At 45.6% G+C, this 206,713-nt stretch overlaps 1 protein-coding gene across 1 annotated transcript; it reads left to right on the plus strand.

Annotated features, from left to right (window-relative positions):
• Positions 1-763: 763 nt before the first annotated feature.
• On the plus strand, positions 764-123,979 carry RBM45 (RNA binding motif protein 45). Its single transcript, XM_029605883.1, has 10 exons — positions 764-1,159; positions 3,941-4,063; positions 26,797-26,923; positions 41,357-41,476; positions 42,157-42,333; positions 50,369-50,498; positions 63,034-63,127; positions 76,333-76,508; positions 98,510-98,713; positions 123,672-123,979. Exons 1-9 carry the CDS (start codon positions 881-883, stop codon positions 98,700-98,702), a joined length of 1,419 nt encoding a protein of 472 aa, XP_029461743.1. The 5' UTR covers positions 764-880; the 3' UTR covers positions 98,703-98,713; positions 123,672-123,979.
• The last annotated feature ends 82,734 nt before the right edge of the window (positions 123,980-206,713 follow it).

Raw genomic sequence — 206,713 nt, forward strand, 5'->3', positions numbered from 1 at the left:
ACTTAACTAATAGTCACAAAAATGAACAGTCCAAAAGTGCCTCTTTCTCAGTTTTGAGGCATTTTTGGACTGTTTATTTGTGGGGGAAGATTATCTGGAGAATTTTTGTTGTGAATTGGCTTTTAATTATTTTTGGTTTCAGTAAACTTTTTTGTTAAACACCCCACCAGAATGTCCAATGTTTTTCTTCGATGTCAAGCAAGCACATCCCCAGCGTGGCCATACTGGGTAACCACATCCCCAAAGTGAATATTGTGGATCAAGAGAGTTTAAAGGAAGTGAGACTGTGTGTGGGTTCCCATCCTGTGAGCCTATGGCCCATGAAGTTTATCCTCTTCCATGTTGGAACAAATCTGGCACTCCAGTAGATTGCTGTGAACTGTGTTCATGTGAACTTAGTGGAGACAGAGAGGTGGGAGCAGAAGTGGCCCTGGGGACAACAGTGAACCCCTGTTTTCCAGAAGGTCCACAAAGAGGGAGGGGTTACAATAATTATGAAGGTTATAGTCCCTAGGCTAGAAACTACATTGATGGCTGTATATCTTTATTGCATATAAGCAGTAGGAATAATCTATGCATTCTATTTTAAGTATATTATGCTGTTACTTGATAAAAAAAAAAAAACAAACAACTAAATTGCATAGAAGTTATCCTTTGAGCAAGTGATATATTTCTAAACTTGGTAAACACGGAGTGGATAGGCGCACATCTCCCCTTTGGCCAGTAGATGGCGAACTAGCGCGAGCCAGCGTCTAGAAAGACGGCCCGGGCTCTTTTCTTTGCGGTGTTCGGCCGGTGAGCTGCGTGCGCAGTGTCCAGTAAAGCTTGACGGGTGTCCCGTAGCGACGCTTAGCGGCTTCGGGTCAGCGGCAGCAGCAGCATGGAGGAAGGCAGCGGATTCAGACCGTCCGTGGATAACCTGGACGATCCCCCGAACAGCCGCGTCTTCCTGGTGATCAGCAAGACCATTACGGAGGAGATGATCCGCGAGCGTTTCTTGCCTTTCGGCGACATCCAGGACATCTGGGTGGTGAAAGACAAGCACAGCAAGGAGTCCAAGGGTATCGCCTTTGTCAAGTACGCCAAGAGCTCACAGGCCTGCCGCGCCATGGAGGAGATGCACTGGACGTGCCTCAGCGACAACTCCAAACCTATCAAGGTAGCTCGGGGGCTGGGCCCTCCTGCGGCCTATGGGAGAGGCTGCTGTATCCGATCGCCTTCCTCTGTTTCCCCGGGTCAGAGCCTGAGCGATATCCCCAGATCACCCCGAGCTGACCCGCTCCGGAAATGTGTGATCCGGCATGCGAGGCCTTCAGCAGGGATAGTCACACTCGCTCTTGACCTTTTCTGATGCCCTGCCCCTTCTCCAGGAGCCCTGTCCTGAGCAGTGTTAATTATCACAATACCGGGCAGAATTTGGGAGTGCAGGGGTAAGGGCAGGTATGGGGGCTTAGGTACTGGTGTAGGTATTGAAACACTCAGAAGGACAGAGAGGGCTCGAATCGGGAGACGTCTAAGCCAGTTTATACTGAGCGGCACTAGGGCACACGTGAGCTCCCGGGGAGAAGGGCCAGGTGAGCCGGAGGACCTGTTTGGGGAGTGGGCAGACAACTGGTTACCCAGTATGGCCAGGATGCAGACTTGGCGATGCCTTGCAGTTAAGGGCAAAAGGGATAAGGCACAGTCCTTTGCCGGAGATCAAATACTTGTGACTGACAGTTGGGAGATCCTTAAGTAGAGCAGTGCAGGCAGGGCCACCAGGCAGACTACCTGTTGACTTATGTTGTTTTTTGAGTGTGGATAGGATTTCATAGGTTCATGGATCTGGTAACATAGTGAGTATGGACCAATCAGATTCAGCAGGATTGACGTTATCCGTCCTCTGTTGCTATGATTGGGCAGAGATTCAGTGCGGTTGTGGAGGAGTTGCTTAAATAATTTGTAAAATAACTGCTAGTATTTTTAATTTGTTTATTATTTTTGAAATAACACAGGGTACAACTTTCAGTAGTTAAGCACTGCTCAAGACTAGGCCATGCATTTTGGGTGTTAAGTTCGAGTGCTATTGCAAGATTGAAATTGTAATTTATCTTGAGCTAATTAGGAAGATGGATTAGAAATTTAATTTAAATAAGGCATGTTAAAGCCAGTGAAAATATATTTTAACATGCTGAACAAGTAGGCTGTTATTGCTGGTTTAAGCACACATTCTGGTCTCTCCAGTAATTTGCTAGAAGAAGCCTGGTTTAAGGTAACCAGCAACATTTTGAACTCCTTTATTTAAAAAAAAAAAAAAATGTAAGCAGCACAGAGTATACATAGATGTTTGGTGACCACCCTAAGGGGGTGTATATTACAGCTTAAATGTACCTGCTTGGTATTTCTGAAAAATATACAGCTGCTAACTTACTAGTATGCTTCTAGCGTTCTGTATTCTAAATTTTGGCAACAAAATTACAAAAAATGATTTGCTAAACAACCATAATCTACAACATACTAAAGTGACCAGTGAGATACCCCAAGGCTCATTATAGGGACTGGTTCTTTTCAATATCATCATTAGCAACTTTGCTAAGCAACTTGAGGCAAAATATGCTTGTCTGCAGATCAAGAGCAGAGTAGATAGAGAGAAGGCGTGAAAAATCCAAAACAGAAAAGGGGACTTGAAAACACTGAAAGAGTGGCCAAGGGTTTGGAAAATGAGTTTGTGTCAAAATGTGTAAAATCATGTATTTGAGGTGAGTCCCCCACATAACCAGTTAGGACAGTAACTGGAAAATGTCTTGAACAAGTAAGGAATGAAAAAATATTCATGTCTGATGACCTGGAGATACCCAGTCAATGCAATAAAGCAACTTGTATAAGTAGAGGTATTAACAGGAGAAAGGAAGTAATATTGTTCTTATATAGGTCACAAGTAAGAACTAAATTTGAGTGGTTCTAGAAGCTATACCTTCATAAGGACTTGGAGAGGATGGTAGCAGTTCTGAGAAGGGTAGAAAAAAATTATACAAGGCCTGTGTAACACAAACGTTCCAACAAAACTTTTGTGACATTCAAAATGTGCTTACTGGAGGAAAGGAGAGCATAGGGAACAATAGAAACATTCAAATATTTGATAGGGGAAATTTCCCTTAGAAGAGAAATTTCAAGTATGAGAGATCATGATATGATGTTGGAGGGAGGAAGGTTCAGAAGAAACCCGAGAAAATGTATTTAGTGAGAGGATGGTTGATGTCTGTAATAATTTACCAGCATCAGTGGTGGAAATCAGTACTGTAATATACTTCAAGTCTGCTTGGGACCAGTATAGGGGAGAGTGGTAGGAATAGGTTTCGGAGATTGCAGTGTTGCAAGCAATATTCTTTATTTTCTTGAAGGCAGAGGCAAGGGGAGAGGTGATGAGGGGGAAAAAAATGAAGGAAACACAATGAGGGATTCTGCAGGCCATATTGGTGCTGCAGCAATTCTGCTCTTACCTTCCTCTCGTACTTCTGTAAGTATTCCTACAGGTACCATCGAGCTACAACTCCCTAGAAACTATCCAAGTTGGTGTCAGTAAAATGATAGGGACTGGGTATTGACTGGGGGCTCCCAGGAGTCTGGATGTTCAGGCAGAAGCCTTATTGGTTTTGGTAGCTTACAAAACTTGGTGGTAAGACATGACTAGGGAAGTGACTGGTTGCTGAATTAAGTGTTGGAATTTATATGCTGCTCTGCCTGAGATAGTAGAAAACCAAAGAGGAGGAGGATAAAAAATTGCTTTAGATAATGGAGCGGTATCCTACAAGCTCTCATGGCTGGCAGCTGGCATAAATGTTTGCAGTGCGATCAGGAATAACTAGGCAGACCGGATGGGGCCATATTTCTTTATATAGCCATCTAGATTAGTATAACCTTTGTTTAAGGGGTCCTCTAATGCTCCAAATGTTTTTTGAAGGTTTTTATTGCACAGTCCCGGTCTTCTGGAAGTCACAGAGATGTTGAAGATGAAGAGCTTACACGAATCTTCCTTATGATTCCAAAATCCTATACCGAGGAACATCTGAGAGAAAAATTCAAGGTATAAGTGTGTTTTAGTCATATGTGTATATGTGTGTGTGTGTGTGAATTTATTTATTTATTTATTTATTTATTTGTGGTAGTATTCTGCAGGTTGGTCCAACATTGTGCAATACCTATTATATCTGAATGTAATCTGCACTGAAGAGCCGAAAGAGCTGTACAGCAGAAAACACAGGGCTTCACTCCCATAAAGAAAACAAGTTTATAGTAGAATGTTGAGATGACAGACATGAAGAAGGGGAGATACTTAGATGGTGGAGAGGAGCAGTGCCATACAATAGACAAGGGAAAAGATGGGAGAAACATGCAGAGGTCAATGAGACAACAGAAATTTTCGGAAAAAGAGATTTTCTATGCTCTCTGGGGCCCCCAGGTTTATACTGCAGATCCAGTCAATCACTGGCCCTCCAGTGGTCTGATGCACAGCAATAACCACAGATAAGGCATATTGGCTTCTTTTCCCGTCGATAGCAGGGCTGAATTAGCCATGCTGTCATGGGATCTGTCAATCAGGTCCGGGAGGCGGAGCTTGTCAAAGCAGAGATTAGATTTTGCTCTCTGCGGCTGCGCGTGTGTTCCCGTGCAGGAAAGTAATGGAATCTCCTCAGTCTGTGTTCTTTCCGCGTGCGGGATTGCACGCGGAGCTGATTTCTCCTCAGTGTTATTTTTTATTTTTTCTATAATGTCTAAGAAATCGGGGTTTAAACCCTGTACTTGTGGCAAGGTAATGTCGGTCATGGATGGCCATGACCGATATTACCGATGCCTGGGGCCAGATCACAATCGTGAAGATTGTGAATTTTGTGCCAGAATGTCCCCGAGAGCCCTGAAACAGTGGGCTTATAGGATGAGGGAACTTTTCAATTCTTCGGAGCCATTGGAGGCTCACTCGTCACCTGGCCCCTTGAAAACAATGGCTCCTTCGCAAAAACGGGCGTCATCGTGGGACCCTCACCCCTCCAGGCTTGGAGGTAAGGACTCACTGTGACGACATAGGCCATCGGATTCGACAGAACCGATAGAGCCAGGATCATCGGCGCGAGAGACAACGACGCCAAAAATCTTGGTGCCTAAAACATCTGCTCCTAAGCTGACTTCTGCGCCTAAGACACCGTCGGCGCATACAACTTCTGCGCCCGAAGCATTATTGGCGCACAAAACTTATGCGCGCATGGCGCCGAAGTCACTTGTGTGCACGGCGCCGGACGTATCTGTGCACACGGTGCCAAAAACATACGCACACAAATCCAGATCTACGCACAAGTCAAGATTGGCGCACACGGTGCCGGGGCATAGAACATCGGAAAGCCCAACACGTCTTCAACACATAAGACAAACAAACTTATGATACACCACAATCAGCTAGGCATAAATCGAAACACCCATCTCATCCAATACGACATGGGTTAAAACGACAATATGAATCCTCAGGAATATCTTATTCCACCTCTCCATCTGTAACCCCAACTCGCTCGGGTACCTTTCACTCTTCGAGATCTACCGTTCCATCGGGCAACGAAGGTGAGGGGCAACCCACTAACATCAGGTACCCTGAGAGACAATCCCGGGCTGAAGAAAACATAAAAAAAAGGAAAAAAATCGCCATGAAACTGAAACTGACAACGGAGGGAGACCTCAGAGAGAATGAGACCCGCCCACAAAATGACATCATCATGCTAACGGCAGAGCCGGTAAAAGACTCCGTTCCATCGGGCAATGAAGGTGAGGGGCAACCCACTAACATCAGGTACCCTGAGAGACAATCCCGGGCTGAAGAAAACATAAAAAAAAGGAAAAAAATCGCCATGAAACTGAAACTGACAACAGAGGGAGTCCTCAGAGAGAATGAGACCCGCCCACAAAATGACATCATCATGCTAACGGCAGAGCCGGTAAAAGACGCCGTTCCATCGGGCAACGAAGGTGAGGGGCAACGAAGGTGAGGGGCAACCCACTAACATCAGGTACCCTGAGAGACAATCCCGGGCTGAAGAAAACATAAAAAAAGGAAAAAAATCGCCATGAAACTGAAACTGACAACGGAGGGAGTCCTCAGAGAGAATGAGACCCGCCCACAAAATGACATCATCATGCTAACGGCAGAGCCGGTAAAAGACGCCCTTCCATCGGGCAACGAAGGTGAGGGGCAACCCACTAACATCAGGTACCCTGAGAGACAATCCCGGGCTGAAGAAAACATAAAAAAAAAGGAAAGAAATCGCCATGAAACTGAAACTGACAACGGAGGGAGTCCTCAGAGAGAATGAAACCCGCCCACAAAATGACATCATCATGCTAACGGCAGAGCCGGTAAAAGACGCCGTTACATCGGGCGTCGCGCGCCGAAGGGGCTTTCCACTTTGTGCTCCCCTTCGTGCTAACTTTCGTGCTGCGTGTAAAATAAGTTTAGTTATGTTTGTTATTTAAGTAACCTCTATTAAGCTGTTTAATTACTTTGCTTTTACATTTTTAATTCTAGATGTTCTATGTATTCGACTAAGGAATTATATTTCCTGTTTGTTCAGATTTCAGTGTAAACCGGCCTGATTTGCATTTTATGCAAGAAGGTCGGTATATAAAAATTAAAAATAAATAAATAAATAAATACTTCTTAGTACCACAACAAAACGTAGAAAACGATCAACGTCTCGTAAAAACCACACAGGATCGTCGTCACACCGTCATTATAGATATTCACATCACTAGCACCACAAAAGATCGTCGAAGACGAATGGAACATGGGACGTAAGCCCTTCTACTTCTCTGTCATCTCACACACAAGATGCAAGTACCTTATCTCATAGAGAAATAATACAGGTCACTTCCTCTAATGCTTCTACATCCTCAGATGATTCAATGAGCATAGTGCACGAAAAGAAAGGGAAAGACTATGATGTTTCAAGTACTTTACCTCAAAAACCTTCAATGCAACCTAAAGCATGTGACTTACAAAAGTCAGCTGGTCGTTTAACAATGCCCCCTTGTACAAAAGAGGTATTTTTTTCAATTGTCCCAATCGTTAGGGTTTTATGAAACTCTTGAGTCATCCTTCAAGATGTCTAACGATATCTCTGTCAGTTCCCCGGAACATAAGAGACATACCACTAGAGGACCGTCGGTGGAGCCTCCGGCATCCCCAATAACAAAGAGACCAACTTCACCAATTCAAAATCAGGATACACCTCTTGATTCCCCTTCTCCACAAACGTCCCCATCATCATCTACGGGATTCCCATCGGACGCGCAGGAGCAACCTCAGGAACTGTATTCCCCCCCAGAACTTACATACCCAAAAGTTTTAGAAAAATTGGGTACAATATTACATCTAGAGGTCCAAAAAGAGACAGACACTAGATCAGAAACCTTTGGTCTCCTAAAGTTTTTCGATGCTCCAGGAGAACAAACAACTTTTCCACCACAAGAACTCCTACATACAGTCTTACAGAAATCGTGGGAAACACCTTATGCTCTGTCAGTGGTGTCAAGGAAAACGGATATAAAATTTTGTATGCGGAAAACATCACCTTACTCTATGCCACAACTACCATATGCTTCAATTGTGGTAGAGTCTGTGATGCAAAGATTCAAGAAAACGAAGTCGCATACCTTATATCCACCGGGCAAAGATAACAGATTTTTAGATGCGTTTGGCAGGAAAATATACCACAACTCAATGTTGAATGCCTGCATTTTGCACCATCAATTCTATATGGTACAATACCTATATGAGTGCATACAAGCTACAAAAGGTATGCTTTCCTCGATGGCAGATCAGATACCTCCGCCTCTTCATGACATGGAGGAGTGTTCTCGACACCTTCTGAGGTCAATATATGAGGCATGCAAAACATCTTCCAGAGCGTCTGCAACAGCCATTGTAGCTCGAAGGCTGGCATGGTTACGCTCCAGTACGATACGGGAAGATTTATACGAGAAACTAACGAACCTCCCGTGTACAGGAGATAACCTGTTCGGAGAACGATTTCAGGACATAGTGGGCAAACTGAGAGGAAGCTCTAGCAGTACAATACTTAACATCACAACCTCACTACTCGACCACACGTCGTTATGTCTGATCTACTCGTCGGCAATCATATGCCCGGAGGCCTTACAGGTCTTTTCAGTCCTTTCGTACACAATCGTACCCTTCTTACCAACTTCCTGCTCCGCAACAGCATACCCCGAACCAACATGGGGTAAAGCACATAACCAGAGACGACAGGCACAACAACCGGCTGCTGTAGTGAAATCAACGCCATCTTTTTAATACCCCAGCCACTACCACGACATCAAGCACCACCTGGCAGAATCCATTCTTGCCTGGCAGCCTGGGAGAAAATAACATCCGATCAATGGGTTTTAGAGATAGTACGACACGGTTACCAGCTCCAATTTACCACAAAACCCATATTACCTCACCTTTCCACTCTAAAGAGTCAAAGCTTCCAGCCACAACTAAGGGAGGAAATTGCTTTGCTTCGCAAACAGGCCATTCGACAAATGTCCCTGAGGACCCAATCAGTAGGATTTTATTCTCCATACTTCCTCATACCCAAGAAGTCGGGTGGCCTTCGTCCCATCCTAGACCTGAGGGAACTGAACAAATTCCTCACCAAAGAGAAATTCAAAATGGTATTGTTGAAATCAGTCCTTCCTCTGATTCAACCCAACAACTGGATGTGTTCCATTGATCTGAAGGACGCTTACACACATATTCCGATCCATCCCTCCTCTTGGCGATATCTGTGCTTCCGCTACAAGCATCACCACTACCAGTACAAAGTTCTTCCCTTTGGACTATCGGCTGCACCCAGGGTTTTCACCAAATGTATGGTGGTGGTGGCTCATCTCAGACAACAGGATATAACCATCTTTCCATATCTGGACGATTGGCTCATAATCGCCTCAGCTCCAAATATCTTGCTCGATCACCTCAGTCAGAAGATACAATGCTTACAGGACAAAGCTCAACTGACACTCGTAGCCCCGGCCTGGCCGAGACAATCATGGTACAGTTAAAAGGGGAGGTGAAAGAAGCTATTTTAGCCAAAAGATCTTCATTCAAAAATTGGAAGAAGGATCCAACAGAAGAAAATAGGATAAAGCATAAACATTGGCAAGTTAAATGTAAGACATTGATAAGACATGCTAAGAGAGAATTTGAAAAGAAGTTGGCTGTAGAGGCAAAAACTCACAGTAAAAACGTTTTTAAATATATCCGAAGCAGACAGCCTGTGAGGGAGTCAGTTGGACCGTTAGATGATCGAGGGGTTAAAGGGGCACTTAGAGAAGATAAGGCCATCGCGGAAAGATTAAATGATTTCTTTGCTTCTGTGTTTACTGAAGAGGATGTTGGGGAGGTACCCGTAATGGAGAAGGTTTTCATGGGTAATGATTCAGATGGACTGAATCAAATCACGGTGAACCTAGAAGATGTGGTAGGCCTGATTGACAAACTGAAGAGTAGTAAATCACCTGGACCGGATGGTATACACCCCAGAGTTCTGAAGGAACTAAAAAATGAAATTTCAGACCTATTAGTAAAAATTTGTAACTTATCATTAAAATCATCCATTGTACCTGAAGACTGGAGGATAGCAAATGTAATCCCAATATTTAAAAAGGGCTCCAGGGGCGATCCGGGAAACTACAGACCGGTTAGCCTGACTTCAGTGCCAGGAAAAATAGTGGAAAGTGTTCTAAAAATCAAAATCACAGAACATATAGAAAGACATGGTTTAATGAAACAAAGTCAGCATGGCTTTACCCAGGGCAAGTCTTGCCTCACAAATCTGCTTCACTTTTTTGAAGGAGTTAATAAACATGTGGATAAAGGTGAACCGGTAGATATAGTATACTTGGATTTTCAGAAGGCGTTTGACAAAGTTCCTCATGAGAGGCTTCTAGGAAAAGTAAAAAGTCATGGGATAGGTGGCGATGTCCTTTCGTGGATTGCAAACTGGCTAAAAGACAGGAAACAGAGTAGGATTAAATGGGCAATTTCCTCAGTGGAAGGGAGTGGACAGTGGAGTGCCTCAGGGATCTGTATTGGGACCCTTACTGTTCAATATATTTATAAATGATCTGGAAAGAAATACGACGAGTGAGATAATCAAATTTGCAGATGACACAAAATTGTTCAGAGTAGTTAAATCACAAGCAGATTGTGATAAATTGCAGGAAGACCTTGTGAGACTGGAAAATTGGGCATCCAAATGGCAGATGAAATTTAATGTGGATAAGTGCAAGGTGATGCATATAGGGAAAAATAACCCATGCTATAATTACACGATGTTGGGTTCCATATTAGGTGCTACAACCCAAGAAAGAGATCTAGGTGTCATAGTGGATAACACATTGAAATCGTCGGTGCAGTGTGCTGCGGCAGTCAAAAAAGCAAACAGAATGTTGGGAATTATTAGAAAAGAAATGATGAATAAAACGGAAAATGTCATAATGCCTCTGTATCGCTCCATGGTGAGACCGCACCTTGAATACTGTGTACAATTCTGGTCGCCGCATCTCAAAAAAGATATAATTGCGATGGAGAAGGTACAGAGAAGGGCTACCAAAATAAGGGGAATGGAACAACTCCCCTATGAGGAAAGATTAAAGAGGTTAGGACTTTTCAGCTTGGAGAAGAGACGACTGAGGGGGGATATGATAGAGGTGTTTAAAATCATGAGAGGTCTAGAACGGGTAGATGTGAATCGGTTATTTACTCTTTCGGATAGTAGAAGGACTAGGGGACACTCCATGAAGTTAGCATGGGGCACATTTAAAACTAATCGGAGAAAGTTCTTTTTTACTCAACGCACAATTAAACTCTGGAATTTGTTGCCAGAGAATGTGGTTCGTGCAGTTAGTATAGCTGTGTTTAAAAAAGGATTGGATAAGTTCTTGGAGGAGAAGTCCATTACCTGCTATTAAGTTCACTTAGAGAATAGCCACTGCCATTAGCAATGGTTACATGGAATAGACTTAGTTTTTGGGTACTTGCCAGGTTCTTATGGCCTGGATTGGCCACTGTTGGAAACAGGATGCAGGGCTTGATGGACCCTTGGTCTGACCCAGTATGGCATTTTCTTATGTTCTTATGTTCCTTCTCAGACTATCCATCACAGGACCAATTCGGTTACTGAATCGCCAAGATCTTCTCTGTCAAGATCAAGGGACGCTTCTACACCCACTATACTCATCTCTCCACTTGACAGCGTAGAGATTGAGAGGCTTCTTTTAACAGAACAGGGAGTTTCCACTTCGGCACAGTTCATCTTGTTAGAATCCAGGAAACTCTCCACAAGGAAAAATTATAGCTATAAATGGAAACGCTACGCTACCTGGTGCACTTCCAAAGGTGTACTACCATTGGACTGCTCACCTGAGTTGCTCATGAATTATCTTCGTACGCTATACGCAGCTGGTCTTGCAACATCATCCATTAGAGTTCATCTCAGTGCCATAGGGGCATATCATAGACCAGTTAACAATCTTCCTATATCCAATCACCCCTTACTATCTCATTTCATTAAGGGGTTAATTCACCTTTGTCCTCCGATCTCTAAGCCTCCAGTTCCATGGAACCTCAACATAGTTCTTGAACAGCTCATGCTGTTCCCGTTTGAACCCATAGACTCAGCACATATTAAATACCTCACATGGAAAGTGGTATTCCTGGTAGCAGTAACATCAGCACGAAGAGTCAGTGAATTATAGGCCTTAGTCCATTATTCTCCATATTTGCAATTTCATCACCAAAAGGTGGTTCTCTGAACTCACCCATCCTTCATACCAAAAGTGGTTTCTCAATTCCATCTTAATCAGACCATAGAATTACCCACCTTTTTCCCTAAACCTCGTGTAAATGATAGGGAAAAGTTACTGCACACACTAGATTGCAAAAGAGCTTTAGCATACTACAAAGAAAGGACAAACTCGGACTCCTGTGTTTCTCAACTCTTTGTCTCTTTTGACCCGAAGGCACCTGGACTACCAGTGGCTAAACGCACCATCTCCAGCTGGATAGTACAGTGCATCAGATTCTGTTCCGATAAAACAAAAATTACAGCTACATTCTGATCCTAAAGCTCACAAAGTCAGAGCAGTGGCGACCTCCTTGGCACACCTTCAGAATGTATAACTCATAGACATTTGTAAGGCAGCTACATGGTCATCGCTCCATACCTTTACATCTCACTACTGCCTTGATCAACAAGCAGCCACTGATGCGAAGATAGGGCACGCAATCCTGCAATCTCTATCCACTTGTATTCGGTGACTGCCACACTGTCAAAGATTACGTACAAAACTATATATCAAAAACAACGTGATTGGGAGCTTGGGACTCCCATGACAGCATGGCTAATTCAGCCCTGCTCTCGACGGGAAAAAGCAAGTTTGCTTACCGTAAATGGTGTTTCCGTAGATAGCAGGATGAATTAGCCATGCTGACCCATCCTTTACGGTAAGCAAACTTGCTTTTCTCTTCACATAAATCTTCATGAAACCACCCCGGAGTGCATCATTGCTCTGGGGCAGTTTCTCGCTTGCTCATTACTGACTCCATAAAGAAGTATTGGCAGGAAAGATTGTCTTGCCCTCAGTTTGCTCCTGGCTGCTCTTCTAGAGCTCTACCTGCAGGGAAGTCTCTCATCTGTGGTGTGCACTGTGAGGGTTTCATAGGTACTATAGTTTCCCATTGATAGCAGGATGAATTAGCCATGCTGTCATGGGATCTGTCAATCAGGTCCGGGAGGCGGAGCTTGTTAAGCAGAGGTTTAGTTTTTTGTCTCTGCAGCTGCGCGTGTGTTCCCGCACAGGAAAGTAACAGATTCTCCTCAGTCTGTTCTTTCCGTGCGCAGGATCGCACGCAGAGCCATTTTCTCCTCAGATGTCCAAATCAGGCTTCCAAAGATGTCGCTGTGGCAAGGTAATGTCGGTTACGAATGGCCATGACTGATGTTACCGTTGCCTAGGCGCCAACCATGACGTGAGGGACCTCGAATTTTGCGCTCGTATGTCCCCTAGGGCCCAGAGACAGCGGGCCTACCATTTAAAGGCGCTACTCAGCCTCTCGGAGCCGTCGGAGGCTCACTCTCTTCACCGGGCCCGGTGAAGTCACCCGTTCCCCCTCGCAAGAGAGCGGCTTCGTGGGATCCTCACCCCTCCAGGCCTGGAGGAAAAGAAGTAACGAGGCAAGTACATCCAGTGGATCAGGGACCTGATCCAGTCGATCGGGATCGATCGACCTCGAAAACAAGAGCGCCGAAAAAGTCTGAGCGGAGCACGGCGTCGTCTAAGATAGCTAGGGCACCGAAGAGTTCGATGCATACCATGGCCTCGGCAACGGTGGCGCAGACAATAACGGCGCCGAATTGAAACCTATCACGGTACCGACAGGACGCCGGTACCAACAGGACGCCGACGTGAATTATACAGTCTTTCATGGGACAAAATCCCAATTCCTCCTGCACACGGCCACAAGGAAACACGCAAACACCGAAGTAATCGGAAGCGGAGACACCAGTCTCCACAATTATCTCACTCCACATCTAGGGATTCTACGCCACGACGATCCGAGAAAAGGGTCTCGATCTAAGCACAGGAAAAGGTCTCCATCAAGAGAGACAACTCAGATGCCATCAGGGTACATACATAGACACAGGCACCATTCCCGTCATGAGACGGTGCCAAAAAAGACTTCAGAGTGGGAAGTCAGCCCTTCCACCTCCAGGTCCTCTAGAAGTCTGCGCCCTAGGGCACGGTCACCTCAGTCACCCATATGCCTTACTTCTCACGATTCCATGTCTTCACGCAGTTCTTCTAAAGGACTAGAAGATACATCTCAACCACCAGCAGAACCATTGCCACAGCATTCTGGCAAAACAGTCATGCCGCCCAAGACAAGGGAAGCTTTCTGGCAATTATCACAATCCCTCGCAGGATTCTACGAAACTCTAGAATCCTCGTACAAAATGACAAATCAACCACAGGACACCGCTGCTGAATCTAATGTTCAACCTTCACGGGCGCCATCGGCAGAACCCCCCCGTATCATCAGTTCCAGACCGGTCTCCATCCCCAATTCCAAAACTAGACATTCAAGGAGATTCTATGTCCCCACCTACATCTCCTTCATCATCGGCAGGGTTCCCGTCGGATCCGCAAGAACAACCGCAGGAACCATATTTTCTGCCAGAGGACCTCTCGTACCCTCGTTTTTTGGAGAAACTAGGTACCATTTTGCATTTAGAGGTACAAAAGGAATCCGATCCAAAATAAGAAACCTTAGGCCTGCTAAAAATTTTTGATGTTCCGGGAGAACACACTTCACTCCCACCGCAAGAGTTGCTACACAGTGTTCTCCAAAAATCTTGGGAAACACCTCAGTCTTTATCAGCGGTCTCAAGGAAATCAGACATCAAGTTTCGGATGAAGAAAGATCCACCTTATGTTACCACAACTACCCCATGAGTCCATAGTGGTAGAATCGGCGATGCAATGGTTCAAAAGATCAAAAACTCACTCTACTTACCCACCGACCAAAGATAATAGGTATTTGGACGAATTTGGATGGAAGGTGTACCAAAACAATGTTAACTGCTAGAATTATGCATCACCAATTTTATATGGTGCAATATTTATATGAATGCATTCAGGCGACAAAGGGTATGCTCTCCTCCACAGCGGATCAACCACCTCAAACTCTCCATGATATTTATTTATTTATTATTTTGTTATACCGACTTTCATGACAAGAATCACATCAACCCGGTTTACAATTAACAATGTGAATAAGGCAGAGAGTAACATAGTAATCAATATTCAAAATTCAAACACAGTAAACAATAGTATGGATGTGAGAAAGTTACAATAAAACAGGGAGAATTAAATAGGATCTGGAAAGGGGGAGATAACTGAACAGTAGAATCTTTACAGTGCAGCCAAGTGCATCGAATAATATAGTTGTATAGCAAAATGAATCTGTATGATACAGTTGTGTAGCATGATAATATGGTGCTGGGTATGAGTGGGAAGTTGGTGGTTTCTTATTTCAATCCAATTTTTGAATAAGAGTTTGTGCTGTTGGGTGTAGGTTTTAATCAAGGCCTGGGAATGCTTTTTTAAAAAGCCAAGTTTTGGTATGATATGATAAGGAGGAGTGCTCCAGACACCTCCTTCGGTCAGTGTATGAAGGCCTGGAAACATCATCCAGAGCATCTGCAACAGCCAAAGCGGCCCGTCACATGGCGTGGTTACGTTCCAGTTCCATAAGAGAAGATTTACACGAAAAACTGGCAAATCTACCATGTGCGGGAGATAAGCTTTTTGGTACCAGATTCCAAGACACGGTGGGAAAACTGAAGGACGAAGCGATAGCCGTACAATCGTTACAGACACAACCAGCTTACACGGCCTCACGACATTACTACCCTTACAATCGGCGATCTTCTTACGACCGCAGATCTTATAGATCTTATCAATCTTAACTGTCCTCAAACATGCCCATCGTATCAACGACCACAGCAACAGCAAGCCCCACTTCATCGTAGGGGTAAACCTCGCAATCAGAGACAGCAGTTCCAGCAGCCGGCAACTGCGATTAAACCAACGCAGTCTTTTTAGACTTACAGCCACCACCACGAAACTTAACGCCACCAGGAAGAATCCAGTCATGTCTAGCAGTGTGGGAACAGATTACTTCAGACCAATAGGTGCTAGAAATAATACGTCAGGGTTATCAACTTCAATTTACAACAAAACCACCATTACCCTACCTTCCCATGCTAAAAATTCAGAGATCTCAGTTACAACTAGCAGAAGAGATTGCAAACCTACACAATCAGCAGGGCATCAAACTACTATCCCGAAAACAGCAAAACACGGGATTTTACTCCCCATATTTCCTGATACCAAAGAAATCAGGTGGCCAACGCCCCATCCTGGACCTTTGGGAAGTCAACACATTCCTGACCAAAGAGAAATTCAAAATGGTATCCTTGAAGTCAATTCTTCCTCTAATGCAACCCAACGATTGGATGTGCTCCATCGACCTGAAGGGTGCATACACCCATATTCCAATCCATCCATCCTCTTGGCGTTACCTATGCTTTCGGTATAAGCATCAGCACTACCAGTACAAGGTACTCCCCTTTGGATTATCGGCTGCACCCAGGGTGTTCACCAAATGCATGGTAGTGGTGGTGGCTCATCTCAGACAACAGGGTATGACGATTTTTCCATATCTGGACAATTGGCTCATAATAGCCTTGACTCGAGAGACATTGATCGATCATCTCCAAAGAGTAATACAATGCTTACAGGCATTAGGACTGGTGATCAATTTTCAGAAATCACATCTGCAACCAACACAACAGCTGCAATTTATAGGAGCATATCTGGACACCAGTCAGAGCAGAGCATACCTCCCATCGGAAAGAAGGTTACAACAACTTCAACTTCTACATCACATGAACAACACTCAAAAACCCTCAGCGAGACAAGTGTTAGTAGTCTTGGGTCACATGGCAGCAGCCAATTTCACAGTTCCCAACACCAAACTACATATGAGACGTCTGCAGTGGGGACTGAAATGTCAGTGGAGACAACACACACCCAACCATTAACACAGAAAATAAGACTAACGTCAGAGATGAAGAAGAACATAGCATGGTAGCTTTCCCAATCAACCCTCTCCAAGGAAGCACTGTTCCGTCCTCCCACACACAACGCAGTCCTAACCACAGATGCATCGCGGAAGGGTTGGGGAGCGCATCTCGAAATTTACGAAATGTAAGGACTATGGACGCTAGCAGAACAAAACCTACAGATAAATTTGTTGGAACTCAGAGCGATCCGAAGGGCTGTACAAGTTTTTCAAGACTACCTAAAGGGCCACAGAGTCATGATCTACACGGACAATCAAGTAGCGATGTTTTACATCAACAAACAAGGAGGGTCCGGTTCATGGCCCCTCTGCAAAGAGACATTGATGATCTTCCAACATACTCATCACCATTGCATACATTTGCAAGCGACTTACCTATGGGGAGTGGCGAACACACGAGTGGACAGATTAAGTTGAATTTTTCATCCTCACGAATGGACACTCAATCCAGACATAGGTCAAAGCGTCTTCATGCAATGGGGAACACCTTCACTAGATCTCTTCGCAACGGAGATCAATGCTCAAGTTTCCAAATTCTGCTCTATCAGACCCAGCAAACTCAGGATAGCTCAAGATGCTTTCCTCATCCGTTGGTCGGCAGGCCTCCTATATGCCTTTCCTCCCATACCTCTCATAACAAGAACGATTCAAAAGTGCATAGCGGACAGAGCTCAATTGATACTCATTGCCCCGGCCTGGCCGCGGCAACCATGGTACAGTTTCCTTCTCCGACTATCTCTAGAAGAACCAATAGCTTGACTGAATCGTTCAGATCTCCTACGTCAGGATCAGGGGACTCTTCTACGTCATGGGCACACCTTCGAAATGTACAACCCATAGACATTTGTAAGGCAGCTACATGGTCATCACTCCATACCTTCACATCGCACTACTGCCTTGATCAGCAAGTGACCACGGATATGAAGATAGGGCAAGCAATACTGCAATCTCTATCATCCTGTCCACGGTGACTACCACACTTTCTTCAGATCACGTCCTGATAAAGGTATCACAATTAACGTGATCTGGAGCTTGGGACTCCCATGACAGCATGGTTAATTCAGCCCTGCTATCAACGGGAAAAAGCAAGTTTTCTTACCGTAAACGGTGTTTCCGTAGATAGCAGGATGAATTAACCATGCTGACCCGCCCTCCTCCCTGGCAGTCACCGCTTCTTCAAGTCAACTACAGCTTAATCACAGATTGAGGAGAATCTGTTACTTTCCTGCATGGGAACACACGCGCAGCCGCAGAGACAAAAAACTAAACCTCTACTTAACAAGCTCTGCCTCCCGGACCTGATTGACAGATCCCATGACAGCATGGCTAATTCATCCTGCTATCTACAGAAACACCGTTTACGGTAAGCAAACTTGCTTTTTTGTACCACTGGCAGGTGATTAAAAAAGCAAGTTTGCTTACCGTAAACGGTGTTTCCGTAGATAGCAGGATGAAGTAGCCATGCTGTCATGGGAACTGTCCATCAGGGCCCAGGAGGCGGAGCTTAAGTAGCAGAGTGTCAATCTTTGACTCTCTGCGGCTGCGCGTGGTTTCCCGCGCAGGAACAACTGATTCTCCTCAGTCTGTAGTAAAGCTTGAGCGTAGCTGATGAAAGAAGCGACTACCAGGGAGGTGGGTGGGTCAGCATGGCTAATTCATCCTGCTATCTACGGAAACACCGTTTACGGTAAGCAAACTTGCTTTTTCCCGTCGATAGCAGGGCTGAATTAGCCATGCTGTCATGGGAGTCCCAAGCTCCAAATCACGCTTTCCAATACCATGCGTGATAAGTAATAGTGGTAATCGCAGATTTAAGTAGGCAATGTGTTGAGAATCGCCTGTCCCAGTTTCGCATCTGTTGCAGACTGTTTGTCTATGCAGTAATGAGAAGTGAAAGTATGTAAGGAGGACCAAGTGGCCGCCTTGCAGATGTCAATCAGAGAAACGTTCCTGAGATGCGCAATGGAAGTGGTCATGGCGCGGATTTGATGAGCTTTTGGTCGCGATGGGAGTGAGACCTTCGCGTTATTATGGCAATACTGGATACATTGAGCAATCCAACTGGAAATTGTTCTTTTTGCTACCGGTAGTCCCGGTGCATTCGGGTTGAAGGAAACAAATAATTGCGATACTCTTGTCTACGGAGTGAGTTCGTCTCCTATAGTAAGCTAGTGCTCTCTTACAGTCCAAAGTATGCAGTAAACGCTCTCTGTCGTTTGCATGAGGCTTTGGGAAAAAAATGGGTAATTCAATGGATTGATTTAGATGAAAGGCTGAAACTACTTTGGGAAGGAAGGCTGGGTGAGGCCGAAGAATCACCTTCTGATGATGGAATTGAAGATATGGTTCATAGTGAACTAGTGCCTGTAGTTCACTTACTCTTCGAGCTGAGGTTATAGCAACTAAAAGTACTACCTTCCAGGTTAGATATTTAATGTGGGTTGATTCCATGGGTTCAAATGGTGGTAGCATCAATTGCTCTAGGATTATATTGAGGTTCCAGGGAACCGGTGGTTTAGTGGTCGGTGGACGAAGATGCAAAAGACCCTTGATAAATCTGGATAACAACGGATGTTCTGCAATGGAGTGGTTATTCACTGGTCGATGATATGCTGCAATTGCACTGAGGTGAACTCTTATGGATGACATAGCCAACCCCGAGGTATATAGTGAATGTAGATAATCCAATAGGAGGATAGGTGAACAATCTGTAGGTGTAATACCGTTTTCAGTGCACCAGTTTGAATATCTTTTCCACTTGAAGGTATAGCTGCGTCTGGTAGATGGTTTTCGTGATTCTACGATGACTGATTGTGCCATCGCTGACACACCTTGTGCAGTCAATAATGTCCGTTCAATCTCCATGCAGTCAGATGTAGGGATGAATGAAGTGGATGAATGAGACGGCCCCCTTCCTGAAGGAGCAGATCTGGTCGGTCTGGCAGTCTGATTGGGTCGTCGATCGACAGACGCAAGAGATAACTGTACCACGGTTGTCTGGGCCAGTTCGGGGCAATGAGGATCAATTGACTTCGGTCTAACATACATTTTTGTAGAGTTTTGGTTATGAGTGGAATCTGTGGAAAGGCATAGAGAAGATTCGTTGTCCACGGAATGATGAATGCATCCTGTGCGAGGCGGGTTGAGCTCGGGCGTATTGAGCAGAATTGTGGGAGTTGTGAGTTCTGCTCCATGGCAAACAGGTCTATTGTCGGGGTACCCCATCGATGGAAAAGCTGCTGGGTCACTTCCGGGTTGAGTGACCATTCGTGTGGGTGAAAAATTCGACTTAGCTTGTCCGCTCTGTCGTTCTGTAGACCTGGTAAGTAGGTCGCTTGTAGATGAATGGAATATCTGTGTGCGTGGTGAAAGATCTGAAGAGTTTCTCTGCAGAGGGACCATGAACCGGACCCGCCTTGCTTGTTTATATAATACATCGCTACTTGGTTGTCGGTGTAAATCATTACTCTTCGACCCTGCAGCTGTTGTTGAAAGGTCTTGAGGGCATTGCGAATTGCCCGCAGTTCTAGGAGATTTATCTGAAATTTCTGTTCCGGAAGGGACCATAGACCTTGAGTCTCTAGTAGGTCTAAGTGCGCTCCCCATCCCTTCCGGGACGCATCCGTTGTGAGGACTGCATTGTGTGATGGAGGGTTGAATAGTGCTCCTTTGGTTAACGAATGTTCCAAGAGCCACCAGTCGATGTCCTTCTTCATTTGACTTGTCAGTGTGACCCGGTGTTGTAATGGCTGAACATGTTGTTTCCACTGCCGTTTGAGACCCCACTGTAGTCATCTCATGTGTAGTCTCGTGTTTGGTACAGTGAAGTTTGCCGCCGCCATGTGTCCCAAAACGGTCAGTATATTTGGAGCCGTTGGGTACCGGGTCTGGTGAAGTGTTCGAAGGAGATGTTGCAATGTTAGTCTCCTGTCCTCCGGTAGGAACGCTCTCGTACAAATGGTGTCCAGACGAGCTCCTATGAATTGTAGAACCTGAGTAGGTTGTAACATGGACTTTGGGTAGTTGATGAGTAATCCCAAGTTGTGGAGGCAGTTGATTGTTATCGTGAGATGCTGCTTCAAAAGTGTCTGGTCTGATGCTACTATTAACCAATCGTCTAGATATGGAAATACTGTCAGACCCTGTTGTCGGAGGTGGGCCACCACCACTACCATACATTTGGTGAAGACTCTCGGCGCTGCCGATAGACCAAATGGGAGAACCTTGTATTGATAATGTTGCTTGTGATGTTGGAAACACAGGTACTGCCAAGAGGATCTGTGGATTGGAATATGTGTGTACGCTTCTTTGAGATCTATGGAACACATCCAGTCCTTGGGTTGCAATAGTGGAAGGATGGACTTCAGTGACACCATCTTGAATTTTTCCCGAACTATCCACTTGTTGAGTTCCCTGAGGTCTAGGATAGGTCGGTTGCCTCCCGATTTCTTGGGAATGAGGAAATAAGGAGAATAGAACCCCTTGTTCCAATCCGATGGAGGTATGTATCGGATTGCTCTCTGGTGATACAAATGGGCGATCTCCTGTGAAAGTTGAGGTTGTGGTGTCCTTGAGTCGATGTAAGTCAGATGCGGAATACTGGGACTGTTGATAAACTGAAGTTGGTATCCGTTCTTCACTATGTCCAATACCCATTGATCGGATGTTATTGATGTCCAGACTGAGAAGCGGGCTGTGATCCTGCCTGGAGGTGCTGCTGTGGAGGGTGGTGGTGGCCTGGACACTAAAAAGACTGTGAGGATTTTACTGGAGCTGATGTTGGCTGTTGAGGTTGTTGCCTTTGTATACGTGGCTTTCCTCTCCTCTGCTGTTGAGGAGCCGGATGAGCTTGCCTTTGGTATGTGGGATAAGATTGCATTCTAACGGGTTGGTAACTTCTATACTGTCGTCTTGAGAAGGGTGGACGACACCCCTGCTGATAGTAGCGCTTGGAGGATGCTGACGTGGTTAGAGATTGAACCGCTAACGCTTGTTCCTTTAATTTGCTGACGGTATCGTGGAAGCGGTCACCAAACAAGTTATCCCCCATGCATGAGAGATTAGCCAGTTTGTCATGTAAGTCCTCTCTAATTGAACTAACCTTCAGCTAAGCTAATCTGCGTGCTGCTATTGCAGTAGCTGATGCCCGAGAGGAGTTTTCAAAGCCTTCATAGATTGTTCTCAGCAAGTGTCGGGAACATTCCTCCATGTCTAGAATAGGTGAAGGGATGCTGTCTCCTTGAGAAGTAAACATTCCCTTTGTTGCTTGAACACACTCATACATGTACTGAACCATGTAGAATTGATGGTGACATATTCGAGATGTTAACATAGAATTCTGATAGACCCTCTTTGCGAAATCGTCCAAACATTTATTGTCTTTTCCGGGAGGATTTGAGGCATGAGTTTTAGATTTTTTAGCTCTCTGCAACGCAGACTCTACAACAATAGAGTCATGCGGTAGCTGAGGATTAGAATATGTGGATGGTTTTTGTAATTTAAATTTTAAATCCGTTTTTCTGGAAATTGCTGAGATTGCAAAGGGCGTTTCCCACGATTTCTGAAGGACATTGTGTAATACACTATGTGGGGGTAGAGAAGTAGGTTCTCCCGGTGTGTCAAATATCTTTAATAACCCTAAGGTTTCTGCCCTTGGTTCTGGTAATTTCTGAACCTCTAACTTCAGAATAACTCCCATCTTTTCAACAAATTTGGGGTAGGAGAGATCCTCCGGAGGAGAATAGGGCTCAGACGGTGGGTCTGGTGGGTCTGAGGGATAGCCCATGGAGGAAGTCGGTGAGGATTGTGACCGTATGACGTCGTCCCGTGAGCTCTGAGAATGGGTTGGAGATAAGGGCTGCGGTAGCTCTGGTATTCCTGAAGGTTCTTCTGGCAGCACCTGTGTTCCCTTTGGTTGTGCTGATTTTTGTTTGTTCTGGAGGTAATATATATGCTGATTGGAGCGTTTCGAAGAACCCCGCCAAAGAGTGTGATAGATCCCAAAAGGCCTTTTGGGTCTGTGGTGGCATATTATGTCGGGACTCCGGAGAGCACTCTGGTGACAAGTGGGGTCTTGGGTGTTTTGTTTGTTGATTCGGAGAGTTCATGCCTGTCGTGGCCGTCCTTTTTGATTGTCGTGGAGAAGGTTCCGTGTTCGAAGACTCAGTTAGCGATCGAGAAGAAGGTGAAGATGATATGGGAATTGTTCGTTTCCCAGAAAGTCTTGATCTTCCTTCCATAATGGAAGAAGCCGAATCCCTCGATTTATCCATTGCACCTTCCGATGACCAATGTCGTTTGCGTGAATCGCCGTGTTTGGAGAGAACTGAGGAAGGTCTATGATGACCTGACCTTCTGTGCGATCTATCGCTGTCTGCCGAAAATTCCCTTTTGGAGCGTGAGCGTTTTGAAGATGAATGACTTGACGCACGTGAAGACGTGCGTGTGTGAGTTGATCATCTTCGAAATTCAGTTTGTTCTGACTCTGGTCCCGTTTTCCCTAGAGATATATTGGATTCCGGTTCACCTTGTGTTAATCGGCTTCTGTCCGGCTTCTGATTTTCCTGCACCGGTACACTCGGCGCCGTTGGTCTACTCGGCCTCGGCTCTGGATCACTCGGCGCCGGTGTTCTCGGGTCCGGCTCCGGATCCCTCGGCGCCGGTCTTTTCGACCCCGGCTCCGGATCCCTCGGCGCCGGTCTTTTCGACCCCGGCTCCGGGTCTCTCGGCGCCGGTATTCTCGGTCTCGGCTCCGTTGTTCTCGGCGCCGATATTCCCGGCCTTGGCTCAGTGTCTCTCGCCGTCGGTATTTTCGGCCTCAGCTCCGTATTTCTCGGTGCCGGTGATGTCTGCCTCGGATCCGTATCGTTTGGTGCCCGAGGTATCGTCCTCGGCTCCAAATTTCCCGACCTTCGTTTCTTTTTATGCGCCAATTTTTCTTTCGATAGGGGCGCACGGGTCGAATGCGAGGTGGACCGTTCCGGCCTTTCAGGGCCCGTCGAACGGTGGTGAGTCTTAGCGGCATGACTGCCGTGAACCCTATGGTCCAGAGGCCTCTCGCCCTGAATATCTCGCATTCTGTGCTTACCTCCGGTCCTGGAGGTTTGCTGGTCCAGGGAAGAAGCTCTCCTTTTTTGTGGTGGCGTTCGTGTCCCTGTTCCTGGCGATGAGTGAATGGTCGAAGGCCTATTAGTGAGTTTTAGTTCTAACATTCTGTATTGTCGGTGGCGCCTGGCTCGCAGTGACATCCTTCGACAAAAATCACAATCTGTTTGGTTATGTTCCGGTCCTAAACAGCGGTAGCATCGATCATGCCCGTCCGTGACGGACATGATCTTACCGCATGGACACGGTTTGAAACGGACGGCTTTTTTGACATTTTCTGAAAAATTAGTAATTACTGTGAGGAGAAATGAAGCTCCGCGCGCGGAAGAAAACAGACTGAGGAGAATCAGTTGTTCCTGCGCGGGAACCCATGCGCAGCCGCAGAGAGTCAAAGATCGACACTCTGCTACTTAAGCTCCGCCTCCTGGGCCCTGATGGACAGTTCCCATGACAGCATGGCTAATTCAGCCCTGCTATCGACGGGAAAACAGTTTTATGTTTACGAGTCTTTTTGTCTGCAATAAAATGTTGCAACCAAAATAAAATATTTTAGTACACATCACCAGAAAGAGAGAACTTTGCTGTTAAAAAGTGGAAGTATGTATGCATGAGGAGAAAAGGACAAGCTTGTATTAGGGCCGCATCTGGCAGCTAGAACTGAGGGATTTTATTTTTCAGTAGGTAGCCATGTGGCCACTAAGAATAAATAAGATTTCTGTCACTAGAGGTGTAAAAAATTAATTTTACGATTTATTCTGCTTGTTTAGAATTATTTTAGAATGGCTAAGCTGCGAGTACGTCAGAACTTTCAGCATCCACATTCTGAGACCTTAGTTTTTCCAGCTTCTGCCTTAGTCATGTACATTGAAACACAACCAAACAAGGGAGAGTCAATACTTACCCCACACTCAGGCCGATTCAGTAAAATGCGCGGGAGAGCCGGCGCTCCGAGGCGAACGCCCGCTCTCCCAACGTGCGCCCAGGCCACTCTCCTGGGCACGCGATTCAGTATGCAAATGAGGGCCCGCGCTAATAAGGACGTGCTAGGGACACTAGCGCGTCCCTAGCGGCAGCTGTCAGCGGGTTTGACAGCCACTGCTTAATTTTACCGGTGTCGGTTGTCGAACCTGCTGATAGCTGCGGGTTCGGAAAATGGATGCCGGCAAAATTGAGCGTCCGTTTTCCAACCCGCGGGCCGCGGACAGATTTTTTTTTTTGGGCCTCCGACTTAATATCGCTATAATATTAAGTCAGAGGGTGTATAGAAAAGCAGTTTTTTCTGCTTTTCTGTACACTTTCCTGGTGCCGGGCTGCACATTTTACTTTCTGTATTGAGCGGGACTAACTAATAGGCTCATGAACATGCTATTACCCCTTACTGTATAAGGGGTAATAATAGCGCGTCGAAAACGTGCGTCCAAACGGGGGCTAACTGTGCAATCGGCCTGAGCGCACCGTACTGAATCTGCCTGTTGGCAATCACTACAAACAAAAGGGAACCGCAAAACACAAGTTTCTAGTTTAAAGAGTGTAAAAGTTGTCAGCAAGCCTGTTGGTGTATCTGATCATAAAAGATCATCCTGACATCTGTCATTCACCTTAATTAGTAGAGGAGGAATTTTTTTAAAGTTTTTTAAATGCAAATAAAATGGTTTAACAAAAGACATCAGTCTCAGTGTCTGCAAAAAGCCCAACATGGCTGATGTTTTGCAAAGAATTGCTTCATCAGGGGGCAATAATAACAATTTAAGATTTCTTCTTGTGATTTAACAACTTTGAATAATTTGTGTCATTGGCAAATTTGATCACTTCGCTTGTTCCCATTTCCAAGTTGCTTATAAATATATAATATAAAAAAAGCAGTGGTCCCTGGAGCACTCCACTATTCACCTTTCTCAATTGAGAACATTTACCATTTAGCTCTATGTTTTCTGTCTTTTAACCAGTTGCCAATCCACAACAGGACACTGCCTCCATCCCATAATTTTTTAATTTCCTAAGAAGTCTGTCATGAGGGACTTTGACAAATGTTTTCTAGAAATCTAAATACACTATATCAACTGGCTTTTCTTTATCCACATGTTTATGACCTAAAAAAAAATAAATAGCAGATTGGTGAGGCAAGATTTCTCTTAGCTAAACCCATATTAGCTTTGTCCAATTAAACTATGCCTATCTATATGTTCATCGATTATTTTCTTTATGATAGTTTCTACCATTTTGCCTGGCACAGATGTCAGACTCACTGGTTGGTAGTTTCCTGGATCACTCCTTGATCCCTTTTTAAAAATTGGCATTACATTGGCAACCCTCCAGTCTTCAGGTGTCATAGATGATTTTAATGATAGCTTACAAATTACTAATAGCAAGTCCGCAATTTCATTTTTCATTTCTTTCAGCATTCTGGGATGTTATGCCATCTCGTCCAGAAGATTTGCTACTCTTTAGTTTGTCAATTTGCCCTATTACATCTTCTAGGTACACTGAGATTTGGTTCAATTCTACTGAATCATCACCTTTAAATATCATTTCTGGCATGGATATCTCTCTCTTACTTCTTCCTCAGTGAAAACCGAAGCAAAGCATTAATTTAATCTGTTATTGCCTTGTCATCCCTAAGTGCCCCTTTTATCCCTTGACATTCTAATGGTCCAAATGACTCCCTTGCAGGTTTTCTACTTCAAATCTATCTGAAAACGTTTTTATTATGGATTTTTGCTTCCTTGGCAAGCTTCTTTTCAAATTCTCTTTGCTTTCCTTATCAGTGCTTTGCATCTAATTTGCCAGTGCTTATGCTATTTCTAGTTTTTTCAGTCGCTGACTATATATTGATGTGATGTAATGTATTTAGTCCTAGAAAAAGTGGAAATTTTTGGTTGTGGTGCTTGTGTGTTGGTATCAAAGCTTGCCCAGAATTTGGCTGCCTCATGTGAGCAAGTTTTTTAAAAATTCTTTTTCAGGTGTACGGTGACATTGAATACTGCAGCATTATCAAGAACAAAACCACTGGAGAAAGTAAAGGTTTGGGTTATGTGAGGTATCTGAAGCCATCCCAAGCTGCGTTGGCAATAGAAAACTGTGACAAATGTAAGAATATTAACATCTTTCCACACGTTAGTTGTTACTTTAAATATTTTGCTCAGTCCCTGGTCTTGTCTGTACTAGTATTGTGCAGTAAGGGTGGAAAGGTCTGACCCTAAGTGGGATACTTCAGTAGAGGAAGTGGAGGGAAAATGGGATTTGAATTGAAAGAGTTGTGGGAAAAGCATAGAAGATCCTTAGTGTTGGGGAATTGAGGGGCAAACTGGAGATCATGCAGGGTCTGTGGGAGAACAGTAAGCAGGGAAAGTGAGCAGCGTGAAAGGGGCTTGCCAATGGTCTGCTGTCACTAGAGCTCACCTGGGCTGTCTTTGCTCAGGATAGAGATGCAGTAGTGGATCTGTGTGTGAAGGTCCCAACTTTAACTGCCAATTCTATGCCTGACTGGAGGCTATGCTGCCAGTTTGCCATTATTTACTGTGTGCCATAATTTACCTTTCCACTTCATCCAGTTAAACCAGCAGATGGAAACCGAGACTAACATGCTGACTGACCTCACCTTTATATGTATCCGCGCTGACCTCAGTACTCTCTGTGTCCACCAGATGGTACAGGTTTACATTCCATGTTGTGGTCTGAGGCCTGATTACACTGAATAGATAATTCTCTGGGGGCAGATTCTGAGGTGAAAGACAAGTTCCCTGTATATACCCAGATCAGTTCAGACTCCTGGGTTTTGCCTCCCTTCCAGCAGATGGAGACAGAAAAAAATTTCATAGGCACCGCATCTTAATCCGATGTGTCACCTGCATCTCCTCAGTATTTCTGTCTGCAGCAGATGGAGATGGTGCAAAACTTGTGGTTCTGTACCTGACTAAAAAAAAAGAAAAAGAGGACTAGGATATTTTGGAACTTTTTTAGACTTCCTCCCAGGAAGTTGGCAGGTCCCAGTGAAGCCATGCCTCCTGGTAGTAGGATAGAACGAGCAGGGGTTGAGGACCCTAAATTGCTCTTTCAGTCACGCCAGGGGTGAAAACTGGTGGTCCAGTTCCCTCCCCTTCAGCAAGGATTGTAGGAAGCCTCTGCCACCCTTCTTTCAGGAAAGTAAACCTTTTCTGTTTAGCTAGTAAAGTTTAAAAAAAAAAAAAAAGTGGTGTTTCTTTTTCTAGTGTTCTCCCTATTGCCGGGAGCAGACAGAGGCAGGTCAATCAGGCGAATCATTCTCAGGGCTCCCGATCCCGTCTCTGTTTTCGGCATGCGCCACGCGGTCTGGGTCATGCCCGGCCATGCCGCTTGCGAGCCACTGCTCCGTGTGTGGGGAGCACTGCTCGCGGCTCCCCAAGGCTAGCCGATGCTCTTGCTGCCTTACCAGTGGTGAAGGTTCCTCGCCGGAGACTGTGGCGGCATCGTTTAAGCAGCACAGGCCTGCAAAGTTGCAGGCTGCTTTAGAAGAAACTGCTGACCTGTTCCCGCTAAGTGTGGGAGCAGCTGCTATTTTGAAGACTTTGCGGCTGCAGAGGAGAGAGCAGCAGGGGGAGGGGATCTCCCGCCAGCAGTGTCGCCAGCTGATTTTAGCCCCACTGAGGACTGAGGGGCCCTAGAGGGGCAGTCAGGGGGGGATTCTGATCCCCTGGAGGGGGATTTTTATGGTCCTTCTTTTTCTCCAGACTTTATCCTCTTAATGCACAAAGCATATCTAGCCAGCAAGCACAAGAGGAGCTGCTCCCATAAGCGCAGGCCTTCTGAGGGTCCGCCCAGGTGGTTGGAGGCTCCGGGAGCTACAAAGATCTGTAAAGTTAGAGGTCCAGTTGGGCAGGGTGCCATAGATGACTTTTCCTCCGAGGAGTCCGACCAGGGGTTGCCCTCGGGGGATCGCCCGTACGATGTTCCTCTGCCCAACAGATCAGGAGGAGGAACCTGGAAAGATTTCATCCTGTTTCAAAGGGAGGAGATGGGTCCTATGATCCTGCATGTCCTGGAGGAGTTGGGAATAGTGGTGCCACATGAGGAGCCGGATCAGGACACACTGGATCCATTCAAGGCTTGGTTATGGGGCCTGGCCAGGACTTTCCCTTTCCATAGGATGGTTAAACAATGGATGGTCAGTCAGGGAGTGGGACACTCCTTAGACTGGCCTTAAAGTGAGTAGGGCTATGGATAAGCTTTCTCCCTTGCCCGAGGAGACTCTGGAGCTCTTGAGGGTGCCTAAGGTGGATACTTCGGTGTCAGCAGTCACAAAGAGAAGCACCATTCCAGTAGCTGGTGCGGCAGTTCTGAAGGATTTGCAGGACAGGAAGCTTGAGGTTCATCTCAAAAAGATTTTTGAGGTTTCGGCTTTTAGCATCCGGGCTGCAGTGTGCAGCAGTTTTATGCTTCAGGCAAGCTTGAGATGGGTGCAGCAGTTGCAGAGTGCCAGGGATCTGTCGCCCCAGGAATCCGAGCAGGTGGAGCGGTTGGAGACAGTGGTCGCTTATGGAGCCGATGCTTTATATGATCGTATTCGTCCTTTGTCTAGGACAATGGTGTCTGCAGTCTCTGCTAGGACTTTTATGGTTGCAAAACTGGCCAGCAGACATTTCGTTGAAGACTGAACTGGGGGAGCTCCCTTTTAAGGGCAAGCTTCTTTTTGGAGAAGACTTAGAACAGCTGGTTAAGCATCTGGGAGATAAGGTGCACAAGCTACCAGAGGACAAGCCCAAAAGGTCCAAAGGATTTCTGCCAGTTTACTCTAGTTTTTGAGGCCAAAGGCATTTCTGTCAGAACAGAGCTCTGGGCGCAGGCCAGAGGCAGACCCTGGGGAGGTCTCCGTCCTGGTCCCAGTCTTTTCATAGATGCAGAGCAAACCGAGAGGGCTCCAGCCAAGGGGTTGGCAGAGCCAAGCCCGCACAATGAAGTGAGGCCGACCCATTCCTCAATCCCAGCTATTGGGGGGGTCAGTTGACCTTTTTTTTTAAAAGGAGTGAGTCAAAATCACGTTGGACTGGTGGATTCTAAGTGTGATTGGACAAGGCTATGCTTTAGAATTTGCTCAGCCGCTAAGAAGCCTAATCATGGCATCTCCCTGTGCTTCGCCAGCAAAGAAATTTATCATTCAGCAGACCATCCAAAGACTGCGAATGCTGGGAGCCATTGTTCCCGTCCCCCAGGAGGAGAGGGGAACGGGACATTATTCCATTTATTTTGTAGTACTGAAGAAGTAAGGGACCTTTTACCAATTCTGGGCTTGAAGAAAGTAAACGTGGTTCTCTGTTCCCAGTTTCCGGATGGAGACACTCAGGTCTGTCATAGCAGCGGTGCGAAGTGGGGAGTTCTTCGCTTCCCTGGATCTGATGGAAGCGTATTTACACATTGGGATCCACCGGGATCATCAGAGGTCCTCAGATTCATGATCCTTGGGAAGCATTTTCAGTTTTGCGCTCTTCCATTCGGTCTAGCCACTGCTCCGAGGACTTTCACTAAGGTAATGGTGGTGGTAGCGGCAGCCCTCAGAAAGGAGGGTGTGTTGATTCATCCATATCTGGACTGTTGGCTCATCTGAGCGAGTCTGAGGACCTTTGCAGACAGGTGATGGAAGTGGTCTTGCACCGCTTGAGATCCTTGGGCTGGGTTGTGAACCTGGCCAAGAGCCACCTTTCTCCTTTGCAGGTTCTGGAGTTCTTAGGCATGCATTTTGATACCCATGTGGGCAAGGTCTTTCTCTCGGAGGAGTGGATTGTCAAGCTGCAAGCGCAAGTTCAGAACCTGTTGGAGGCCCAAATTCCTAGGGTCTGAGATTACTTGCAAGTCCTCTGTTCCATAGCCTCAACCTTGGAGCTGGTCTTGTGGGAGTTTGCTCATATGAGACCTCTACAGAAAGCATTGCTGTCCCGTGAGATCTGATTTCAGAACAGTTTCATCTTCCGCTACCGCTTACAGAGTTCGCCAGGTCCAGTCTTTTGTGGTGGTTTGGCTGGGACCATTTGTGCCATGGGGTGGACTTCGAGGTGCCTCAGTGGGTGGTAGTGACTACCAATCCCAGTCTCACTGTGTGTCAGTCCCAGTCGGTGCAGGGCCAATGGTTGGTGGAGGGAATGACCTGGTCCATCAATTGCTTAGAGACGAGAGCAGTGCGGTTGGCTCTGGAGGGGTTTCTTCCCCTTCTGCACAACCATGCAGTCAGAGTCCTATCAGACAATGCAATGACAGTGGCCTACATCAACTGCCAATGAGGTACTAAGAGTCAAGCGGTTGCTCTAGAAGCGGAGATGCTGATGTCCTGGGCGGAGCAGCATCTGGCCTTGATAGCAGTGACACACATAGTGGAGTCTGACATTGTGCAAATGGATTTTATCAGCCGACAACAATTAGATCCTGGAGAATGGGAGCTATCGGAGAAAGCAATGACCCTCATTTCTCACAGGTGGGGCATGCCTGATAAGGATCTGCTGACAACCCAGAGGAATGCCAAGGCACCGCGTTTCTTCAGTTGCAGAAGAGACCACAGAGCGGAAGAGGTCGATGCTTTGGTACTTTCTTGGCCACACGACGCTCTGATCTTCGTGTTTCCTCCATGGCCTCTGGTGTGCAAGATTGTAAAGAGAATAAAGGTCCACCCAGGAAACTTTAATTCTCGTGGCTCCGGAGTGGCCACGAAGGCCTTGGTTTGCAGATCTGGTCAATCTAGCAGTGGATGGCCCCCTGAGACAGGGCCATCTACCAAATCTCCTACGGCAGGGTCCTATATTTTTAGATCAAGCGGATCGCTTTTGTCTAGTGGCTTGGCTTTTGAAAGGAAGCAATTAAGGAAGAAAGGTTATCCAGAGGATGTTTGTTATTTCTACTCTGCTGCAAGTTCACAAGACCTCTACTTCCTTGGCATATGTCTGGGTTTGGAGATTTTGAGTCTTGGTGTACTGAGCAGGGGATTGATCCTCTGTGAGCATCGGTGGCGCAGATTCTGGTCTTTTTGCAGAGAAACCTAATGAAAGGTTTGTCCTTTAGTTCCCTGAGTTATCGGCCTTAGTCTGCTTGCGGGGCAAGGTCATGGAACATCTCTGGATGTGCATCCAGATATGGTGCATTTCCTGTGAGGGGGCGAAGCATTTGCACCCCCTGTTCGTAAGGTCCTTCTTGGAGCCTTAACTTGGTCCTCAAGGGCATGTGTCAAGCACTGTTTGAGCCTCTTTAGAGTGCCACCATAAAAGATCTAACTTTGAAGGTGGTTTTCTTGGTGGTGATTTGTTCAGCCAGAAAGGTGTCTGAACTTCAAGCTCTGTCATATAGGGAACCCTTTTTGCGAATTTTGGATTTGGGAGATTCTCTGAGGATGGTTCCGTCTTGTCTGTCAAAGGTAGTTTCAGCATTCCACTTAAGTCAGTCGGAGCTTCCGGCCTCTACAAATCTGGAGATGGATAGGCCTCATGGAAAGGAATTCTGGATGTCAGAAGGGCTTTGTTGCGGTATCTAGAGGTCACTGACAGTTTCAGATTGTCGCATCATCTTTTTGTGCTATGGAGTGGTGCAAAAAAGGGTCAGAAAGCGTTAAAGGCCACCAATACAAACCATGGAGAACATATTACTCCAGTTTTACAACAACTTCACTGGTTACCAATATGTCAATGTATTCAATACAAGATACTATCCATCATCCATAATTTAATACACAGTGCATCGACCGTATGGTTATGTTCCTTCTTACATCTATTCAGCCTAGCGTTTCCCTGATCCCGCCTGCTAGCAATACACTTTCGCTATTGCTCACAGTTACTTCCCTTGGCAACTATGATTTGCTTTTGCAGGTTATCAATCCGCTCTCAAATCCACCATTCAATTTGGATCCTTTGTTTTCTTACCCTCCCTCCTTCCCTCCGCCGTCCTCCCCCCTGCTTTCTAGCCCAAATTCATTCTATGCATTCAACTGCTTGTTAACTTTAATGGCTTTTTGCAAGGCAACTAGTATAAGAAGTTTACTTCAATACCATGTTACTTAAAGTTTTTTATATGTTCTAGGTTCTATGTAATGCTCTCAGGCAAGTTTAATTGTTTCACTGTAAACTGGTTTGATTTGTATCCAATGCAAGAAGATCGGTATATAAAAAACCAAAAATAAATAAATAAATATTTCAACCTCTGCGCCACTTACGATCAATCAACAAAAATTATCTGCAGGTTCCAAATAGCAAAACAGCCAGCCTAGATCTAACCCGAAAGTGTGCCTTCTCCATAGCAGGCCCTATATTATGCAACTCGTTACCAAATTCAATTTGACTCCTTGCAAATACAAGAGAATTTTAAAAGGCTGTAAAAACTTATCTCTGTTCACTTGTGTTTACTGATCATCTGGCATGAAGGCTTTTCCTGTCTTATTTGATTTTTATGCTGTTCTATTGCATGTTTGTTTTTAATTTTATTCAATAATTACATGGTTTTTTTAAATTCTATTAATGATTTTATTTGTTAAAACTTGATTATGTACATTATATTTTGTAAGCTGCTTAGACCTATAATTTGTATTGGTGGTATAGAAAAGCTTTAAAATAAATAAATTAGGAAGACTTCCACTAGGAGAAACTATCAAAGCAAGTGGCAGCATTTCTCGTCTTGGTGTCAAAGCAGGGAAATAGACCTGTTCTCTTGCTCTCCTGAATCATTGTTGGAGTATCTGAACACCCTCTACTAGTCTGAGTTGGTGATAGCGCTCACATGGACAAGTATGGATGCTATCGCGGCATCATATCACCCATTCAGTGGGCTTCCAGTGTCCAACCATCCTCTGGTTTCCTGCTTTTTGAAGGGGATCCTGAGGTTGAGGTAGCCTGTAACCAAACCTCCAGTTCCCTGTACGTACCTGGATTAGTCCAGACAGTGGGTTGAACCTCCTTTCCAGCAGGTGGAGACAGACTAAAACTGAAAGGATATCCTATATGAGGACAGAGCCTATCCTGTAACCCTTCAGTATTTGTCTGTCTCCAGCAGGTGCAACAGCTCACCCTTCAGTCTTCCTTTCTTCTTGGATCAAGCAAGTACTTCTTCCTTAGGAATCTAGTTTGGTTTTCTTCCTGTAAAAATAAATAAATAAATACTAGAAAGGGGAGTTTAGCTTTTCTTTTGTGCAGGAGATGGTCCCGTCTCCTGGCTCTTGCTGGACTCAGGGGGGCTTCGCCCCTTGTGCGGAGCATAGCCTGAGTCCGTGAGTGCTTCCAGGTGTGGGGACCGAAGCTGGTGGTCCAGTTTTCGTCTCTTCCCCCCCCCCCCCCCGGCTGCCTAGGGAGCTTAAAGCTCCATTGCTGTGCTCAGTCTGTGTTTGGGGGAGGGGGGGGGGGAAATCACACTTTAAAAAGGAACAGCAATACAATTTATTGGCAAATTTTTTACTTGCCTGGGATTTGAACCGGCAGCCAGACAGGCAGGAGTCAGCAGGTTTCTCTCCCCTGCTTCACTTCTGCCAGCAGGCTGTCAATCAAGGCTATTTTTACTTTTTTTTTTTTTCTTCAGCCGCGGCTCCTCTTCAGTGCGGGTGCCGCGGCCAGCAGCCTGCCTTGCCTGTGGGCTCTGCTCGGCCTGCCTGCCAGGTGAGGAAGGTCCCTCCCTGGCAGGGCAGGCAAATCCAGCCCGGGGATTAATTCCCCAGCGCATGGCCAGGCCGTTCCCGGGTCGGCAAAGCCAGAGAACGGTGCACATTTTGGATTTTTCTGCAGCTCCCATTTTGGAGCTGCCTGGGGCTGGGGAGCCGGATGTTTTTGCTTTACCCCCCGATTTGAGCCCCGAGGCCTCTCAGGACATGGTCCATGGCTCCCCCCCCCCCCTGGGAAATCCAGGGGCTCGTTTTTCTTTGGCTTTGTCCTCCTCCTCCGGCACAAATCTTCCTTGGTTAGTTTGCAGGAGGAGGGGCCCCCCCACCCCCGAAAAAAAAAAATTCCACGCCCCGCGCCATTACCTGCTGGCCCGGCTGCGGTGCCTTCGTGGGCTGTGCGGGTGGCCCCAGTCAGTCCGGATCCCGATCCCACTTCAGATCTAGCGAGCACCCTCCCGCCCCTGGAAGGGGAGGTTCTCCGCATGCTGCAGCGGGAGGAGTTGGAGCCCCTCATCCCCTTTGTCCTCCAGGAATTGGGGCTGGAGGGGTCCCCTGCGGATACCCTTTCGGCCTCCCTGGCTGAGAATATGGACCTGATCCTGGCGGGACTCAGGGCTCCGGCAAGCGTTTTCCCGTTTCATCCTATGCACAAGTTGCTGCTCTTGTGGGAATGGGAGGCCCCCGAAGCTGGACTCCGGGTGGGGCAGGCTATAGTTTAGCTCTACCCCCTCCCGGAGGAATGTTTAGATATGTTGAAAACTCCCACTGTGGACTCCTAGGTCTCTGCGGTCACCAAGCACACCACTATCTGGTGGTGGGATTGATGGCTCTGAAGGACGGACAGGACCGCAAGCTCAAGGCCCATATTAAATGTATTTTTGAAGTTCTGGCGCTGGGGGTCCGGGCGACTATCTGCAACCGTCTCATGCTACAGGCAGGTCTCAGGTGGGTTCAACAATTACTCGGCACCCATCTGCAGAGGCGGAGCAGGCTGAACGTCTGGAAGCTGTCATCGCATATGGGGCTGATGCGCTCTACGACCTCCTGCGTGTCCAGGCGAAGGCGATGGCCGCGATTGTATCCGCTCGTTGGCTCCTCTGGCTGCGCAATTGGTCGGCCGACCTGTCCTCCAAGGCCCGGCTGGGCACGTTGCCTTTCAAAGGTAAGTTGCTTTTTGGAGCGGACCTTGAGAAGCTTATTGACTCCTTGGGGGAAAAACCAAGTTCATAAGCTCCCGGAGGACCGGCTGAAGCACTCTTGTTCTTTTCCCCCTCTCGTCCTCGCCTCCGGGGACAGAGGAGGTTTCCGCCCCGTGGACGAGGTGGCTCCTCTAGGGGTTATGCTTCTCGGCCTCAGTCTTGGTCTTTGCCCTTTCGCGGGCGTCGCTCCTTTCATGAGGGACAGTCCCAGCATCCCTCCTCCAACTGCTACACAATGAAGTTCAGTCGGCTCATCCCTCAGTTCCTTTTCTGGGCAGTTGCCTCTCCCTGTCTTTCGAGGAATGGGTCAAGATCACGTCGGACCAGTGGGTTCTTGACATTGTCAGAGACTATTATGCCTTCGACCTTGTTCGCGACCTACTGGATCTCTTCGTCTTTTCCCCAGGCGGTCGTCTCAAGCGGGAAGCGGTAGAGCAAACCCTAGTCAGGCTACTGGACCTGGGCGCAGTGGTCCCGGTCCCAAAAGCGGAGCTCGGCGCAGGCCAGTATTCTATTTATTTCATGGTCCCCATCGGCCCATTTTCAACCCCAAGAGGGTCAACCGGGCCCTCCAGGGCCCATTTTTTCGCATGGAAACTTTGCGAGCGGTCATCGCGGTGGTTCGCCCCGGAAAGTTCCTCGCCTCGCTCGATTTGACAGAGGCGAACTTCCATATTCCGATTCACCACACCTACCAGAAGCATCTTGCTTCATGTCCTCAACCGGGATTTCCAGTTTCGTGCCCTATCTTTCAGCCTCGCGACCACACCATGTTCCTTCACCAAGGTCATGGTGGTGGTGGCGCGGCCCTTTGTCGGGAAGGAGTCCTAGTCCATCCCTATCTGTGACTGGCTTGTTCGGGCCAAGTCGGAGGCTCTTTGCAGACAGGCGGTGGATCTGGTATTAGCTCTCCTTGCGTCTCTCGGTTGGATAGTAAATTTCTCCAAGAGCAGGCTTCAGCCCTCCCAGGTGCTAGAGTTCCTGGGAGCCCACTTCGATTCTCGCGTAGGAAAAGTTTTTTTTTTCTGCCTCGTGCCCAGGCCCTCAAGTTGATCGACCAGGTTCGAAATCTGCTGTCTCTCCCTCTTCCAAAGGCCTGGGATTACCTACAGATCCTAGGGTCCATGGCTTCCCCATTGACCTAGTTCCCTGGGTCTTTGCTCATATGCGACCATTACAGACAGCTTTGCTATCCTGTTGACAACCGGGGTTGGAACAGTTTCACATAGTCCTCCCTCTTTTGGACTCTACCGTCGCCACCTTACAGTGGTGGTTTTCACTCTCTCGTCTTTTCAGGGGAATGCCACTTCGCTCTCCACAGTGGACGATAGTAACCACGGATGCCAGCCTCTCTGGCTGGGGTGCGGTCTGCCTGTCTCAATCCACTCAGGGGGTCTGGTCGCCGATTCAGACGCGCTGGCACATCAATCGCCTGGAGGCCCGGGCGGTGCGTGTGGCTCTGCAGGAGTTTCTGCACCTGATACACGACAAAGTGTCAGGGGGGCACCCGCAGCCGCTTAGTGGCCCTAGAAGCCAGTCGGCTCCTTGTCTGGGCAGAACGACATTTGGAGTGCCTGGCGGCCTCCCACATCGCGGGCAAGGAAAATGTTCAGGCCGACTTTCTCAGTCGTCAAGCACTCGATCTGGGGAGTGGGTACTCCCGGACATAGCCATGGATCTGTCGACAGGTGGGGTCCCCCCCCACCTGGACCTCATGGCAACCTTACGCAATGCCAAGGCCACTCGTTTCTTCAACCGCCGGAGGGAGCGCAGCTCAGAGGGAGTGGATGCATGACGGAGATCCTGTACTTGTTCCCTCCGTGGCCTCTGGTGGGAAAAGTTCTCAGGTGAATAAACTCCACCAATGGACGGACCTCTTCGGATGGGCCATCTTCTTCGTCTACTTCAGCAGGGGCCCGTATATTTCAACCGAGCCAATCGCCTTTGTCTAGTGGCCTGGTTTTTGAACGGCGATGCCTGAGGCGTAAGGGCTATAGGGAGGAGGTTATCTCCACCCTGCTGCGAGCCCGGAAGCGGTCAACTTCTCTAGCTTATGTGTGCTTTTGGAAGGTCTTGAGACTGTTCGTGAGGAGTCTGGTGTCTCAGCGCGCCCCACGCCGATCTCGTTGGTTCTTTCCTTTCTGCAGAAGGGTCTCTCCAAGGGTCTTTCCTTCAGTTCCTTGCGCATGCAAGTTTCCGCTCTCGACTCTCCTGGGATGGATCGAGGGTCATCCCCTAGCACAGGGGTCGGAAACCTTTTTGACTGAGAGAGCCATGAACGTCACATATTTTAAAATGTAATTTCGTGAGAGCCATACTAACTATAACCCCCTACTCTCCTGACGCCCCCCCCCCCCCAAGACCTGCCAAATTACCGTATTTTTCGCTCCATAAGACGCACCTGACCTTAAGACGCACCTAGGATTCAGATGGGGAAAATAAAAAAAAAAAAAATTGTGCTAAACCGGCTCTGTGTCTGGGCGTCTTATGAAGCAAATTAGGGGAGTGCATAGCTTTTTTTTTTCTCCCCATTTTGTTTTCGGGTCTGGGGAGGGCCATTTCGGTCCACTCCCCAGATCAGAAAACTTTTCTTTCTCTGGGAACCCCTCCCCCCAAAAAAACCCCCCATCCCAACCCTTTAAATTAACAACCCCCCCCCAGACCTGCCGACTTAATTTCCTACAACCCCCCACCCTCCTGACCTGCCGACTTAATTTCCTACAACCCCCCACCCTCCTGACCCCCTCCAAGACCTGCCGACTTAATTTCCTACAACCCCCCACCCTCCTGACCCCCCCCAAGACCTGCCAAACGTCCCTGGTGGTCCAGCGGGGGTCCAGGAGCGGTGTCCTGGGCTTGGGCCGTCGGCTGCCAGTAATCAAAATGGCGCCGACGGCCCTTTGCCCTCACTATGTCACTGAGACCGACCAATAGCAGCGGTCGGTCCCAGTGACATAGTGAGGGCAAAGGGCCGTCGGCGCCATTTTGTTTACTGGCAGCCGACAGCTCACGCCCAGGAGATCGTTCCCGGACCGCTCCTGGACCCCCGCTGGACCACCAGGGACGTTTGGCAGGTCTGGGGGGGGGGGTCAGGAGGGTGGGGGGTTGTAGGAAATTAAGTCGGCAGGTCTTGGGGGAGTCAGGAGGGTGGGGGGTTGTAGGAAATTAAGTCGGCAGGTCTTGGAGGGGGGGGGTTTGTTAGATTTTTGTTTGGGTTTTTTTTTTATATTCGCTCCATAAGACGCACATACATTTTCCCCCCACTTTTGGGGGAAAAAAAGTGCGTCTTATGGAGCGAAAAATACGGTAATTTAATACAACCCCCCACCCTCCTGACCCCCCCAGGACCTGCCAAAAGTCCCTGGTGGTCCAGCGGGGGTCCAGGGCTCGCAGATAAATTTTTAATAAAAAAAAGTAAAAATCTAACAAAAACCCCCACCCTCCTGACGCCCCCCCAAGACCTCCAAAATTAATTTACTATTTCTTTTCTCTCCATCTCACACACCCAGGCTCTCTCTCACTCCCACATGCTATCTTGCTCAAGCACAGGCTCTCACTCCCACATGCTCTCTCTCATACAATCATTCATACACACAGACTCTCACTGTCACATGCTGTCTGTCTCATACACACACAGACTCTCACATGCTGTCTCTGCAAACATTCAGGTCCTCACTCCCACACACAATCTCTCAACTCATCTTGGCGTAAACATAAACTCAGACCTTTCCTTAAAACAACACATCTCTTCACTCACAAAAAAATCTTTCTACAAGCTACGACTTCTAAAACATCTCCGTCCGTTACTTTTCTACCGAGATTATAGAACTATTCTTCAGTCCTTAATCTTTTCTGGTCTAGACTACTGTAACGCTCTTTATTTAGGACTACCAGACTCCACACTCTATCCACTCCAACTGATTCAGAATACTGCCGCTCGGATACTAACTAGAACCTCTCCACGTCATCATATCTCCCCTATTTTACAATCTTTACATTGGCTACCCATAAAGTTCAGAATAAAATACAAAATCCTCTCCATTATCCACAGTTTAATTCATAATCATACATCCACCTGGCTTTGTTTATTACTTCGGATTTATAAACCAACACAACATCTAAGATCACTTAACCAAAATCTCCTAGATATCCCCTCACCCAAACAAGCTAGACTAGACCTCACTAGAAAAAGGGCCTTTTCAATAGCCGGACCAATACTTTGGAATTCATTACCAAACCCCCTACGCTCAATATCTAACCCCTCTCACTTTAAAAAATCTCTCAAAACCCACCTTTTCCAGCTTGCATTCAATACTTCATCTAATTAAACGATTATTCATATATCAATCTATACCTGCATAGTCACTCGCACCTTTTACAAGCCTCATTCCCTACATTTCTCAATCCTACATTTCTCCCTACCCTTCCCCCTCCCCCTGCAATATTAATACAATCTCCATTTTTTTATTATCTCCTCCTCACTCGACTCCCTAGATAATTAAGCCTATGGCATCAAATCTTTTATTTTATAAAAATCTTTAATCCTAGCATGCTGACTAGTTATTGTTTATTTTTATGTATATTTGAAACCTCATTTTATTTTGATTATTTTTATGTTTATTTTAGTCGTGTAAACCGTTTTGACAAATTTATTTTTAAAAAACGGTATATAAATGCTTTTAAATAAATAAATAAATCTCATACACGCACTCTACGGGCCCTCAGCCTCTCTCTCTTACCTCTGGGCCTCCTCTTCACGGGTCGCTGCAGGATGGGCTCTGCAGCGGCCCTGATCTTCTCGGGCCGATCCGCGGTGGGGACCCTGCTACCGGGCCGCCTCCTCTTCTCAGCCTGCTGCAACAATGCTGCTCCTCTTCTGCACGCGGCTGATGCTCCTCCTCCTTCCTCCCATGCGGCTCCGGCAACATTTTCCTTCCGGGACCACGTGGGCAGGAAGGAGGCGGAGCACCTGCACGTTTAGACGTGACCTTGTTCTTCGGGCCGTGGTGACGTGAGCTCCACCACGGCCTTGCCGATCTTCCTGCTGTGTGTCTCCGGCACACAGCCCAGCCAAGCGAAACTTCACTGCTCAGCCGCCAGTGGGATGAGGTCCACCGGCGGCCGCATTGGCTCCTACTTGCCGGTGTGTCACGTGCACCGGGCTTGCGCGACACACCGGCACACTGAAGGTGACACACTAAAGTGTTGCGAGACACACTTTGGAAAGCTCTGTATTAAACCATAACAGACAAGTTGGAAAATTGGTAGCAACGTATTACAGAAAACCATAACTGGTAGTTTGGAACAATGGTAACAGATAAATATATAGTACTATAACGTTTCATAATGATAACTTTTTTTCTAAACATCTTAAATGGGAATAGTCTGTTGTCGAAACAGGTAGTTTGAGTGTCATAGTTGATAATTTTGAACATTAGATAACGAGTTGTGTTTAACGTTTTTAAGTGCTAAAAGATGGAATGTGAAGTTATTGGATGGGTCGGGGGGAAGTAGGAGACAAGTGGCAGAGTGATGGGTATGAACCTGTGAGCAAGGAGAGCATGCTGGGTTGGTGAACAGAAGCCTTGGAAAAGCAGATAGATGCAGAAAGAACCAATTCTGTCTGGGGATTTCCTCTGAGCAGCACTTTCCAGAGGTACTCAATCTGCAGAAGAAAGTGGTGTGTTATCGTGTGAAACAGGTACAAAGATCTATGCCTCTTGTTTGAAGGTTATAAAGCAATCTTAGCTGAGCCGAAGAAGACAGTCACATCTCCTGAGAATGACTATTACAGCAGTTTGCGATCCGATTCGATGGGGCATGAGCACAGCACCAGTGCATATTCTTTTGGTAAGCAGTGTTGGCCACTTTTACTTTTCTTGAGCAATGTGCAGTAACTTTCCCTGTCTGTATTCAGTGACCAGCAGAATTCTAGCCCAGAAAATCTAAAAGTCCCAGCAGCAGGTAACTTCCCACTAAGGCGGTTTGTGATCTATGGCGAGCCTCAATACAATTATTCCATTGTTATGGTGTTTTATTTTCCCTTTTCAAGTACTTTTAGTCAGTTGCTCACCTCTTATAACTTGTCTTGACCACAGTAATATATTCAATCAACCAACTTTTTATTTAATCCTTGCATTTCTCTCAAAGCCCAAGGCAAGATAAAAAAAAGAAAACCTTAAAAAAACAAACAAAACCCTCAATAAAACCATAAACTTAAATAGCAATAGAAACCTAAAACCAAACATCACCTTTAACACACATTGTCTTCTAGCTGTCCTTCCATCTTCACGGTTCCTGGATTGAGCAATAATAATTTTAAGACAAAAACTTGAGTGCTCAAGATTATAACAGAATAATTTACTTTGTTTCTGTTCTATTTTTAGTATTAACCATTGTTTCACTATGTTATATAAGCCATCATCCATAAACAGTCGGCACATGCAGCAAAAACACCACTTAACCAGATGCTGAATGCTAATTAATGCAACACTAGGACAGGCTTCTTTTTGCTTTCTCTTTTGGCATAGATCCAGTGGAGTTTTGTGGTTATGAAAAGGCTGAGTTGCGGAGCCAGGAAGCTGTGTCCAAACGGTTGGCCGTGGTATCCTGTGTCCCCCTGATACAGGAGCAATTGTTCACCCTCTTCGATCTAATCCCTGGACTGGAATACTGCGAGGTGCAGCACGATCCGTATTCTAACTACGGTAAGGAAAATAACCCAGTGCAGTGTTGTGTGTATGTCTGTAGAATTACTGCACTGAGATTGTATTCAGCTTCACAGCAAATACTTTCAGCTCAAACTTGACTTTTAGTTGTAGCGTAGCTTCCATTTCCTAGCATGTAGACAGATGGACTCAGAACCAGTGGGTTTATGCTCCCTTGCCAGCAGATGGAGATGGAGCAAGCTGATGTCACAGTATATATAACCCTGAAACCCCAGCCTGCCAGTATTCTGTATCTCCAGCAGATGGTGGATGTGCATCCTCCCTATAGGGATTGCTTTGATCTTTTTGAAAGGAGATGTTTTGAAATTCTAAATTCAGGAAAAGGAAGCCCCGCTCTCCTGCAGTGATACCTAAAGGGCCCTCCCCCAAATTCGAGAATTCCTGAGGCGATTTCTGTGGACCCTCAGAGGTGTGCCTTGGTCCAGAAGCTGAATTTCCCAGCATGGACTTAGCTACTAGTTCAGCTGAAAGGCAGTGGGTGCAGGAGGCCGAGCGTAGTGGTGACGGCAGATGCCCTCTACCCCCGCAGCCGGAGACCATCTCTGTACTCAGCTGGTAAGCGCTGAGCTCAGGTAAGGTTAAAAAAAAAAAAAAAAGGAAGGAAGTTTTTACCTGAATCGGAGACAGAGGGGTTCTAGGACTTTCTCCGGTCTCCTTTCTTGGCCCGCCGTGCCAACGTTCATTCCCACTTCCGTTGGGGGAAATGGCAGCCTGGTGGGCTGAGCAGCCCCAGGTGGGCTAGGCCTCGCACTTACGCATTTTTCTTGCATGTTGTGTGGTAGGCCACAGCAGCCATTTTTAAGTGCTCTTGTGCGTGTTCTGCTCCCCTCTATGGGCTGTTGGTGTACGCAGTCTGTTGGCTCTGTGCATGCGTTGTGTACTCAGTTTTTGGGCGCATTTTTTTACGTGCATAAACTTTTTTACATGCTTAACTTGGCGCACAGTTTGTGCATGCACTTATTTTTGGGCGCATTTCGTTTTTGAGTGCGAGCCGTTCCGACGCACGTTTACTGCAGCGATGGCACCAATAAGTAGGAAGCCTAAGCGTCTTCCTGTTTGTGTTGCTTGTCATATTAGGGCTTCTCAGACTTATCTGGTTTCTAAACTGTCAGCACTGCTCAGACACTCAGGGAGAGTTGTCTTCCTTGGATTTTGCTTAGTCTGGCTCTTCCCATTCTGATGATGGGTTGGTCATGGCCTTGACTGGGGGCATGCCAGATCTTGGTTCTCTCTTGACTAGCACCTCCGCTGGCGATGACAGTTCTGTGGACCAGCTCCAGTTCCTTCTGGGCTTGGTATGGACCCAGCTGCTTTTTCTTGGATGGAATTGTTTCAAGGCTTACAAGCCTTTATTTAGGCACAGCCCTCCTCTTCCCCTCGGCCGGTGGCTCCTCCTTCTTCCATTCCTATGCCTAAGCACCAGGGCTCAACTCTGCTCCCTGATAATCTGGATGGCACTGATAATGAGGTTGATCCTCATTATCAGTGCCATCCAGGCACTGATAATCAAGGCTGGAACCATATCGAACCATGTTGTGGTTCTTTCATAGAGATGACCTGTCGGCCTTGATTTCCCAGACCTTGAAACAGCTGGGTGTTCCTGGCAGAGCTGAGGAAGAATCCCATTTTGGTTTCCTTATATAAAGCTTCTTGTTTTTTCCCGGTGATGGATGCCATCCAGGAATTTATTGATCTGGAAAGCAAATTTTAAAGGGGGGTGGACATTGGAAGGCCTGTACCCCCTGTGAGAGAATATTTACATTTTCCCAAAGTGGATGCTCTGGTTTGTGCCGTGTCTAAGCGGACGATTATCCCCGTATAGGGAGGAGCGACCTTGAAGGATGTACATGATAGAAGAATTGAGGCTATTCTTAAGCAAGCCTTTGAGGCCGCGCTGATGAATTTACAGATTGCCTCCTGTTGCACCGTAATGGTGAGATCTTGTCTGCTTCTCTCTCAGGTTGATGAGTCTGAGGGAATTTCAGACAGTTTATGGAGCCTGCTGCTGCCTTTTTAGCAGACGCAGGCTTTGACTTGGTCCGGACCTTGGTCAGAGGAATGGCTACGGTGATAGCTGCCAGGCATCAACTCTGATTGCAAAATTGGTCAGCTGACGCAGCTTCCAAAGTCAGTCTTACTAAGTTGCCCTTTAAAGGCTTGCTCTTATTTGGGAACGAGTTGGAGAAACTGGCCAGTAAGTAGGGTGAGTCTCCAGCGCCTTGGTTGCCAGAGGATAAGAAACAGTTACAGCACCCCTTTGGTATGAGGGGTCATTTCCAGGGGTTTTCGTCCCTTCAGAGAGCCGAACTTTCAGCAGACTTGGCCTTTTGGTACGTCTCAGTTCTTTTGTCTCCAGCAACCAAGAGATGAGCGGATTCGGGTGGTGGACGTTCCTGACCTTCCCAGTGAAGGTTTGCTTACCTACCTTCCGGAACAGGAAATAGGGGGACGTCTTTCTCTCTTTTATCGGAGGTGGGTCGAAATCACGTCGGACCAGTGGGTCCTGGAGGTGATATGGGTATGCACTGGAATTTCACAGTAGTCCTCGGGACATGTTCATGGTGTCCCCTTGCCACTCCCCACAGAAGAAGCAGGCAGTGGAATTCATGCTTCAAAGGCTCCTCAGACTGCTGAGGGCTATGGTTTTGGTGCCAGTGTCTTAAAGAATGGCAATATTCCATTTATTTTGTTGTGCCCAAGAAGGGAAGGCTCCTTTCATCCCATCTTGGATCTCAAGAGGATCAATGGTCACTTGAAGATGATTCATTTCCTAATGGAAACCTTATGTTCGGTAATAATGGCAGTGCATTCAGGGGAATTTCTGACTTCTTTGGATCTGTCAGAGGCTTACCTTCATATTCCTACCCGATTGGAACACAAACGCTTTCTATGCTTTGTGGTGTTTGGGCGCCATAATCCGTTTCAGGTGCTGCCTTTTGATCTAGTCTTCACTCCTAGAACATTTTCGAAGATTATGGTGGTGATAGCGGTAGCCTTACGAAAAGAAGGAATCCTTTTTTAAATATATCCAAAGCAGAAAGCCTGTGAGGGAGTCAGTTGGACTGTTAGATGATTGATGGGTTAAAGGGGCACTTAGAGAAGATAAGGCCATCGCGGAAAGATTAAATGATTTCTTTGCTTCGGTGTTTACTGAAGAGGATGTTGGGGAGGTACCCGTACTGGAGAAGGTTTTCATGGGTAATGATTCAGATGGACTGAACCAAATCACGGTGAACCTAAAAGATGTGGTAGACCTGATTGACAAACTTAAGAGTAGTAAATCACCTGGATCGGATGGTATACACCCCAGAGTTCTGAAGGAACTAAAAAATGAAATTTCAGACCTATTAGTAAAAATTTGTAACCTGTCATTAAAATCATCCATTGTACCTGAAGACTGGAGGCTAGCTAATGTAACCCCCATATTTAAAAAGGGCTCCAGGGGCAATCCGGGAAACGACAGACCAGTTAGCCTGACTTCAGTGCCAGGAAAAATAGTGGAAAGTGTTCTAAACATCAAAATCACAGAACATATAGAAAGCCATGGTTTAATGGAACAAAGTCAGCATGGCTTTACCCAGGGCAAGTCTTGCCTCACAAATCTGCTTCACTTTTTTGAAGGAGTTAATAAACATGTGGATAAAGGTGAACCTGTAGATGTAGTGTACTTGCATTTTCAGAAGGCATTTGACAAAGTTCCTCATGAGAGGCTAAGAAAACTAAAAAGTCATGGGATAGGTGGTGATGTTCTTTCGTGGATTACAAACTGGCTAAAAGACAGGAAACAGTAGGTTAAATGGACAATTTTCTCAGTGGAAGGGTGTGGGCAGCGTAGTGCCTCGGGGATCTGTATTGGGACCCTTACTTTTCAATATATTTATAAATGATCTGGAAAGAAATACGACAAGTGAGGTAATCAAATTTGCAGATACAAAATTGTTCAGAGTAGTTAAATCACAAGCAGATTGTGATAAATTGCAGGAAGACCTTGTGAGTCTGGAAAATTGGGCATCAAAATGACAGATGAAAGTGCAAGGTGATGCATATAAGGAAAAATAACCCATGCTATAGTTACACAATGATAGGTTCCATATTAGGTGCTACAACCCAAGAAAGAGATCTAGGCATCATAGTGGATAACACATTGAAATCGTCGGTTCAGTGTGCTGCGGCAGTCAAAAAAGCAAGCAGAATGTTGAGAATTATTAGAAAGGGAATGGTGAATAAAACGGAAAATGTCATAATGCCTCTGTATCGCTCCATGGTGAGACCGCACCTTGAATATTGTGTACAATTCTGGTCGCCGCATCTCAAAAAAGATGTAATTGCGATGGAGAAGGTACAGAGAAGGGCGACCAAAATGATAAGGGGAATGGAACAGCTCCCCTATGAGGAAAGACTAAAGAGGTTAGGACTTTTCAGCTTGGAGAAGAGATGGCTGAGGGGGGATATGATAGAGGTGTTTAAAATCATGAGAGGTCTAGAACGGGTAGATGTAAATCGGTTTTTTACTCTTTCGGATAATAGATAGACTAGGGGGCATTCCATGAAGTTAGCATGTGGCACATTTAAAACTAATCAGAGAAAGTTCTTTTTCACTCAACGCACAATTAAACTCTGGAATTTGTTGCCAGAAGATGTGGTTAGTGCAATTAGTATTGCTGTGTTTAAAGAAGGATTGGATAAGTTCTTGGAGAAAAAGTCCATTACCTGCTATTAATTAAGTTGACTTAGATAATAACCACTGCTATTAGTAACAACGGTAACATGGAAAAGACTTAGTTTTTGGGCACTTGCCAGGTTCATATGGCCTGGATTGGCCATTGTTGGAAACAGAATGCTGGGCTTGATGGACCCTTGGTCTGACCCAGTATGGCATGTTCTTATGGTGCACCCGTATTTGGACGACTGGCTGATTCGGGAAGAGAGCCGCTTGGTGACACACAGGGTGATCGCCTTATTGTAGGAGCTTGGTTGGGTGGTGAACCTGATCAAGAGCAATCTTCAACCATCCCAGTCATTGGAGTATCTGGGGTCCGGTTTGACACTGGACAGGACAGAATTTTCCTACCGGAAGTTCAGATCCAGAGATTGATGTCTCAAGTGCATCAGTTAATGAACAACATATGCACGACAGTGTGGTCCTACATATAGGTACTCTGTTTGGCAGCTACCCTGGAAGTGGTGCCATGGGCAAGAGTGCATATGCATCCTTTTCAGCGCTTTCTGCTGTCTTGCTGGAACCTGCAGTCTCAGAATTATGAGGTTCAACTCCACTTGCCGATGGAAATGTGCTCCCTCCTCCAGTGGTGGTTTCAGGAGGATGATCTGAGAAAGGGAGTTCCCTTGTCCTCTCCGATCTGGTTGATATTTATGACAGATGCGAATCTCCATGGTTGGGGGACTCACTGTCTGGAGATAACTGGCCGGAGCGCTGGAATGCCGAAGAGTCCGACTGGAACATCAATCACTTGGAGGCCTGGACAGTATGGCTGGCATGCTTGCAGTTCATCCACAGGCTGCAGAATCCAGTGGTTTGCATTACGTCTGACAATGCGATGACTGTGGCCTATATCAAGCACCAGGGAGGAACCAAGAGTCAGCAAGTGTCGCAGAAAATAGACCAGCTGATGGAATGGGCAGAAGGTCATCTGCAGATGAACTCTGCCTCTTACATTACAGGAAAAGACAACGTAAGTGTAGACTTTCTCAGCAGGGAAAATCTGGACCCAGGAGAGTGGGTGTTGTCAGCCGAGGCATTTCAGCTGATTGTGGATCGCTGGGACCTTCCAATCCTAGACCTGCTGGCGACTTCTCGAAATGCAAAGGTTCCTTGCTTCTACAGTTGCAGGAGAAATACATGGTCCCTGGGAATAGATGCTCTCTTACAGGTCTGGCCAGAAGACAGGTTGCTTTATGCCTTTTCTCCGTGGCACTTGCTGGGCAGGATAATTCGCAAGATTGAAAGCCTCAGGGGGCTAGTACTCCTGGTGGCACTGGACTGGCCCAGGCATCTGTGGTATGTGGATTTGCGTTGACTCCTGGTGGAGGCCCCCTTCATCTTCTGCCGCACATGGATCTGCTTCAGCAGGGACCAGTTCTTCATGAGGATCTGACTCTATTGTGTATTATGGTTTGGTTTTTGAGAGGGCTTGCCTGTTAGTGTGGTTATTCCTCTGCAGTGATTGCCAGTTTACTCTGTGCTCGCATGTTCTCCACTTCTTGGCTTATGTATGGGTATGCATAATTTTTCAGACATGGTGTGAGGAGCAGGGTGTTCTTCTTTGTTCAGTTAAGATCCCTCTCATTCTAGATTTTTTGCAGGATGGTTTGAATAAAGGCTTGGCCCTTAATTCCTTGAAGGTGCAGGTTGTGGCTCTTGCCTGTTTCAGAGGCCTGGTGAATGGTGTTTCCTTGTCTTATCCTGATTTGGCCCGGTTTTTGAAGGGAGTGAAGCACCTTAGGCCTTCCTTGAGGTTACCAGTTCCATTGTGGAGTCTTAATTTGGTGCTGGACTTCTTGGTGGGCCCTACGTTCTGACCACTGCGTAGCCTTACCTTATAGTTGTTGACTTTGAAGACTGTGTTCCTGGTGGCTATATGTTCTGCGCATCTGATTTCTGAGCTGCAGGCTTTGTCTTGCCGGGAGCCATTCCTTCGGGTGACTCTGGGGGCATTACAACTGCGTACTTTTCCATCTTTCTTGCCCAAGGTAGTCTCGGACTTTCATTTGAATCAGTCCATCTCCTTGCCATCCCTAGATAAGGTCAGGGATGCGAAGGAGTTTTGCCTTTTGCACTCCTTGGATGTTAAGCGTCTTGTCGTGTGGTATCTGGAGGTCTCTGAGTCTTTTGGAAAGACGGATCACCTGTTTGTTCTCTATGGCAGAGATAAGCAGGGCACTCCGGCTTTGTGGGCTACCATAGCTCGTTGGATTAAGGAGGTGGTCACGGCCATGTGTGCGGATGCTGGAAAGCCGTTACCTACTCAGGGCTCATTCCACTAGGGCTCAGGCAGTTTCATGGACAGAGGTTAGTCCGTTGCCTCCTGTCGATATCTGCCGAGCTGCGATGTGGTCCTCCTTACACATTTTTCCAGGTTTTATTATCTGGACGTGCAGACCCGGGAGGATGCAGCCTTTGCAAGTGCAGTGTTGACTGGACCACAGGCAGCCTCCCACCCTGTTGGGGGGAGTAGCTTTAGTACATCCCACTGTCTACATGCTAGGAAATGGAGAAATTACATACCTGATAATTTCATTTTACTTACTGTAGGCAGATGGACTCAGCTTCCCGCCCTTGGCTGCTGCATGTGTGTCAGTGGTCCTCCTGTGGGGCTCTGGGTCCCAAGGGATTACTGTAAGTGTTCATCCAGTTGGGGTACTTAAACACTGCACTCACATAAGATTCTATGATTGGTTGAATACAATTCTGGTTATCTGTTTTTAATCAAGTTTTTGCTAGTCTGTCCACAGTTGCTTTTTTTTTGTAATGTAATGTTTATTAACTTTTCAAACATTAAATGGGTGGGGAATAAAATTAAATACTTGGGAGTCATGATAGGCACAGTTGCTTTTGAAGAGAATACTGGCAGGCTGGAGTCACTGCAGGGTTATATATACTGTGACGTTAGTTTGTGCCATCCCCATCTGCTGACAGGGGAGCATAAACCCACTGGTCCTGAGTTTATCTGTCTACACTAAGAAAAATGAAATTATCAGGTAAGTAATTTCTCCGTTAGTTTTCACTAGATATTTTCCCCCCTTCTGGAAGATGAGAAACTGGATTTTATCATTGCAGAATGATGTTATGACGTGCCTCTCCCACTGTTATTCTGTATGTATAATTTATATTTATCAGACTTATAAGGCTTATAAGTTTTTCAGAATGATTAATTTCAGGTTAAATTTACTCATAGTAGAAAAAGACAATGGTATGTCTGCATCATGTCCTGTTGGGAGCTGCAGAGTGTAGAGGTTCAAGTTTCCATTATGATGAATGCTCTTGTACTTGTAGGACACGCCTTAATTCAGTATCAGAATATTGCATCGGCGGTGTATGCCAAATATAAACTGCATGGATTTGAGTATCCTCCAGGAAATCGTCTAGGTGTCTCCTTTGTGGATGATGGGAGCGACAGATCAGAGTGAGTTACTGATCCACGGAGCAGAAAATCAAAATCCACTTCTCTTTTGTATATTGGTTCTTCTCAGATCCTCTGGCTTATTTGCTGTACAAATAGAAAAAGGAAAGAGGCTGTTTAAGCGCTTGTGTGTTCTTCAAGAGTTGTTCATGTCATCCAGAGTCCCAGAATTTTCATGAAGTATACCATTTCTGTCGGAAATGTTCAAAGCTGTGAGGATACAAGTGTTGGTGTCTTGGAGGTTAAGACCATGTTTATATGTAAAAACAGAAGTTCAACAGAGCCTGAAAATTTTGGACCTTTACAATACAAGGGTAGGGAGATGCCAGGTGTTTGGGAGTGGGAAGGGAGCTGGAGATGCAGGAGGCTGGGTTAGAGAGGTGTGGAATGGGGTTAGTCTTTTAAAATCGAAATGTAAAATGTACTAAAAGTAATTTAATCAGGCATCATTTTGTGGATGTTTTCCTTCAGCTTGGTGGTGTCTGGGAGAGCAGCTTGGTCCAGGTTGACTGGGGAAGGGAAGGAGGTGGCAGGATGAGATAAGTGAAAGGAAAAAGAGACCAGTATGATTCTCAAAAGAAGTGGCTGAAAATGAAAGGGGAAAAACATTGGCACTCAAAAGCTACAAAGGACCTCCCAAGGGGAACAGGGAAGAAGATCTGAAAAATCAGAGGGAAGCAGGGAAAGTGGGCAGGACAGCAAAGGCACAAGCAGGGAAAACATAGCTAAGGCAGTAGAGCAAGATAAGACTTTTCTCAGATAATGTCAGCAGAAGGAGAAAGTGCAGAGGTGTAAGACTGAGGAATGTGGAGAGTGACAAAGAAAACAAGCAGGAATACTGTACAAATAATTTTGTTCACTGAAGGAGAAATCGGAAAGGACCACTAATAGTTGATAAGGAGAAAATATGATATCTGTCATTTGCAGCAGAGAAGATTTATATGGCACTAGCAAAACTAAGTGCACAAGATAATGGGGCCAGATGAGAAGTTCCAGGATATTAAAAGACCTTAGAGAGGTTCTGGCAGTTCTACCAATTGGTTCTATTCAATCTTTCTTTGGAGGCAGAAGTGGTTCCTGAGGACTGGAGACAGGCAGATGTCATTCTACCCCATAAAAGTGGGGCTAGGGAAGAGGCTGGTAACTACAGGCCAGTTAATTTGATCTAAGCGGTGGAGAAATTAATGAAGACCCTACTAAAGTGAAGGATAGCACAGTCTCTTTATCCAGTAGGGTATAGTATCTCTAGGCAGAATGGTTTTACTGTAAGGAGATCATGTTCCCTGTACGTACCTGGATCAGTCCAGACTCCTGGGTTTTGCCTCCCCTCCAGCAGATGGAGACAGAGAAGTTTTAATGGACTCTGTCCTATACCCCTGAGGTGCCACCTAGAGTCTGTCAGTATTTCTCTGTCTCCAGCAGATGGTAGAGGTGCAAAACCTTTAGTCTGGGTTTGGTGTTAGGTTTTTAGTTTGTTGGTATTCGTTCCTTCGGGAATCTTAAAAAGACAAGGATTTAGTTTAAAAAAACAAAAAAACGGAGAGAAGATATCTCTTTAAGCCTCCCAGGGCGTTGCTAGGTCCTGGTGGAACCATTCCCCCTGGTAGCAGAGGCTCTGGAGCAGAGGGTTGGGAGTCCTGAAACTGCCCGCGGCTGAGGGTGATACCAGGGAGCCTGGTTCACTCGCCCTCTGAAGATCTGCACACAGGAAAAAACAATGCTGAGGTGATTTATTTAATTTTTGAGCTGGCCTAGCAGTTTCTTTCGGCCTTCCTTCCTTCCAACGCTGTTTTCTCCATCCTTTTCAGTTCCTACAAGCTCCCGGGGGTTTGTCTTGGTTGCACTGGTTCTTTTTTCGGGCCCCGATCCTAATTTCGCTTGGGGATCATGCCGCATGGTGCGGCCTGCGGGCCGGAGTTTGTACCGGTTGCTTGTTGGGAGGGGAAGGCTCTTCGGGGAAGCCGATTCCAGCGAAATCGCATCGCAGCAGCTCTAGAGCACGCAGGGACCCTGGGATGGCAGAATTGCGCAGCCTCAGGACCCTTTTCTCCTCAGTGCAGGTACTAAAGCCTTACTGCGAACGTTCAGGGAGCAGGAGAAGGCTGCCCTGGGGGAAGGGAACTCCCCGCCACCTCTTTTGCTGCATCCTGCTGCCCCTGTGGGGGGGGGGGGGGGGACACAGGCAGCTCAGATCTCTTCCTCAGAGGAGGAACATGGGAAAGACTCAGATGAGTCCTCTTCCTCGTTCTCCTCCAATTTTGTTTTGTTGCTGCATAAAGCCTTAAAAGCACGGAAAGCAGCAAAGAGCCAGGGTACTAAGATACCCCGTGAGGTCCCGGCATCGCTGGGGGCTGGGACAGGAGCCTCATCACTCTACAAGCGAACCAAGTCACACAGTGGCATAGAAGCCCCAAAGGCCAAACACCCTTTCCGGTCTGGTGGATAGTTCAGATACAGACGGTGCGGATGAAGGGGAGTCTTCTCCGCAAGCCCCTGGTGAAGGACCAAATGCGGATCAGGATTACCAGCTCCAGCCGGCCAAGCCAGTGAGCGCGCTTCTAGTGGAGGGCGATGATCCCAAAGTGATCCGCCTGTTCAGAAGGGATAAACTAGGTCCACTTATCTTGGCTATTCTGGAGGAGCTGGGCATTGAGGTTTCCCCGGAGGACTCGTGGTTTGGGGCTATGGATCTCGTGATGGTGGGGCTCAGGGGTCCAGCTTGATCCTTTCCGTTTCAAAGCTCAGTTACGGATCTTTTGTTTGAGTGGGACAAGTTATACCTGCTTCCGGAGGAAGCGCTGGACCTCCTTAAGGTCCCTAAGGTGGACGCCACGGTCTTGGGTAGTGAACAAGAAAACCACCATCCCGGTAACAGGAGCCCACTGTCCTGAAGGATTTGCAGGATCGCAAATTGGAGTTGCAACTTAAAAAGATTTTTGAGGTTTCCGTCCTAGGGATCCGGGCCGCTATGTGCAGCAGTTTCGCGCTACGAGCCAGTCTCCGCTGGGTGCAGGATTTGCAAGCAGCATCCCTTTCTGCGAGTGAGGCGGTGCATGCGGGGTGCCTGGAGGCAGCGGTAGCTTACAGTGCTGACGAGCTTTATGATCTGTTACGGACTGCTGACAGGACTATGATCTCGGCTGTGTCCGCCTGCAGGCTGCTCTGGCTTAGACACTGGGTTGCAGATGTTTCGTCTAATGCTGAACTAGGGTCCTTACCCTTCAAGGTTAAGCAGCTTTTCGGGCAACAATTGGAGGAAATGATAAAAATCTCTGGGGGAGAATAAAGTCCATGGGTTACTGGAGGATAGACCCAGGACGAGAGGATCCTTTCCTCAGTGGCGAGATTTCGGGGAAATCGCCGGTTTCACTCTTCACAGTCCGCTGGTTTGTACTTTCGACAAGGTCCCGGTCGCCAATCTTCTTGGGATCAGTCCTTTCGAGGGCGCCGGATTGCCAGAGGTGGAGGTCCAAAGTCAGCGCAATGAAGCGAGGCCGGTCCACTCTTCCGTCCCAGGAATAGGGGGGAGGTTAACCCTTTTTCTAGAAGAGTAGACCAACTTAACCTCAGATCAGTGGGTCCTCAGTATAGTAGAACACAGTCACGCGTTAGATTTTGCTCGGCCGATCCACGAACGGTACATGGTTTCCCCATGCGGGTACCACCAAAAACACCGGGCGGTACAAGATACTCTGCGGCGGTTACAAGGCCTAGGCGCCATAGTTCCGGTATCCGCAGGAGAGCTCAGGCGAGGGCGCTACTCCATCTACTTCGTGGTGCCCAAGAAGGAGGGCACCTTCCATCCCATCCTAGACTTAGTCAATCTGACTCTAAAGGTGCCTCGTTTTTGGATGGAAACTCTTCGCTCGGTGAGCGTCTGTACACAAAGGGGAATTTCTAGCGTCTCTGGATCTGACAGAAGCTTATTTGCACATTCCTATATGCCCAGATCATCAGAAATATTTGTAGTTTGCGATCCTGGGGCATCATTTTCAATTTTGCGCTCTACCGTTTGGTCTGGCGAAGGTGCCACAACCATTACCACCAAGGTGGTAATGGTTGTGGCAGCGGCCCTGCAAAAGGAGATGATTCTGGTACACCCCAACCTGGACGATTGGCTGATTCGAGCGTAGTTAGAACACCTTTGCAGAACAGCGGTGCAGAGGATGCTACAGATGTTGAGCTCATTGGGTTGGGTGGTCAACCCCAACAAGTCACCTGGTTCCCTCCCAGTCCTTGGAGTTTTTGGGTGCTCGGATCGACACGATCTTGGGAAGGTTTTTCTTACAGAGGAAAGATTGTCCAAGCTTCTCACTCAGGTGGAGTCCTTGCGATCCATGCCTCATCCCAGGATCTGGAATTATTTGCAGGTCCTTGGTTCGATGGCTTCCATGAACTGGTGCCTTAGGCCTTTGCGCATATGCGTCCTCTTCAGTCAGCCTTGTTCTCCCAGTGGAATCCACTCTCCGAACAGTTTCATCGTCTCCTCCCACTGACGGATTCGGCACAGTCCAGTCTTCTTTGGTGGCTGTGTCCAGACAATTTACGGCGGGGAGTGGATTTGGAAATTCCCTCCTGGATAGTGGTAACCACCGATGCCAGCCTCTCCGAGTGGGGAGCGGTTTGTCAAGGAACGGCAGTGCAAGGCCAATGGACAAGAACGGGATCTTCCTGGTCGATCAATAGGTTGGAAACCAAAGCGGTTCGGTTGGCACTGCAGGCCCTCCTTCCTTTAGTAGAGGATGATCAGTGAGGATACTCTCCAACAAGGCGACGACGGTGGCTTACATCGGTCGTCAGGGGAGAACCAGGAGTCGTCCGGTAGCGGCAGAAGCTCAGCTTTTAATCAACTGGGCGGAGCAACACCTGTACAAGATTGCAGCCTCTCACATTGCATTGCCGGGGTGGACAATGTGCAAGCCAATTTTCTCAACCGCCACCAGTTGGACCCGGGGGAGTGGGAACTCTCCGAAGAGGCCTTGCATCTTCTGTGCACACGCTGGACCATGCCCTCCATGGATCTCATGGCGACGTGCCGCAATGCCAAGGCTCCTCGATTTTTCAGTCGGCGACGGGAACCAGGAGCAGAGGGCGTAGATGCTCTAGTCTTTCCCCGGCCAAAGGACGTTCTGTTGTACATCTTTCCGCCGTGGCCGTTGGTCGGAAATGTTCTGCGCCGCATCGAAGCTCATCCGGGCAAGGTGATACTCGTGGCTCTGGAGTGGCTGGGTCGTCCGTGGTTTGCCGACCTTCTGAATCTAGTAGTGGACGGTCCGCTGAGATTTCGGCCGTCTCAGAATCTCCTGCAACAAGGCCCCATTTGTTTCGGAGAGATGGATCGCTTTTGTCTAGCGGCATGGCTTTTGAAAGGCAGCGATTATGGAGTAAGGGTTACTTGAATGTGGTTATTGCCACGCTCTTACATTCCCATAAAACTTCTATCTCCATGGCGTAGGTTAGAGTTTGTGGAGTGTTTGAATCCTGGTATCTAGACCACGAAGTGCAGCTGTCCAGGCTTCAATTCCAGATGTTCTGGATTTTTTACAGGATGGCTTAGCCAAGGGGCTGGCATTTAATTCCCTACAAGTTCAGGTGGCAGCCCTTGGTTATTTTCGTGGAAAGGTGCAGGGGGTTGCACTAGCATCTCATCCAGATGTGGCTCATTTTCTGAGAGGGGCTAAGCATTTGCGTCCTCCTGTCCAGAATCCCTGTCCTTCGTGGAAGCTCAATCTGGTTCTCCGCACCCTTTGTATTGCTCCTTTTGCACCTTTTCCTGTGGAGACACCTTTTTGACATTCCGCTCACGAGGCCGCTTACAGTCGAGTAGAATGAGCTTTAAGACCAACCGGAATCGGACGGCCCTGAACAAGGTAAGCCGAAACAATAGCTTCCTTTAGCCAGCGTGCAATAGTGGCCCTTGAAGCTTTATGACCCTCCCGGGACCACTCCACAGGACAAACAGATGATCCAAGAGACGGAAACTGTTCGTGGCCTCCAAGTAACGCATCAACACCCGTTTGACGTCCAACTTTCTTAATCCCTAGACTCGGAAGTAGAAGAATCCAGTCCCGCAAATGAAGGGAGCTCCACCATCTGATTCAAGTGAAAGGAGGACACCACCTTTGGGGGAAAAAGAGGGAACAGTTTGTAAGGAAACTCCTTCCTCCGAAATCCTCAAGAAGGGCTCCCTGCAAGATAAGGCCTGTAGCTCCGATACACGCCTTGCTGAAACGATAGCCACGAGGAAGACTACTTTCAACGTCCGATCTTTCAGGGTCGCTCACTTCAACGGCTCAAAGGTGCATGACAAAGAGCACGAAGGACCAGATTCAGCTTCCACGAAGGACAGGTATTCTGAATTGGAGGACTCAGATGCTTAACCCCCAGCAGAAAACGAGCCACATCTGGAGGGGATGCTATAGCTACCCCTTGCACTTTTCCCCGAAAAAAACCAAGGGCTGCCACTTGCACTCGTAGAGAATTAACTGCCAATCCTCTAGCTAGACCTGTTTGCAAAAAGATCAGAACATCCGCAATGGTAGCCACCGCATGGTCCAGGCACCAGGCCTTGAAAATACCCCAAACTCTAACGTACGCTATGGAGGTAGACGTCTTCCGGGACTGCAAAAGTGTGGTAATCACCGCCTCCGAATAACCCTTATTTTTTAATCTCCGCCTTTCAAAAGCCATGCCGCTAGACAAAAGCGATCTGCCTCTCTGAAACAAACGAGACCTTGTTGCATGAGATTCGGAGACAGATGAAATCTCAGCAGACGTCTACTGCTAGATTCAGGAGGTCCGCAAACTACGGTTGCCTTGGCCACTTCAGTGCCACGAGTATCACCTTGCTCGAATGGGTCTTGATGCTGCGCAGAACCTTGCTGACCAACGGTCACGGCGGAAAGATGTACAACAGAATGTTCTTTGGCCAGAGAAGGACCAGAGCATCTACACCTTCTGCCCCTGGCTCCCATCGACGACTGAAGAATCGGGGAATCTTGGCATTGCGGTACGTCGCCATCAGGTCCATGGTGGGTCTGGACCAGCAGTTGCAAAGGAGAAAAAGCTTCTTTGGAGAGTTACCCCTCTCCCGGATCCAACTGGTGGCGGCTGAAAAATCGGCCTGCACATTGTCCACTCTGGCTATGTGAGGAGGCTGCTATTTTGTACAGGTGCTGTTCAGCCCAGGTGATTAAAAGCTGAGCTTCCGTCACCACCATGCAACTCCTGGTTCTGCCCTGACGATTGATGTAAACCATCGGCGTCACATTGTCAGAGAGAACCCTCACTGATCTTCTCTCTACTAAGGGAAGGAGGGCCTGCAGCGCCAACTGAACCACTCTGATCTCCAAACGATTGATTGATCAAGAGGTCTCTGTTCTTGTCCATTGTCCCTGTACCGCTGTCCCACGACAAACAACTCCCCAACCGGAGAGGCTGGCATCTGTGGTCACCACTATCCAGGAGGGAATTTCCAAATCCACACTCCGGCACAGATTGTTTGGGGAAAGCCACCAGAGAAGACTGGACCGTGCAGAGTCCATCAGCGGAAGGAGAAGATGAAACTGCTTAGAAAGCGTATTCCAATGGGAGAACAAGGCTGACTGAAGAGGACGCATATGCGCAAAGGGCCAAGGCACTAGGTTGAGAGTGGAAGCCATCGAACCTAGGACCTGCAAATAATCCCAGACTCTGGGACGAGACATGGAATGCAAGGACTCCACCTGAGTGAGAAGTTTGGATAGTCTCTCCTCTGTAAGAAAAACCTTTCCCAGGATCATGTCGAACCAAGCACCCAGAAACTCTAAGGACTGGGAGGGAACCAGGTGACTCTTGTTGGGGTTGATCACCCAACCCAATGAGCTCAACATCTGTAGTACCCTCTGAACCGCTGCCCTGCAAAGGTGTTCTGACTTCGCTCGAATCAGCCAATCGTTCAGGTAGGGATGTACCAGTATCCCCTCTTTTCACAGGGCCGCTGCCACAACCACCATCACCTTGGTGAACACTCTGGGTGCCGTTGCTAGACCGAATGGTAGCGCGCGATACTCTGATGCCAGAGTATCGCGAACCACAGATACTTCTGATGATCCGGTCAGATAGGTATGTGCAAGTAAGCTTCTGTCAGGTCCAGAGATGCCAAAATTCCCCCTTGTGAACAGACGCTACCACCGAGCGAAGAGGTTCCATCCAAAACCGAGGTACTTTAAAGTTCGATTGACACTTTTTAAGTCTAGAATGGGACGGAAAGTGCCCTCCTTTTTGGGCACCACGAAGTAGATGGAGTAGCGTCCTCACCTGAGCTCGCCTGTGGGCACCGGAATTATGGCACTCAGGTCCTGTAAGCACCATAAAGTGTCTTGTACTGCCCGGCGATTTTGGTGATAAGCACATGGGGAAACCAGGTGGCGTTTGTGGATCGGCCGAGCAAAATCTAAAGTGTAGCCGTTTTCTATTATACTAGGACCCATTGGTATGAAGTCAAGTTGGTTCACTCTAAGAAAAGGGATAACCTTCCCCCTGTCCTTGGAATGGAAGAGTGAACTGGCCTCGCTTCATTGTGCAGATTTGGGACTCCCATGCATTTGTGGGGCTCTGTCTCTGGCAGGCCGACGGCCTCGAAAGGACTGGCTCCAAGAAGATTGGCGGCCTGGACCCTGATGAAACGATGATCCGGCGGAGTGTGAAGAGCGAAAATGGCGATTTCCCCAAAATCTTGCCCGCTGAGGAAGGGATCCTCTCGTTCTGGATCTATCCTCCAGCAACCTATGGACCTTGTTCTCTCCCAGAGATTTTATCATGTCCTCCAATTGTTGTCCGAAAAGCAGCTTACTATTGAAGGGTAAGGAACCAAGTTGAGCCTTAGACGAAACATCCGCAGACCAATTTCTAAGCCAGAGGAGCCTGTGGGCTGAGACAGCTGAGACCATGGTCCTGCCCGAAGTCAGTAACAGATCATAAAGTGCGTCAGTACCTGAATGACGGTATATAAAAACCCACAAATAAATAAAATAAATAAGCCACCGCAGCCTCCAGTTGACCTGCTTGCACCACCTCAGTCTCGGAAAGGGATGCTGCTGCTTGCAAATCTTGTACCCAGCAGAGACTGGCTCTCTGCACGAAACTGCTGCATATAGCAGCCTGGACCCCTAGAGCTGAAACCTCAAAAATCTTCTTAAGTTGCAACTCCAATTTGCGATCCTGCAAATCCTTCAGGGCAATGGCTTCTGTGACCGGGATGGTGGTTTTCTTGGTCACCGCTGAGACCGTGGCATCCATCTTAGGTACTTTGAGTAGATCCAGCGCTTCCTCCGGAAGCTGGTACAATTTGTCCATAGCTCGACTTACCTTCAAACCACGGTCCGGAGTGTCCCACTCCTTGAACAAAAGATCCGTAACTGACATATGAAACGGAAAAGATCGAGCTGGGCCTCTGAGCCTCACCATCACTGGATCCATAGCCCAACCTTGAATCCTCTGGAGGGACTTCAATTCCTAGCTCCTCCAGAATGGCCAGATAAGTGGACCTGGTTCATCCTTCCTGAACAGACAGACCACTTTGGGGTCATCGCTCTCTACCATAGGCGTGCCCAACTGCTTGGCCGGCTAGAGCTGATGATCCTGATCCGCATCCGGTCCCTCACCAGGGGCCTGCAGAGGAGAATCCCCCCTCATCCGAACTGTCCACCGCGGATCGGAGAGGGCGTTTGGCCTTGGGGGCTTCTATCCCTCTGGGCGTCTTGGTACGCTTGTGGAGCGAAGAGGGTCCTCTCCCAGCCACCACAGACGCTGGGACCTCACGAGGTACCTTAGTACCCTGGCTTTTTGCTGCCTTTCGGACCTTGAAGGCTTTATGAAGTAGTAAAACAAATTCAGAGGAGAACGAGGAAGAAGACTCTGTTCGTCCTCTGAGGAGTAGTCCTGAGCTGCCTGTAAGTCATTTCCCACAGGGCAGTAGCCGCGGTGAAAAAGGCAGCCCTCTCCTGTTCCCCGAACGTCTTCAACAGGGCCGCACTGAGGAGAAAAGGGTCCGGGGGTTGGCACTGCCAATCGGGCCTCCCGGGTTCCCGGCGCGTTCTGGAACTGCTACTGCTCGATTTGGCCTGCATTGCCTTCACCGACATTCCTTCCCCTCCCGACAAGCAGCCGGTGCAAACCCCGGCGCGAGACAGCCGTGCGCGTACGCTGCTGCACGCGGAGAAGGCCGCACCACACGGCATGATCCCCGGCCTAAAATTTAGAATCTGAGCCTGAAGTAGTCGTGGCGAAAAAAAGGCACTCAGGAGCTGTGCGGCAAGTGTACGGTCGGCGAAAATGGATCGAGAGGGAGGGAGAGCCTGAAGAAGAACGCTAGACCAGATAAAAAGAAAATTAAAGTACCTCCGTTTTTATTTTTTTTTTAATTTTTGTCTTGTATGCGGTCCTGCTGAGGCTGAGTGAACCGAGCTTCCCGGTATCACCCTCAGTCGCGGGTAGTTACAGGGTTTCCAACCTTCTGCTCTAGAGCCTCTGCTACCAGGGGGATGGCCCCACCAGGACCTAGCAACCCCTGGGAGGCTTAAAAAGGTATCTGGCTTTTTTTTTTTTTTGCTTAAAATCTTTCTTCTATTTCTTCTTTTTTTTTTTTTTTTAATAATCCCTGAGGAATAAATTCCTAAAACTAACATCTAACACTGAACCCAGACTAAAGGTTTGCACTTCCACCATCTGCTGGAGACAGAGAAATACTGACAGACTCTAGGTGGCACCTCAGGGGTATAGGACGGAGTCCGTTAAAATTTTTCTGTCTTCATCTGCTGGAGGGGAGGCAAAACCCAGGACTCTGGACTGTTTCGGGTACGTACAGGGAAATTACTTTGCTACTATAGTAAAAACAAACAAAACTTTACAAAGCAGCTTGAGAAAAATATGATGTGTTGGCTTTGTTCTATTAAATTTATAGGTCAAAAACATGCCAGATCAGATCGCCTATTTTATTAGGGGATTGTGAAAATTTGAATTGTAAAATTTTCTGAGAAACATTTTTATGTCATTTTATGTTGAGAGAAAAATAGCATGGGAAAATTTTCCAACTCAGAATTTTCTGGAAACTCCACATCTCTACGTGTAAGCCTCATGGTGTGAGGGAGATGAGGATGGTTGTGGAATTGTAGGATTGGACTTTATGCCTGCTTTTCTGAACTCCTCCTTGCTTTCTCTGGCCCCTTGAAGCAGCCCTGCTAGTACTGCTCAAGGCTGGTGTACAGTATTTGCATCCAGAAGCTTAAGAGCAGTGTATAACTCGTGTAGACTAATAAAGAATTGTGGCTGGGATCTCTGCTGCCTTTAGTCCCCTCTGCAGGACATTTTTATACATTCCATAAGTTGCAGTTTTGCTGGTTAATTGGAGAAAGCACACAGGATGTCTCTCATTCAGCTAAGATAGAGAGATTGCTGTGAGGCCTGAGGGGAAATTGCTGAGCCATTAGACACTGCAGCCCACTTGCAGAACTTTTAATCTTTAACATTCTGGTTCAGCCTTTGGTTTCATGCTTGCTGATTTTATTCCATCAACTGTGATCCAATAATATATTTCCCATTTTGTGCATACTTTTTATTAATCCAATATCAAAAAACCTGCCAGATTTGCTTCTTGAGCACTTTAAATTTTAGCCATAGGTTGTATTTGATCTTTTCCTCCCAGTGGTAATTTAAAATCAATACAGCTGGGCATGTTATGACACTTTTAAGGAGTAACTTAGTGTTCTTTATATCTATATTTTTATCTATATCGACACTTAGCTCGCTGAATGGCATGCTTATACACACCTAACCATCCAATGAGGAACATAAGCACAGATTGTCCGGTCTATGCCCATACTTTGAAACTTACACGCATGTTCTCTGAATTCTGCATGTAAGATGCAAGGTAGGCGCTTACCTCAGAGAGCATGCATGCTGCTCTTCAGCTATGTGGATATGCACCTTGGCTGCTGGTGGGGTTGGGTTGAGGGGAGGGGTCAATGTGTGCTAGGGTCCAGATGCAGAGGAGTTGAAGAAAGTACTATGGTCGGTTTGCGGATAGAGAGTGCTTAGCACTCCCAATATGATGTACTCTCTGAATGTTCAGTGGGTACCTGCAAGGAGCACATAGAAATCTTAATTAATAAGGGGGGCTTTATTTGCAGAAGGCAGGTGTTCATTGCTGTGTTTGACTGGCGTTCTATACTTTTTTTTTTTTTTGGCCTTTTCTCTGCTTTACTTTCCCAAGCAGCCCTACGTTTGTTTGACATAATGTGTTTCAGACTGTGTATGCTCTTGTATTCTAACAGGTTAATCTATATAACATGCAAATGAGCAGTGTTTCCAAATTTTCCAAAAGCTTCAGGTCAGAAGACCTCTGAATAACATCTGGAGCTAGAAGATGTAAAGGAATTTAGCGGAGCAAAGATCTAGGGCTTGCAGCTCTGGTGTCAGCCAGTTTGCTGCAGTACTTATAGAACGGTGTGTTCTGTGATAAACTTCTCTTCATTACATAACTGAGATGATCTGGTTGCAGCGTCCTCAGAAAAATGGCAACACAGATGGTAGCAGCTCAAATGGCTTCAATGGTGTGGAATACTCCCATCTCTCAGCAGTATGGAGCAGCAGCAGTAAGTGTCGGTAGCAGCCAACTTAAGAACTGTATAGCACTCAGCTGTCACAAATAACTAGAATGCCTCTGTTTTTATCATTCTATAATAATCTCAGAAATATTCATTTTTATGTTAGGGGGTGGGGGTTCCAGCAAATGTTATTGAGAAGTTTAAGGGTGGTCTCATTAATGGGACTGAGTTTGAAATCCAGACAGGAGTGCACTCCATGTCTAGTTTAGCTTTCCTGTCACCTAACTGACAGGGTCATTTATCCAAATGCGATGTGACCTTATTCTCCTAGGACAAGCAGGATGGTAGTCCTCACATGTGGGTGACATCATCAGGTGGAGCCCTGCACGGAACACTTTTACCTGTTGAGCATGCCCAGCATGGCACCAATCCTGCAGCCACCAGGGGTCCCCCTTTAGTCACTTTTTTTTTCCACGCAGCAATTGCCTTACGGTTAGGAGCTCTGTGAGATTTACCTCAACTTTTCCTCATGGAACTTTGAAGATTATTTTCATTAAAATCATCCTCACCGGAGTCCCCCGTCGAATACGTTTCCTCCGACATCCGGTAAGTGCATCCCCCGTGTTCCGAGGTTGATTCCCAGCAGCACTCTTTTGGTTACCGACGGTTATCGACTGCGTGCGCGCCAAATTTTTTCCATGGCAACGGGTTTTCGAAAATGCCCCGAGTGTCTGAGGACAATGTCCATAACGGACCCACATGACATTTGTGTGTTGTGTTTAGGATCCTCACATGACATCCATCAGTACTAAAAATGTGATAAATGACCCCAAAGGGAAGGCTCACTCTGTTGGAGAAAATGCAGCAGCTCTTTAGTCCCAAAGGTGCTGCTTCATCGTCTCCAACACGACCACAACCTTCCAAAGCGGGTCCGTCGACATCAAAGACGCCGAGCAAACACCTTATCGGAGCGGGTGACCAGCCATCACCGACCCCCTCGCAGACATCAGCTTCTTCATCCTTGGCAGCAGGGAAAGACTGAGCCGAGCACAGGGGGAAACACCATCACCGATTCTGCAGGGGCATCGATGGCCATCGAGCCACCTGCGAAGAAGACTCGGGCAGAAGAGCCCCCATCCTCCTCTGGATCCGGGTCACCGAGGCATTCCCCACCTATATCGGTGCCGGGTACTGAATCTCCACAAATCACTGTGGAAACATCAGTAACGCCTAGCCTGCCTCCTACCCCAGGCACAGTGCTTTCAATGCCAGCCTCAAAGGGGGAATTGGACAATAATGGTCCAGGAGGCAGTGCTTAAAGCCCTCCAGGGCTTTCATTCACCATCGGTGCCGTCCCCCATACCGACACCGCAAATGGAGCACTCGATGTTTGCACAACTTTTCGAGCGCCTAGAAGTGCTCAGGTCCCGACCCCCATACTGGGTTCCTCTGAGGACGATGAAACTGTACCCGGCCACACTACACCATGGAAGCCACCAAGGCCGGAGCTGATACCTGGGCCATCGGGAATATCAATGCTTAAACATACCTCATCAGTTTCCAAACCTTCGTTCCCGACTCCAGGTCCATTGATGCTAAAACTGTGTCCTTCGATGCCAGCACTGGATCCACTGATGCAGCCGCAACCTCCATTGAAGCCATCCCATTACTTGTTGAGGCTTTCTCACCCTCTCGAGTTTGATGTGCCTCCTCCATCAGGAGATTCACAAGGACAAGGGGAAAGTCGCTATGATCCCTGGGAAAACGATTCCACCGATGACTCCTCACATACTTCCGAGGACCTGCTCTCAGAGCCCTCACCCCTGGAAGAAAGGCGACTATCTCCTCCAGAAGACCTCTCCTTTGTAAGTTTTGTGAGGGAGGTGTCTGAAACCATTCCATTTTCTTTGGCTACGGAGGTACACTCACCACCAGATGTTGGAGGTGCTACAATTTGTAGATCCTCCAAAAGAAGTAATGATGATACCAGTGCACGAAGTGCTTCTTGATGTCCTGCACCGCCTCTGGGAGCACCCAGGTACAGTACCTCCAGTCAATAAGAAGACTGACACTACTTACCTGGTCCAGCAGACCCAGGTTTCCAAAAAAATCAGCTCCCTCACCAATCTGTAATGGTGGAGTTGGTGCAGAAGAAAGCCAAAAGACCATGGCCACATTCTTCTGCTCCTCCTGGTAAGGACCAGAAGGCACTGGATACATTAGGATACAAAGTCTTTCAAGGATCCATGTTGATAGCGTGGATAGCTGACTATCAACTATACATGGCCCAGTACAATAGGAATCTCTGGAAGCAAATACAAACATTGGCAGATTCCTTACCACAACAACAAGATTCCCTGTCCTCTATTATTCAAAAGGCAATGGAAGCAGGTAAGCATTAGGTTAGAGCTGTTTATGACTCATTTGAAACTGAATCCAGAGTCTCAGCAGCCGGCATTAGTGCTAGGTGTTGGGCCTGGCTAAAAGCTTCGGACCTACGCCCAGAAGTTCAAAATAGACTTGCTGATCTGCCCTGTACAGGTGATAATCTGTTTGGAGACAAGATCCAGGATGCAGTAACTCAGCTAAAAGATTACCATGAGACCCTTCGTCAGTATTCAACTGCCTCCACGGAGCCAACCTCCGAAGCCCCTGGGGGCATACGTAAGGACATCAGAAGACAATATTACAGACCAGGAAGATACTATCCTCCAGCGTCCCGTGCTACAACAGCCCGGGCCCAATGGAGAGGACAAACACGTCAAGTAAGACAATCTAGGTTGCCACCAGCTCCTCAGGCTGCTTCGGCGACAACGTTTTAATTCCTCTCTAGAGAGCAGTACCCATTTATTATTTCTCTTAAAATGAAACTTTCACCTGTATGCCCCATCTATATCTTTGTATCATGAAAGATCACGATACTATTATAGGGCATCAGAAGTCCTCTAGGAGCAATGAGACGGGTACTGCTTTTTAGACTGGAAATTCGGATGAGTCTGTATATTCTCTAGTCATTATATAAGTGCCTACCTAAACAGTTGGACTTCACCCCATAGTCTAGCTGTTTCCATTTTAACGTTTATCCACATATATCAACTCAGGCTCTTAACACCTTTACCAAGAAACCGTAAAGGTGTGAGCCTTTTTTCATACAACACTCCTTCCTACTGCATTCCAATTTCTGACACATGCATTCAAACCACTAGTGACCCAACTCAACAAACAGTTCCAGCCCTAGGATGGTCTTGTATCCCTCTGTTGAGAGCAGAAGCATCTACCGATAAAATTAATCGGCCATCTCTTCTTGCGTCCCCTCTGAATCTCAAAATAAATGATTCTGCTCTCAACACAGAGATGGCAGACCACCATCCATAGAGACCTTAACTCTTCCTTGGAAACTAGGTCTGCTATAGATGTACCCTCAGACACCACTCATAGCAAGACACTCGTGGACTTACGACACACAAAGGGTCCCATGATTTTCAAGGGCCTCTTCAGAAAGTGCCACATGACAACCGGTACACTCTCTATGGCAGATCTTTCAACTCTAGTTTCCAGTCTTATCTGTTTGAAGTTAATTCACTACCATTAATTACACTTCACACCAGAGACGGGCTAATCCATACCGGTTCAGCCCCGGGTGAGGTACTTCATCAGAAGCTTATCTACATAACCTGATAGTTCTGTGCACTCACCTACATTCCTTCTTCAGGTGCTACCTGATTACAATCAGAATCCAGCTATCCACTTCAAGGACTTACACTCGCTAGAGTGATCGACCCTTACACACTTGAACTGTAACATACAGCTTGCATTTTCTATGCACATTCTACAGTCCACGTGAAATCCACCAGACTCTTAGTCTTTCTTAAAGCTAACCTAAGAGTACGGTGGCTATAACATCTTCCTTCACTTGCTTCAGACAATACACAGAACCATAACAGCATCAGTAGCACACTATCGTTAAATACTAACTGACTGCACCAGTGGGTCTGTGACATGAAGTTATCTTCATTCCTTCGCAGCCCACTATTATCTAGGTGAGCCCAAAACATACCATACTACCTTTGGCCTGTCTGTACAACAGAATTTCTTCCATATGGAAACCCAACTCGTACTACCACGACCTGTTCTATATTTCAGACTGACTCATAGTTACCAACAGCACCCCAGTTGTTGTGCCTGTTGCACATGTTCGGTGCTGCTTGAGTGGATTTTCATGAGACACCCACATGTGAGGACTACCGTCCTGCTTGTCCTGGGAGAAATAGTTGTTTACCTGTATCAGGTGTTCTCCCAGGACAGCAGGATGTAGTCCTCACGAAAACCCGCCACCCCGCAGAGTTGAGTTCGCTTAAGTTTTCTTATTTTATTTTTTCGCTCGTACTTTTTGCTACAAACAAGACTGAAGGGGGACCCCTTGTGGCTGCAGGGTTGGTGCCATGCTGGGCATGCTCAGTGGGCCAGTCAAGTGTTTCGTGACAAGGCTCCACCTGATGATGTCACCCACATGTGAGGACTACATCCTGCTGTCCTGGGAGAACACCTGTTACAGGTAAGCAACTCTGCTTTGCGTGCATTAGGGCCTTATCGCATTTGATAATGCCCTACTGTACACGATAACAGACGCAGACGCATCGCAGCAGTATTATTGAAATGAGGGGAAGGGGAGGAGTGTGGGTGCGGTTTGGACGGGATTATGGCCTGGCAGCGCTGCAGGCAACAAAGTTTTTTTTTCACATTATCGCCGGCAGCACCGCAGGAAATAACACCACCTTTTCCCGTGGCGTTATGGGTGCAAAGGTGTGCGGCCTGGTCACAACCAGAGCAGATGAAAACACCATGCACAATTTCACACAACCTCCCCCCCCCCCCCCTTTTTAACTGTGAGAGATTGGGAAGGTGTTTTTTTTTATCATTGCCTCTAGATGCCTGATTTGCAGAAAGTCTGTAGCTTTGCAGTACAGAATATGGCCATGCTTTAGTTCCTATTCAGAAACGTTTGGGTTTTCTTTGTTCTGGGTGGTGGTCAGCTCCCTTGCAAAGCCCAGCTTGGCTTGTGTGATTTAGGCCCTGTGAGAAAAGAGTGTCCTGCCTGTGAGTGAGGCTTCTCTACAAGGACTTCCCTTTTTGTCCTTGGTTTGAGTACACTTGAGCGACCCATCCTGAATTCCAGAAACAATTTTCAGCTTGTTTATAATAGTTGCAGAATGGGGGTTGACTTAAGTAAAGATGAATTTAACAACCAAAAAATAACATTTTGAATACATGGTTTTTACTTCTTGTGTTGCGTGCATTAGAACTGTTATCCTGTACACATGGCATGCTTCCTGAATGCTTTGTATTTAGACATGTTCCATTAGAGGGTTCATTTTCTGATGGGCCTCCTTTATGAAACACATTTAGATGTTTGAATACACAAAAATAAAATTGGAATAAATGTTTTTATTGATATGTAGAGCATTTTCCCACAGAGCTTTTTCAGAGTCGCTCTGGTAAAGTCAGTTCTTTATACGTCTCCAGATCAGTCCAGACTCCTGGGTTTTGCCTCCCTGCCAGCAGAGAAAGTTTCAATGACACTGTACATAACCCAGTGTGTCACCTGCAGTCCCTCAGTATTTCTCTGTTTCCAGCAGGTGGTAGATGGTGTAAATCTGCAGACTGGAGAGAGAGAGAAAAAAAAAGATTAAAAGACAAGGAGACCACGTGACCCGATGAATGAGTGAGCTGTGCGATCTGCTCACTCCTGGTGCTCTCTCCAAAAACGACCTTTTTCATATCTTTTTTTGGGCCAAGCCGCTTCTCAGCTTACCCATGGCTTCCCAGATGTCGATCAAAGGATTCCTGCTTTGCAGGGCGGGGACGTGACTGGCAAATCGCAGCTGGAGAAAAAAGCTCCCAGCAAGCCGGCCGAAAACAAAATGGCTGATTGCCCCCCCCCCCCCCCCCGAGCCCGCGGTCAGCAGCAAGCAATGGTTGAGGAGGTAACTCTGGCTGTGGTCCAGGTCCTAGATGGGCAATTTATGGAACTTTCTCAGCAAAATAGCCTTTGGCAATGAAACTTTGCATGTGATCAAGCAGCCAGATAGAAGACACTCAGAAGAGTGGCAGAGGTGGAAGTGGAGGCACAGCCCTGCAGGCAAAACAGGCAACCCTGGAAAAGCAAGTTCTGGCCTTGAAATACAAAGTAGATGACCTGGAAAACAGGGCCCAAAGAAATAATCTCCACTTTGTGGGCTTTTCTGAATCCTGCTCTGACTGCGAGGTCCAAAGCTTACTGGAAGGTTGGCTTTTAACAGACCTCTGTCTAGAACATCTGCAAGGAAGCTGCCACGTGGAGCGTGCTCATCACCTGGGGACCCATAGCCAGGGGGCTTTCAGGCCGCGTGTTGTGATTGCAAAGTTTTGAATTTTGCACACACAGCAGCCATATTCCAGGCATATAGGAAGAAGGCTTCGTTGCTCCATGAGGGGAAAAAATCTTGATTTTTCAAGATTATTCCACTGTGGTATCTCAGAAAAGAATTTTCACAAGTGTGTGCAGAGCTCTATAATTGTCATTTTAAATTTAATTTGCAATACCCTGCACGATTGCTTGTGGAGTATAATGGCACCTGGAAGATATTTGATTCAATGGTAAGCGCACGGACCTTTTTGGCTTCTTTATCTGTGCTATGAGGGGACTTTGGCATCTTTTGCACAATGCTTGTGGGCTTGTATATTTGAGAGGGTGAAGCCCACCAAAGTGAAGGCCTGGAACACACGGCTTGTTTTTTGCTCAGGCCTGTTAGTTATTTTGGATTGTTGCTGTTCTTTACATCACAGATGTGTTAATATTGTTTCTGAGTTTTATATTTTGCTACATGGTATAGGGGAAGCACCAGAACGGGTTGCAAGGTGGTTTCTGATCCTTCTAGTTTGGAGGTCTGTTTGGAGGAGGGGGAGAGTGGGCATTGGGGGAATGGGGAGGGGGCACAAGAGGAGGAGGTAATGGAGCGGGTTCTAACTGATGATGAGGGTTATGGAGATTTTAGCTGGCAAGTTTAGGTGTTATTGGAGATGGCTGGGGATCGCTAGGTATAGTGCTCATCCCTTAGGCTTAGGGGGGGGGGGGAATCAGTATGGTTCTCTTAGTAAGACAGCTGAGTATATTTGTATATCATCTCTTTTGTATCAAATATGGCTGAATCTTTAAGATTATTGTCTTGGAATATAGCAGGCTTAGGATCCCCGGTGAAGAGGGCTAAAATGTTGACTTCAGTAAGAAGACATAGAGCCCAGATTGCATGTTTGCAAAAGACACACTTAAATGACCAAGAATACACAAAGTTAGCCAGAGATTGGGTGAATCAGGTTTATTTTTCATCAGCAGTGAATCGGAAAGGGGGAGTTGCCATTTTATTGGGTAAGGGAGTAGTCTATGAGCATGCTGCCACTTACAGAGACAGCGAGGGCTGCTATGTGACTATTATTGGGAAACTCTATGGAAGGCCTGTGACAATAGTTGGTATATACGCCCCTAATGTATATTCTCACCAGTTTTTCACATAACTTACACATACGTTGACCATCCATGCCACGGGGCCTGTGTTCTTAGCTGGGGACTTCATTTGTGTGGCGGATCCTTCTCTGGATCGTCAGTCCAGGGTTCACTTGCCTAAGTTGGGACATAAGAAAGGTATACTGTTTTTATATGTAAGTAGTTACAATTATCGGATGTATGGAGGGTGATGCACCCTGAAGTAAAGGATTTCACTCACAAAGCTAGGGCCCATGATTCCATGTTTTGGATTGATTATATTTTGGTTAGCACAGTCAGTTTTTCCTTACTTCATAGGACTGAAATTGGGCCACAGAGTTCTCTGACCGTGCTATGATCTGGGTGTATTTCATATAGGGGGCTTCGGGCATAAGGCAGCGCAGATGGAGATTTCCTTCCCACCTTTCGGGTGATGTGGATTTCTAGGTATTTCTCAAGACTAAGTGGAAAGAGTATGAGGATCTTAACTCTTTACATAAGTCGAATCCTCTTTTTTTTTTTCCCCCCCATTAGTATATTTATTGGAAGTGAAAATATAACAAGCAACAGGAATCATTGACAAATTCAGCAGTAACCGATTACATAGGTAGAGCAGCATAAAATACATAACTGACATCGATAACACATATCAGAACAGTTTTAATACAATATGATCCACTTCTTCTCGTTCAACGAACACTCCCTTAATTTTAACCTAAAACCCCTTTCCCTTCCCCCTCCTTACGCTCTTGCTCCACTGTCAAACAAAAGAAAATTAATAATACCTTATGTCATTAAAAAAAAAACTGAGAAAACTGTAGGATCTAGGATAACTAAGATCTCCGTGAATGCCAGCTCTATGACAACAGGGTAACATAGCCACTTGTCCATGTCCGATCTAATATCAGTCTATCGCTTGCCAGGCTTCATAAGCAGCCCAGGCCTTTGAAAACTTTGGAAGGTAGTTGTATTTGCAAGCAGTTATTTTACCCAGTGTTAAAATGTCGGACACCTTATGTTGCACATCAAATAACTGCGGGATTTTGGATGATTTCCAGTGTCTTGCGAGGACACATCGCGCTGCAACAAAAATATAGTATTCCAGTCGGTAGACCTGTAGGGACTCTTCTCCACTAGAGATATTTAAAAGAACTTGACCTGCTGTATACTCTCCAGTATTATGATTAATGGCAGACAGCCAGTTGAAGACTTGTTGCCAAAATTGTTGAATATACGGGCAAGACCACCAAAGATGAAAATAGCCACCATCTAAGTCGAATCCTCTTTTATTTTGGGAAGCGGTGATGTGGGGGGAAATCACAGCTTAATATGATCTACAAGAACAGATTATTTATTTATTTAGAATTTTTATATACCGACATTCTCGATACACATATCGAATCAGGTCGGTTTCCATAGAACAAAACAGTCGCTGTTAAGGCGTTACATAGAACAGGGGTTTTTAGAACATGAGAACGTAGATATTAAACAAAGTTTCTGAACATAAGAACGTGACTATTAAATAAATATCAATAACATGTCAATAACATGTCAAACAAATTTGCATAGCAACTTGAGGAAAACTGCAAACTAGCAGATTATGTATTAACATTAATAATATGAAAAACTAATCAAAAAGACAACAACCAACGGGGAGTGGTATCAGAATATTGTATAGTGTTTCCAGTCTCATGGGCTCTTGCCCTTACAGGGCTACAACCCCTCTCTTGTCTTTGAACACTGTTTTGATCACGTCATTTACCAACTCTCTGAAGGTTTGTCCATTTAAATTCTTTTTGTATTTTTTAATTTTCAAAAAAGTGCAAAAATGCCTCCCGTAAATTACCCGTGTTAAACACACCTCACATTACCCACTACCTTTGCTCATTAAAACAAAATATTAATTGCTGATTATACTTATCTCTTTAGACTACATTTGTTTTACGCATGAATCTCGGCTACTTTGCCCAGATGAATCGCCCGACATTGACAATGTTTCGGCGCGCTCCTCGCGCCTGCTTCAGGGGCTGTCGTTCGTTCTCAACCATTCATTCTCAACCACTTCTAAAAAAGAACATGAGTATAATAATTTTTTACTTCAGATAAAACAAATGTAGTCTAAAGAGATAAGTATAATCAGCAATTAATATTTTGTTTTAATGAGCAAAGGTAGTGGGTAATGTGAGGTGTGTTTTTAAAAATAACACGGGTAATTTACGGGAGGCATTTTTGCACTTTTTTGAAAATTAAAAAATACAAAAAGAATTTAAATGGACAAACCTTTAGAGAGTTGGTAAATGACGTGATCAAAACAGTGTTCAAAGACAAGAGAGGGGTTGTAGCCCTGTAAGGGCAAGAGCCCATGAGACTGGAAACACTATACAATATTCTGATACCACTCCCCGTTGGTTGTTGTCTTTTTGATTAGTTTTTCATATTATTAATGTTAATACATAATCTGCTAGTTTGCAGTTTTCCTCAAGTTGCTATGCAAATTTGTTTGGGTTACAATATTTGAGGTTGTGAGCCAGTATATAACAAATAACATGTCAATAACATGTCAATACTTAATAAGCGGATCATCGATCTGGAACATGAATTTCAGAAAAGTAAAGCTCAATTTGTGCAATCTCCCTCTGTGGCCAACAAAAAATTATATAGGGAATCTTTATATTTGCTTAATTGCTATTTACACCAAAAAACCACATCACGTTGTTTTATATCTCATATAAACTGTATCGGTCTGGGAATAAGGCTGGCAAACTTATGGCTAATTTAGTGAAAATTAAGCGAGGTCATAACTATATAGAAGCTTTGAAGGGGCCCGATGGGGTTCGACACACCTCCACTGAAGACATATGTTGGATCTTTAGGTCTTTTTATGCACAGTTATACTCGCAGGACCTGAAGGATGATGCCGGGGAGGCAGAGGAGTCTTTCTTTCAGGGCATGGAATTGCCAAAGGTAATGGCCCTACAGTTGTCATGGTTGAATAGGCCCTTTACCATTTCTAAAATTATAGAGGGAATTAAATCTAATCCACTGCACAAGGCCCCAGGCCCGGATGGCTTTCATGCTAATTATTATAAGGTGCTTAGTGGGGATATTAGCCCTACCCTTAAAGAATTTTTTTCCATAGTGGGGTGGCTTTCACCGAGATATTAAGAAGGCATATATTACCGTACTTTTTTCTAAAATACTGGCCAATAGGCTGAAGGTAGTTTTGCCATCCTTGATTTCTTAAAACCAAGTGGGCTTTGTACCAGGGAGGGCAGCGAGTTAAACATATAGTGTGACTATTAAAGCTTGAAGGAGATTTTGTCCATTTCTCTTTTATATCATGAACCATATTCTGTTGTCTTAACTAATGGAGGTATGTCTGGTGATTTTGAGCTGCAGAAAGGCACAAGACAGGGCTGTCCCTTATCTCCTCTCTTATATATTCTTCCCCTTGACCCACTATTGCGGAACATAGCGGACTTCTCAGATATTCGTGGGTTTGAACGGGGAGGGGGGAATCATTTAAGATAGCTGCTTTTGCGGATGATGTGTTGGCCTTTTTAACAGCCCCAGTTTCATCTTTATAACATATCATGGCCTTCCAGACTCAATTTGGCATGTTCTCTGGACTTAAAATAAATTGAGATAAGTCAGAGGCTTTGGACGTCCTTGGGACTTTAAGAGGTCAATGGCCGGGGCCTTTCCCTTTATGTTGGGTAGAAGAGATGAAGTATTTGGAAATCCATATACCCATTGACATTCAGAACATCTATGATAGCAATTTACTCCCATTGTTACGAAAGACCAAGAGGAGGCTACAGGCGTGGCGATCATTTCACTTGTCACCCAGTGGGTGGATTCATTTATTTAAAGTGATGGAACTTCTGAGGTGATTATATGTTTTACAAATGCTGCCAGTATGGATTAAACAGAAGCACCTTTTGGAGTTTTATAGAGCATTTCATAGCTTTCTTTGGAGCAACAAACGAGCGCGCTTAGCTCCGCTTAGCTTTGTCAAAATTACAGTGCTCCTGGGAGGTGAGTGGGATGAACTGCCCCAATTTCCAGATGTATAATATAGCCTGGCTCCTGCGACATGTTCATGATTCGATGTGGGGCCTGGAACTTGTTCCCTCCTCCCCCCCCCCCCCCCCCCCCCCCCCCCCCCCCCCCCCGGTCCTTTTTTTTTTTTTTAAGCTTGGTGCAGCCCTCTTCCAGTGAGGAATTTTGTAACTTGTATCTGGCAATCTGCTTCTTGATTATATCCAATGTAACCCCATAGTTCGGACATGTAGACATGCCTGGAAGACAGTGTGTGCCAAAATACAAATCCCTTGGCTGTTTCCCCCATGTTGTCCATTGTAAGTCATCCAAGGTTTCCCCCAGGTGTCAGCAATACCGTTTTTCTAACATGGGCTCGCAAGGAGCTGACCTTCTTGCATCAGTTTGTCCAAGAAGATGGGGGTTTGGTCCGTAGTTTTAGTGATCTTCAATTGGAATTTACATTAACTCACAGAGAATTTTATGCGTATATACAAGTCCAGCATTTTATTGTAACCTATTTTCTTAAATGCTCTCCAGTCATTCATAAAATTTATGGATCCTCCCAGGGGGTTGTGAGATCTTGGTGAGGGCATCTCCCCTGGTTTGAGGAGATGAGCTATCAGGAGGGTAACCCTTCTGATAGCTCGGTCTAGAGGTCTGTGGGGTGGACATCTGATGGTCAAGATCCCTCATCTCCCATGAGACAGCAATGGAACCTGCTGGCAGTCCTGCACTGCAAGCCCAGTGGAGCAGAGAGGTATCACTTTTATATAGTTTGTCTTGGGCTGCATTGCTAAAGTTCGGCAAAAAGAAACTGATATAAAGAGCCAGAACCTCTGCACCAAAGGAAAGTATTGGTTTCTATGTATCTTTATTTGTTCTCAGAGAGTTTAAAAAAAGAACAAAACAAGGATCAAGTTAATAGGAATCTGTGCAGCAGCGGGGTTCCAGGAGGGGGAGCTACCTTAGCAGCTCGGGGAGCTCAGCAATGGGATTTTTCAGCAGCTTCTCTGCCTGCGGAGGAGACCAGGTGTTGACTCCGGAAAGCTGAGGGACTGTTCTCTTACTTGCCGTCGAGGTGTTGGTGGTACCGTGGGTGCGGAGAAGAACAGCATGTGTGTGCAGCAAAAGTGGCATGGCAATCGGGGCTTTGCATCTAGCATGGCCACACCAGTAGAACGAGCCTTGTGGGTGACGCAGTCTAGCACTGAGGGTTTCCCCATCAGCGTGGAAATGGCAGCCGCTTTCAATTCCCTATCAGTGTTGCTTAGAAGTTTACTTAAAAATTTATGATGATTGCTGTCATCTTGGCTTGGGTACAGGCAATACTGCGGGACTGCAATTGGCACACTGGGTTATGTACAGTGTTAGTGAAACTTTCTCTGCCACCATCTGCTGGCAGGGAGTCAAAACCCAGCAGTCTGGACTGATCTGTGGTACTACAGAAATGAAAATTAGCAGGTAAGAACCAATTTTCCTATTCCTAGCTTGAAGAATGACTTGGTGTTTTTCTTTTTTTTTTTTTTTGTACCATTGGGAATGTGTGTTGATGGAAACATCCAAACCAAACCAATGTCTCTCTTCCTACTGGAACCTGGTCTAAGATCTTGCTATTTCAGCTCCCAGTGTTGTAAAATGTGTAACTGTTAGTCACCAGGCTCTTTTAGGATGTGCTGTTTTGTCTCCACAGGTGTATGAAAGAGGAGGGTACGGTTCTCACCCCTCTCACTCCACTCCACTCCAGACAGATGTCACATTACCAACTTACAAAAAGAAGGCTCCAGCTGACAGCTCAGTGAAGGAACGGCTTTTCCTGGTCTTTCACCCGCATCCTTTGCCAATAGAGGTGCTGGATGATGTCTTCTGGTGAGATCCCAGCCTTTCCAAATGCTCAATTGAGTGACAGATTGGCATTGATGTGCAAAAGAAAGTCAAGTGATAACAAAAGAACATTTGTATAAGCACCTAATTATGAAGTCATTCATGATAGCTTAGAAAAAGTAATGGAATCTAAATTGAGGAACTATGTAAAGTGCTACTTGTCCTCATTGTGTCTCATATCTTTTATAGAAATAAGCAAAACCTCTTTTTTTTTTTCCCACAGTTGCACACTCTGAAGTTCATTTTCAGTGGCATGGTGATAGTGTATTGTGCCTCACTTTTCCAAACTTTGCTACACTGTGTTTAATAATTTCTTGCAGACCTCCCTAGATCTTCAGACTTGGAAACCTTTGTCACATCGATGCAAGTGTGGTACTGCATTGCCTGTTGCAGAAATTTTGCTAGGGATAATTGTTTTCTCCTGGTAGAGATTTTTTGCCTGCATATGGATATTGGGAGATCTTTTGTTACTGAAGAGACTGGATTGATCAGTATAGGGATGATTCAGGAGGGAATTCTTCATCTGGACTCCAGCTGACTTAGAATGACAAACTGAAGAGTAGTAAATCACCTAGACTGGTTGATATACACCCCAGGGTTCTGAAGGAACTAAAAAATGAAATTTCAGGTCTATTAGTTAAAATTTGTAACCTATCATTAAAATCATCCATTGTACCTGAAGACTGGAGGGGGAGTCTAATGTAACCCCAATATTTAAAAAGGGCTCCAGGGGCGATCCGGAAAAACACAGACCAATTAGCCTGACTTCAGTGCCAGGAAAAATAGTGGAAAGTGTTCTAAAGATAAAAATCACAGAATATATAGAAAGACATGGTTTAATGGAATAAAGTCAGCATGGCTTTACCCAAGGCAAGTCTTGCCTCACAAATCTGCTTCATTTTTTCGAAGGGGTTAATAAACATGTAGTTCCCTATACATACCCAGATCAGTCCAGACTGCTGGGTTTTGCCTCCCTTCCAGCAGATGGAGACAGAGAAAAACGTATAAGCACCCCCTCTTAACCTGGCATGCCACCTGAAGCTCCTCAGTATTTCTCTATCTCCAGCAGATGGAGGTGGTGCAAAACCTGCAGTCTGCACTTCTGCTTGAGGTGTAGGCTAGGCGCAAAAAAAAAAAATTTTTGGCAGTGTTTATGAAGTGTAAAGTTGGTTTAAAAAAAAAAAAGTACAGAGAACTCTGCAGATAACTATTAACTATCTGCAGATAACTATTAACTGAGCATCAGCCTCCTGGGGTCTCCGTGAGACTATCCCCTCTGGTAGTAGGCAATTTAGGAGCTGGAGTCGGCGATCCCATGTAGCTCCCTTAAGGTAAGGCTTCAGGGGTGACACCGGTAGTCCAGTCCCTCCCCCTCGGTCCCGATTGGCTGAAAAAAAAAATGAGTCCAGCCGAAAGCAAAAACAAACAAAAAAAGATAAAACCTTCTTCTAGGGACGTGGCTCTTACCGGCGGTCGGCACAGCGCTGCCTGCAGGAGCGCTCAGCTGGCAGGGCGCACGCTATCGGCAGCTGCTGCGTGGCTTGTGCCATTTTGTACTCTTCTTCGTTGCCACAAACCCCCCCTCCCCTCTTTATGCTGAGCCCGTCGAGTTGCACGGCCTGCAGGGAGTCCGATTCTCGGCTCTCCCACACAGGCCTTTGTTTTCGGTGTCTTTCCGGCGGGGAAGGCACTTCAGTCTTGCTGCCGGTGTCTCACAAACGGCAGCCTGAGCGAGGCAGTCGAGCCGATCCATTCCCGCTGAACGCGGGAACGGCAGCCATCTTAGAATCTTTTGCCATAGCAAAAGTTCGGCTTTTAGGGGGAGGGGAGCTCCCCCCTCAGCTTCTGCGGTCCCTGGCAGCCCAGAAGACCCACGGGAACGACCCAGAGAGGTTTTGGGGGGTGATCCTGATTTTTTTGCTGCCCGAGGGGGTGGGGCTGACTCCTTCTTGATGGACTTTGTCCTTCTCATGCACAGGGTTTTTCTGGCCACGCAAGGTACTCAGAGGGAGGCTGTGGTACAGGGGCGGCTGGATGGTCCCCCCCACCCCCCAACAAGGTGCCGCAATCTCAAGACCCCCAGGTATCACTACACATAAAGAAGCTTAAGAGCTCCTCTCTCCCTGGGGTGGCAGCCTCAGTTTCTGACCCCACGGGAGACGGCCAGGCGGATGTAACCCTGACTCTTCCACTCCCTCCTGGAGGGGACCTGGATGAAGACCTGGGGAGGTCGGCCCCCCTGGAGGGCGATGATACAAAGGTGGTACGCCTTTTTCACAAGGAAGAATTGGACCCACTTATTCTGTGGGTCTTGGCGGAGCTAGGAGTGGATCTCCCGCAGGAGGTGCCTTCTCCAGGGGAGGTGGACCCAGTCATTGTGGGGTCCCTCCCGGACCTTTCCTCTTCATCCCATGCTCCAACAGTTGATGACTTGGGAGTGGGATGCTCCGGATGCTGGCCTCAGAGTGGGGAGGGCGATGGAGAAGTTTTATCCGTTGCCGGAGGAGGTCTTGGACACCCTTAGGTCTCCTAAGGTGGATCCTTCGGTGTCGGCGGTTACAGAGGACCACAATCCCAGTTGCCGGAGCGGCGGTTTTAAAGGATCTCCAGGACCGGAAGCTGGAGGTTCTCCTAAAGAGGATTTTTGACGTCTCCGCCTTGGGCATTCGAGCGGAGGTTTGCAGGAGCTTCATGCTCCAGGCCAGTTTACGTTGGGTCCAACAGTTGTTAACTTCCCAGGACCTCCTGCCTTCGGAAGCGGCTCAGGCGGAGCACCTGGAGGTGGCGGTAGCATATGGGGCGGCAGATGCCTTATATGACGTACGGACATCTTCCAGAACTATGGTGTCGGCAGTCTCCACCAGATGGCTCCTTTGGCTGAGCAGTTGGTCCACTGATGTCTCTTCTAAGGCCCAGTTGAGTTCCTTACCTTTCAAGGATAAGTTCCTTTTTGGTGAGGACCTGGAGCAGTTGATTAAGTCGTTGGGCGAGAATAAGGTTCACGGCTGCCAGAGGACAGACCGAGGTCCTCCAGAGGGTTTCCAGAGGCCCGGCCCGGTTTCGTGGCTAACGAAGATTCCGGCAGAACAGGACCCCGGGGGCAACTCAGCGGCAACCCGCTGGTAGGGCGCAGCCTTGGTCTTACTCCTTTTGGGGGTGTCGGTCCGGCAGAGATGGGGCCAGTTCCGCTTCCCTTGGGGCAAAGTCAGGACAATGAGATGCGGTCGGCCCATTCCTCAGTTCCCAGAGTGGGAGAAAGGCTGTCCGGATTTTACGAGGAATGGATCAAAATAACAACAGACCATTGGCTTCTCGATGTCACAAGGCAAGGTTATGTGTTGGAATTTGCTCGGCCCATCCGCAACATGTTTCTGGTGTCCCCTTGCCCTCGAGGCACCATTCGTGCATCAAACCCTCGACCGTCTCCTAAGTCTGGGGGCCATCATGCCCGTCCCTCTGGAGGAGTGTACAACAGGGCGTTATTCCATCTACTTCATTGTCTCCAAAAAGGGAGGGGTCATTCCAGCCGATACTCGACCTCAAAGAGGTGAACAAGGCCCTCAAGATTCCGCATTTCAGAATGGAGACCCTACGATCAGTCATAATAGTGGCGGTCTGCAACGGCGAGTTCTTGGCGTCCCTGGACTTGACAGAGGCGTATTTGCACATAGCCATTTGCAAGGATCATCAGAGGTTTTTTTGCTTCAAGATTCTCAGTGACCATTTCCAATTTTGTGCACTGCCGTTCGGCTTAGCAACAGCCCCTCGTACTTTCACCAAGGTGATGGTGCTAGTTGCAGCAGCCCTTCGGAGGGAGGATGTGCTAGTTCACTCGTACCTAGACTAGCTCATCTGTGCGAAGTTGAGAAGTATGCGTGGCAGCAGTCGAGAGAGTTGTGGGGCTCCTGGAATCGCTGGGATGGATGGTCAATCAGGCGAAAGCAATCTTTTCCCGTCTCAGGTGCTGGACTTCTTGGGAGCTCGATTCGATACCCAGTTGGGGAAGGTTTTTCTCCAAGAAGGCAGGATCGCCAAGTTGATGCAACAGATCAGATGCCTATTGTCTCTCTGACCCCCTCTGTTTGGGACTACTTACAGGTCCTCGGTTCCATGGCATCTACCCTAGAGTTGGTCCCTTGGGCTTTTGCTCATATGAGACCGTTACAGAGAGCATTACTTTCTCAATGGGATCCGAAGTCGGAACAGTTTCAGATCCCATGGCCGCTCACAGAGCGGCCATGGGATCAGCCACCAGCCAAGATCCAGTCTTGGCTGGTGGCTGATCCCAGAGCATCTGTCTCGCGGAGTGGACCTCGAAGTCCCTCAGTGGATAGTAGTCACTACAGATGCCAGTCTGTCCAATTGGGGAGCGGTATGCCAATCGCAGGTGGTCCAAGGGACTTGGTTGATAGAAGAGTCACAATGGTCCATCAATCACCTAGAGACGAGGGTGGTCTGGCTGGCGCTCCAAACATTTCTGCCGATTGTACACAATCTAGTGGTACGGGTGCTATCCGACAATGCGACAGCGGTGGCTTACATCAACCGTCAAGGAGGTACCAGAAGTCGCCCAGTGGCCGCAGAGGTGGCACTGCTTATGGTCTGGGCGGAGAAGCATCTCTCCATTCTGGCAGCGTCACACATCACAGGCACGGACAACATACAGTTGGATTTCTTAAGTCGGCAAAGTATCGATCCCGGGGAGTGGGAGCTTTCCGAGGAGGCGATGGCCCTCATCATCCGCAGGTGGGGATTACCCTGTCTGGACTTGATGGCAACTCAAAGGAACGTCAAGGCAGCCCGCTTCTTCAGTCGCAGAAGGGAACAAGGGGCCGAAGGGGGTGACGCCTTGGTTCTCCTGAGGCCGCCCAGGATCCTGCTTTGTCTTCCCTCCATGGCCACTGGTTTGGCAAGGTTTTACGCTGCATAGAGGTTCATCCAGGGAAGGTGATCCTAGTGGCTCCAGAATGGCCTCTGCGCCTGTGGTACGCGGATCTAGTCAATCTGGTAGTCGACTGTCCTCTCTGACTGGGGCACCTTACCCACTTGTTACATCAAGGCCCTGTATTTTTTGATCAGGCAGATCGCTTTTGTCTAGCAGCCTGGCTTTTGAGTGGAGGTGATTGAGGAAGAAGGGTTACTTCACTGATGTATGTTCGCGTATGGAAGGTGTTCGAGTTATGGTGCAAGGAGCATGGGGTATTTCCCTGCCGTTCTTCAGTGCCAAGATTTTGGCGTTTTTGCAGAATATCCTAGCCAAGGGTTTGTCTTTTAATTCCCTTAGGGTCCAAGGGGCAGCGTTGGGATGTCTCCTAGGCAAAAGATTAATGGCAGTTCTCTCGCGGCCCATCCTGATGTCATACGTCTCCTCTGGGGGGGGGGGGGCGAAACATTTGAATCCTCTTGTCTGTCCGTCCTGGAACCTGAATCTGGTACTTCGAGTTTTGTGTGATACGCCTTTTGAGCATTCTGAAAAGAAACTACTTTAAAGGACCCTCACCCTAAAGATGATGCTTTTGGTGCTATTTGCTCGGCTTGTAGGATATTGGAGCTGCAAGCTCTCTTGTAGGAAGCCATTTTTGCGCTTTACGGAGTTGGGAGTTTCTCTTAAGACCATTCTGTCTTTTTTGCCGAAGGTGATTTCTTCGTTCCATCTGAATCAGCCTGTGGAGCTTCTGGCCTTTTCTCTTATGGATAGCGATGCTCCGCATACTAGGGAATTAGTGTCTGAAAGTTCGGAGAGGAGTTTTACGATATTTAGAGGTTACCAATTTCTTCTGTGTTTCGGACCACTTGTTCGTCTTGTGGAGTGGAGCTAAGAAGGGATGGCAAGCTTCCAAGGCGACTATAGCTCATTGGTTTAAACAGGCTATCGCATCAGCTTATATTTGTCGGGGCCGGACGGTCCCGGATGGCTTAAAAGTGCACTCTCTCTACGCGCTCACGCCTCTTTTTTTGGCTGAATATCAGTCAGTATCACCACAGGAGATTTGCAGAGCGGCAACTTGGAAGACGCTTCACACCTTTGCGCGTCACTACCGTCTGGATGTCCAAGCTCCAGATTATGGGAATTTTGGCAGGGGTGTCCTTCAAGCTGGACTCTCCATGTCCCACCCGGTGTAAGGAAGCTTTGGTACATCCCAGCAGTCTGGACTGATCTGGGTACATACAGGGAAAGAAAAATTAGATCTTACCTGATAATTTTCGTTCCTGTAGTACCACGGATCAGTCCAGATGCCCTCCAGGTTTATCGTGAGAGTCCACTTTGTGATTTTATTTCTACTGCAGAAACCAAAAGAAGGCTATATGTTTATCCGATTTTTTGATTAATCAGTTCTAGAATGTTCTAGTTTGGCTCGCTTGATCTGCCCAGTTCTAATTTTTGGCAGCACTGTTATCCTCCAAGTTATTTCTGCTTTGATACTTTTTATACTGAGGAGCTGCAGGTGGCACGCCAGGTTAAGAGGGGATGCTTACAAGTTTTTCTCTGTCTCCATCTGCTGGAAGGGAGGCAAAACCCAGCAATTTGGACTGATCCATGGTTCTACAGGAACGAAAATTTATTGGGTAAGAGCTAATTTTCCTATATAGATGAACCAGTGGATGTAGTGTATTTGGATTTTCAGAAGGCATTTGACAAAGTTCCTCATGAGTAACGTCTAAGAAAAGTAAAAAGTGAGGTAATCAAATTTGCAGATACAAAATTATACAGAGTGGTTAAATCACAAGCAGATTGTGATAAATTGTAGGAGGACCTTGTGAGACTGGAAAATTGGGCATCCAAATAGCAGATGAAATTTAATGTGGATAAATGCAAGGTAATGCATATAGGGAAAAATAACCCATGCTGTAGTTACACGATGTTAGGTTCCATATTAGGAGCTACCGCCCAGGAAAGAGATATAGGCGTCATAGTGGATAATACTTTGAATACTCGGTGTGCTGTGGCAGTCAAAAAAGCAAACAGAATGTTAGGAATTATTAGGAAGGGAATAGTGAATAAAATAGAGGATGTCATAATGCCTCTGTATCACTCCATGGTGAGACCACACCTTCAGTACAGTGTACAATTCTGGTCGCCGCATCTCAAGAAAGATATAGTTGTGATGGAGAAGGTACAAAGAAGGGCAACCAAAATGATAAAGGGGATGTAACGGCTCCCCTATGAGGAAAGACTAAAGAGGTTAGGGCTGTTCAGCTTGGGGAAGAGACAGCTGAGGGGGGGATATAATAGAGGTTTTTAAAATCATGAGAGGTCTAGAACAGGTAAGTGTGAATCGGTTATTTACTCTTTCAGATAATAGAAGGACTAGGGGGCACTCCATGAAGTTAGCATGTAGCACATTTAAAATTAATTGGAGAAAATTCTTTTTCACTCCATGCACAATTAAACTCTGGAATTTGTTGCCAGGGGATGTGGTTAGTGCAGTTAATGTAGCTGGGTTTAAAAAAAGTTTGGATAAGTTCTTGGAGGAGAAGTCCATTAACAGCTAATAATCAAGTTGACTTAAGGAATGGCCTCTGCTATTACTGGCATCAGTAGCGTGGGATGTACTTAGTTTTTGGGTACTTGCCAGGTTCTTATGGCCTGGATTGGCCACTGTTGGAAACCTGAATGCTGGGCTTGATGGACCTTTGGTCTGATCCAGTATGGCAATTTCTTATGTTCTTATAATGAAAGTAGTGGCTCTCTGTGTCTTGGATGAAAGAGGAAATGGTTCATTTACATATTCCTAAGCTTGGACCAAGCCTGTTGTTCTCAGCCACATTGCCAGTGGCCTGTCGAGTGGGCCGAGGACAGCTACCGAGTTTTAAACACAAAGAACAGAAAGATCACACGTGGATCAGCATGCTGAGCACTGCCAGGCACGGTCTGGGTTCAGTTCTGAAGTCCAACTTCTGCTCTTTGGACCATTTGAGATAGAGGATGCCGCAGAGGCAATATTCATGTTACTGTGAAAGCAGCATTCGTGGTTTGAGAGGGAAGGGGAAATGCTATGTCTCGTGGCCAGACTTCAGCTGTCACATAAAACGCTGGGCTAGATGGAATGGAGGCAAAGGTTAAAAATGTGGAAAAAACTAAGGGGGCATAATTCTGTAAGTCGTTGAACAGATAAGTTATCCAGCTAAACGTCTCCTGGATATTCAGTGGGATAAACATCCCACTGAATATCCCTGGTTGAAGTTATTCAGCTAACTGTAGCTAGGTAATTTTAATTCTAACTAGGCAGATTTTGAATATAACTGGTTTAAGGTTATCTGGCTATAATTGGCTAGATAACTTTAGTCTTAACCAGCTATAGTCAAAAGCAAATATAGCTGGTTAACAGGAGTAGCAAAACTTAAAAAATGAAAATCGCAGGCTTACTGACCCTAATGTCCCCCATCCGAGATCAAATGTTCAACTCTCCTGGATTGAGGCTGCAGCACCCCCTTCCCTACAAAAAATACCCTTCCTTTTATTTAGAAAATATGCTGTGGCTGATCCTGATTTCACCCCTTCCCCCACTAGCCCTCTCACTGATTCAAGGTCCCTTAAAACGATCCGAATATAGATATTTTTCACAGCCCCCCCCCCCCCCCCCCCCGACACAACTTTTTTCACTCTCCCACCCTTCTGGTACCTTAATTTCCTCTCTCTTTCAGCCCGGATTATGGTAGCAGCCTACCACTACCTGGGCCCATGGCTTCTGACATTGCTTGGCTTGGGGGGACATTAGGGGAAGTAGGCCTGCTATCTATCTATCTATCTATCTATCTATTTATTTATTGCTGCTACTCCTAACCAACTATATTCTTTTTGAATATAGCTGGTTAAAACAAAATTTATCCGGGAAACTTTAGACTTGCTCTTGGGCACTTCTACAGTTATCCTAAAAACATATTCGGGTAACTCTTAATATCAGAATTAACTGGATATGTTATTCTCCAACTCTGCCCCTTCCTGGAATGCCGATTCGACACTCCTCTTTCTTATTTGGCAAATTCTTAGCCAGCTAAAAACTTATCCATCTAACAGCCATAAATCTCACAATAAAACTTTTAAAAATATATCAGAAGCAGAAAGCCTAGGAGGGAGGTCGGTTGGACTGTTAGATGATCGAGGGGTTAAAGGAGCACTTAGGGAAGATAAGGATATTGTGGAAAGACTAAACAAATTCTCTGCTTCTGTGTTTACTAATGAGGATGTTGGGGAGATACCAGTTCCAGAGATGGTTTTCAAGGGTGACTATTCAGATGAACTGAACCAAATCACAGTGAACCTGGAAGATGTAGTAGGCCTGATTAACAAACTGAAGAGTAGTAAATCGCCTGGATTGGATGGTTACAGCCCAAAGTTCTGAAAGAACTAAAAAATGAAATTTCATACCTATTAGTAAAAATTTGTATCCTATCATTAAAATCATCCATTGTACCTAAAGACTGGAGGGTGGCCAATGTAGCCCCGATATTTAAAAAGGGCTCCAGGGGAAATCCGTGAAACTATAGACCAGTGAGCCTGACTTCAATGCTGGGAAAAATCGTGGAAACTGTTATAAAGAATAAAATGACAGAACATTTAGATAGACATAGTTTAATGGGACATGGCCAGCATGGATTTACCTAAGGGAAGTCTTGCCTCACAAATCTCTTATTTTTATGAAGGGGTGAATAAACATGTGGACAAAGGCATTCAACAAAGTCCCGCATGAGAGCCTTCCAAAAAAAAAAAAAACAAAACCAACTGAAAAGTCATGGGATAGGAGGCGATGTCCATTTGTGGATTGCAAACTGGTTAAAAGACCAGAAATAGAGTAGGATTTAATGGTCTGTTTTCACAATGGATAAAGGTAAACAGTGGAGTGTCTCAGCGATCTGTACTTGGACCGATGCTTTTTAATATATTTATAAATGATCTGGAAAGGGGCATGACGAGTGAGGTGCTTAAATTTGCGGATGACAGAAAAATTATGCAGAGTAGTTAAATCTCAAGTGGATTGTGATAAATTGCAGGAGGAACTTATGAGACTGGAAGATTGGACTTCCAAATGGCAGATGAAATTTAATGTGGACAAGTGCAAAGTGATGCATATAAGGCAAAATAACCCTTGCTGTGGTTACACGATGTTAGGTTCCACATTAGGAGTTATCACTCAGTAAAGAGATATAAGCGACACAGTGGTTAATATATTGAAATTGTAAGTTCATTGTGCTGTGGTGGTCAAAAAAGAAAACAGAATGTTAATTATTAGGAAGGGAATGGCAAATAAAATGGTAGATGACATAATGCCTCAGTATCACTCCATGGTGAGACCGCATCTTGAATACTGTGTCCAATTCTGGTTGCCGCATCTCAAAAAAGATATAGTTGCACTGGAGAAAGTACAGAGAAGGGCAACCAAAATGATAAAGGGATTGGTACGGCTTCCCTATGAGGAAAGGCTAAAAAAGGCTTGGAGAAGAGATGGCTGAGGGGTGATATGATAGAGGTGTAGAAATTCATGAAAGGACTTCAATGGGTAAATGTAAATTTGTTATTTACTCTTTTAGATAATACAAGGACTAAGGGGCACTCCGTGAAGTTAGCAAATAGCTCATTTAAAACAAATCAAAGTAAATTCTTTTTCACTCAATGCATAATTAAGCTCTGGAATTCATTGCCTGAGGATGTGGTTACTGCAGTTGGTGTAGCTGGGTTTAAAAAAAATTTGGATACGTTCCTAGAGCAGAAGTCCATAAACTATTTTTTTTTTTGTTATATTTATTGCATTTTTATATAGGAGATATACATATCATAAAAGCAAACAATAGTACAGATCTGCAAAACTCACATCAAACTGTAAATCAGGAAAATTGCTAAGCACAAAAACAACAAACAGTGACTGTAAAACACAGCAAAGTCCCAAAGTATTACAGAACCATCAAAAGCAGTCATCAGACTTATATTCCCCAACAAAAAAGAAACCTTTCCCACCTTCTCTTTCCCCTCCCTTTAGGTGTGTAGCTGTATGTCAGTCTGTCAGTAAGCAGAATGGATGATGATGATGGGTAGCGCCAGATATCGATAAACAGGAGTATGTGTGATTCTGTGCTTCCATAAACAGAAGTATGTGTGGTGTGGGTGAACACAAGCTCGAGAGAGAGCCCCTCCCTTCTTGTGGGCTGTTAGTATAGAGACTGTAAGATGAAGTCTGCCCAGAACTCCTTTCATGTAATTGAGGTGGACGGGCACAGATATGATAAAAAGGGAGTCCACATCCCGTCTTCCTCTGCCGGTGAGGAAGTTTGTTGGTGTCGCAAGATATAAAGTTCATGCGTACAGAGCCTCAACATCTGTTTAAACCACTGGTCTGTGTCCGGGGCTTCCTTATCTAACCATTTAAGTAGAATAGCTTTTTTTTCCAATTACTGCCGCCTTAACAAGAAACCGTGATAGGTTAGTTGACCTAGGCATTGTCAGCAAACTAGTGGACCCAATCAGCCACAGTTGTGGGTCTAAGGGAAGTGCACGCTTCCAAAGAGAGGTGCAAAATCCCTTCTCCCCCTGCCAAAACACTTGAATGTGAGAACATTCCCAAAACACATGGTAATAAGAGCCCAGCATATGCCCGCATTTCTTACAATTAGGGGAATCACTAAGGCCGAATCTAAAAGCTTGTTCAGGCGTAATGAACCCCTGCCATAAAAATTTAAACTGGGTTTCCTGCAGGTCCTCATTGGTTGTAATCTCTTGTATCTGAGAAAAAACATGTATGAAGTCCTGGTATGATAAAGTGAATGCCGGCCAGAGACTCCACTTTGTAAAAAGGGACAACATACGACTATTGTCACAACATTTAGTCCGCAATTCTACGTAGTATCTGGAGATCCTTGGGGGTTTAAGAGTAGCTCCTGAAAACAAATCGTTAAGTGAACTATTTCTTTGAACATCCTGCCAATGTGTGGGGTGCCGTTGCATAAAGTGTCTGATTTGCAAAAAAGCATAGAAATCCTCCCTAAGGATAGAGTATGGGAGCTGTAGGTCTGTAAAGGAATGTAATACCCCCGTCACAGGATAAGTTAATTGGTGGAGATAATGGAGACCCTTCCCCTGCCATCTTGAAAAAGGAGACAGGCCCATGCCAGGAAGGAAAAATGAATTGTTAACTATGAGTGACAGAGGGATAATACCCAGTGGCTGCCAAAACATTCAGCATAAGTGGGCCCATGTGGTCCGGCACGTCCCAACCAGGAGGTTACTCTGCAAATAGGGTGGAAGCTGCCTGGCCAACATATGTAGGAGTCCATTTAGAGAAGGAACTCCATACCATGCAGTGAAAAGCTGAGTGGGTAAAATCAGAGGTATCGAAAATCCAATCCCGTATAAGACGCAGATTACACGCTATGTTATAATGCGCTAAGTTAGGGCATCCCAAGCCCCCTGCAGACAAGGGTTGAAACAGCATTTCTAAGGGTATTCAAGCTTTGTGACCCCCCCCCCCCCCCCATAAAAAAATGCCTGAGAGATTTGTGTAGAATTTTAACATCCTGAGTTGACAAGCGGATCGGTAACATTTGCAGGATGTACCAAATTACCATTTGGTACAGATGAATCCTCCCCTTCAGTGATAACGGCAGATTATGCCAGCGCTTCAGCGCATCTTGGGTGTGCTGAAGTTTGGGCGCTATATTTAGGCGGTAGATAAGATCCAGGGATGCCGGGATTCGGACCGCCAAATATTTAAGTTCTCTGGGAGCCCAGCGTAACGGGAAGTCCCCCTCCCAGGTTTGTTGGACGCTATTCATAACATCCAGGGCTTCGGATTTATCCCTATTAATTTTAGCCCTGCAAAGACTCCAAAGTTTTCCTGCAGAGACAGCAGTGGGGTCAGGGAGGCTTGAGGACGGGTTAAAAACACTAGGACATCGTCGGCAAATGCCACCACTTTAAACGAATGCCCTGCTCTCTCGAACCCGTGGATCTCCTCAGTGGCCTGAATTTTTCGAATGAGGGAGTCTATCGTGAGTATATAAAGGAGGGGAGACATAGGGCAACCCTGGTGCACCCCCCGTTGGATGAAGACTTTGTCCGAGCATTGCCCATTAACAATAATTCGTGAGATAGGTGTATCATATAACAAGCGAACATACTGTAAAAAATCAATACCAAAACCATATCTATCCAGAACAGAAAATATATATGACCATGATACCCTGTCAAAAGCTTTCTCAGAGTCAAAGCCTATGGCCACCGTTGGTACCTCCTGTTGTTGACAAAATCTCATGACAGTTAACAGTTTCAAAATATGGCTGATGGCCTTACGGCCTTTGACCAAGCCCACTTACGGCAAGATCAAGTGGGGTAGGATCAGATTCAGTCGTTCTGCCATTACCCTGGCTAAACTTTTTAAATCACTATTCAAAAGGGATATGGGTCTGTAAAATTCCAGTTCTTCAGTATCTTTCCCGGCCTTGGGGAGGGCTAAAATATGGGCACTATTAAATTCTGTTGGAAAAGTGTTCGTGGCCAGACCAGTGGTATAGAAATTAGTCAAGGGGGCCGCTACATGGACACTCAACAACTTGTAGAAATCGTAAGAGAATCCATCCAGCCCCGGGGATTTTCCAGAGGGCATGGTGTTTATAATTTGGACCACCTCGTATGCTTGAATAGGGCGGTTTAAAAAATCCCGCTGGGCCAAGGGTAAGACAAGGTAAAGAAATGTCAGAGAAGAACTCTTGCTCACTATCCATAGTGGGGTCCGAATCTGCTTTATACAGGGTACCATAAAAGACACGGAATACTTCACAAATGTCAGGCACCTTGGTCACCAATTGTCTCTATCTTGTACGCATTTGAGATGCCACTGTACGGGGGTTTTTGCGCCCGGATTAAGTTAGCCAGAGGCTTTCCCACTTTATTACCAAATTTAAAAAAATTATGTTGAGCCACCTGTAAAGCTTTACCCGCCCGTATATGAAGCACCGTGTTCAGTTGGTTAAGGGCACTAAAGTAGGCTTTCCTGTTATCCTTCGATGGGGTTTCAATCATCGTACGCCTGGTCTGTTTGTTTATTTATTTATTTAACACTTTTCTATACCGACCTTCATAGTAAAACCATATCGGATCGGTTTACATCGAACAGGGTAGAAAACTGGAGTGACAACTAGAAAAAAATAAAATAAGCAAGTGAAGTGGAAGAGGCAAAGTTACATTCAAACAAGGGGTATGAACTTGGAAGCTTAATCAGCTGGAAGAGAGGTTAAAAACTGGCGATAATTATAAATATAATACAATAGAGAAAAACAGGTTAAATCATCATGTGCTTAGAAGTACCAGAGTCCATCATTCAGGTAGAGGAAAGGTCCATCGTTCAGGCAGAGAAGAAGGACAGACTAGTGTGTATCTGGGGGATCTGAGAAGGCTTGGCGGAAAAGCCACGTCTTGAGTTTTTCCTAAATATTAAGAGGCAGGGTTCCAAATGAGGGGATGTTATTCCAGATGGATGGGCCTGCTGTCGCGAAAGCTCGGTCTTTGGTCGAGGTGAGGCGTGTGGCTTTAGTTGGGGTAAATTGCAGAGTTACTTTGTGAATTTCTCTAGTTGGTCTGTTGGTGGAATGAAGTTTGAAGGGGATTTCGAGGTCAAGTTGAAGTTGGTTGTGGATGGATTTGTATATTAAGGTGATTGATTTGTGCAGGATTCTGAACTGAACTGGTAACCAATGTAGGTTTTTGAGGATGGGTAAGATGTGTTCTCCACAGTTAGTGTTGGTCAGCAATCTCGCTGCGGCGTTCTGTATCATTTGCAGTGGCTTGGGTGGTAGATTTGGGGAGGCCTAGGAGGAGGGCGCTGCAGTAGTCAATTTTGGCAAATAGCAAGGATTGCTATTTGCCAAAAATAGAAAAATAGGAGTGGTTTGAGTCGTTTTAGAACCAGGAGTCTGTAGAAGCAGTCTTTGTTTGTGGTGTTGACCATTTTCTTGAAGTTTAATCGATTGTCGAGAATTACCCCAAGGTCTCTTACATGTGTACGGGTGAGATGGGTGTTGTCGGGGTGTGGTGGGGGGACCTTATCTTGGTTTGGAGAGATGAGGAGGAGCTCTGTCTTCGAAGCATTGAGTACCAGGTTTAAGCTGTTGAGAAGGCTGGTGATAGATAGTAGGCAGTTATTCCAGTGGGTGAGTGCTTTTGAGATAGATTCTGTTATAGGGATCAGAATCTGTACGTCGTCTGCATAAAGGTAGTGAATAAGGTTAAGATCAGTTGGCAGTTGGCAGAGGGGGAGGAGGTAGATGTTGAAAAGGGTTGGAGATGAGGAGGATCCTTGTGGTACACCAAGTGGGGACTTTGTTAAGGGTGATTCTTTATTGTTGATTTTGACTTTAAAGGTTCTATTGCAGAGGAAGGACTTGAACCAGCTGTGGGCTGATCCGGAGATACCAATGTCTGTTAGGCAATCCAGGAGGATGGAGTGGTTGACGGTGTCAAATGCCGCCGAAATGTCTAGCAGGACTAGTATAAAGGAGTGGCCTTTGTCTAATCCCATGATGATATGGTCTGTAAGTGAGATGAGGAGGGTTTCCGTGTTGCATGATTTGCGGAAGCCATATTGCGAAGGGTATAAGATGTTGTGATCTTCTAGATACTCTGAAAGCTGGGTGTTTACCAGTTTCTCCGTTAGTTTGGCTAGGAAGGGGAGATTAGAGATGGGGCGGAAGTTGACTAATTCGTTGGGGTCTAAATTATGTTTCTTAAGGAGGGGTTTAAGGGAAGCGGTTTTTAGACTGTCTGGGTAGCTCCCTTGAGTTAGAAGGCAGTTTATAATGCTTGTCAGAGATCCGGAAATCGTGTTTGGGATGAGAAGTAAGAGTTTCGATGGGATATTGTCTGCTGGGTGGCTAGATGGTTTCTGTCTTTTTAGGAGGGATTCAATCTCCTTGGTGGAGATTGATTCGAAGCTATTGAACTTGGCTCCCGTGAGGGGGTGAGGATTCCCGCCTGAAGTGAGCGGTGTAGTAATAGAAGGGAGGAGGGCTAGCGTATTCGAGATCTTCTGTTTAGTAAGATCATCAACTGTAATATCTCCCTGGACATACGTTTATACTGGGACCCCGTATAGCTTATGATTTCCCCCCGGAGAACTGCCTTGGCGGCTTCCCAGTACAAAATGGGAGTCTCCGCATGTTGTGCGTTGTTAGCCTTATAATCTAGCCATTTATCTCTTAAATAAGATTGACATTCTTTTTCCCTGTACGTACCCGGATCAGTCCAGACTGTGGGTTGAGCTTCCTTTCCAGCAGGTGGAGACAGACAAATACCTGCTGGAAAGGAGGCTCAACCCACAGTCTGGACTGATCCGTGGTACTACAGGAACGAAAATTAACAGGTAAGAACTAATTTTCCTATCCCCTTTACGGTGCTGGGGAAACAGCCAGAGGGAGCTGTACCTTGTCGTCTAAGACCCAGAGTGAGAGAGAGAAAAATAGGCGAGTGATCTGAAATCAATATCTACCTTAAGGACTGCAGAAAAGCCTTCCTCTGCCAGAAGTATGTAGTCTATCCTAGAAAAGGAGTTGTGTGGATGAGAGTAAAAGATATAGTCCTTTTCTGTTGGGTGAAGGGGTCCTCCACACATCCAAGAGCCATAATTGTGTAGTAAGGGATTCTACTCTTTCTCCCTAAGACCCTCCTCAAGCCTCCCGTGGAATGGATCTATCTAAAGAGTTATCAGCCACACAGTTTAAGTCCCCAGCCACAAAAAGCAAAAATCTGTTCGGTGGGTCAGCACTACATTCTGAAACTGAGGTATTGTTGGGGGTTTGCGGTGGGGGTATAAATAGTACAAATTGTAATTTGGGTTCCCTATCACAAGGACGTACCTATCCTCCAGATCTGTCACAGATTTCTCCAAGACAAAGTCCGTGCTTTTACTGATGAAGATTGCTACCCCCACTTTCCATTTTTGGGCCTCTGTAAAGATATATTCCCCCACCCAATCTCGCTTGAGCTTAAGGTGTTCTTTCTCATTTAAGTGAGTTTCCTGCAAGCACACAATGACACCCCGCAGCCTCTTTAGATGGGTTAAGACTTTTTTACGTTTCAGCGAACCCAACCCATGGACATTCCATGACACTAACCTAGACATAGAGAGAGTAAGTTAAGGCACTCTTGCCAGAAACGAAACTGAGATGTTCCAGAGGGGAAAGGTCCCAGCTGCTTCCCCCTCTTAGTTGATTGCGCAAGTCCAAAACCAAAACATCGGTGAAGCCCACCCATTCATCCGTCATATTCATCACCTCCAGTACCCACACCTACCAGAACACAAGCATCATCCCCAGAATAGAACTGTACTCACCCCCCAAAGTCCTACCAGTCTCCCTCCCTATCCCCTTAGTCATCTGACACAGTATATACGGCCTGACCCCTCACTGAATAGAAAGGATCAGGTTGAGAAGCCACGCTTAAAGGGCGCGTGGGTACCCTGCCCCCCCAACACTTTTAATGCTCGTCCAGAGCCACTGTTTAGTGTCCTCCTCCACTGTAGGGCCGACTATGGAGCAAGAGCCAGCCAGACCTATCCACCTCTGGTAAATACAGTGAAAAGAGTCCGTTGTTTTCTTGCTTTCCACCCAGCCATCCAGCTCCGTTATGCCACGTGAATCCTGGCTAATGAACACATAGCCAGTAGCCATCTCCCACGGACAAGATGTATGGCTGTGCCATCCAGCAGGTTTTCCCTTTTAGCTGAAACCTAGTGCGGTTAGGCCAGCAGTATCCTGGGGCTTATGAAACAATTAGTAGAAACAGGAACAAATCAGAACAGCAAGCTGCACCCAGTCCTCTGCCATCTGGATTAGGATCTTGCACTAAAGTATGTCATTTAGGGCCCAGGAGACTATAGAAACCGTAAAGCTGCCTCCGGGTCAGAAAAGCTATGTTGCTTGCCGTCTTGCCAGACTTTTAAAGTAGCAGGATATTGAAGGGCAAATTTTACTTTTTTCTCAAACAGCTTGGAGCAGACGGGGGAAAACTTTCGGCGTTGTTGCGAGACCAGAACTGAGTAATCCTGGGTAATGTGGATTTTTTGGCCTTGATAAAGCAGCTCCGGGCATTTTCTGTAGGCCAGCCAAATACGCTGCTTATTCGCTGAGTTCAGAATTTTGGCGATAGCTATCCGCGGTCTAGTGTCCGAAGGGCGTCTGGTCCCCAATCAGTGCGCCCTTTCAACTCGCATTTTGCCCCACATGTCCGGCAGACCAACCACCTCCGGGAGCCAGTCTTCCAAAAAGGCCCCCAGGCCTTTCTCATCTAACACCCCTGGGAGGCCCAGAAACCTGAGATTATCTCGCCGGAGTCTGTTTTCGATGTCGTCTAATTTATCTTGGCAGGCCTTTAAGGCCTCCGCCTGAGCTCCAGCCTGTGTACTATGTGCCGCCTCCCGGTCTTCCAGACCCGCGACACACCCCTCGAGAAGGTCGATCCGCGGGTCGAGGTCCGCCAATGCCAATTTTACCTCTGTCAGGTCTTGGGCTATGCCGGCCAATTTAGCGTCCAGGGTTGCTTCTAAGGTCTCTCTCAGGACATCCGCTGTAAGCGGCGCTCCTGCGGGAAAGCCCGGGCTCGCTGACTCCCGCCGCCATTTTGGGCTCCGCGGCTTTTCCCCTCTCCTTCTCTTGGTCTTTTTTCCCTCCTTGAGCAGCCATCGGGGGTGAAGATTTGTTCATATAATGAACAATCGACATGGACTAAGTCAGCTCAAGAACTTAAGGCAAAGTATTGCGTCTGGTAACACGCGATGCCGGTAGATATGGGGCAGGGCACCCAGAGCTGAAGGAGAGCACGACTGCTTCAGCACATCGCCCCACGTGACTCCTCATAAACTGCTATTAATCAAAAAGGATTAGTAGCTTGGGATCTATTCATTTAATATTTGAGTACTTGCGACTTGGTTGGCCATTGTTGGACACAGGATACTGGGCTTGATGGACTCTTGGTCTGACCCAGTATGGCATGTCTTATGTTCTTAAATGGCTTTGAATATTGACCCCTAAATGGTTATGAATGAAGGCTCATAGTGCTACAGCCCCATTTAAAGGTTTGTTCTGATCGAGCTACAAGTCCAAAGAAGCCAAGGAAATTGCCAAATAAATAGAAAAAGAAAATCACACATGATCATAAGATTTCTAGATTGAATAAAGACTTTAACTTGATATTGACTATCTTCTGGTTTTCTATCACACTTTAAATCTAGTCAGTGCTGAAAATAATCGTATTATCTGTTGTCTTCCGTACCCTTGAAGTTACTCTGTTTTATTTCTTGAAATTCTCCATACATTCCTTATATAGCATCTCTAGGAAAAAACCTTCCATAATCTTTTGTTCTATTAAGTTAGTTTCATCATTTGTAAGCACAGTTTTAACATTTTATTCTATCCATTTTTTGTAGTATAAATTTGATAGATGCAGATATTGAGACTGATATATCAAAGGGTTTTCTAATAGATCACAGAACTGGAGAAAGCTATTGATAAATTAGGCCTGTTGACTTTTCACTCATAGTACTTGTAATCACTTATTCTGTCCCACCACCCTTAAATACAGACGCACACTGTCCTCCAGATACACAATTGAAACAGTATATAATTGTAGAATAAGTGCACAATGTCCAGCTTCTCTTTGTCATTGGCAGAAGCCCCCAGTTTCCTGCAGCAAACTTTTTTCAAGATTCTACAGCAAGAGGTAGCACATTCTGTGGCAGGGTTTTTTTCCCCCAATTATGTAGCAAATTTGCATAATTTTGCATATCAATTCACCTTTCTGACTGCAACAAAAAGTCAATTTTGTATTTTTGTTTTTAAACAATATTTAAACTATATACAAATACAAAATTTACTAAGTACAAAAATCAATGATTTATCAATTAAAGATGTTAAAAACAATTATGAAAGGTTACTTTTGTTTTGAATTGAAATACAGTACAACCATCCTTTTTATATTTTCTTGAGAAAGTCCTTGTCTTTCTGAGTATATGAGCTTATGTATGCTGAAAATGCCCTTAGCATCAGAAGTTTGCCATGCTGTTGATTAGACAGGAAGATGTGTGTGCATCTGATGGACACATGGTAACAGATACACAAAGGGGTTGAATTAGCAAAAGTTTGAAACTTGTCAGCAGTAGTGCCAGTCAGCAAGGTTTCTACGAATTGAAATTAATGCCCTCTCTGCTAGCTGAGACACTAGCAGTTGCAGACTTCCAAAAATACATCCAAGTCTTTGTAGCAGGTTTATGATTAACCACATATGCAAGCTCAGGAACCTTTGTATAAAGATGAAATTCTTTTATTGAGACGTCACGCCATCTAGAAATTGTATCAAAATCATCTTTGGTTTGATAAGGATTTAAGAGATCTTTGGGGGATCAAACATTCTGACTACTTTCTCTATTCACTTCAGGACAGGAGGAAGGAAAGAGGGTGGAAGGGCTGGAGCAGAGAGAGTTGAGACTGAAGGCAGGCAGGCATTCTACAGGTTTCTTCAAAAGACTGAATTATTAGGTGGGAAAACTTCAGTAATGTTGATTTTGTGGCAGCTTGTCAGTTATGTGGCAGCAAGCTAATTGTGATTTCTTCTGCAACTGCAAAATCACGGATGCTAGGGGCACTAGTCATTGGGTGCATGTTCCTCATAAGAACATATAGTAAAAAATAACCCAGTGCTCTTCACCTTGAACAGAATATTATAGACGCTGCACAGCTAACAAATATCAGAGATGACCATCATACTAGGCTTCCTCATAAGGGCTTTCGCCTATTCAACTCGGCCTTATAAATAATCATAGGTCATATTGATGAACTAATTTTTTTTAAATATTTTTTCTTATGCAATTAAAACTCACAAACTCATAGGCTGTGTTTAGCCCAAAATCATATTATGCTTTGTGCAAATCCATCATTAGAAATTTCAACTTATCTTGAACACTTCGATGTGTGAATGAAAATTATCAGTCTTAAGCCATAACGATAATCGCAGTGCTGATGACCCAATGAGAACATGCCATACTGGGTCAGACCAAGGGTCCATCAAGCCCAGCATCCTGTTTCCAACAGTGGCCAATCCAGGCCATAAGAACCTGGCAAGTACCCAAAAACTAAGTCAATTCCATGTTACCATTATTAGTAATAGCAGTGGCTATTTTCTAAGTCAACTTAATAGCAGGTAATGGACTTCTCCTCCAAGAACTTATCCAATCCTTTTTTAAACACAGCTATACTAACTGCACTAACCACATCCTCTGGCAACAAATTCCAGAGTTACTTGTCATTAGCGAAAGTGCCAGGTCTGTGTCTATATTGTTACTAAAACTTTTCCTTTTCTTGTGTCTGATTGCCACATCATCATTGCTTATCACGGGGGTAGCAGGATGTATTTTCTTTTTAATTGGGGGGTGTAGCTAAGCCAACCAAGTTCTTCCCCCACCTATCTTCCTTGCACTCTCTCCCAGCCCCCAGCAATCCTCCTTCCCTCGCTGATGAGCAGCAGGAGGAAGGGGAGTAGTGGTATCTCAGACCACGTCATTTTCCTCATTTGCTGCCGGGCCCAACAGCTGCTTTGAATCGCATGGCAGTAGAGTCCTGTGCAGTTCAAAGCCGCAGTCAGGCCCAGAGCTGAAGGATACAGCCGAGGCACCGCAGCTGTCCTCCAGCTGCTGCCTGCCTAAACTGGCCCCAGATTTCCCTCAGTGATTCTGCAGGAAGAGCCAGATTTTGTTCAGGCCATGGCCCCTATGGCTTACCCCATTCCAACGCTTAAGGCTGAGCTGCATCCCCTTACCTTGTCCACATTGCAGCCCATTTACCATCTTCTTGCCCAGTCTGTCAGTCGATTCATATGCTCTCAGGCCTTCACAATTAGTGGAAACATCATGGAGTTTGCAGGATACTGTTTAGGGTTTTGTATTCTGTAATCTTCACTATTTGAGTCTAAAACCTTTAAGATGTTTACAGGTGTCTTTACTTTTTGTTTGTAGTCGTTTTGGACATTTAATAGAAGTGTACCTGGTGCCAGGAAAGAATGTGGGATATGCCAAATTCTGTGACAAAACAAGTGCTAAAGATGCCATGACTGCTTTACACGGAAAGATGGTGAACGGGGTCAAGCTGAAGGTGATGCCAGCAGACTCCCCAAGAAGCGAGTCCAACAAACGGCAAAGAACTTACTAAGACCAGACGGGGTAAGTATTTTATTCCACAGCACTTTGTAAAGTGGGATCTGGGGTTAAAGTGGTTCTCAACCTTTTTCTGTCAGGGCACACCTGACAGATGATGATCACATGCATGACACATTGAACACATAACTATCAAAGGGTTAAATGTGAACATATACTCTGCATTTGCAGAAACACCCACATCCCACCTCCACCCATTGGATGCAGAGCAGAACGAGGACATTTTCCCATATAACTCATTATAGCAAAAAAAGATATGCTGAGTCTGTGTCATATCAGTAACAGTTAAGGTAATATAACACAGAAGGTATATCCTGTTTCCTAATACGATTTAATCACGAAACACAACTTTAATTTATTTCACACTATTATTATTTATTAAAACAAAATTTATTTTTATAAACACATTATTTCCTAGCGTGTAGCCAGATGGACTCAGAACAAGTGGGTATAGTGTGCTCATGCTAGCAGTTGGAGACGGATCTGACGTCAGCACGGGTACATATACCCCCACAGGAATTGAATCAACTCAGTAATTTCCGTCTCCAAAGCAGTTTGGAGCTCCTGCACGCTCGCTGAGCGTGTTTTCCAAATCTACTTTCTACTTTTGACTTCTAAATTCTTGAAAAGATACAGATGAGCCCCGCACTCCTGCGGTGATACCCTTGGGTCCCTCCCCCAGTTGAGTTTCCCGAGGTGATTTCCGCGATCCCTCGGAGGTTTAGGCCTCGGTCCGGTGGCCGAATCGCGGCAGGGATCTAGCCTCCGAGCAAGAAGGGCTCGGGCCTGGCTGAGAGGCGCCTCGGTCCCGGCGTGGACTTCGCCCCGAGCGTGACGAGTTCAGCGGCTTAGAGGCAGCGGGTGCATTTCCTCGAGCGTGGCGGTGAAGGTATTTCCCCTCTCCCCCCGCAGCCGGAGACCGCTCGGGTTACAGCCGGGAAGCGCCGAAGATCAGGTAAGGCGTACATCTCTTACTTTTGGTCTCCGAGGTACGAGGATTGGTGGCGTTGCCGGTGGACGACACGCTGTGGAGGTCGCCATTTTGTTAGCATTGTTAAGGTATTAAGCACCCAGGATAGGCGCCTCTGGAGAGGCGCACAACGCAGCACATACATTACTAAGCGTATGTTTTTGTGCGCATATTGTATATTATTGAGCGCATAGTGCTGTACGCATAATTTGAGCGCATACTGTATATTTGAGCGCATATAGTCTGTTCTTGAGCGCATGTAGCTGAACGCATATTCTTAAGCGCATGCTGTATATTATTGAGCGCGTAGTGCTGAACGCATATTCTTGAGCGCATATTGGATATTTGAGCGCATATTGGATATTATTCACCGCATAATGCTTAACGCATAGGCTTGAGCGCATATTGTATATTGAGCGCATATTGTACGTTCTTTGAACGCATAGTGCTGAACGCATATTCTGGAGCCGCATATGTTATCTTTGAGCGCATATTGGTTATTATTCACCGCATAATGCTGAACGCATAGGCTTGAGCGCATATTGTATATTGAGCGCATATTTGTACGTTCTTTGCACGCATAGTGCTGAACGCATATTCTGGAGCGCATGTATTATATTTGAGCGCATATTGGATATTATTCACCGCATAATGCTGAACGCATAGGCTTGAGCGCATATTGTATATTGAGCGCATATTGTATATTATTAAGCGCATATTATTGGTATAAGCCGGCGCCCTGCATTCGCAACGATGGAACACTTGAACGCCCCGGCGTTTCCAGGAGAGGCGCCTCCTGCTTCCGGCGTGAAAGCTCTTGGCCTATGCTCAGCGTGCCAGCTTAGAGCCACGCAGAGCGAGGAGCCAGACTCCCTTTGTGCCCAATGTGAGGAGGCCGTGGGAGCCTCGGGCCAGGACCAGTCTCAACGAGGTTTACCGACAGTTCCCCAGGAGCCACCCCGGATCTAGCGGGGCGCCTGAACAGCCAGGAATTCCGAGGGACCTAGTACCCCGACGGCTAGAGACCGCTTCCATTTCCTGGGTTGACTTATTTAAGGGGATCCACGCCTTTGTACAGATGCAGTCAGCGTCCCGTCCAGGCCCTGCTGCCGCTCCGGCTGACCCTACCCCTGACCCTTCTCGCCCTTATTGCGGGCATCCGCCTCCGGGCAGTCCCACTCATGCGGACCCTGATGTCTCGGAGGACGAGTCCAAACCCCCCGAGGAGGGGGAACTTCCCCCGGGGATAGAGCCATATCGAACTATGAGGCGGTTCTTTCCCAAGGAGGATCTCTCCGACCTGGTCTCTCAGTGCCTGACGGCTATTCCAGGCTCCAGCACCATGGCGGCATCTACGCAGAACCCCCTGCTGGAGGGTCTTCGTCCCACAGCCCCGCCATTTTCCCTTCCTGCAAGCGGTGCAAACAGCTGATCGATCTGGAGTGGAATGCGCCGGAGGCCTTATTCAAAGGGGGTCGGGCCCTGTCCACCAGCATGTCCCCCCTGGACCCGGCAATCAGGATATGCTGGAGTGCCCTCAGGTGGACGCCTTGGTTAGCCGCTGTGGTCAGCGGAACCACCATTTCAGTTGGAAAAAAGGGGGGGGGGGGGGGGCGGCCCTCAAGGACGCTCATTGACACGACGCCTGACGCCATCCTGAAACAACACCTTTGAGTAGCAGCTCTGTCTTTGCGAATCGCAACCTGCTGCAACCCGTGGTAACGCATTCCTGTTAATCACAGGGCAGGAACTACAATGAACCGGGCAGCTTGAGACAATGGAGTCAGCCTCTCTCGTTCATTACGGATGCCGCCCCTCTGACTAGTTCCATACGACAGCCCAGGGGGTCTCATCCTCAGTAGCAGGCCAGGGAGGACAGCTCTGGATACGAAACTGGTGCAGCGCCGGCGCCCCTTCTAAGACACGTCTCACTAGAATGCCTTTCAAGGGGTTTCTTCTTCTGTTGGCAGCGACCTAGATAAACTGGCCAGCACATGGGGTGCCTCTCCAGTACCTCGACTACCAGAAGACAGGTCCAAGGAGGAACCAGCGCACCTTTCCAAGGCCCTCCAGAGGTAGAAGCTCCCAACGCATCACTCCCTATAGGAGTCGCTACCAGGCGCCTCGTCCTCAGGCCAGGAACCAGTCCTTTCGGACCAAGCAGCGCAAGAGGGGAGCCGGCTCGGGTTTGGGTCCCAGCCGCACCCCCCAATGAGACTCAGCCGATCCAATCCGGGGGTCGAAGCCATAGGGGGCAGGTTAACCCTCTTCTCCCCAGGTGGGTTGAGATTACGTCGGACCAGTGGGTCCTCGCCATCATCCGAGAGGGGTATTATCTGGACTTCCATCACATCCCTCCGGACAGGTTCGTGGAATCTCCGTGTCCAATCCACAAGAAAGCAGCATTGGAAGCCACCCTGGCAAGGCTCCTGTCCTTGAAAGCCATAATCCCAGTACCTGCATGGGAAATGGATTCTGGGCACACTTCCATTTATTTCATGGTACCCAAGAAAGAGGGCACTTTCCAGCCCGTATTGGACCTCAAGTCAGTCAACCGATACTTAAGGGTCCCGAGGTTTCGCATGGAAACTCTGCGCTCAGTCAACACCGCAGTACAGCCGGGGGAATTCCTCACGGCCTTTGACTTATCAGAAGCCTACCTGCATATCCCGATCCATCAGGATCATCGGCGCTACCTACGCTTCAAGGTTCTGGGACAACACTTCCAATTCCGGGCTTAGCCCTTCAGGTTAGCCACGGCGCCGCGGACCTTCACCAAGGTGATCGTATCAGTAGCAGCGGCGCTCAGACAGGAAGGAATCCTTGTCCATCCCTACCTAGATGATTGGCTGATCAGAGCGAAATCACGAGAGGAGAGCCATCGGGCAACCGACAGAGTGATCGCCCTTCTGGAAAGCCTGGGATGGGTAGTCAACCTAAGCAAGAGTTGCCTACAGCCTTCCCAATCACTGGAATACCTGGGAGACCGGTTCGACACCCAGGCAGACAAAGTCAGCCTCACTGCCAAGAGGAGGTTAAAACTCCAGACGCGTCTATGGTCCTTGATGGGAGCCAGTCGGGCCCATAGCTTGGAACTATCTGCAGGTTCTCGGTCTCATGGCATCCACCCTGGAAGTGGTACCCTGGGCAAGGGCCTATATGAGACCACTACAAGGCTCCCTCCTCTCTCGATGGAGCCCTCGTTTCCGGAATTACTCCGTGCATCTACCTCTACCAGCCAGACTGCGGACCCAGCTATGGTGGTGGTTGCAGTCTGACTACACGAGCAGGGGGTCGAAGATGTCCTCCCCCCACGTGGACTCTGCTCACCACAGATGCCAGCCTGAGCGGATGGGGAGCACACTGCGAAGAGCTTACCGCCCAAGGGCGGTGGAACAGAGAAGAGTCGGGGTGGAACATCACACCGTCTAGAGGCAACGGGCAGTCCGATTCGCATGCCTGCGATTTGCCCACAGGCTGAGGACAGAGCAGTCAGAGTGATGTCCGACAACGCCACCACGGTGGCATACATCAGTCGACAAGGCGGAACCAGAGGCCAACAGGTGTCCCTAGAGATAGCCAGCCCGCTGATAGCTTGGGCAGAGGCGAATCTCCAGGACATCTCCGCCGTCCACATTGCTGGAAGAGACAACACCGCGGCCGACTTCCTCAGCAGGGAAAGCCTAAATCTGGGAGAGTGGCAGCTGTCCCCCACAGCCTTCCAGATGATCGTGGATCAGTGGGGGATTCCGGACATGGACCTATTAGTGGACAGGTCCAATGCTCAAGTACCCAGATACTTCAGCTGCAAGCGAGATCCATTCTCTCACGGGATCGACGCCCTGGTTCAGCCATGGCCTCCAGGGACTCTGCTATACGCCTTTCCTCCGTGGCCCCTGCTGGGCGCCCTACTTCACAAGATTCAGAGACACAGAGGCCTAGTTCTTCTAGTGGCACCGGACTGTCCCAGAAGACCTTGGTACGCGGACATGAGAGACTACTGGCAGGGGAGCCCCTTCCCCTGCCTCCTCTCAGGGACCTGCTTCGTCAAGGTCCCCATCCTCCACGAGGATCCGGCTCAATTCTCTCTTACGGTCTGGCCATTGAGAGGGCTAGACTGAAGAAAAGAGGTTACTCGGAGCCGGTGATAGATACACTCCTCCAAGCTCGCAAGCTTTCCACATCCCTCACCTACATAAGGATCTGGAGAGTATTTGAAGCCTGGTGCGACACTCATAGCACCAATCCACATGCGACCACAATCCCTATTGTTCTGGATTTTCCTACAGGACGGGCTTCAGAAAGGTCTCTCCCTCAGCTCCATCAAGGTTCAGGTGGCTGCGCTGTCTTGGTACGGTCCCAGGAGGGATGGCAAGACCATTGCCACTCACCCAGATGTTTCCCGCTTCCTGAAAGGAGTCAAGCACATTCGTCCGCCACTGAAGTGGCCAGTGCCCCTGTGGAACCTCAACATAGTTTTGGATTTCCCTCGCAGGATCCCACCTTCAGACCCCTTCGGGGCCTGTCTCTCTCCGTTCGCTAACTTTGAAGATGGTGTTCTTGCTGGCAGTGTGTTCCGCACGCCGCATCTCAGAGCTACAAGTGCTGTCCTGCAGTGATCCCTTTCTCAGAATCACTCCTGAGGCTATCCATCTTCGCACGGTTCCCTCCTTTTTACCTAAAGTGGTCTCACAATTTCACCATCAACCAAACCATATCTTTGCCAACCTCGGCGGGCTTGAAGAAATCAGAAGAAGGGCGTTTGCTACGCCATCTCGACATCGGCAGATTGCTACCCAGATACCTGGAACAGACAGAAGCAGTAAGAAAGACGGATCATCTGTTCGTCCTTCACAGCGGAAAGAAGCAAGGGGAAGCGGCCTCTCGGCCTACCATAGCCCGATGGATCAAAGAAGTTATCAGAGCGGCCTACGTAGAGGCCGGAAAGTCACCACCTTTACAGGTCAAGGCTCATTCTACCAGAGCACAAGCAGCATCTTGGGCAGAATCGAGGATGCTGTCGCCTGCAGAAATATGTAAGGCGGCAACATGGTCCTCCCTCCATACCTTTTCCAGATTTTACCGTCTGGATGTCCAGGCCAGGGAGGACACAGCATTTGCGAGGGCAGTCCTACGCGGTTCCTCAGGCAGCCTCCCGCCCAGTCCGGGAGTAAAAGCTTTTGTACATCCCACTTGTTCTGAGTCCATCTGGCTACACGCTAGGAAATGCTGAGATTACTTACCTGATAATCTCCTTTTCCTTAGTGTAGACAGATGGACTCAGCATCCCGCCCGGCTGCCGGTGTACATGGGTTTCACCAATTCAAGGTAAGCCATGTCAGTTTCTTACATAAGAGCGTCCACTCTACCAGGTGTGGACGCCTTCCGGTTGGAAGCGCTGGCGGTCTCCAGCTACTATCAATCGGTCAGGGGAATCCTGTTTTCTAATTCATTGATCGGTCAGTACACATATATCCATAACAGCTTTTGCAAGGAAGATTACTGAGTTGCTTCACTTCCTGTGGGGGTATATGTACCCGTGCTGACGTCCGATCCGTCTCCAACTGCTAGCACAAGCACACTATACCCACTTGTTCTGAGTCCATCTGTCTACACTAAGGAAAAGGAGATTATCAGGTAAGTAATCTCAGCATTGTTACTCAAATACCACTTTACCCCCCTTAAAATACATACACATCTCCTCTGTATAATATCAAACCCACATCATTCACACCACTCGCACCATACACGCTACAAATATTATCATTAAAATCCAACAAAACAGGATTCTATTTGTTTCGCCTCAATAAGGCTTCCTCAGGGCATTTTTCTTAAAACATCCAGATTTCCAATAATTCACACTAATATGATCTAACTGAAGAGTTCTATGACATGCTTCTTCCCATACCAAAATCACATATATTTCATCAACCTTTAATATAGAAGTTGTTAATTTTCATCTGTTGATCATAAAATTCTTAACAAAATCCTTCTTTCTCTCTACTTTGATGTCGATATCGCTTAAATCCTCTTCAAACACAATCATACAAAGCTTGCTTTAATTTCTCATAGAACTCCGTCTGCTTCCAGGGAGACCGACACTTCAACTGTTACGGAAATGGTGCTCCAAATTTCTCAAGTCTCCCCGTCACGGAGAACACTGTCAGCTCCACATCAATTACCTCTCATACCCATATTCTACGTTGTTAATTCCCTCAAAGAACCTCCAGTTACGCGTTGACCCAAAACGTAACTATTCAACCAATACTGTTTCGACTCCTCCAGTCCCCAAATTCGTATACACACCAAACTCCTTCTCTGGTCTCCCCTATCAATCGCATTTCTTCCCCCAGTCCTCTCCAGGTCTGTATACGCATGGGACTCCTTCGCACATCTCACTTTCTTCCACACATCCTCCGCTGTTGACTCCCTCGCATACGCCGCACCTGCCTGGAGGATCTGTGAGGGAATTAACAACGTAGAATATGGGTTTGAGAGGTAATTGATGTGGCGCTGACAGTGTTCTCCATGACGGGGAGACTTGAGAAATTTGGAGCACCATTTCCATAACAGTTAAAGTGTCTGTCTCCCTGGAAGCAGACGGAGTTCTAGGAGAAATTAAAGCAAGCTTTGTATGATTGTGTTTGAAGAGGATTTAAGCAATATCGACATCAAAGCAGAGAGAGAGAAGGATTTTGTTAAGAATTTTATGATCAACAGATGATGGAATATATGTGATTTTGGTATGGGAAGAATCATGTCATAGAACTCTTCAGTTAGATCATATTATTATGAATTATTGGAAATCTGGATGTTTTAAGAAAAATGCCCTGAGGAAGCCTTATTGAGGTGAAACAAATAGGATCCTGTTTTGTTGGATTTTTATGATATTTGTAGTGTGTATGGTGTGAGTGGTGTGAATGATGTGGGATTGATATTATACAGAGGGGATGTGTATGTATTTTAAGGGGGATAAAGTGGTATTTGAGTAACATTAATGTATTTATAAAAAAAAATTGTTGTATTAATAGATATATAGTGTGAAATTAATCAAGTTGTGTTTCCTTAGATATCAGTAACAGTAATACAAGCTTCCTCTTCTACCAGGGATATTGTAAATTACAAAGCCTGAAAAAAAATAATCACCACATATGTAACAAACCTGCCATACCATAGCAACACTAACTCCGAGGACTCAAACAGCAATAGCCCTACCTATGAAAAGACAGTAGTGCACCACCAATGCATATCCTACTGAGAAAATACAAGAAATAAGACTGATAAAAATCCCTACTTGCTAGTAAAATAGCTCACTTCAGTCACACATGCAGAACAGAGACAGACTGACCTTCAACAAATACAGAATAAGACTACAAATTAAAAATGTGAACACAACTGGATGGAAATCTCAAAAAGCCACTCTATATGCAGTACAAAACTGGAGAGCTAGAAACAAATTTCCTCTTTCACTAAGCGAAGTAGAAAGATAGAAGAATCACATATTCCCAAAACTGACATTTTATGTACGATGTTTTTATGTACGTCTATTGTAAATCGCCAAGAACAGTGGATTGAGCGGGCCTAGTTTTTTAAATTCACTCCCCATTCCTCACATCTCCCAACTACCCCCTTTCATCATGCTTTATGTCCATGCCCAGTATTCCCAACCTCTCCTCCCTGCAATTCTCTTCCTGTGCTCCTTCTGACCCCTGCTCGACTCTCACTGCCCAGCATTCCCTTGACCCCCTCTCCCCAACACCTCTCCCTGACTAGCACCCCTGGCTCCCAACCAGCAGGAAAAGCCTCCTGTCCAGTTCAGAATCCTCCTCCATCCTTACTGGCAGCATATGAGAGGAGGAGACAGTGGCAGTGGAGAGGAGCACACACCTCTCTACCTTGTGCTCCTAGTATCTCTTTCACTTCTGGGACCCACAGAATAAAGAGAATAACATCACTTACAGCCCCACCAAACCCAGAAAAGCAAGAATTGGCAATATCTTGCTCTGATCTGGGTGAAGAAGAAGGGAACGGCCTCCTACTGGGCCAGGAAGAGAAGAAGAAAGAGAGAGCTCTTGTCGGGCCCAATAAAGAAGTTGGCTGACTCCCGCCTGGCTGATGAGGAGAGAGCAGGCTCCTCCTATCCTAATACACCTGTTGAGAACCGCTGAATTGGAGGACACAAACATTAATTTCAGCACATTCATGCCCCACCAGAAATGTGCTGCAAGATTTACCCAGTTGCACACTCGGGGTGACTGATGGCCCACTTGCAGATTTGATATATACCGGTATATATATATTTTTAACTGCCGCTCTGAAAGGGTTGCGAGATTCCTACATGGCTTTGAAGTGAGTTTCTTGTTGGTCACATGATCATCTCTGACGAATCACATGACTCCAGATTCACATTCCATTGGATCCTTTTTTTTTAAAGAAGTGAATCTGTCAGACACAAGTCTTGGGATGTCGTCTTGCTTTCGTTCTCCCTACCACTGTTACACAACAAAATGTTTGTCATCCTTTTGGGCTTTATTGTTTTGAAGTTATGAAAGTTTATGTATTATTTAGTAATTGGTATACGGCTATAGCACCTTCTCATCTTGACTCATAAGAAAAATTCATAAATACTCATGAGTCTTACTGAATATAAAATAATCCTGAGGCATAAGGACAGCAGAACCTTCAGCTGGCTTGTCATTTATTTAGCCTATGGATTTACTTACTGATTCAACAGTATCTTACACAGGTTATCCATTTCACAGATTTTAAATTTTGTGTGCGTATTAAAAAAAGAAAAAGCTTCAGCTCTCAAGCTGTTTCATCAGCCCAAGTGTTTCTTGCAAGTTGGAGAAAAAGGCCTTCTGATTCTTCTGTCACAAGGAGTGGGTAAGCAGGAAAACTGTCCTGAGTGCCAGACCATAGGGGGAGCCACACTGCCCTTTTAAGTCAGTCTCTTGAATCTTCGAACTTGTGAGCCAAAAAGAGAAGGGGGCACCAAAAGCAACCCTTGTCCTCCAGATTTCCCTTCCCTGTTACTCAGGCTTCCTTACCATGTCCTCTTGCTTCTCCTCTTTCCTTTGGGCTCTCCAGGCCTCTCCAAGAAAATAAAAAGTCTGTAGCAGCCTCTGGGTCAGCCACGGCTGAATTTAAGGAAGTGATTCCAGCAGCTAGAATTTGCAGTACCCTTATGCCTATCTTTGGCGGCGTCCCTATGCCTATACCCCAACTCTTATTGACCAGTGCCGTGACTTCTGCTGTCCTGGCACTGGCTTGTCAGCCCCTGCATCTTTAAGGGAGCAGTTTATATAGTGCTGAATCTGATCCATCCCTACAAAAGCACAGGGACTCAAAGGGATAGCTTGGAGGAGTGTTGCACATCCGTGTGGGAGAGTGTGCTAGAGAAGAGTCCAGCTTTTGGGAGGAGGACCTCCTGCTCCCCAAGCCATGAACCTGGCAGGCATCCAGCAACGCCTTCTCAATACTGTCTTCTCCCACTGCAGTGTGCCATGCTGTTCATGGCCCTCCTCAGTCCTCCGCATGCAGCAGGCTATCTAATCCCAGCACATGTCTTTGTCACACAATGTTCTTGGATTTCTGCTGAAGATATAGACGCTTGTTCCTGTGGTAACAAGTGGGCAGTATTTCATGGTTGTTTCTGTTTTCAAAGTATGCAGTTTCTTGATAATTAAGAAATATATTTAAACTTTCTTTTTTGCGTGGTGGGGGGGACTCTTCAAATTATCAGGACTGCATTCATCAGCAGAAATGAGAATTTCGCACTGAAAAAGTACACTTGGCCAATCAAATTTATTTTTTTCCAGCATGCAAAACTCTCAGGACATTTTATGTTGAATAGTTAATTAATATTCTCTTTCAGCCAATAAAACAGTTTAAAAACAGATTTGTTGTCTCTGGTTTCATTTCTGCCCTGCTATTCTTTTCTTGTTCTTTCTTTTGCTTTTATCTTTTTCTTGTCTTTTAGCCTCCTTTTTCTTTACTATATATCAGTTCTAATTTCCTTCAGCTCTAGTTTCATTCTTTTTTGTCACTTCTTCCTACCTTTCTCCATCTTTGTCCTCTACTTTCACTAGTTTTCTTCTGTGCTTCTCAGCTCTTTCCTGCTGTGTTCACGCTTCTCTCCTCTTGTGCTCAAGTCATGCTGTTTCCTGCACTTTTTCCCTGTTCTCAGTTAATGCTATCAACTAGCAGACTGTAGGTGTATGGAGCAAATGGATGCTTGGTGTGCAGACTGTGATGCTGAAGGAACTTCTCATGGTCATCAAGTCATGACTTAATCTTGATAAAGGCCTCTTCTCAGCTTACACCCCTGTTCTTCCCCTCTCCTCCTCTCCAGCTGGAGAGACAGTGATCTCAACGTGAACTTTAAATGTGATGGTTAGATAGAAGCAACTTAAATCCAGTTTGATAAAAGAAGATTGTTTCCATAAACTTGCAGGTAACTTCGGGATCTGCTGCTGTAGGGATGCAGCGTTTCCAGAAACAAATACCAAAGATCAGGCATCTAACCTTGCTTTAACAGGCTGTCCATTTGTCTGGAAAAGGAGGGACCATGGTGGTATATAAACCTTGTTGCTGCTGGGGGAGATAAGGACCTTAGCTGAGCTAGTCACAGAGCTGATGCCACTGGCTAATCATAGATAATACATTTTAGCAGTTTCTGCGTGCCCCGTAGCTGGTTCATTTTGGCTGTCTGTTAAGGCAAAAAGCCACTTAATTTATCCATTAAGTTTAGGCCTTGTGCCTTAGGAAAGCTGAAGGTTTTTGTTTGGTTTGTTTTTAAGATGCAGGGCACGCAGGTCTTTTTGCAGCCATTATAGTAATACTTTCCAGCTCTTCGTTCTAGCAGTGATATGATGCACCTGAGCTATAGAGCAGCTCCGAGTGCTTCATGTTGGTAGAAAGGGCAGGCGGATGACTCCAAAGGGTATTCCTACCACCGCCACTCCACCATTTAAATCTGGGTTCTGTTTGTCATGCACACAATTTGGGCTCTCATTAAGAAAACAGAATTTTGTTTTCTGGGGGGGGGGGGGGTGCTTGCATTTTCTTGGGTTTGTACAATTAATAATACTCTCCATTTTTTTCATTTAGGTATGAGGGCTGTGTGTGGGGTTTTTTTTTTTTTTTTTTTTTAAATACATGAATAGGTATCTCAAATTGTGTGACAATGGGAAATTTACCTGTCTTTCTATAGGATTAATCATTTGTTCATTGTCAAGCTGAAATTCGCTTCAAATTCTTTGGTTTGAACACAGTATGCAAATTTTTGATTAAAAAATGATTGTCTCAAGCAAGTTTTATTTTTAATGAATACTGGCAAAGTGGATTACTGTCTGTGTTGTAATGCCTTACGTCCAATAAAAGTTCTAGTGTTTCCAGGCGATATTAGGTATTTTAAAACGATGCTCTGTTAGTTAGGTTGCACACAGTACCCATTGATGCAGGGGTTGTTATGGTAAGTACTTTTTTTTTCAATTTGTTAAATATCTTATTAAAATAGTTTCAAAAGTTAGCCGGAATGAGATGGGTTGCCTGCTGTACAGAGCCTTGAGTACATGGAATAGAGTTGTAGATGGGCCTGTGCGTTCCCTCAGTTTTTTCTAATTTCTTCTCTCCCCCTCTCTGGTTTGTGCAACAGAAAGGGCAATGTTGGGATAGATATTAGGAAAAGAGTTATAAAGCAGCAATGCTGTTTGAGTTTTTCATTTAAATACTTTAGAGTTTTTTGTGGGTCCCACAAGTATTTGAGATATAATGAAAGAGTCTGCACTTGAATCTCATCGATACCTTTGAATGTGAGTAACATAAGATACTGCTTTTGATGAAAATGTTTTATAATGCCTTTTAACTTCTTTTGTTTGTGGCCTGGCAGTTTCTTCCTACTCTTGGACCTTCTGACTTATTTGGTTCTAGCCTCTCTTGGTTGTGTGCCATTAGCCTTCATTTGCAGCTACCCAGGGTTTTTTCTCCTATCCATCCCATTTCCCCAGCTTGGTCCAGACTGATAGCAATGCTCTTTCCATAACTCGTCTAATGTGGACCCCGAAATCTGGCCAGTAAGTGAGTGATGGCTGAGACTTCTTCCCCCAGGACATTTCCACTGCTGCCTCCCCAGTATCCCCAGTGCTGCCCAACCCAGGAAGCAAAACTTGGCCCAGAAATCAAACCTAGGTCTTCTGTAGAGCAGCATGGGGCACTGCTACCAGGCCAGCCCCTCACCATTTCTAAACTATAACTAAACCAAAATAACCAAAGGGGTAGCTTGGACATTTTAATAAAATCAGCTCCCCATTTATTCCAATGTAAACAAAAAAATCTAAGGTATCTGGACAGATATAGTGCAAGGAGTTGCGGTAGGCTAGGAAGGGCCATCGTACTGACTGAGAGCCCTTTCATGGAGTGTGTCTTCTCTTTTAAACTAAATTTGTCAATTTTATTTAAAAAATGTTTATGGCACAGTACCTAACTGAAATGTACAGATCTATCAGGATTCAGAATGCCAGTGGACCAAAAATAAGAGTGTAACAGGGCAGAAGAGGCTGGCTTCATGTGATATGCCTCTTTGAGTCTTTAACCCTGATGACTGACTAGCTACAGATTGTCAGTGTCTGAGACTAAGCACAGAGGAATTGCTTGTACCTATTAAATGGACAGTAGGTATATTTGAGGGGGGGGGAGCTCTTTTCTAAATATAGATTACATTCTGTCAACACAATGTAGACATTCATAGCAAGGCTTATGTGTCTCTCTCCATCGAATGCATTTAAAGGTTAAACATTGAAGGGCAAATCACTGTCTCCTTGGTAAAAAGAATGATTATAATATGTTGTAAGTTGATGGCTATAAGTTAAAACCTTTAATAAAAATTAAATTACAAAAAAAGCAATGATTATAATAAATGCAACATAAGGAAAAGCAGTATTCTTATAGTCACATTGATTATTCAGGGCCACTTACGAGAATGAGCAAAAAAGAGAGAAACTGTATTTTATAAGAATATATCTTTGGTGGTTACTCTGAAAGCAATCAGTTGAGTTCTGGTCTCTTACTAGGCTCCCCTTTTCAAGTGAGTATGGCAGCTCTGATAGTCTTGCTGAGAGTAGGGCATTGTCTCCCTCTCCTGGGAGGTGAGGGCTTGACGTCGGGGTTAGATCAGTTCAGGGTCTTTTCCATCTGTTCCGCAGTCCTTCCTGTTTGGCTTACTTTTATAGGGTGTCAGATGGATCTTTTAATGGCACATGCATAGTTGTTTCTTTTTTTGTCTGTTTCAACTGAGCTAACTCCGGAAGGAGAAAGGGGGCAAGGGGTTGCATGTCTTTCCTTTCACTAACGTAAAATGTAGTTCCTTATTCTCTAATAAAGACAGTCTTTCTATTAGAAGCAGTTATCTATGAGAGTTCAAAGAATTTCCTTATCTCTGGTGTGCAGGAAGCTATGCAGAGGGTCACAATAAGAAGGCACATATATCTACATAAGTATGTCACCCTAATATGCTAAAAGCAGCTTTCTATCACATTTGCATCTTTACTTGTTAGTGAGACTTCCCTTCTAAACAAGTCAGCCTCGTTTAACTTCCTTTCTGAGCACAGCAATATTCAGCAAGCAAAATAATCTCACATAACTTTTTCTCTGAATACATTTGGCACTTCTATAGTCATTTATACTTAAGTAATGCACTCAGTTTCTCTGATGTGTATTTAAGCAAAAGCAGTCTTTTTTTTTTTTTTTTTAATGCAACAATAATTATTTCTTTTAAGCATACTAGATTGATATATATCACTTGACACGCAGGGTGCTGGCTACTAACCCTGTGTGTCGCATCTAGGTGTCTTGCAATCCACTATCCCTAAATATTTTAATATAGTAACCAAGCTTCAGCGGGCTCGCTGCTGCCCTATTCCTAAGTGCTGGTCAGTTTCAATCCAGGCAAAAGGGAGATAGAGGTCAATGTTTTTCATAATTTTTATTGGATTTGTAAAATGGATTGTAGTAAAAGTATATTGCTACAAAAGGCCTTTCATATTTAAAGTGAACTATAGAAATGAATGCAAGACAAGTGCCAGGTTTTGTGGTTCAGATCAGAGAAAACATTTTGTGGAGGTAGAGGTGCAAGAGAGTAGCTGAAACAGGTTCATGAGACCATGACCTTACAGATTTGGCGGCCTCTTCCAGGGAGGTTTCAAGCATACTGGAGGGTGAATCGAGCTCGAACTGCTATGCCATCAGTTCTTTTAAAATGTCATAAGTTTCATTTCCTAGCATGTAGACAGATGATCTCAGGATCAGTGGGTTTGTGCTCCCCTACCAGCAGATGGAGACGGAGCAAGCTGATGTCACAATATATATATCCCTGCCAGTATTCTCAGACTCCAGAAGATGGTGGACATGCATCTCCCTCTGGGGATTGCTTTGAGCTTTTTGAAAGGAGAAATTTGAAATTCTAAATTCAGGAAAAGAAAGCCCGCTCTCCTGCGGTAATACCTAAAGGTTCCTCCCCCAGTTGAGAATTCTTGAGGCAATTTCCATGGTCCCTGAGAGGTGTGCCTTGGTCTGGTAACCAGGTTTCCTGGTGTGGACTTAGCTGCTAGTTCAGCTGAAAGGCAGCAGGTCCAGGAGGCCGAACGCAGCAGTGACAGCAGATGCTCTCTCCCCCTACAGCCGGAGACCATCTCTGTACTCAGCCAGTAAGCTCTAAGCTCAGGTAAGGTTTTAAAAAAAAAAAAAAAAAAAGAGAGAACGTTTTACCTGAATCAGAGACAGAAGGGTTTCAGGACTTCCTCCGTTCTTGGTGCGCCATGTCAATGTTCATTCCCACTCCCGTTGGGGTTGGGGAAATGGGCAGTCTGGCAGGTTGAGCGGCCCCCAGTGGGCTAGGCCTCGCACTTAGGCGTTTTTCTTGCACACTGCATGGTAGGCTGCGGCGTCCGATTTCGTGCGCTCTTGTGTGTGTTCTGCTGCCCTCTATAGGTCATCAGTGTGCACAATGTGTCAGCTCTGCACGTGCGTTGTACGCTCTGATTTTGGGCGCGCTTTTTATGCACACAAACATTTTTAAGCACTTAACTTGCCGCACAGGTTGTGTGTGCGCCTTCCTGCACTTTCTTCTAGGCACTCATTTTTTGGGCTCATTACATTTTTGAATACGAGCCATTATGCACATTTACTGTAGCGATGGCGCTGGTAAGCAAGAAGCCTAAGCATCTTCCTATTTGTGTTGCTTGTCATATTAGAGCTTCTCAACCTGACCTGGCTTCTAACCTGTGTCAGCGCTGCTCAAACACTCAGGAAGACTGGTCTTCCTCGGATTTTGCTAAGCCTGGCTCTTCCCATTCTGTTGATGGGTTGGTCACGGCCTTGATTGGGGGGGGGGGGGACACGCCAGATTTTGGCTCTCCCATGACTGGGTCCTCCACTGGTGAGGGCATTTCTGTAGCACCAGCTCCAGTTCCTTCTAGGCTTGGTCTGGACCTGGCTGCTTTTTCTTGGGTGGAATTTTTTTCCAGGCTTACAAGCTTTTCTTCAAGTGCAGTCCTCCACGTCCCCCATTTCTGTTCGGTCGGATCCTCAGCCGGTGGCTCCTCCCTCTTCAAGACCTATGTTTAAGCGCCGGGACTTGCCTCTGCTCCCTGTGAGTGTTCCTGACAGGAATCCGGATGGCACTGATGAGGTTGATCCTGATTCCCTGGAAGATGGGGGAAATTCCTCCAGGGCTGGAACTGTATCAAACCATGTTGCAGTTCTTTCGTAGAGATGAACTACAAGCCCTGATTTCCCAGACCTTGAATAGCTGGTTCCTGGTTCGGAAGTTATGTCAGAGCCAAGGAAGAATCCCATTTTGGTTTTCTTATGTAAAGCTTCTTGTTTTTTCCCGGTGATGGATGCCGTCCAGGAATTGATTGATCTGGAATGGGAAGCCCCCAAGGCACATTTTAAAGGGGGTCAGACATTGGAAGGCCTGTACCCCCTGGATCCGGGTGTGAGAGAGCGTTTGCATGTTACCAAAGTGGATCCTCTAGTATGTGCCGTGTCTAAGTAAACGACTATCCCTCGTAGAGGGAGGAGCAGCATTGAAGAATGTACATGATAAAAGGATTGAGGCTATTCTTAAGCAAGCCTTTGAGGCAGTGGTGATGAATTTACAGATTGCCTCCTGTTGTGCCCTAGTGGTGAGATCTTGTCTGCTTCTCTCTCAAGAGGTTGATGAATCTGGAGGGAATTCCAGAGCGGTTATGGAGCCTGCTGTCAACATTTTAGCAGATGCAGGCTGTGATTTGGTCCAGACCTCAGCCTGAGGAGTGGCTTTGGTGATAGCGGAGAGGCATCAACTCTGGTTGCAAAATTGGTTAGCTGACACAGCTTCCAAAGCCAATCCTACCAAGCTGCCCTTTAAAGGCTTGCTCCTATTTGGAAGCGAGTTGGAGAAACTGACCAATAAGTGGGACAAGTCTCTGATATTTCGGTTGCCGAAGGATAAGAAACAGTTACAGCGTCCCTTTGGTATGATGGGTTGTTTCTGGGATTCAAGGCGTTTTCGTCCCTACAGAGGGATGACCTTTTAGCGGACTTGGCCTTTCGGTAGGTCTTAGTCCTTTTGCCCCTGGCATCCCAGGAGAGGAGCGGGCTCGGGTGGTGGACCTTCCCGAGCTTCCCAATGAAGGTTTGCCGACTCACCTTCCAGAACAGGAAATAGGGGGACCTCTCTCTCTCTCTCTCTTTTATTGGATGTGGGTTGAGATCACATTGGACCAGTGGGTCCTAAAGTTGATAGGCAATGGGTATGCACTGGAATTTCACAGTATTCCTTGGGACATGTTCATGGAGTCCCCTTCCCACTCCTCACAGATGAAGCAGACAGTGGAGTTCACGCATCAAAGACTCCTCAGACTTAGGGCTGTGGTTCCAGTGCCCATGTCTCAAGAAAGTTTGGGGCAATATTCCATTTATTTTGTTGTGCCCAAGAAGGAGGGTTCCTTTCGTCCCATCTTGGATCTCAAGAGGGTCAACCATCACTTGAAGGTGACTCATTTTCAAATGGAAACCTTACGCTTGGTAATAAGGGCTGTGCAGTTGGGGGAATTTCTGATCTCCTTGGACCTTTCAGAGACTTATCTTCATATTCCTATCCGATTGGAACACCAATGCTTTCTACGCTGTGTTGGGGCACCATTATCAGTTTCGGATGCTGCCTTTTGGTCTAGCCACCGCTCCCAGAACATTTTCAAGGATTATGGTGGTGGTAGCAATGGCCTTACGAAAAGAAGGAATCTTAGTGCACCCGTATTTAGATGATTGGTTGATTCAAACCAAGTCTCAGGAAGAGAGCTGCCTGGTGACACAAAAGGTGATCTACTTATTGCAGGAGCTCAGTTGGATGGTGAACCTGACCAAGAACAATCTTCAACCATCCCAGTTGTTGGAGTATTTGGGGGTCCGGTTCAACACTGGACAGGATAGAGTTTTCCTACCGGAAGTTTGGATCCAGAGATTGATGTCTCAAGTGCATCAGTTAATGAACACCATTTGTCCTACAGGTACTTGGCTTGATGGCAGCTACCCTGGAAATGGTGCCGAGGGCAGGGGCGCATATGCATTCTCTTCAGTGCTCTCTGCTATCTCATTGGAACCCTTAGTCTCAGGATTATATGGTTCGGCTCCATTTGCCGTTCTAAATTTGCTCCTGTCTCCAATGGTGGTTGCAGGAGGATCATCTGAGAAAGGGAGTTCCCTTGTCCTCTCTGGCCTGGTTTGGTACTCATGAAAGATGTGTCTCTCCACAGTTGGGGGTGCTGGAATGCCAAAGGATCCCACTGGAACATCAGCTGCCTGGAGGCCTGGGCGGCATGGCTAGCATGCTTGCAATTCAGCCACAGGCTGCGGAATTAAGTGATTCATGCAATGTACAGGGTGATGGTGGCCTACATCAATCGCCAGGGAGAAACCAAGAACCAGCAAGTGTTCCAGGAAATAGATCAGCTGATGGAATGTGCAGAAGGTCATCTGCAGATAATCTCAGTCTCTCACATTGCAGGAAAAGACAATATAAGAGCGCACTTCCTCAGCAGGGAGAGCCTGGTCCTAGGAGAGTCGGTGTTGTCAGCCGAAGCATTTCACCTGATTGTGGTTCGCTGGGGCCTTCCGTTTCTTGACCTGCTGGCAACTTCTCAAAATGCAAAGGTTCCTCGCTTGTACAGTCACAGGAGAGTTCCGTGGTCCCTGGCCATAGAAGTGCTCATACAGGTCTGGCTGGAAGACAGATTGCTTTATGCCTTTCCTCTGTGGCCCTTGCTGGGCAGGATAATTCGCAAGATTGAAGCCACGGGGGCGGGGACTAGTACTCCTGGTGGCACCGGACTGGCCCAGGCGTCTATGGTATGCAGATTTGCGATGACTCCTGGTGGATGTCCCCCTTCATCTTCCGCCGCACATGGATCTACTTCAGCAAGGATCGGTTCTTCACGAGGATCTGACTCTATTCTGTCTTATGGCTTGGCCCTTGAAAGGTCTCACCTGTTAAAGCATGGTTAATCCTCTGCAGTGATTGCCACTTTACTCCGTGCTCACAAGTTCTCCAATTCCTTGGCTTATGTGTGGCTTTGGAGAATTTTTGAAGACTAGTGGGAGGAGCAGGGTGTTCTTCCTCGTTAAGTTAAGATCCCTCTCATTCTGGATTTTTTGCAGGATGGATTGAATAAAGGCTTGGCCCTTAATTCCTTGAAGGTGCAGGGCTCTTGCCTGTTTCAGAGGCCTGGTGAATTGTGTTTCCTTGTAGTCTCATCCTGATGTGGCCTGTTTTTTGAAGGGAGTGAAGCACCATAGGCCTCCCTTGAGGTTACCAGTTCCATTGTGGAATCTTAATTTTGTGCTGGGCTTTTTGGCAGGCTGTATGTTCCGACCACTGCATAGCCTTTCCTTACGCTTGTTGACTTTTGAAGACTGTTCCTGGTGGATATGTTCTGCGCATTGGATTTCTGAGCTGCAGGCCTTGTCTTGCTGGGAGCTGTTCCTTCGGGTGACTCTGGGGGTGTCACAGCTGCTTATTGTTCCATCCTTCTTGCCCAAGCTAGTCTCGATCTTTCATTTAAATCAGTCCATCTCCTTACCATTCCTGGATAAGGTCAGGGATGCAGAGGAGTTTCGCCTTTTGCGCTCCTTGGATGTTGAGCGTCTTATGCAGTATCTGGAGGTCTCTGAGTCTTTTCGAATGATGGATCGCCTGTTTATTCTCTATGGCAGGAGTAAGCAGGGAACTCCAGCTTCGCGGGCTACCATAGCTCATTGGATTAAGGAGGTGGTCACGGCTCCGTGTATATATGCTGGAAAGCAGTTGCCTATTCAGGTTAGGGCTTATTCCACTAGGGTTCAGGCAGTGTCATGGGCGGAAGTTAGTCTGTTGTCTCCTGTTGATAACTGCCAAACTGCGATGTGGTCCTCCTTACACACTTTTTCCAGGTTTTATTGTCTGGAAGTGCAGGCCTGGGAAGATGCAGCCTTTCCATGTGTGGTGTTGACTGGACAACAAGCAGCCTCCCACCCTGTTGGGAAGGAGCTTTGGTACATCCCACTGGTCCTGAGTCCATCTGTCTACACGCTAGGAAATATAGAAATGACTTACCTGATAATTTCATTTTCCTTAGTGTGTGGACAGATGGACTCAGCTCTCCACCCTCGGCTGCCGCATGAGTGTGTCAGTAGTCGTCCTGAGGGACTCTGCATCCCAAGGGATTACTGTTAAGTGTTCATCCAGTCCCTAGCTTGAGGTACCTAGAATATTATGTGAGTTCAGTGTTTATGGTTGGTTGAGTATAGTTCTCTTTTTAATCAAGTTTTTAATCAAGTTTTTTGCTAGTCTGTTCACAGTTGCTTTTGAAGAGAATACTGGCAGGCTGGGGTCAGCTTGCTCTGTCTCCATCTGCTGGCAGGGGAGCATAAACCCACTGGTCCTGAGTCCATCTGTCAACACAAAGAACAAAATTATCAGGTAAGTAATTTCTCCATTTAGCGCAGCTGACAGCTCTGTATAGGAACTGAAGCAGTAATCCTACATTACTGCCAAAGGAAAGATTTGTTGAAGGATGATGTGTAGGAGAAAAGTGACATGCCGCCTTTGGGACAAGATGCTGTCATCTTGCTGCATACGTACCTGTAATCCCTGGGTCTGTACTACCTGTCACTGTGCATACTTGTGTTTTACAACTTCAGAAAACCTAATCCAAATACTCAGCCTGTGTTTCAATTGAAAATCTTTGATGCCTTTGAAATTATTTGCACTCCTCTGCTGCAGCTTCCCTCACTCAAGCTGCCACATCAACAAGAAAGCCACCAGCTTCCTCAGTCAGTGGCTGGATCTTGGCAGCTATTTGGTAAAAACTGCCATTGCACTCTGTGGGAACCAATCATTGAGCAAGATGTAATTTGTGACTTTTGTCAATACTCGTATAGATGTTTTAGTTCTGCCAAAATCTGTTGGTTTATGTGCTTAACAAATTACAGTCCCAGTGTTTTTCTGCCATTTTTTAAATTCTGAATTAAAATAAGTTTAAAATATTTGAAAATCTCCTGTCACATAGCGACTCTCCCCAGTATGAAGGAAATGAATGTGGTGTTGCTATACTGACTGTTTCATAACCTCCTACTGTTGTGAATCTTGGGGAAAGATGAACTTTAAAAACAGGGGATCCAAGATGGCGTCCTAGCATTGCACGGAGGTGCTTGCTGTTTTCCTGTTCTCTTACCTTTTTTGCTATATGCCTCATTCTGGCTATAAATAGAGGGCCAAGGAGAGGGGATGTCTGTTGCCCTCCCCCCGAGAGCCCCGTTGTCGGCCTGATGGATGCACACATGCAGCAAGGGGCTTATGATCCGGGTGGTGAATCATTGGAAGCCATCAGAGAGGAAGATTGTACTTGACTCCATCCCAGATTCTATAACATATTTGTCCCTGGTTGAAAGGACAGTCCCTGTTAATCAGACTGTGGTGAGAACTCTTACCTTGTGATGGGACCTGGCACGTGGCGATGTCACCAAGCCCATCAAGATTCTTCCTGAGACCTTGGCATCTTTAGTGATCACCTCAGTGCCAGACAATGGTCTCGCTGGTGTTTCAGAGAATCTCAGCGGCAATGTGAAGGTGATGCCCCTCATATGAATACTGCTTCTAATGATGACTTTTCATTTAAACCTTCTGCAATGGTAAGACCTGCCGTTTTCACTCGAGTCTGGGAAGCTGTATTGACCCTTAAAGCTAACATTGCACATTTAAATCCTCTGATGAACAGAGCCAAAGACCTAGATGTTTGTGGTATGGTATTAGAATCGGATAACATTAACACCGGACAAACTTGTGAGGTTTTGAAACAGGATATGGAAAGTTCTTCTGCCCTATAGCAAGCTTTGCTGAAGAATAACCAGCTTTTGTCCAGTGAATAGAATATTTGCTGAATCAAAACCAAGGGAGGAATCTTCATTTTATCAATTTTCCTAAAGTCCCTCTTATTTCCACTAAGGATATGTGGAAGGAGATACCTCTTTGAGATATTAAAAGTACCTGAACAAGCTGTATCGCCTATTTCTAGGATTTTACTACTTGCTTCCTTTCAAGAAAGGTTTAACAGATGATCAGAATATACAGCCTCTTTTACCTGTGGATTCTAACAACTTGAATCTTATTGAAGTGCTTGAAAGTTCTGATAGTGAGCTGGCTCAACGAGCTACTTTGTCTCTTTGGACTGAAATCTGATAGAGACTCTATATTAAAGCTGTTTTTTCGGCACCGAAATGATACTTTTCTTCATTTGAAGATAAGTGTTTCTGGACTTGGTGAGACAAACTCAGAAGAGGAAGCAATTTCTCCTACTGAGGCCCAGAGTATTGTAGCTGGATGCTTGTTTCCTGCTAAAATATCTGTGTAAATGTCTCGTCAAATATTGTGAAGTTTCATATTTTTTTTTTTTCATCCTTCTCATCTTTCACATTTTCTCAGTGATAAATTTTCTCCTGTAGAAGAATCTTCTCTTTTAAATCTCAGCTGAGTTCTTGTTGGTCAAAAATTATGTTCTTTATTATGATTTAATAGCTTCTCTTGTTAATTTTAGTAGTTACAACCTAGGAAACATAGTACTATCTGGACCCCATATGATTGAGAACTAGGATTTTATATGGCATTATTTGTTGTTAATCATTTTTGCTTATTGTATTGCAAATGTCATTTGTTTTCAGTTTCAAGTGAATTCTTAGACACTATATTAAATTAATTAAATAATTAAAACAAAACAAAACAAAAAAAAAACCCCAGGGGTATGGTCTTAACATTTCATTTACAAACAAGCCCATAAGCAGTGAAATGCATTAGGGCAATTAGAAAAGAAGAGTTTAAAAACACCAAACGGGAAACTCTGGCACCAAGAAACAGGTGAGTTGATATTTGAGGATCTAGTTAGCTTTAAAGAATTAATCCCATTTTTCTTTTTAAGCGGTTAATGTTTTATATCGAAACTGGGTAAGTATTGCAACCAACCCAAACAAGTGTACTTTCTATATACTTCAGCTAGCACACTGGTACAGTTTACTTGTTTTTACTGTATTGTAAGATTGTTCTAATGGTCTATGTTTACTGCAGCATTTTAAGGCCTATTAGGATGTACCTGAAAATAAAACAATGATATTTGTCTACTTTCCTGGAAAATAGAGATTGTTCCTGCTGTTTTTAGTTCTCACCTCTTCCTGCTATTGTTAATGACAACACAATAGGCAGTGACTCTCCTATACTTTCAGCTCCAGCCAAATGGACTGCTCCATTTTTTTATTTAACACTGTAATTTGTTTAATGTATGTATGTCTCTTTATTAATACTTTCAGTACTGTCCCCCTTGTCTGTGAGATCATACAGGTGCTCTCAAAGGCTTGGGTGAGTTTTGTGGTATTTTAAACTGTACAAATTGTGATTAAATATTGAGAACTGGAATTTTGGAGCCAACAGAGTCTCTATAAATCTGCAGCATGCCTTCCAGTCCCTCAGCCCATAACCTTAGGATTATTGACACCTTCTCTACACATGTCTTAATGCTAAAAAGTGTTGTTTTTTTCTTTATAACAACAAACCATTTCCAGAACTCTTATCAACACTCTAGCCACCTCCTGCTTAGACTACTGCAATCTGTTCCTTATAGGTCTCCCAGCAAACTATCTTTCACCACTACAATCTATCCAAAGTTCAACTACATGGCTTATCTTTCCCCAAAATTGCTATTTCTCAAGTCATTGGCCCTTATCCAGTTCCACATACAGTTCAATCTCTTTTTACTCATGAGCCTTCACTTTGTAGCTCCTCACTATCTCTCCTCTCTTATTTCTCCCTGTGCCGCATCTTATGAAATCCGCTCATCTGGCAAGACACTCTTATTTATGCCCTTCTCTACTACAAACTCCTGACTCTATGCTTTCCACCTGGCTGCACCATATGCTTGGAATAGATTTTAAGAAGGTGCATCATGCACTGTTCTGAGTCTACTTTTAAATCTTAACTCCTGATAATCCCGCTCACATCTTTATTGATTTTTACCATTTTCTTAATAAAATTCCCAATTTTACCCTGTATGCTTGTCCTGATTAGAGCTTTTATATGGCGCTGTGTTTGTTGAATAGCGCTATAACAGTGATAGTAATATTGTAGTTTAGAAAGACTGGGAATGTGATTTTTATCCAGGTCTGATTCTTGAGATTCCTCTAGCCCTATTCTTGGCTAAAAGTTTAGAAGCCTGCTTCCATGGCTTCTTTCTTCAGTTTCCATGGGGAATGAACAGAGTTGAAAAATAGTTCATTTATGTATTCGTGAAAACATATCCTCATTGAGGTTTGCACTCCGCTAATGCAAGAGCAAAGCAGTGAAAATGGCCACCTGCATATTTTTAATCAAAGGTTTAGTACATTCACCTTCCAGATGATTATTTTTATACTTGTGTTGTGTTCTTTCTACAGAACAGAGACTAAATAATGACATGACCCTCAGCTGACTGACTGAAAACGTGACAGGACACAGTCCCCTGAGGACAGTGACGGCTTTTTGTAAATGTTGCTAGAAAAGTATATTTGTTCAGAATCTTGTCATCTTGAAGCATAAAGGAAACAAAATGGCTCCTAGTTTTGAGAGAAAAGAAAAGCTAAGACATGTAATGTCTGTATTCCAAGCAGCGTGGATTAACCTTTTTTATTGTACAAGTTATTGCTGTGCTTTAATTCCAATTTGTATTCTGTATCCAAGAAATAAACAGCCTTCCTTATGTAAATATTCTTGTAATTTGTGTTTTGAAGTTTGTCTCTGTATGTTCCCTTTCTTGTTTGAGAGAGAGGGCACTGGGTGAGTAAAAGAGAACTAGCAGCATGCAACCTTTCTTTGCTCTCTCTCATAGTAACAGAGTAATGACGGCAGAAAAGGACCAGATGGCCTATCCAGTCTGCCCAGCCAGTTTTTTATGATAGAATCTGCCACTCCATGCATGATACCCCTATGTTTCTCTCAAGGGTGGTAACTGCCACTCTGTGCAGTTATCCCCATAATCTTATGGTAGAATAGTAATATTTACAATCAATGAAAACCAAGCAACTGTCAAACCCATAAATTACTGCTAGCAACAGTTTTACTGGGTGAGGAGCAGTCTTGATAATTCAGATGGGCGCAGGTTAGGAAAGTGGGCGCTCAATCATGAATGCCCGTTTTTCCTGTGTGGATATTGCATTGGTCTGTTTGAGCTCAGGCTCATGCAATCAGGGCTGCCCAACACCAGAAGAGGCCTGCAGGATGGCCAGTGAGGTTCCCATCCTGCAGCAGCTGAAGAAGGGGTTCTGGTGATACCTGAAAAGGATGCTCTGTGTGTGTGCATGTGCCTCTGGGTGTGTATGTGCAGGAGCTGGATAGACAAAGCTTTGCAGACAGACTATATTAACAAATGTTACCTGGCACTGCTCAGATTGTCTGGTTCACAACTGAGGTAAATTTTTCAAAATTAAAAGTGGAAAAGATAAATAGTCTTTTAATGTTTTAAGAGAAGATTGTGTGTGTGTGTGTGTGCATGTGCGTGCCTGCCTGCTTGAAAGATGGGGGCTTTGCAGACTGAGCATATTTTCTTTGAACAGTAACAGAGTTATGACGGCAGAAAATACCTTCCAGTGTTCACAGAGACACCTGATGGCCACAGAAAGACACGATAGTGTGATTGCCATAAGCCTTTTGTTTCTCTTCAATGTGCTGAAAGTAGCAAAAACACACACACAGGCAGACCTACACGGAGAAAAACATATCTTGTATCCAGACAGACACTCCACACCCAGATCCAGAGTTGGAGCAAAATGGGGAAACAGACATTTGACAGATGTTTCCTCATAGACTGCCAAAGACATCCAGATACAGATACTTCACAGAGAGACAGAAATCCAACACTCAGACAAGCACAAAGACATGCCACATCTAGGAAAAGAAAAAAACATTCAACAGACACAGAGAGAGACTCGGGCAGGCAGACACACCACATCACAAAAAAACAAAGCACAGCAAACCAAACAGACACACTCCAAACCCAGGGAGAAATGCACCACATCCAGCAGACACAATCAGGAGGATTGGGCATCTCCTGGTGGCCGGTCACCCTGCTCTCATAGTAATCTCAGCTCCTGCTGAGTGATTTCCGAAGAATTTGATGTGGACTGAGGGAAGTGTCTGTGCGTCCGCACAGCTTGAAGGAGGTCTTGGCGGGGCCATGACGCAGTCCAACCCATCGCGGCCTGAGGGAAGTGTGGCGTGGTCCAGGGGAGGTGTCAGCGGGGCCACGCAGCCAGAGGGAGGTCTCCGCATGGCCAGAGGGAGATCTTGGCCCAAAGAAAAGTCTACAGGCTCAGCAACAGGAAGCATCTGACAATTGCAGGGCCGCTTCCTCCCACTTAGCCCTCCGGCAGTAAATGAGCAGCACGGACTCGTCCAAGGCCCAGAAGAAAGGAGAATGCCTGAGAGTTCGTATGTGTGTATGAGAGAAAGCACCAGAATGGGTGTATGAAAGAGAGAGAGCCTGAATATGTGCATGAGAGAGCGCACCTACATGTATGTACGAGAGTACCTGCATGAGAGAGTGAGAGCCTGCATGAGTGCATGAGAGAGAATCTGCGTGTGTGTGAGCCTGCAGGTGTATGAGAATGAGAGCGCCTATGTGTATGAAGGAGAGAGAGGATAATGATTGTGTGGTCGTCTTCACCCAAATCCACAACAATCTCTGGGAAAATCAAAAGATGCCAGGTATTTAATTATTTAATGGTATAGAGAGCTGGAGATTGTTAAATTATTTTAAATGTTGGGGTGTTTCATGTGTCTGCTGTTTTGAAATATTTTATTGGTATTTGGGGAAATATTAGAACAAATTTATGTGACTTTTTAAATCATTAGGGGCCCAATATTGAAAGATGGCCGTTTAAGCAACTTGGCCAGATATAACTTATCTGGCTAAATTACACAGTATATCCAGCAAGCATGGCCTTGTCACTGAATATATGTGTATATATATTTGTTCTTAGCCATATCAGTTATAACAGTCTAATGTAGCTGGTAAGTTTATGTGGCTAAGACAAAATATTGCTACTTAGTTGCATAAGTTATGCGGCTAAGTAGCTCCACCTACTGCTTATGCAGCTAACATTTTAGCTATATAAGGGACTTATGTGACTAAACAGCAGCCATTAAATGTAAGTGCATATTCAGCAGCTGCTACTTAACCACATAAGTCCTACTTAATTGGGCTAAGGTAGTATTGAACGTGCTTTGAATATTGGGCCCCATATGTTTGTCGGCTGCTTTGATATATTCATTCTTTTCATGGTTTTAATATTATGAATGATGTCTTATATTTCTTGATTTTATTGCTTGATGTTTTGTGAGTTGTGATTGTTTCTATTTTCCCATTTCCTAGCTTGTAGCCAGATGGACTCAGAACAAATGGGTATAGTGTGCTCGTGCTAGCAGTTGGAGACGGATCTGACGTCAGCACGGGTACATATACCCCCACAGGAAGTGTAGCAAATCAGTAATTTCCGTCTCCAAAGCAGTTTGGAGAGCCTGCACGCTCACAGAGCGTGTTTTCCAATACTACTTTCTATTTTTCTACTTTCTATATTCTACTTACTAAATTCCTACAGGAACATCGAGCCCCGCACTCCTGCGGTGATACCCTCGGGTCCCTCCCCCAGTTGAGTTTCCCAGGGTGATTTCCGCGATCCCTCGGAGGTCTAGGCCTCGGTCCAGTGGCCGAATCGCGACAGGTATCTAGCCCCCGAGCGAGAAGGGCTCGGGTCGGGCTGAGAGGTGCCTCGGTCCCGGCGTGGACCTAGAGGCAGCGGGTGCATTTCCTCAAGCGCGGCGGTGAAGGTATTTCCCCTCTCCCCCCGCAGCCGGAGACCGCCCGGGTTCCAACCAGGAAGCGCCGAGGATCAGGTAAGGCGTACATCTATTACTTTTTGGTCTCCGAGGGACGAGGATCGGCGGCGTTGCCTGTATGCGGCACGCCGTGGAGGTCGCCATTTTGTCGGCCTTGTTCAGGTATTGAGCGCCCAGGATAGGCGCCTGTATTTGATTAGGCGCATATTATTGAGCGCATATTGGATATCATTGAGCGTATATTGCTGACTGCATACTAATGAGCGCATATTGGATATCATTGAGCGTATATTGCTGACCGCATACTAATGAGCGCATATTGGATATCATTGAGCGTATATTGCTGACCGCACATTATTGAGCGCATATTGTATATCATTGAGCGCACATTGCTGACCGCATATTATTGAGCGCGTATTGTACATCATTAAGCGTATATTGCTGACCGCATATTATTGAGCGCATATTATATATCATTGAGCGTATATTGCTGACCGCATATTATTGAGCGCATATGGTATTGAGCGTATATTGCTGCTGCATATTATTAAGCGCATATTGTATTGAGCGCATATTGCGCGCCTGTTGTATTAAGCGCATATTGCGCGCCTGTTGTATTAAGCGCATATTGCTGCCGCATATTCTTGAGCGCATATTGTATTAAGCGCATATTCTTCAGCGATTCGCAAGCCGCGATGGAACATCCGAATGCCCCAGCGTCTCCTGCGGCGGCGCCTCCTGATTCCAGCATAAAAGCTCTCGGCCTCTGCTCAGCATGCCAGCTTAGTGCCATGCACAGCGAGGAGCCAGACTCCCTTTGTGCCCAATGTGAGGAGGCAGTGGGAGCCTCGGGCCAGGACCAGTCTCAACCGAGGTTTGCTGACAGTTCCCCAGGGGCCACCCCGGATCTAGCGGGCAGTCTCGACCAACCTGGGATCCCGGGGGACCTGGTACCCAGACGACTAGAGACCGCTTCCATTTCCTGGGTGGATCTCTTTAAGGGGATCCATACCTTTGTACAGATGCAATCAGCTTCCCGTCCAGGCCCTGCTGCTGCTCCAGCTGATCCTGTCCCTGGACCTTCGCGCCCTTATCGTGGGCATCCGCCTCCGAGCAGTCTGGTTCAGGTGGACCCTGATGTCTCGGAGGACGAGTCCGAACCCTCCGAGGAGGGGGAACTTCCCTCGGGGATTGAGCCATATCGAATCATGAGGCGGTTCTTTCCCAAGGAAGATCTCTCCAACCTGGTATCTCAGTGCCTGGCGGAGTTGGCGATTACAGGTCCCAGCACTACGGTGCCCTCTACGCAGAGCCCTCTGCTGGAAGGTCTTCGTCCTACAGCCCGCCATTTTCCCTTCTTGCAAGCAGCACAGCAACTGATAGATTTGGAATGGGCTGCACCAGCGGCCTCATTCAAAGGGGGTCGGGCCCTGACGGGCATGTACCCCCTGGAACCGGCAATTAAGGAGATGTAGGCGTGCCCCTCAGGTGGACGCCTTGGTTAGCGCTGTGGTCAAGCGCACTACCATTCCAGTTGAAGGGGGGGCAGCCCTCAAGGAGCCTCATGACCGGCGACTGGACGCCATCCTGAAACAGACCTTTGAGGTGGCAGCTCTATCTTTGCGGATCGCAACCTGCTGCACAGTGGTGACGCGTTCCTGTTTGTCACAGGTCAGAAACAATGCTCCGGCGGCTGACATGGAGTCATCTCTCTCGTTCCTCACGGATGCCGCATCCGACCTAGTCCGTACAACAGCAAAGGGGGTCTCATCCTCTGTAGCTGCCAGGAGGCAGCTCTGCATACGGAATTGGTCAGCCGATGCTTCTTCGAAGACACACCTCACCAGAATGCCCTTTAGGGGTTCTTTCCTGTTCGGCAGCGACCTTGATAAACTGGCCAACACATGGGGCGCCTCTCCAGTACCTCGACTGCCGGAAGATAGGTTCAGAAGAAACCAGCACGCCTTTCCGAGGCCCTCCAGAGGTAGAAGCTCCCAACGCTTCACTCCCTATAGGAGACGCTACCAGGCACCTTGTCCTCAGGCCAGGAACCAGTCCTTTCGGACCAAGCAGCATAAGAGGGGAGCCGGCTTGGGTTCACGGCCCGGCCGCGCCTCCCAATGAGAATCAGCCGATCCATCCGGGGGACGGAGCCATAGGGGGCAGGTTAACCCTCTTCTACCCCAGATGGGTCGAGATTACGTCGGATCAGTGGGTCCTCGCCATCATCCGAGAGGGGTATTTTCTGGACTTCCATCATCTCCCTCCGGACAGGTTTGTGGAGTCTTCGTGTCCAATACACAAGAAGGTGGCATTGGAAGCTACCCTGGCGAGGCTCCTGTCCTTGAAAGCCATAATCCCAGTACCTGCATGGGAAATGGATTCTGGGCACTATTCCATTTATTTCATGGTACCCAAGAAAGAGGGCACTTTCCGGCCCGTACTGGACCTCAAGTCAGTCAATCGATACTTAAGGGTCCCAAGGTTTCACATGGAAACTCTGCGCTCAGTCAAGACCGCAGTACAGCCAGGAGAATTCCTCACGGCCTTAGACTTGTCAGAAGCCTACCTGCATATCCCGATCCATCCGGATCATCAGCGCTACCTACGCTTCAAGGTCCTGGGATGCCACTTCCAATTCCGGGCTCTGCCCTTCGGGTTAGCCACGGCGCCGCGGACCTTCACCAAAGTGGTCGTAGTGGTAGCAGCGGCGCTCAGACGGGAAGGAATCCTGGTCCATCCCTACCTAGATGATTGGCTGATCAGGGCGAAATCACGAGAGGAGAGCCATCGGGCAACCGACAGAGTGATCGCCCTTCTGGAAAGCCTGGGATGGGTAGTCAACCTCAACAAGAGTAGCCTACAGCCTTCCCAATCACTGGAATACCTGGGAGTCCAGTTAGACACCCAGGCAGACAAAGTCAGTCTCACTACCAAGAGAAGGTTAAATCTTCAGACGCGTCTCCGGTCCTTGATGGGAGCCAGCCGGCCCATAGCTTGGGATTATCTGCAGGTTCTTGGCCTCATGGCATCCACCCTGGAAGTGGTACCCTGGGCAAGGGCCCATATGAGACCTCTGCAACACTCCCTGCTCTCTCGCTGGAGCCCCCGCTTCCGGAATTATTCCGGGCATCTACCTCTGCCAGCCAGAGTGCGGACCCAGTTACGGTGGTGGTTGCAGTCCAACCACACGAGCAGGGGATCGAAGATGTCCTCCCCCACGTGGATTCTGCTCACCACAGATGCCAGCCTGAGCGGATGGGGAGCACACTGCGAAGAACTCACCGCCCAAGGGCGGTGGAACAGAGAAGAGTCACGGTGGAACATCAACCGTCTAGAGGCACGGGCAGTCCGATTGGCATGCCTGCAATTTGCTCACAGACTGAGGAACAGAGCAGTCAGAGTGATGTCAGACAACGCCACCACGGTGGCATACATCAACCGTCAGGGCGGAACCCGAAGCCGACAGGTGTCCCTAGAGATAGCCCCGCTGATGGCTTGGGCAGAGGCGAATCTTCAGGACATCTCCGCCGTCCACATTGCCGGGAAGGACAAAACCACGGCAGACTTCCTCAGCAGAGAAAGCCTAAATCCGGGGGAATGGCAGCTGTCGCACACAGCCTTCCAGATAATTGTGGATCACTGGGGGATTCCGGACATGGACTTACTAGCGGACAGGTCCAATGCTTAAGTATCCAGATACTTCAGCCGCAAGCGAGATCCGTTCTCTCACAGGATCGACGCCCTGGTTCAGCCATGGCCTCCAGGGACCCTGCTATATGCTTTTCCTCCGTGGCCCCTGCTGGGCACCCTTATCCACAAGATTCAGAAGCACCGGGGCCTAGTTCTTCTAGTGGCGCCAGACTGGCCAAGAAGACCCTGGTACGCGGACATGAGAAGACTACTGGCAGGGGAGCCCCTTCCCCTGCCTCCTCTCAGGGACCTGCTACATCAAGGTCCCATCCTCCACAAGGATCCGGCTCAATTCTCTCTTACGGTCTGGCCATTGAGAGGGCTAGGCTGAAGAAAAGAGGTTACTCGGAGCCGGTGATAGATACACACCTCCGAGCGCGCAAGTTTTCTACATCCCTCACCTACATAAGGATCTGGAGAGTATTTGAAGCCTGGTGCGACACTCATGGCACCAATCCACATGCGACCACGATCCCTATTGTTTTGGATTTCCTACAGGATGGGCTTCAGAAGGGTCTTTTCCTCAGCTCCATCAAGGTTCAGGTGGCGGTGTTGTCTTGCTATGGTCCCAGGAGGGATGGCAAGACCATTGCCAGGCATCTAGATGTTTCTCGCTTCCTGAAAGGAGTCAAGCACATTCGTCCGCCACTGAAGTGGCCAGTGCCCCTGTGGAACCTCAACCTAGTTTTGGATTTCCTCGCGGGAGCCACCTTCAGACCCCTTCGGGGCCTGTCTCTCCGTTCGCTAAGTTTGAAGATGGTGTTCCTGCTGGCAGTGTGTTCAGCACGCCGCATCTCAGAGCTACAAGCGCTGTCCTGCCGTGATCCCTTTCTCAGAATCACTCCTGAGGCTATCCATCTTCGCACAGTTCCCTCCTTTCTACCTAAAGTAGTCTCACAATTTCACCTCAACCAAACCATATCCTTGCCTACCACGGCGGGTTTGAAGAAATCAGAAGAAGGGCGTTTACTATGCCATCTCGACATCGGCAGATTGCTGCCCAGATATCTGGAAAAGACAGAAGAAGTACGAAAGACAGACCATCTGTTCGTCCTGCACAGCGGGAAGAAACCAGGAGAAGCGGCCTCTCTGCCCACCATCGCCCACTGGATTAAAGAAGTTATCAGAGCGGCTTACGTAGAGGCCGGGAAGTCACCGCCTCTACAAGTCAAGGCTCATTCTACCAGAGCCCAAGCAGCATCTTGGGCAGAATCTAGGATGCTGTCGCCTGCAGAAATATGTAAAGCGGCGACATGGACCTCCCTCCATACCTTCTCCAGGTTCTACCGTCTGGATGTCCAGGCCAGGGAGGATACAGCATTTGCGAGGGCGGTCCTACGCGGTCCTCAGGCAGCCTTCCGCCCAGGCTGGGAGTAAAGCTTTTGTACATCCCATTTGTTCTGAGTCCATCTGGCTACATGCTAGGAAATGTTGAGATTACTTACCTGATAATCTCCTTTTCCTTAGTGTAGACAGATGGACTCAGCATCCCGCCCGGCTGCCGGTATACATAGGTTTCACCGATTCAAGGTAGGCCATGTCATCTTCTTACATAAGAGCATCCCCTTTGCCAGGTGTCGACGCCTTCCAGTTGTGAATGCTGGTGGTCTCCAGCTACTATCAATCGGTCAGGGGAATCCTGTTTCACTATTTCATTGATCGTCAGTACACATATATCCATAACAGCTTTTGCAAGGAAGATTACTGATTTGCTACACTTCCTGTGGGGGTATATGTACCCGTGCTGACGTCAGATCCGTCTCCAACTGCTAGCACGAGCACACTATACCCATTTGTTCTGAGTCCATCTGTCTACACTAAGGAAAAGGAGATTATCAGGTAAGTAATCTCAACATTGTTGCACTGCATAATACAATTGGGCTTGTGGTTACCAGAGCATGTTTTGTGAGCGAGAGAGAACGAGTAAGCCAATGAGCATATGTTTCAGCAAGAGGACTATTTAAGCCAGTGGGCTTGTGTGTGAGTATAAAAGAGAGTGATTGAGCCAGTGAGCATGTATGTGAGCAAGAATGAGTCAGTGAACGTGTGTGAGCATGTATATGAGAGAACAAATAAGCCAGTGAGCATGTGTGTGAACAAGAGCATGAGTATGTCTGTGAGAGAGAGCATGTGAGCCAGTGAGCACATACATGAGACAGCATGTGATCTACTAAGCATGTGTGAGAATGAACATGTGTGTTAGAGAAGAAAGTTGTGCATATCTCCCACACCTTACTAATCTATGACAATCTCAGGGTGATGGGAGAGCAGGGGATTTATTTTAGCTTTAATTTTAATTATTGGGGAGTGTTTGCTGCATCTGCTATTTTGAAATATTTTATCAATGTTTGGGGAATTTTTTTTTTAATGTTATGTTTGTAATCATTGGATGATCTTTTCATCAGCTGTTTTGAAATATTCTTTTTATGAGTTTGGTTTTGCTTTACATTTCTTGATATTATTGTTTGATGTTTAGTGAGGAATGATTTGTTTTTCCATGCCATACTGTCTGGCTTGTGGTGGTTTCAAGTTCAGTTTTTGTCTGCATGCTTCTATTTATGCTTTATCTCTTCTTTTTGTATTTGGTGAGGGTCTGTCTGTGTTCTACTTGTGTGACTAAGGTGAGGTATTCTGCTAAGCAGACTTGTGGGGTGGTCCCCCCAACTGATTTGCATGGATGGAATGGGGGTCTACAGCTATGTTTACTCACTGCTGGTCTAGAACAGTGGTTCTCAACTTTTTTTTCTGTCAGGTCACACCTGGCAGCAGATGCTCACATGTGTGACACATTGCACACTACATTTAATAGCTATACTAAAAAAAAAAAAAATCCTAGATATTTTATTATTGAAAATGAGACAGGAGAAATAACATTCTTTAATTTCAATAATTGCTTATAAAATATCATTATTAAATGGGTTTTTTTTCACAAAAATTTGAATCTTTGCTTACTGCATCAGTGAGAAATCTGGGACTGATATGCATATCTAGCACACAGTTTTTCGATACAAACAAACTCTCATGCATTTCACTATCAACCTCAGAACATTCTGACCTCTTCTGGAGTTTATACAGAGCACAGTTAGAAAATTTCCCCTTTCAACTCACCATACAAAAAATATATTCAAATTCTGATAACCCCTCAGTAATTGTAATTCAAAATCCCTTCCCTGCCAGCCACTTTGAAATAACAGGAAAACCTGCTAAAAAGGCATTTAGAAATTATATAGTATACCAGCCATACCATAAGAGTACTAACGCCCATGACCTGAACAGCAACAATCTTACCTATGAAAAAGCAAGACTGCAAATATAGAACACAGTACACTTACTATTGGAAAAACAAAGAAAGCCAGACTGGTCTAGATTCCTACCCAGAAGCTATATCCTAGTTAGCAGAATCCCTAACCTCTGTCAAACATGCAGAATGCAGACTGACTCTTATTTAATACAGAATAAAAGACCATAAATTATAAATAAGCATACAGAGAAAAACTGAAACTCCAAGGAGCAAGAGGGGAGGGGAAGGTGCAGTGGGATGGTGGGGCAGGATAGAGCATGCCTACAACATTTCTGGCTTGGACTGGTAGTGGCAGTGATAGCCAGGGTTGAGGGAAAAGCAGCAACAGGGAGCAGTGATGAGGAATTTTAAGAACCAGCTCCTTACTCTGTACTCTCCTCAAGCAGCAAGCACATGTAGCTTTTATAGAAAGCAAAGGCTTGCTATGTCAAATTTTTGGTGACACATCTTCCACCCCTCAGTGACACACCAGTGTGTCCCGACGCACTGGTTGAGTACCACTGGTCTAGAGTGTGCTCTATTTCTTAGTTATTTAGAAAAAATGTGACTTATTTTGGAGATATTTGGGCTTCATTTTGCCGGGTTTCAGAGTCGACTTGGCGTGTTGATGCATGTGCTGCAGAGAAAGTGCACAAGAGAGTAAGATACCCCTTGGGCCAGTTTAAAAAAAAAATGCCCTGGGCTGATATTTTTCTGCAGTCTGCCCCTGTACACAATGGAGTGGACTAGAAATATTTTTCAAAAAACATAAGTACCAGCCAAACATTTTTTAGGAGCTGAGAAAAATTTCATCCCACCCTGCCAAACTTTTTTTTTTTGTTGTTTTTTGCTTTTTTTTTATTATTATTTTCACTAATTTATTTTTATTTTCTCTATATTTTTATTTGAAAACTGTTTTTATTGTTTTATCCGCTTACCAAACAACATACACGGGAGAAAGACGGGACACTTCGTCTCTCCTCGACTCAATAGTAACCATTAAGAATACAAACCGTAAGGAACCCATCACTGCCCCACCCCTCCGACCCCCTCCTCCCCTTCCCCCCCCCCCCCCTTTTTCCCCTCCCAAGGCCCCTTAGAGTCCATACCAGCTCCAAGTCCCAATCCTCGTATAAGAAAAAGAACAACAAGTCCAAAGTTGGTAAAAAATCTTCACTCAGTCCAAGAGATCCACTGAAGTCATTCGTTGAGAACCGAACTGTGCACCGTCTGCGGGAGCGACTGCAGATAAGCGTCCCATACAGTGAGAAAACGTTTCTTATGAGAAGGAGAATGTCGCATGGTCGCCGCATCCAGCAGCATCATTCGATGAAAGCCGTTTCTCCAGGTCCAGTAAGACGGGGGTGATATCTCCCACCAGACAAGCCTTTTGGATAAGTAAGCGACTTCCCAGCCCTCGAATTCGCAGCGGAGAAATGCAACCAAATAAGAGCCATAGCGGAGATATGGGAAGCACTACATCTAGCAAATTTTCTAAATAATGGGCCAATCGTGTCCAAAATTGATGAATGACAGGACATTCCCAAAAGGCGTGAGATAAGGTACCCCTGGCATTGCCACAGCGGGGACACGCCGCCGAGGGAGAGATCCGTAAGTGGAAGGCCCCCTCCGCCGAAACATAGCTTCTCCGCAAAAATTTAAATTGCATTTCTCTAAAGTAAGAATTTATCGAGAGCTGGGATATCCGCTTAAATCCGGCTTTAATAATGCGAACATTAATGGTAAATACTCCATCCCCATTCCATCTGTCAACCAAAATAGAGCAAGTGTCCACGGACACCAACTGCCGGAGGCACTTGTAATACTGTGACAGGGAGGGAGGTGTATCCTTATCAAGAGAGAACAGAGCTTTCAGAGATTGTAGGTGAGATGTCTGCAAGAGGGAAGGAGAAAGAGAATGGACATAATGTTTTAATTGCAAGTAAGGAAAAACCTCCCCAGCAGCTATTCCATAACAGGTCCTGAGGTCCGGTAAGGACATAAAAGCTCCCTCCGGAGTCAACACCTGACCTATCAAGTCAACGCCCAGTCCACGCCATCGTTGAAAAGCTGCGGATTGGGAACCGGGAGTAAAATCAGGATTACCCTGAATCGGAAGGAGGGGGGCGCATATCCGCGGAATTTGCAACAGCCGCGTAAGGCGCCCCCAAGAGGCTCGCAGGGGTCTAATAAGAATACTTTGCACCAGATGTGAAGGTACTGAAGAGGCTCTGGCCTGCAAAAGGAAATGCAGCGACGTAGTGGCAGCCAGCTCCAGATCCGCTTGCAGACATATCACCGTAGGTGTGGTCAACAGCCAGTCACGGATTAAACGTAAGTTAGCCAAATTATAAAGGGCCAAATCCAGGACACCCAAGCCCCCCCTACCCCACTGTTCTCGCATCCAAACCAGCGGTATACGGGACCTACCCTCCCTCCAATAAAAACGGCATTGAGCCCTGTCCAGCTGGCGCAAGTCTACCACCCGAAGCTGCAATGGCAGGTTCTGAAATAAATAGAGCCACTTGGGCAAGAGGACCATCTTAAAAAGATGTACTCTGCCTCCCAGGGACAGCGGCAACCGGGCCCAACCGCTCAACTTGTCTTGGGTGTGTTTTAGGAGTGGAGTTACATTCAGTTTATACAGCCTAGAAAGGTCTCTTGGAATTATGACTCCAAGATACCGAAACGCTGCATCCGCTCGTCGTAACGGGAAATCCCCATCCCAGCCATCCAACAAGGTATCCGGAGATGCCAGAGCCTCAGATTTGTCTAGATTTAGCCGAAATCCGGAAAAAATCCCATATTCCCAAAAAATTTGGAGCAAAGGACTAAGGGAGTGTCGTGGGTCAGTAATAAATACCAAAATATCGTCCGCAAAAGCGGCATATTTAAATGTGGTAGACTGAAGGCGTAACCCCTTAACCTTGGGAGCGCCTTGTATTTTCAGTAACAGGGGCTCCAATTGCAGGATAAATAAAAGGGGAGACAGTGGGCATCCCTGCCGCGTGCTCCTGGAAATGGAAAATGTCTCGGACATAGAACCATTTGCCAAAATTATGGCTTCTGGGCGCTGATACAATAAACGGATTAGATCAAGAAACATTCCCCCGAAGCCCATCTGTTGCAGAATCCAAAAAAGGTAATCCCATTCCACCCGATCGAACGCCTTTTCAGCGTCAAAGCTAACGGCAAGGAATGGGGCGTCCATCAACTGGCACATAGACATAGCCACTTGCGAATATTAGTTAAGCCATAACGCTTGCGGACGAACCCCACCTGATCCGGACCGATCAAGCTGGGCAACACAGTAGAGAGACGGTCTGCCATAATCTTGGCCAGCAATTTTTGGTCAAAATTTAAGAGGGAGATGGGGCGATATGATTCAGGAACTAAGGAATCTTTACCCGACTTGGGAATGAGAACTATATGTGCCCGATTACCATGGGCTGGGAAAGAGCCCCCCCGCCAATGCACCAATCACCTGGACCAACGGAGGACCCACCAAATCCTGCAAGCATTTGTAGAATTCTGCCCCGGAGCTTTGCAGGCCTTAGCCCCCACTATTACCGCTTGCACCTCAGTTAGTGTCACCGGGTCATTTAGAAACGACTGCTGGTCACCAGTTAACTGAGGGAGACGTAGTTGCGCACAGAACTGGGCACAGGCCTCGGGGTTCCAATGCTCAGAGGAATATAACCCCTTATAAAATTCCCGGAACCGATGTAAAATGTCCCCAGTAACAGTAAGAAGCTTACCCGCGGAGTCTCGTAGGGCCGGTATATGTCTGGAACCTCGAGTAGCTCGAACCAAGTTCTCCAGCAATTTCCCCGCCTTATTGCTATGCTGATAAAGCTTATACTGGTAGTATAAGAAACTCTTTCGAGCCCGCTGATGGAGCAATGTGTTAAGTTCCCCCTGTATCGAAAAATATCGCACACGAGCCCCCTGGGAGTTCCCACGAGTCAGAGCGAGCCTGGCTCTCCGCAGCCTAGCTGTCAACATCACTATCCGGTGATAAATAGCTTTGTTCCTGTGGGCCATGTAAGAAATGATGTCCCCTCTTAACACCGTTTTGGCTGTATACCAAAATAGGATCGGGTCATCGACATGTTGCGCATTTAGGGTGGCATACTCAGACCAACGGGCTCGCAAGTACTCCTGGAATTTAACATCATGAACCAAATAGTAAGGAAACCGCCACTGGTAGGCGGACGCGGGGCGAAACCCAATTTGCAGCTCCAAACATACCGGAGCATGATCAGAAATAACAATTTCCCCAATAGTCACTTCCCCCACCTGAGCCAGGCAATGCGTACTCAAGAGGAAGTAGTCAATACGGGACAGCGTGCCATGAGCCCGGGAGATGTGCGTAAAGTCTTTTTCCCCCAGGTGCAGGAGACGCCAGACCTCCAACAACTGGAGTGATTGCTCCAAATAGGAAGGACCCCTGCCAAAACTCCCTGCCGCCCCCGAGGGCGAGGATCAATCCAGCTGGTTATCCCAAATGGTATTAAAGTCCCCCCCGACGACTATACAGTCATCCACATAAGGTAGAAGCAATCGGTGAATCTCTTGATAAAAGCTGGGGCTATAATTATTAGGAGCATATAAATAACAGAGAATTACTTTAGCTTGATTCAGCTCCGCTAGCAATATGACATACCTGCCCTTCGGATCCTTAATAGTAGTGTGAACCTGGAGGGGGACCTGCGGATGGACCCAGATGACCACCCCCGCAGACTTCGTAGTGCCAGAGGCATAATAAACTGTCCCTCCCCAAACTCTACTGAGCTTATCATGCTCGCTATCTGTTAGGTGGGTTTCTTGGAGGAACGCAATACACGCCCGCTTGCGTTTCAGATGAGTGTGAATTTTTGTTCTTTTAATAGGAGAATTTATCCCACAGACGTTCCAGGTAATTAGAGACGTGTGCTTGCTAAGTAAACATCATAAAGCAGCTATCCCAACAGAGTTGCCAAGCATTCCCATGGCAAGGGTCCTCCCAGCCGGAACCCTCACCAAGACAATACCCAAGGACTGAGTGTGACCTTAAGTAAAGGAACAAGGACAGAAAAAACACAATCAATTGAACCCCAAGGAGCCCGCTACAAATTCCCCTTCCCCAAAAAGCCCCCAACTTACCCCTCCTCGCAACACCCCTGGCGAGGGTGCCCCCCTGTCCCCAATAAGAGATCACTACCGTGTAAGCTTACCCACCCACCCCCATCTGCATCCAGTGGCCACCATCATTATATCAAAGCATAAGTAAGAATAGACAGTAATAATAAAAAGAAACAAACAGGGCTAAAATATAGCACATAGAAAAAAGGAAACTAGCCAGTTTTCTTCAGCCACAGACCTCTAGGCAGCATATGAACAATCATAAGCTTAAAAGATAAATGGGATATAAACAATTATAAACCCAAATAGGGCCACAGTCCGTGCACGGTCCTTCATTACAACACTGCTGGATAAAAAAAAATGCAGAAAGTGACAAAAAAAAGAAAAAAAATGAAGAGAAAAAAACAGGAACAAAGAAAATAAACAACCAGAGATGAGAAGAACCAAGTCATTAAACAATCAGGGCAGTCCATAAAGAGAAAAAAAAACGCCAGAATCCAAAAGGAAAGGCCCCACCAGCCAAGTCCGCTGAACTTCCAGCCAGCTGCAAAAAAAAACTGGATAGGAGCAGGAGCGATCCGCCATATCTGTAGTTCCATGCCAGGGTGCAGATTCATCCGGAAAGCATGGGGATGAGTTTCGTGCGCTCTCCAAAAACTAGGAACCCAAGCCCAACACCACTCCAGCGTGAGCCCAGTCTGCCCAGAGTTCTGTTAACGGTGAAAAAAAAAAACTGCTCGCCCGCAGAGCCCCCGGCGTTGTTAGAAGCAGCAGGCAGTCATAATAAAAATGAAAAACAGACAAACACGCTGCTTTGAGCCCATCATAGCTCGCGAACATTGACCAAATGCAGATCCTCTATTGGATTGTAGCCGAACTATGGTAAACAAGGCGAACCAGGCACTACATCAGTGAGGCACAGCAGCAGCACCATTTTCCTCCCCCGTTCCCGCCACATGCAGGAGGGACCGGGCCTCATGAGGGGAGGTAAACCACTTCACGCCGGACTCAGTGGCCACCCACAAACGGGCTGGAAAAATCAACGAGACTCTCATTCCCTGCGCCAACAACTGAGTACACACTGGGGCCATCGCCCTGCGCAGCCACATTCGCCGAAAAGTCCTGAAAAATCAGTACCTTCTGGTTATCATATTCGAGCGTGCGTCCCCTACGAGTTGCTGCCAAAATTGCTTGTTTGTGGGCAAAATTTAAGATCTTGGCCACCACCACTCTAGGCTTTTCCGCAGCCGACTGCTGCACTCCCAACCGGTGCGCACGCTCGATTCGCAGCGGGCCCTGCGCGGGAGACAGAGAGAGCTCCTTAACCAGCCAGGTTTCAAGTGTGGACGGAACAGCACGATCGTCGATGGACTCAGGTAGGCCGATGAACCGCAGATTAGATCTTCTGGAGCGGTTTTCCAAATCCTCCATTTTCGTTGCATGTTTGGCCAGCTCAGCTCGTAAAGCCACCATCTCTGTTTGCACCGTGTGGAGGCCATCTTGCACGTTGGATACCCGGCTTTCTAACTCCGTGCAGCGGCTTTCAAATTTATTTAAGTTGGCCGAAATATCAGCAACCGCCGATGAGATCAATTTAAGCTCCGGTCCCAAGGCCTCAATGACCGCCGACTTAATTTCGGCTAGTGCCGGTGCCGCGATTTGTGCCAGAGGCCCAGCCGCGGCGGCCATGATGGGTTCCGGGTGAGCCAGCAGCGCGTCTTTCCCCTTATCTTTGGCAGTCTTCACAGAGCGAGTCGGCATACCCGAAAAATAGCAACCGGGAGGAAGCGGTCACAACCTCCGTGAACAGAGGGCACTTAACTGGCCGTTGCGATGCAGATGGGGGTCGATTCTAGGGATCAGCCGCCGAGATGGAAGGAATCACATCCTCCACCTGCAGTACACCACGTGATCTCCATTTTCTCTATATTTTTATATTTGTTTTAGTTTGTTCATCTTGATTATTTTCTCATGTTTCGATTTGCTTATTTAACTTTTTTACACTTTACCTTTATTTTCCTTTCCCCATCTCCTCATTATCTCTGACCTTTTTGCCCATACCTCACCACTTCTTTTCCCCCATGTGGGCAGCAGCTGTGATCATTCTCTCTAGGTAGGGAGCTATTCCCAGGCTGAGGCCTGAGGGTGCAGCTCTTCCTAGGTTGTGGAACACTGCAGTGGTTCCTCCCATGTCCAGTTCTGCCACAGAGTAAGCAACTCCAGGCCCGGGCTTGCCACAACTGTGGTCAGGCTTATCGGTGGTGCTTCTTGCTTCCTCACCTCACAGGAGTCCTCATCACCACCTGTAGTCCAAAAGGGCTTACGGAGTGGCCAGAGGGCTACCCGCCCCCTCTGACTCCAGCAAGAGCTGCCCTCCTAACAATATACACGTTACACAGTACTTACAGGCTTAGGCTGAATGCTGCAGTTGAACTTGAAGTTCACAGTTAGTGTCACACAGAGTCAGTGGCGGCTGAGCTCAGTGCTGTGATGTCCAACTTCGTTAAAATTGCGTCTAGAACGTTTCTGCACATGTTCAGAGTTAATGCACACTAACTCCAAAATCCGAAAAATGCCCCCCCAACCTATTTTTAACCCCAAATCAGCCTGAAATGAAATGACACGAAAACTAAACTAAAAAAAAAAAAAATGCAGGCACACCACTAATGCTTACAATGATATCCACAGCATCAAGATGATATCATACAACTGCTGCCTGCTGCTAGAGAAGCAGTCTTAATTCACTGATCATCAAAATTTCAATCATATACCATCATAGAAAGATGTCTTTTATGTATGTATATAGCAAAAGTGCATGCAATGAAAAATATACAATATAAAAAGTGTCAAGATAAGTCCAACGAATCTTCATATAAACAACTAAAGTATAAGCACAAAATCTTTAATCACAGCCTTTGAAACTGCATTCATTAAATGACAATGACAATCCAATACTTATCTGAGAAGATCTTCATTGGTCTCTTTCTTAGAATCGCCATAGAAAACACCGTCAAAATGAAAGCCGCAAATAACACTGTTAGAGTAAACAGCTCAAGGCCAAAGTTTCGGCCCACATGCCTGCTTCAGGAGGTATAATCAAAGCTTTTTAAAGCAACAAAAATAAAGCACATGTAATTTGTAATACAATTTCTTAATCATTTTTGCTTTGTTGCAAAGAAAAATGTAAAAATGTATCAACTGGACCACATACTTTTCAACAAGTTTAAAAATGGTGGATAGGTCTGATGCTTCTTAAAAATGTAAAATCAGCCAGTCACAACTCTATACATAAGTGCAAACATCATCACTTACCACTTTATCAAAAGTGGTATTATAAATACATTTACTATATGTTAATAAATGCATTAAAATATGTTCCACTCAATCTTTATAATGAGACCCACAAGAGTCACAGTATTAAATACTATTCACATTGAACTAATTCACTATTTAAATCGCCCCTTTGTTGGCTCAATACCAGGATCTCCAAAGCTGAAAAAAACCCCCAAATCTTCAAACTTATGACCTAAAGCAATACAATGTGTGACAAAAGGTGCTTCCATCTTCTCAAAATTTATTCAATTCTGATATTCTCTTAAACTCACCCACAGCATTTCTGTTATCTTGTCTATGTAAATAAATTGACAAGGGCAGCAGATGGCAGAAATGACTTGTTCGGATGTGCGTGAACTTGAAGAGTGATTAGGAAAAAAATATGCAGATAGCTGGTGACTGGAAAAAGACTGTGAGCATAAAGAACAGTGTCCACGTAGAAGATATCCCATGGTGACCTCAGTGTTCAAACACACAAACTCATGAGGATATACCAAATGTATAATTTTGTCTCTGTTATATCCATGTTTTTGAGCGTGAAAAGAGGAGGTTCTAGAAAAAGAGAGTGAAATTGTCATATATTCCAATATTTTCTAAAGGATCTGGAAGATACTGCCTCTGCTACTGTAGTCATGCTTTTTCTCAACAGCATAGGCTCGTACCCACATCTCTTCAACAAGATACTTCCATGGTTATAAAATCCATGGTCAAGGGTGGGGCAGTTGTGATTATGGACAAATGTAAATATGGAAATGAGGTTATGCAACATTTATCAGATATTGCATTGCCATTGTAATTTAATTAATACAGTTCGAAGACTATGATTAAAGGGTTGTTTTTTTTTAATAGTTCAGTTATTTATATGAAGATTTATTGGACTTAGCTTGATCCTTTTGATATTGTATATTTTTCACTGTTTGCATTTTTGCTATTTATATGTATATAAAAGAAGTCTCTCTATGATGGTATATAATTGAACTTATGGTGCTTAATGAGTTAAGGCTGCTTATATAGCCATCTTGATGTTGTGTAGCAGATGTTATGTTCACTCCTGTTTGATAGTGTATTTCTTTATATAGTGAACATTATTTTATTTCTTTTGTGTTTGATACAATGATGTAGCTGCCTTCCTCCTGAGCTTGCAGTGACTCCACAGCACTGAGACTGGACAGTGTAGCCATTTTTCTTCCTTGATTAGGCCTCTAGGATGCCCCTCCCCCTTCAGGGTTGTTAACACCCCCCAGTTTGCTCATCCTTGGCCTATGGATATGGTGTTGTTTGAAAGTTGGGCATATGAGCCCTGATGATTTCATGCAGTGGATGACAGGTTAAATGTTTGTTCTATTTTAGATATTAAAGTACATATACTATACTTCTTTATCGGCATTTCCCAACCAGTGTGTCGCAGCACACTACTGTGCTGGGGCTGAAGAGCTGGTATGCTGCGGCTGCAGTCTTTACTTTGTCTTTCCCTCTGGGCCTGCAGGATGTCCTCCCGTCAGCCGGAGGTGTCAGAGAGCGGTGCTTATCGGCAGCTGCTCCTGCCTCTGCAATGGAAGCTGCACGGGGCTCCGTAGGCTTGTGAGACTTGCTGGTCCCGTGCAGCTCAGATTGCAGAGGGACGTTGCAAAGGTGGAAGAAACAGCACTGGGGTAAGACTGCTCCCAGATTTCTGCTGTCCCGCCTAATGGTCGCACTGGCCCTGGGGTGGGATGGGGAAAGGAACAGCTGAATGTGCCATTGGGTGTGAGGGAGAGAGAAGGGAAGCTGTTGATGCCAGGAGATGAGGGGGAGAGGGAAGATGATGCTTCAAAGAGGGGAGGGGGAAGACAATGATGCCAGGGAGTGAGGATGAGGGGAGGTGATGCCAGGGGGTAAGGAGAGGGAAGAGAAGGTAATGAGGGGGTGGAGAGATGGAAGATTATGATTATTATGTTTGTGGGAGAGAGGAGTGAAGAGAGAGGACAGTGAAGGAGAGGGAAGGTGATTCCAGGGGGTGGAGGGAAAGGGAAAAGAAGGTGATTGGCATGGGGGATGGAGAGAGAGAGGGAAATCAATGATGTCAGGGTTGAGAGCGGGGTAGGGAAAAGGTAATGATGATGCCAATGGGATGGAGACAAGGGAAGAGAAAGTGGTTGATGTGCAACAACAAAGTGAACCCTGTGCTAGGTGCGCCACAAAATAAAAAGGTTTGGGAAGCACTGTTCTGTAGAACTGTTTATTCCATATATGTACGCATATACTTGCATGTATTTGCATCTCTATGTTAATTCAGGGTTGGGAAAAGTAGGATGGTTTATTTTTGAGCTAGTTAACTAAAACTAACTTTTATGAAGAAAGTGTTGTCAGGTCTATTTGCCTGATACCTAAGATTTGGATAAATCAAGTCCTGGATGCCAGGTTTCATATGCCAGCTCAGAGGCATTGCTAGGTTCTTCCATCTACCTTCCCTCCCAAGATTTAGATAAATATATTGAAGAATCACAATTGCTTCCTCCTTCCATGTGCCCTGCATGGGTTCAAAGAGCTGATTGAAAGAAGCAGAAGACAGGCAGGCCTCAGTGGCATGAGGAGTGGGTTATAAAATTATAATATAGATTTTATATAAAAAGGACATTCAAAGTATAGTCTGAGGCAAAAATATCATTTACAGCAACATATACTGTATATTATATTTACATGCATTGCTGTAGTGCTAATGAGAAAATCCTGCAAAAAAGACACTCTGAACCCAAATGGTATTAGGCCTATTGCAAAACATGTTGGGTGTGGGTTTGGTCCTTGGAAAGCTATCAGTAAACTGAATTACAATATAGTAAACCTCCAATACCAAAATGGTACTAACTACTGGCACTCAAACAGTAACAACCTTATCTATGAAAAGGCAACACTGTAAATATTCCAGCAGGCCCTAAAACACCAATACACTTCCTATTAGAAAAACAGAACAAGTCCAACTGCTATAGAATCTCTACACAAAACTACATGCTAGCAGAATACCTCACCTTAGTCACACATGTAGAACCCAGACAGACCCTCACCAAATACAGAATAAAGTGGCCATAAAGTGTAAATAGAAACATGTAGATAGAAACTGAACTGGAAACCACAAGACGCCAGACTTGGTGTGCAGTGCAACAATGAAAAAACAGAAACATCAACATTCCTCAAAAAACAATCAAGAAATGTAAAACAAGGAAAATAGTAAAGCAATTTGAATAAGAATTATATTTCAGTATAATTGACAAATAGAACATTTAATAATTTAAAAATAAAAAATGTTAAAAATTTCCCAAAAAACGATGAAATATTTCAAAACAACAGACACATCAAATAACACCCAATAATTCAAACCAGTAAAGATAAAAAAAAATCCCCCACTCTCCATATCTGGAAACTTTTGATTTCCAGTCACCCAGAGATTTTTGTGGATTAGTAGGGTAGAAGAGGCACAGAAACTGTTTCCTATCTCATACAAATGCACACACATATGTTTCCCTGTCTCTCATACACACATATGCACGAGCTTCCCTTTCTCTCATAAACACACACAAAAATGTTTCCCTCTCTCTTATACACACACACTTCCCTCTGCCTCATACACACACACAAAGAAGCTTCCCTCTGCCTCATACACACACACACAGATGCTTCCCTCTTTCGCATACAGACACACACTTCCCTCTTATACGTTCCTACAAATACACAGAATAATGCTTCCCTTTCTCTTATACACACCACAGATGCTTCCCTCTCTCTCCTACACACAGACTTCCCTCTCTCTCATATACTCATACATAGATGCTTCCCTCTCTCATAACACACACATGCTTCACTCTCTCATATACACACGTACTTCCCGCATAAATATGCAAACACTAACCTCTCAAACACACGTACACATAAACACAGGTACTTCCCTCTCTTGCATACACACACGGACGCTTCCCTCTCTCTCATATTCTCACACACGGATGCTTCCCTCCCTCTCATATTCTCACACACAGACGCTTCCCTCTCACACACACACACGCTTCACTCTCTAATATACACACATACAGATGCTTCCCTCTCATACACACAGATGCTTCCCTCTCTCATATACACACATACGTCCCTCATAAATATGCAAACACTAACCTCTCAAACACACATACACATAAACACAGACGCTTCCCTCTCTGGCATACACACACGGACGCTTCCCTCTCTGGCATACACGGACACTTCCCTCTCTCATACATTCATACATACACACAGAATGATTCCTTTCTCTTCTAAACAGACACACATTCACACTCGCAGAAGCTTCCCTCTCTCTCATACACACATACACATAGAAATAATGGCAGAAAAGGACCAAACGGTCCATCCAGTCTGCCTAGCAAGCTTATTGTAGCATCGGCCGTGCCATACAGGCCTCCCCTATAATGGTAGCATCAGAGGGTGGCATCTGCCATGGCATACAAGTAGCCCCAAACTTAGTTTCCCAAACTGTTAAAGTCAGGGCCCTTGTTGGTTACTGTCTGAGTCCATTTCCCTGTTATCTCTTATCTCTTGCCATTGAAGCAGAGAGCAATGTTGGAGTTACATTAAGTTTAAGGCTTATTGGTTAAGGGTAGTAACAGCCGCATCAGTGAGTTACTCCCATGCTTATTTGTTTTCCCAGATCATAAAATTCAATGTCCTTGTTGGTTGCTGTCCGAAACGATTTCCCCTTTTCCCCCTGCCATGAAAGCAGAGAGCAATAATGGAGTTGCATCAACACTATGAACGCTTATTGGTTAAGGGTAGTAACCACCACACCAGCAAGTTTACCCTATGTGCTCTTTTCCTCATTTCCATCCTCTAGCCTTTATCCCATGCCCCTTTGAAATCTTTTACCATTTTTGTTTTCACCACCTTCCCTGGAAAGGCATTTCAGGCATCCACCACCCTCTCCATTGAAGAAATATTTTCTGACATTGGTTCTGAGTTGTCCTCCCTAGAGTTTCATTCTGTCACACTTCTCTCTCTCTCTCTCACACTCACTCACACACACACACACTTCCCTCTCTTTCATTCATACACACAGAATAATGCTTCCCTTTCTCTTATATTCACACACACGGACGCTTCCCTCTCTTTCAAACACACACGGAAGCTTCCCTCTCTCTCATACACATGCACGGAAGCTTCCCTCTCTCTCATACACATGCACAGATGCTTCCCTCTCTCTCATACACATGCACAGATGCTTCCCTCTCTCTCACACACATGCACAGATGCTTCCCTCTCTTTCATATACACACACCAAGCTTCCCTCGCTCTCTTGCATTCCTCTCTCTCTTACACACACACACACATATACTCACATAGACACACAGACACTTCCTTCTCTCTCACATTTGCTCTAGCCTCTCACTTATGCGTCCCCATCTGTTGATTTTCTAGAGCAGCAATTCTCAACCAGTGAGTTGCCAAGCACTGGCAGGTGTGTCATGGCTCCCAGTGTCCCACTGCCCCAATTTTGCTTCCCTTCTCCTTTCTCCTCCCCCCGCGGGCCAATGGGAAGCCTCCTTTCTTCCTGTCCCCACTGCCCAATGGGAAGTCTCCTCCCTTCTACCTGCCAGTGGGAGTAGGAAGAAGGGAGGAAGCTGCTGATTGGCCAGTGAGGGCAGGAAGAAGGGTCTTCGCATAGCCCAGAGGTGGGGTGGTTTGAAGGGGGCTGGGAGGTGTGGCATGTCGAACCCCGACCAAGCAAGGCCACCACGGGAGCTCATCCCCGTAGCAGCAAAGAGGAAACCCGACCCCGACCAAGCAAGGCCGCTACGGGTGCTCATCCCTGTGGTGACTAAGAGGAAGCCTGAACCCAACCAAGCAAGGCCATCATGGGAGCCCATCCATGTGGCGGAGAAAAAGAAGGCCTGCTGGAGTAAAGCTGTGGTGGAACTGGAGCCCATCCCTGCAGCGAAGGAAGAAGAGGTTTGGTGGTAAGGCCCGGTGCATGCATATGAGAATGGGAGCCTAGGTGTGGGTGGGTGTTTGTGGGTGTGAATGGGAGCCTGGGTGTGGGTGTAAATGGGAGCCTGGGTGAGAGCTTGTGTGGGTGGGTGTGAATGGGTGCCTGGGTGAGAGCTTGCGTGTGGGGGTGGTTGTGAATGGGACCCTGGGTGAGAGCTTTTGTGTGCGGGTGTGAATGGGTGCGAGAGCATTTGTGAGTGATTGAGAGAGAGACTGGTCAGGGAGGTGTGTCGTGTGTGTGTGTGTGTGACTGACTGACTTGACTGACTGACTGGTTGTGGGCCCTAAGAAGAAGATCATGAGGACAGAGCTTCAGCAGCTGCTGCTGCTTCTGGTGTGTGCTTTTGGCCTACAAGAGTTAGGAGAGTTGCTGGAGAGGGTAATAAAGGTGTCTTTTGAAGTTTATTTTTCTTGATTGACTGCCATTTTAATTATTGGGTATTATGTGATGTCTGCTGTTTTGAAATATTTTATTGATATTTGGACAATTTTTAATTTTTATGAGTTTTTAATTGTTGGATGTTATTCTGTTCATCAGCTGTTTTGTAACAACAGCTGATGAACAGAATAACATTTGTAACATTTATTAGTATAGCTTTACAGTTATTTCTGTGTGGGGATCTAGAGCAGCTTGGCTTATTCTATTTTCCTAATAGGAAGTGTATTAGTCTTTAGGACCTGGTTTAATATTTGTAGTGTTGCCTTTTCATAGATAGGGTTGTTACTGTTTGAGTGTGTTCCACAATACAGGTGTAACTTTGTTCGGATTAGTTTGTGTGCATTATTGCAGATCCTGGGATTATGTTAGGTGTTATATTTCTCTTTCCATTGCTCCAGGTTCGCACTGCATACAGAGTGGTTTGGTTGGTTTTCCATTCTAGTTTCTGTCTCCATATTTATAATTTGTCGTCTTTCTGTACTTGGTGAAGGTCAGTTCTGGGTGTGTGACTGAGGTGAGATATTTTACTAGCGTGTAGACATTTGTATCAATCTTATTTGTTGTGTTTTCTCAATAGGATATGCATTAGTGGTAAATTACTGTCTTTTCATAAAGAAGGCTATTGTGCCTGCTAGTAAAGGAAGTTTGTTTTGCTTTTACTGAGATGTCATCAGAACCAGAATATTTTATGTATTTATTTATTTATTTTGAAGTTTTTATATACCGATGAACGTTGGGAACATCTGATCGGTTCACAATAAACGAAATGCAGCTACAAGAGCTTTACAGTGAAACAAAGAACAATGTGCATAAAATTAAGTAACAGAAGGATAATAGATCAAAACGTACAAGAATAACCTAAAGAAAGGTAGAATATCTTTTTTTTGTATGGTGAGTTGAATAGGAAATGCCCAAGTTCTGCTCTGACCCATTGTTGGAGGTTGAGGGGGTTCCTGTGGATGCAGAGAATATGTTTACATTTAGCCCCGTGACGGTCACATGTAAGAACTATCTGTCAGATGTGTCCCGGCCGAAAAAAGATTGAGAACCACTGTCCTAGAGGATGAAAGGAAATATAACTTAGCAATTGGTGATAAAACTTCCTCTGGAATACCCAAAACATCTTTCATGTAAGATTTAAACAGTTCAAATGATGAAATAAATTGAGTCTTAGGAAAATTAAGTACACGTAGATTCATAGCTTTTGAAAAAATTTCCAAGTTCTCAATTCTCTTTGAAGATAAAGTAACATTTTTGATCTGATTGAACTGCTACCACTTTTCTGACAGAAGACTCTAAATCAGATATCTTTTTCTCACATTACTGCAGTCAAGAGTCTTGAGCGGACACCTTAGAATGTATATCTAAGGTGAGAACTGCTAAAGAAGAGAGTGTTTTATCCAAAGAAGCCATAACCTGCCACAAGACTTCAAGAGAGACACAAGGTGGCTTAATCAATGCAGGTCTAACCTGAATGTCCGAGATGGCAAACTGCAGCAATTGTATATCAACTCCAGGCAAGAGGGCTAGATCCACAATGGTCCCTGACCTTTCATCTGGCTCCCGGCTCAGTGTATTAGCCCGTAATTTGGAGCAGAGATTCCTTCCTCCGAATTGTATCTGAGAAATGCCGTCAGGAAGCACGGTGGAGTCACTGGAACCTGCTCCTTGTTGCACTTACAAACCGTCCGCAGAGGAAGCGTTACAGGGAAGCTGTGGGGCCAAACACACCTTGGGGCTGAGAGAAATTTCAGCCAACGGCAGGGCGGATGCCTCTGTTCCAGACAGGTCATCCGAGATGGAAGTCGAAGGGGGGATGGCGTACTGAAGCATGGTTGTTTGCCACAATCCTCCCTCTTCGGGAAAGACCCGCACTTCTCCCTTTCTCTTCCCCATATTGAAAAAGCAAATGGGAAAAGGCACCCCAAGGTACAGAAAAGGAAAATTAAGGGAGAGCTCAAACATGCACGCCTAGTTCAGGTGCCATCTTGCTGCTTCCATATCTATAAAATCTATGGTCATCTGTTTTCTTCAGCAAGTTGTTTGCAGGACAATATTTTAAATCCAATGTCAGCCGTTTTTCCTTCATCGAGTCATGTATTGCATCCTGGCATCTCTTCCCTGCTGTGGCATGTGAGTTTTCCCCCTACCTTTAGAGATGATTAGGAATGCGTTGTCCATTTTAAAAAGTAAAGCCTTGTGCCTCTAGGCTTGTTCCCTTTCCTAAATGAGCATGTGCTGGTTTGGATGAAGCTCCTTCTGGCCAGGTATTTAGTAGAAAGTATGAAAAACGCTGCCATTCAGACTGGTACAAATAACGAATAGTGGAGCACATCCAAGCTAACTTTTTTCTTCCTCCTTTCCCCTTACAGAAATGCATTCAATGTTGCCAAAAAAAAAAAAAAAATCTCCTGACTCTCAGACAATTTAAAAATATTAATAATAATTTTGCAGCTCTAAAACAAGTCAGTGTTTTTCTTGTGGCTATTGGTGCAGTTAGTGGCTTCTATGGTCCCAGCTAACATTTGACTGTTTTTTCCTGGAAGGGCAGCTTGGTCAGTATCTTTATTTCCTTTCACCCCCTTATTTTCTACAGACAATTGCATGTATGAGTTCCCCCTACAACTGTTCAAGTTCGATTCACATTCTCTGTTGGACTTGTGGGTGTAAAGGCAGCAAAGCATTCATGGTCATTCTGATCCATGACTTTGCCACCACTTAAGTTTGAACACTAAGGAAGTTTATTCTGGAAGAGAAGTGGTGCCCAGATGTGTGGTTTTTGTTTTTTGGGTTTGTTTGTTTTTTTTACCAGATTAGGACCATGTTTTGTTTAAACAATATGTTGGTAGCATCACTGAGTTTGTGATATGGGCCAGCTTTATCTACAGCTAGGTGCAGTATGCTTATAGCCATGTACTCCTTTATGAATTTTAATTTCTATGCACACAAGTAAAAAGTTTATAAAAAGGGGCAGAAAATGGGCATGGTCTGGGTGGAGTGTGGGCAAGTCGGGGCCTGGCCAAGAGATGTGCACGTAAATACTTATGCATCCTAGCGCATGCTAGGGTCCCCTGCCATGTAAATTTACTTCTGTTATGGATGGCATGTAAGTGGTAAAACAAAAAAAATATAGGCAAGGCCCTGGACTTGTTCAGTACTATGGAGGATGAGAACACCAGCTCAAATTACCTTTCACCTGGGCTAATATAGTTTGGCAATTGCTTATAAAATTCTGTTAATCAAACGGAAGATATCCACCAGATATTTCTTACAGACCACCAGATTCACTGAGACTTAGTCCTAGGGCTGCTCACTTCGGGATTCCACCAGTGTGACAGCCAAGGCAAGAAGTATCTCTCCATGGCAGATGTATGCTGGCAATACAACAGAAATGAGTGCACAGCCCAAGACTGTAAATATAAACACATCTGTACCATTTGTGCCACACTGTTCTAGGAATGTAATGTTGCTGGTATTCCTAGCTTGATGCCAAGCATCCGGCCATGGCTTGCAAAACCAGAAACCCTGAAAATAAATTCTGAAATTTTCCTCCTGTGAATAACTCAGTTTTGCTGTTGAAAACTGGGGGAGGCCATAAAGCTACACCATTAAACAACTTCAGAAACCTCACCCATACCTGCAAATTATCTTTAAAAACCCATTGGAACTCTAATGAAGAGGTGTTGCTTCACTTTACTTGTCGTGGCCAAAGCTAGATGTCTAATGAAAACTGCCAGGGCAGGCCCAAGATAACCAGATTCACAGCTTGAGGAATCACATGAAAGGAGATGGTTTCCTTGTGCAGAAGACCAGTTTGAAGAGTGAGTGGCACTATTAGCGCTGTGAGGTGGCCTGGAAGAGGATCCCCATAGAGGAGATGATTACCAGATGTTCCAGGAGCGAGGCTTGATCAATGAAGTTCCTGCCTGCACCTGAATCTAGGAAGGCCTCTGTATTAAACTGACCATATTCTGTGGAAATGCAGATGGGGACCAGTAGTTGTGGGGAGGAGAGTGTCCAACCTAAGGTTGCCTCCCCAGTCAACCTTAGCCAAGGGAGTTTCCTGATTATTTAGGGCACTGTGATGCCATGTGTCCCCAGCTTGCACAGTATAAGCACAGGCCCAACTGCCTTTTCCGGAGCTTCTCCTCAGAAGAGTTTTAATCGGCCCAGCTGCATTGGTTCTTCCAGATCCTTGAGCTCTGGGGAAAGTGCCTGGATGAGAAGTTGCTAAAACAAGGAGCCAATGCTACAAGGTGCTGGATAACCTTACAGCTCCCCTATGAGGAAAGACTAAAGAGGTTAGGACTTTTCAGCTTGGAGAAGAGACGACTGAGGGGGGGATATGATAGAGGTGTTTAAAATCATGAGAGGTCTAGAACGGGTAGATGTGAATCGGTTATTTACTCTTTCGGATAATAGAAAGACTAGGGGGCACTCCATGAAGTTAGCATGTGGCACATTTAAAACTAATCGGAGAAAGTTCTTTTTCACTCAATGCACAATTAAACTCTGGAATTTGTTGCCAGAGGATGTGGTTAGTGCAGTTAATATAGCTGTGTTTAAAAAAGGATTGGATAAGTTCTTGGAGGAGAAGTCCATTACCTGCTATTAAGTTCACTTAGAGAATAGCCACTGCCATTAGCAATGGTAACATGGAATAGACTTAGTTTTTGGGTACTTGCCAGGTTCTTAAGGCCTGGATTGGCCACTGTTGGTAACAGGATGCTGGGCTTGATGGACCCTTTGTCTGACCCAGTATGGCATGTTCTTATATTCCTGAGCCCTTTCTTGAAAATAGCAATCAGTGCACCCAGCCAAAGCATCCAACAATGTGGAAATTTCTCAGCCAGCTAACTCATCTTTTATTTGGCACTAAAGATCTTGCTAAAATATGGTGGTGAGACTATCCTTACCTCAATGAGTTTCAAAGGCAATGATGCAAAACTGTATGGCATATTCACTGAGGGTTCTGGAACCCTGCTAGATCCAAAGTAGCTCGGCTGCCAAGGAGAATATCCTGCTCGGTACTTCAAAAACAAGTTGAAATTGTTGAAGGAACTCCGGGAGGAACTGGAGCAGAGGGTCATCAGGCTCACATAAAGGAGAGGCCCAAGCCAGTGCCATGACGCCCAACAGTGACATGATGTAGGTCACTTTAGAGCGCTCGGTGGAAAAGAGAAAGGACTCAAGCTCAAAATGCATACTGCATTGGTTGATCTCCATGATAGTGGGGTGGTAATGGAAGCTGGGGAACCAGTCTGTATGGAGGAGCATGTCTAACAAGAGCCAAAACCACTGAATGTGGGGCTGGTGCAGGAGTCAAGGTATCCATATAGAGCACGAGTTGTTCAAGCAGGACAGTCACCTGGTTAAGAACCCCTGCTGTTCTTGGACATGTTGAACTAGGCCTGGAGTGAAGTCAGGTCCACTGAGTCTATGGTCTCAGCAATCTGTAAGGTTTGTGGACCCTTGATGCTGTGGTAAGGATGGCTCAGCCTTCATGGTAGGCCCTTAGGCCCTCATTGACAACTGACGGAGCTACACAGGGCAGAGACTGAATAGGAGCTTCATCTATACCAGCCCCTTTCCCCTTGGGTTGAGCCCTTGAGTTCTGGAGGCCGGCAGGCCTTAGCTGAGAGTCTTTGTGGAAGTTGCATATGCATAGGTCCAAGGCCGGGCTAGAGTCAGAGGCAGGTGGCAAACAAGAATGGTCAATGTCCAGGCAAGGGTCAGAGCCAGAGGTCAGTTCTTGGTAAGGCTGGGAAATGAGAGGCGGGATTGTCCTAGGAGGGTAGGTAGTAGGTAGGCACAAGGAACTGGATATGAGAAGGCTGGACAAACTGGAGAAAGGAGGCAAGGCTGGGCTGGAGAAATGAGGCAAGTCAGCAGGAAACAGCAACACATACTACACCAATGATGTAAGAGGCTCATTGCTGAGGCAAAGTAGGGATGTCAGCCTTTTATACTGCTGAAATGGTGATGACATCAATAGGCGCCACAGCCAGTTTTCCACCATGGACCCTTTATGGAGGGAAACTAGAGGCAGCGGTTCTGGTGGCATCCTTGCCTTAAGAGAGGAGGCTGACAGTGTCTGCTGCAGAGGAGGGGTCCAGGTGCTGCTAGCATTGTGGTGAGTGTGGCAGTTTGCCAGGACATTTATTTATTTGTTTTAAAACTTTTATATTCTGCATATTCCATAGCTCATAGCGGAGTACAAATTGACATACAAATCAGAAATCATATAAAAAACATTAAATCATATGGACAGGAGAAATTAAAAGCAATAAAACAATAAAAGCAATAAAATAAACAAGATAAAAGTTAAATACAATAGTAAAAATATTAGAACAAAAAAAAAGAAATAAGAACATTACAATTTTTAACTATTTTAAACGTAATTTTAAATAGGTAAGTTTTAAGTGCCTTTTTTAACGTCTTGCTGCAAGCTAAAGTATTAAGCATATATTTTCTAGGATCGCATTCCAAATAATGGGTCCTGCAACTAAGAAAGCCCTTTCACGGATAATGCAAAGCATGGCTACTTTAATAGAAGGAATTTCTAATAGGTTCTTCCTTCAGATCTAAGAACACGAGTTGGTTTATAAATGCAAAGGATAGCATCAGCCCATGGTGAAGAAGCGTTTTGCAGAGTTTTGTGTATTGTGGATATTATTTTGTAATAAATTGTTTGTTGAATTGGAAGACAACGTAGGGCTTCTAAAATTGGTGTAATATGTTCGCGCATCTTGGTTCCTGTAAGTAAGCATTCTACCGCATTCTGTACTATCTGTAATGGTCTGAGAGAAGTATTAGGTAAACCAATCAAAACAGCATTACAGTAGTTCAATACAGTTAAAACCAAAGCCTGGAGGACTTGGGGGTCTAGTAACAGTTTTAAATTTTTTAGCATACGTAACACTCTACACCCCTCCTCGTTCACTCTACTCATCAGACATGTCATTCCTATCTATACTCTTCTCCTCTACCGGCAAGTCCCAACTTGTACTTTCCACATGGCTGCACCATGTGCTTGGAATAGACTTCCTGAGCTGGCGCGTCATGCTCTTTCTCTCGCCTTGTTTAAATCCCATCTAAAAACCCATCTTTTTGAGGCGGCTTTTAAATTTTAAGCCTGATTATCTGCCTTCAGCCTCATTAACTAATTGTAACCATTATCTTACCATATGAAACTCCCCAAATCTGTTTGTATGTTTGTCTTTATTAGATTGTAAGCTGTATTGAACAGGGACGGTCTCTTATGTGGTATTTGTACAGTGCTGTGTATGACAAGTAGCACTATAGAAATGTTAAGCAATAGTGTGTTGTGTGATATGATGCCTATGTGCACTTCCTTATGTGGGCAAGACAAAATGTGCAAGAAAGACTCATCTAATTGAACACAAGAGCGGCATTTCAACTGAAAATATAACCATATCTCTGGTATCACATTATATTGTGTCAAACCACTGAGAATAACTTTGACAACTCCAACAGTTTCCTCCTGCTGTTTTGGGCTTCCAACTCAATTGGAATCCTGTTTTATATCCTGTCCTCTTCTACCAGCCGCACAACATACTTAGGGCCTCATTTTCCAATATCGCATTGGTAACGCAGTAGGGGGCGTTACCAATTTACATCGCGGGCCACGATAGTTCCGGACAGGCGTGGGAGGGCCACCTACTAACTCGGGGTGGGGATTAGGTATGAGCGTCAGGGGTTGGGGGCCACTTTCGCATTCCACATGAGACCTACGGAAAGAACAGTGGTCTCTAGTGAAGATTTGCTGGCCGTCGGAGTGAGGAAACTCACTCCAAGAAGAGATTTGGGCTACATTCTCTCCACCTAGCATGTTGTTGCCCAGGTAGAGTGTCCATCAAGCTAGGTGGAGAGAACATTGCCCAAATCTCTTCTTGGAGTGAGTTTCCTCACTCCGACGGCCAGCAAATCTTCACTAGAGACCACTGTTCTTTCCGTAGGTCTCATGTGGAATGCGAAAGTGGCCCCCAACCCCCGACGCTCATACCTAATCCCCACCCCGAGTTAATAGGTGGCCCTCCCATAGGGGTTAAAATACCTGTCTAGGGCATAGGCACTATAGTAAGTCTCTCTCTCTCTCTCTCTCTCTCTCTCTCTCTCTCTCTCTCTCTCTCTCTCTCTTCCCCCCCCCCCCCCCCCCCCGAGCCTGAAACAGGCTGTCCGGATCTATCGTGGACCGCGATAACCCTTTACTTGCCGGTAGCGCAGTCCGTAACGCAAATTTGAGGGTTGTAGTTATTATCCGCGATAGCAGCCGCGCTAACACTGCGGCTGTTTCGCCACACACGATAGCTTTGCATATGCTCTGCCCCAACTCCGCCCCCTGACAAATTTGCATTCGCAAATCGCGATAATAGCCGTTATCGCGATTTGCGAATTTATCGCGCGCGGTAAACTCCTTTGAAAATGAGGCCCTTAGTCTGGTTATTGCGGCAACAGTCCTGAACCAGGAGCCATGCACAGGGATCCTTCCAAAACCCTGCAATCATAGGAGCGATGCAATACAGTGCGCTCAGCTGAGGCACTGTTTAACCTGCTGTCAGATGCGGGTTAAATAGGTGCTAATCCACCCCCTAATGCAATAGGGGGATTAGTGCTTATTTAATGCGTGTCCGATGCGGAGTGAATGAGTTAGCGCTCATCACAAGCAAATGCATGTGAATGAGGTTATTACTCATTCACTCCAAATACAAAAAGATAAATGTGCATCTCAGACGCACATTTATTGCTCAGATATTAACGCCTGCCTGGAGCAGGCGTTAATAGCTGAGCACATTGAAAAGAAGTACAGAAAGCAGAAAAAACTGCTTTTCTGTACTTCTTTTTTAAAGTAAAAAAAATAAAAACTCGGCGGCCATTTTCATTACTGGCAGACTGGTTATGAAAACCGAGGCCAAGTTTACCGGCGTCAGTCTTCATAACCGGCAGCTGTGGTGGGTCGCGTTAGCAAGGAGGCGCTAAGGTCGCACAAGCGACCCTAGCGCCTCCTTCCTAGCACAACCCCCAATTTACATATTGCATGGCGCCCCCCTTGCAGGCGCCATGCGTGCGTTAAGAAAGCGGGTGCTGAAAAGTCAGCGCCCGCTTTCTGCGAAGATTATTGCATCGGCCCCGTAGGCCCTAAATCTGGCTACTACGTGTGACCCTTGAGCAATGACTACAATACCCCACACACACCTGCCACCAGGGTCACACCTAGTCAGTCAGGTTTTCTGGATATCTGCAACAAATGCGCATGGGGAAGATTTACATGTAAATCTACCTCATGCGTATTCATTGTGGATATACTGACTGGCTAAATGTGTCCCAAGGACTGAGTTGAGAACCTTTGACCTAAAGGAAAATAGGCCAGAGCAGTCAAAATGTCAAGGAGGTTCAAAGCACATTGTGATGTCATTGAGCATTTTGGAAACTGTCCTGCTATTAGCTGGAAGTCATAACCCTATGCAAATTTCTGTACCCAAGAAGGAAAGGAGGCATTTTGAAATGTTTACATATCTCTTTATTTTTAATAAGTTCTTGGCTAGATAAAGGGCTTGATTAATTATATGTGCACTTGTACTCAGTACTAGAAATAAGTTAAATACAAATAACTGGGAGGTATGAACCAAAGATATTTTCTAAGCATTTCTCTCTTTAAATGTCCCTAATGTTTGTGGAACGTTTTTGAAAATAATGAGGAAAAGGTTCTGAAGAGTTATCAAAATGAAGCTTGCAACTTTATCTGGAAAGGTGCATAAATATTTTAAAAGTTACTCACCCTCAGCAGCAGGAGAAGTTAATAATTTACCCAAGCAGACTCCTAGACCAGGATAAAAAAATAAGCCTTGAAACAGGCTTGCTGCTTACCTCTCTGTGTCATACGCAGAATCCTAAGCAGCAAGCTTGTCAAAAGTCTGCATCATTTGGGACAGGCCAGGCCTCACCCTGCTTCCCCCCCCTCCCCCCCTCCCCATCTGTTAACTTATTGGTACAATTTCTTTAAGAAAAGCAGTACTACAGGTCCATGGATGTAACGAGACAAAATTAGGATTGACTCGGCCTATTCCTGATGACATAGAGCCATCTGTAATTCTACTCAAAAGGGCCTGCATGTTTTAAAAGAAATAAGAAAAGAATTAGAAAATATATTGCAGCACAGCAAAACCCCAAAAGCCCACTGGAAAGTATTTGGTGGTCTTGTTAAAGGAATATAACTTTAGTACTAAAAAAAACCCAAAAAACAGATTAGGGCCAGTGATAGTGAACTCCATTCCTCGAGTGCCACAAATAGGACAGGTTTTCAGGACATCTACAATGAATATACATAAGAAATATTTGCATGCACTGCCTCCACTGTATGCAAATCTGTCTCATGCGTATTCATTGTGGATATTCTGAAAACCTGGCCTATTTGTGGTACTTGAGTACTGGAGTTTGCCATCACTGAATTAGGCTAATTAAACATAAATAAGGATTATGCAACCTTTGGTTCCTGGGGATTCAAATGAAGATCTTAGAGCAGGGGTGGCCAACTCCGGTCCTTCAGAGCCACAAATAGGCCAGGTTTTCATGATATCTACAATGAATATGGATGAGATAGATTTGCATGCATTGCCTCCGTTGTATACATATCTTATCTCATGCTTATTTATTGTGGATATCCTGAATACTAGGCTTGTTTGTGGCTCTTGAGGAGCAAGTTGGCCACTCCTGTCCTAGTGTCTCACAGCATGAATTAAGCAGACTGCCGAGAAAGAACCTGGAGCTAGTACGAGAAGAGAAGTTGCTTTTATTAAATAAACATTGCTTTGATTTACGACTGTACAGCAGACCATGCTGATCAAGTCTGAGGCATCACAACAAAAGCTAGGAAGGGATGTCTTCTTTCTTACATCTGGGTTTGGGCAACTGCCAAGATAGTACTTACTATCTCTAGTGGGAGTGAGGATTCAACCAAGAGAGCCACAGATGCGTAAAGGCGAATGAAACCTTAAGAATTGGGGGAGTGGGTGGGAGAAGAAGGGATAGTGTGAACATTTCATGATGCCCACTTCTTTGATACAGAAATTTGTGTATGGTTATGACTACTAACCAATGGCAGGGCAGCTTTCAAAATGATCAATGACATCACAATCTGTTCTGACCTAGAGATTACAACTGAACTGGCTTGTTTCCCTATCAGAAACAAAAGATTAAAAAAAAATAAGCAGATCTCTACTATCTACAGCAGATATATGAATGAAATTTGATAAATAGTGCAAATGCTATTGGGGGAAGGGGATTAGGGTACAAACAACCACAGACATGATGATCTTATAAGATAAATCCCCTAGGAATGCTTCACAGCCACTGTTTTATAACTGGTAGGATTTGTTTCCTGGCATTCTGGTAAGTCTGCCACCATGTGAAAGAGCAGCAGAACAGAAAGGGAGAGACCCTGTATTTTTTTATTTTGAGTGGGTAGGGTTGGGGAGTCCTGATCAATTAGTTTCCCCCCCTCCTACTCCTTGGGGCTTATGGCTCATTTCTGGCTAGCCTTCACAGGAGCTTCAGCTGCATACGCCTTTATTTGCCCCTAGCTGGCATTTTTAACTCTCTCCTATTGTTTGGGGGGGGGGGAGGGGGCCTGACAGTTTTCTCCTCCTCCTGCTCCTTTGGGCTTCTAGCTCAGTCAGAACCAGGGCTAGGATCTTGTGCTATGAGCCTTCATTCATAACTACCTGAGGATTTTTTCCCCCCTATTATATCTCCTCCCAGCTTACTTTACTGCAGTCATTGCAATGAAATTCCTGAACTGGGGGCCATGCACCAGGGCTCCTTTGGGAACCCTGTAATTGTGGGTCCTAAATCCAGCCACTGGATGTTACCCTTATGCGATGGCTATAAAGGCAATGAGGTAAAAGCCAAGACTAGGACAGCTTCTGTCTGCTGTGCTGACCTGGAGCTATTGTAACTCAGGCCTAGGCAGGAGAATGCCATGCTGAGAGAGAATGATCAGGCATATATTGATTTGTAGTTGGTGTGGAAACTGCTGTTACATGCTACAACCTACTTAAAAACCTTACACACGAGTCCCCCTGTGACCACCTTCACCAGAGGGATCCTGGGCAATTTGCCATATAGCAGGACTGTCCAGAGCCCTTCACAGATGTGTCCAGCCGTTTATCTGTCAAAGTCCAGTCCCCAGGTCTGACATTAACGCTCATGGCACAAGCACCGAGAGATGGCCCCAAGGCCGCATGCCCCTTGATCAGGGTCTCGCTACCCACGAGTCTTCACCAGAGGAGTCCTGGGGAGTCTGCCATGCAGCGGGACCTTCAGAGCCCCTCACAGACATGTCTGTCCATCGAGGCCCAATCCCCAGGCTTGACATTAGCGCCAATGGCCCCAGTGCTGAGAGGTGGCCCCATGACCACGTGCCCCTCGAGCAGGGTCTTGCTCCCTGCAGGCCCTCCCTTATGACCACCTTTACTAGAGGGGTCCTGGGTAGGCTGCCCCCAGCCTTGTCAGATTGAATACCAGACTGTGTGCACCTCGATCAGTCCTGGAGTGTCTCCATCCCAGGCACGGCATGCCATTCACAATGCTGACATCTTCCCATAGCAAGCCTCGCAGCCATGATGCACTCAGCAAAGGCTCTGTAGCTCGCTGGTGTAGAAGGCTCCAAGGAATGCAAGCGTGAAGGCAACCTGGAAGAACATTAGTCTCTCACTCACCTGCTGCTGCCATGGGCAGAATGCTCCAAAGCACTAACCAGAGGTTATGGGTCATTGGTCTCCACGTGACGAGCCGATAGGACACACCAGGAGGTAATGAGAGGTCATGGGTCAGCAGTTTCCGCGTGTCATGCCGCAGTAAGGGCTCCATGGCAAGGCCCTGCAACACTCCCTAGACCGTGAAATACTGCTCAGTGCAACCCGTTTCCAGATTTGAGAAGAAATGCCAGAGCAGCAAGGTGCGAACGTACCATGTTCTTGGATGGTCCCTGCCGTTTAGTATGTACCATGCAGCTAATAAAGAGATCCTCTGAAACCAGGTGCCCGGACAAGCTGTTTGCAATTCTGAAGGCCCCACCTTGTTGTAGTCATGAATGCAGTCGCTCCATGTGATGAGTGATCCTCGCAGCATTTCACATGCTGTCCAGTTCCAAAGTACCAGGGCCACCTGGGTACCCCTCCAACGATCAGCTCCGCTTGTGCAGCGAGAAAGAGAATCCACCTTCTCACCGCGCATTCCACGAATATGCCTCACTTGCGCCACAATCTTCATGCCCAAGCAGCACAACACACACTACCATGGCAACTCTGACACCAGGGGGCTCCCAGAAGTCTGCTTATTCGCTGACCGGACCACCACTGCGTTACCTTGCGACAACACCACCTGTCGACAACCAAGCGCATCACCCCAGATGCGCATGGCAACTACAATGGGAAGACAGCTGTGTGATGTTCCTGGTTGGGCAACCCGCTGTCCCAAAGTCTGGCCAGCGAAGTGCGTACCAAGCTCCTTTGACATAACACCAAAACTGCTGCCTCCTGATGCATCAGAGTATACTTGAATATCATCAGTGCTGACTGGTCTAGGGTAGAGTTTTAGACCATAAAGCCAGGTCTTCCCTAATTGGCCTGCTGACAGACTCACTCTTCCTGAATGCATTGTGGGCCAGAGTTGGTGCCATCGCATGTCTCCTTGACCCAGGCATTTGATAGTCCAGTCCAAATTTCCCACTCATGGTCCTTTCCTGGGTGAACAACATCGGATGACAGCTGTAAGTGAAATAACTTAAATCTTAGCATACACCTGACACAGTCCCATGCAGAGGAACCCATCGTCTTTCCTAATGTATGACGCATAATCTCCCGACCTCCATTGATCCATCTGCTGCATAACAGCCTGTGGGATACCAGTGGTGGCATCACTGGAAGCAGCGCCGATGCAGAATGAATGAGCACTGAAACATTTGTTCTGAAGCCCTGCTTCCGAGAGGGTTTTCTTGAAGACTGCCGAAAACTGATAATGGCTTAATGGTGATTTATCGAGGTGAAGCAATACAGATTGTCCCCTTTTGGGTGTAGGATTAAGTATAAGGTCACGGCCATGACCAGACTTGTCACCAAGGCTATAATATAACTGCTGTCAATGTGATGACTTGACCATGGGCCCCTTGATCAGTAATGGACTGAACTGCTAATCTTAGGTATAAGGTGCCATTTGAGATGCTGACCTCCTCCTACAGGGAGCTACAAAGCTGCGATGCATTCCACGATGGTGCTGTAAACTCACTAATGTGCAAGGCTCCAAAGAATGCCAGCACAAATGCAACCTGGAAGAGCGTAGTCTAGAACTCGTTTATTGCTACCAAGGGCAAAACGCACTGAAGCCATAACAGTGGGTCATGGGTCAGTGGTCTCCACGTGTCGTACCAAGGCAGGGGACTCCCTGGCCCCACCTAACATTACCCCTTTTTTTTTCTGCGAAATATGAGAAAAGAGAACTGCCAGATCTCCTTCACTATGCCGCTCCTAACACTCAGAGTAACCAGATCTAGTGCTCATTGTATGCTCTCCCTGATTCACTCAACCTGGGGAAAAGACCGTTTTATAAAGTGGGGCTTAGCTATCCATGCCTTGCATGCTGCCCATTCATTTCCACATTCCCGAGCTCATCCTATAGCTAGGAAGAAGCGGAATATATGATTACGTGTTCTCAGACAGGAGCTCCAACACATTTAAAAGCCACTGCTGGTGACTCTTGTTGCTGTGAGAGAATGAGAACAGAGCCCAAGTGCTGGTCTGGATTTCAGCATCAGGGAGTGGCGACTTTTCTGTGGCACACCAGATCAGGTCTGAAGGCACACCAGCATGTCATGACACACTGGTTGGGAAACAGTAATATAGATTGTATGCATGAAAATGTTTATTTTTTTTATTGCTTTTAAAGAAAACAAGAAGCAGGTTTTGTAGGTGAATCAATGTTAGACAGTACACTGAATATCTTAAAATAGGCTGGGGGAAAATTAAATTCCGACATTTGTCTTAGAATGTATTTAAATCTGATCTTAACTGAAACAGTACAACAGGGAGAAAACTAAAAGCCGATTGCATTGTGTCATAGGGTATCTCTCCTCAGCTTCCCTCTAACCCCAAGCTAGACAATAATAAAGATCATTAACAAGTAAAGCTCAGTCAATTAATTTCTTATTGGAGTAAACTGTGACCACAGATCAGATAGAAAGAATAGTATATAATGCTTACAAGCCACTTGCATAAAGTTTATTTATACAATTAAAATTAGTCGCTATGTGAAAAATGCTAGCTTAACAAAACAGTAGCAATAGCAGCTATCTGACAGCATCTATGTGCGTGCAGCTACAGTGATCCAACACCACAGCCGCTAACCGCTTACTAAATAATGAAGATTCTACGCAAGGATGGCCAGTTATATCATGGCCACACTGAAAGAAGGGACTGTCCGCAACAAAAACTTTCCCAGGTTTTGGTGAATTAACCCTTGCACTGCACACTGGGACTTGTAATCCAATCACTGCTTTAGCCGTCTGACTAGTGCGGTGTGGCAGGTTCAGCCTGTAAGCCTCCCCGATCCCAGATACCGCAGATCATAGCCCAGTTCCCGAGACTGCACAGCCAGAAATCGGCTACAGATGCCGGAGGAGTTCTGTTACCAAATGGCAGGAGCTCGGATGGATTCATGATCACAGTTGCTGTGAGCTGAGGAGGAAGAGCAGTTCTGCTCAGGGCCGAGGAGGAAAAGGCTGAGCTGAGGGAAGCTGGCGGGTTTTTAAATCTCCCGACACCCACCTCGCCCCCATCGGCGGTGTTGTTGCTTCTCCAGGCCAATCGGGTAACCCGGCATTGGGGCACATCTTGATGATATCACCACTCCCAATGCTGGGCCAACTCGGAGGAGCTGTATCTGAAGTAGCGCTGCCGCGAAGAGGAACCCCACAGTGCCGGCCTCATGAGGCCGGCACCCATTATGCACAACATGCAAAGGGGTGGGGAACAGATCTCTCTCTCTGCCCCAAGCGGTGGTAAGGCCCAGGCACGATGGGGGTGCCCGGTTATTCACGGCACCTGCACATCCATGCTGGGGGGCCACCCATAAATGAACATTCCTTTCTTGAAGGAATATCCATTTATTTCTTGTAGAAATGTATGGAATGTTCACAGAATTTGCATAATTACAGATAACTGAGAAATTTTAGTATTTGATGTTTAAATACCCTTACTAATAGAAATGAAAGCATATACTAGAAAATGAAATAAATGTAAAAAAAAAACCCCTGCTTAGATAAAATAACATCCCTTGGAAACCTTTTTTAGTTATTGATTTTTTTTTCTCTGTGTGCACAGAGTCTGTGTTAAGCCCTAGGTCAGTGATGGCTAACCTATGACACGCCGAGACATTTTTGTTGACACGCGCAGCGTTTCGTGGACTATTGGGAAATTTCTTTTTCTTTTATCAGCTGCGCCGACCCTTTAAAATTAGTTTTTTAGTATCCCCCCAATGCCCTCTGGCGCAGGGAGGCTCATGCGGCGCAGCGACAGGCAGATAGGCAGAGCCGTGGTGAGGCTCACGTCACCACGGCCCAAAGAAAAAGATTGCGTTTAAACGCGCTGATGCTCCCCCTCCTTCCTGCCTGTGCGGCCCCAGAAGTAAACGTTGCCGGAGCCGCGTGGGCAGGAAGGAGGAGAAGCATCAGTGCGTGCAGAAGAAGAGCAGCGCCACGAATCCCAAGTCGCAGCGGCCCGAGAAGAGGAAGAGTCCAGGTAGCAGGGCCACCGAGCCCAAGAAGTTCAGGGCCGCTACAGAGCCCATCCTGCGGCGACCCACGAAGAAGAGGCCCAGAGGTGAGAGAGAGGCTGAGGGTCTGTAGAGGGTGTGTGTGTGCCTGTATGAGATGAGTTGAGAGATTGTGTGTGAGAGTGAGGACCTGAATGTTTGCAGAGACAGCATGTGCTTGAGCAAGACAGCATGTGGGAGTGAGAGAGAGCCTGTGTGTGTGAGAGTCAGAGAGCATGTGACAGTGAGCGCCTGTGTGTGTGTGAGAGAGAGAAATGCATGTGAGAATGAGAACCTGACTGTGTGTTTGAGGGAAGAAGATGGAGAGAAAAGAAACAGAAAAAAAGACAATATAAAAGGAATTGGCAAAAAGAAAGGGAAGGTTGAAAAAAAAAAAGCCTGTGACCAACCAATTAGAAAACTAAGAACAGACAGCAAAGGTAAAAAAAAAATAAAAAATTACTTTTTAGTGATTGCCACATGTAATCTTTGGGAATGTGCAAGAATAGCACTTTCTCTATGCGGATCTCACAATGTACGAGATCAGCATGGAGAAAGTGGAAGCCCACAGGGCCTGCACAGAGGAGGCAGCAGAATGGGCTTCAGTGTCAGTATCAGCAATCGGCACCTCCCCAATAGCCACACGGCAGCAGTGACAGTGGTAGCAGAGGAATGAGAGAGGCTCTGAGGTTGCTGGCAAAAGAGAGGGGGGTCTGCCTTTAGTGAATGCATGTGTATGAATGAGAGTCTGCCTGGGGGTGTATGTGTGTGAATGCATAGGTGCCTGCCTGGGGGTCTGTGTGTGTGAGAATGAATTGGTGCCTGCCTGGAGGATGGAGCGGGAGTGGTGTGAAAATGAATGGGTGCCTGCCTGGGGTTCAGTGTGTGTGTGTGTGTGTGTGAGAGAGAGAGAATGATTGGGAGATTGCCTGGGTGTGTGTGTTTGCGTGTATGGAGGGAGCCAGTGAGTGTGAGAGCATGAGTGTGTATGAGAAAATCCAGGGGAGTAAGAATTTGGTGTGTGTGGGGAGTGGGGGTGGAGGGGGGGGGGTGGAGGGAGAGAGAGTGTTTTAATAACCGACCTGATTTGATATTTGTATCGAGAACGTCGGTATATAAAAATGCTAAATAAATAAATAAAATAAATAATTGAAGATTTAGCCAATGAAATTCAGCAACAAAAAAGTCACTAAGCAGGTAAGGTAACGAATTATTTGTTTTTGCTTTATTAATAAATACAGTACATATATTAAAATTATAACTCTGTGTTATTAATTAGAGCTACAAATATCACAAAATTATGGAGTTTTCTAGAAGTGACACACCACCCGAGTTATGCTCGTTTTTTTTAATGAATTTTGACACACTGAGCTCAAAAGCTTGGCCATCACTGCCCTAGGTCCTGCTTAGAAAAGACTTTTCCTATTTGCACAGAATGGGAAAAGCTCTGTGGACCTCATCTATGAAGTCTTTGGAAAGCCCTGATTCAAATGTTTTCCTAGCTCCTGTCAGACTAATTGTATGTTTATATGTGTGCACTGTCTTTTCTCTTGCTGATTTGCAGCTCTTCCTATTGAGCTGCAACTCAGTTTCTAATCAGGAACACATCTTGGTGGCTAAGTAAGTTTATTTCTGTATCTCTGTGATGTGTTCCTGATTAGAAACTGAGTTGCAGCTCAATAGGAAGAGCTGCAAATCAGCAAGAGAAAAGACAGTGCACACATATAAACATACAATTAGTCTGACAGGAGCTAGGAAAACTTTTGAATCAGGGCTTTCCAAAGACTTCATAGATGAGGTCCACAGAGCTTTTCCCATTCTGTGCAAATAGGAAAAGTCTTTTCTAAGCAGGACCTAGGGCTTAACACAGACTCTGTGCACACAGAGAAAAAAAAATCAATAACTAAAAAAAGGTTTCCAAGGGATGTTATTTTATCTAAGCAGGGTTTTATATATATATATATAGTTCCCTGTTTGGGTTTCTCTCAGATTTCTCAGGTAAGGTAAAGGAATACGTCTGAAGGTAAGAGGGAAATCATAAGTGGGGCAGAACGGGTAAATAGGGATGGTTATTTACCCCTTCAAATAATACCAAAACAAGGGGACACTCCTTGAAACAAATTATAGAAAGGTTTTTTTTTCACTCAGCACACAACCAAGCTGTGGAATCTGTAGCCAAAGAACATTATTAAGGCACTAGCACAGCGGGATTTAAAAGAGGTCTCTATAAGTTCCTGGAGGAAAAGTCCATAAACATTTATTAGCCAGACAGACTTGGGAAAGCCACTGCTTATCCCCTGGGAGTGAGCTTCTTTTTGGAATCTGCCAGGTACTTGTGACCAAACTGGCTACTGTTGGAGACAGGAAGCTGGGCCTGATGGTCTTGGTGTGACCCCAGCATATTGTTTCTTATGTTCTTATCTGATGTTCTCTGTTTCATTCAGAAGATATACAGTCTTCATTCCTAGTGCATTGGCTGGCCAAAGTCCAAACCTCTGGTATAGAATAAGATACAGGTACACTGATAGTTATTCTGCTCCCTAATTGCTTCAGGTAATACAAATGTCTTTCACTGCTCTTCTCATCATCAAGGATTCTTTCTTCTCTTCCTCCATTCCCATGTCTCCATTTTTCATGGTTTCATCTTGCATGATCTCATCTTGTTTGATCTTCTGAGTTGGCAACAACATAGCCCAATTAGCTGCTTAGCTTACTTGACATTAGCCAAGCTTTCATTTAGGGATGTGCAGAGGCAAAATTTTCATTTCAGTTCATTCATTCATTTCGTAGTCACTTCCATTTGTTTCAAATAAAAAAATAAATGTTTCCCATTAGTCAATGGAGGGAAGCAATGCAGCCTGTTTTGAGCATCCAAACTGGGATTTTATAATCAAGTACATTGAAACTTGAGGCTAGACAACATGAGAAGGAGGAAGAGAACTCCAAGGCACCAAGATTGTGGCAAAATGGCACCAAAGGTGGCATGAATAGCCCTAAGGCAATGGAGGGAATTCTCCAAGGCACCATCAGAGGAGTAAAGCATCAGCAGGAGTATCAAGAACATGCCAAGGCTTCATATAAGGGCACAGATAACATTGGCATGAATCCCTAAAGGCAGTACAAAAGGGGCATAGTGGCACCAAAAGTGGCCTGAGCATCCTAATTCACCATGAAGGGAGAACAAAGCAGCAAAGGTGCAGAAAAACCCCCAAGCAAAGACAAAAGGATAAAGCAGCACAAAGAGTGGTATGAAGACCCCAAAGTACCATGAGAGGTGTAAAATAGCCACCCAGTGTGCCCAGAGCACTCTAAGGTGTAAAGTCTGTGATATGGCAGAAAGGTGGAGTGTCATAAAGGCCATCAAGGCATAGCATAAGTGGCAAGGCACAGTGGCAGAGGGTGTAGAGGCTGGAGCATGGCAGCAAGTCAGAGTAGCAGGAAGACTCCCAAGGTGTAACATAAGGGGTAAAGCAGCAAGGCAAAATACTCTCAAGTACAGCAGCAGGAGCATGGAAAGTAGGCAGAATGGCATCAATACCCCTAAAGTGTAGTATAAAGGGTATAGCATCAAGGCAGAGTAACATCAAGACCCCTAATGTGTAGAGTCTGGGGTATGGCAGCAAGGCTGAGTAGTAGTAAGACCCCCAAAGTGTATCATCAGAAACAGGGCAGCTTAAGCTTGATTGGTCCTCCATCCTCTTCTCCTCTTCTCCATCTCTTCTCCCACATTGGCTCTGTCCTGGTTACTATATCACTCAGGAATTTCTCAAGTTCCTATACTTACTAGACTCTCTGCAGTACTTTCCATGGGCCATAGACCTGAACAGGAAACATAAACAAATGAATCTAAAATGTTTGTTTAATTCATAGGCATCCTCCATTCATTTTGGGGATCCATGAAAAAAACAAAAATGGTCTTATTCTTTGCATTTTACCCATTCATTTCTAACATATGCACATCCCTACTTCCTATGAAGATAAGAGCTGATGATATTTATCTAGTTCACAGCTTGGGTTATATACAGTCTGAAAAATGTCTTATGATGTAAACTTGCAGTTGTAGCAATTGTATTTGTGGAACCATACATGAATGCACAACCTAAAACAGAACATTCTCAGGGATTAAGATGGATATGTCACAGTGACCAGAGGCATCTAGAAGTCATGGTAAAGTGCTTTCAACACTTTTATCTTGGCTTGTCCAACTCGGTTTTATAATTTCAGTAATTTTTCCATTTCTACACTAACCAATTTGTCTTTTTCTAGCACATGAATATCTTCTCTTATAGTCTTAATGGATGCAAAAGATTTAAAAACTAACTTCCATAAGTATGGGAATTCAGGTATTGATAGGTTGAAGAATAATAGAAGTTAAAACTCCAGGATAGATATCACTGGTATACAAACTTTTTTAAATCATCTGCTTCAGCAATATAATGTGCCATTTATTCTTGATGTTGATGTGCTGAATTCAAACAGGACAATTAAAGCAGCTGATTGACTACTGTTTCTATGATATTAAAGTTTTTACATTATATGTCTATTTCTATTGTATAGCTAGTGCGTAGATAGTAGTTTTAATCATAAATTGTAAAAGGTCTTTTCATGTATTTATGGTTGCATAATATTTCACCTGTCCTGTTTATGTAACACTTTAAAAATTAAATCAGCAAAAGGATTATAGAAATAAAATGTACTATGAAACAAAAGGCCACAAAATATTATGTATATATATGTACATAGTTTAGTCCTTATTCAGTGGCTACTTGGCTTTTCTTGGCTTGTCTTTTGTATTCATTAACCCATTATGTCCTAGTGTCCTATTTAGAGGGCACTCTCTTAAAAAATTGGGACTTAAATTTACCCATTATCAGGAACCGGCAGTCCTTCTCAATGGTGTACTGGTATAGAGGAGATTGAATGTTTGGAACTGCACAGTCCACATTTTCTTCTTTGACAAACTTTTCCCAACTGGAGGGACCATTTTAGAAGTAACAAATGTTAATGTGATCTGTTGTCTAGCTCCAAATCATTGATACTGCAAAAGGCATAGATTTTCTTTTCCTGTCCAACCACTTGTAAAGATTTGTTGCACGGTGTTGCAGCAAATGTGTGGTGCCCAGCTCTTGAAAGAATCAATGCCAAGAAGTGCAGTGTCATACATATGGGGTGTGGTCTTCATCGAATGCCTTATGAGGAGAGATTAAAGAATCTAAATATGTATACCTTGGAGGAAAGGAGGAGCAGGGGGGATATGATACAGACCTTCAGATACTTGAAAGGTTTAATGATCCAAAGCAAACGAAAAACCTTTCCCGTTGCAAAAAATTCAGCAGAACCAGGGGTCACGATTTAAAGCTCCAGGGAGGAAGACTCAGAACCAATGTCAGGAAGTATTTCTTCATGGAGAGAGTGGTGGATGCCTGGAATGCCCTTCCGGAGGAAGTGGTGAAGACTAAAACTGTGAAGGATTTCAAAGGGGCATGGTTTAACACTGTGGATCCATAAAGTCTAGAGGATGTGAATGAAGAAAAGAGGCATGGGGGGAGGGGGGCTTGTGGGAATGACGACTACTACTGAGAGATAATACCTTTATTCAATAAACATACTCTCACGGTTAATGCGACTCCAACATTGCTCTATGCTTCAACGGCAAGAGGAAATGTGGAAAATAGGATTTGCATTCACAAAAAAGCAGGGAGTAGTTTGCTTGTTACGGCAGTTACTACCCCAAACCAAATCATGCCTGATACTTCACCTTTAGTGCATATCCAGCATAGCTCACTGCTTCAATGGCAGGGGGGATGAAGAAAAGATGATTTATATTCAGACAACAACCAACAAGGACTGAATTACATAGTCTGGATAAGCAAATAAGCATGGGTATAGCTTGCTTGTTACGGCGTATACTACCCCAAATCAATTAAGCATGATACTTCACTTGGAATACATATCCAGCGCAGCTCACTGCTTCAACGGCAGGGGGGAATGAAGTAAAGTGGAATTATATTCACACAGCCAACAAGGACTGAAGTGCACAGGCTGGGTAAACAAATAAGCGTGGGAGTAGCTTGCTTATTGTGGTGGTTACTACCCCTAACCAATTAAGCTAGATACTTCACTTAGATGCACCTACAGCACTACTCTCTATAGCAATGGCGGGGGTGGAAGTGAAATAGAACCAAAAAGTTACTAAGTGTATCAGATAAGTATGCGAAACAAAATAAGTGTGAAAGCTTGCTGGGCAGACTGAATGGGCCGTTTGGGCTTCTTCTGCCGTCATTTCTAAGTTCTAAGTAATCTTCAGTTTGCAGTCAAAATACAGGTGGTAGGCTTTCTTAATCCCAGTGGTTATATGGTACTTTTGTAATGCAAAAGTCACTTCACCACAATCATAGCAGAGTTTATCTGCATTGTCGCACAAGGTATATCTGATCCTGTTCAGACAGAAATCAAAATGATACACACTGACAAATCATATTGTATGATTTCTAGAGCTGATCTAAGGCAATTTGTTCAATAGAGTTATGTAAACTGAGTTATGATTGCATCATCCATGACTTCTAGGAATAACATATTGCTTAGCATCCACAGTCACATGAATCCAGAACAAGTGGGTTATGCACATCTCTAGCAGATGGAGTCGGAGCAAATTGACATAAAAATATATATACCCCTGCAGTGACATCAGCCTGCCAGTATTCTCAATCTCCAGCGGATGGTGGACATGCATCTCCCTGCTGGAGATTGCTTCAATTTAAAAAAGGAGAAATAAGGAAAATAAATTTGCCCTGCTCTCCTGTGGTGATACCAAAAGGCCTCCCCACAGTTGAGAATTCCTGAGGTGATTTCCGTGGTCCCTCAGATGAGTGCCTTGGTCCAGTAGCTGGTTTTCCAGCCAGCGTGGACTTCGCTGTTAAGAAGCTAAATGGCAGTGGGTGCAAGAAGCCGAGCGCGGCTGTGATGGCAAATGCCCTCTCCTATCGCAGCTGGAGACCATCTCTGTACTCAGTCAGGTAAGGCTGAGCTCAGGTAAGTTTAAAAAAAAAAAAAAAAAAGAAATACAGAGACAGAGAAGGAGGGGTTTTTTTTTTTTTTTTTTTGCTGTAGGGCTTCCTCCTTCCCCTAATCTCTACTTGGTGTGCCATTCCGACATTCGTCCCACTCCATGGGCGGCTAGGCCCTGCTCTGAGGCTTTTTTGCTGCAAGCAGTTTGGTGGGCCTCAATGGTGTTTCACGTGCTTTCTTTAGGCTGCCCTCTACCGGATTGTCGGATCGGTGCGTCTAGCTGTGTGTCAAAGTTGTGTGACCAGTTTTTGGACACTTAGGCAGGCATAGTAGTCTGTGCATTCAAGTTAAGCAGCGCCTTAAGTGGCTGTCCACTTGCCTGTGTGTGCAAGTTGAACATTGCTGTGCACTTTATTTTTTACGGTGCCTATCCTAGGGACACCTAAGTCTTGGGTGCCTAGGCGTTGGGACACCTAGGTGTTAGACACCTAATTTTTGGATGCCTAGGTTGAATGCCTAGAATTTTTAGACATCTAAAAAAAAAAAAAATGCTAGATGCGCACTTCCAGCCGCTGATCAGCATGTTGCTGGTCTAATGGCACCTATATCTAAGAAACTTAAATGCCTTTCTCCTTGCATAGCCTGTCATATTCAGGCATCTCAACCAGTGCTATTTGAAGGCTCAGGGAGAATTATCTTCCTCTGATTTCACTAAGCCTAATTCCTCCCAGCCAGATGTAAGTCTGGGTAAAGACATTTCAGGTGGGGTGCCTGATTTTGGAACCCCCACTAACTGGTTCTTCAGTAGGGGAAAGGCAGCTCAATGAGTATGCCTCAGGTACCTCCTGGTCTGGATACGTCTACATTTTCATGGGTAGAATTTTTCCAGGGATTGCATTCCCTTCTTCAGGTACAGTCCTCAGCCCTGTTCAATGCTTCCAGGGCAGAGTCGCAGGTACAAACATTGCCTGGACCTACTGGTAAGTGCCGGAGTACTCCTAGAACGGCAGTGGGTCTACCCGATAGAGATCCGGATGGCACGGATGATGATGCTGATTCTGACTCTGAGGATGGTGAAAATCCATCAAGATTAGAACTGTATAGGACTATGCTACAGTTCTTCCATAGAGATGAACTGCTAGCTCTGATTTCCCAGATCTTGAAAATGCTGGAAGTACTTGGGGAAGATTCCATGTCTGAGCCAAAGAAAAATCCCATTTTGGTTTCTCTGCGTAAAGTGTCTTGGTTTTTCCCTGAGATGGAGGCCATTCAAGAATTGATTGATCTTGAGTGAGGCACTCCAGAGGCATTTCAAAGGAAGTTGAGATTTGGAAGGCCTGTACCCTCTGGATCTGGTGGTGAGAGAGTGTTTACGTTTTCTGAAGGTGGATGCACTTGTATATGCAGTCTCCAAGTGGACGACTATCCCCATGGAGGGAGGAGCAACTTTGAAGGATATACATGATAGGAGGACTGAAACTATTCTTAAGTAGGCATTTAAAACAGTGGCAATGACTTTGCAAATAGCTTCTTGTTGTTTCCTGGTGGCTCACTCTTCTTTACTTTTCTCTCAAGAGATTGATGACTCTGTGGTGAATTCCAGGGCAGTTATGGAGCCAGCGGCTGCCTTCTTGGCAGATAGCAGGGTGTGATTTGGTCTGTTCTTCAGCCAGAGAGAGATGGCTTCGGTAATTGCGGCCAGAAAGCTGAGAAATTGGACGGCTTATGTAACCTCCAAGGTTAACCTCATGAAATTGCCCTTTAAAGGCTTGCTTTTGTTTGGGAGTGAGTTTGAGAAACTGGCCAGTAAGTGGGGCGAATCATCGGTTCCTCGATTACCAGAAGATAAGAAGCAGACCCCACGCTCAGAGCATGCAAGTGATGGAGTGTCCGATGTGAATTCTACAGGCATGGGACTGGCTCTGGCCTGGAATCTGTATTGGGAGAAGTATTGCAGGAGGCAGGAGAAGTTCCAGAAAAAAAAAGTGCCTGGGCTCAGGGACTGCAAAGCAGGGAAGTCATCTAAGCCTGTGGAGGATTGAAAGGAAGAGCTGATCCTGCCAATGAAGGGAAGCCTAATATTTATTACAGCAATTTCTAACATGTTGATGAATGATGGGAATCCAGCTGAACTAAGCCTGCAGAGGAGGGCATCTGGCTAAGGAGGGTGAGGAGGAGCCTGCTGGGGAATGAAGCATTGAAAGGAGGAACTGGGAGGGAAGAGAGGACAGGCTAGTGGGGAATGGGGAGCAGAGCAGGTTAAGAGGATGTAGGGCAATGGTAGCCAACTCTGGCCCTCGAGACCCACAAACAGGCCAGGTTTTCAGGATATCCGCAAGGAATATGCATGAAATAGATTTGCATGCAGTGCCTCCATTGTATGCAAATCTATTACGTGCATATTCATTGCAGATATCCTGAAAACTTGGCCTGTTTGTGTCTCTCAAGGATAGAAGTTGGCCACCCCTGATGCAGGGAGTGGAGCTGGAAGAGGGTATTAAAACTCTCCCCCAAATATACAATTCAAAATATGACCATGCAGGAGGGGGAGAATTTAAAGTGCAGCTGGAGTAAGGAGGGGAGTGAGAAAAGAGGAAAAGATGGGGAGAGAAGGAAGTGGAGATTAGGAAAATGAGAGAAAATTGGGTTGAAAACGAATGGTGGTGACAAGTGAGGTTGGGGAAAGAGACTGTGGTGTGGATGGGCTGTTGGGGAGGGAATGAAGCAGGAGGGAGGAAACTGGTGGGGATGAGATGAGGTTGGGGAGAAGAATGACTGGTGAGACTTTGGCTTCCCTAGTTTTGCTTTGAATTGGTCCCATGAGTCTTCCCATATCCACATTACCTGCTTCTCTCTGAATATTTAAATAAAAGTTGGTCAGTCACACTCACAACCCACTGTTTTGTTTGTTTTTTTGCTGTGGGAGCTGTAATTTGTGTAGCACCCCCAATCATTTTTAAAAGTTGGCTCCTATGTACATTTCCTAGACATTTCTAAACAAAGATCAATAAATACTAGTTTTATTGATCTTTTACTGCTAAATGTTAACTAAATAATCAATATACCGTATGAATTATTTAAGTGATAATCCCTGCAGAAATGGCCAGTGACCTGTTTTATGTCACAGGGCCAGGCCCAGATGTGTGGTGAAGGTCAGAGCAAAGACAAGAGGAAGGCAGAAAAGGCAGAGAAATTTTGTATAACCACCTGAGTCTTATCTTTAATGCTTAAATCAAGAAGTAATTATGATTTTTGAGTTTAATATTGTCATGAGTTGCAGGTTTTACTTAAGGATTAGTTCACAGAAAAATGGTTGAACTGGCACAGTTTTGAACCTTTTTGAGCAATAACGCTAATCATCAAGGCTTTACTACCACCCCCACCACAGTTTCAAACCTGTGCTAATTCAGACATGTTTCTGGGTACCAATGTGTGTGATGCATATTATATTATTTTCTGTTTCTAGATGAGCATGCAAGTTACACAAGGTATAATATTGGTAAGACCTAGCTCAACCCCTCCTCCTCCCAAAATGTTCAGTGTTATGTAAAATATAATTTAAAAAACATCATTTTTGCGACACTGACAGTCATGTTTTAATCTAATGAATATATTTCACATTTAAGCAGTCTGTTTACTCCTTCTGTAAAAATATTTTAATCAGAGCTAATGCTAAAAATGTTATGAGAATGAAGACAGCACAGGCACTCGGAAAGAACTTATAGTTAAAATAATCAAATGAAATGGATAGATGGCAATTTGCAGTTTGTTAAATATACAGTTAAAGGTGCACTACAGTGAACATTACATTTTTAGTCATTGCTGAGTTATGAAGTAAACATCTGCCACCTTGGCACCAAGAAGCAATGCTGGATGGCTTTATCTGCACCCTCTGGGCCCTGCTAGGGTGAGTTCTGCCCTTAGATTTTAACTGCAGGGTATGTTCAGAGCAGGATATGCTTGAATAACCAAAATATTCAAGTTAGCCTGGATTTTGGATGAAATGTATGCAAGTGCATCTGCTGAACACTCATTGTGGACATTCTGAAAACCAGGCCTATGTGCCACCCTCAAAGACCAGAATCGAAAACTGTGCACTGGGATATGCAATACACTGCATGCTACAGTATGTTAAAGAGTGACTAACCACAAAAAGAGCCTAAGAAGAAAATATTATCACTTGGAAAAATTACTTAGACCAATAACACAATCCCAAGCTAACAAATTTAATATATATTTGAAAAAAGTATATTTGCAAGATCACACACATCTGTGTCTGTAATGTAATTTTTGGTTAAGGTTCTTGTGACTGGGACAAGTCAAGTCGGTGTCATTTTGAAAAATGGTGCCGCTAGGGGGTGCCCCAGGCTACAACACAGGAGTCTTTCTTCACTTTTGAGGTTAGGGGGTGTGGAAAGAAGATTTGAGGGGGTGGAGGGGTGGGGGCGGTGTTTACACTAGAAACCTATGATCTATTCTAAGACTTGGGGGATGGGGGGGCCCTATACCCCAACAATTATTTTAACCATTGAGGGGTGGGAGGAAGGGAAAACCTTGAGGGCCATATTTGTATTGAAAAGGGGTTGGGGGAGACACTTCATTGATTTGTGACGGGGTTGGCGGGTGTGGGACTGTTATCATGCAAACTTTTCTTTTATTACATTTGGTTGTCTGGGCCACTTTGAGTGGTGACCTTGGGTGAACAGGGATTCAGCTTTGATCCTCCCATACCTTTTTTCTGTCTAATCCAGGGGACAGGTTTGCCTTTAAACCTTTGGCGTTTAACTTGGTCAATAAACCACCTTCGCATTATGCACTACTGTTTTGTTACAGGCTGCTGGAACATGGTGCCATCTGCCATGTGAAAACTGAGGAGGAGTGGGGGAGTTGTATCTTGTGGATCTGTCTAATCCCTGTTATCTCATCCTTAGCTAACAGGTATTAGACAGATCCACAGATGAGGCCAGTACAGGGGTGGCAGCCTGTCTGTGCCAGTCTGCCTAGTCCCAAACAGCAGCAGCCCTCTAGACTGTCTGCTCTTCACATGTGGCCATTCTCTACACCAGCGATTCTCAACCGGCGTGTCGCCAAGCACCGGCAGGTGTGTCACAGCACCCGATGTCCCCTTGCCCCAGGTGTGCTTCCTTTCTCCTCAAGGGTGGAATGGCCTATCAGGGGATCAATCATCCCCCCCCCTCCCCCGGTGGGCCGATGCAGTTGATAGCAGAGTAATGCTGCATGCCGCCACTGCAGGCCAGGCCGGTGGTGGCTGAAGAGCGCAGAGACCCTTTGTGCCACCGCCGGAGGCCAGACAGCGGGGCCTGAAAAGTGGAGTGATGCTGAGTGCCGCTGCCAGAGGCCGGGCCAGCACCGGCTGAAGAATGGAGAGACCCTGCATGTCTCTGCCGGAGGCCAGACAGCGGGGCCTGAAAAGTGGAGTGATGCTGCGTGCCACCCCCGCTGGAGGCCAAGCTGGTGGCCGCTGAAGAGCAGAGAGACCCTGTAGGGCCTGAAAAATGGAGTGACGCTGTGTCTTGTCCCCACCGGAGGCTAGGCCGGCAGTGGCTGAAGAGCAGAGAGATGCTGGGTGCCACCGCCAGAGGCTAGGCCGGTGGCGGCTGAAGAGTGGAGGCCCAGGCTTATTGGGCCAAACAATGAGAAGAGGCTCAACGTGAGAGAGGAAACTTGCTTGTGTGGGCATGTGTGTGAGTGGCAACTTTGTGTATGTGTGGTCGAATGGGTGCCTGGGTGAATGAGTGGCAGCTTTGTGTGTATGTGGGTGTGTGGTAGAATGGGTGCCTGGATGCGTGAGTGGCAGCTGTGTGTGTGTGTGTGTGTGTGTGTGGTAGAATGGGAGCAAGAGCATTTGCGTGTGATTAAGAGGGAGACTGGACAGAGGTGATGTATTTTTGTGAGAGAGTGAGAGGCTGTTCAGGGAGGTGATGTATTTCTATATGAGAGACAGAGACTGGTCCAGGGAGGTGACTTGTGTGTGTGTGTGTGTGTGTGTGTGTGTGAGAGACAGAGACTGGTCCAGGGAGGTGATTGGTGTGTGTGTGTGAGAGACAGAGACTGGTCAGAGAGGTGACTGGTGTGTGTGTGTGAGAGACAGAGGCTGGTTAGGGAGGTGACTGGTGTGTGTGAGACAGAGACTGTGTGTGAGTGACTGGTTGTGGGCCTAAGGAAGAGGACTGTGAGGTCAGAGCTTCAGCAGGCACTGTTGCTTCTGGTGAGTGCTATTGGCCTACAAGGGAAAGGAGTAGGAGAGTTGCTGGAAGAGGGTAAGTAAAGGTGGCTTTTTAAGTTTATTTTTCCTGACTGACTGCCATTTTAATTATTGGGTATTATGTGATATGTGTGCTGTTTTGAAATAGTTTATTGATATTTGGACAATTTTTAATAATTTTTATGAGATTTTAATTGTTGGATGTTCTGTTCATCAGCTGTTTTGTAACATTCATTAGTATGGCTTTACAATTATTTCTGTGTGGGGATCTATAGCAGCTTGGCTTGCTCTGTTTTCCTAATAGGAGGTGTTTAGGGCCTGGTTTAATATTTGTATTTCTTAGATAGGGTTGTTACTGTTTGAGTGTGTTCCATAATACAGGTGTAACTTTGTTCGGATTAGTTTGTGTGCATTATGCAGATCCTGGGACTATGTTAGGTGCTATATTTCTCTTTCCATTTCTCCAGGTTTGCATTGCATGCAAAGTGGCTTTTTTGTTTTCCATTCCAGTTTGTCACTCTCCATATTTATAATTTGTGGTCTTTCTGTATTGGTGAAGGTCAGTTCTGGGTGTGTGATCGAGGTGAGGTATTTTACTAGCATGTAGGCTTTTGTATCTATCTTATTTGTTGTGTTTTGTCAATAGGACATGCATTAGTGGTAAATGACTGTCTTTTCATAAGGAGAGGTATTGTGCCTGCCAGTAAAGGGAGTTTGTTTTGCTTTTACTGAGATGTCATCACAACCAGAATATCTTTTTTAGTATGGTGAGTTGTACGGATAATGCCCTAGTTCTGCTCTGACCCATTTTTGGGGCTCGGGGGGGGGGGGCATTCCTGAGGATGCAAAATGTATGTTTACATTTAGCCCCTTGTTGGTATATGTTTAGTGTGTCACGCATGTGAGAACCATGTGTCAGGCGTGTCCCGGCCAATAAAAGGTTGAGAGCCACGGCTCTACACAACACAACTCCCTCACTCTTCTTCAGTAGTCACATGGCAGAATGCACGATGTTCCAGCAGCCTACAAGCTGATGACCTATTTGGCAAGTAGGGCTTGTAACTCTGCTTCAGAGAGGTGCCTTTTGTCTACTCAGATTTTTGACCCATAGGACCTATTAAGTGCTCTTTTTTTTTGGTCTATTTTGTTAATCGTTTGAGCCATGTTGGGGACAGACCCTCTAAAAACTCTTAACTTCTCTGAAGCAGAGTTACAAGCCCTACTTACCAAACCATCCATTTTTGGACTTACTACTAACACGACAAACAAAGACCAATGGTCTGTTCTAGATAAATTAATGCGACGCTCCACCCGCACTTCTTTACATGCCGACACCGTGCTTGAATACTGCAGGCAACATAGGATCCCGAGAGGATTACGAATCCTCAAAGAACCACATCTGTATAAGGAAGATCCTGAGTTTTTGCAAGACTGGAATGCCATCCTGAACAAATGTAGTTTGGATCTAATGATCCTGATTATTAAAACTGCCCAAAATAAGAATGAAGAGATACAATTGGAAATTACATCAATTAAAGAAACATTACAGACGTGTATAGGGGGTGTATAGGGTACCAGCAAAGTTGGATCTGGAGGGGGCGGGTAGATGATCGGAAAAGAGGTGCATTCTCAAGCCAAGTGTGATTTTGATTGTACAATAAATTGTGGAGGATGGTGAGTGTTTTGTATTTTATGCGTGAGGTTATGGGTAACCAGTGGAGGTCTTTTAGGATAAGGGTAATGTGATCCAATTTATGTGCGTTTGTTAGGATTCTGGCCATGGCATTCTGTAAAAGTTGGAGGGGTTTGATAGTGGAGAGAGGGAGGCCCAGCAATAAAGAATTGCAATAGTCCAGTTTAGTTAAAATAGTTGCCTGTAGGACTGTGCGGAGGTCTTGGGTATATAGCAGGGGTTTAAGTTTCTTTAGGATGTGCAATTTTAAGAAGCCTGTTTTTATGGTATTGTGGATGTGAGATTTGAAATTTAAATGTTGGTCAAGATAGACACCGAGATCTTTCACATTGCAGGTGAATGTATCAGGTGGAGGGTTGGTGTTGCTTAAGGCAGGGAGCGAGCGAGCTGGGGGATTGGAGATTGTGAGGAGCTCAACCTACCCTCTCCTACTTTTTTTGTTACATTTAAAGCGAGATGTAGGTTTGAGAGGAGGGTGTTAATTGAAGTAAGGCAGGAATCCCAAAACTGTAATGTTTTGGGGAGGGATTCTTGAAGCGGGATGAGGATTTGAACGTCGTCAGCATACATGAAGAACTTTAGGCCAAGATCAGAGAGGAGATAGCAGAGGGGGAGGAGATAGATATTGAAGAGCGTGGAAGACAGGGAGAAGCCCTGCGGGACGCCCTGAGAGAGGGGAATGTGGGATGATTCGCAATTGGCTATTTTTACGGTGTAATTTCTGTTGTCGAGATAAGAAGAGAACCATTGCAGCGCAGAACTTGTGACACCGATTTCTGCTAGGCGGGTGAGGAGAATGGTATGATTGACAGTGTCAAAGGCAGCAGATATATCAAGTAGGGCCAATATGTATGATTGACCATGGTCCAATCCCTTGAGTATAGTGTCAGAAAGGGTAAGAAGGAGGCTTTCAGTGTTATGGGCTTTACGAAAGCCAAATTGAGCCGGGTGAAGGGTGTTGTGCTCTTCAAGGAATTCGGTAAGCTGGGTATTGACTATTTTCTCCATTATTTTTGCTATGAAAGGCAAGTTAGAAATAGGGCGATAGTTAGCTGGGATACTGGGGTCGAGGTTAGGTTTTTTTAGGAGGGGTTTGACTACTGCATGTTAAAGGGGGTCGGGTACTTTGCCATGTGAGAGGGAGCAGTTTATTATGTCAGCTAGTAGTTTTGAAATGGTGGCGGGGATGGAAAGAAGAGTCTTAGTGGGGATTATATCGGATTAATGTGTGGCGGGTTTAGCCTTTTGGAGGATTCGTTCAATCTGTTTAGGAGAGGTGAGTTCAAGGGACTCAAGGTTAGTGCTTGAGTTTTTGGGGAGGGGGTTGACTGGGGAGGGCTTACCAGGGAAACATTGGAGGATGACAGTGATTTTGTTTCTAAAAAACATAGCAAGTTCCTCGCATTTAGTGCTGGCATTTTCTTCAGTGGAGGGAGGGGGTGGTTAGTTCAGAGACAGAAGAGAGCATTGGAGTTGAATTGGTAGTCGTGTATTTTGGCGGAATGGTAGTCTCATTTTGCTTTTAGGGTGGATTGTCTGTATATGTGAAAAGAAGATTTGTAGGCAGCTGCGTGAGCTGGGGATGGGGTTTTTCGCCAGGTTCTTTCTTTATTTCTCAATTCATTTTTTAGTTTTTTTAATTCAGTAGTGTACCAAGGTTTTTTTACTGACTTGTTGTGGTAAATTTTCTTTTTTACTAAAGGGCAGACTTCATCGGCTATGGTGGCGGTGAGATTGTTCCATGATGATAGTAAAGTATCAGGGTTGGTAATGTCAATACTCGGTGATTTTTCTTCGAATGCTGTAATGAGAGTTTCAGTAGAGCAGGGTTTACGGTAGGAGATAGTGCTGTAGGAGAGGGTAGGTTGAGGGGTGGTGGTGTTTATGGTGAGGAGAGCATTTATAAGGGAGTGGTCGAACCATGGGACCGGGATTGTAGAAGGGGTATGGTGAGATTGAATGTTAGCATTAATGAATATCAGATCAAGAGTATGACCTGCTTTGTGTGTGGGGGTTGTGATCAGTTGTATGAAGCCTATAGCATGAAGGGTGTTTAGGAAGAGTTCACAGGATGGGGAGAGAGGGAGGGCATCTACATGGAGGTTGAAGTCTCCTAGAATTATGGCAGGGGTGTCAATAGTGATGTTGTCTGATAAAAATTCGATGAGGGGGGACGGATCCTGATCAAGCTGCCCTGGGGGGGTGTATATGAAGCAAACCTGAAGCTCTTTGGCTTTGAAGAGGCCAATTTCGAGTTTATGGGGGGCAGTGATTTTTTGAGGTTTAAGATTGAGATGTTTTTTTGCAGCGAGGATGAGGCCTCCGCCTCTTTTTTTGGGTCTCGGGATTGAGAAAATGTTGTAGGACTGGGTAGGTAGCTGATTGATGAAGACTTGGTCAGTGTCCTTGAGCCAGGATTCAGTTATGGCACATATGTCTGGGTTATTGTCGGTAAGCAGGTCAAATAGAATCAGAGCTTTTTTTGAAATCGATTGGGCATTAAAAAGAAGTATTGCTATGGTAAAGAGGCCTAAGAATTGTGCAAAGGGAGATACCATGATGGGTATGAGGTATTTGCTGTGAATTGGGGAGCGGGGATATGGGGGAGGTAAGGGTTTGTGGGGGGAGTGATGTATACATGGGTACCCTATGCACCCCCTCCCTAAAAACTGCTCACCACACCTCAACCAGAGAAAGGGCTTTCTCTATTGCTGGCCCTTCCCTATGGAACACCCTGCCCACGGCCCTCCGTCTAGAACCTAATCTGTCAAAATTTTAAAAAGGGCTCAAAATCTGGCTCTTTACATTAGCATACTCAGACTTTGACCAAACTTAGCTTGCACTCTAACCCCGCAGCCCACCCTTTCCCCCCTCCTCTCTGCCTCTCCTTTTCTCCCCCTTTCTTCACCCCAAGGAAAGACTCCAAAATATAGTGTTTCTCCCCCCTAAGCAATGACGCCTAAATTCTGTTATATATGCTACTTTTGTGCGCATAACTCCTTTGAACATTCACTACTTAGGGGGTCATTTTCTATAGATTTCGCACGCAAAAAGTCACTTTTTGCATGCGATAGCTAGATCCAGGCGGAGTCAGCACGGCACCGGGGCGGACGCAGAGAAGACATCGCTGTCAGTGGAAAGGTAAGGCCCCTTATCGCCACCAGTAACGCACCCAATAGCACCACCTTTCACGGTGGCGCTATTGGTTTGCGAAAGCCGGCAGCGATCGCAGGCCCACCCCCCGCAGGCCCCACCCCAGCTTCACCCCCCGGTACTGCGCGATTCACTAAGGTCTGCGATTTTAGAAAATCCAGGCCTTAGTCTCTTAAATTTACTGCTGGCATTTGGCAATTGTCAGTCATGTTTTCTTCTTTTTTATCTTTTAGTCAGTATTAAATCAAGCAAAACCTGACTTCAACATTAGACTGGATAATATCTAAAAGAAAAATGTAAATATTAACAAAATCCATTGGAAACATCCAATAATTGGACCTCAGCTGGGGGGAGGGGGAGCAGAAACGTATTGGCGATTCAAGACATATTACAAGTGTTCATGATAGTAATCCATTAAATTATTTACTGACCAGCTAGGGAAGGCATACCACAGGCTAAAAAGCCTCATGTTGTTCTGGATGAAAATATACAAACTTGACATTCCTCAGTCAGACCTGATGCTTATAGGGAAACTGTAACAAGAAAAAAGCAGCAAGTGCAAGCCAGTCATGTTTTCTATTGTCATTTTGTGTATATATGTACAACTATCTCTTCTTAAGAATGTATAGTAAATCTGTCTGTGTGTATTTGACTGTGTCTGAGAGAAGGTGTGGGTGCCTCACTGCTTGGCAAACAGAATGTTGGGAATTATTAGAAAGGGAATGGTGAATAAAACGGAAAATGTCATAATGCCTCTGTATCGCTCCATGGTGAGACCGAACCTTGAATATTGTGTACAATTCTGGTCGCCGCATCTCAAAAAAAATATAATTGCAATGGAGAAGGTACCGAGAAGGGCTACCAAAATGATAAGGGGAATGGAACAGCTCCCCTACGAGGAAAGACTAAAGAGGTTAGGACTTTTCAGCTTGGAGAAGAGACGGCTGAAGGGGGATATGATAGAGGTGTTTAAAATCATGAGAGGTCTAGAACGGGTAGATGTGAATCGGTTATTTAATCTTTCGGATAATAGACTAGGGGGCACTCCATGAAGTTAGCATGTGACACATTTAAAACTAATCGGAGAAAGTTCTTTTTTACTCAACACACAATTAAACTCTGGAATTTGTTGCCAGAGGATGTGGTTAGAGCAGTTAGTATAGCTGTGTTTAAAAAAGGATTGGATAAGTTCTTGGAGGAGAAGTCCATTACCTGCTATTAATTAAGTTGACTTATTATACGAAAGAGTAAATAACCAATTCACATTAACCTATTCGAGTCCGTTCATGATTTTGTAGACCTCTATCATATCCCCCCTCAGCAATCTCTTCTCCAGGCTGAACAGTCTTAACCTCTTTAGCCTTTCCAGAGATGATCGAGGAAACTATAGACCGGTATGCCTGACTTCAGTGCTGGGAAAAATAGTGGAAAGTATTATAAAGAATAAAATCATAGAACATATATATAGATATGGTTTAATGGAACACAGCCAGCATGAATTTATACAAGGAAAGTCTTGCCTCGCAAATCTGCTACATTTTTTTAAAGGGGTGAATAAACATGTGGATAAAGGTGAACCAGTAGATGCGGTGTATTTGGATTTTCAGAAGGCATTTGAAAAAGTCCCTCATGAGAGACTTCTAAGAAAACTAAAAAGTCAAGGATAGGAGGCAATGTCTTTTTGTGGATTGCAAACTGGTTAAAAGACAGGAAACAGGATTAAATGGTCTGTTTTCACAGTGGAAAAGGTAAACATTGGAATGCTCATGGATCCAGGGGCGGATTGACCTATCGGGGGATCAGGCATCCCCCGGTGGGCCGGTCTAGCTGGTCACGTGGTCTCAACCACGTGGCTCTTCCTCAGCCCAGCCTCAGCACCTCCCAGTCAGCCCCCGCCATTAGACCAAGCCAGCATGGGCCGAAGAAATAAAAATCGAGGCCGGCGGAGGCCGAAGAAAAGAAGATCAGCCAGCCCCCGCGGAAGACCAAGTCGGCAGGGGCCGAAGAAATGAAGATGGGAGCCTCACAGCCAGCCCCCACCAGAGATCAAGCCGTCAGGTGGCCGACTAAATTAAAATCGAGGCCGACGGTGGCAGCGGCCGAAGAAAAGAAGATGGGCGCCTCCCAGCCAGCCTCAAGCGGGGGCTGGCTGGGCAGCGCCTATCTTCTTTTTTTCGGTCTCCGCCGGCCTCGATTTTAATTTCTTCGGTCTCCGCTGGCCTCGATTTTAATTTCTTTGGCCCCCGCCGGCGACCAAGCCAGGGGGCCGAAGAAATTAAAATTGAGGCCCCCACTGAACAGCTGATCTCCGGCGGCGGTTAGCAGCACTGGTGTTCACTTCTTCGGCCCCCGCCAGCCTCGATTTTAATTTCTTTGGCCCCCGCCGGAGACCAAGAGGGCCGAAGAAATTAAAACCGAGGCCGGCGGGGGCTGAAGAAGTGAACACAGCTGCTGCTAACCGCCGCCAGAGACCAGCTGTTCAGCAGGGGCCTTGGATCGGAAGGGTGCTTGTGTGTGTGTGTGTATGAATGTGAGAAAGGAATGGAGCTTATGTGTGTGTATGTGATGTGTATGTGAGAGAGGAATCTGCCAGTTTAAAAAAAAATGATAGTACATATACCTCAACTTTTGTGCTGGTAGTGCAACTTTTTAGTTGGATGAAAGATTAAATTACTGAATGTTAAGCATCCCTCTTCTGAAAAATAAAATTTAGCAAAGTGGGTAGAGACAAATACTAAAGCAAAAAAAATTAAACTATTTAAAATGTTCATCTCAGCAAAATCACAAATTTAAGATACTGATGCCAGGTGGGGTTGGTTTGTTTTTTTTAAAGCATAATTTAAGCATGAAGACTAGAATAGTTCCAATCTGAAACGGTTTTGCCATTTTTTTTAAGCCTTTAGAAAATGTATATTTTTAAATGACTAAGACTGGAATCTTCCCTTTTAAAAGGGAAGTTGACTAAGGATGTCTTTCGGTGCCATATCTCCCACATGAATAATCATATGACTGATAGTTTGAAGAAAGACATTTGCTTTATTGCCTGAAAGTGTAAAACAAGAGAAGCTGTACGGTGTGGGTGGCTGTCCCTTGGGAGGACAGAACCTGAAGGAAGTCATTTCGCCTTCTGATAGGAATGTGGTTTTCTTATTTAATGGTTGGGATCATCACTTTCACTTTTAGTAAAAGTAAAAAATGCTGCAAGTCTGAAAGCAAGGTGCTTCTGTGAGAGTGTAATGTGTATGTGAGACAGAGAGGGTGCTTCTGTGTGTCGATGTGTGTGTGCAAGAGAGATGGAGCAATTTTTTGGCTGGCTTGTGGCTGTGAGAGAGGGCATGTGTGTGATTGAGCCTGTTTGTAAGTGAGATAGAACGTGTGTGTGATTGAGAGCTTGTGTGTAAGTGAAATAGAAAGAGCATGTTTGTGATTGAAAGCCTTTGTGTAAGTAAGAGAAAGCGAGAGTATTGTGTGATTGAGAGAGACTGGCCAGAGAGGTGACGTGTATATGTGTGAGACTGATCAGGGAGATGACTGGTGTGTGTGTGTGTGTGTATGTGTGTGTCTGAGAGAGAGAGAGACTGGTTGGGGAGATGATTGGTGTGTGAGAGACAGAAATTGGTCTTGAGGGTATGACTGGTGTGTGTGTGAGTGAGAGAGAGAGAGAGAAGAGATTGGTTGTGGTCCCTAAGGAAGAGGACCATGAGGACAGCTTCAGCAGCTACTGCTGCTTCTGGTGTGGTCTGCAAGGGAAAGGAGTAGGAGAACTGCTGGAGAGGGTAAGTAAAGGTGGCTTTTTAAGTTCATTTTTCTTGATTGACTACCATTTTAATTATTGGGTAGTATGTGATGTGTCTGCTGTTTGAAATATTTTATTGGTGTTTGGTAAAGGTTTCAAAATTTGCTTGAGTCTTTAATTATTGGATATTCTTTTCATCAGCTGTTTTGAAATTATTTTATTAGTATGATTTTATAATTATGATTCATGATTTATATATCTTGATTTTATTGATTGTTTCATGAGGATTAGTGACATTTTTGTTTTTCCATTGTTGCACTGTATAGAGTCTGGCATGATACGTTTTACAGTTTAGATTTTGTCTGTACATTTCTATTTATACTTTATGTGGCTTTATTCTGTATTTGGTGAGAGTTTGTGTTCTGCATACAAAGACTGAAATGAAGCATTCTTTTAGCATGTGGTTTCTCTGTAGGGATCTGTAGTAGCTTGGCCTGTTCTTTTTCCTGATAGGAGGTGTATTGATATTTTAGATTCTGGTGTAATATTTGTGGTATTCTTTTTCATAGGTGGGGTTGTTATTCTTTGAGTTTTGGCAAATAGTACTGTGTTGATACAGGAGGACCATGCCGAAATATAGGGGTGTGTACAAATATATGTAAATTATATATGTAAAATATATTGTATATGTAATTGGGTACCCATGGGCCAGTATGGAGAAAAATCCCCCGGGCCACTATTTTCCCTCAATCCGCCCCTGCATGGATCTGTACTTGGACCGGTACTTTTTAATATATTTATAAATGATCTGGAAAGGGGCATGATAAGTGAGGTGATCAGATTTGCAGATGGCACAAAATTATTCAGAATAGTTAAATCGCAGGTGGCTTGTGATAAATTGCAGGAGGACCTTGCGAGATTGGAAGATTGGGTGTCCATATGGCAGATGAAATATAATGTGGACAAGTGCAAGGTAATGCATATAGGAAAAAATAACCCATGCTATAGTTAACACGACGTTAGGTTCCATATTAGAAGTTACCACCCAGGAAAAAGATCTGGGCGACATAATTGCTATTACATTGAAATTGTTGGCTCAGTGTGCTGTGGCAGTCAAAAAAGAAACAGAATGTTGGAATTATTAGGAAGGGAATGGCAAATCAGAAGATGTTATAATGTCTCTGTATCTCTCCATGGTGAGACTGTACCTCTAGTACTGTGTGGAATTCGAACATAAGAAGTTGCCATACTGGGTCAGATCAAGGGTCCATTAAGCCCAACATCTTGTTTCCAGCAGTGCCCAATCCAGGCTACAAATATCTGGCAAGTACCAAAACACTAAGTAGATCTCATGCTACTGATGCCAGTAATAGCAGTGGCTATGCTCTAAGACAACTTGATTATTAGCAGTTAATGGACTTCTCCTCTTAGAACTTATCCAAAGCTTTTTTAAATCTAACTACACTAACTTCCCTAATCACATCCTCTGGCAACAAATTCCAGAGTTTAATTGTGCTTTTGAGTGAAAAAGAATTTTCTCCAATTAGTTTTAAATGTGCTACTTGTTAACTTCATGGAGTGCCCTCTAGTCCTTCTATTATCTGAAACAGTAAATAACTGATTTATGTTTACCTTGTCTCCACATCTCAAAAAAGATGTATTTGCACTGGAGAAGGTACAGAGAAGATTGACCAAAATGATAAAGAGGATGGAATGACTCCCCTCTGAGGAAATGCTAAAAAGGTTAGGGCTGTTCAGCTTGGAGGAGAGGCAGGTGAGGGGGGTATAATAAAGGTCTATAAAACCATGAAAGGATTATAATGAGTAAATATGAATTGGTTATTTACTCTTTCAGATAATAGGACTAGGAGGCACTCCATGAAGTTAGAAAGTAGCACATTTAAGACAAATCAGAGAAAATATTTTTTCACTCAACGTACAATTAAGTTCTGGAATTTATTGCCAGAGGCTGTGGTTAGGGAAGTTAGTGTAGCTGGGTTTAACACAAGAGGAGAAATCCATTAACTGCTATTAATCAAGTTGACTTAGGGAATAGCCACTGCTATTACTAGCATTAGTAGCATGGGATGTATTTAATGTTTGGATACTTACCAGGTACTTATAACTTGGATAGGCCAATGTTAGAAATAGGATGCTGGACTTGATGGACACTCAGTCTGATCCACTATGGCAATTTCTTTTGTTCTTATCAATATTTTCATTTAACTTGACAATGCTTTTGCTTTTTCCTATTTTCTTCAACTGGATCCATCTTTCAATTTTTGAAGGAAGATCTTTTGGCTAAAATAGACTCCTTTCACCTCACCTTTTAACCACCTTTCTTAATGTGTGGAATATATCTGGACTGCATTTCTAAGATGGTATTTTTTTTTAACAATGTTCACACCTTTGCAGCTGCACCTTTGAGTATTTTCTGTATTTCTCATTTTATTAAAGTTTCCCTTTTGAAAGTTTAGTGCTAGAGCCATGGATTTATCTATTGTCCCCTTTCCAGTCATTAATTCAAATTTAATCATGTTATGATCACTTTTGCCAAGCAGCCCCACCACTGTTACCTCTCTCACCAAATCTTGCACTCCACTAAGAATTAGATCTAAAATAGCTCCTTCTCTTGTCGGTTCCTGAACCAGTTGCTCCATATAACTGTCATTTATTCCAACCAGGAACTTTACCTCATTAGCAAGTCCTGATGTTACATTTACCCAGACAATATTGGGGTAATTGAAATCTCCCATTATTACTGCACTACGAATTTGGTTAGCTCCCCTAATTTCTCTTAGCATTTCATCATCCATCTCATTATTTTGGCCCAGTGGATGGTCATATACTCCTATCACTATACGCTTCTCTGGCACACATGTGATTTCTACCCTTAAAGATTCTATTGTGCATTTAGTCTCTTGCAGTATCCTTATCCTGTTGGACTCTATGCTATACCAGACTTAAAGAACCACCCTCCCACCAAGTTGCTCCTCCCTATCATTGTTATATAATTTGTACCTTGTTATGGCATTATCCATTGGTTATCCTCCTTCTAGCATGTCTCTGAGATGCCAATTATGTCTATCTCATCATTCACTGCTGTACTCTCTAACTCTTCCATCTTACTTCTTAGACTTCTGGTATTGGCATACAGACATTGCCAGAAGTGTGTTTTTTGTTTGTATTTAGAACCTGTTTTTCAGTTGACATGGATAATTTGGAATCTTTTAGCTCAGGTGGTTCTTTACTTATAGGTAAATAGACTACTTTTGCTTTTATTGGAACCTCTCTGTTGGGATGCCCTAACTCTCCTGTTTCATTAGTATCCTTCAAAGATACCTCCCTCTGAACCATGTACTGCTGAGTGACTGTCAGCTTTCCTCTTTGTTCTAATTTAAAAGCTGCTCTATTTCCTTTTTAAAGGTTAGTGCCAGCAGCCTGGTTCCACCCTGGTTAAATTGGAGCCTGTCCCTTTGGAAAAGACTCTCCCCTTCCCCAAAAGATTCCCTGATTCCTTACAAAATTTAATCCCTCTTGCACCATCATCTCATCCATGCATTGAGAGTCTGCCTGCCTCAGGGGGACCTGCACTGGAACAGGGAGTATTTCCCTGTTCCAGTGCAGTATTTTAAGCTGCACTGGAACAGGGAGTATTTCCCTGTTCCCTGCTTAAAACCAGAACCCTGGAGGTTCTGGTTTTAAGCTTTCTACCTAAGAGCCTACATTTTGCTTCCAGAACTTCCCTCCCATATTTTCCTATGTCGTTGGTGCCCTCATGTAGCACAAGAGCCAGCTCCTGCCCAGCACTGTCTAAAATCCTATCTAGGTGACGCGTGAGGTCCGCCAGCTTCGCACCTGGCAGACATTACCAGGTGATCCTCACTCCCACCAGCCACTCAGCTCTCTACAATCCTACTGACCGAATCACCAGCTATGACGGCGGACCTAACCCTTCCCTCCTGGGCAGTAGCCCTGGGAGACACATCCTCGGTGCGAGAGAACAGGAGATGATGTTCGTTTAAATGCAGCTCCTGCTGCCAGCTGGGGGTAGTGGGAGGTGGATTAAAGCTGAGGATCACCACGCACGTGATGGTTACATCAGATTGAGCAGGAGTTTAGTTTATCCCTGCTCAATCTAATGTATAAAACTAGGGTGGCAAACCATATTTTTGGGGTGGCACTTGCCACCTCTTGCTACCCCACAGCGATGTCCTATGTACCCGGTGGGCCTGGTTACTGACAACAAGGGAGGCTGGCAGGCTTGCTGTGTGGCCGACTGCCCTGTTCGGCTCCCTTCTGGGACAGTGTTGATCTGGCAAGACTCCAGGTGACTGAGACAGAACCTTGGGCGACCAGCAGAGATGTGAGATCTAAAGGCACCTCCCAGGGTATTTAGGCTCAAGCACCAAATTAGATTTCCTTGTCAGGTATTTAATAAACAGCTGCTGCTTTTAATATCCAAAGGCACGGTCTTGTTTCATTTATATGTTACATGTGTTATTGGTGGTGAGGGGGCAGCCATGCAGGTGTCAAACATGCCCAGTTACAAATTTTTGGAGAAAAATAGTCCATTGTAAACCTAGAAAGATTATCTGGTCTTATATAGTGGCCATGATTGTAGGCATCTGTTAGGCTAATTGATACGCAGTTGAAACATTGCAAGAAGGTGTCCAGCTTTGCGAGTACAGGATCTGATTTGGTAACTGAAAACTAATGTGTCTGCAAAGTACCACTTAAAATTCATAATTGCTGATTCATGTAAACTGCCATGACATGAACCTTAAGCTTCAAATTACTAAATCTGCAGAAAACTGAAGCAAAGGTAATTGTGTTGGGCTTATGTTAACAAGAATAATCAGTTTCCTTGAGCCAAGGATCAGTTAGGTCACTTTTAATATTCTGATTTGTCAGTGACATTTTTGGTTAAAAACCATGAGCTGAGGACTTTCCCTTCTTTGCCTTTTGACTGAGAACCAACCTGTACAATATGAATAGGAGGAAATGGTTTATCCCTTGCACCTGACCCCACTGGAAGTGCAAACATATTAGGACCATGGCCACAAATATGATTAAACTTGCTAAGAAAAACATTAAATTACATTTAAAAAGGGTGTCTATCATTTCAACATTGGGTTTAAATATGCAGAGAGTTGCTGTTCAAATTCCAAGACTCCTGCTTAGCAGGTCCAGTAAGACCAGTGAGCATACCATGCATTTGCATGGGGCAGCACCCTTGGGAGGGTAGCGGCAGCAGGTGGAGTCAAATTGGTGGTGGCCTGCCAGTTTGATTCACGGTGCTGCCGACGGAGCCCAACCCATTGGTAGCTGAAAAAGAGGAGAGCCTGAGGCTACAGGCTGCTGGCAGAGCCCAATTCATTGGCAGCTGACAAAGAAGAGAAGCCACAGCATCGATGGAACGGCCTGCTTGTGTGTGTATGCATGTTTGTGTAAGAGAGGAAAGAAGCCAGTTTGTGTGTGAGAGAGAGACAGAGAGGAAACCTGCATGTGTGTATGTGTGAGAGAGAGAGGAAGCCTGCGTTTGTGTGGGTGTGAGAGAAAGAGAAAGCCTGCCTGTGTATGAGAGAGGAAGGAAGGAAGCCTGCCTGACTCTGTGTGTGTGTGTGTGTGTGTGTGTGTGTGTGTGTGTGAGAGAGAGAAAGCCTTCTGCCTGCCTGTGTGTGTTTAAGAGAAAACCTACCTGCCTGCTTGACTGTGTGTGAAAGAGGAAGCCTTCTGTGTGTGTTTGTGTGTGAATGGGAGTCTGCTTTGGTAGAGTGTGTATGTGTGTGAGCCTTCCCCTCCTCACCCCCATTAATTTACGACAATCTCAGGGCATCTGGAAATAAAATAGTCCCAAGTCTGGAGAAAGGTATTTAAAAAATTCCTATTTGTTTTAATTATTCCTTGATATTTGTTGAGTCTGCTATTTTGAAATATTTTATTGGTGTTTGGGAAATTTTGGATATTCTATTCATTAACTATTTGAAATTTGTATTTTTATGAATAAAGTTTTACTATTATGATTGTTCTATATTTCTTGATTTTATTGTTTCATGTTTTATGAAGAATGATAATGTTTTTGTTTTTCCATTTTTGCTCTGCATATAGAGGTTGGCTTGTTGTGGGTTACAGTTCAGTTGTTCTCTGCACATTTCTGTTTATAGTTTTTGGACTCTCTATTCAGTATTTGGTCAGGGACTGTCTGTATTCTGCATATGTGACCAAGGTGGGGTAATCGGCTGGCATGCAATTTCTGTGTAAGGATCTATAGCAGTCTGATTTATTCTGGTTTCCTAATAGGGGGTGTATTGGTGAAATATGTACAGTGTTGCCTTTTCATAGATAAGGTTGTTACTGTTTGAGGGCTGGAACTTAGGGGTTTTTTGGTATGGGAGATTTACTATATTTTAATGGTAATTCCATTTATTCATGGCTTTCTGAGAGCCAAGCCCACACCCCAACAGTCATTACAAAAGGCCTCATTCCATATGGGTTCCAAATGTCTTTTTTGCAGAGTTTTCTGGTTGGCACCACAGCAGTGCATGTAAATATAATATACATGTTGATATTTTTGCCTCAGGACTGTACTTTTGAATATTTTTTCATGTAAAATGTTATGCATAATTTAATTGTGTGTGTGTCTGTAGAGGGAGTGGGGAGATGCAAGGTTGTAAGGTTTGCCTAGGATTCTGGGGAGATGGGGGGGCAGATGTTAGTTTTTCAAAATATAGATTGCTGGAGGGAGCTAGTTTTTTTGTTGTTTTTTTTTTTTTTTGACAGGCTCGGGACAGAGATTGAATGAATGAGGTGGGGGGGGGGGGGCAGCACAGTAATTGTTTGCACAGGGCAGCAAAAAAAGCTAGCACTAGCCCTGCTCCCTGGTGAATCTGTTCAGTAATTTGAAGAGAACGGAAAATGCTATTTCATTGCTGATGTCACTGAGGACACAATACATGGATTAACTGCTGCACAATTAATGCTACTTGTTTCAACAAAGTAATTTAGGACCTTTGAAAACCTGGGATCTCTAAATAGAAATCAATGCAATATAATACTGTACTAAATAATAAGTATTTTGGTCATATATAATGTGTGTGTGAGCAGAGAGAATGCTGAGATACATTTTGTAACATTTATTATGTTATGTTACCCATATCTAAACAAACATATACAGAAAGAAAATAAATTATCTGCTGTTTAATTCCAGTTCTGGTTAGGAAACAGCTTTTCAAAGAGGAACAGCTGGGTCACTAATATTAAACTTTGACAGTTCAGTAACATAGCTGGCTACATAATAGAATTCATTATTTTTTTAAACTAATATTCAAATTGGCATACTAGCTTGGCAGATGCTGTTTCTGATTGGATATGCTTCAAAAAATGTTTATCCTGTTAGGAATGTTTTCGGTTTTAAACAAATGCATTTTAATTTCAGGCTCATTTGATGCATCTCATAGTGCTGTGATACCTTAGCTTGATTTCCCAGGGCTCAGGTACATCACAGGAATGTGCTTTTTCAGACCTACTGAATTTTGCTTCCAGATTTTGGAGTAGACATGAGGAGGTCCATATTCAGGAGCATTGCAGGAGCATTTCTGGCAGCAGTTAGGTTAAGCCGGATAAGTTATCCAGCTAACTCTGTGCCATTTAACTGTACTAAAGTTAGCCAGATAAATCTTTCTGGCTATCTTTAAGATAGCTGTCTGTATTCAGTAGTGAGTGAATTTGCAGCAAAAATGTATTTGTTGTGTCAGGGGGAAAAAAAATATATGTATTTCCTTTATTTGAAGCAAACTTGTTAGAAGGCCTTCACATTTCCGAAAAACTGAATAAACCCTCTAAGCCAGTTCCTTCTGTTTGCTGGATAACACATCAGCTTCTTGACCATATATTTGAGCAGCATACCTTTTTGGACATGCAAAGTCACTTTGCTGAAGTCAACGGCATTTAAGATTGAGTGGAGGGCACTTACGCCTTGTGCTCACAGAGTAAACGCAGTGCAAATTAAGGCCGCAAAGCTCAAAATGCTTTCCCACACTTCAGTTCCTGCTTGACCTGATTTCAAATCTGATGTAATGCATGCACTCCCTGTTTCCTATTCCTTAATCTAATAACCCCCCACCCTCTTGAAGCCTGACTACCTTCTCACTGTCTGTGGCAGAGTTATAATTATTCAATATGACGTTCTACGTTTGGTGTCACTGGATGTTCTCAAAAGGGGATTGATGTAGAAATACCCTCCTATCTTTCAGGGCACTTTACCAATGGGAATAATCCCACCTGAAAAGGCCCTCATGGGTAAAGGGGAAAGGCAGAGTTTTTTATAGTGAAATAATTCAATGGAATCACTAGTAATAAATAATGTTTAAAATTTAATATGTCAAATTACAATTATGACAACTAAATTATTTCCTATCAAGCAAAGCATTAGCTCTCTATTTTTTTTTAAATAATAAACAATTCTCTGTTTTTTCTAATATAATACACATGTGCATATCTAAAGGAAACTATATATTTTCTCTTCTTTTCTAGATACTGTCACTATCAAGATTTATGGAATGCATTCAAGTTTCAGACTTTTATCCAAGCTTTGAGTCAGATAAGTATAAACTAGTTCAGAAAAACTCTTATTACATCCAGTAAAACTGTCCCTGTTGCGTATCTCCAAGAATTGATTCTTTTTGTTGTGTTTGTATCTTGTAGGTTTCCAAACTGATCAAGGTAAGTATATGTCTCTTTTGGTTTCTTTTCTTTGTCTGTTCTGTTGTGTCTAGCTTAGTGTTTGTTTTCTCTTTCTCTTACTTTACTTTCATTCACTTCTTTTCTTTACTCTCATCTGCTGTGGCTGTTGGTATTGGTACTAATTAATGTCGGTTTTTTAATCTTTATCTTGTGGCAATCTCTCCTTCTTCTTTCTCCTTTCTTTGTTCATCTCCCTTCTGCCTATCTCTAAAATAAAAAGAGATTCTGCCTCCCTACCCCAACCAATCTTCCGCAGCGTGGAATATGCATGTTCCCTCAGGGCCAGATTTTTAAACTTATGTGCGGGTGTAGATTTATTTGCGCAACCCAGCGCGAACAAATCTACGCCCGATTTTATAACATGCACGCGCATGTTATAAAATCCAGGGTCGGCGCAAGCAAGGGGTGCACACTTGTGCACCTTGCGCGTGCCGTGTCCAAGGGGAGCCCCGATGGCTTTCCCCGTTTCCTCCAAGCCCACTCTGAAATCGGAGCGGCCTTAGCGGGAATATTTTTTGCGATTTTCCTCCCCCACCTTCTCCTCCCTTCTCCTATCTAGCCCACCCCACAGCCCTAACTAAATCCCCCCCTACCTTTTATTTCCAAAGTTACGCCTGCCTAACTTGCGGGCACTGGCTCGCCATCCCCCAGCACAGGCTGCTGTGCCGGAGGACTCGGGACCGCCCCCAGACCCACCCCTTTTTCGAAGCCCTGGGACATACGTGCGTCCCGGGGCTTGTGCGCGCCACCGAGCCTATGCAAGATAGGTTCGGCGCGCACAGGGGCAGCTTTTCGGGGGTTACGCGCGTATCCCTTTGAAAATCTGCCCCTCAGTGTATACTCATCAATGTTCATTGAATCTAGCGAGTTCAAAATAAATGATATGACCCTACCTATGGGAAAGATCGGTGCTATAATTAACAGTCATTCAAGAATTAGCGTCTTTCACTGTCAGCATTTGCCACAGTATATTCTCATTTTATTTTGTTACCTTATCGTGGGAGACACGGTGGAAAGTTGTGTATGGCTATATAACATCAGCTTGCCTTGTACTTTTCCCTCTAGAATACACTCTCACAGGCTCAGGGCCGGTGGAAGCACTAGACAAACTAGGCCTGGGCCAGGGGCGCGAGCAGTGGTATACCGAGGGGAGGTCAGGGGGAGCCAATGCCCCGGGGTACAGGGCTATGAGGGAGGGGGGGGGGGCGCTGATGGCCGACATGGAGGCTCATGCGGCCGCTGGTAGACCTCATCCCACTGGCGGCTGAGCAGGGAACTACTGCTGTGTTGTGTGCCGGACATACACAGCAGGAAGACTGGCGGGACCGTGGTGGAGCTCATGTCACCAAAGCCCGAAGAAAACGGTCGCATCCAAACCTGCAGGTGCTCCTCCTCCTTCCTGCCCGTACGGCCCCAGAAGAAAAACGCTGCTGGAGCTGCATGGGCAGGAAGGAGGAGGAGCATCAGCCGCGTGCAGAAGAAGAGCAGCGTTTATGGTTCTCCGCAAATCCCAAGTCGCAGCAGGCTGAGAAGAGAGACCCGGTAGCAGGGCCGCTGTGGATCCCATATTGTGGGTGGCCCGAGAAGATCAGGGCTGCTGCAGAGCCCATCCTGCGGCGACCCATGAAGAGGAGGCCCAGACGCAAGAGAGAGGCTGAGGGCCTGTAGAGTGTGTGTTTGTGTGTATGAGATGAGTTGAGAGATTGTGTGTTAAAGTGAGGACCTGAATGTTTGCAGAGACACCATATGAGAGCCTCTGTGTGTGTGAGAGAGACAGCATGTGAGTGAGAGCCTATGTTGAGTGAGACAGCATGTGCATGAGAGAGAAGGTGTGTGTGTGAATGATTGAATGAGAGAGAGCATGAGAGAGTGAGAGGCTGTGTGTGTGTGTGTGTGTGTGTGTGTGAGAGAGAGAAAGCATGTGAGAATGAGAACCTGACTGTGTGTTTGAAGGAAGAAGACAGATGGAGAGAAAAGAAATAGAAAAAAAAGACAATATAAAAGGAATTGGCAAAAAAATAAGAAAGGGAAGGTAGGGAAAAAAAGCCTGCGACCAACCGATTAGAAAACTAAGATCAGGCAGCAAAGGTTAAAAAAAAGAAATTACCTGTGCCAATCACTAAAAAGTAATCTTTGGTAATGTACAAGAGTAGCATTTTCTCTATGTGGATCTCATAATGTACGAGATCAGCATGGAGGAAGTGGAAGCCCACGGGGCCTGCACAGAGGAGGCAGCAGAATGGGCTTCGGTGCCAGTAGCAGCAAGCAGCGCCTTCCCAATAGCCACGCAGCAGCAGTGACAGTGGCAGCAGAAGAATGAGAAAGGCTCCGAGGTTGCTGGCAAAAAAAAGAGAGGGGGTCTGGCCTTTAGTGTGTGCATGTGCATGAATGGGAGTCTGCCTGGGGGTGTATGTGTGTGAATGCATGGGTGCCTGCCTGAGGGTGTGTCTGTGTATGAGAATGAATGGGTGTCTTCCTGGGGTTTGTATGTGTGAGAATAGATGCCTGCCGGTGTGTGTGTGTGTGAGAATGAATTGGTGCCTGCTTGGGGGTCTGTGTGTGTGAGAATGAATGTGTGCATGCCTGGGAGATGGGAAGGGAGTGGTGTGAAAATGAATGGGAGCCTGCTTGGGGGTCTGTTTGTGTGAGAATGAATGTGTGCATGCCTGGGGGTCAGTTTCAGTGTGTGAGAATGACTGGGAACTTGCCTGGGTGTGTGTGTTTGTGAGGGAGCCAGTGAGAGTGAGAGCATGAGAAAACCCAGGGGAGTAAGAGTGTGTGTGTGTGGGGGGGGGGGGGGGGTGAAGGGGGAGAGAGTGTCTTACAGCCTGAGAGTGTGTCAGTGTCTGTGAGAGGTTATGGTGGGTATAAGAGCATGCATTTGTATGTATGTGACAGTGTATGTGTGAGAGAGAATGGACATGTGAGTATGTGTGAGAGAGAGAGGATAACCACCTAATCCTCGACAATATCAGGGTGACTGGAAATCAAGAGCTCCCATGTATGGACAGCAGGGGCTTTTTAAAATTCTTATTAGTTTTAATTATTGGGTGTTATTTGATATATGTGCTGTTTTTAAATATTTTATTGGTGTTTGGGAAACTGTAAAAAATGTATATGATTTTAATTAATAGAAATTCTATTTATCAGTAGATTTAAAATATTCTTTTATTAATACGATTTTACTATTATAATTGATGCTTTATGTTTTTTTTATTTTATTTGTTTTATGAGGAATGGTGGTTCTGTTTTTCCATTGTTAATACAGAGTCTGGCTTCTTGGGGTTTCCATTTCAGTTTTTGTCTAATTTGTGCTCCTTTATTTTATATTCTGTATCTGGTGAGGGTCTGTCTCTGCTCTGTGTGTGTGACCATGATGAGAGATTCTGCTAGCATGTAGTGTCTGTATAGGGATCTATAGCAATCGGGTTTGTTTTGTTTCCTCAGTAGTGGTGTATTGGTATTCTAGGACCCAGTGTAATATTTACCCTTGCTTTTTCACAGGTAGGGTTATTGTTGTTTGAGTCCTTGTTGTTATTACTGTTATGTTACGATAGGATTGCAGTATAGATTTTGAGTGTCTTTTTTGTGGGGTTTTGTGTTAGTTCACAATGTGTCTGGCAGTGGAAGGTGTTTGTGCTGCTGTTAGTGTGAGGTGACACCAGAATTTGAAAATATCTTTTAGTATGATGAGCTGTAAGGGAAACATCCAAGCTCCATTGTTTGGGGGAATTTCAGTGGATGCACAGAGTTACAGAACTGGAGGTGCAGATTTATATTGACATTCTGTCCCTTCCTATATATTCCAGACTTCACTCTCATAGCCATGTAGAATTAGTTGAATGAGGCTATCAAATAGTTTTATAGTAGTTTTACTAGAAGTGTGAAACTGGCCAGCTTTTTAAAATTACACAGAAGACCCTTTGGACTTTTTTATTAACACTTTTTTTTTATAACCAATTTTAAAGCAGGATCCATGCTATAGAGGTGGGTGTTATGAAGAAATGTCATTTTGGCTCCCCCCCCCCAAAAAAAAAAAATTCTTCTGTCTAGAGATGCCACTGATTTTCTGCATTAGTACAAGAAGGATTACGGGGGGGGGGGGGGGGGGGGGGGGGGGATGCTGGAGAGGCACACAAATGCATTGGCCCCAGGGTGCCGGAGACCCTTGATACGCCAATGGGTGTGAGCCATAAGGGGCCACAAGTGGCGGCAAAGAGGATTGGAGATTTGGCGGGCTGCAAGCAGTACCCAACCTGCTCGTGACCCAGAAAACCACACAGTTGGCAGGCGTGATCGAGAATTAGGTAGGAGTCGGGGCCGAAACCGGGGGTGGCAGTGCGACCGGGGGGAGGGGATGGAGGCGCAAGGGAGGAAGGCTCGCCTAGGGCGCCTAATCCCCTTGCACAGGCTGATGCAATAAAGTGAGCGTAAAAAACGTGCATACAAACTGGGCACCCGTTTTCTAATGCACGCTCATTCATTTCTCTGGGGCGCCCAATGCAATAAGTAAATGAGCCGCCACGCTAAAATGGACACGCTAGGGATAAATTGTGCATCCCTAGTGGGTCCTTGGCATTGGGCTCCCTGGAGACTTGGCTGTGCAGGTTACCAAAACAGATGCTCAATTTACAAGCATCTGTTTTATCCTGCGGCAGCTAATTGACTGGCACAATATACATGGCCTGAAGCGTATATATTGTGCATGAATATTGTGCGCCCAGAAATTTTTTTTTTCAGGAAAACATTTTAAATTTAGCATGGTGCTACTTTCTGCTCCTGGGCTGGCATTAAATTTGCGGCACGTCAGGCGCACAGTGACGTTTTACATAGCTAATAGCTTTATCAACATGGCATGTACATGTGATGAGCGCTATTAGCTACGAGCAAGTTTGGACACACGTTTTTGATGAGCTAATTCCCTTTTTGCATCAGGTGTTAGTCTAGCATGTCCAAAACACGCATCCAACTGCGGGTTAACCTGTGTGCTAGCCTGAGCGTACGATATTGCATCGGCCCCCCCTCGGTTTTTCCACTAGCTTAATTAAGCTGCTAAAAGTCTCCGCGTTGCACCACTTGTATTAACATCAACTCCACTAACCTGACTTTACCTTTACCGGATACAGTGTACTTGATCAAACACTCACACAGCGCATTCACTCTCAGTTTATGTGTAATCACTGTTCTTTCCCCCTATTAAAGTGTTTTGTCACTTTTTAGGCCTTTTGCACAGAGCACTGTGACAGCACTTCTGCTCCAGTTAAGTTCAGCCTCCCATCTGAATGAAATTCTAAACTGTCTTTCTCTTTTCTGATTTCCCCAGATCTCTGCGCTGTGATGTTATTAGGCTCTATTTTCTTATATCTAGGCTGGGTGTTCCCTTAATCACTGTTATTTAGCCTAGCTAAATCTTTGGGTCCCTTAAATAAAATTTCTAGAATTTTTCTTTAGTCCAGCGGTGTCTGATATTTTCTTATGAATTTGTGCTTTAATCTATTCTAGTGTTGTTGTGTTAACCTGTTTACCTGTTACTAGTGAAGCTGTAACTACATAGGCCCTGGATATGGCTTCAGAATTTTCCCGGTTTCCATAGCGGACCTTGCTTTTCTGAGATGTATCAGACCGGTCCACTAGTTTAAGGGATGTTCGGACACTACCATTAGTCTTAAAATATTAATTTTGTTTTTACTACAGATGTCCAAAAGTATTTTTCTCATTAACAAAAGAATTGCCCCGGTCCAATAACATTTATACATATCATTTTCATTTTTTAAAACCATTTTTTAGCTGTTGTTAGACATTTATTATAATCATCTAAATTTCTCAATTCCCATTTTCTGAACAATGCCTGGATTGGGGTCTGAAGGGTCTCCCTGGTTTTTTTAGGGGATTTTTAGGGGTTTTAAATTTTGATTGGGCAGTGTTCTTAAAGGGGGCTAATAATAATTTTTTTAATTGCCTCTGGAGGTCAGGAGGTGGGATGGTCAGTGTTGCGTCCGTTGGTCTCAGATGGCTTCGACCCTTGTGCCTCACCTTTTTCTCTGTTCTCTCCGCTAGCCTTGGGAAGATGGCTAATGCTGCGTCTGGAAGCCGCATCCTCCGGCGACCTGGAATGGCTATGGCAAAGCCTCACGCCATGTTTCTCCTAATGGTCTCCTAAGGTGCGCATGCGCATGCCACCCATGTCTTTATCCACATCATGGCGAGAACCTCGGGGGCATCCCCCTTGAGTGATGTCACGCCATCCGGGTATTTAGCCTACGCTTGTTTGCTAGCTCGTTGACTTAGCAAGGATTGGACTCGTCCGATCTAAGCTATTCTGCCGCTTCCGTGCTGCCGCTGGAAGCTCTCGCTGCCCTTCGGGGTATTCATCTAACCTGGGTACCCGCTCCTCGGGGGCCCTTTGCTTTCTTTCCGGTGCCTTACTGGGATCAGGTACTTGCTCCTCGAGGGCCTGCTCTCCCTGCATCGGTGCCTGTTACCATCTACTTCTGCCTGGTGGAATCATCAACCTTACAGCTACCATCTAGTAAGTAATCTAACTCTCCGTCTGTCTCATCTACAGCTCTGCCGTGCTGGGAAACCTACACCTGGAAATCCCTATACCATCTTGGTGAGACGAGTTCCCTCTGCCAAGGGTCCCTAGACTGCTCCTCTGGATCACCTCACTACTGCCACCTCTGGTGGTATACAACAGCTGTACAATAAAAGACAAAACTCTGTGTTTGTGCGTCCTGAGTCTAGCCCAGTACTGTGGCTCCCCACGGGGCTCCTCCCCGTGAGTGTGGTCATCTTCCACAGTACCCAAGAATCCACTCAAACACCTCGAAACCATAACAGTCAGGGTCTCCTTACCTGGCTAAAGACTTAATTTTCCCGAAATTTAATTTAGTTCTCTTTACTTTTTTCAAAATTGAGGCCTGCCTCCCCCCCCCCCCCCCCCCCGGGTCGCGGCTATCCCGCTGACGTCATTACTGACATCAGCATGCAGGCCCAGCATCAGGGCTTCCTTAGAGCCCCAAAGCTAGTCTTTCCATTTTTTTTTTCTAAATTAAATTGCGGCGTTGGCAGGAGGAGGATCAGGGACTTACCCGATCGCTGGGTAGGTAGTGCAGGCAGTGGGTTTGCGTCAGACCAGTCGGGGCTGTCAGCGCATTAGGAGGATCGGGCCCAACAGACAGCGAGCATCCTGGCGTGGGAGGAGGATGCTGCCGGCAGCAACGATGATCGTGTTTACCTCCTTTCGCTGCTGGCTGGCTGATTCCTCTTATGCTCCTTCTCTATTCCTCTCCGGGTCTCGCCTCGGCAATGAACAGTGATGACTCCAGCGGCAGTAACAGAAATGGACCCGAGCCCCAGAAGGAGTGCGACACCGTTCCTCTCCTCACTCAGCTCGGCTCTCCCTTCTCTCAGGTACGGCACCTCGCAATCCCAGGCCCCTCCTTCACCACTCAGCCTCAACTTATTGTGGCACTCTTCCAAGCTGCTTTGTTCATAGAAAACATGACACACTGCTGTCATGAAAGGATAATGTATCAAAGTCTATGTCCTGTGAGGGTTAAAGTAAGTGGAAAAACATAAGAAATGCCATACTGGGTCAGAAAAAAGGTCCATCAAGTCCAGTATCCTGTCTGTGCCGGTGGCCAATCCAGGTCACAAGTACCCAGCAGGATCCCAAAGGATAGATCCAGTCCTCCTTGCTCATAACCAGGAATAAGCAGTGACTTTCCCAAGTCTACCTGGATGCTACTGCTTTATGGACTTTTCTTGCAGGAACTTATCCAATCCCTAAAAAGTCTTAGTTCTTACCTTTGCATAGCTGCGCGCTAAGTGGTGTTTTCTCTTTTGTATTTTTTTCATGCACAGGTCTGGAGCACTAAATGAGGACCTTTCCCTCCTGGATGCCAGGAGAGAAAGTTTGTGAATTCCCAGGTGCCCCAGTGGTTGCAGGAATCCCCAAGGGGTATGGTGGGCCAGCAGGGTAGCTGTGCATTGTCTTCTATAGCCATCCCATAAGTATATTTCTTTTACATGTGTCTTATTTTCTCACTTGGTTAGTGTGTATAGCTGAAAGTATATTTTCATGTACTGTCTGTGTCTGGCATGCTGGTGTGACAGGAGGAGGGGAAGTTGTGTGTGGACTGCAGTCTTGCCTCATGTACACTGTCCTTTGAGGCTGTGTGTGTGTGTGTGTGTGGTTAGTCATCAATTGAATGCCCTTTGCCGTTGTGTACTAAGGAAGCACTTATGCTATTTGTGTGCAGAGTAAGCGCTGTTTCTAAAATCACTTTAAACCTGTGCTGATTTTAATTACATTGTCTATCTTCTCTTCTGTGCATTCCTACTTTGCTGTTTCAGCTCTTTTAGCAGTTTTTTTCCATTTGATCTGAAATATCTTTTATTCAGTCAAGACTGACCATGCAGCTCTCTCACCAAAGAATCTAACACCTCTAATCCAGGTTTTACACCAATATATGCACCCATACACTAGAGTAAAATGAGGAGTGGAACAAATGGCCTTTTTTTGGATGTGCAACCGTGGGTAATATCTACAGTCCTGCTTTCCATTGACACTGCTATGTTTTGCACTGTGACAGAGGTCTAGTGAATATTAATTATTTTTTCCCACTTTCAGCTGCACCATTGCCTGCTGGTTCTACTGTGGAAGGAGAGCCTACAGAGACTGTCACATCCAGGAGGCGGGGACCTTCAAGAATACCCAAAAGACACTAAGAGGAACGCAGTATCATTCATAAGAAAACTACACCCTTGATGGAGGGGAGATGGAAATTAAAAACAAGTTTTCTTCCTTTGAAAATTGCTTACTTTTAGCAAATATTTATTTCACTCACACTACCTCCCCTGTCTCTCACCACTCACCCCTCTCTCCTCCTTACTCCTTTTCCCTCCTTTCTCCCCGTCCACTCACTTCATTCACACCCCTCTCCTGCCTCTCACCCCTAACCACCCACTCATCTCATTCACACTCCCTCCCCCTGCCTTGCTCCTCTCACTCATGTTTCCTTCCCTGTCTTGCACCCCCTCTCATCATATTCCTTCTCCACTCGTATTTATTTATCTAACAAATTTGCAGCCCGCTAATCCACAGACTTAAGCGGGTAATAACATTACATAGACAATATAAACAAAAAATTGCTTCCCCCTTCCTCTCACCCACTTTCCCACCCCACTCTTCACAGCTACTCTCCCGCCCCCTCCTCTCCACTCCTTTTATCTCCACACACCCCTCCTCTCCTTTCCCATAACTTCCCTCACTCACATTCTCCTCTAGACTCCCGTGCCCTCATCTCACAGTACTTCTCCTCTGCTGGTGGGCGAGAGGGCCCTGCTAGCACTTCTTCCTTGCACTGCTGCTATGTAAGACTTGCTGTTTGGCTGGAGGGCGTTGGGGATGCCACCAGCATTTCCTACTTCTGCCACTGCTATGCACAGTAAAAAAAAAAAAAAAAAAGTTATATCTTACTCTGTACCTGATTCACTAAGAGATTTTCCCATAGACACAAAATGGGGGAAAAGCCTTATTGAATCTGGCTCTCTGTGAACTGATTTGGCCGCAGGTAGGGAAGTGTTGGGGGTGGGGGGGAGTGGACAAAATTGCTGTGGGGCCGGATATAGTCTGCAGTTTGAGGACCCCTGGGCTAGAGGATGGAAATGAAGAACCAGGGTGTGTACCCCGTGGTAACGTTTAGTGTAGTGCTTCTCAAGCAGTCAGGTAACCTGACTGGTTCTATGTGCCCTGAAGGCTGGCTGGAGAAGCACTGGTTTAGTGTAACATTTCTGAATGGGGGTAACCTGCACTGAACAGCATTTACAATCCTAAACACCTTGCTGGGCAGATTGGATGGACATTTTGGTCTTTAATCCACCATCGTTTACAGAATAAATAAATAAAATATAGTAATTAGCTCACACCTTTTCATTGGTAGCTCAGGGAGTGCTACATGCAGGTACAATAAGCATTTTTCCAGTCCCCAGAGGGCTCACGATCTAAGGTTCTGATTTACCAGGGCTTTTCTCCCGTTCTGGGTCTATAGGAAAAATGCCTAATAAAGGAGGCCCTGAGTTTTGTACCCCAGGCAATGGAGGGTAAGGTGACTTGCCCAGGTCCCAAGGCGTGGCAGTGGGATTTGAACCCTGGTTCTCAGCCTGCTGCTCTTAACCACTACTAGGCTATAGTTTCCCTGAAAGTTATCCACTTTGAAGTGGCTGAAAGGCAGAATATACATAAATAAAAGACGACATCACTGCTGTTCAGTGAGATGTAGAACTTTTCAGTGATGGGAATTCAGGGAGGGGAGAATTAAGAAGGGGGAGTGATGGGGGGAATC

Source organism: Rhinatrema bivittatum, chromosome 6 (assembly GCF_901001135.1).
Source record: "Rhinatrema bivittatum chromosome 6, aRhiBiv1.1, whole genome shotgun sequence".
NCBI classification, from domain to species: Eukaryota; Metazoa; Chordata; class Amphibia; order Gymnophiona; family Rhinatrematidae; genus Rhinatrema; species Rhinatrema bivittatum.

Excerpts from the sequence above, each read along its gene's own strand:
- RBM45 (XM_029605883.1), top strand. The coding sequence starts at position 881 with ATGGAGGAAGGCAGCGGATTCAGACCGTCCGTGGATAACCTGGACGAT. Across the intron at positions 26,924-41,356 it reads AATAGAAAACTGTGACAAAT|GTTATAAAGCAATCTTAGCT; the intron begins GTAAGAATATTA and ends TCTTGTTTGAAG. Across the intron at positions 63,128-76,332 it reads AGCAGTATGGAGCAGCAGCA|GTGTATGAAAGAGGAGGGTA; the intron begins GTAAGTGTCGGT and ends TTGTCTCCACAG.